Source organism: Balaenoptera acutorostrata, chromosome 6 (genome assembly GCF_949987535.1).
Source record: "Balaenoptera acutorostrata chromosome 6, mBalAcu1.1, whole genome shotgun sequence".
Lineage (NCBI taxonomy): Eukaryota > Metazoa > Chordata > Mammalia > Artiodactyla > Balaenopteridae > Balaenoptera > Balaenoptera acutorostrata.
This window is the reverse complement of record NC_080069.1, coordinates 124579051-124802179: the sequence shown is the minus strand read 5'-3', so window position 1 is coordinate 124802179 and position 223129 is coordinate 124579051. Positions and strand designations below refer to the sequence as shown.

Genomic DNA, 223129 nt, shown 5'->3' with positions numbered 1-223129 from the left:
TGGGTGATGGTTTCACAGTATCATAAATGTATTTAATGCCACTGAACTCTACACTTTAAAAATGGTTAAGATGGTAATTTTTACGTTAAGAGTATTTTATCACAATAAAAAATGTTTTTTTACAGAGGGGAAAGGGATTACACAAAAGCTGGGCTGCCAGGAAGTGGGATCATGGGGCCACCTCAAGGGCTGTTGGCCATGGTGATCATGAACTGCCTTTAAATGTGTGAGTAACCCCTCCTTCATGAGGTGTACAGACCTTCACATTTACTAGATTTTACTGGATAGTATTTAGTTGATAACTTTTAATGCTAATTTTCATCAGGGAGGGACTTCCCTGGCAGTCCAGTGGTTAAGACTTCGCCTTCCAATGCAGGGGGTGTGGGTTCGTGCCCTGCTCAGGGAGCTAAGATCCCACATGCCTCGTGTCCAAAAAACCAAAACATAAAACAGAAGCAATATTGTAACAAATTCAACAAAGACTTTAAAAAATGGTCCACATCAAAAAAAATCTAATTTTCATCAGGGATACAATATTCAAGTTAATATCTTTATTTTGGAAATATAGAAATAGCCATGTTTTATCTTTGTTTTCCAGAAGGCTACAGAATTCTCTTTTCTCTTCTCCATGAATGAAGATGTGTGACACTGGTTACTTTAGACAAGGCAGGCAGGAGATTCATTAAACAGCAGTGGTGTCGCACCTCAGGGGAGATGTGAGCTGCTCACCAGGCCTCTTGAAGCTGACTCTCCATGCCACCTGCTGCAGCTTCGCCCCCAAAGCTACTCTCCCGTGGACCCTGAGTAAATCAGGAGCACCCAGAGCCAGGAGGGGGTGAGCGTGGGTGACCCGACAGGGAATGGGTCGGGGGGAGGGGCACAGACACCTGTACCACCTGTGCCCTGGTGGTAGCTCAGGCCACAAGGACAGGGGCTGCAGAGGTCTCTGTGGCATCAGACCTGGACTCCTGACCAAGGGCCAGATGTGATGATGGCTATCCTGGCAGACACCTGCATGGACAGAAGACCCCAAGGTCTAGGATGCCCCTCTCTGGGCTGAGCCAACCAGGGCAGGTGCAACACCACGGAGCTGACGCAACTTCTCCTTTGGGGATCACAGCCCTCAAGAGAGGGCCTCACTCGAGGGTTCCCATGGCCGGGTGTTGCTTAAGTTCCAGGAGTAGGATATCTTGACTGAAATAGGTGAAGACCGCTGTCTCTTTCCAAGCAGCCCCCTCTCTCTTCACACTCTTCCTGGGCCCGCTGCAGTGACCACAGGCATTTTTGGGACCCCACTAAGAGGAGCTTGAGTTGGGGTATATGGGATATTTTTATGCTGTTCACAGACTTGCTGGCCTGTCCTGGGGCAGGTACGTCTTCTACAGCTGCCAACTACCTACCCGCACAGCGCCCGGAGCTAGAAGCACGCGGAGCAAAGGAGAAACAAGGTTTGTCGTATGAACCAAACGGGAGTCTGTGCAAAATTGTTAGCAGAGGACTCGGCTGTCCTGACTCCTGGATAGAATGTGTGGATCTAATTACGGAAAACTCAGCCAAAGTTGGAGTCGACTCGGGACTGGCCTGTACGGTGCACCCTCACGCCTGCCATGCATGTCAATTACCCCAAACAGGAAGAGATCTCTGCCTACATCTTGGGCAGGAAGGTGCCTCTACTTACCGTCAGGCAGGAGGAAGGAAACTTCCCTCCACCCCCCAAAACCCCAACAGCCCAGCCCATCAGAGACTACAGCAGTCCAGCCAACAGGAAGCCTCCATTGGACCCCCAGCTCCCCGAACTCTTTGGTTATCACAGCCCGTCCCAACTCCCCCTTCTCCCTATAAAAGCAAGTTCTTCCTGTTCTCCCGATTTGCCTATGGTCTGCCACAGTTTTAATATTCTGAACTGTAATTCCTCAGCATTCCTAAATATACTTGCTTTTGCTGGTAAGATAACTGGATATTATTAAAGTGTACACATTTATCAGAATTCCTGTGTTGTGGAGCATAAACCTATAAGAATGCTACAAAAAGCGAGCACATCTATGCGAAGCGCAAGTATTACCCAAACGAAGGTCAACGCTAACAATCAGAGACAAATTTGATCACACAAGTTAGAAAAATGTCTGAATTGTCTTTCTGTTCTTTCCATAAAACAATTCTGCAAAGTCATGATGAGGCATTCAATGAGAATACAGCCAAAAATGAAAGCAAAAGCATTAGAGATGCATTCATTAATTCATACAAACGTTATTTTTCTGAATTTTGTGATGTGTGGCATTTGTCAGTTTTTTAAAATTTATAATTTATTGACTTATTTTCTCATTATATAAGATTATCATAAAATAACTATAAAATATTACAAAGTTATTGTAAAATAACTTATTCGTTATATTAGGTATACATTATATTACACACTGTAAAGTTATGCATACATTATATTATTCAAAATATACATGTTATACAAAAACATTCTCTTTTGTAACTAATTTTGTTTTTATAATTTTATATATTTCCTTGGAGTCCTCCCACAAAATATATTTGCTTCAGGCCCCACCTAACCTGCACCCTGGCCCCCATCATTTTTGCATCACGTGAGCAGAACTCCAGAGAAACAGAAGAACTTCCATTTGCGTGCAAGGTGACCAAAAAAGGCATGAAACAGAAACTAACCTCAACTGCAGGAAAATCGATGAGGCTAGCTTTCCCTTGCATCCAGTTTGCGCGCCCACCTTGCCCGCGAGGGGCCAGGCCAGGCCGAGGCTGGTCGATCCCCATCCCCAAAGGTGCGACCAGGAAACCAGGTGTGGACCCCAGTCTCCCTCCCCCTACCTGCCCCACCCCCGAGTCCCCTCTTCTCCCCTTCTCGCCCCGGCGCACAACGCCCGCTACTCACATTTCCCCTTCCCCTCCCAGTACTCCTCTTCACGTCCTGCGCCCCGACCCCGTTCCAGAGCCACCCTGCGCTGCCTCCCCAAGCCGGGTTCCCCTTCCTCCCACCCACTCATCCTCTCGCCTCCCCACCCACGGCCCCTGTACCTCTCATTGCCCCACATGCCCCTCATCACCCCCCAGCGCTCCCAAGCGCCCTTCCAGCTGCCCCTGGCCGCCCCCCCACCCCCCCAACACACACACAACGCCCCCCCAGGAGCCACGCGCCCCAGCCGCAACTTCTCCCGCCCCACTTCGCGCACCTCCGGCGTTTCCACAGACGAGCCGGGCGAGGATTGGCCCCGAGCCGCGGGAAGTGCCCGCCCCCCGAGCCGCCGGCCAATGGGAGGAGGGGGCGGGCCCGAGGCGGGCGCCGGAAGCGGCCGAGCGACTAGGGGACGTCGCGACGCCGGCTCTCGAGCAGCTGCCGCGGAGCCGCCGGACGGACTGCCAGCCCCACCTGCCCCGCCATGGCGGAGAGTGACTGGGACACGGTGACGGTGCTGCGCAAAAAGGGCCCCACGGCCGCCCAGGCCAAGTCCAAGCAGGTGCGGGCGCAGCGCGGGCCTCGGGGCCCAGGAGCGGCCGGGCGGGCGGGGCGGACGCGGGGCCGGGGGCGGGGAGGACGCGGGGCTGGGGGCGGGGAGTGGGGACTGGAGCGGGGACCGGGTGGGAGCGGAGCGGGGACAGGGGGCGGCGACGGGGCGGGGGCCAGGGGCAGGAGTGGGAGACAGGGGCGGGGTGGGGGTGGAAGGGTCCGGATGGTCTTAGGGCAATGATACAGGCCTGCGGGCGAGGCGCTGGACCTCTTGGTGGGGACAGGTACATAGGGACTGGAGGGGAGCGGGGCGAGGTTAGCGGGGTGGACCTCGGAGCGGAGATGGGGGATGGAGCGCAGATAGGTGGTGGGTCCAGGGAAGGGATGGGACAGGGGCACGGTTGCCTGGCACCCCCGCCCCAGGGTCTCCTTCCCGCTTCTGCGGGCTGCCGGGTGCCTGGCCAGTCTGCTGCCGCCTGTGGAGCCCACTGAAGCACATTGCCGGTCGTAGGGGGTCCCTGGCCCCAGGCTGAGGTGGCCTAGGACCCAGCATGCGGGTGGACCTTGCGTCCCCAACTTGCAAGGGTAGCCGGCATGCCCTGAGGGGTACGTGGGGCAGAAGGTTCCCTGGCTAGTCCATCCGGGGTTCGTCTGTGAGTCGGTGTGAGGGAAGAGGGGAAGGGCAGTTCAGTCCCCACCCCTGCTTGTTTCTACTCTCAGGCCGCCTTGGGCCAGCCTTAGACACGCAGTGCCAGGTCTGGGCCAGGACTAGCTTTGGCCCTGGTGACCAGCATTCATTGACCTGCCCAGGACTTCTCAGTTAGTCAAAACCAAACTCACTCTCTTTTTTTTTTTTCCAAAGGAAACTTAATAGCCACAAGCTAGGAATCGTGTGAACAGCTCTAGAAAGCATCTGTGAACATGTCACACTGAGAATGTCGCACAGTCATGTCTCTGAGGTGTCAGAAGCTTCAAGAAATACATTACGTTAATATTCGGTGACTGTAGATCAAGGGGTGTCGCTGTTTTTGCTGATGTTTGGGACGGGGGCTGCAGGCTTTGCGCGACGTACTGTCTTTTATTAGGAGCTGGATTGGCTGAGGAAGGCCAGACCAGGTCCTCACTTGACGTTCCTTCCTGCTTTTGTAGGAGAGTGTAGTAGAGAGGTAAATCTATTTCAAGTGTGGGTTTCTGAAAGGAATCCATTAGCACATTTTTTTCATCAGCAAAGATGTGAGCTCTTTCTGTTTTCCTTAGCAGGAGTTTATTGAGAGTTGCCTGGATATTTGGTTGTAGAGGGATTTGTATAACAAGCTTTGGTTTAAACCCAGCATTTACTTGTCAGTCCTTGAAAAAGCATCAGGTACTAGGCACGTAGCACGGCGCTTAGGGGCATGAGCTCGGAGCTCACGGGCTCAAAAAGCACCAGGCGTTAGCAGTGCGCTGACTGGCTGACAGCAGCCTAAACTGGTGTTTGCCAGATACTGCAACGCTAATTTTGACCGAAAAACACTTGCTAATTTTCTAGGCCATCTTAGCAGCTCAGAGACGAGGAGAAGATGTGGAGACTTCCAAGAAATGTAGGTACTCGTGCGTCCACTCGCGAAACCAGGGGGTGCTCTTGGGGTTCGTATCTGCCGATGCGTGAGTGCTGCCCCCGGGCTGTCAGCGTGGCTGCTGGCAGCTGAAGCCGCTGCAGAGCTGGGAGCTGTCAGAGGTCTTGTCAGGGCAGCTGTGGCTGGCACAGGTCAGGAGGGATTGTTCTCCCTCCTTAGTCCATGGATTCTGGACTTTGTGCTCTTGGCCCCACTTTGGGTGGCCTGGCTTAGCACGTCACCCGGGGCACAGGGCGCCTCTCGGGCCTGGTTCCCGTTCTGAAACGGCTCTCCTTCGGCTTTGTTGCAAACCCTCTCCTCTGCTCTTGCCTCGCACCGGTCCAGGGGCCGCCGGCCAGAACAAACAGCATTCGATCACCAAGAACACAGCCAAGCTGGACCGGGAGACGGAGGAGCTGCACCACGACCGGGTGACCCTGGAGGTGGGCAAGGTGATCCAGCAGGGCCGGCAGAGCAAAGGGCTGACGCAGAAGGACCTGGCCACGGTGAGCGCAGCGGGTCCCCCCCTCCCAGGCCGTGGCCGGGCAGGCGGGAGGCGTGGGCTCCGCTTGCCTGGTGACTTGAGGGCTTCAGTTCGCTCTTGCCCCGGGAACCCTGAGGCCTCTGGGGAGGCCACACGAGTCAGCTGTAACGTCCTGAGCTGCTGTCCGCTCAGGCCCTCGGCCTGCACACTGCCCCGGGGGGGCGGCGCCCGAGGCGTCTCACCTGGCTGTGTTCTAGTCCCCCAGCATCTCCTTCTGGAACTGATGTGTGCAAATACACGTTCTCTTTAGAAAATCAACGAAAAGCCACAGGTCATCGCGGACTATGAGAGTGGCCGGGCCATTCCTAACAACCAGGTTCTGGGCAAGATCGAGAGAGCCATCGGTGAGTGTCCTGCCATCCTTCAGTGGGTCTCGGCTGCCGCTGCCTGACCGGGCGCAGCACGGCCGCCCCTCCTGGGTGGGGTTGGTGAGGAGGGGCGCAGGAAGGCCCCTGGGGCCCCGGAATTCTCTGGAGCCTGAAGAAAATTCCCACGAGCGAGTAGTGTCTGGGCGCCTCCCCCTTTGGCATCTCCTCGAGCCCCCTGTGCTGTGGGCCTCGCTCTCCCTGCCCCGCCCCCAGCATTGGCGGCCGCGGGGCTCCCAGAGCGAGGAGGCCTAGTTCTGGGAAGGGGCGTCCTCTGTCCCCGCGAAGGTGGGCAGGCACGTGCTCTTCAGGGTCAGGCGTGGAATCTAGTGTGGTGGGCACCGTGCTCATCGGCGTCCCGCCCCTCCCCCCGCGCCCCCCCCCCCCCCCCCAGCCTCCAGTGCAGCCTGGCAGCCCGCGCTCAGGGTCGGTGAGGGTGCCGCTGCCCACTCCGGGCCAGCGGGTGGGGGTGCTGCGGAACTGCCCTGTGCCTTGAAGATCCGGGGGGCGAGCTGCAGTGGTCATGGGCCGGTGGCTCTTTCAGGCCTCAAGCTCCGGGGGAGAGACATTGGGAAGCCGATCGAGAAGGGGCCGAGGGCGAAATGAACACAAAGCCTCGAAATCAGTGCGTTCCGGCTGATCTCATCTGGCTGGTTCCCCTTGACCACCAGCGCCAGCGTGGGTCTCCTCACGCGGCTGTGCGGAACACAGGGCGATAGCCCTGCCCGGGAACCCCCTCTACCCGTACCTGCTGTCAAACTAACAAAACCTTGCGGAGTGTTTGCTTCTCCTGATTATTTTCCTCCCTGTCCCCGTCCCTCGCGTGGGGTGCAGAGCGCTGCCTTCCTCTCCCCCGGAGTCTGCCCCGGCACGGGTGCGGCTCCAGGGAGCTCGGAGGGGGACCACCGCGCACAGGGTGGGCGGCCGCCGTCTGGGAGAGGAGCTGCGTCTCCAGCCCGGCCCGTAGAGAAGCTAGTAAACGTGTGTCGCCCTTCCTGCTGGTGCTGAATCCTTGCTGTCCAGTCTCGTCTCGTGTGCCCGCAGCTCCCCCTCCCTCTGGCCCACGGTGTGGCGAAAGGCTGTTTCCATGAAGCAGTGTGGGGGGAGTCTGAGGGCCAGGAAGGCCGCTCTGCAGGCTGTTCCTTGTCGCCTCTGCTGGGACAGTTAGTGGGCGTCCATCAGCTTCTTGGCACCAGACCCTGGCCCTCCCCTGGCACTGAGTCCCTGGTCACATCATTCTGTGCAGAGCCCAGTGGGCCGGGGTGGCAAGGTGGAGCCACCTGGGCTGGAGTCCAGGGAGCACCTGGCCGTGCACGTGTGGCCGTCACCCCCTGCCCCAGGACAGCCATGCCCGGGGGGTCTTCCAGACCTGTCGGGTGGTGTCTGAATCTCCCTCGTGGAAGATCAGAGCCTGGGACTGTCCCTAGGTCAGAAAGACTCAGCTCCATTTTATTAGATGAGGGTGGCATGTGGGCGGGGACCTTGACCATGGGAGGGTGGACACGGCGACCTTTATTTGGGACAGGGGACACAGGGCATTCCTCCTACAAGTCCAGCTCCATGCCACCTTGGACCCAGTGAAGTGTCTGCTCCTATGTCTGTCACCAGCACCTCTGGGGATTTCTCTCTGTCTTAATCAGATGCAGAATCGCCCAGTGAGGCAGGGCCCCTGATGGGCCCTGGGTCAGAGTTCCACTAGGTTGGCCGGAGGCTCGCTTGGCCTGGGGCAGGGGCTTCTCAGGGTCCTGCTGCGCCTCCCTCCTGGTGCCTCTAGCCCCTGGCGCCGTCTCTGTGGCCTGCCTGTTTCCAGTCTCCTGAGTCACTGAGGCACGTGGGAGGGGCCCCCAAGCACATCCTCTTGGGCAGGTTGGGTTGGGTCTGGGGAGCCCGAGGAGCCCCTGCTTCCTGCTGACAGGCAGAGCAGGACGTGCAGACCTCAACCTTGGCTGGCCAGCGGGGGTGTCCCTCGTGGGCCGGGGCACTTATCGCTGGGGTATGTAGGTGCAGCCCCTGTGAGGGTGAGGGATGCAGGGACTCGACGTGTCCTGGGGGGGTGGGGAAGGTGTTGGTCCCTGGGCCAGGTTGCTGAGGAAGGGGGGGAGCTCAGGTGAGGAGCCAGGGTCTTCTCCGCGTCTTCTACTGGTCGTTGGTGACCGATGCTGGCAGGGTGACATGGTCCTAGGAGGAAGGAGGAGCCCTGTGACCACCGGGCGGTGGTGGCCCCGCGTGCGGGAGGGTCCTGTTCACCGTCCAGCCGAGTGCAGGGCTCAGGGGCTCCTGCCCGCTGCCCCCCCAGGGCTCCTACCGCGTTGAAGAGAATGTTGTCAAAGCTGGGGGCCATGGCGTCCATCTCGCCCCAGGAGGGGCAGCCCCCCTTCTTCTGCAGCCAGCGCCGTCCCGCAAGTCCAAGCAGCGCTAGCAGCACGAGGAGGAGGAGGGTGCCGCCGACCGCAGCTGGCACCGACGTGGCCACTGCTGTGTCTCCTGTGGGCGCAGGGCACGTGACCCGGGATCCGTGCCCTCCCTGTCAGCCCCATGCCCGGGCACGGCCGTCCCCACAGCCCTGAGGACTTCTGGGCCCCCCGCTAAAGGAGGGGCGCCAGTCGTGCCCACACAAGGCTCCCAGCTGAGGCCGGGCCCTGGCGGGCAGGCAGCTGCCGGCTGCAGAGCCGGGGGAGTCGTGGCCCCAGGCTAGAGCCCCACCCCGCCTTTGTCACGAATCAGCAGCAACCGCAAGTGTTCCAGCAAGAGGCTGGCTGTGGTCTCTGGCCTGACAGGGAGCGGGAGCACGGAGTGCAGAGGCCGGGGAGGGGCACCCCAGTCCTGAGGGAACAGGGACCAGGGGCGGCCCAGCCCGGGGTGGGGCACAGCGGGCGAGGGAGGGGATGGTGCAGGGCCCGACCCGGTGGCTCTCCTGGTCTCTTGGGCCAGGAGCAGGCCGCTGGCAGCCACGTGGGCCGTGAACCACCGAAGCTGGTGGAGGCCCAGACCCGGAGCAGGGCTTACCCTGGCTGGGTGTAGGCAGCTGGCAGCGTTGCCCGGCCAGGTACTCAACGTCATCCAGGGCAATGGGCCCCAGGGCCGGCTGGCCGCCCAGAGTGGCTTCAAACACAATCTAACCGGGAGGGAGAAGAGGCTGGGTGGACCCGAGGAGGAGGATGGCCCCTCCTGAGGTCCTGAGTCCCCTGAGGTCTCCCGGCTCTGGGCGGCCCGGCCTCACCTGGAACTCCTCGGTGCTGGCCACTTCCACCTGGCCTTCCAGCCACTGGTGCCGCAGGCGCCCGCCCGCGCCCCACACGGCCAGCTGACCCCGGGCGCTGCTCAGGAGTACCCTCAGCTCGCCCTTGTCTGAGAGCAGGGGGCCAGGAGTGTCAGGCCCCCGACCTGGCGGGAGGCGGGGCTGCCCCCGTGCCCGGTTCCCCCAGCACCCGTGCTGCCGGCCCGACTCACAGAAATGCTCAGGAAAGCCCATGTGGTACCAGAAGCGAAGGCAGGAGGCCTCGGTGGCGGGCAGTGGCTGGCTGCGCAGCCAGGCCGCTCGGCCCCCCGGGCCCAGCACGGCCGTTTCGAAGAGAGCAAAGTGGCCTGGGAACGAGAGAGGGCGCGGTGCCCCCCGACCTTCGGCCTCTGACCCTGGCGGGAGCCTGGCTGGGCTGGGCCGGTTGGCCTGGGCTGGGGTGAGTGAGGTGTGTGCCCGGGGGTGTGTATGGCTCTGGGGCCCCTCCCCGACTCAGACCCACCTGCCTCTGTGCCCAGGGTGTGGTCCACAGGGGGCTGGGGGTAGCGGGAGGGCGCGGCTCCACTGCTCCAGTCCCAGCTGTACCCGCCCAGGCCAGGCCAGGGCAGATGGCTCCAGCCACACAGACCAGCCTCAAAGTCACAGGAAGCTGCAAGGGACTTGGGCAATAAGCGGCGCTGCCCCCATCCCCGGGGCACCACCACTGCGGGGGGTAGAGGTCAGGCCAGGCGTCCTGGGGGAGGCACGGAGCCGGTACCACCAGGAGCCAAGCAGGTCCCAGGGCCAGGCCACGGGCTCCCACCTGGCGGAGGGCAGGGCCCGTCCTGCAGGAGCAGGTCATCCAGCGCGACGTAGGAGCGCTCCACGCCGGCGGCCACGGCCTCAAACACCACCTGGGCGGGCACAGGGCGGGGGGGCTCGCGTCTGGTCGGCACTGGACGGCCCGTGGGGGTGAGGAAGGCCCTCCACCCCTCTCACCCTCCAGGCCCGCTCAGCCTGCAAGTCCACGCTGCCCAGGCGCCAAGCAAACCCTCCGTGGGTGCTGATGCTGAGTAGCTGCCTCCTCTCGGCCTTCTCCACGTGGACCCTCAGGGTGCCTGCCGCCCGAGCAGCCAGCCCCGGTCAGCAGCAGCGGGGCGGCTCCCGAACGGCCTCCACGGAGGGGCCTGAGGGGACCCACGGCCCCTGCACCCGGCAGCCCCTCACCTGGGTTGTGGAGGCTCAGGTGGTACCAGAAGGTCAGGCAGGCGGCCTGGGCCAGGGGCCTGTGCTCCTCCGAGATCAGGGAAGCCACGTGGCCACGGGGCAGGGCCTGCGGGCTCATGTCCACCACCATGTAGTGCCCTGGGGGGTGCCAGCGTCAGCCTGCCGGCCCCCCCCCGCCCCGCCCCTGCCCCCCAGCTCCCCACCCCCACCCCACGCCTCTGCCCCACCCCCTGCCGGCACCCTGAGCCGTCTCTGTGGTGTGGTCTGCAGGGGGGCCCCAGGCCGCCTGGCCCGTGGCGTTGGCCTGGCGTGTCCAGAGGCCCCGGCCCCCCGTGGAGAAGCCGCAGGCCGAGTCCTCAAAGGAGCAGCGCTTGGGGGCCCAGCAGGGCCCGGGCCGCACAGCCACGTCGTCCAGCGCCATGGTGCCGTGGTACCCGTCCCGGAGGCCCTCGAACAGCAGCTGGGGGGCAGCGGGGGGTCAGCTGGCTGGGGCCTTGCCCTGCCCACCACTGCCGGGCACCGGGCCTCACCTGATACTTGGCGCTGGAGTCCTGCGGGTGGTGGAGGGTGGCCTGGGCCTCATGCCAGCGGTTGCCGTGGGTGCCAGACCGCGACCACAGGTGCCTTTCTCTCTCCCCTTCTCGCCTCATCGCCAGGCGCAGAGTCCCTAGGGGGAGGCGGGGTTTGGAGGGGACAAGAGCCCGACTCCTGCTTCTCACCCCCTCTAAAGCCCCGAGGGTCCCGGAGACAGAACTCGGGGCCCCCCCGTGGGCCTCCACTGTGGCCCCGCCCAGCACGGGGTCTCACCGGTCTGGGGCCCGTAGAGGTGGTACCAGAAGGAGAGGCACTCCTGAGCGGCCGCGGGTGTCTGGGGCCAGGTGAGCAGGTGGGCACCGGGGCCCTGGGCTGGGGGTTCCGTGGGGTCTAGGAGCATGAAGTGGCCTGCAGGCGGGCCATGGGGCTGAGCCGCAGAGACGCCAGGCTGGGGACACTCAGCCCAGCGCTCCCCTCTGCCCCCTGGGAGTCCGGTCTGGGAGGCCCCCAGGGTACGAGAGGCCGCTCCGAGTCTGAGAGCTGCCCCTGGGTCAGGGCGCCCCGCCTCACCTTGGCCCGTGGTGTGGTCGTACCCAGGGCCACGGCTCTCGACCCGGTGCCAGTGGGCATCTGTGAGGTGGCCAGTGTGCCAGCCGCAGGTGCCCCGCTCAAAGTTACAGGAGATCTCTGGGGGTGAGGCACTGGGGGGTCAGCAGCCCCTGCACCCCTCCTGAGCCCCGAGAGGGTGGGAGAGACTTGCTCCCGGACTGGGGACTCCCGGGGGTCCCTCGAGGAGGCCTGGGTGGGAGGCCCCCGGGGTGGGGACTGGGCCACGGTGGTCACCTTTCTCGGTGACCGTCGCAGGGCTGCAGTCCTTCAGGGTCACGCTGTCCACCCCTGCGCCCTGCTGGTCAGGGCCGTCCAGGTCCAGCAGCCCAACGAACTCCAGCTTCACGGGGGCATGGGGGACGGGCCGGTAAGTCAGGGCCGGCTCCGCGTGCCTGCCCCCCGCCCCAGGCTGCCCTCCTCACCCGGAAGGGCCGGTGGCGAGCCCCGAGAAGGACCGTGTCCACCTTCCAGCCCCCGGAGCTGCTGCCCGCGGCCTGCCACACCAGCTCACGGCTGCTGCCCTCCACCACGACCAGCTCCAGGAAGCCTGGTAAAGGGTCACTGTGGGCCAGCCCGCCCCGCCCCCGCCCCAGGGCTGGGCAGAGGGCCTGGAGGGACAGCGGTACCTTGGGGGTGACTCTGAAAATAGTAAGCCATGTGGAGTTCACAGCGGGGGCCAGAGGGGCCCAGGGTGGGTGTGAGGACGCGGGCCTGCTCTGCCAGCTGCCCCCAGGCCCTCTGCACAGACAGGAAGTGCCCTGGGGAAGAGCGGGCCTCTCAGAGCTGATCCCTGAGAACCGGGGACACCCCCCAATTCAGAGACCCTCCACGGTGAAAAGAGGCAGAGCGGGGACCCTTGTGCGGGTGCAGTTGCAAGGCAGGCTGCAGGCTGCCCTGGGCAGGGCACTCAGGCCTCACCAGCGGCCCCGCTGGCGTCCGTGCCAGGGCTCCCGCTGTCCTGGGCCGGGAGACGCACCCACTGCAGCCGCCCCACGCTGGCATCCTCCCAGCCCCCGGCCGAGGGGGACTCGAAGTCCGTGGTGCCTGCAATGGCAGCCGGTGTGAACGGCCCCGCCCACCGCTGCGAGCGGGGCGGGTCTGGGGGAAGGGAGGTGAGGGCTCCCCCCACCCAGCTCCGCCTCTTACCGCATTCCTGCTCGTCCTCGCCCCCAGGGCACTGCTGCTGGAAGTCACACAGCTGCTCGGGGGGGACACACAGGTCCCCACAAAAGAGATGTCCGGGCTCGCAGAAATTCCAGGGCTGCAGGCTGGACAGCTGGGACCGGGGACCTGGAGCCCAGAGCCCAGGAGTTGGGCCAGCCACCTCTGTGGGGGCAGAGCAGGAATCAGGCAGGCGGGCGGGGCCTGTGCTTCTCCTCACGGGGGGCCGGGGGGGGGCAGGGGGGCACCCAGCAGGCTCACCTGGGACTGGTTTGCAGTGGTCAGACAGGATGAGGTCATCCAGGCCCACGACGCCCCCCGGGCCCGTCTGCCCGGCCAGGAGGATCTGAGGGCAGAGGTGGCTCTGTCATCCCTGGGTCTGCTCCCTCGAGCCCTCTCCCCACGACCCACACCTCGTACTTGTCTATCACTGGACGCCCCCTCCCATCACCACCCCAACTCTGCAGGAGGGGCCTCGGCAGGCAGCCCCTCCTCCGCTCTGGCTTGCCTTCCTGCTGAGACAGCGGAGGGGCCCAGACCGGACTCCCTGAGGGGCCCCTGGACCTCCCCACGTCCCTGCATGATGCTGCCCTTGCCACCCTCACCCGAAAGGGGTGCTTGCTCTGGATGTCAACGCGGTCTCGGACCCAGGCGGCCCCCAGTTCCCCGTGGCGCCTGCGCAGCAGGACAGCGGCCTGGGGGGCGCCAGGGCTCCGCGTCTGCAGGAACACCTGGAGGCAGCCGGCCTCGGACCCGTGCAGGTAGTGATAGAAGGTGAGCTGGAAGGGGAGCGAGCATGTCAGGGGCGGCTCTCCAGGGCCCAGGCGATCAGGGTGGCCACCTGTGTCCCCCACCCGCCTCACCGAGCAGTTCCGGGGGGCCGAGGCCTGGAACTCGGGGCTGGAGAGGATGGCTGGGGCGCTGGGCTCGGCCACGGACACCAGGAAGGAGCCTGGGGAGACAGCAGGTGTGAGCCGGGGTGGCCGGGGTGCTGTGGCCGAGCGTGGCCCGGGTGGCAGATGGGGTCCCCGGGGGACCTCACCCTGTGCGCTGTTCCGGCTGTGGTCACGGTGCGGCCAGGCGGGGTGCTGTGGGCCGCCCGCACTGCGGTTCCGGGCCCAGCCCTCTGAGTGGTTCCACAGGCCCAGGCCCCTCTCAAAATCGGTGGTCATGTGGTGGTCTAGGGCGGGAAGCGGGGCTCCGGCTACCACGCGGGGCCTCCTCCCTGGGCCCCCCGCCTCCCTGGGCCTGCGCTGATGGCCCCAGCTCCAGGTGGACACGAGTTGCCTCACCCCCAGAAGGACCGTGCCAAGGGACAGCCCCCGGCCCCGCCAGCCCCGGCTCACTGCAGGTGGGCGTGTCCTCATCTGAACGGTCCCCGCAGTTGTCCTCTCCGTCGCACAGCTGGTGGGGTTCCACGCAGGCCTTGTTCTGGCAATGGTGATGCCCCAGGGGGCAGTGCGCCTGCGGGGCTAGGGGAGGGGAGGGTTAACCCATCACCCCACCCCAAGGCTCCGGGGCAGGGCAGCTTGGGGGGAGGCTCAAGGCTGGAATGAGGGGACCACGGGCTCCTGCTAACCCCTCCCCCACCCAGGTGTGCGTTCACGGCCTGGGGACCTTACTGGGCAGCCCACAGCTCCAGAAGACCACGTCGTCCAAGGCCACAGCACCCCTGCGGGTGGCGTTTCGGGTGGCAGAAAAGGTCACCTGAAGAGAGCGAGGTCCCTGGGATCTCAGGCAGAGCTCAGACCCTCCCCGCTGCCCCCACCATCCGGACCGTCTCCGTCTCACCCTGAAGTCACCCTGGATGCGGCCGGTGGGCACCACCAGCTCCTGCCAGCCTGGGACCCAGGGCCCCGAGCTCTGCCACAGGGTCAGTGTCTCCGCACCGTGGGTCAGCTCCAGCCGCAGCTCGGCCACACCTGCAGTGGGGCGTCCCAGGCATCTTAGGCCCCGGGACCTCCCCCAGCCTGGTGGCCCCTGCCCCAGGACCCCTGCCCGTCCCGTCCTGGGGGCGCTCTCCCGTCTCTGCGGCAGCTCCCCTTCCTTTCCCGGTCCCTCCCCTTGGGACCCACACGCGGGGCGCATGGTCCTGGGCCCGCACCTCCAGAGGCCACGTGGTACCAGAGGCTCAGCTCGCAGGAGGGGGCCGCCTCGTGCAGGGTGGGGGAGCGCAGCACTGCAGTGGCTGCCTGTCTCCCACGGTGTGTGCCAGCAGCCGCGTACCAGCCTGGCCGGGCCAAGAGGTCAGGAGACCGGGCGGGAAGCACAGAGGGGAGGGCTGGTGTGGAGACCCGCCCAGGCCTCACCGAGGTCAGTGCCCAGAGTGTGGTCCGAGCGCGGCCCTGGACCCTCTGGCGCGGCCCCTGCCCTGTCTCGGAGCCAGCTGTAGCCTGAGGTGCTGATGTCCCGCCAGCCACAGGAGTCCTGCTCGAAGTCGCAGGCGAAGGGGGCGCCCAGGGTGGGTGAGGCCCCGTGGTAACCTGGAGGGCAGGTGGTCAGGTGGGGTGCCTGCAAGCGCCGGCCCTGCCCGCTCCCTGCCCGGCCCCAGCTCACCGCACTGGGCCTCGTCAGGGCAGCCCCTGCAGTCACACACGAAGTTGCACACGGCCTCGCGGGGGGCTCTGCAGCGGCTGGGGACCCAGGCCCAGCCCGGGGACCTTGCTGCCAGCAGAGAGACAGCCAGGTGGCCTGGGGTAGGGAGACCCCACATCCCAGTTTGCCTGGGACCGTTCCATGGCCCAGAAACTGCTCAGACTCGGGCATCCCAGGACATAGGTCACCCTGCTTTGGGGTCCAGGCCAGGAAGTCATGCAGGGAGGGGGCTGGGTCTGTGTCTGGGGGCCTGGAACCCAGAGAACTGCCACCTGGGGGGTCCCTGTCAGGGCCAAGCAGAGAATGACTGAACCTGGAGAGGCTGGCTGCATGTCAGGATGGGGGGTGCGTGGGCGAGCGAGGGACCAAGGACCCCTGATGTGGGACACTCCCTGGGGAAGAGAACAGGAGCCCAGCAAGAAACCGGAGGGGCTGCCAGCAGGGAGCCCCCTCAAGGGGATGCATCAACGGGTGGCCCAGGCCCCCCAAAGCTCTGTCCAGGTCAAGAGTGGCTGACTACGATCTGCTTTCAGGGCCCTCTCAGCTTGGAGCCCAGGTGGAGACTGAGGCCAGGGAGAGCAGCACGCTTCCCCGGCGGGGCCATCCCCAGGATCCCAAGGGCTCGCCTGCGTCCCCCACCGCAGGCCGTCCAGGGCCTGCACCCCTCCTTCTCTGTAGGCCCAGCACCCGAGCCCCCGGACATTGCTGCTTCGGGAACCAGGCCCGACGACTCACCCAGGAGCAGGACCAAGGCGGGCAGGAGGTGGCCGGGCAGAGACATGGTCAGGCCAGAGGGAGGGAGACCAAGGGGCAGTGTGTACACCGGCAAGCCTGGTGCGGACTCTGCCTGGTTCTCAGCCCGAGGCCCCACAGGCTGACTCTACTTTAATTGGAGAGCGGGGCTCAGCCCCATCTGTACCTGCGGCCCCTCACCTGGCCCCGCCCTGCGCTGACAAGGACGGGCGCCCGGCTGTAAAAGCATCCAGGAGAGGGGCCCCTGGCCTAGGTGGGCTCCCACCTGCCTGGCTCCTTCAGGCCAAAGGTCAGGCTCCGACCATCATGCCCACTGCTGCCCAGCCCTGCCGGGTGGAGGCCCCACTGGAGACAGCACCGAGTGACACCGGCCTCGGCCGCTGGGGTCTCTGTCCCCACACCTGCTGGGAATTCAACTCAGCCTGGCCCAGGTTGCCAGTAGGAAACCAGCTTGTGCAAACCCCACACCCAGCCCCTGAGTTCCCTGCATGGGAAGGGGGCAGCCCCAACAACCCGGACGTTGGCCTTCTCCATAACTCAGCCTGTGGGTTCCTCTGCGCTTGCTCACTTACAAACGATGACCAGACTATTCGTCAACAAGTGTCCTGAACAGTGTGGGCTGGACGCTGCCAGACACAGGGTCCAGAGGAGCCTAGAGACTCTGGGGCTTGTGGCACCGACTCCTGTGGAGGATTTGGAGCCGGGCTCCACCCACAGTTTACTACCGTGCGGCCTGGGGAGCTTGTCTCACCTGAGCCTCAGTTTCCTCATCTTTATTTTAAAATTTATTTATTTATGGGCCGCGTCAGGTCTTAGTTGCGGCACGTGGGATCTTTTGTTGTGGTGCGCGGGCTCAGTAGTTGCGGTGCGTGGGCTTAGCTGTCCTGCGGCACGTGGGATCTTAGTTCCCTAATCCCTGGTCGAACCCGCATTCCCTGCATTGCAAGACGGATTCTTAACCACTGGACCACCAGGGAAGTCTTTCGTTTTCACACGCGGTCGCAATGGCGCCTGCCTGGAGAGGCTCCCGCGAGGGCGCTGGAGGCCCACAGGAGGCTGGCACAGCAGGACCACAGCCTCGGCGAGGGGCACCTCCGCTCCCCACAGCCCTGTGCGCGAGAAGGGTCCTGGGAGAGGGGCTCCCAGCTCCGAGTCTGAAGCCCTGCCTGTTTACTTGGAGCGGAGCCTGTGGCTGCAGCGCAGTGCCGTGGGACCTGACCTTGGAGTCAAGGGGTCGTAGACTGCCTGACTCGTGACCTCAGTTGGCAGCGGGCCAGGAGGGTGGTTGCTGGCGCCTGCCCTCCCTGCACACTGGGATGGGTCCCCGCCTCGGCAGGCCCGAGGGACTCAGCCCTAGCTCCTTGCGTAAGGGCTCATCAGGCCTCCTCCCAGATGTCCTTGGGGATAGCAGGTGCGTGGAGAAGCAATCAGGCCATAAACAGGGGCATCAGCCCAGGGGCCCCCTTATCAGGCCCCAAAGGGCTGAGTGTGCACTGCCACTCCCTGGGCCCCCAGGGGTGGAGCGGGGTGAGGGGCAGCCAGGAGTGACCCGCTGCCCCCACTCTAGTCGGGGGTACAGAGAGGTGACCTAGGAACAAAGAAGCCAAGACACACAGCATTCAGGGACCAGCGGAGGTGACGATGCTTTTAATTCTCCCCAGAGAGGTAACCCCGGGCACCGAGGCCTAGCCAGGGTGGCAAAGCGCCAGGGGGTGCAGCCCAGCCTCTTGGGAGGCGGCCTTGAGAGCAGAGTTCCGAGTGGGCTGCTGGAGGTGGCTGGCCTCGGGTGGGCCTCAGTAGCCGTCGTCGGCCCAGGTGACCTCGTAGTCAGGGTACCTGGCTTTGATCTTCTCAGTGGAGATGGAGTGCTGGGCGCGACCGTAACCCTGAAGGGAGAAGGCAGCGCTCACAGCCCGGTCCTGGCTCTGGGCGCCCAGTCAGCAGGGACACCAGGGGACAGCTCGGGAGGGGGCTGTCATCCCCTCCGACCACCCCAGGGCGCTCTCCTGTGGAAGCGTGGCCACCAGGGTGAGCAGATCTTGAGGGAGGTTCCTCTAGCTGGAGGCCCAGACCCCTCTAGGTGCCCCCGTGTATCTGCTGGTAGCTTGGTGAAGGGAGGGACAGGGGCCTCTCAGTTTCACCCCAGCACTGATGGCCTCAAAGCAGTAGAGGATGACAGCCAGTCAGGCCTTTTGGACCAGGAACAGCACGCAGCCCGCCAGAGCAGAGGAGCAGGGGGTGGCTCCCTCCCACCCTGTGTGTTTCTTGTGTCATGCCACGTGAGAAATGGGGAGCCTACAGGCCCTGGATGGAGGGTTCTGCCGCTGAGAAGGGCCGGAAAACTCTGAGCACCCCAGGTCAGGCAGCTTGGAGGGCCAGGTCTCCCCAAGCTAGGACTGGGGCCCTCGGCCCACCCAGGCCCGAGGCTGTGGGCTCACCATGGAATAGCCGTACACGTGGATCTTCTTGTCCTGGCTCTGGTGGGAAATGCGCCCGCCCCCCAGGCACTCGCAGTCATAGCCTTTCTTCTGCATCTCGGCTGATACCTTGTCGTAGATGTCCGCTGGGATAGGAAGGGGGGCTCAGCACGAGCCCTGGCTGCCCTTGGAGGCTGAAGGGGTCTGAAGCCTCGCTCTGAGCAGCTCCCTCCCCAGGAGAGGAGACCCTCTGGGACGGGATGAAAGGCAGGAGGGGGTGCACCCAGGCAGGGGCGCTGGGACTAGGAGGGAGGAGTCGGGCCATGGCAGCCCCTTGTCTCCAGGACCATCTGGATACTCCAGACTCTGGGTACTCCACGCTCCTCTGGGGCAGCCGGAGATGAAACCGGGTACAGGATCACCTCCCACTACGCCCCTCGGCCACGCCCACAGCCGTGGCTAGTCCCGCCCACAGACGCCGGAGACCCCGCCCACAGACGCCGGAGACCCCGCCCCCTGGCCCTCCGCCCCGCCCTCACCGTGGTACTCAGCCCACTTGTAGCCGCGCACGATCTCTTTGCTCTCCCCGGCCGGGGCCCCGGAGGGCGGCACCGCGTGGACTCGAATCAGCACATACTTGAAGACGCCGTCGGAGTCGATGTCCACGTCGGGGATCTGGGGGAGGTCTGCCGCCGTCATGTTCCCGGAGCGCGCTCACCCCCTGCGGCCCGCCGCCCTTCCCCCACGCGACCCAGGGCTGCGCTGACTGTGCGGGAGGCGGGGCCTGGGAGCCCCTGACCAATCCCGCGGGGTCATGCTGCCCGAGCCCAGTGCCTCAGCCAACCACGCGGCCAACCCGCGGCACAGACTGGCCAATCGCGATCCAGCTCCTTGCAGCCCGGACACCACGCCGGCTCCGCTTAAAGAGGAACTTGGAACCGGGAGTAGGTGGTGACTCAATCCAGCCCACGGGAAAGTTCCTTTCCAGGGGGCTCGGGGGTGGGGGGGCGGGGTGACAGGCCCCTTTGGTGGGGGTTAGGAGGCCCATGAGGCCCAAGGGACGCGCGCCGGCCCTGACCCCCTCCCCCACCGTGACCGAAGGCCTCCCTCCCCCACACCGCTCCCGCTGTCCCTTGGCTTCCCTCCGGGTTTCCCCCCCTGTGCCCGAGGGCCTCCCTCCCCCGTCGCCCACCGAGTCCGAGGGCCTCTCCTGCTTTCCACCCCGCGTTGCTCCATGGTGTCCCTCCCCGGTTTCCGAAGGCCGTCCCCCCCACGCCTCCGAAAGTCACCGTCCCGCGTGCCACCCACTCCCCCGCACAAAAAATGAGGCAGCAATGGCTACATTCGAGTTTTATTTTCCTTGGTTCGAAAGCGCTCGCCCTCTGGAAATAATCCTGGTCCAGGGTCCTTCCTGGAGGGCCGGCCCTCAGGCGTGGGGCAGAAGGCGGAGGCACCCAGGCGGGGGGCGCGGCGGCCAGTTTGGGAGGCCGCGAAGGCGGGTGGGGCAAGCGGGGCGCGTGGCCGGTGCAAATGCGCGGAGCCGAGGCAGGCGCACAGGCATTTAGGGGAGGGAAGAATGAGGGGAGATGGGCGCGGGTGCACGGTCAGGGGCGAGGGCCGGGAAGAGAGGCGGGGGTTGGGGGGGGTCCACAGTGGGCCCCCAGGAGGGCCCCACCTGGCCCCAGTGGGGGGTGGGGGCTACAGGAGGGCCCTTCCGGGCTCCCGGCCTCACCCCCTCTCCAGGTCACTCGCCATCCTTGGAGCCCGGGCCAGGGCCAGCGGGCACCCCGGGGGAGGGCGGGGAACGAAGGACACTCGAGCGTGCGCTCCCGAGGGCCGGAGCCGGGCCCCCTGGCCGCACCACAGGGCACGGCTAGAGCGAGCGCGCGGGGGCGTTTGTTTAATCGCGCCCCCACCCCTCCGGTGGACCACCGCCCTGGCGAACCTGCTCCCATCCACGCTTTCCCCACCCTGCTCCAAACTGGGAACGCTCCTCTTCTTTGATCCTCCCTGCGCCAAGGGATAGGGTCCCTGCTGGACGGCCTCCTCGGCCCCTCCCGCAAATCCATCCTGTGTACCTGCTTCCTGCCTCCCTGTGTGGTTAGGGCCTGCGCCGCCGTTTGCACCCCGGGTTTGCCCTGGCACACGCCTAGGGCCATCCTGTCGGGTGACGGCAGGCAGCCCGACTCACGCCCAGCCAGGTCTCAGGTCTGGCCAGCGCCCCTACCCATACGTCCCCTCTGCTTCCCCCGCCCAGGACTCCCTTCCCTCTGGCTGGGTGTCTTGCGCCTTGGCTGAGGACCCCCGAGTACCCCTTCACTGCTGCTTGCCCAACCCTTGCAGCAGGGCGGGCAGCGCCGTCAGTTTGCCAAGGTCCGGCACAGCAGGGGCGGGGGCCGGCGGAGACGCCACGCGCAGGTCCCCGCCGGCCCTGCCCATCAGGCCAGGACGTGCTTGGGATGCGGACACACCGAGGCCAATCAGGGTGTTATCTAGAGAGGAAAGGCCTCTGAGCAGGACGCATCCCAGACCACAGGAGGCGGGAGGGGAGGGTGTTTAAAGGGACGGGACTAGGCTTTGGTCGACTCGGACTCCTGGACCAGGGCGAGCCGGGGTTGGAGAGGTTCCAGGGAGGCCCTGCAGACGGACAGGGGTCGGACGAACCGGATATGCGCGGTGGGATCTGCAGCAGTGACCCCTCCGCGTAAAGGCAGGGCGGGCTGTTCCTCAGACCCACCCCGCCCCCCAGCGGGGAGCACCAAGCGGCCGAGGACCGGCCTCTGGAGACGCCCGACGGCGAGCTGGGGGAGAGGGAGCCGGGCGGGACTGGTCTGGGGGTGGGGGGGAAGGGGTTTCGCAGGAAGGCGGAGGGAAAGGCGGAGCCTGTGGAGAATGCAATGGGGCGGAGCTTTGGCGAGCTGGGCGGGGACTGGTGAGCTCGGGGCGGGGCCTGAGTGGACTGGGCGGGCCCCGGGCGCGCCCCCGCGGCTCACATAATGTCATCCAACAGGTTGGCACTGGCCACCCAGTCTAGCGCGCGTGGCTCGGAGGCGGCCATGATCATGCACATGAAGGGGCGGCCTGTGCGCCGGTCCGTGGGGTAGATGGTGGTGGGTGTGAAGCGCCGGTTGGCTTCGACGAACTCGCAGAGCTGCTCGTAGACGCGCGGGAACTCGTGGCGTAGGAAGACGCCGCGCAGCCGCAGCTCTCGCTGGATGTGGATGAAGGCCACCTCGCGTGCTCGCCGGCCCGCTTCGCCGTCCTGGTCCAGGCCCGCGGTGCCGGGCGGCGGCGTCAGGATCAACGTCTCCATGTCGGGTTCGCGGCCCCGCGCCGGGGGCGGCCGTGCCGGGCTACCGGCCGCCAGAGCCACTTTGGCGAACTTGCGCACCGTGGGTCCAGGGCTGCGCGGCGCGGGAGCTGGCCTGGCAGGGGCGCCGGGTAGCGCAGCGCCGGGGCCCACGGCCACGGATACGCTGAGCAGGAAGCACTCCGCCGGCTCGTAGAGGCGCCCGGCGGCCGCCAGCTCCCGAGCATAGCTGCCCAGTGGCGCCGCGTGTGTGGCCAGCTCGCGCAGCGACAGGTAGGTGGGCGACAGCAGCAGCCCCTCGAGGCCGAAGCGCAGGAAGTTGTCTGCGGAGCCGGGACTCGGGAAGCCCAGGAAGAGCACGCCGCGGCCGCGCGACAAGAAGCCGACGCGCGCGATGCGCGAGAAGGCGCGGTGCACTGGGCCGCTGTCGCGGCAGAACTGCAACACGTGGCGGCACACGCTGCCCACGCGGCCGTACACGCAGCGCGCCTTGTGCGCGCCCCAGTCCTCGCGGCGGCAGAGGCGCGAGCAGTAGTAGGTGTAGCAGCTGTGGCAGGACTTGAAGTAGAGGCAGGCGTTGAACATGGTCTCGGTGCGCCCGCAGCGCACGTTGGAGCACGTCATCAGGTCGTCCTCGTCGGCGCTGGGCTCGGGGGACGCGTCGGCCGCCTGCCCCGGGCCCGCGGGCTCCTCAGCGCTGCCGGCAGACAGGGGAGGGGAGCGCGGCGCCCGCGTCGGGACCCCGGCGCCCGAGGGCCGCGAGTCTAGCAGGCGCCGCAGCTGGCGGCCCAGGCCGTCGGACGCGGGCTCGGGCGCTTGGCCGGCTGGGGGCCGCGAGTCGATGACCAGGTCAGTGATGAGCTCGTCCAGCTGTTCGAGGCTGCGCTGGCGGCCAGAGGCGGGGCCATCGGGGGCGGCGGGCGGAGGCGGCCGCGGGCGGCTCCCCGGCAGCTCCCAGCTCCTGGCGCTCGGGCGCTCAGCCGCGCGCAGGTCGTTGTCGGTGATGGTGATCTCCGGCGTGACGTACCAGTTTCGGGCCAGGCCCTCGCCCATACGGCCCTTCTCCGACAGCGACGTCTCGGACAGCGACAGCGCCGCGTAGCGTCTGGGCGAGGTGGACAGGTTCACTATGACGGGCGGGCGCCGGCCTTCGGGGGATGTGCCCCGCGGGTCCTGTGCCTCGCGCCCCAGCAGGTTCTCGTAGCTACGGCCGCGGCCCAGTGGGTCTTCGCGGCGCGGCGCGGGCGCCAGGATGTTGTCCCAGGAGCGCGAGTAGTGGCGGCTGTCGGTCGCTAGCCGGGGTGGGCTGGTGCCGGTGCCGCCGTGCCACGAGGCGAGCAACGGGCCGGGGTCCGGGGGAGGCGCCACCTGCAGGGTGCGGTAAGGCCTCGGGCCCCAGTCGCCCCAGGCCGGGCTGCCGCGCGGGTGTGGGTAAGTCCGCGTCAGGGCGTCTCGACTGCGGTACCGCCCGAAGTCCTCAGTGTAAAAGGGGCGGGCGGCGGGGTGAGCCCGGGGCTCCTCGGGGGCGTAGCGGGGGCCGCAGGGCGGGCCATAGGCTCGCGGGGCCTCCCCGTAGTAGGAACGGGAGGGTGGTTCTTGGACGGGGAAGGTGCGAACTTCCCCCGCATAGTAGACGCCCCCGCGTCTTGGACTGGGCCCGGGTGGCTCTTCGGACAGAAAGGGCCTGGGGTAGTAGCTGTCGAAGGGCGGTCCAGGGCTGGCCATGAAGCCACCGGGGTGGCCTTCGGGTTCCTCGGTGTAGAAGAATTGGGTGGGGCCCGGCGGGGTGGTGAAGGGCAGACTCCGGCGCTCCGCGTGGTCCCGGGACCCGGGAAGCGGCCCATCGCAGTACAGCGCCCGGGGGTCGGCGCAGTACGAGTCACTGGGGGTGGGGGTGAGCGAGAGCCCCACGTGGCGAGGCCCGGGCACCGTGAGGCCGTGGAGCTGCGGGGCGGCGCGGGGCCAGGGAGCGGTCTCGGTGGGCCCGCAGGGTCTCGAGCCCCGGGCGGCATGCTGCAGCACCGCGTCGTCGGGCTTGACGTCCAGGCGGCAGCGGACGTGGGGGGCCGGCCCCGCGGGTGGCTCGGCCGGCGCACAGCGGTTGGCGGCGGCGCACAGGGGCGCCATGCGGCCCGGGCCGCCCCGCTGAGGCTGCAGCTTGATGGGGTGTAGCTCGTTGGCGAGCGCGCGCAGCGCGGGGTACGCGGGCTCCCGGCGGGGCGATGCGTCGGCCGGCGCCGCCCGCTGGGCCTCCCGGCCTCGGCGCGGCGGCACAGGTGGTGAGGCGGGCGCGGCCGCCAGGCCCGGGGCCGCACGGGGTGCGCTCTTCGAGCGGGCGCGGCGCCGGGGCTCGCCGTCGCGGGATCGGGCGCGCGGCGCGGCGGGCTCCGGAGGCGGCGGCTCCGGACGGGCCTCCATGGCCTCCCCGTCCAGTGTCTCCAGGAAATCGAAACTGCGGCAGTGGCGCTTGTTGAAAGGCGCGGGCGCAGCAGGCCGGGCCATTGGGCGCTCACATGGCGGGGGCCTCGACACGGGCCCCGGGGCCGCCACCTTGATGTCCTGGTACACGGTCGACACCAGCAGGTCCGGCGGGTCCGTGCGGGTCATCTTAAAAGAGGTCTCCAGGCTGCAGCTCACTCGGCCTTTCGGGGCTTTCGCCCTGAGGGGAGACGCGGGTCAGGGCAGCCCCTCTGTAGCCCAGGCCCCGCTAACCCCCAGCGCTGGCCCGGCTTACCTGGGGCACAGTGGGCGGGGCAGCCCTGGCCGCGGGCCTTGGCCGAGGCCGCAGGCACTTGCTCCATGCTGGCGTCAGAAGCACCTGCAGGGGGAACCCAGCTGTCCAGCCACGCAGGTCCTGCCCCCTCATCCAGACCATCCTTTCTGGGCCACTTTCTGTTGGGAGGAGGCGGGTCAGCCAGAACGGGGATGTCATTGCAGTGGTTCCCGAACGTCTGCGCCCACTAGTGACCACTGGGCAGGCTTGGGTAGACCCCTTTCCTGGGACAGGCCAGCAGCGGGGTAGGAAGAGTGGGGGTGTGATCCCAGGACCACCACCGTGGTGCCCACTGCTGGAGCAACTGTGTACTCGTTTGGGGCCTTCACAGACTTCTTTATAGATGTTGGCTCCACAGAGCAGGTGGCTGAAGCCCCTTCCTTAAGACCCAGTGCAGAGCGAGCCGTCCGCCGCTGCAGTCTGAGGTCCCGGCCCCAGCCTTAAGCAGCTCCGCTCACAGTCACCTGAGCCTCCCGCCCCACCTGCTGGCTAGGCTGGACGTGCAGTCCTCCCCCAGCGCTGTGTCAGGCCCCAGGTCCTGAAGTGGCCCCATCGGGTCCAGGCATGGCATCTCGGCTCGTGGACTTGCCGGCCCCACCCTCAACTCTCCGTGTGGCCCAGGCCAGAGTAATGCTTCCAAAGATCATAGTGGACCCTAAAGCTCCCTTTCCTTTGCAGAAACATCCTCTGACTCTCCCTCATCTTGGGGTGGCGAAACCCACTAAGATCTTTGGGGCTGTCGTGAAAAGCCCAGGAGAGCGACCCCCCATCTTTGCAGTGAGTGCGTTGCAGCCGGAAACCGGGCCCTGGTTGCAGGACCACGTGGGGGCTTGTGAGCCAGGAGCTCAAGGCTGCCCCTGGGTCCCTGAGCAAAGCACCAGGCCAGGAGGCTGCCAGCCGGGGAAGCAGGGCAGTGGGTGGGTAAAGCCCCCGCCGCCCCTGATTCTCAGGCAGGCCCTCCCCACAGCAGCTCGGAAAGGCTCCATGGAAACCTGAGGTTCCATGCCCCCGCATGCAGGCTGAGCTGGGGTCCAGCCCTCTGTACCAGGCTCACGTTCAGACCTGAGCCACCGGCTTCACTGGGTACCCAGAGCCTGGACAGGCTGGGAGGAGCTCAGTGGTACAGGGACCCACTTCCTCACACAGTCTGGGGGAGCACGCTCCAGGGTGAGCTGGGGAAAGCGGGGAGCTGGGTCCTCACCTGGTAGGACCTCTGGTCTGGTTGACCCTCTGTGTCCCGGGTGTGCCAGGGGCTTCCTGCCGGTAGGGCTGCCCTCCTGGGTCAAGGCCACCCGGGCCCAGTGCCTGCCCCCATCTCAGCCTCAGGCGCACCCCAACTGCCCCTGGTTTGCAGGACCACCCCTTCCCACTCCCTTCCATCTTAAAGCTAGGCCGGAATTGGGGGCTGGATGACGGGGCGTGAGGCTCCGCCCCAGGGAGGTGACAGCCCGGCCTTGGTGCTGCTGTGATGAGCTAGACTGGGCGACACCCCTGCCCGTGGGGATGGGATAGTCCGCCCTCGCCGGGGTCCTAGGCCTAATGAGCCCGGCGGGTGGCCTCCCCGCCAAGCAGCCCGGCCCCTGCCCCGAGCGCCCGGGTGAGGACCGGCGTCCTCCAGGGGCGGCACCCCCATCCTTGCGGGTGCCGCACCTGCGAAAGACCCGCGGGGCAGCGGCCTCGACCCCTTACCTGGGCGGTGCTCCCCCACCTTGCCCGGTGGGCTGCGCAGGCCCGGCGAGCTCTGCTGTCCCCCGCGCTGCCGCCGCGTCCCCGGCACCAGCAGAAGCTTCCAGGCAGCGGCGCGAGGCCGCCGGGCCGCTCAGTGCTGCCCCCGATGGCGGCTGGCAGGACTGCACTTAAAGGGGCCGCGCCGTGGGCCTGGGACTCGTGTGCCCTGCTTGGCTCCAGGTTGGGGCTGTGGCTGGGCGTGGGGTGACGGGCTCTCTGCAGCCTCAAGGGCAGGCCTGGGGTCTAACTAGGGGACCCGGGTCCAGGGAGCACCTGGCCGGTCCTGCCAGGCCCCATCTCCAGGACACCTGCCCAAGGGCAGCTGGTGGCCTGGCAGGCCTTGGAGCGGAAGCCTGGAGGAGGCCCAAGCCCTGGCCCACACAGCAGACAGCTCCCGGAACTCACGCCTCGGTTCAGCCCGGGCAGGAGCAGATGGGCGGCTCCCCGCCCTGCTGGCCTCTGTGCTGCGGTGCTGGAGGTGCCAAGCCCTCCCCAGGTACCTGGGGCCAGATGGGCACCACCTGAGTGCCCGCAGCCTCCTGTCCCCAGGATGTCCAGCTTCCCCAGGCAAAGGCACGCTCTCGCGCTCCCCGCCTCCAATGTCCAGAGGCTGCCGCTGCCCTGGGCAGCTCGGCACACCCGTGAACTGCATGGTGACATCCTCCCTCCAGGCCCCTCCCACACAAGATGCTGAGCAGGAAATATTCTAGCTTGGCAGAGGGGCAGGCCACCGATGCTCTTGGCCCCGAAGGCCGGGACCTGCCACACTGTGGGTCCATTGGATGAGGGGCCCTGGGCAAGCTTCAGGTCAGTGTGGTCCCTGCGTTAGCAGGTACTACAGGGACAGTCGACCTCACAAACTCTGGGCTAAAGGGAGCCCCTAAGGTATCTGGGGCCCAGCCCCCAACACCTGCCCAGTGACCGATGGCCCGCTGCCTCCTGGGTGCGAAGCTCTCTAGGCACAGGAACTGGGGAGGGGGAGGCCCGGCCACCAGGCCCCGCTTCCGCCTGCAAAGGCCTAGCCTGCATGCCCCCAAAGGGAGCAGTGCTCAGGGCACCTGTGGGGTTGGGGGCGGGGCAGGGCCCTGCTGACAGCTGGCGGGGAGCGGCCTGTGGGGTTGGGGTTGGGTGTCAGGTGGGAGCAGGGACACACAGCTGCCCTCAGAGGGCTGGACCGGGCACACAGGATGGTGGCCGTGCTGGTCCCACCTGGATAGGGCATGGCACGCGTAGGGCTGGGCCTGCTTGAGGCTTCCTACCCCCAAAGGCAGTCATCTCTCAGGGAAAAAGGGCTCTGTGGCCTGAAGGTAGGGAGCTCAGGACCTTCCTGCCCACCCACGCCGACCGGGGGCTGGGGGGTGGTGGACCCGTCCCAGTTGGGCAGGAGCCCCGCAGCAGAAGCCGCATACACAGATGCGCAGTAGGACAGGAGAGCTTTATGGTCCGAGTGGTGTGGAAGGACAGCGAAAGGACATGAGTGTTAAGGGCCTCCCCGCTCGGCCTGCGCACGCCCGAGCTCAGGTGCAGGTGCAAAGCTGGTCGCTGTGCCTGGGAAGAGCGGCCCCCAGAGAGGCGCCAGCGCTGCCTGCCCTCTGCACAGGTGCCCCGAGGGTCTGGGGACCCGAGGTCTGCAGCGCCGGCGCAGCCGAAGCGGAGGCCGCTGCATGCAGCGGGCCTGGGTGAGTGCGTGCGGCGGGCCGAGGGCAAGCAGGGGGCCGGGCAGGCGACAGGGACAGCGCCCCACCCCTGCAAACAGCCTCACGGGCTTCCTCGGCCTCAGTCCCATCCCTGAGAAGCGCTGGGGGCCGGCTGCCCACAGAGCCTGCTGCCCCTCCCCGCAGGGCAGGCCCAGCGCCCCCAGCACACGCGGAGCGCCCTGCGGTCTGTGGCGGCCAGGCCTAGAGCTCCTCGTAATCGCCGCCCCCGCGGAGGTGGCCGCCCGGGGCCCCGCCCCCCAGGAAGGCCTCCAGCTCGTGGACCGCAGTCCTCTCCGGGCCCCGCCGCCGCCGCCGCTCCTCCCGGCCCTTGTCCTCCGCCTGGTCCCTGCTCTTCTTACGCCTGCTCTTCTTCTTTGCGGCCTTCTCTTCCTCCTGGAGAGGCGGGTGCAGCGTCAGCCGGGGGCTGGGAGAGCAGGGCCCGCCCTGGGGCCCACGCTGCCCAGCGGCACCCCAGGAGGGCTCAGGGAGCGTGTGTACCTCTCTGCTCTTCTTCTTTTTCTTTTTCTTCTCCTTCGAGGGAGGCTTGCCCTCCTTATCTGCACGGATAAGATGCAGTGTCAGCTCCCTGTGGACCAGAGGCCAGGCCCTCCCCAGGCTCCCGGACTGGTGTGAGCCTGGGAGTGGGTGGGTCCAGCAGAGGCCCTGAGCCGGGGTCCCAGTGTGAGCACAGCCCAGAGTGAACACCCAGCACCTCAAGCCTCTGCCCTGCATCTGGGTGGGGCCCTGGCTACAAAGGCAACAGGAGCCACTCCTGTGGACGGGCCGACACTTCAGCACCAGGACAAGCCCGGGAAGGTCCTTTCCTCTCCACTTTGGGGACGAGGCAGTTCCAGGACCGGCCCAGGTGACGCTGCTGGGCTCGAGCTGCCCAGGGTGGGGGCTGGGGATGGGGCAGGGAGCCGTGGAGCTGGCCAGGGTTGTCATGGAGCACGGGGGCTCAGCAGCCTGGAGACCATGCCAGCTTTTTCCACGGAGGGCCAGCAATGCAGGGCCGGACAGAGGGTCCAGAAGAGCTCGCAGCAGCGCTACCCACGCCGCCAAATGCCTCCTGCGTGGCCACTCGGTCAGATGCCTCAGCTGCCCATCCTTCCAGCCTGGTCCTGGCCTGAAAGCCTGGGATGTCGTCAGAACACAGCCGGACCCCGAGCAGGACAGAGAAAGGGACTGGGCTTCCGGCCCCACGGGACGGCCTTGCTGCTTGTGCCCCTGTGCTCCTGACCTTGCTCCTGTGCTCTGGGGCCCCCAGGCTCAAAGGCACAGGTGAGGGGGTCAGAAACATGGCCCCTGGCTGGGACACAGTGCAAGTCACCAGCGCCGATGCAGCTGGACGGGGAGGGAGGGGCAGGCGTGTCACCCCGCAGCTACCTTCCTCGCTGCTCTCCTTGCGGCCCGTGTCCTCCAGCCCCAACCCGAAGAGATCCGAGTCGTTCTTCAGTCTGAAGGAGGGGGCGGGGGGTTTGGGGGGCGGGGGCGGCTGGACAGGGCTGGTGGCTTCCTCGTCCGTCACGTCCGAGAGGTCCTCTCGCACCGGGAACTCACCCTGGAGAAGGAGCGGGCAGGTGGGCCGCCGAGCCTCTCCCCGGTTCCCTGTCACGTGACTCCGTAAGGAGGCTCCTGCACCGGCCCCGCACCATGGGCTCACCCAGAGTGACGACGGCCCGAGCGGGGCAGCCGTGATGCCGAGGTCCCCCACCACATCCTCCCCAGAACAGGGGCAGCCTGGGCCTGGCACACGCAGCCCCCTGCGGGGCAGCCCTCCCGGCTCACCCAGGCTGCCCTGACTCACGCCCCGCGAGACCCCCGCCACGTTCTCGTGCCTTCGGTGCCTTTCCGCCATTCCCCACCCACCACTCGCCCTGGACTCGGAGGCAGTGTGGGTGCCAAGGTCGGTCCTCACCGCTCTCCGCTGAGCATCTGGGTCACTCTCAAAGTCAGGGTCGTCCATGACGAAGGACAGCATCTGGGCGGCAATAGGCCCCTCGGGGTCACTCTCTGACGACACCTGCTTGTCCTCCCCCTCCTCCAGCCCCGGAGAGGAGCCCTCGGCGGGGCGCTTGGTGCCGCCTGGCCAGTGGGGCTCCGTGGCCCTGGGAGCTGCATCCTGGTGTGGCCTCGAGGCCTTCGTGGAGGAACTGCAGGACACACAGGAGGGTCACGGAGCCTGAGGCTGCCCTCCCCACCAGGACACCCCTTCCCTCCCACCCCCAACATACCGTTTGGTCCCTGGTTCAGAGCACTTCTGGGGGACCAGGACGGTGGCCTCGTGGCGCCCTGCCGCCTCCTCTTCTTCCTCCTCGCTGGACAGAGTGATGTGCTCCCTGGGGATGGGGCCCGTGGGTGGCAGGGGCCTATTAGGCGGCTTATCTTCAAGGTCCACGTCGTCCTGGAAACCCGCCACCATTGGGTTCCCTCCTGGGGCCTCCTCATCACTGCAAAGGACAGGCAGGGCAGTCAGAGGTCACGAGGGGGGTACGGAGCGCCCACCCTGATCTCCAGGCCCCTCTGTGCCAGGCAAGGGCCCTGACGGCGGGGTTGTCCACCCTTGCGTGGACGCAGCAAAGGGGGACCCACTTCGAGGGTGGCCTTGGGGGCTGTTCTGTGTAGGGGACCCACCACATTGCAGCAGAGCTGTGGCAGAGGTCGACAGGAAAGCAGGTGTGAGGTGGGCTGAGGAGAGGACAGAGACGCCCCCGTGCGGCGGGAAGCCACGGCGGGGCCCGCGGGTGGACATCTGAGGCGGGTGCCCTCCCGGGGGGTGGCGAGGTGAGGGGTGTGGGGCCCAGGGTGATGGGGGGCTCAGTGATGCCGGGGCCCTGCCTTGGCAGGAGCACAGTGCTGGCTTCGGTCTGGGATTTTGCACTTTGGGACACATGGTGACGGTGGAGGTGGAGGTGGGTCTCACTCGGGTCACACCGGGAAGGGAGTGTGCGCGCCGGGCCTCGAGCCTCCCCCGTGCGGCCCTGACCGGCCACCCCCTGGGGGAGAAGCTGACAGCGGCTCTTTGGCCCCAGGGTTCCTCCTTCCACCGGCCAAGGCTCTCAAGTGGCATCGGCCCGAGGAGGTCATGGACAGGAAGATGCCACCGACAGGCGGGTCACCGGCAGTCGGGGAGCCCTGCTCCCTCCCCGCAGGTGTGAGGCTGCCCTTCCCTCAGCTCCTCAGGCCCAGCTCTGCTTTTGTCCCCGGCGCCCAGATGCAGGCGGGGTGCCTGTCCCCTCCGCCCGCCCAGTGCCAGGGCGGCAGCAGAGTCCACACCTGGCGGGCCGAGGGCCAAGGCTGAGGGCGGCAGCCGACACCCGCCTGCCTTCCAGGCCCCGCCCTAACCTGTCACTGTCCTGCGGGGCCGTGGCTCCAACTTCCTTTTCATCCTTCGGGGGGGCTGCGTCCTCCAGGAAGCTGCGGTCAAGACTGTCGTCAGGAACAAAGTCCTCCACGTTCTGGACTCTTGCCGGGGCCTCTGAAGCTGGGGCCGGCTCTGTGGACAGCAGGCACCAACTCTTGCCCAGCGCCCAGCCCAGCCGGGTCCATCCCAGGCTGGGCCACAAGCGGGATGCCGTGTGGCGAGGCTGTGGGGCTGCCTGCCCCGCAGGAAGAAGGGGGGCCCCGTCCTGGTCGGCAAGGGCTCCCGGGGCCAGCGAGACAGGGCCGCGCCCCGCTTGGGATGCCTGTGCCCACCTCCCGAGGGCTGCTCCTGGGGCCTACCTGGGGGTGAAGGGGCCACCTCGGCCGCCGGCGAGATCCCGAACAGCCGCGAGATGACGCTGCGCCGCGGGGGTGCGGCAGGGACCAGGGGCTGCGCAGGGGCTGGCGGCGCCTCCGAGGCGGAGGGGGGCCCCGGGCAAGCCGAGGGGGCCTGGAGGGGCGGCTGTGGAGCCGGCTGGGGCGTGCCGGGGCTGGAGCTCGCCGTGGGCACTGCGCTCAGAGGCACCACGGGAGACGGGGAGCCCGAGGACGGACTCTGCCCGTTGGTGGCCAGCGGGGACGCGTGGCCACGGCTGCGTGCCTCCATCATCTCGAGGAAGCTGCGGGCGAACAGGGCGAGGAGTGAGAAAGCCACCTCCCGCGTCTCTTGCTCTCAGGCTCCCCAGGGGCTGCTGCTGCTGCGCCGGTGGTGACGGGGTGGCCCCGCGCTCAGGCCCCGAGCCCCCACCTGCCTTTCCAGGAGGTTTCCCAGCGCGGGCTGGTGGCAAACACTGACAGCGCCCCCAGGGCGGCGGGTGACAGGTGCGGACACCAACGCTGGCTGGGAGTCTCTTCCCGCGAGGGGAAGGGTGCGTGCGTGTGTGCCTGTGTTTGTGCGCGTGTGCATGTGCACGTGTGCGGACAGGCAGGCTTTGCTGAGCCCCCGCCCTATGGCCCCCGACCCTGTTTCTAGGACCCACCTACAGGGACAGGCTGCAAGCCTCCCAGATAGGGAGGAGCCTAGACCCGGGTGGCCTGGGCCCGACCGTCCCACTGGCTGAGGACCCTGGTGTCACCTAGGCCTGTAGCAGGGCCCTCCTCCCGTGGGGTGGGCTTTCAAACAGAAGGTGTGGAATGGAGAGCCGGCCTGTGCTTGTGGGCCGGGGCCCCGGGGGCCTGGGGTGTCTGGGCCGGCCGCCCTCACCTCTAGGTTGGTATTTGGGGGAGGGGGTGGGGGGTGGGAGGAAGGACGGGCAAGGCACTGGGTCCTGGCACAGGCCGGGAGCGGGATCCGCCCCAGACCTCGTCCGGTCCCCCGGCTGCTCAGGGGAGGTGACGGGGACACCACAGCCGAGCCCCGCCATGGTGCCACCTTCTTCCAATGGCCTGGTCCCGGGGGCTGGCCGGGGACGGGCGCTGTGGGGAGGCTCCAGCTGCCACCTCCCCAGGGAGCCTGTGCTTGGTGACGCCGGGCGCCCAAGCTCTCAGTCAGAGGACGCCTTGCAGGAGCTGGTCAGCCCCAGGGTGGCGTCCACGGTGAGGCCGGCCTGGCAGCCGGAGCAGGTGAGAACACCTCCCCCCACCCTAGAATGACTCCTGCTTCTCCCCCTCTTGCTGTTCCAGAAGCAGCAGCTGGATCTTTCTCTGGGAGACCCAAAGGCCCTTCCTCGAGTCCATCTGGGGGACCTGGGAGGCGCGAGGGTCCTGCCCGGGCCGCAGCCAGAGCCCGTGCTCCAGGCCGTGCGCGCAGGCGGGGAAGCAGCCTGCTTCCTACCCCAACCCCAACATCTGGATAATTCAACAAAACAAAGGAAGCACCTGTTTTTAGGGGTGGTTCAGGGTTAGGCCTTCCCCCACGAGCTGTGGAAGGCGGATGGGCCTGCTACCTGCTCTGGGTGCCCCAAGACCCTGCGAGGGCACAGGAGGGCCTGCCTGGGGGCTGTTCCCCACCCGCTCGGCCATCCTGCTGGAAGTGCCAGGACAACGCCCCTTCCTCCACTACCAAGGACCAGGAGATTTGGTTCCCACCCCACACACCCTCCCAAGGTCAAGGAGCTCTCTCCACTGGCATCAATCTGGGAAACCTACGTCAAAACAGGGACGGGGCCTTGGCTGGAAAACGTCAGGGTGGCCGGTCTTGCCGGGGCCTGGGGTGGACACGTGGCCAGGTCAGCGGCTCCCCGTTCTGCGTGCCAGGTGGCCGACAGGTGGGCCGGTCTGGACAGAGGCAGGCTGGGGCCAGGCAGCTAGAGCGCCTACAGCCGCACCAGGCCTGCACGCCATGTTCCCTCCACCCCTGCAAGGCAGACAGCTGTTTGGGGGCAGCAGCTGCAGAAGCACCTCCGTGAACTGACGGCCACACTGTGTGCCCGTCACACCCGGTTAAAGCAGGCCAGGCCCGAAGTGCTCAGTGGGCAGGGGGCGGCAGGGCCCTGGGGTGTCCAGCCTCACATCCTCAGGGTCAGGAGGAGCCCGCTATCTGCTTCCCAAGGAAGAGCCGAGAGCTGACAGCGCGGAGAGCACCACCCTCGCCCCCTTCCCACGGGGCCTGGACCACATTCAAAGCTGAAATGACTCGATTTCTTTGAGCAACACAACTCCACGCGGACAGATCTACCCGGGTGGGTGGCACTCGTGCTGCAGCCCCGCCAAGCGCACCCCGAGCTCAGAGGGAGGCCTGGCCCACAGGGCACACGTGTCACCTGCCCGCAGAGCCCTGCCTGCAGGGTCTAAGCGCTGAGGGCAGCCGCGGCTGACATACATGTCATAGTTCTGGTCCTCGGTCTCCTGCTGCACGGACAACTCCTCCAGCGTGGCATCGATGTCCAGCTGGTTCGTCTCCAGCTGCCGCAGCAGCGTCTCTCTCTACAGAGAGGAAGCAGACACCTGAGCTGGGACCATCAGTCACTGCGGTGAGCCACCCCTTCCGCCTGGCGCCCCTCCCGGCTGGCCCTTGAGGGACAAGACCGCCTCAAGCGGAGTGCCTGGAGCCGGGAGCCCGCACGGCCTCGCCCGGGGGGCGTGACGCCTCGGCTGCCCTGCAGGCTCCAGGGGCAGAGGTCGTGATGTGAGCGAACCACCCAGAGAGACGGCGCCCTGTTCACACGAGGGGCCCCGAGGCGTAAGAAGCCCCAGCACCTGCTGAAAACCACGCGCTTGCTGCTGGCCCCAGGCTCAGCGTCAGCAGCGGCTTCCAGCTTCCATCCTGCCCGATGCCACCCCCCCAACCCAGGCTGGGGGTGTTTTCCTGCGATTTGTGTGCACGTTTTACTTGGACAGAAAATTAAAGGGACCCCTACAGGCGACGTGGATCAACACCCAGGATAGGGCGGCCGGCACGTCTGCGAGGTCTGGACACCCTGAAAATGCCCGCCGCCCTGGCCTGCAGAGGCCTTGTCTCTTCAAAAGGCGGCAAGAGAAAAGGAAAGACAGCCGCTCGCCTGAGTAAGTTCTACATCCTTTTGGAGAAAGAACAGAAGCCACTGTGGCTGCAAGGGCCACGGGTCAATGTCCCAGTGACAAGCCGTGTGGGTGGCACGTGTCCCCGCTATGTGATGAGCAGGGCAGTCACCTCTGGGGTCTCGTGCACAAAAGCCCATCACCCATCTGAGGTCAGACAGACCCTGAGCCAGGTACGTCTGAGGAACTGTCACAGCCCAGCGCAGCCGCGGAAGTGACCACTACGTGTGGGGTGGGCTGCGTGGGGCCCAGGACAGAGGGCCGGCAGGAGGTGCCGACAAAGCCTGGTTCTGTGGTCTTAACGGGAACACCGTGGAAACACAAGGCTGCAATCGGGGAACTGAACTGGGGCACGGGAACCCTCTGCGCTCTCTGCAAACCTACAACTGTTCCCAAATACGAGGGTCAGTAACGCCAACAGCAAAGGGCTGCACAGCAGGGGGAGGAGGGCAGGGGCTGCTCGGGCCCATCCCGGCACCTGTCGCCAGAGAGGGGCCAGGTCCACCACGGGGACACAGCGGCACGGCCACAGGGAGGATCCGAGGCGTCCTGATCTGGGTGCCAGGGCCGAGGGCACCTCCACAGCGAGGACGGACACACGAGGGCCCCAGCAGGGGTCAGCGCAGAGGGTTGCAGCTCCCGGGAGGAACGTGTAAGGACACCCACGTTCTCCCGCAGCTGGGTCCGTGGTTCCAGAAGGGCCCAGGTCCCGGACCCCCCAGCAAGGGGAGGGGACAGGGCGGGCCATCCAGCGGCCGCCAGCACCCGCACGCGGCGTCCGAACTGATGGCCTCGCTCCAACCAGACCAACAAGCTGCCCGCCCGCTGGGGCCCCACCCCTGCGCCACAGCGGCCCTGGCAGACCCAAGCCCCACCCCCTGCACCCTGCCAGCAGGGCTCACCTGAAGCTGCAGGAATGGGATATTGAAGAACCTGTGCAGGTACTTGAGACCGAAGCTGTTCTTCATGGAGGACTCGGCGTAGCGGAAGTAAGAAGACCCTGGGGGCCTGTTCATGAAAAGCACGGAGACATGAGGGACGGTGGTGGCAGCGGGCAGCGTGGCGTGGCCCCTCTGGGCTGGGCCACCCTTGGCGCCAGCACCCCTTGCAGGGCTGAGTCGCCTCCTGTGGGTGATGGGCTCACAGTCGCCAGGCGGAGACCTGAAGTTCAGAGGGCTCTGCTTGGCCGGGCGCCCACCACGGGATGCCTGCACCAGGGAGGTGCTGCCTGCCCGCCCCGGCAGGACCTCGACGCACCATCCCCAGCGCCCGGCCCCGGCCTCGGAGATGGAGGGAGGCCGCCCCCACCTGGCACCTGGGACTGCCAGCTGCCCACCCTCGGTCCTGCCCACCCACACCCCACCCTCCAGGTCCGCATCCCCGTCCCGGCGGGGCAGGGAAGCCGGGGGAGCTGGCGCACCTGGGGCCCCGGGGCCGTGCCGCTGGGTGGGCGGCCAGGGCTCGACGCGGAGGAGGGCGCGGGCGGGAGCGTCCCGGGCGGCCAGGCCGACCCGCAGCAGCCGCGCCCGCGGGCTGGCACCCACCTGTCCAGGTTGTCGATGAAGTCTCGCACGTCGTCGGGCAGGATGACGCGGTGCTCGCCCATGTCGCGGTAGTTCCCCAGCACGCACACAGGCACGTGCGTCGGCACTTTGGGAAGCTCCCGGAGGATGTAGTTGAAGGTCCTTGGGAGGCGCGTGTGGGGAGAGACCCGCCTTAGCTTCCGCCCCCGGGGAAGAGCCTGGCTGAATGGGCAGCGTGCACACTGCCCACGGCCAGCCCTCAAGAAGCACTGAGTGCCCTGCTGGACGCCCTCGCGGGCCAGCGCCCTTACCACTGCTTGGTGATGTCGAACATCATGACCACCCCGTTGCAGTTCTTGTACACGTCCAGGAACTCGGCATCCAGGGCCATCTCGGACTCCGCCTAGGGATGGGGGAATCGGGCCTCAGAGACGGTGCCCCGGGCCAGGTCCCACAGGTGAGCACCCACCATCTCCGGGGAAAGGCCGAACAGGACTTTTACAACTGAAAAGACAACGGCTATTTTCATTTTGGGAAAAAAAACGTAGACGCGAGGTTATCTGGAGCGGAGGCCGCATTGTGCCTGCCCTCCACTGAGGGTCCCCGCGTTGGCCGTAGGCAGTGTCCTGCCCTTGGGGCTCACGGACGCTCCACTGCTGGGACAACTGAGCTGAAGAGGTGCGTCGCAGAGCTGAGGATGCATGTCCCAGAGAACCTTCCAGAGCATGCACACCAGGGAGGCTGCAGAGCTGGGGGCGGTGGCAACATGCCCACAAAGACCACACAGACCTGGGCCAGGCGGTCACTGAATCTTCCTGTCCTAAAAGGGAATCCTAAAGGCTGCCCGCTGTCAGGAGGCCGTCTACGGACAGGAGGACATGGAGAGAAGGGCCCTTAGAAGCCATCAGAAAGCTTTGCGGACCGGAAGGAGTGCTAGCTGGCCCCTGACTTTTTGTGTCGAGGTGGCGACCGTGGTGAGAGCCCTCTCGGAGCCCCACTCATGCCCACGTGTACCCAGGGCCACACCTGAAGGTATGCCTATGCTTTTAACAGCTGAGGCCTTTGTAACACGGATATAAAATTAGGCCACTTCACCTAAATACCTCTCAGGTCACCCCAACTCCGAGTAGGGTCTGGCGGGCATCCCTGACACAGAGCAGCAGCTCAGGGGACCCCAGCCACCCCAACGCGACCAAGGGCAGCATGGGAGTGGCCACTGAGCCACCTGAGTCCACCAGCACAGATGGAGTCCTCAGGAGGGCCAGGCAGGCAGGGGGCAGAGGGGTCTGAAAAACAGATGCCTGCTCACAAACCCCCACCCGAAGTAGTGGGCCACGTGGGAAGAGACGCAGCTCACCTCCTGGGGGTCATTCTCCATCTTCAAGGCATCGCCTCGCTTCTTGCATTTCCCTTAAGAAAAGACACAAAGTCACGGGGTGGAAACGCTGGGCCCAAGGATGCCCTGAGGGGGTGGCAGCCCCTCCTCGTGTCCCACTGCCCCCCATGCCCCTGCCCCCACCTCCAGTAGGTGCCTTACGGGCTGGGGTTGGAGCCCCCGGGACCCTAGGGCAGGACACGGCCAGGACCCCAGGGAGGCCACGGAGGCTCCCTGAGCCGGTGCTGAGGGTGGACGAGCTGGGCTTGGGGCCAGGAAGCCGTGGAACCACCTGAGCAGCAACAGCTCCCATGCCCAGCCTCCCTTCCCTCCACCTCAGACATTTCTGACAGGGGAGGAAGGACCACTCGTCACCCTAGGGTCCTGGGGCCCTCAGTCTCAGAGCAGCGGGCTGGGCGAAACCAACAAACCGGGGTTCGTTTATTAGAAGGCCGCCCTCTGCCTCTTCCGCAGCCTCTCCCAGAACCTCTCACCACCCTCTGATCCCGTCTCTGGAGGCGCCCCCAGCTCAACAGACGCTGGCCACCTCGCGCCCTCCCAGTGGACGCCTGGGGCCACAGGGTCGAGGCCCGAGCTCCGCGACTGCCGACAGGTGCGGCCGAAGCCCAGGACGTGCCACCACCGCCCGGCTGCGAGCAGAGCGGAAACTGGGCCAGTGCTCCTGGGAGGAGGGCCGGGCAGCCAGAGTTATGCCACGCCCGCTCCCACCATGAGGGGCACCACCTCTCAGCCGCTGCCACCCCCCTCCAACTCGATGCCCTTTGCTGCTGTGGACGAGCCTCGGACGTGTCCAACAGGGGACCAGTTAGGGTGGTAGAGAAGGCACTTTTCCTTCCCACTCTGAAGATTCCCACCCGAAGGGGACCAGATGAGGGCGCTCTGGGGATGCTGCGCGCTCATGTGGAATGCTGCCCCTGCCCCTGGCTGCCAGCACGTGCGCAAGCCTCCTCTCCACACCGCAAGGAGCTCTGGGGAGAACAGCCACGCAGGGAACTGCGGCCAGCCCATCACTGCCCTTCCACGGGCTGGAAGCGGGGTGCTCGGAGGTTCCCAGAACAGGGCAGTGTCTGCCTCTGTACCATGAGGCTGTTCCCCCCCACTGAGGACACGACATGCTGCCGCATGGAAGGGGTCCCGTCGCCAAAGACAGAGCCCATTCTGGACATGGGCATCCCGTCCCGAATGAGCGCAGACCCAGGGAGTCGGAGCCAGGCACGCGGGGGCAGGGGTGCGGGCTGTGCCGGGGCATGGAGGGCAGCCTGGCCCGGGCGACGGCTCCCCCTCACATCCGGGCTGGCGGCTGGGCCGCAAGGGGCTGCTTCCTAGTGCTACCCGGCCGCACGCACACAGGACGCCGTGCAAGCACAGCTCGCAGCACGAGGCCCCTCCAGGCCCCGTGGGGTTTAAAGCACCCTGGGGGCAGCAGTATCCTCACCCGGCTCAATGGGTCCTCGGAACCCAAACCCGCCTCCACAGAACGTGGTGTAGAAGAGCGCGCGTGTCCTGCACCAGAAATCACAGGCTCGTAGAAGACAACGTCCCTTTGTCCCTGAAGGACGGGAGGAGCTATAGCAGGCCTGCGGGGTCCGAGGCCGGGCCTGGGGGTCGGAGGTCAAACCTGCGAGGTCAGACCATGGTGCGCACAGGGCACCGGCCCCAGGGAGGAGCACGAGCATCACAGAGGAAGGGCCGATGGCCTGGGTGCAAGGAGGAAATGAATGAGATGGAACGCTGGGGGCGAACGTGCCCACGCCCCCCGCCCCGGCCCGCCTGCTGCACACAGGGCACGGCCATTTGGGGTCTGTGTGCGTGCTGGGGTCCCCGAAAGCTCAAGCCACTTCAGAAGCCAAGGACCCTTGGCTCTGGGCACAGGGGCAGGAACTAGTGGGCTGCCACACCCATGGTGCTGCAGGAAGGGCTCCCTGAACAGCCCCCCAGAGCCTCTGGCTGTGGTCCGTGTCCGCCCTCCATGGCCACGTGCTCAGCTCAAGCGGGTGGAACAGGTGTTTCAAGAGCAAAGACCATGGTGCCCTAACTGGTCAGCACCGGGCGCTCCATCCTGGACCACACACCCGTAGCCCGACGGCACGGTCAGCACAGAGCCAGGCCTCCGATGGCCCCTGTGCCCAGGAGCCAGAGTCAAGGGACCGAGGCGCCAGGAGGCGGCAGAGGAGGAGCCGCCAGCGAGGGAGAGAGGACAGCTGTTCTCCTCCACAGCACAAGCAAAGCTTGAAAGAGAAAAGCACGCTCATAGAAGGATCTGACTTACCTTTGTCAACCACATCCCAGACTTCAACTTTCACGATATCATCAGTGGCTAAAATAGGGGGAAAACAGTAAGATCAGCACCCAGTGTGAACTTCCGGTTTCAATGGACCACCTTCAGGGGCTGTGCGGATGTCACTGTCCCCACTCGGCGCCTCCCCAAGGGCCCCTGCTCCCGCCCAGGCTGGCGGGTGCTGTGCCCAGGACACCCCCTCCCTGGAAGGCAGGGAACAATCTGGACACCTCCTCAGCTGACACGACTGCGTGTCCTGAAGGGTCCCTGGGGCGGGCTTGTGCCCAGCCAGAACCCAGGCCCCCGCAGGCCCCCTGGCTTCTGCGGGAAGGCCCGGTTCCAGTGACTCTGCCCCTGCTCCTTGGCAGAGGTCTCTGGTCTGCTGCGTGTGGGGGGCCAGGGGAGCAGGCTCTGGGATCGGCCAGTCTGGCGTCAGGGCCTGTGCACATGCCCGGGCCGTCAGCGGGTCCACCCGCCACCCCAGGGATTCCGTGGGGAAAGGGGAGAGGCGGGGAACTGCCAGGCACCTGCCACCAAGCTGCAGGGCACAAGAAGTGCGCTGTCCCCGCCAACTTCACCCCAAACCGGGAAGGGGTGCCCTAGGGGGTGAGGCTTCCCTCTGCAGCTGGCGGGCAGGGCAACACTGAGTCCACACAGCTGTCCTACTTCGCGGCCTGGCCATCCCTAGGAGGGAGTTGGAACTTCTACAAAGGCCCATGTGTCCTGCTGTTGGCCCGCTGGATTTTTTTTTCAACGAAAAGGAATGTTTTGGGTTTTTTTTAAAATTCTAGATCAGTTTTTTTTTTTTTAAATTTTTATTTATTTATTTTTGGCTGTGTTGGGTCTTCGTTTCTGTGGGAGGGCTTTCTCTAGTTGCGGCGAGCAGGGGCCACTCTTCATCGCGGTGCGCGGGCCTCTCACTATCGCGGCCTCTCTTGTTGCGGGGCACAGGCTCCAGACGCGCAGGCTCAGTAGTTGTGGCTCACGGGCTTAGTTGCTCCGCGGCATGTGGGATCTTCCCAGACCAGGGCCTGAACCCGTGTCCCCCGCATTGGCAGGCAGATTCTCAACCACTGCGCCACCAGGGAAGCCCCGAAAAGGGATGTTTAAAATGGCTCAAAGGTCTTGTGCTTTCTGGCTCCTGAGCACGCAGAGTGGATTCTCTCCCTCCCAGCAGGGCGCCCCGTGGTCGCTGTCCCCCAGGAGCAGAGCGGAGGTGCCCGCCGTTCTGGCTACGGCCGGGTGGCCGCCAGGTGTGTTCTGCCCATCAGGCAATCTCGCCAACAAACCCCCTCCCAGGACCCTGTGGGGACTGGCACTTCACAACTGCCGCTGAGAGCTGGGCTCCAAGGCCCTGGGGGCCTCTGTCTGCTGGGGCCCAGCACGTGCTGTGGCCGGGATGGTCCCTGCCCGGAGGCTCTGCCCCTGGGACGTCCGAAGGTCTGGGCCTCTGGCCCCGCTCCCTAAGTGGACCGAGTCTCCCGCGGGACAGGGGACTTCAGGGCAACCCCAAAGCGGCTTTGATGAGCCCCCGAGTTCACGCGTGTGCGGCGTTCCTGTGACGACCCCAGGCTGGGGGAGGGCGACGGGAGGAAAACCCCTACCCAGCAGGCCGGTGCCCACCCAGACCCCCGGGAAGCCCCCCACCCACCGCCGCCCTCACTTTTGTAGCTCCAGTGGATGCTGGTGACCTGGATCTCCTGTGTGGGGATGTACTCCTCCACGAACTTCTTGCCCTGCAGCCGGTGCCACAAGGCTGTCTTGCCCGTGTTCCTGTCCCCTCGGATCACGATCTTCACTGCGGGGGAGAAAGCGCACAGATCAGGCAAACAATCACGGCAAAGGCAAACTTTCACTCCGCCGAGGGAGTGCATGCACGGCTTCTTGTGCACAGACGTGGCCAGTGTGTCTGGCGAGCCCCGAGAGCTGAGTGGTGTGGGCTGGCCGGGGGCCCCCGGAGGGACGAGGCCGTGGGCACACGTTCGCTCACTTGGGGCACCGGCAGCCCTGCTCTCCCCCAGGACCCCGACGGACTTCCTCCGGGGCAGGTGGGCAACCCCGGGACTCTGCTCTCCGGAACGCAGTGCTCCAGAGCCGGGTGCCCGTGGGGCAGGCTGTGCTCGCCTCTGCAGGCCGCGTGATTCGCACGTCGGCTCTCACCCTACCTTCCCAGAGCCCTGGCATCTTCGGTGCAGGGTTCTGCAGGACGCAGGGCTCCTCAAGACCACACTCGGGGTGACAGCAGGAAGCCTGGACTCTGCTTTGCTTGCTCAACCAGTACTTAGGAGCGTGCACGTGGAGGGCTGGGGGCAGTGCCTCCCCCGCTGCCACCGAGCGCCTGGCAGGGCCGGCGTGGACTCCGTGTTTCTCACCCGGTCATCCTCCAGGGCACTGCCTTCTAAGTTTTCAATGTAGTGGCACAAAGTCATCCATGACATTTTATGTTCTAGACTTCGTGGTTGCTGCTGTGTACTCTTCGTCCTTCTGGATATTTGTTTTGTCTGTTTAATTAATCTTCCCAGAGGCTCGTCTACTTGACCAGTCACGTACACACACCCCGTGTGTTTTGCTGGATGCCTCCACTGATCCTTCTTAAAAACCACTTGCTTCTGCTTTTTTCTTTGTCACTTACTTCCTTTTACTTTCTTGAGGTTTAACCCTGTTCTTCTGGGTTTTCACATTGTATTCTCAGGTCGATGACCACCACAAGTATATGGGGTGTTCATTATCACTGGATTACAAATACTTCCTTGACCCATAAATTACTTAGAAATAGTTTTAAGTTTCCCCCCAGAAGTTGTACCTTTTTGTTATTCCTATCCAGTTTTACTCACTGTGGCCACAGAATGTGGTCTGCATGGTACATATTCTTGGGTGTCTGTTCGGACTGTCGCTTTCAGGAACGCGCCTTGCTTTGAGCGGGGCTGGGTGCAGACACCTGCTCCTCGCTGAGTCTTCCTCTCGCCTGGCCGGCTGTCTGACCTGCAGCCAGTGTGAATCCCCACAGCTCCAGCACGAGGACCCCACGGGTGCAGCTTCCTTGTGGCTGATACTGACCCACTGCTTGGTTCCACAAGCCTGCTTTCAACCTTTCCATGCCATCGTGTGGTGGACGTGTCTCTTACACACCACACAGCCAGAAAGAAATCAAATCGCAGTCTTTCTTTCACTGGTGCGTCTGCCTGTTCACATTCCCTGGTTGCCAACAGAGGCGGGTAACCCCCTCCGCCACGTGTGATCATTTCCAGTCACTGCCAGGGTTCCCTCCCCTCTTTTCTGCCTTCTTTCATGTTGGGCGAGGTTTTTTTTTTTTATTCCTCTTTTGCCTGGTATTTATTTGGAAGATTTGAGATCTATTTCTATTCTTAAATTTTTAACACACACCTTAGCTGCAGTAAAGTCTGAAGTTAATACATGTCCTTGGCTCCCACTTAACCACAGCTCTGGTCAGCGCCATCGTGGGTTACACGCTGGTTGCTAGCGTTCTGGCTTCTCCTTCTGCATCCCCCACGGGGGTCACGATGCTTGTTCACCCATTTCCGTGCTGACCCGTGCCTTGCAAACCTCCTCCGTCTCCCGAGCTCCCCCTCCATCTGTCTGGAGTACCTCCTCCAGGATTTATTTCAGCAGGAACCTTCGCACAGAAACTGTCCATCTTAGACTGGAGAGGGGTTTAATCGCACTCGCTTACTTGGTGTAGATTTCTAGGCCAACCAGGCTTTCCCCTCAGGAACGCCTCCACCACCATCACTGCCAGCGTGCTGTCAGGCTCTTGGCTGTCCCTCTGCTTGCACTGGTCGCTTCTACAATTTTCCTCTTTGATTTTGCTGTCCTGAAATTCCCATGATGTGTCCAACTCTGGGAGTTTGAAAGCCCTGGCCTTGGATTTCTTGGAGTTTCCTGTACTCCGGGAACTCCAGAAAGTCCTAGCCTGCATTTCTGCAGTAACTGCCTCTTCTCCATCCCTGCTATTCTTTCCTTCTGAGACTCAGATCACACGTGTGTGGGCATCGCTCAGTTCTGGGCCCGCATCTCCCTGCCAGGTGCCAACTCCACCTTCAGCTATTATGCTGCTTCGCCTACCTGCCGGCTTTTTGTTTTCGTGACCGTGCTCTTTCATTTCTGGAGGGTCTCTTTGGTTCTTTTTTCAAACACGGCTTGTCTGTCCAGAGTCTTGATATAATCTTAGAACTGTTTCCTTCTTTTATATCTTTACCAATTTTAACATATATTGATATTTGTTTTCTATTCTGTTTTGAGAATGAAAAGTCTTAATTTTCTCTCTCTTCAACTGAAATCCTTTTAAAATTTGAAATTTACTCTTCAAAAAAGTTAATTAGAAGAAACCGTATAATGTCAGAAATAAATAAAATGATCTGGTTTCATCCATTAAAAAAAGGAATTGGCCTCTACTTTTAAATTAAAAATTCAAATCAATCTCAGAACCTTAGACATTGGCTCAGATAAGCTAAATAAGTGATTCACTGAAAAACCTTTAATAAAGATTCACCCAAGAAGTGATGAGGAGCCCTTTACTTAAGAAGCATGCGGCATGCAAGACGTTTTACTAAACAGAGTAACTCTCTATTTCTATTCTACGTCTTTTCTTTTATTCTAAGTAAAGATACAACGCAGAAGACACAGGGATCTACTACAGGACCCAAGAATCTCTTCTACTCCCTGATTCAACAGTAACTCACTCACACTGCCACACATTTCCTGCAAGATAGGGAATCTTTTTTTTGTATTTTCATACAAAAAAAAAAAAAAGTATGGTCCATCTTGGATGCAAATGATGCAATCAACCACTCTGCAGGAGGCACAACTGAAATCCAACGATGCCCTGATACCAGCAGCAGGATCACTAGACAGACGCCCAGCTGGTCACCTCCTCCTGGGCAGCCCCTCACCCCCACCGCAGCAGTGGCTCCTCTGCTCAGAGCCCTCTAAGGTGTCCCGTTCACAGAGTCCCCAGGATGGTGTGAGGGCCCCCCGTGCTTCTCTCCTGACCTCGCTCCACTGTGACCCCCTCGGCCCTTTTCCACAAGGCCCGCTCTGACCTTCTACTTAAAGTCCCAACCCCAGCCCCCACCCTGCTCCATTCCTCCACCCTTCAGATAGGTTATATGGTTACCTCCTAATCATGTTTAGTGCCCACAGTCTGCCTTTCTACCCCCACTAGAATGGAAGCTCCACAAGGCAGAGACTGCTGTCTGGGTTTTCACTGATCTACGCTCAGTAAATATTTGCTAAGTAAAGGAACGCTAGGGAAGGAAAACCTATAAATGAAAACGTGGCAGGTCACAGGCAGCAAAGGCTCAGGAATTTGCAAATCGGCCCTGCTGGGGCAGGTCAAATAGTTTGCCAAACACAGCTGTTTATTTCCGAAAGAAAAAGCTCTCTTACCCAGAAACCAACCTTTCAAAGGTTTCTTGGTAAGGAAGTGTTTAACTCCATTTTAAGTTCTAGCACTGAAATCCGACTGGCCAGGACTCTGGCTGTCCCAGCGTCTGGAGGCTTTCTCCGTAAGGAATGCAGCCTGGAGCAAGGGCAGTCTGGACGAAATGCACAAGACCGGTGCCTCCTCACCGGACCCAACACACACAGGCAGCGTCCTTCCACCTTACACGCGAATGACTTCCAAACCATGGACGCCGTCCAATGGCTCATTTGGGTTTTGATTCTAAATGGGATGTGTATGCTGGGACACTGCATGGGTGTCACTTCTCATCGTCACAGCAATTTAAAAGAAAACGACTTATCTGCCCCAGGAGGACAAGGTTCTGTAAGAGACAATCATTAATTCTTACCCATAAAAGTCCTGAGTCTATAACTATCATATTGCTGGTTTGCTCCCCTAAGTAAGATGTTTTGGGAAATAAATATTAGAAATGTTCTATTCTACTGACTAATAAATTTAAAAGTTTCAAAATTGCAGTATTAGCCAACTACAGGGGCAGCACCACCCTGAAATGTCCTGTGGGCACAGCACCCCGTTTCTCTCAACTGCACCACCTTTCATTCATTTTGTTCCAGATCAGAATCTGCCCCCCCCCCCAACTTCCTGAGGCGGGTCTCTTCTCTGGAAGGACTCCAATGTCCTTTCTACTTTTTACTCCCGCCCACCCAGGACCAGGGGGTGTGCCCACCAGGGAGTGCTTTTCCAAAGGTGAACATTTTTCAGGTCCAGTTTCCAAAGGACTAAGATTAAGTTTTAAAAAATAATACCATAAATAATAAAATTAAATAAGGGAACCAAAGGTGGGTTGTAAAGACTTGTGTAAATGCGTATTTTGACTTACTATTCTCTTCTTGGAATGTGAGAGAAATACACACAAACTTGGGTAAAATACATGCAAAACGATCCCTCTTTTAAAACCAAAGTCTTTCCAATCAGTTTCTTAATATGGTACATTGTTACTGAAATATTGGTCATCACAGAGACTGAAAGGCTCCCCTGAAAGTAGCAAAGGGAGGAATGTCCAGTATCTTGTAGCAATATATGGAAATACTTAAAGAGGGAAACAATTTAAAAGCAGAGAACAACATTAAAAAATCTTTAAATACTCCTAGCAAAAAGCCAGCAAGATGGAAAAACTTTAAAGAGGTCAAGAGGACGGTCAGCCTCTAGGAGCTACACAATTTACATAATTTATAACTGGGGACTGGAAACGACCTGGGCTTTCAGGGCATCTGGTAAATAACTCCTCTTTCCCGTAGGAGAAAAGAAATCTCTACGATAACAAGTAAGAGCCTGTGCCTTCTGGAGCTTTTCTAAATATATCCCTTACAAATGCTTTAAAAAAAAAAAAAAAAAGGGGGGGCAAGAACGTGCGGCGTAGCTGACATTCCGTCTTCAAACGGGGTACGAAGTCTACAAAGAAAAACCCCATAGCTCAAACTACCAGAGCCAGCGGAGTCCTCCGCTCTCTTCTCTTGCGGGTGACCCCACGGTTCATGGATGGAGAGCTCCACCACCCCCTTTAAGAAGCGTCATACACCACAGACTCTCCCCACGTTATGTAAGAATCTCTCTTAGACGAGGTCACCTGGGCCAATGAGGGTACCGCAGACGCACCAGGAACCGCCTGGACCAATTTCACTCGAATGTCCCATCATGCCAGCATTCCTCGGGAATGACCCACAGGTCAGAGGGGAGCGCCGGCCGAGGAGCCCACCTTCTGGCCCTGGGGTCCTCTAGGACCTCCTCTCCGGCCCGCATCACCTCCCAACCCCAAGGGAACGCCCCTGGGGCACCCGCAACGTGCCCGGCACAGGTAAGGGCTCAGCTCACCTGCACACAGACGGCGAGGCCCTCGGAGCGCGACGGGCCCCCCAGCGCTTCCCGGGCGAGGCCCGCCCCGGTTACCACAAGTCCTGGACGGCGCGGCCGGGGCCTGCGGACCCCGCGGGACGGCGCCCCCTGCACCCGTGCCCCCACTTTCCACGTGCCCCCGCAGGAACCCCACGCCGGGCCACACTCACTGTTGTACTGCACCCCCTTGGCGAAGCGCCTCTGCAGCGCCTGGTTCATGGACTGCAGCCCGGCCGGGATGTTCTTGTCGCGGCCCGGAGCCTGCTCCGACCCCACCAGCTTCTTGAGCGCGGAAAACATCTTCCCGCTCCCACGTCCGAGCCCGGCGCGGCTCCCGAGTTCAGCGGCAGCGGCGGCGGCGGCGCGGCGCGGATCGCACCATGTCCCGGGCCCCGGCGACCGGGCGCCTGCCTCGAGGGCGGCTCAGGGGCTCAGCCGCGGAGGCTCGGCTTCGGCCCCCGCGGCCCCCGGCGCGGCCACTCTGCGCTCGTCAGCGCCGCCATCTTGGCGCCGGCTCGGCGGGGCGCGCGGCTATGGGGCTCCGCGAGGGCCACGGGAGTGCGGCGCGCGGAGAGGTGCGCGTGCGCAGAGCGCTGCGGTCGCGGGGCGTGCGGCTACGGGGCGCCGCGAGGGCCACGGGCGGGTGGCGCGCTGAGGTGCGCTCTTGAGGGGGGCGGTGCAGGTGCGGGGCTGCGGACTCCGCAGTCCCGCCTTACGAACTGCCTCCACGGTTTCAGCTCAGCCCAGACCCCCGTCCGCATCCCCGCCCGTACCCACTACTCACTCTTACCCCTGAACCCTCGGGCCCAGATCCACACCGAACACCCCACTTCCCCGCAGACTTCCCAACGCTGTCCCCCACATCTGCGTCCCCTCAGGTGCCCCGCAGTCCTGGAAAAAAGTTTATTTGTGTAACCAATGACAGCATGGGGGCGGGGTGTGCTGGCGAGGCGGGTTCTTCCTCTTCCGGTCACTTCTTCTTCTTGGCCACTTTGAGCTTCCCCTCGATCAGCCGCTGGCCCTGCCTCTTGATCTCGGCCCGCGAGGGCACGTAACTGTGGTCCACGTCGGCAAACTGGAAGGTTTCTGCAAAGGAGGGGGGGAGGGCAGCCGCGCCCAGAGCCCGTCTGCCCCGCGAGGGTCCCCAGATCCTGGATTGTCCCCTGGCGTCCGTTCACCGCAGGGCCAATTGTACCAACGACGTATATTTCTTACTTTCTGTGTCCCTGATGCTCTGGCATTTGGGGTCTCGCACAGCCAGGGAGAGAGACAGACCAGGCTCGCCAAGTCCTTCCAGAGCCCACACCCGACCACCTCTGTCTAACCCACACCCCAAGCCTGAATCACCCAGGGCCAGGTGCCAGGCAACTGGGGACAGCCCCTGTGCCCCAAACCTGCTGGAATTATTCGAACGGGCAGATCTCAAGCTGTGTGCCCTGCCCTGCCTTGCCCTTCCCACAGAAACCCCAATAAGGGCCCTGGCCAAGGCCTTCCCCCCTGCCTGCCTACAGGCACTGGTGCCTCCCTGTGTCACAAAAGGTGGTAAGTTCTTTCAATGGCATTAACTTCACCAAGTCACCACCATAAATTAAAAATCCTGTGGGTGCAACTGACACACCCCTTCCATCCCTTTAGCCCCCACTGTCCCTCCAGGCCGCCCTGGTCAGATGCAGCAAGCGCCATCCCCAACCTCTGCCTCTGCACAGCTCAGGCCCAGCACCAGCTGCTGGGCGGCCTGTACCTATGACATCCTCCTCCATCTCCTCCAAGCTGATCCTGGTGTTCTGCTTCTCCTTCAGGGCCGAGGACTCCAGGGCATCCCTCACCTTCGTGAGGACCTGCAGGGCATGGGGACTGTCAGCTCCGAGGGCACACGGGGCGTGTGGGCACCCCCCGGGCCAGGGCTACCTCCTCTGTCCTGGCCAGCATCTGCACTCGGTCAGCCAGGTACAGCAGCTTCTCCTCGCAGTGTGCCAGCTTGCTGTGCACGTCCAGGGTGTCGGAGGGCAGCGCTTCTTTCTGTGGCCAGGAGGAACAAGTCGTCTCCCTCTGGCCCCTCCAGGGGACCCTGTGTACCGGGGGCTCCTCCACGCTCCCCTGGTACCTGGGCCGTGGGCAGGGGGACGCCGACCAGGCGGATGTGGAGGTTGTCGATGCCGGTTTCGATGGTCAGCAGCAGCTTCTGGCTCTTGGCCATGTTGGCGTGGGCCAGCTGCAGCCGGTCTTCCTCCTCCTTCAGCATGTCCTTCATTTTCTTCTCAACAGACTTCAAGCTGTTGAGGATGAGGGAGGTGGGTAGCGGACCGAGGGCAAGGTAGCGGAGTCCCGAGCGGGCGCTGTGCTAATTGGGGCTCAGGAGCTCAGAGGCGGGCACTTGGGGCCCCTCGGCAGCGGGTACGCTCAGCTCCGAGCCTGCTGCCAGCCACGGGGCCGTTAGTGAGGAGAAAGTCAGGGGCCCCCGGGTACCTGATGGAGCTGGGCGTCTGGTGGAACTTGAGCATCACCTCCTTCATCTCCAGCTCCTTCATCACGGCCTCCAGCTGCGCCCGCCTCCCCTCACAGTCTGCCATCTGCAGCTCCAGGTTCTCCTCCGTGTTCCTCTGAGCCAGGAACCGGCCGGCGATGTCCTGGGGGGGCCAGTGGGGCGAGGAGCCGGTGTGAGCCTGGAGGGAGCTTGTTCTTCTGGCTCCCAGTGGTCAGTAACATTGACCGTGGCTGGGTGTTGAGGACCTGTGAGGCCCTCTTTGTGTGTCACCCTCGTGACAGGCAGAGGGGCCAGCTGACCCCAAGGAAGAGCCAGAGAGACCACCGCCAAGAGACTGTGTGGCTTTGAGTCACTCGTCTGAGGGTGGACAAGCTTACGTCAGGACCATGGACAGGAGCTGAAGGCTTACTAATAATAAATCCAGGGCGGATTAAAATAACGCGGGTGGGGCGGAGAGGCAGCTGCTCATCAGGATGCTGTTGGTTTGGGAAGGGGAAGGAGTTAAGAGGTGAAGGCCACCTCCTCGGGGTTTAATCCTCAAATTCCAGCAGGCTCTGTGCAGCCCCTGGAGCACGGCTCGGATTTGCCAGCTGCGTCCCTCGAGTGCCCGCTACGCTGAGCTGTGGGGCCACTGCTTTGTGTGTCCATTCACGCAGAAGGTGTCTGCAGAGCCTGGCCCAGCTCAGCTGGGCCTTGGGCTTGGGCAGGGTCCCCACCCGTCCTTCTGCCCACACCCCAGAAGTGCCAGGGAGCAGTACCCAGAGGTGAGAGCACCGCACAGCAGTCTTGACTTTCTCCACCAAAGCCGTCACGTCCGTCTGGTATTCGATATCAGCCTTGGAGGTCTCCCTTCTCCTCACTGGGCACAGCAGAGGGAAGGTCAGCCGGCATGCAGGAATGCTGTGGGAGCTCTGCGCGGGGCCGTCGGATGCCCCCATACGTCGTCAGGGGAGGCCACGCAAGAGCTGGGTACCCGTCAGAGTCGCCTTCACCTTAACTGGCTCCCTCCTCGGCCAGCGCTCGAGGGATGCCCCAAGGCAGCTGCGCCCAGAGGAGGACCAAAAGCGGCCTGGCATAGGGGGGCTTAGGGGGGCTTCTCAGAGGCGGCTCGGGGGTGCCGGGCATCGCCGAGTGCATTTTACAGCTGAGAAGCCGGGGGCTCAGCCACCCCTGGCCAAGAGCCCAGAGCCGGCAGCAGCACCTTGAAGCGTGCGCTGTGACCGCTGGTGTGCACCGGTGCAGGTCTAGCCAGGGAGGGGCCGGGGCTCGTCGGTCTCCCTCACCCCAGCCCCCGCAGGTTACCCCCACCTCACGGTGACCCACCTCTCGGGACCCTGGCTGGGGCGGCGGGAGCTGAGCGCTTACCTTTCAGAGTTTCGGGACCCATCAGGTTGGAGGGGAAGTGCAAGTCCTGCCGGCCCTGAGGAGGGGGAGGAGGAGGTGAGGGGGGTCCTCGTGGGGCAGGGGCTGCTGTGGCTGGCATGGCCCGGACTCACCCAGCGGTATTTCTCGCTGGTCTCCTTGGTGTGGATCTTGTCAATGAGCTTCTTCTGCTGGTTCAGCCGGTTCTCCCGTGCCTGGCGTTCCTTGATGAAGGTGGCCTCCCCTTGCCTCATGTTCATCTGGGGACACAGGAAGCGGGGCGGGGGTCTGTCCCACCAAGGCCACGTGGGGTGCTGAGCCAGCGTCAGTGTCAGGCCCCGTCTTCCTGACCTGGGACGCTCCGCCTGCAACCATCACCCTCCCCCTTGCATTCTGCCCTCCTCTGGGACGCCCCCCTCCTGCCTGGCCTCTGAGCCTTCCCTGGCGTCACACCCCTCCAGCTGGGGTCACTCCAGCTGCAGCCATAGGCTCAGGGACCGCCTGGAACGTGCCTCACAGATTTCTCTCTCCAGCCCCGGTCCTCCGCTGCCTCTGCCGGCTCCCCTTAGAACTCACTAGAGTGGATTCCACGTGTCTAAACACAAACTCATCATCTTCCCCCAGACCTCCTGTCTCCCAGCACATCCTGCTGTGGTGGCTAAATCCACGGTCTGTCTGTGCCTGCTCACGCATCCTGGATGCCACGCTCTGCCCTTGCCTGCACGTCTCACTCGCCCCCCCCCCATCGGGGTGACCTCTTAAAGGCTTCTCAGCTCCGTCCGAGTTCGGCCACCCATCTCCACCACTGGGCTGGCCCAAGTGACCAGTGTCTTGGCCCTGGTCCCCTCCAGTCTCTGCAGCCAGAGCACACCCGTTTGGAGACACGAATCTGATCCCGTCTCCCCCCATCTCCTCCCAGGGCTCCAGGTTAGGAGGGCCGCCACTGCAGCCCCGCCACCTGCTGCCCACACAGGCTCCAGCCCACACGCCTCCTTTTGGCCCTGTTACACCCCAAGACTGTGTTGCCCAACCTCCAACCCCCAGAATCCGCCATTCACTGCCTTCCTGAGAAGGTCTGAACCCCAGGGCGGCCGCACTTCATGAGGAGGGGGCAGGCTGGCCTGGCAAGGGCCTCGGCACAGAGTGGGTGAAGGGGTGGCACCTGCCCCGTCCAGGTCAATTCTCTGCCTTCTCTGTCTACCTCGTGGCTTCTGTGCCTGGTGGGACCCCCTCTGCCCGGGCTCACAGGTGGTAAGGCAAGCAGGCCGGCAGGGCAGCCACTGGACTCCTCCATTGATGACAGGGGGTGTGGGCATGGGGGTGTCCCGACGGACCCTGGGCCAGACAGGTTCAAGAGATAGCCCTGCAGGGCCCCCAGCCTGGGACCTGCTCTCACCTTGACCTCATCCGTAATCATCATGGCATCTTGGGACATGATTGCCATGTCCGACAGTTCCGAGCAGTAGTCAACCACGAGATTCTGCAGCTTGTCCAGCTCTGTGGGGTATCCTGCCAGCTTCTGCAGCAGAAGGGCAAGGGCAGGTGGGTACAGAGCCTGACAGTCCAGGGGCTGCGGGCCAACCACAGGCTCCCCTGGCCCCTCCCTCGTTCTCTTCTGGCCCCCAAAGTGGACCAGGCCTACTCCCCACCCCTCACCCCGGACTGTGCGAGCCCAGAGGACAAGTATAGCCTGGCCTATGGCCCCAGCCGGGCCCAAAGCAGGTGAAAGGACATGTTTTGGGAGGGAAAACAGCATCTTCCTGGTGGATTCTCTCACTGCCCAGGGCCAGAGTCCAGAGACACTTCCAAAGAAGTTGTGATGGGATGTCCCACCACGTGGGAGAGGTGACTGTGAAACCCCGGGAGGCTGGCTGCTGTGTGAAGTGAAGCAGAGGGGCTCCAAACACTGGTGTGGGGTCAGAGACTCAGGACTCAAGGCCAAGTCTGTAACCTGACCAGCTAGCGTGGGACCTTAGGAAAGCCACTTAACCTGGGTTTTGCCATGTGTAAAGGTAAGGTAATAATGGCTCTTTCAGAAGGTCACTGTCAGGATGGATTGAGAAGGTATAATGATGTATATTTAGCACAGGGTCAGGTTCATAAATGTCCAATATATCTTGGCTCTTAGTATTTTGTTGTTGATAACTACAACGTAGAATCTTCACTTTTTTTTTTTTTTTTTAATGCAAGGGGGACTTCCCTGGTGTTCCAGTGGTTAAGACTTGGCGCTTCCACTGCAGGGGGTACAGGTTCGATCCCTGGTCAGGGAACTAAGAACCCACATGCCGTGCCGTGCGGCCAAAAAAAAGCAGATGACCACAGGAGTTATTTTTTTTTAGTGCATATGTTCTGAAAAGATAAGCAAGTACCACTGGGAGGACATAATGCATACAGGCGAAGGAGGGGCTGGACCCCAGAGTGCAGTCGGAGTGGGAAGGGGTGTGGGGAGGCGGAGTGGGCCCAGGAAGGAGATGTGGGCAGGGCCACAAGGTGAGTCTCCAGGACGCGGGGCCTGAGGCAAGAGGGACAGGCTGGAGGACAAAGCAGCGTGCTGCTGGGCTCTGGGCACCGTGGGCAGGATTTGGGGGGCATGACCCCAGCTGCGAAGAGCTGCAATGCCCACCCATCCCACACCCTCCTCCAAACGCATTTCTACCTGTCACCCTCCCGGCCACACTGCCCACCAGGGCTTCCCCTCCCCCAGCCCCAGGATGAAGGTGGAGTCTTCCCTCTCTCTCCGGGCCCCACCTGCCAAGCTGCTCCTCTTTGCACCCTGGCACCCACCCTCCAGCCCTCCTCTCCGACTGTCCTCGTCCTGCCCATCTTCCACCACCTGGCCTGTGGCAGGTGCCTGTGCTCTTCTGTGTGGGGGCCAAGGGGGGCCTCCAGTGAAGGGGGGTTGCCTCACAGCAGGGCTCACAGCCCCTGGGGGCTTCCCCCTGGCCTTCTCGGCAGGGAGCAGGGTGGCTGGCTTGGAAGAGGTGGACAGCAAGCGGAGGTTACTGACCTGCTCAGAGGCAGCTTGCCCTGGATGATGTTAGGGGACTTCTGAGGGTGCAGGACCCATCTCTTGGCCTCAGAAGCCAGGGGATGAGAAACGATGGGGCAACGTAAGAACAACACTAAACCATCAAATAAGAACCCAAACAGGGGGGCTTCCCTGGTGGCGCAGTGCTTAAGAATCCGCCTGCCAATGCAGGGGACATGGGTTCGAGCCCTGGTCTGGGAAGATCCCACATGCCGCGGAGCAACTAAGCCCATGTGCCACAACTACTGAGCCCGTGCGCCTAGAGCCCGTGGTCCACAACAAGAGAAGCCATCGCAATGAGAAACCCGCGCACCACAACACAGAGTAGCCCCCGCTCGCTGCAACTAGAGAAAGCCGGTGCACAGCAACGAAGACCCAACACAACTAAAAATAAAAAATAAATTAAAAAAAAAAAAAAGTAAAGAACCCAAACAGGACTTCCCTGGTGGTGCAGTGGTTAAGAATCCACCTGCCCATGCAGGGGACACGGGTTCAAGCCCTGGTCTAGGAAGATCCCACATTCTGCGAAGCAACTCAGCCCATGCAGCACAGCTACTGAGCCTGCACTCTGGACCCTGCGAGCCACAACTACTGAGCCCGCGAGCCACGACTACTGAAGCTCACAAGCCACAACTACTGAGGCCCGCACACCTAGAGCCTGTGCTCCGCAACAAGAGAAGCCACTGCAATGAGAAGCCTGCGCACCGCAACGAAGAGTAGCCCCCGCTCACCACAACTAGAGAAAGCCTGCACGCAGCGACGAAGACCCAAGCAGCCAAAAATACATAAGTCAATAAATCACTAAATTTATAAAAAACCAAAAACCAAAAAACAAACAATTCTGATGTAGCACATGATATGCCTTTTTGGAATAGCAAATAAATTCTTGAAAGAACGTTTCCCACCTACAAGGTGCCGCTGCTCAGCTTGGCGCCCAAAGCAGGGCTCAGCCTTTCTCGGGGTCACCCGGCCTGGAGGAGAGCTGCGCGCCTGCGGGGCGGCCTAACCCGGAGGGCACGCCCCCACCGAGATTCCAGCCCGGCGGCGAACAGGCTGGGGCCTGAGATTCCCGCCCCTCCTGGCCAGCTGGGCTCCCTGGGACCGGGATGTGGTCTCAGTCTCAGGGTGTGGGGTGAGGGGGCTCACTTTTTTCAGGTGGTCCAGCAGGTCCACGTACAGCAGGTGGATATTCTGGCTTGTGGTGATCTTGACCATCGTCTTTTCTATGTTGTTCTCCAGCTGACGGATGACCTGGGCGGGGAGGAAAGGCACGTTGAGAGTGCGTGGGGACAGGCCACCTGGGAGTTCAGAGGCCGGCGGGGGCGGGGTTGGGCTTTCTTCCAAGGGGGCCTCATTCATCTAGCCCCGCCCTTCCACAGAGCCCCGCCCCTCTCCTCCTGTGGCCCCGCCCCATCACCCTGGAGGCCCCGCCCCGCTCCCCGCCGCCACCTGCAGCATGCGCAGCTCCTCCTTGGTGGCCTCGGGCTGGTTCTTAAGGCTGGCCAGCTCCAGCTGCATGCTCTCCAGCTTCTGCTCGCGCCGCCGCAGCAGGTGGGTCAGCACGTTGTGCATATTCACGCGGTCGAAGACGTACTTGCGCAGCTTCTCCCGCGCCACCTGGGTCGGGGAGGACACTCCCCGCGCGTGGGTGCTCAGGGGCCACGGAGCGCGCCTGCCGCCGGGCGGGCGGGGAGGGACCCGTGGCAACGCCACAGGGACGCTGGGGCTGGGAACTCGCTCTGCTCCCCACCGGCTCCACATCGTAGTTTAGTTGGGGGTGCACTGGCTGGGCGGGGCTGAGGGGTCCCGCCTCCTGCCTTACCTCCATTGTGCAGCGGCTGTGCGCCAGCCTCATGGGCACGTCCTTCCCGCAGGCCTTGGAGATGGTCTGCTGGTCGTACTGTGGGACGCGGCGGCTGAGCTGGGGTCCCGGCCCCTCTGCGTGTCCCCCGGCCGCCGGCCCCTCCAGGGATTCTCCCCGGGTCTCCTCTGCCATGTGCTAGCCCAGCAGCAAGACCCCAGCTCCTGGGGCCACAAGGGGCAGAGTGCTGAAGGACCCCATCCGGGCCATCCCTGCTCCGATGTGATGGGGGTCCAGAGAGGCGGGTCCCTGGCTCCCCTATATGGCTGCTGCAGGGGGTAGCCCAGGAAAGGGACCCCTGTCGGGACCCTGGTCCTGCCCTCTGAGGTGGGTGGTGGGGAAACTGGCCCCCCCCACCCCCCGCTTCAGAATGGTTGGGGTTAGAGTGGAGAAAGGAGAGGAGGTGTCTGCTGTCCACCTGTGTTGGGGGAGGGGCTGTTTCAGCACGTGCCCCGCCCCCCCCCCCCCCCAGCCAGCAGGTACAGGGAGGGTCCCGCTGTCCACCTTCTTGGCCAAAGCCCACTCGTGGGACCCGCGGCGAATGTTGCCGCGCAGGACAGCCAGCGTGGCCTTGTTCTTGACCGTGGTCTCCTTCACCGCCTGGATCTGCAGCGCCCGACATTGCTCTGTGTGGAGGGACAGGGCAGCCAGGACGTAGGCCAAGGGCCAAGGGCCTGGCCGGGATTCCCGGGTGGGGTAGGCTCCACGCCGGGGAGCACAGAGGTGGGGGCGTGAGTTTGCTGTCTCCAAGGCCGCGCTCCTTCCTCCCAGCCTGCATGGGGGCCCGCTTCGCTGCTCAGCAGTGCTCATCTGGACGGCTCTCAGTGGACGGCAGTGCTGGGAGGTGGGGAGGGCGGGGTGCAAGCCAGGGACGGGCAGGCCTGTGATTGCTTCCAGACGCTCTAGCCACAGAAGTGGGTGGATCCTCTCCTGTCCCCTCTGGCTTTGAGGCCACTATGCTCACAAACCTCCTTGAAGCCCCCAGCTTCTCCTCCCCCTGCCCCCTGCATGGCAGACCCCTCCGATCCCTTCCCCCCAGCTCTGTTTGGGGGTGAGCAGTCGAGTGGCCCCCAGTCCATATGCCCTGGACTGTCCCTGTGTTAAGATCGTAAGTCCTGCACCCAGGATCCCCGGAGCCCCTGGGTCACCCCAGCGGCAGCCGCACCCTGGAGCCGAGTGATGGTCTTCAGCTCCTGGATCTGCTCCTCCATCTCTGCCTCACTACGAATCCTCATGGTGGCCCACGGGGTCCTCCAGGGCCCGTCCACACCTCCCACCCTCTGTGCTGAGCCTGCCCTGCAGAACCACAGTTCAGATTGTCCCTGGAATCTCGGCCCATTGTGATGGGGGCTGAGGTTCTCAATGCCCGGGGAACCCAGGAATTCCTGGCCCACCCCACGACCCCACCCTCTGCCCCCAGCCAGCCTTGGGGTTGCTCTCCTGGATACGAGTCTCGTGGCTGCTCTCCGCTCAAGTGTGATGCCTTGGTCAAGGCAGCTTTCTTCCACAGGGAGGTGATTGGCGGTGGCACTGCACCCCACGGTGGCAACACTGCACCCCACGGTGGCGACACTGCACCCTCCCCATCCCCCCACACCCCCAGTGTCCTCCACTGAGCCTCCTAAAACTTCCGACCGCTCACTGCCTACAGGGTCTCCATTCTCTTACCCCACCCCAAGTTCAAACTCCAACCCTGGTGACCTGGCTCGTGAGACCCCCAGCCTCGGCCCTGACTACCCCATCTCTCCCTGACCTTCCCTGCTCCACCCCCACTTCCCTGGGGAAGTCCTGGGTCCAGATTTAGCTGTCACTTACTCCAGGAGGAGTCAGTCCCCTCCCTCTGCACCCCCAGCACAAGCTTCCCTTACAGCCATGTGGCCCAAGGCTGGGGTTCCAGGGGTGCACATCCGATGGGTTACTTCTTCCAACCTGCATGAGTCTGCTAACAAAGCACCACAGACTGGGCAGCTTAAACAACAGAAATTTATTGTCTCGCATCCTGGAGGCTTGAAGTCTGAGATCAAGGTGTCAGCAGGGCTGGTTTCTCCTGAGGCGTCTCTCCCAGGCTTGCAGACGGCCGTGTCCTCGTGGGATCTTTCCCCTGTACTCATCTGCGTCCTAACCGCCTTCTCTTATAAGCGCACCAGTCAGACTGGATGAGGGCCCATCCCCATTTTAACTTAATCGCCCCTTCAAAGGTCCTGTCTCCAAATGCAGTCATGTTCTGAGGTCCTGGGGGCTAGGGCTGCAAACTGTGAGTTCGGGGGAGACACGGTTCAGCCCTAACAATAGTCTTCACCCATGTGCTGTTACAGCACCCATCTTTCTCTGTGACCTCTCACACAGATCCTTTACTTTTCTGGTCACTCTCAGTTTTTAAAAAGTGAGTCCAGTCCCCTCTGAAACTCCAAGTTCACCCTCTGCCCTCCCTCTGAGCCCAGGTCTTTCCCTCAGGGGGGTGGGAGGGCCTGCCGTGGGCAGGGTCTATTCCCTTGATGCCCGTGTTCTCCCAGGGTGTGAGGCAGAGCCTGTCCCCCAATACTGGTTCTCCTTTCCTCCGATGGAGAACCCCTGAATTTTAGTGGGCACGTGGCTGCCCAGAGCAAGCTGCCCTCCCAGGTGCCTTTGCACTAGGCACCCCACGTGACTTAGTTCTAGCCAATGGAGTGTTCAGAGAAGTGAGTGAACTGCCCTCCTCCTCCCCCTTTCTCTTTCCTGTTGACAGGGATGAAGACCTGATGGTCGGAGCCAGCACAGCTGCCTGGGACCATGAGGTGGATTTGGAATGAGGGCCGTCACAGCACAGAACACGCTAATAGAAGCCTGGGTCCCTGACTCCATACAGCCCCAGACCACCCACTTGAACTTTTCCATGAAAGAAAATGAAAACTCTAGCTTGCTTATGCCATGGTTATCTTGGGCTTCCTGTCATTTTGCCTTCCCACAAACAGATTCCCTGGTGCATAGTGAGTGTGCAGTAGATGTTCTTTTGCATGACTGGCTAGGTCAGCAGGCGCAGGGGCGGAGCTGGGGCTGGAACAGCACGACCCTGTGTGCCTTCAGTGTTACCGGGAAGCCTGCTTATAAAGGACGATGGATTTGCCCAGGTTTTATATAATCTCTGCCTCTCCCTCTGTTGCGGGTGGGTGAGGTGGGCAGTCTTGCCCACCCAGGAACACTCCTCCATGTGGACAGAGCTCCAGTAAGCTGCCTCTGGTCCCCTGAACCCCTCACTTCCTCCTCCCCAGGGGAGAAGTGACTTAATCTGATAGGTGGGTTTGGAATGATAGGCAGGTGGGCACGGCCACTTCCTGTCCCTGGTCTCCTGGAAGCCGGGTGCTGCCTGGCTGCACACCGTCTGCTCTGCTTCTCTGCGCCAGGTGGTGCAGAAGCACAGCCCCGCGTGGAGGGCCCACGGGCTGCCCAGAGTGTCGAATTCTGGGGTTCAGTGTTAGGAACTGCCCTGGCACCTCCTCCAATCAGCTGTATGGTACCGAGGTGACATTTCTCTCATCTTCTTACTGCTCTGACTTGCTTCCCAACTGCTTTAGAACTCAGGCGGGAAGCGGGAAAGCGTTTATTAGTCCCACAACCCCAGCAGAAGCTGTCGGCTCTGACTGGGGTGGGCGGGGGGATGCAGGGGTCAGAAAGGGCGGATCAGCAGCAGGAAGTGCAGAAGGCCCAACCCCCCACCCCAGAGCTGCCGCCCCCAAACATGCATGAGACAGGCCTGCTCTTCTCCAGCTCTGTGTCCACCACGTTTCTCGCTGCCCTGCAGGAGGCCAGCCACCCCAGGGGCAGCACCTCCTGGTCTGACCTTCTGGGCGTCCAGGCTGGGCAGGAGCAGTTTGCACAGGTCTGACAGAGCTGGCCATGCATGTGTGCAGGGGACGTGGGTGTGGGGAGGCCAGCCTGGGGTGCAGAGGTGCTGAGGGCTGTGCTCTAGAACTCTCCGGCCCCAGGTCCTCTGTGCCCCGGCTGGAGCTCTCCTAGCTGTGCCGATCTGTAAGAGGCAAAGGGAGACAGCTAGAACCACACCCCAAAGCTGCTCCCAGTCCCTGTGCCCATTTTACCGGGGCAAAAACTGAGGCCCATAACAGGAGGGGAGGCAGGCAGTGGAGGCCAGGCTTGAGATCAATCAGCTTGGTGTCCAATGCGGGGCCTCTCAATCTGGCCGCTCTTCTTGGGGTGCCCGCCCTCCTCACTCTGCACTCGCCCAGGGCCACCCAGCCCCTCCTGGGTCTTCCTCCTGCACAAGGGCCTGGAAGTTCTGTCTGCCGCAGGCCTCCTCCCTCCAGCCCCCACCCCCACACGCGTGTCAAGGGGACAGGCCTGTCCCGCCTACACCTTGGGCCCAGGGAACTGGAGCCTCGGTTCCGCGTCCTGCTGCCCCCAGGACCCTCACCTGTGTCCATGTCTTTGGGGAGCTGCCCTGTCTCCAGGAAGAGCCAGAGGTTGCTGCATTTCTGCGACTCCACTCGGGTCACCCAGTAGCTGGCCACTGAGCCTGCGACTGGGGAGTAGGGGGCAGGGGCCAGTGGGCAGGGGGGCGGGGCCTCTGCACTTGTCAGGGGAAGGGAGCAGGGTGCAGGCTTGTTCCGGGCAGATGGGAGTGGTGGGGTCCAGCAGGGCTCCCACTGAGAACTGGAGCCCCATCCCCGGAGGCAGGGATGCCCGGGACCACAGCCCCCCCACCCCTAGTGGGATCCACTTCTGCTGAAGAGCCAGCGGCAACGGGGGTGCATTTCAGGGGCGCCAGGCACCAGCCCTGGAGTACCCACCCACGGCCACCAGCACGTTCCACTGAAAGGGGTACGGAAACTTCCTCTGAACGAGCATCTGCAGGCCGACGGTCGCACCGGTGCCTGCCAAGAGCCATGGTCCACGTCAGCCAGCCCGTCCACGGGGCTGGCCAGGGGACCACCGGGGCTCTCGGCCTAAGTGCTCGCGGCACCTGCCAGGCTCCGAGCACTAAGGGCTGGCGACCTGGCGCCACCTGCTGGGGAGTCAGGGTGAGACAGGAGGGTGAGGTCTCTTCACACCCCAAGGACAGACACCTGGACCCAGCCTACCTGTGACAAAGGTGAAAATGCCCTTCATGAAGGCGTTCGACTGGCACGCGGCATACTCCCCCAGTCCCTGGGATGGGGGAGGGGGTTGAAGGCTCAGTTCCCCGTCCCTCCTTTGGGCACACTCCGGCCCTGGGGGAGGGGACCACTCATCGTGAGGCCCTGGGGGCCTGGACACATCCCACCTGCCCCCATGCCCACCCAGGATGCCTCGATCTCCACAGCAAGAGGGTCCCCCACCTCTGTCCCTCTTCTCTTCCCTGATAAGAGCATTCCCACCGAGGCCCCCGCCCCGCTCAGGTCAGCTTCTGAGGTCAGGGGCCCGCGTCCCAGGCCAGCCTTCTCACCGGGTGCTTGCTGGCCACGGCGTCGTCCACCCGGGACAGGCCCAGGTTCACCATGGCTGGCGGGGCGCGGGGAGCCGGCGGGGCAGAGCGGCGCCGGACCGGGCGGAGGGGCGGGGCCGGATGGGGCGGGGCGGGGCCTGCGCAGGGCCGGGCGGAGGGCAGGGGGCGGGGCCGGCCGCGCGCTCCCCAGGCCCAGCTCTGTGACTTTGGGCGGCGAGGCGGCGACGCCAACGCGGGCGCCGGCGCGCGCTCCTCCCAGCGGGCCCGGCCTGGGTCGTCCGCCTCATTTCCAAGCTCTCGGAGACATAATGATTAGTTAGTATTATTTGTGGGGGTGGGGCTTTACTTACGGGATTACATCTACTGAAAACGACCACGGAATAGTGTATCCGAAGATGATATAGCGAGTTAATTCCAAAAATACCGTAAGCGCGTACTTGGTGCCAGTTCTGTGCTAGGAGTTGGGGGTCCCACGGAGGAGTCAGAGCTCCTAGCCCTCATAGAGCAGACAGGTAAACAGACCTGGGAGGAGGTCAGGAAAACAAAATGGGTCAGGGTATGGAGAGAGGCCAGGGCCTGTGTGTACGTGTGTGTGTGCGCGCCCGCCCTCAAGGAGAGACCCGCGTGGGAGGGTCAGGCAGAGGACCCTCAACCTTGAGCTGCTGTGTGGGACTAAGCGTGGCCTATTTGCAGAAGCTTCAGGAGGCCCACGTGGCTGGATCTGAGGGCGAGAGGCGAGGGTTGGGCTGGGCCTTGAAGCCTGGTGGGAACTTCAGTTCCTCTGATTGCACACAGCCAGGCACAGCCAGGGATGTCAGCTCAGTGGACACCTCGCTGTCCCTGCACGGCGGGGGCCCAGCCTTCCAGGAGTGCATCTGCTAAGGTTTAGAGAGTGTTTCAGCAGTGGAGCAGGCAGGGGTGCTGTCATGGTGCAGCGTGCTCTCAGGATATAGGGGGCTACTGGGGTGCAAGAGTGCTGTCAGGGTGCTCTTGGGGTGTGTTTGGAGGCTGCACTAACAGGCCTCGGCATTGGGTTGGAGGTGCCAGTGAGGAAGGAAGGGGACCCAGGCCGGCCTCCAGGGCTTGCCCTGAGCGCAGGTGGGCACAGCAGTGGGGGCTGAGGGGAGCTGATGGTGTGGGGCACGCTGGGAGGCGGTTTGGGCTCTGTCGGGTCTGAGATGTCTGGAGACAGGAGACTGGGATGTGTGAATCTGGAACCCAGTGGGGAGGTCAAGGTTGTAGTTAAAAATGCTTTCTCTAAAGAAAAATCTATTATTGCTTGTTAATGAAAATAGTGTATATTCCATATAAAAATTAAAGCTGTGCAGATGCTCCTGAAGTAAAATGCACGTCCCCCACCACCAATGTGGGCGCTGGCGGGGACATTCCCTGTGCAAGTGAGTGATGGGGGTGGGCGATGGGGGGATGGGGGGAGACGTGGGGTGATGAAGAGACATAGGGTGCAGCCGTTGCCAGCGCCTGCTCCTTCCCAGGGCTCTGGAGAGAAGTGCCTGGGGCGCCCTCAGGGTGGGCTGGAGGGGGGCAGGGCGATTTCACCAGGTGCAGTGTGATCCGAAGTCACCACTGCCTCTGTGACAAGGTGTGGCTGGTTCACTTCTACTCCAGTTAAACCCAGAGTTGCTACTTGTTAGTGTGTGTCTTTGGAAGTATCACCACGAAGTGGGTCAACAGTTTACTGTTGAAGTCACTTGAGGAAATTGGCTTTCAAGCCTCAACAGAGGGTGCAATGCTATCTTAGTACAGAGTCATTAGGACTGACTGGCAGCTATTTTCCACCCTTGGCTGATGCTTTGATAATCTTAGTATTTAGTTTCTCAGGCAAGCCACCTACAGACTCCTGTAGATCAGCTTTGGAAGTCTTAGAATACATGAACTCAGAAAGCCGTTTCATCTTCTCTTGTGTTGAAGAGACAGTGTGGAAATTCTACTGACATATGAAATATTCTTTTGCTTCAAAATCTATTGCCTTGGGAGTTCCCTGGTGGGCAGTGGTAAGGAATCCGCCTGCCAACGCAGGGGAAGCGGGTTTGAGCCCTGGTCGGGGAACTAAGATCCCACATGCCGCAGGACAACTAAGCCCCCGTGCCACAACTACAGAGCTCGCATGCCGCAAACTGCAGAGCCCATGGGCCACAACTAGAGAGAGAAAACCTGCACACCACAGCTAGAGAGAAGCCCACGCGCCCCAACGAAGTGCCCACGCTCCGCAACAAAAACGATCCTGCATGCCTCAACAAAGATCCCGCGTGCTGCAACTAAGACTCGACGCAGCCAAAAAAACCATTGCCTTTCCCAAATTCCCTTTTTGTACTATTCATTTCTTCTTGGCTCCATAATCTGAAGGTGGACTGAGTTGTTGAAGTTTACCATTTTCTTCAACAGCTCTTTTGACTTACAAATAGGTCAGCGGGCTGGGGCCTGGGCCTCTGCACTTCTCAGGGAAAGGGCACAACCGACACATTTCAGGCCAGGCTGAACCTTGCAGAAGCGTTCCTGCCAAATGCTCCATCTTCAGGAAGAAGCCCCGCCCAGGTATCGCTAACCTATCCATGTGCCACCAAGCTCCAAGGAACAGACATTTGGATTCATGCGTCACATCTGAAAAAGCACCAACCCCCGACTGGAGCTGCATACCATCTGGTGACCTGAAAGTAAAGATTTCCAGGAATTAAAGCAGGTGACATCTGACCAGACAGCTTTCCCAAGATGTCTGGACCAGGCCTGTACGCCCTTTTCTCACTGTTGCTACTTCTCTCTCTCTTTCATGGGAAGACAACACCCTTGTCCACATTTCCCAAACCCTTGTGAAAGGGGGAAACCTCTTCTTTTGATTATGGCCTTTTGGAAACAGCCTTATCATGATCCCGTGACAAATTAATCTTTTACTTGCCTTTTGGGAAGCGTTAGACGGTTCGGGATTCACAGTGTTTATTTCATCTGAACTATTAACTGACTCTGGGTTCTTATCTACACTCTCTGAATTTGTAAACTTACAGGCTGTATTTTTCATAATATAATTGGTTCCAAACAGTTCTTTGGAGATAACAATACTATTTTTAATAGATCTTTGAAGTTTTGCTCTTTTTTCAGAGCTCATCAGCTATTGCTTCACGTTTATTTCTGTGCTGTTTCTTCCCAACATACTCAGGTAATTCTTTCAGTTTGAGTGTGCTCCTTCTGTATTTACTGTTCTATTTCCTCCTCATAACAAAACGGAGGCCTCCCATTGATCCACTTTACTAAACCTTCATGGCTGCCTAAGTGGGAACTTCCAGGAGGCGTATTTGACTGCAGATTTCCCTCCATGGGGAGAGCCTTGTTCCCTTGGGTCAGAGTTAAGTACCAATGAAAGATGACCAGAAAAGTGGAAACTCGGGAATTCCCTGGTGGTCCAGTGGTTAGGATTCAGTGCTTTCACTGCCAGGGAGCCCAGGTTCAATCCCTAGTCAGGGAAATAAGATCCCACAAGAGGGCTTCCCTGGTGGCGCAGTTGTTAAGAATCCACCTGCCAATGCAGGGGACATGATTTCGAGCCCTGAGCCGGGAAGATCCCACATGCCACGGAGCAACTAAGCCCGTGTGCCACAACTACTGAGCCTGCACTCTAGAGCCCGCGAGCCACAACTACTGAGCCCACGTGCCACAACTACTGAAGCCCGCGCGCCTAGAGCAAGTGCTCTGCAACAAGAGAAGCCACCGCAATGAGAAGCCCGCGCACCGCAACAAAGAGTAGCCCCCGCTCGCCACAACTAGAGAAAGCCTGCACACAGCAACAAAGACCCAACGCAGCCAAAAATAAATAAATAAAATAAATAAATTAAAAAAAAAAAAAAAAAAAAAGATCCCACAAGACACGTGGCACGGCCAGAAAAAAAAAAAAAAAAAGTGGAAACTCAACTGCATAGAATCAGGCATAGTTGCAAGTCTCACCTGCCTGTCTGTGGTCCTTTGATTTGTTCAGTTGGCCACCTTCAGGCATAAGATCCATGTTTGGAACCATCACACAATTTAGAGTTGTCATGTTACTCTTAATTCTGTTTTGTACGAATATTTTAAATTCTGCATTTTGTTGCCTGTCAAACTTTTTTTTTTTTTTTTTTTTCCTGTCAAACTTTTGTAAAAATGATGTATCCTGGGACTTCCCTGGAGGTCCAGTGGTTAAGACTTCACCTTCCAATGCAGGGGGTGCGGGTTCGATCCCTGGTCAGGGAGCTAAGATCCCACATGCCTCAGGGCCAAAAAACCAAAACATAAAACAGATGTAATATTGTAACAAATTCAATAAAGACTTTAAAAATGGTTCATGTCAAAAAAAAATTAAAAAAAAACCCAATGTAGCCAATAAAGAGATACTGGCTCAACATTTCAAAATAATCTCCCTTGACCTTAATAAAACAGCAACATGGGTTTATTCCGGAACAGTAAAGAACTGCAATTCAGGACAAGCAATCTAGGGCAAACCACAGCAAGTGCAGAGAACAAAGGAGAGGAAACTCTTTTATAGAGGAGAAGGGGGAGTTGAGAGGGGCTGTTCTAAACAAAGTGTCCGTTGGAGGAAACTGGGAGTTCGCAGTGTGGTGGCTTTTCATTGGCTGAACTGTGATGGTCTCTCATTGGCTGGGCTGTTGCTGGGAGAAAATCTTCCTTCCTCCTGCTGGGTAGAAAGCAGTAACCTTCCTACTGGGTCTGCAATTGAGGCTGCATGGTAGGGTGTGAGAGCCCCCCCGTTCTGGCCTCCTGACTGCAGTTTAGTGAGGGTTCCCTTTATTAATTTTCACATAAAGGAGAGGCCTGAGGGTCCAGAGGGAAACCACCCCATGCCTCTGAGAATGCTGCAGCTCCCTGGCTCCAGACCTGGACATCCCACCCCCACCAAGGGGCCCTGCTCACTAATGAGGTGCAGAGATGACCCCTCCCCTGCCTGGCTGGGCCTCCCATTCCTCACAGCTCAGCTTTTCTCCACAGAAATGGAACCCAAGTCATGTGCAAACACACCACTTCCCCGACCTTGGCCAGCTTCACTCATCTGTGCCCCAAGACCCTTCTCCAACAGGAGGGCAGGCACCTTGCCCGACCCCACCCAAGGTGCTTCCGAGAATCACGGGCAGCTGGACACGTGCCCTGTGACAATTGGCCCAAATGGCCAGGACTTGAACGATAACGAACAATAATTTCTGTCCGCATCTTCAACTCAGGACCAACTGGAGAAAGACAAATATGCCCCCTAAACAACCACAGGGGATGCCTACCTGTTCTCATTTGGGTGGTCTTCATTTATTTCCACTGTTGTAATCGGTCTTTTATGTTTTTCATCTTTTTTGTTATTAAAAAAGAAATTCTAAATATTCCTATAGAAAACTGGTTAATCTTTATCAGGTTTACCTTTTCTGATTTTCGTAGACTTGGTCCATACCAAATTAAAAAATTTTTTTCCTACCAGCACTGTTAAATTTCATTTTTATGTGGAAATCTGATCCATCTGGAATTTATTTTGATGTAAGGAGTGAGGTGGTGATCTAGCTACGTATGTATTTTCTAAATGGTCCCTAGTGGTGACAGTTTTGTTGACTGCGTATTCAAGCTTTTCTCCACAGACGGAAACATGTCCTTCGTCGTATGCTGAATTCCCCTGTCATTTATGTCTCTTCCCATTTTTTCTAGATTCTTCTGTTATTCTATTTACAATCATGCTCTTACTGTTCATGATTTTATAACAGGTTTTCATGTCTTGTAGAACTAGTTGCCTGGGTTTATTTTTCCTTTATAGAATTTTTAAAGTTTTTATTCCATGTTTACTTTTTCATATGAAATTAGAAAAAAATTTTTTTTTCTGGTTGAAATTTTTTAAAACTTGGAATTCTAAAAAATGTATAGATGATGATTCAGGGAGAACTGGTGTCTTTATGATAATGTGGTTTATTTTTTGGGTCATCCCTGGAACAAGTTGCTTTTCCAGCATCTGTTCAGCCCTGACCCATTTCCTGGAGGGACAAGGAGGCAGACTCTAATTAGGAGAAAGCGGGGAGTTTGTTTACAAAGAAACGATTTATCCACACATGGGTGGGGCGTAGGGGAGCCCAGAGCAGCAGAGCTGACGGTCCCCAGGCGTAAGGGTGGAGGGGAGGGCAGCATCCAGAATGCAGAGGAGAACCGTGTGGATAAGGCTCCCCAAGCCGCGAGACCAGTGACCTGAGGGTGGGGGGCTCGGCCAGCACTTGGTGGCCTCGATCTCCCTCCTCCCCATCTCCCATCGGGCTCCCTGGCTGAGCCCAGCAGGGCAGGGGACGGGGGTCCTTGACGCCGTCCGTTCAGGTTGGGTCCCTCCGTGGTCAGCAGGGTGGAGTGAGGCACGGCCTGAAGGTCCTCCTCTGAGGGCGGAGGGCTGGGACCGAGAAGTGGCCCAGGCGTGCCAGGAAGCCGACATCTGGCTTTGAGCTGGGCCGCACGGCAGGGGGACAGGGCCCGGCCTGGGGGGACGACGGCAGCCCTGGACAACTGGAGCCAGGGCGGGGCACAGGAGGGATGTCAGGCTCCCGGATTAGCGGGAGGCTGGAGAACCGAGTGGCGGGAACTGGGGCCGCTCCAGGCGCTGAGCAGGAACCAACAGGAACGTCCAGGGGAGCCTTGGGTCCGAGGCCACGCGGGGGGCACTGAGCTCCGACCAGCGGCGTCCCCACCGGCTTCCCACGAGGCTCAGCCCCCAGGAGCGCCCCCTAGCGCCCGCCAGTCTTCACAGCAGGCTGCCTGCTGCTGGGGAGGGGGAGGAGGAGGGGGAGGGGAGGGGAGGGGGAGGGGAGCGGGCGGGCAGCGGGGAGGCGCGGGGCAGCCAGGTCAATCCCAGCTCACCCCCTATGCCAGCACCAGGGTGACCGTTGCCAGGGCCCTGAGTGCAGCTCTTGCCCTGAGGGGCCCTCCCTGGCCTGGCGTCCACCCTGTCAGTCCAACCTCCCCAGCGAAGAGTGCTGGGAGGGGCTCTGGTTCCTGCCTCCTAGGCAGTCGTCCTTCAGCCCCTGCCCTCTGGTGCCCTGGGCCTCTTCTATGGAGGGTGTGGGGAGTCACCCCTGCCCCTGCTGGGCTATCTGTGCCTGAGGCCCTGGCCCCTGGGTTTGTCCGCTTTGCGGGCCCTTGTGACCTGAGCTGGAACAGGGTGGGGTGGGGTGGACGGCTTCACGTGTACTTTTTTTTTTTTCCTGAAATTAAGTCTTTGGCATTGGCAGCATCACAACTTCCGTCCTCAATGAAAAGTGGAATAGCAGTTGGCAGTGGGCTTTATTTCCAGCAGCCTTATTGACATTTAATTCAGGGACCGTATAGTTCACCCATATAAGTGTACAATTCAGTGGGGTTTAGTGCATTCATAGAGTTGTGCAACCATCACCACCATCAACTCTAGAACATTTCCTTGACCCAAAGGGAGAGCCTGTGCCCATTAAACGGCTGCTCCCCACTGCCCCAGGACCTGGTAACCACTAATCTCCTTTCTGTCTCCATGCACTTGCCTCTCTGCACGTTGCATACAGGGGGGGTTCCTACACCACGTGGCCTTTGGGGCCTGGTCTCTCACCCAGCACCCTGTCTTCACGGTTCATCCTGTTCCTTCTCATATGGACAACTTTCTGACGTGTGGATAGACCCTGTTTGTTTATCCATTCATTGGTAGCAGTTTTGAAGCTTTGAAACCCTGCAACGGACCCCACTTCAATATAAGGTGACCTTCCTGCTCGGGGACCCCTCCCCAGCCCAGCGGGCACGAAGCCCCATGTAAGCCCTTCTGCCAGCCCGGCAAGCAGGGTCCCTTTGCTGCTGCCCTGTGGCCATTGCTGGGACCGCACCTACTGTGCTTGGGCCCAGGGCCTTGCCAGCTCTGGTCTGACCACTGCCCACACCTCTCCTGCCAGTGCCCCCGTCCACGTCCTGAGCCCCCGCAAGCCTCCTGTGCCCTCCTCCTAGTCTCCTCCAGGGAGCTGAGGCCGGCAGGAAGCGATGGAGGCCCTGGCAGCGGCGCCCCTGCACTGCGGGGAGGGGTGCGGGGCTCCCACTGACCCGCTGCTCTCTGGGCCTGCAGTGCCAGCTGCACCCACGGACCATGCAGGCCAGATGTGGCCACGCAAACCCTGCCCCGGCAGCAAATGTGTGCTGTGAAGATCCCAGTTTAGCAGACCTGCGGGCCAAAGCGACTTGGCCCCTGTTCTCTATTCATTCACAAGCATTAACTAGCCCCTTCCACCGCCAGGCCCTGCGCTCCAGGCTGGGGAAACAGATACCAACAGGCTGCCAGCAGGCTGGTACAGCTCCTGTTTTCACGGGGTTTACAGTGTGTGCGGGAGAGCAGACAACAAATAAACACAGCAGAGAATTCGGATGATGCTAAAGCTGCCAGAAAAACGACCGGCAGGTGAAGGCTGGGGTTTGAGGAAGGCTGCTTGGAGGATGCAGAGGGTGAAAAGTAGCCCAGGGAGCAGGGGGTTCCGGTGAGGGGGGTGGAAGGGACCTCCAGAGGGCCGCTGGGTGGGAGGGTGCAAGCAAGAGGCCTGGGGTGGGGCGGGGGCTGGCTGGGCTGCCCGCTGGGGAGCTGGGCTGGGCACAGGGCTGGGTTGGCTGCTGGGGAGCTGGGCTGGGCACAGGGCTGGGTTGGCTGCTGGGGAGCTGGGCTGGGCACAGGGCTGGGTTGGCCGCTGGGGAGCTGGGCTGGGCACAGGGCTGGGCTGGGCACAGGGCTGGGCTGCCTGCTGGGGAGCTGGGCTGGGCACAGGGCTGGGCACAGGCCTGGGCTGCCCGCTGGGGAGCTGGGCTGGGCACAGGGCTGGGCTGGGCGCAGGGCTGGGCTGGCCGCTGGGGAGCTGGGCTGGGCACAGGGCTGGGTTGGCCGCTGGGGAGCTGGGCTGGGCACAGGGCTGGGCTGCCCACTGGGGAGCTGGGCTGGGCACAGGGCTGGGCACAGGGCTGGGCTGCCCGCTGGGGAGCTGGACTGGGCACAGGGCTGGGCACAGGGCTGGGCTGCGTGAGGGTTCTGTGCTCAGGCCACGATGACTCAGGAGCATCTCAAGCAGGGACGCATCAGATCGATGCTTTACAGGCTTTGCTCCGACCACTTTGTGGAGGGTGGACTTGGGGGGTGAGGGTGAGTGGGGAGGCCAGGAGACGACCGGGCATCGAAGACTCGTGATGGAGAGTCCCCAAACCACGGCCGGGGACACACCGGTGGCAGGTTCTCCACAGCCTGGGAGGCTGCCCTGCACCTCTGAGGCTCAGAGGGGTCCCCGGAGGGGTCTGCAGGTTGTTCGTCCGGACCCCAAACGAACGGTATTTGGTCATTTCCATTTTTTAGGGATTGTCAGTAAAATCACATGACCAGCCACCGGCAGGTTTTGTGTGTGTCTCATTTCTCTTGGGTAAATACCTAGGCGTGTGAGTGTCGAACCGTATGGTAATGAATGTTTACCTTCATAAGAATCTGCTAAACCATTTCCCAGGGTGTTGCACCCTCTCGTTTTCCCCATCCCAGTGGTGACAGCCTTGATTTAGAAACAGAATCGCCATCCTGCTGGTGTGTAGCTGCGTCTCCTTAGGACAAACGCCTGTGAGCCTCTCTGCGTGGGCTTGCTTTCTGTCTGGGAATCTTTTCAAATCTTTTGTCTGTTTTTTAAAAAAAATTTTTTCTTAAATTGAGTCTTGAGAGTTCTCTACATGTTCAGGATTTAAGTCCTTTATCAGATAGATGTGTGTTTTGTAAATATTTTCACGGGAAGGCTTTCACTGCATTCTGTCCAATGACTCTGGGACCTGACCGAGAGCTGGCGTGGCCTGAAACCCAGCGGAGGCTGCAAGCGGGAGCCCTCGGCTCTGCGCCTCCCTCCCCGCTGGCCGGTGGGGTCTTCCTCTGACTCTGAACCCACTTCCACTCCAGAGCGCAGTGCTGGCCTTCCCTGGGCACCGCTGCCTCTGACCCAAGGCCTCTGGGTGGTGTGTCCCGAGGTCACACGCTGTTCCTCAGAGTGTCTCTGGGGCCTCTGTCTGAGTGGACATGAGGGGTCACCTGGAGAGGCCTCGGCAGCTCGAGCCGCCTGCAGCCCGTGGAGCCAGCCGGGCGACACTCTGGTCCACACGCTTGTGCAGCCAGGGATAAGGTGGCCGGACACCCTAATCCACCCTAAGTGGCAGCCCAGACCCACCCTCCTCTTGGGCTGCTGGAGGCCCAGCTGGGGGTCTGGAAGTGAGGGGTGCCCAGGCCTCTGATGTCACCTCTGTCACCCCAAGACGAGGTCCGGAGGCCTGGCCAATGGTGGCTCCACCCCCGTGCGACGAGGCGAGAGGTGGGGACTCTGGGGGCTCTGAGGGGAGCTCGCTGGTGGGGGCAACCCGACCGGCTGAGCCGCGGTCACGGAGGTGGCCGGGACACGAGCCAGGTGAGGGCCAGGCTCTCTGGAGCCTCCAGGAAACGACTCTCGGAGCAGGTGCGGACACTCGAGCGATCGTGCCAGACAGTGAGCAAAGAGCGCCTGGAGTTTCCGGGGACAAGGTGCCTTTCGCTCCCCAAGCTGCGCGTCGGCCGAGCCCCATTGCCGGGCTGGGCTGCCAAGCTGGGCCGGCGGGCGCCAGGGGCCAGAGGACTGGCCTGGGGATGGAGGCCCCCCCTGCTGAGCTGCGTCCTGGCGCTGCTCTGAGCGACCTCGGCACAGGCTGAGGTCCTGGCACAGCCAGATTTTGATGCCAAAAAGGTATCGGAGGCCTCCGAGCTGTGCCACGCGGGTGGGGGTCCGGGCTGAGCCCTCACTGGAAACAATAGCGACGACGTGATAATAGTACCTACTGCCTTCCATGGAGCACTTGTTTGGTGCCTTGGGCCCACACACCCTTCAGAGCCCCTCTCCATTTAATCCTGAAACAACCACGTGTGTGGGTAATTACCGACCCACTTCAACGGTTGGGAGAACTGAGGCTCACAGTGGCCATGAGACCTGCCCCAGGTGAGTGGGAGAGCAGGGACCCACACCCAAGAGATGGACACTCCGGAGATCCCCGGCTGTGTGGCTTCAGACAAATCTGCGTCCTTGTGGCCCAGGGTCCCGGTGCCCGGAGGATCAGGCCTGGGGTCACTGAGCTGTCTTGCAGTTCTCAGGCCTCTGGTACGTGGTCCCCATGGGCTCTGACTGCAGGGTCTTCAGGGACACGAAGGACCACCTGCTGATGTCCACCAGCAACGTCAAGGCCACGGCGGAGGGCAGCCTCAACGTCCATGTGGAGCTCCCTGGTGAGTGCGGTGAGGGTTAGGGGGCGCTCCAGGAGTGTCGGGAGGGCGGGGCCGAGAGTGAGCCCGGCTGTGCACCCGCAGGGCTGAAGGCTGTAACCAGATGGGTGCCAAGTACCTGAGGGAGGGCTGCCAGGGGCACTTCTGAGTCCCGAGTAGGTGCCCTCCACCCCCTTCTCCATGGGGTGACATGGGGCCATCCTTCTACCCGGGACCCTCCCCCACGCCCCCCATCTCCTGCCCCTCCCCTCCCTCAGCCCCTCCCCACCTGGCTGCCTTTTCAGGCCCTGTCCGCATCTCTTCTCCTGCCCCCACTCATCACACACTCCCAGGTCTGGGCCTGCACGGACCAGGTCAAGGTGGGGGTGGTCGAAACCCACAGCACATTGGTTGGGTAGGGATTGACTGGAGGGGCCTCTGAGGGCTGGGCACTCAGGCCAAAGCTCATGCCTCCCTCTGGCTGGGGACCCACTCTCCCCTGTTTGGCCCACTGCCTCACACCCTGAGCGGGGGCTGAGATACTATTTTGCTTTCATTTCTGGGGGGCTTGGTAGAGTGAACCGGGGGGGCTCCCCAAGGAGAGAGGCTGGGGTGAGGGCTGCAGGTAAGGATGCCTGAAGGGGGTGGGCCCAGGGGAACCTGGTCCCGGAGAACAGTGAGGCCGCCCCAACCTCCCAGATGCCGCTGTGTGCATTAGGAAAGGGCACTCCTCTGGGCAGCTGCCCGTCCCTGCTGGTCCCTCGGCCAGGCAGGCACTTTCATGCAGTGCACAACCTGCCCAACCTCGGGTGGCGGACCTGTTGTCAGCCTTCAGTAAAGTGCAGTGAGGCCAGGAGACCCTCATCTGCCCTTCTCTCTCACCTCTGTGAGCCACAGGGGTTCACAGGGACCCCTGTTCTGCCCCAGGCCGGACCCAGGAAGCGAGCCCCCAGGCCTTGAAGGCCTTCCAGGACTTCTACCCGACGGTGGGGCTGCCAGATGACATGGTGGTCACGCTGCCCAAGTCAGGTACCGCCGAGCCCCGCCCTGTGGGAAACCCCGCCCCACCAAGCCCTGCCCCGCCCCCTTTCCGGAGTCCTGGGAGGTACAGGCAGGAGGTGGCCTTCTCTTCTAAGGATGGGTTGGCAGCCGTTCCAGCCACTCTTCTTCACACCCCGCCCTTCCCCGTAACACGCATGAGGGAGATGTTTGGGGCAGTCGGGGGCCGGGGGCCCCACGCTCTGTGGGGGGCTGTCCCGGGCAGGTCCCAGGAGCAAGTGGGCAGTTCCAGCCAGCCCAGCCTCTCACAGACCCTCTGCCTTTCTACAGATGCCTGCTCCTCGGGGGCAAGGAAGCACCCTGACAGCTCGGGAGACCCACCATGGCCCTTCCCAGGTGGGGGCCAGGGTAACTCCTCCCTGCTGTTCTCCAGGGCCTGTGCGTGTGGGCTGCCCCTTCTCGCCATGCCTCCTGCCCTCTCACCTTCTGAGGTCTGCAGGTGCAGATTCCCGCCAACATCCATTGTTCTGCCTGGGCACTCACCTGTGTGCTCCAGGCCTCAGCTGACACATCGCCTCTTCCAGGGAGCCTCTCCTGATTACCTAGGGCTGCCATAACAAACTACCACAAACTGTGTGGCTTAAAACAGCAGAAATTTACTCTCTCACAGTCTAGAGGCCAGAGGTCCAGAATCAAGTTGTGGGCAGGGCTGGTTCTGTCTGGAGGCCGTAGGGGAGAATCCCGGCCTCTTCTAGCTTCTAGTGGTGCTGGTAATCCTTGGTGTTCCTTGACCTGTAGACCCATCACTCCCACCTCTGCGTCCGTTGTTACCTGGCCAGATTTCCCTCTTCTTATAAGGACATCAGTCATTGGATGTAGGGCCCACCCTAAATCTAGGGTTATCTCATCTCGAGATCCTGAACTAATTACATCTGCAAAGACCTTATTTCCAAATAAGATCACTTTCAGAGTTCCAAGTGGACTTGAATTTGGGGGTACACGGTCCAACCCAGTACATTCTGTGTCCCCGTAGCCCCTGGCTTACCCCTGGGACACTGGGTCCTGCCTTGGAATCCCCTGTCCTCGTTCGCTTCCTGAGGGTCCCATGAGGCAGCCTTCTGGGTTGCTGCCATCACAGGGCTGGGTCCCCGGGAGCCCTTGGGACACGGATGCAGGTGGGCTCTTGGGGACACCTTCTCCCAAAGTGGACACCAGGAAACCATCGGGCCCCTCACCCGTGTTCATCGTGAAGAATTTGGGAACCTATGTAAAACAATAAATAACGGACGCGACGTGACAGTCGCCAGCATTGGGAGGCGCCCCTGCAGCCTCTCCTGGCAGGATTAGATGTCGCTCAGTGGGGGCTTCCTGAGTGGCCCGCGGGCAGTGTCCCTCCGGCCTTCACAGGCCTTCACCGCATTCTGCTCTCCTGGCCGGGCTGGGTTTACCCAGTGCTGTGCTGGGGACGCCGGGGCTGCTGCGTCTTTCCACGGGTCTGGATGACGCTGCCCAGGATCCCAGCCCTGTGTCCTGTCACATGAGAGCTTGTTTCAGCAATGTTACTGGGTGGGAGGAGGGCGATTAGGGATCGTGTCACATCACCCTCAGGAAGGTTCTAGCTGCGGAAAGTGTGAACCTGTCTTCCTGCTCTGTGCCCCACCCTCCAGAATTATCTTAGAAAAAGCAGCTTTCGGAGTAAAGTGCCCCATGTGGACCGCCTCTCAGGTGCTGAGTCTGTGGAGTCCGGCATGGTTTAGTGGCCATTCTGGGGCTTTCTTGCCACGCCAGCCCCTCACTGCTAACTAGGGAGTGAGCGAGGCCCTGGGGAGAGTGGCTGGGTCCCCAGGAGCCCGGGGCAGGGGCAGCGCTGGTGCTTGGGCGGCCTCCAGCCTGGGCCCTTGGGGGGCGGGGGCGGCACTGGGGGTGCGTTTCCACATTTGCAGAAGTTTTGGCGGCAGGATCCACTCGCACTGGCCTTTCTGGTGATGAGCAAATTGGGGGGCCCTGCTGCGTGAGGGGGGCAGCTCGGGGTGTTCCAGGAGTGACCAGACCTTTCCTGTCTGTGCAGGGTGAGCCGGAGCAACAGGCCTTGTCACCCGGAGTCGTCTGGACCCAAGGCCCTCCTGGCCCCCGCACCTCCCCATCCCCTGTGCTCCGCGGGCAGCTCCTTGGGCCTCCCCGCTTCCACTCAATAAACAGATTCTGCAGTTTTGAGGCCCCTCGCTTCTTCGGAGAGACCGTCAGGGAGGGCACAGCGGGCCCTGCTTTGACCCGGGCTCCTGGGGCCACTGAGGCAGGGAGGCTCGGGGGCTGAGGACGGGGACTCTGGCTGCTGGGCTCCTGGCTGAGGGCAGGAGGCGCCAGCCAAGGGTGGCACCTGTGGGGGCCGCAACCACAGGCAGCATCCGGTGCCCCCGCCCAGCCCCTGTGGGTTCATGGCACCTGTGGGGAAACCGAGGTGCCCTGTGCAGCCCAGCCCTGCGGCTGGCTCTCCTCGAGGTGCACAGATTCCCCTCCACAGGCCCGGAGGCAGGGGGGCTGCGGGGTGGCGCTTGTTGGGGTTTCCCTCTTGGTATTGGTGTGACCGTGGCCTTGGGCAAGTCATGTGAACCTCTGTGAGGCTTGGGAATGGGTCACGGTCATGGCCAGTGCAGTCCGAGCCCCGCCCTCCAGCCCCACCTGAGCGCTCCTCGATGGACCCCTGGGCCCAGATGAGGAAACTGAGGCACAGAGAGGACGGCCACTTGCCCAGCAAGAGGCCAGGCTGGGATCCAGGCCCGGCGGCCAGGTTCCAGGGCCTGGGCTATGTGCTGACCGCCCCCCCCACGAGGTGTGGGACCAGGGGAACCCCCCGCCCGGAGACCGTTGCCGCTCCCGCCCCTGACGTCGTGCCCAGTGGAGCTCAGAGCGTTCAGTTCTGTCCGGTGCACACACTTCAAAGGGCCAGGCCTGGGGTGGGGCAGGAGGGCGCTGGACGTCCCGCTTCATTGCTCGCTGGCGTCTTGCAGCCCTCGCGGGGCCGGAGCTGGAAGCCATTAGCCCTGAGTGCATCTGTCCTCATCCTGGCCCTGGCCACCCCGAGACAGTGGGTGTCCCCTATGCTTCCTGCCCTCCCTCTCCTGCCTGGCCGAGCCCCCCGGGGGGCCCTGGCTCCTCAGCCCGGTTCTGGGCTCAGCCTGGGGCTGGGTCAGCCGGCGCTCAGCCTCCTCGGGGGCCCCTGCTGCTCCTGCTTGTTGGATGGTTCCCCTGGTCTCTGAGCTGCCCTGTTCTAGCTTGACCCCCATACCTGTGACCCAACCCCACAGGCTTTGTTGGAGGTAATGCTGCGTCCGGGGTCAAGCTGGCCAGTCAAGCTGCCACTGGTGAGCAGGCCTCCCCTTTGAGCTGACCAAGCCTGGAGCCGTTCCCGGGTGGGCTTTTTTGGCCTTGAAGGTGGGAAGGCTACCCCCCACCGGCCAGGGACCAGGGGTGCTGATCTGGGTAGTGGTTGCTTTGGGCGCCCTGGAACCCCTCTTGGGCACCTGACCCCTGCTGCTCTGCTTCACCGTCATGACGGGTGGGGAAACTGAGGCAGAGCAGCTCGCCCGGGGTTACACGGCTGGAGGGCCGGAGCTGGTGCCCAGGAAGCCTGACTCCATCTTCACCTTGACGTGCTTGTCATCTGGTCCTGAGCCCAGGAGAAACGCTTTGGGGACGGTCGGGGGCCTGGGGCCTGGAGGGGAGGAGGTGGACGCTGGCGGCTCACGGCCCGTGGAGCGCAAGCCGGACAGGGTGTCCCCGGGGCCGGCCTTCTGGGCTGTGGGCCCCACTGCGCTGTGCGGTGTGGACGCATGGGGTGGGGTGGGTCCTGTCCGGGTGGGAGAGGCCCCCGGCACAAGAAGGAGGCAGAGCCGCTGCTGGCTCCCTGGCGCCTGCAGAGGCTCACGGGGCTGGTGCGATCCCACTGCGCCCCACTGCCACCTCCCGTGGGCCCTCCCCTCCCACTGGGCCTCTGTGCCTTTCAGGCGCTGCTCCCTCTGCAGGGAACGACCTTTCCCACGCAAGCTTTGCACCCCCCGCCATCGTTTCCCCCACCCGGGGGAGGAACCCCCCACTCGGCTCTGCGGTCCAGGCCCGTGGAGCGTACGCCCACTTGTCCCAAGAGCCATCAGAAAGAGCCTGAAAACCACCATGTGTCCTGGGAGGAGGGCCCGGGAGTGCGTGCGGAGCTCTGAGCCCCTGGGGGTCTGGGCTTGGTGTATCCATACTGTCAGCGCCCTCGGGGTGGGAGATGTGGTCCTGGGTCGCCCCGGTGCAGGTTGGGGGGGGCCTTGTCCTGCTCTCAGGCCCCCAGCCGGGCCCCGCCGCGGTGTCCACCATCATCCCCAGGCCAGGCAGGGGGTGGCGCTGGCTGCTCTAGTCCAGGCCACCTGCCCCCCCCCCGCCCCTCCCCGGGGCTGTGGGTGTCACGGGGCCGGATGCACGCCCTCTGAGCATTTGGAGGCCAAGATCGCGGAGGACACTCTTGGGTGATTGCACCACCCACCAGCTCTCCCTCCTGATATAAACCCGGGTGCGGGGGCCACAGGAGCGGGGAGTACAGACCCTTGATGGAGGCCGGGCTGCTGAGCGCCGTCCTGGGCATTATCCTGCTGCAGGTGGAAATGACCACGCAGGACCTGGACCTGCAGAAGGTGGCTTTCTTTCTGGGCCCCGGGAGGAGGTGGGGCGGGGAGGGGCCCACGTGTGCAGCTACTCCAGGCCCCCCCTCCGCCCCAGCTGATGCTGGACAGCTGCATCGGGGCCCCAGGACTCACCCAGGCCAGCCCCGTGAGGGCAGGTGGCGGAGTATCCCCTCTCCTAGCGAGTGGGTGTGAGGCAAGTGCCCAGGGCCAGGCAGGGGCGGCGCCCTCCCTCAGGGCCTCCTGTGGGCAGGCCTGTGTCCTCAGCCCTGCCGGCTGGTCCTCTGGGGTCTCCAGGGTGTGGGGTCCCGCCTGTACCCTCTGACCCCACACAGTGTAGGAGCCAGAGGAGGCTTTCCTGGTGTGGAGACCTCGGCCGCGGGCTTTGGTTTCCAACCCGATGCTTCTTTGCCCAAGTTCCTTCTTCGCCGGCTCTGTGTCGGCTGCTGGGCCAGGAGCACGTCAGCAGGCTCAGAAGTGACAAATGTCGGACACGGATTCGTTTCTCTTGCAAAAATGATCAGTTTTCAAAAGTTTCAGATGGAAGGTCTGGGCTCCGGGTGGCCGTTTCTGCGGCAGGCGCTCGGTCCCCCAGCCTGGTCGGGCAGAGCGGGGCCTCTTCCGCGGGGGCAGGGCTGCTGGCCAGCGCTCCCCGGCGGCTGTCACATTCGGCTGGCCCTCTCCAGCCCCCGTCTCTCAGGCTCTAACCACCAGTGCCCCTGGCGTCCCGTCCCCGAGGACAGGCGGCAGCGAGGCTGGTTCCCCTTGGGGACTGAGATCCAGCCCTGTGGCAACTGCAGGCAGGCCTGTGCGGGGAGGGGCTCGCCCTGTCGCCCCCCAAGGGACCCCTCAGAAGGCCGACGACTTGCTGCTTCAGAGTCTGCCAGATCCCTGCCTGGGAGGTCCCGGGAGAGGGGTCTGCCTCCTGGGGCCCAGGGGTGGGGTCTCTGTCCGTCTGCCCGAGACGGGCTTGGCTCTGGCCCCTTTCTCTAGATTGCAGGGTTCTGGCGGGAAGTTGGGGTGGCCTCCAGCCAAAACCTGGCACTGCAGACCCCAAAGAGGCTGGAGGCCTTGTTCCTGACCTTGAGTGGGGAGGAGCTGACCGTGAAGGCTGCGTATAATAGGTAAGCGGCCGGGGCATAGCCCGGCTGCACCGGCTGCAGCTGTGGATGCGGACTTTATTGTCACTTGGGTGGACCAGCCCTCCCTGTGTCTATCTTGACCCTCCCCTGAGACCAGACCCCCAGGCTCCTAGAGCTGCATCTTCTCCCAAATAAAAGCACGGGGTCTTAATGAAGCCCCATCGGTTTACAAGAAAGGAAAATGCACTTAGGGGTAGGTGGCTCTCTGGAGGTCACAGAATCCTTGGGTGAGAGTCTGGCACGGTCCTATCCTGTGCCTCTGCCCTCCTTGTCCTGCTCCAGGCTCTCCTGGGGACAGACACACTGCCAGAGCCCTTCCTGAAGACACGCACCCACCCCCCCCAACACCCCCCGCCCTGGAAGTGTGCCCAGCAGAAGGAATGCGGGCTGGCGTTTTCCTAATGAGCACTTTCCTGCCTCTCAGCTCAGGAAGTTGTGAGACTGAACAAATAGTGAGCTCAGAAGTAAATGTTTCGGGGAGATTTGTTTTTCCTGGTAAGAGCCGTTTCCTTGTTGCGGCACTCACAGCCCTCTGGCCCTGCGCACCGGCTATGCTTGGCCATGCTGTTCCTCATGCTGTTCCCTGCCCTCCTCCTCGTGCCCCACACGCCCGTTCTCCCATCAAGAGACTGGTCATCCTGCCAGGGCCGCTCTAGTCCTCCCCTACCCAACCCTGGCATCCCGAGAGGGTCCCGGCTGGGTGGGGAGAGGATGGAGTCCGGCCCTGCCAACCCTGGCCTCTGAGGTCCGCCCACCCCGAGGGTGCCCGGTCCGCCCAGGCCTGTCTCTCCCACTTGCACAGGCCACAGGGAGATCCAGGTGATAGACACAGACTACGAACAGTTCGCCATCCTGAGGGTGTCCCTCCACTGGCGGGACAAGGAGTTCCACGTGCTCAAGTATTTCAGTAAGCTGCCCCTGGGGGGTGCGGGGCCGCTGTGGTCCTCCTGGGGACCGCCCAGCCCAGGCCCCTGTGCTCCCACAGCTCGGAGCCTTGAGGGCGAGTATGAACCAGGCTTCTGGAAGTTCCGGGAGTTGACCGCAGACACGGGGCTGTACCTAGTGGCCCGGCACGGTGAGCCCCAGACCTTGGGGTGGGTGCTGGGCTAGGGGCCCCCAGGGTGGGGTCCGGGCACCTGTCCCGCAGCTCCTCACACTGTCCCGTCCCACAGGGAGGTGTGCCAAGCTCCTGAAGGAGGCGAGCCTTTGCCCCGGTCTGCGCTGAGCCCCGCCTGAGTCCCGGCCTGAGGGGAGCCCCTGGGCCTCCGGGGTGGTGACACCAGGCTGCCAGAAGAGGACCCTGGAGGCTGGGGCGGGGGGGAGGGCAGGGCTGGGCCGGGGAGGGGAGGAGGCTGGCCCTCGTCCCCCGTTTCCATCCAGCAGAGTCCTGCTGGGGGCGGTGGGGTGGGCGCAGGCCCTGTGGGCCCCTTCTCGGGCTCCCCGGGTCCCCCACTGTGCTAACACGTCAGCTGCACGACCCCGTCTGTCTCAACGGCCCCGAGAGGTTGGGACTATTACCCCACTTTGCAGGTAGAGAAACTGAGGCCCAGGCCACACAGCTAGGACACCCACCCCTGGCCGTGGCTCCAACCGCTGCCCCCCGGGGTCCTCGGAGGCCGGGCGGCGCCCTGAGGCCCTGGCCTTCCGTGTCACAGGAGCTGATCTAGAGGAGCCCCCGTCCCGATCCGGGATGCTTGGAGCCCCGCCCACCCAGCCTCCCCTGGCCGCCCAGCTCTGGGGGGCCCGCCTGCACCTGCTCTGAATAAACTCTACTGCCAAACCCGCTGCCCCGAGTCTTTCCTGGGGCCGAGGGGTGACAGGTGGAGGTGGCGGGGTCAACAGAGGTGAAACCAGCTGCCCTGGAGCTTCTGCCATGAGGAGGTGGGGTGAGTCGAGCACCGTGAGGCCCTGCTCCATCTGCAGGGGCACAACCGCTCAGCTCTCCTTGGAGCAGGGACCTCAGGAGTCATTTCCGCATTCCGTGTGCATCTCTCCCACCCTGCCGCCCTCGTATTCTCTCTCGGTCTGTCTCTGCCTCTCTGTGTCTATCTCTCTCTCTGTCTCTGTTCCTCTGTCTCTCCCCCACCCCTCTGACTTGGCTACTGTCTGCTGTGTGCTGGGAAGCCCTCACCCGGCCTGTCTGCCTGTGAGGATGGCTGTGGCACTTGGAGGTGGGGTGGGGTCAAGAGCAAAGAGGGCAGCTGGGATTACAAGAGCCGCCGCGTGTCTGCTGCGTGGACTCGGGCGAGTGCCTTCCGCCCTCTGCCCGTGAAGCTCTTCACCCGTAAGATGGGGAGATGCTGTCCTCGCCTGGGGGAACGATCCTGTGGGTGAAAAGCGGGTACCAGCAGGTGGGGCTGCCTTTGGCCGCTGTCTGGTCGGCAGGTTGCTGCTGATTGGCCAATCGCTGAGCGTGTGGCTTCTTCAAAGGACTCAGTCGGCCAGCAGGGCTGGAGGCGTCAGGACATCCTGGCCCGCTCCTCGCTGCCCGCAGCCCGGGGTGGGCTGGGCTACACAGAGTCAGCGTCGCGTGGGCACCCATGTCCTTGGTCCTGCCCCGCTGACTGGGCCTGTGCCTGCTCAGCTGGCAGGCCCTGGGGGGTACGCGCCCACGTCCTGAGCATGCCCGGGGCTCCCAGGTGGGCTGTGTACTGCGCCCCAAGCCAGCCACCTGGGTGCTGCTGAGGGCTCCTGCTGGAGCCTTCTGGGCAGCTGCTGGGTCCTGGTGCTGTGAGGGGCCCTGCCCGCCGAACTCCCTCAGCACACATTCCCAAAGTGCTTCCCAGGGCACCTTGTGCCCTTTCATGTCCCCATCCCCTCACCCTGGAGCCTGGGGGCCCTGGAGGCCCCTCTGGCCACGGGACGTGGTCTGAGCACCTGGGCGGCCTGGGGCCCAGCCTGCAGGCGAGCGGATCAGGCGAATGAACACAGGAGGGAGCCTGGGTGACACCCGTGCCCCGTGGGTGGGTCCAGCTGGAAGGGTATAAGCCTGGACTGGTGCCGAGGCCCGTGTCCTGCGGCTTTGGGGAGCTGGCCCCAGCCCCCGCCTCCCAGACATGAGGGGCGAGGTGCTCGCAGCCCTGCTGGGGCTGTTCGTGGCGCTGGCAGCCGGTGTGGAGGACTTGAGCCTGAAGGACTTCGACTTTGCCCAGGTGGCCGGGTCAGGGCGCCTGCCGTGGGGGACAGGCCCGCCCCGGCGTGCCTGGGAGACCCTGCAGGACCTGCTGCCTCTAGAGCCCCTGCCAGCTCCACAGCGTGCGGGGCCTGGAATTTCCCAGACCACTGTCCTGCTCTGTGGTCGGGGGTGGCCCTTGATCCTGGCTGCGGCTCTCCCGGGGCAGCCCCCCTCCAGCTCTCCGTCCCCCCAGTTTTCAGGTATCTGGTTCGAGATTGCCTTTGCTCCCAACCTGGAGCCCCAGGGCTCGCCCCGGACGAAGAAGATGGGGCCGTAATGGTGGAGCAGGAGGGGCCCCACCTGGCCCTGACCTCCGTGTCTGACCAGTGGGTGGCGCCTCCCTCCCCTGTGCCACGCGGTCACCCCGCTGGGATGAGGGTGGGTTTTGGGTAGAAGGACACTGGGGGTACAACCCTTCCCAGACGAGGGGTCCGCAGAGCAGAGCAGGAGTGCCGGGGCCGTCATTCTCTAAGACGGTTGATGAGGTGACCTGCAGCCTCAGGGCCAGTGCGGGCTGGGGCTCGGCCTCTAGCCCCACCGCCCGGGACCCCTCCCTGCCGGGTGTCGGGGCGTCCCCGCGAGGCTGCCCCAGCCCAGGCACTGTGGACGAGCCCATGCTGCCTGCAGGCTCGCACGCCCCCGGCCTGGCCACCTCCCCTAGCACGTGTACGGGCTGGGGAGGTGTCTCTGGCCCCTCCGAGGACCCCTAGTCTGAGCCTCAGAGGTGGGCACACTTTCGCTGCAGGAGAAGTTTGTTCCCAGAGGGCAGTCTCCTCCTGCCCGGCCGGGTGGCTGGGGGCTCCCGGGTGGCCTCGGGGCTGCCCCTGGCCCAGAGCAATGGCGTGGCGGGGCTGGAGGCTGCTGGGCTGGCAGGTGTCTGCTCTTTGCAGTGTGAGCCGCTGTGTGAAGGAGAAGAGCCAGGCTGGGAAGGGGGACGCCCCCGGGAAGTTCAAGCTTCCTATGGAGTCTGGTAAGGCGAGCTGCCTGCGGGGGCCCCGTCCTCGCTCCCTGCCCTCACTCCGCTCAGCCTGGAGGTCAGCGTGGTGCCCAGCAGGCTGGGGTCCTCCAGCCGTGCCTTCCCTGTGGACTGGACCGGGTGGGGACGCTGTGTCCCGCCACATGCGGCCCTTGCTCTGCCACACCGGGCGCCGAGGGTCTTCCCGTGGGGACCCGGCCTCCGTGGGGCGCTCCTGGTCACCCGGCCCGGAGCCCTCGGCGCGAGGCTCAGTGCAAAGCCCGCATGGAAGCCCCCCAGCCGCCGTCCCCAGCCCCCAGCCTCTGGCCTCAGCTGCCAGGACCTCCTCTCTGAAATCCCTGACAATGTTGATCGGGCGTCTCCCTGTCCTGGTCAGCGGGGTTCCCTGCCCACCGTGTGTGTGTGTCCTTCACGAGGCGGGGGTGCGCCCAGGGGCGTGGCCCGTGGGAGGTCCCCACCCAGAGCCTGGCAGGCCTGTGTTTGGTTCATTTCCCAGGAGGCAAAGAGGTCACTGTGGTGGCCACGGACTGCAAGACGTATGCCATCATGAACGTTGTCTTCCGCAAAGGAGGGAAGGCCCACAGTGTCCTGAAACTTTATAGTGAGCCCACGGGGGGAATCTTTACCTCTGCCCTGTCCCAGCCCAGAGAGGGGGCAGGAGAGGGCTCGGAGGTGGATGGGATGGGCGGGACAGGCAGGGAAAGGGACAGGACAGGGAGGGGGATGGGGTAGGGCAGGAAGGGGCACAGGACAGGGCAGGGAGGGTGTCTGTGACTCCAGTCTCCGCCTGTGCCCCCCCAGCCAGTGGCAACCCTTCCTCGCAGGCCGGATGGTGGAACACAACGAAAAAGCCATGGACAGGTTCCTTGTAAAGGCCCTGGAGCACAGGCTGTCAGCGGTGGACGTGCAGCTGCTCTCCAAGGACCGTGAGTGTCCGGGCCCCGGGCAGGCCTCTCTCCTGGCACCCATCTCCCCGCGTCACCGTCTTCTCTTCTCCACAGTGACCCGCGTGAACTTGCTGCCCTAGGTGGTGAGGTCCTGCCCCCACTCTGAGGCTGGGGCTCCGCCCACCAGGCCTTCCCATCACGCCTGGAAGAGGAGTCTGGGGTCCGAGGGGCGGTGGGGCTGTCTGGGGCAGACAGAGCCGAGGTCCAGACAGCGGGCCGAGCCGTGAGGGGCTGCCTGGGGGTCGAGGCCGTCAGCTGTCTGTTCTGGGCCAGTTCCTCCTCTGGTCACAGAGGCTGGGCTGAGAGTGCGGTCCGGGCACCTGTCCTGCAGCCCCTCACGCTGTCCCGTCCTACCGGGAGGTAAGCCGTTGCCCCGGTCTGAGCCCCACCCGAGTCCGGGCCTGAGGGGAGCCCCGGCTCGCTCTAGTTCCTGGGCCTCCGGGGTGGTGACATCAGGCTGCCAGGAGGGGACCCTGGAGGCTGGAGGGGTAGGGCAGGGCTGGACGGGGGAGGGGAGGAGGCTGGCCCTCGTCCCCCGTTTCCATCCAGCAGGGTCCTGCCGGGGGTGGGTGGGGTAGGCACAGGCCCTGTGGGTCCCTTCTCGGGCTCCCCGGGTCCCCCACTGTGCTAACACATCAGCTGCACGACCCCGTCTGTCTCAACGACCCCGAGAGGTTGGGACTGTTACCCCGCTTTGCAGGTAGAGAAACTGAGGCCCAGGCCACACAGCTAGGACACCCACCCCTGGCCGTGGCTCCAACCGCTGCCCCCCGGGGTCCTCGGAGGCCGGGCGGCGCCCTGAGGCCCTGGCCTTCCGTGTCACAGGAGCTGATCTAGAGGAGCCCCCGCCCCCATCCGGGATACTCGGAGCCCCGCCCACCCGGCCTCCCCTGGCCGCCCAGCTCTGAGGGGCCCGCCTGCACCTGCTCTGAATAAACTCTACTGCCAAACCCACTGCCCCGAGTCTTTCCTGGGGCCGAGGGGTGACAGGTGGGGGTGGCGGGGTGTGTTTTCTGTGGCTGCCCTAAAAAGGACAGCAAACCCAACTCCCAGGTGGCCTGGGTTTACTGTGACCACGTCTGTCCCACCCCTGGCTGGATGTCCCCCTGCAGGGGGCTCAGTCAGCTGCAGGCCAGGCTGCCCTGGGGGCGGTGCGGGGGTAGGGGGACAGGGCGCCGTCTGCCACACTCCTAGGGTCTTCTCTGGTCCCTGAGAGCCAGAGGCAGCCCCAGGCTGGGCTCCCTGAGCAGAGCTCCTCTCAAATGAAAGGTGACCACAGCCGGCGCCTGTCTACCTTCGCCCATGGCTCCCTACTGCCCCGAACTCAAATCCATGGGCATTGGGTCTAAGGCCCTCGGCCATGGCTGCCCTCCGGCCCCGCACTGGCTCGCACCCGCAGGTCAGCCCAGCCTTCGTCAGTGCCTGGGGACACCCTGCATTCTCTCACCCCAGGACCTGCGCTGTGATGTGTGATTTCCCCCCCCCTTCCATAAGCTGGGGCAGGGTAGAGAATGTGGGCGGGTGTCAGCCCCCTACCCACGTGCAGAGCAGCGTGACCGGGTTCCAAGCACGGCTGGGGTGCTGGGGTGCTGGTCCAGCCAGAGAGGAGAGACCCTGCTGACCCTCAGGTGTCCAGCCAGCCACCATGAAGCCCTGCAGGAGTAAGGACCAGCCCTGAGGGAGGACCTACCTGGGACTCGCCTTAGCAAATCCTGAACCGAGTCCCAACAGACCCACAGGGCAGATGTTTGGAGACCGAATTCTGACGCATTCGAGGTGCTTGGGGAATACTTGCACGTTTCCCCAGATCTGTCAGGCCAGAGCTCGAGGGAGCAAGGTCGTCTGCCTCAGCTGGACTTCCCCATAGAAGGTTCTAGGATGTCTGCTTGGGCTTGGGCTGCTTGGTTCCGTAACACAGAACCCTGCTGGGCGTGGTGCAGAAACAACAGGAGTTTACTTTCTCAGGTTTCTGGAGGCTGGAAGCCTGAGATCAGGCTGCTGAGAGGGCCGGTGTCTGGTGAGACCCCCTTGTTGGCTTGTGGACGGTGGCCTTCCCGCTGCGTCGCCCGCTGGCCTCTTCTCTGCACACACGCGGAGATAGATCTTTGGTGCCCTTCCCTCTTCTGAGGGCGCTAGCCCTACTGGATCAGCGTCCTACCCTTATGACCTCACTTAAGCTTATCACCCCTAAAAGGCCACACTGGGCCATGAGGGCTTTAGCACAGGATCTTGGGGCGGGACACAAATCAGAGGGTGATAATGGAGACCAGGGCTTCTACCATGCATCATCAGTAACGTCTAGCACAGAAGTTACTACACATACAAAGAAACAGGAAAATACGACCTATGGTTAAAAAAAAAAGAAGTTAATAAAAAGTGATCCTGAGAAGAGCCAGAGTTGGATTTGGAAGATGAAGGTCTAAAGCAGCCTTTACATTCTGAACTTTTACTCTGCTCCACTGTCCCGTCTATTCACGCGTGGGTACCATTCTGCCATCCATTGATCTAGTCCTTCCTCATAGCTTCTCTTTTATCTATCTCTATCTATCTATCTATCTATCATCTATCTATCTATCTATCTATCTACCTATCTATCTATCTACCTATCTATCATCTATCTACTATCTATCTATAGATCTATCTCTTTGTCTAATAGGGTAAATTTTGGCAAACTGAATTTTCCTGTAAAATTATCCATTTCATTGAGGACTTCAAAGTGATTTGCTTAGAGGTCAGCAAAGTACTTTCTGTTGATGCAACACTTTTTTCTTCTGTCCCAAAGGTCATTTCCCACCCTTTTGTCACTTCTTACTTCATGTATTTATGGTCTCTCCATTTTTTCTTATTCATGTTAGTTAATTCTGTTATTTTTAAAAAGAATACTAATGATTTTGGTAATAATTCTGCAAATTAACAGAAAAATTCTGTTCATTTTTCCAAGGATGAGGACTTTGGTTCATTAATTATATCTGCTGTTCTCTATACTCTATTTATTATTTCCCACTTTTATCATTATTATTTCCTTCCTCGTGACATCCTACGGTTTATCTTGTTCTTTGTCTAGCTCTTAGAGTTGGGAATTTAATGCATTTAGTTTCATTCTTTTATTTTTAATGGTGTGTTTAAGGTTATGATGTTTCCTCTGACCCTGAATTACATGGTATTTTTATTATATTTATTTTAAATAAATCCTGTAATTTCAGTTTGTATTTTTCCTTTCATTCAATAGTATTTGTTAAAATAGAAAGTTAAAAAAAATCTAGTTTTATTGTATTTTGTTATGTTTTTGGGGTTTTTTTTGGCCATGCTGCACGGCATGTGGGATCTTAGTTCCCCGACCAGGGATCAAACCCACATGCCCTGCATTGGAAGCACAGAGTCTTAACCCCGGGACTGCCAGGGAAGTCCCAGTTTTATTGTGTTTTGGTCAGAGAACGTTGTTTGTAATATTTCTACTTTGTGGAACTCATCGATGCTTTCTTTGTGACCAATCAATTTTGTGCATGTTTTACTCTCTGTTATCAAGAGTACAATTATATATTAAACCCTCAAGACCTGTCCTAGATTTTTTAGGGCTTCTTTATCCTCACCTGCAGTGGGTCCATTAGCCCTGCCTTTGTTGAAGTGGTGTGTGCACATCTGCTGTGAGTGTAATTCTGTTTGCCTTGCCTGGTAGTTTGCTCTTGGAAGTTTGATGCCAGCTTATGTCTCTCACCCTTGAAAGTGATTTGATCATTTTGCCTGGAGACCCTGAAGAATTTTTCTTTATCAGTAAAGTCTAATAGTCAAATTGTTTCCTGAACACAATTAGCTCTTACTTAATTCTTTCCTGTTTTTGCTCATTTCTGCTCTTAGTTAATTAAAAAAATTCTTCATTCAGGATGTTCCTTTAATGCCCTTCAAAGCTTCAGCATATTTAATTCCGTTTGGAAAGTTATGTTACAGTTTTATTATGCTTTCCACGCACCCCCCTTTCCCCTCGGTGGGATTTCCATTAGAGGAAGTGTTTTCATTCTTATTTTGATTTCTTCTTCTAGGAGCAAAGTATAAAGACTACTGAAGTCTATTCATTTCCTGCATGGGGCTGGCAGTTTGGGTGACTAACAAGATTCCTAATTCATATGCATCTGCTAATGTGAGTGCAGAAAATTCTCTTTAATGGATGGCATTTTGGGTACCGGGTTGTGTGTGTGCGTGCGTGTGTGTGTGTGTGTGTGTGTGTGAAGTTTGGTTCTCTTTTGTCTTGAAGGGTCTTTGTTTGTTTATTTAAATTTTATTTATTTATTTATTTATTTATGGCTGCATTGGGTCTTCGTTGCTGCACGCGGGCTTTCTCTAGTTGCGGCGAGCGGGGGCTACCCTTCGTCCTGGTGCGCGGGCTTCTCATTGCGGTGGCTTCTCTTGTTGCGGAGCACGGGCTCCAGATGTGCGGGCTTCAGTAGTTGTGGCATGCAGGCTCAGTAGTTATGGCTTGCGGGCTCTAGAGCGCAGGCTCAGTAGTTGTGGTGCACAGGCTTAGTTGCTCCATGGCATGTGGTATCTTCCTGGACCAGGGCCTGAACCTGTGTCCCCTGCATTGGCAGGCGGATTCTTAACCACTGTGCCACCAGGGAAGTCCTTGAAGGGTCTTATGTTTACAGGCGTTTTTTAACTCCTGCTACCCAGTGAGGAAAGGCACCCTTGCCCTTTCTAGCACTCCTCCCTCCCAGAAGTGACGCTTTTCTGAAGCTTCTTCCTGAGCCCGGTGCTGCCCTATGGTCCCGTCCTGGCAGATGCTCCGTGTCCATCGGAGTTTTGCAGTCAGAGTGGCTTTCCTCTCCTGGGAAGGCCCGGCAGGACAGATGGCTTCATCTGTCCTCACCTTCCAAACCCTGCCTGTCCTGTGTCCGCAGCACCCCTGGAAGCCAACCAGCAGAGGGGTCTGGGAGCTGTGGCGTGCAGGGTCCCCCACCCCAGCAAGGCATCTTCCCAGTTACTTCCGCCTGGGTTTCGGGGCCTCAGACAGATCCTGCCGAGCCCCCTGCCCTTCACTCCCAGGCAGGGTCTCCGATCACCCAGGGCGGGCAGCCCAGGCCCAGGGAGAGCTCCCATGCGGCCTTGGGGGCCTGGCCAGGGTCATGGTGAGTAGGGGCAGGAGGCAGCAGGGTGAGGCTGCCCAGAGAGTGGGCAGGTCCGGACGGGTGGGCGGCGGGCGGAAGGAACAGGGCATTCCGCTGGGTGTTGCCATGATGGGGCAGGAGCCCGCGCCCGCAGAGCAGGAGGGTGGCTGGGCAGGGAGGAGGTGGGAACTTTCCAAAAAACTGCGCGGGGACTTTTCGTACTTTTAAGGATGAAAACAAAAGATACGCAAAGCTGCAGCTTCTGGAGGGGCTGCTTGTTCTTGCCCCTCTCCTCAGACATGACCTTGGCCTGGGTTCAAGGGCAGGGTCCCTGGCCCGCCCAGACTGAGCCAGAGACTGTTGGCTCCCGGGAGGGGGTGGGGAGGGGATGGTGCCGCTGAGGGCTGAATGCTCCTTCTGGAACCTTCCAAGTGAGAGAAGCGGGGATGGCGCGAAGGTGTCTACGTAGGAGGGGCTTCGCACACGCTCCCCAAGGCCCACTGCCCACTCTCCGGCGCGTCTGGAGGATTAATTCCCCCGCCTCCCCCACCACCCGGTACTTTTGCCACCTTGCGAGAGGAGAGGCCAGGACGGTGCCCCGGCGGTCAGCGGCCGCCCACAGCAGTGCATTCAGGGCCATATAAACAGGCTTCCGGGGCTGGAGGGCTCCCTCACCCTTGGGCCCCCGCGCAGGTGTGCTGGTGTGCAGAGCTCTGCGAGGATGAGCGGTGTGCTGCTGGCCGCCCTTCTGGCTTTGGTCTTGGTGCCCAGGGCCCGGGCCGCGTGGCTGGGGAAGCTGGACCCTCGGCAGGTGACAGCCCTCTTGTGCCAGCACATGCCTTGGGGCCGCACAGCCTCTGGGCACCCCCAGTGCCAGCCCAGACCACGGGGGCTGTGGGTGGATGGGCTGACCTGCGTCAGGGCCCCCAGATCAAGAGGATGGGCCAGGGCTGGAGGGACAGGCCCCCTCACCCGCTCCTCCTCCGTCAGCTCCTGGGGTCCTGGTACATTCTCGCCGTGGCCTCTGGGGAGAAGGACTTTGTGGTGGAGAAGGCCACAAAGAACATCGAGGGGGTCGTGGTGACCCTCACGCCAGAGAACACCCTGAAGATGCTGTCCTCCCGGCACAGGTGCGTGGGGCTGGGGTCTGGACGGCGGGCCCCGCCCTCACCTCCCTCCGCGCTGGGCTCTGCTCTGAGCGCCACCCTCTGCCTGGCGTCTGGAGTCTGCATCCCTGGACTGCCGGCTGGGGCACCCCTGGGTGGGACTCACGCCTTCTCCACCGGGGCCGGGCACAGCTTCTGACCGCCCCGCCTGCTGTTCCAGGCCCTTGGTTAGCTTGGCAGGGTCTCTGGTCAGTGGGAGAGGCCTCTTCTTTGCTTAAGCCCTTCTGAGCTGCTACTTAAGGTGGGTCCGTGCATCTGTGGCTTCGAGCCCCTGGTTCTCTCGGAAAATGAATCCCCCAGAAGACGTGGTCACTGAGGTCATTTATCAGACAGGACTTGTGGTGTCAGGCTGAGCCTTGGCTGATTTGGGCCAGTGGAGCAGACCCCACGCACACCTTGGGGGAAAGGATGCTGGAAGGAGGGGTCGTGCTGCTGGGGGACCTTGCTGCCTGGGACACCTGGGGGGAGCCAGGCAGGGGGCGGGGGGCATGGCGTGCTGGGGGAGGTGTCGTTCTAGCGTCCCCACCTTTCACGTGGGGAAGGCCAGGCAGTCACCAGCTGGTGGTGCACCACGGGCATTTCCACCCTGTATCTGGAGCCATCGCGTGGCCTGAGAGGAGAACTCTCTCCCCTGCCCCCCGAGGCGCCCTCACGCCCTTCAGGAGATGGCGGGGCTGCCGTCCACCTTGGCCGGCCTGGCCGAGGACGAGCAAGGACAGAGGAGGTCTGTGCTGGGGTGGGGGCCCCTCTGTGTTGGGTGGACACGGGGTCACACGTGGCGTGGGTGGCAGCCCCAAAGCCACATGGCTCGGTGAGTCCTGATGAGGCTGGTGGGAAAACAATTCGAATATGGAAACTTGGCCTCTGGAGAGCCCTGGGCCCTGTGCAACAGCCGTGGACGGGGAGAGGACCACGGCGATCGCGGGGGAGGGGGGTCTCCGACACTCTTTCTGGCATCTGCTTGCAGTAGTGGCTGGTGAGTGGCCTTGCTCTGAGCCCTGTCAAGGTGCCTCTGCCTGAGGACCTCGGCCAGACCCTCTGCAGGACTCACACTCAGACCAGGGCTTACAGGACAGGCAAGCAGCCGTTTCATTTTGTCATTTAACGTGAACTTCATTTGCCAGATTTTGAACAGGAAACACATTTGCGTGTTTCAAAAAATCAGAGTGCCCTGGGAATTCCCTGGTGGTCCAGCGGTTGGCACTCGGCGCTTTCACTGCCGAGGGCATGGGTTCGATCCCTGGTTGGGGAACTCAGATTTTGTAAGCCACGTGGCACAGCCAAAAGAAAAATCAGAATCCCCAGGGGTGGAAAGCCGGGGTCCTTCCTCCCCCACCTTAGCCAGTGGCCCCCTCCCCACAGGTGGCCCACGGTTTTGATCTGCTGCAGCTCCTCAGGGACGTGCAGGCCCACGCGCGTCATTTAAACACGAGGGCCGAATGCCGTTCCGTGTCAGTCCCCGGGGTCTCTGCCCTCTTTTTTTTTTTTTTTTAATAAATTTATTTATTTCATTTATTTTATTTTTGGCTGCGTTGGGTCTTTGTTGCAGTACACGGGCTTCTTGTTGTGGTGTCTTCTCTTGCTGCAGAGCATGGGCTCTAGGCGCGTGGGCTTCAGTACTTGTGGTTTGCGGCCTCCGTCGTTGTGGCTCGCGGACTCTAGAGCGCAGGCTCAGTAGTTGTGGCGCACGGGCTCAGTAGTTGTGGCTCGCAGGCTTAGTTGCTCCGCGGCATGTGGGATCTTCCCGGATCAGGGCTCAAACCTGTGTCCCCTGCTTTGGCGGGCGGATTCTTAACCACTGCGCCACTGGGGAATCTGCCCTCTTTTGAAACATTTAAAATTTTATTCTCTTTTGTCTTTATTAAAGTTTTAAAAGACTGTGGTAAAATAAACATAACATAAAATTTACCATTTTAAGTGTACAGTTCAGGGGCATTAAGTCCATTCAGATCGTTGTGCAACCATCACCACATCCATCTCCAGGACTTTCTTTTCTTTTTTCTTTTTTTTTTAAAATTAATTAATTTATTTTTGGCTGCGCCAGGTCTTTGTTGCGGCACGTGGGACTCTTCTTTGAGGCATGTGGGCTTAGTTGCCCTGCAGCATGTGGGATCTTAGTTCCCCGACCAGGGATCGAACCCGCATCCCCTGCACTGGGAGGTAGATTCTTAACCAGTGCACCACCAGGGAAGTCCCTCCAGGAGCTTCTCATCTTCCTAAACTGAAGCTCTGTCCCTACTAAATACTCACTCCTCCTCCCCTCCCCCAGCCCCAGGCCCTACCACCTACTTCCTGTGGATTTGACTTTTCTAGGGCCTCACCTGGGGGAGTCCTACATTTGTCTTGCATCTGACTTATTTCATGAAACATAACGGACTCCAGGTTCATCCAGTTTGCAGCCTGTGTCGGAATTTCCTTCTTTTTTTTTTTTTTTTTTTCCTTCCTTCTTTTTTAAGGCTGAGAAATATTCCGTCGTATGGATGGACCACATCTTGTTCCCGTTCATCTGTCAGTGGACACTTGGGCTGCTTCCAGCTTTTGGCTATTGTGAATAACACGGCTGTGAACACGGGTGTGCAAATATCTCTTTGAGATCCTGCTTTCAACTCTTTTGGGGACACACCCAGGTGTGGGATTGTTGGGTCATATGGTGACTCTATGTGACATTTTTTGAGGAACTATTTTTTATAGCTGGGTAATACTCCACCGGGCTGTCTTCCAGGGCTCTGCTGATGGGCAGACAGTGGTCTCCAGTCTTTTGCAACTGGAAACACACTTTGGGGCGTGGACCCTGGTGAACTGGCCTCAGAGGGATAAACCCCTAGGAGCCGAAGTGTGTCTGTCCTTCTGGCGAGGTTGCTCCGTGTCACACGAGGCGGGTCCCCCGAGCTGGTTCCAGCACCGGGCGTCTGCGCCCTCCGTGCTGATAGGCGACAAACTGCCCCACGTTAGTTTCTGCTTCTTCCTCTGATCACGAGGGAGTGAGACGTCTCGGGACCTGTTCCTTCTGTGTTTCCTTCCCAACCCAACGTCTGTTCATATCTTTTGCATATTTTTCCCTCGGGTGGGTTATTATTGACTTGCAAGAACCCTTAAGCATTAGGGATTTTAGCCACTGTCTGCGATAAAGTTAGATGCAAATATATTTCCCAGTTTGTCATTTTTCTTATACCACCGAGGAGTTGTTGATAGGAAGGGCTCTTTTAGTTTGTGTGCAGGTGTAAACACCTGGCTTCTTTCAGGGCTTCTGGGTTTTGTGTTCAGAAGCCTTTCTGTCTCCCTGGAGCTGAGAGGGCCTCTGACCTCTGACCTGCTCGGGGCTGAGCCTGGGGATGTGCGAGCTGTGACCCTCGCTGGAGGGCCCAGTTGCCCAGCTCCACTCACCCAGTGGTCCCTCTTCCTCCACTGACTGAGATGCTACTTTGTCTCGCGCTAACCTCCTCTGCGTTTTGCTTTATTTTCGGGCTTTCTATTTCGTTCCTTTGATTTGTCTGTTTCTGTGCTAAAAGTCCCACTGTTTTCCTTCTCAGGGCCCCACAATACGCCTTGTCAGTTTACTGGCTTGTTTTTGCTGGTTACACTTCCTTTTAGGCTTTTCCTCGCTATTCCTGTGTCTTGCACGGAACTGGGCCGTGAGCTGGTCTTGCTGCACTTACAGAAGTGGGTCTGCTCATTCTACGGACTGGCGGCTTAGGGGATTTGGCCCCTTTTGGTGTTGAGTCTCTTTATCCAAAACTGCAGACCTGGGGCTTCCCTGGTGGCACAGTAGTTAAGAATCCGCCTGCCAATGCAGGGGACACGGGTTCGAGTCCTGGTCCAGGAAGAGCCCACATGCCGCGGAGCAACTAAGCCCGTGAGCCACAACTACTGAGCCTGCGCTCTAGAGCCCGCGAGCCACAACCACGGAGCCCGTGTGCCACAACTACTGAAGCCCACACGCCTAGAGCCCGTGCTCCGCAACAAGAGAAGCCACCTCAATGAGAAGCCCGTGCACCGCAACGAAGAGTAGCCCCCACTTGACGCAAATAGAGAAAGCCCGCACGCAGCAATGATAGACCCAACGCAGCCAAAAATTTAAAAAATAAATTAATTAATTAACAACAACAACAACAACAACAAAACGAAACAAAACTGCAGACCCCCTGTTTGTCTCATGCTCCTTTTGTGCCCTCAGCAGCAATACAAAACTTCTAAGTTTTCTCCGTGCGGATCTGGCAGAGCAGGTCTCTGGGGAGGTGACGGAGCAGATTCACATTCTGCAGGTCCCAAGCCGGCCCGTTTCCCTGAGGGGTTCGCTTTGGTCAAGAGCAGGGTTTCTGGGTAACTTGGGCCACCGAGGGGGAGGCAGAATCCCCTCTGCAGCCACGCTGGCCCCTGGCCGGGTCTGGGTGGCCAAACCTGTCTTCTCTTGCCCTGCATACAGACCCTGGGTGATGACAGACCCTTTTCTTTTCCAGGCTGGAGAGATGCCACCTGCATGCTGTGGAACTGGTGAAACAAGATTCCAGATGGGTGTTCGGGAATCCCTGTAAGGATGACGGCCACGGTGGTCCTTCCGGGCAGTGTGGGCGGCTCCACTTCCCTGACCGTCCTCGGGGCCGGGTTCTGGCCCTGGCAGCCCTGGGCCCCCTGCCCCTGCAGGCAGGGTCAGCACGCAGGAAGGGAAGGGGAGGGGGCAACTGCACCCCAGGCTTCAGTGGCGTTCTCCCCCGGGAAGTGAAAGGTCCTCATTTTGTCAGAGGTTTGGTGCCAGTCCTGAGGACAGAGGACTCGACTGTGTCAGGCAGGCTCAGCTGGGACCCCAGGCCTCCCACTGTAGTGCGCGGGGGTGGGGCGGCTGGCACTCTTGCCCCGTGGGGACAGGATCGTGGGAGGGCGCCCCAGGAGGAGCTGGGACTCGCCTGCTGTCCATCAGCCACGGCAAGCCTCTGTGTGCCGGAGCCGGGTGGGGGTCAGGGACCGGGGGGACAGAGCTGGGCGGCTCTCGGCCTGCTGGGGGGCCCCCCACGAGGTCTGACCCCACCCCGGCGGCACCTGTCTCCTAGCCCTGGGTGTGCTGGAGTACCGGGTGCTGGGCACCAACTTCAGGGACTACGCCATAGTGCTCACGCAGCTGGAGCTCCAGGACGAGGCCTTCAGCACCGTGGAGCTGTACAGTGAGTGCGGCCGCGGGCGTGGTGGCCTCCCTGCCGGGCTGGGCCTCTGTCCTCCCAGGGTCCCGGCCTTGAAAGAGCCCAGCGGGCTGGCGGCCGCTCTGCTCCTCACTCATCCCTGCATGAAATCCCCACCGGGGCCCCGAGCCTTCCTTCCCTGTCGCCCCCTCCCCGCACTTGTCCTCCGTGGGAGACGTGACCCTGCCTGGAGGGAGGGACGGGGTGGGAGCTGCACGTGGTAAAGGGCCTTGGGGTCAGAAGAGCGCAGGGTCCCAGGCGTCTGTCTGATTCCTGCTGCGGACCCCCTGCCCGCCCCCGTCCCCCAGCCCGGCTCTCGGGGGCACCTCCCCTGCAGGCCGGACGGAGCTGGCCAGCCAGGAGGCCATGGGCCTCTTCACCAAGTGGAGCAGGAGCCTGGGCTTCCGGTCCCAGCAGCAGGCCAAGCTGCAGAAGGACCGTGAGTGTCGCCATGCCTGACGCCACCGTGCGCTGAGGGGCACGGACCGGGGGGCCATTGGCTGGCTTCCGCTGCGCTGGGGGACCCTCCAGGCCTCAGGGAGTCAGGCAGGGCTCGGGGGTCTTCAAGGAGTCACCTAGTCCCCGCCCAAAGTCAGACCTGTGGGGACGGCCCCCGTCTGGGGGGTGGGGGGCTGAGTGCAGGGCCCGGCAGGGCCCCGGGTGCTCTGCGGCCACAGTCTGTCCCAGGCGCCCGGCTGGGCAGGGAGCCCTGCCCCGTCCTCACCGCCGTCTCGCTTTCTCCCCCAGTCACCTGTGCACACAAGGTCTTCCAGGTAAGCGGCCTTCCCGAGCCAGCGTCCCTGAGCTCCTGTGTGGTGGGAGGAGTCTGGGGGCCCTGGGGGCCCCTCCATCCCAGTGGCTCTACCGCGGCCGTGCAGGGCTGGGGGCTTGGGGGAGCTGCTGCCTCTCCGGGCGAGTCCGGGGTCCCCCAATGTTCCTCTTGGTTTCCAGTGAACGCTGTAGCCCCCAGGGGACCGGAGGAGGCTGGCCAGACGCCACCCTCCCTGCTCAGCCTCCCGGGTGCTGGGCTTTGGGCCGGCTGCTCCCAGGGGCTCTCGATGCAGATTCAAATAAAGCGGTTCCACAGACCTGTGCCATGCCTCTCGCCCGTGTCCAAGCCGGGCCCTGGGCTGAGAGCAGACAGAAGAGCCGACAGCGAGCTGCCTCCTCGGGGCCGGGCGGCTGCAGGGAGAGGAGGATGGGCGGCGTGGGCTTGTCAAGGGCTGAGCACAGAGCACAGAGCCAGCCTGGGGACGAGAGTGCAGGCCTGCCGCCCCGTCCCTCCCCAGGGTCCCTCTGGCCCGGAGGTGGGAGCTGGGCTGGAGGCAGCTGCTCCTCCCGCAGGGCTCACGACGGCCCCGGGCAGGCAGGAGGCTGGTCCGCTCAATTTGGAGGAAGACCCTGTGATCTGGATGAAGTGTGGGCAGGGCGCTGGGCTGGGATGCCCAGGGTGTGAAAGATTGGCTTTTCCTGGCTGGAGCTCTCGGATGGGGGGGCGGGGGAGCAGGGACCCCAGAGGGCTCGAGCCTGTCGGTCCTCCTGTGTCCTGGAGTCCTGGCAGAGCACAAGCCGTCAGGGGAGGTGGGCTGGGAGCAGGGTGGGGACTGCCTCTCACTTGAGGTGAGGTCAGGTGCACACAGGCTGCCACGCTCTTCACACACACGCACGTGCACATAGGCAAGCACGTCAGTACCTGCTAAGGGCATCGAGAAGGCAGCCCCCGCGTCAGCGCCAGCACCATCTGAGCCCCGTCTTCACGTCCTTCACTTTCGTCCCTGTGAAGTGACTCAATGACACGTCCCGACCTTTGCCTCTGTCCCCTGGGGGCTAGGACAGGAGGCCCAGGAGCCTCCCTGCCAGGTGCAATGGCTCCAGGGGACGTGTGGTGACCGGAGGCCCAGGAGGTGACCTCGGGAACATCATGGTCTCCGTCTTTGGGGCATCCCGGGACAGCAGCTGTGCCGCTCCGAGGGCCGAGGGTAGGGCTGGCCCTCCGTGCGGGGAGGGAGGGCCCCAAGCTCCCTCCCCGCCATTGGCCCGCCAGCTCGCGGCTGCAGGCTGGCCGGACACCCACGCAGGGCTGGTGGCCTGGGACATTTAAGCGTGGCGTCCGGCGGGCGGCTGGGGGGAGGGCCAGGATGGGGCCAGGCTGGCTGTTGCCCGTGCTGGTCCTGGTGCTGGAGCTGCCTGGGGGGTCCCTGGCGCAGAAGCAGCTCCCCAGGGAGTCTCAAAACCTCAACTGGGTCAAGGTGAGTCTCGTGCCCCCAGCCCACTGGCCGGGCGCCGGGGCCAGGGTGGGCAGGGGCAGCAGGAAGAGGGGTCCCTGGAAATCTTTGCAGAGCCACCGGAATCCGCTGGACGGGCTTTCGGGGGGCTCTGGCACAGGCTTCTGTTGGCCCCGTGGGGCAGCCGATGGCTTCTTTTGGGGACAGGCTGGGGCTTCAAAACTCAGCTGACGGCCGTGGGCCACAAGCCAGGAGCCCCGAGGAGGGGCCGTAGCAAAGGCCCCCAGACAGGCGCGGCCTGAGGTGGCCCGGAGGTGCCAGGTGGGCAGAGCGGAGGCAGCACGAGCAGGACACGTCCTGGAATAATGAGGCCGCTGGCCGGGTGGAAGGTTCCTGTGGGGGCGGCCATGGGCACAGGCTGAGCAGACTGGGGGGGCGTCTGGGAGGGGCTTTGCTGCAGGGAGAGCAGTGGGACGGGGTGCAGGGGCCAGCTGGGAGGGAAGGGGCCCCCACGAGGCCCACGTGGGCAGGAAGCTCTGACACCCGGTGCCCAGGGCCCTGCCTGGTGCTGCCTCGGACCCTAGAGCAGCCGGACATCCGCATCCTCAGCCTGGGGTGGCAGCGAGGGCCCGAAGGCAGGGGCCGTGCCAGCCTGTGGGTGCTGGACGTGCCCTGGGCCTCAGGCTAGGGTCACCTGTCCTGTGGGGTCTCTGGGACCTGGGGTGGGGGCCGAACCCGTGTGGCAGCCCAGACCCCGTGCCCCCAGCACCCTCTCCGCAGTTTTCAGGGTTCTGGTACATCCTTGCCATCGCCTCTGACACCCAGGGGTTGTTGCCGAGCAGAGACAAGAGGAAGCTGGGGGCGTCTGTAGTGAAGGTTCACAAAATGGGCCAGCTGAAGGTGGTCCTCGTCTTTAACCGGTGAGTGGACCAGGGCAGGGGTCCCAGCACATCCTTTGCAAACCCCTGAGCCCAGGGAGGGGAAAGGGAGCCGGGGGGTGGGGGCGGAGACCAGGCCCGTGGGTCAGTCTGGAAATCCCACAAGGACTGTCCCCGAAACCCCAATACCCATCACTCTCTGCCCCTAAAACTCAAACGGCTGCTTTTGGGAGAGGCTCCCACAGTCCACCAGGGGCTCAGCGGGCAGAGGGTGTTTGGAGTAATTCCCCTGAGCTGTGGGACCGGCCCGGGTCCACGCTGGAAAGTCCCAGGGCAGCAGAGCCCAGAAGGGGCTCCCTGGCCCCGAGCTCACAGCCCACCTCCCCCCAGGTCACAGGGGTGCCAGGCACACTCGCTGATCCTGCGGAAAGACAGGAAGAGGGCTGTGTTCAGGAACACCTGTGCGTAACCGCTGGGCCCTCGGGAGAGCAGGGGGAGGGGTGGCCAGGGCTTCCTAGCCACCGGGACGCAGGGTTGGGCTACCGACCGCACTGGCCCCAGCTGTCCTCCCCCGAGAACATGGGCCGGTGGGGATGAACGCCCAGGACACGCAGTCAGGCCACCGTGGCCCAGAGCCGACGTGGCAGGCGTGTGCCCGGGGGCCTGGGTGGAGGGGACTCTGCGGCCCTTCCAGACGCCCCCGCCGTGCAGGCGGACGGGGTCAGGGGGTCGGGGCCCACCGTCCAGGCGCGAGCAGGCGACTCCGTGCTTCTCTTCCCGTCCAGTGAAGGGGGTGGCGGGCTTCCACGTGCTGACCACTGACTACAGCGACAGCGTGGTCTACCTGCGCCTGCGCCGGGCGGGCCAGACCACCAACACCCTGCTGCTCCTCAGTGAGTCCAGCGGCCTGGCGTGCGGGGCAGAGGGTGGGGGCCGGGCGGGCGCGTGACGGACACCCAGACCAGCGGCCACACGACGGGCACTCACCCCTCAGCCCAGGGTGCCAGCCTGTGGGGTCTGGTGGTTTGCAGACGGCCGCCTTCTCGCTGTGTCCTCGCACAGGGGTTGAGGCGGTGCTCTGGTCTCGTCCTCGTCTCGTAAGGGCACCACTTCCATCATGAGGGCCCCACGCTCACGACCTCAGCTACCCCGATCACCTCCCAAGGCCTCCTATGACCACCCCGTTGGGGACTCAACACGTGAATTTGGGGGACACACACACGTAGCCCACAGTGGTCGGTCATGGCCCGTGGGGTGCGGCCTGGCAGGAGGGGAGAAGTGGGGAGGTAGGGCTGGCCGACGATGTGAGCGGAGGGAGGGAGGGAGGGTGGGCAGAGCGCGGGACCCTTTGCGTGGAGACCACGCGGGAGGGTCTGGGAAGTACCCCCAGGGGCAAGTTGGGAGGCCATTGCAGAGGGGGGTCAGAAAGCCAGAGGCCGGGAGGGGGCGGGATGTCCGTGTGGATGCAGAGGCCCCTAGGCTGACAGCAGGATTTGGGGGCAGGAGGTGAACCAGGAAGAGGTTCTGTCCCGGGTTGGGTGGGTGGTACACAGAGGGCGGGAGGGGGTCCTGGGGCGTTTCCGTCGGGGTGGGCCCGTCCAGGGATGCAGCGAGAGGGGCAGCGGCCAGACTGGCCAGAAGGAACTAGAGGGCCCTGCGTGGTGACCCCACCTCCCAAGGCTCTCTGGGGACCCGCCCTGGCCGACGCTTCCTGTCACCCACAAGTAGCCGCCTGCCCCTGAGCACACGCACCTTGCTTGTCTGTCCCGAAGCCTGGGGGCGTTCCCGTGCTGGGGGGCAGGTGCAACCTCACACGGCTGATGCCACGACTCTGCTTCCCCACCGCAGGCAGACAGAGCACGGCCAGCTTCCTGAGTATGAGAAAGTTCATAGACGTGTGTGAGGCTTTGGAGCTCACCCGCAGTGTGACAGTTCTCCCAAAAGATGGTAAAGTGCGGCCGCAAGCGCTCGGGCTCGGGCAGCACCACTCCCGGCCCCATGCCCGTCCCGCTGGGGCGCTGACTCCCGTGGGGGACAGAGAGGTGGAGCGGTGACAAGGGCACTTGTTAAAGATCTGAAGCCACCTTGAAGGCACGGCCACATGTGCGAGCCCGCGGCACCCAGAGCACAAATGCTGCCTTGGCCAGGTCTCTGCTGTGTGGCTGGGGGCCGGGGCTGCACGGCTTTGCCCTCTGCGGTGCCCGAGGCCCCCGGGAGAGCCAGCCCTCCACCCCCTCACTGCCTCTTTCCTCTCCCGCAGCTTCCTGTGCACACACCATCCTGCCATGAGAGAGAGCTGCCACCCACCTGGTCTTCCCTTTGAGGCTCGACTTGTGGTCCACCTAGACCGCAGGAGTGTTGTTCCAAATTGCAGGCCTTCACATCCAACTGGTTGTTGAGAGGGGTTTGGGGACCCCAGGCCTCTGATGGTGTGGAACCCGGGGCCCGTGGCTGTAGCCCAGCAGGGTCCTTTACGATCACTGAGGGATGGGGTGAGGGGCACATGCTGACCGGGCGGGGGATGCGAAGCCAGGCCCCTTCAGCCTGTGTCCTCTGGATTACGTGGCAAAAAAGATGCGGCTGGGCCTTTTCTGCTGCAAAATAGACCACAGGTCCCGTGTAATGTGTCACGTGCTTTCTCTGCAGTGAGTCTCTGCCACTGTCCTCTGCGTCCCGTGACACCCTACACTGTCTCAGGAAGCCGTGCGCTTATACACACCACATGCATGTCGCGGGCATCGTGCTGGCTGCTGGGGAGAGAGCAGTGGGCCCACGGGCAGCCATGGTTCTCTCTTTAGGAGAGGCGGACGCGGACTCAGGCACCCAAGCACACAGTCACAGACCCTCAGGAATACGTCCAGAGGTGCCAAGCGCACCACGGCGGGCCTGGCTCATTCCAGGTCGGGAGGAGGGGTCAGGGAGGGCTTCTTGGAGGAAGTGACGTTTGAGCTGAGAAATGAAAGACGGTGCTGGTTGAGAAAGTTATGGTGAGGCTGGGAGGGAGCAGGCCCTCCCTGGAAGAGGAAACAGTCTGAAAAAGCCCAGAGTGGTGGAGATGGAGGGGAGGGCGTGGGTGCAGGGCTGGGGCCAAGCTTGGAGCAGCTCCGGGATGCCCAGATGCAGGTGTCCTGAGGGAGTGGGAGTCTAGAGCAGAGGTCAAGGTGGGAGACAGATATTTTGGAGTGACTGATATTTATTTGGTGACAGAGGTTGCACATGGATGAGATCACCTAAGGAGAAAACAACAGGATTGAATCAGTCAGCTCCTGCTGCTTAACAAACAACCACACAAATGTATTTTTATTTTTATTTTTATTTTTTTGGCCACGCCACATGGCTTGTGGACTCTTAGTTCCCCAACCAGGGATTGAACCCGGGATTCACCTGGGCAGTGAAAGTGCCACGTCCTAACCACTGGACCACCAGGGAATTCCCCCCTACAAATGCATTTAGCTTCCCTGCCTGGGGCTCAGCTTGGGATTGGCTGATGTAGGCTGGGCTCAGCTGTGGAGCTCCGCTGCATTTGTTCTGGCAGTTTTGGGTCGGCGGGAGGTGGGTTGATTTGGGCCGGCTCCGCTCCCCTTGTGCTTCAGCTGTGGCGCTTGTCTCGTGGCCGTGACGAAGGCACACAGGCCGGGAAGGAACATGGGCTCTTTGAAGGCTCAGAACGGGCACAGCGTCACTTTGCCTCATCCTCTGAGTCGCTGTCTGGTCCTCGCTTCGGCCACAACAGCTCACGTCAGGGGTCTTCATCCCACCTTGCGTCTCAGGTCCCCCGAGTCTCCTGTAACCGGGGCGCTGGAACGTGGACCCCTGTGGTCTGCGTCCTGCAGGGGCGCCGCTACATCACACACCTTCCAGCTAAACGAGAAGTGGCCCCAGCCCGGGGGTCAGCATCCCCAGTGGACCAAGAGCGGATGGCGGCCCGGGAGCTCCCGTCCAGGAAGGAGGAGGGGCGGCCCCCTCTGGGGGCAGGTGTCCCTGAAGCACTGGCTCTGCGGCTCCGGTGTGTTGTCCTCTTGGCTCTGTCCTCTGAGACGCTTCCGTTTCACGTGTTCACTTGCTCCGGCCACGTCTGAAGGAGGCATCGGGACACACGCCGTGTGTGCAAGGAGCTCAGCCTGTCTCCTGCCTGGAGAAGTCGCCCCGCGGCAGCCGCACCCCCATCTCAGCCACGCGGGGCTTCCGACACTTGGAGGGTTTTCTATACATTTGACTCCAATGTACTCCAGGTGCCCAGGGCCACACCCAGGGTCCCTTAGGAAATGTGCCTCTTTCTCCAGGTTTGATGTTTAGAATTTGGGGGCCCTCAGCCTCGAGCATCCTAGAGGCCCTTGTGTGCACCTCGAGGACCTCCCTGGCGCCTTAATCCTTCCAGAGGTCCAACAAAAACATCGCACCCCAATCTTTTTTTTTTTTTTTTTTTTTTTTTTTTAAATTTTATTTATTTATTTATTTATTTATGGCTGTGTTGGGTCTTCGTTTCTGTGCGAGGGCTCTCTCTAGTTGCGGCAAATGGGGGCCACTCTTCATCGCTGTGCGCGGGCCTCTCATTATCGCAGCCTTTCTTGTTGTGGAGCGCAGGCTCAGTAATTGTGGCTCACGGGCGTAGTTGCTCCGCGGCATGTGGGATCTTCCCAGACCAGGGCTCGAACCCGTGTCCCCTGCATTGGCAGGCAGATTCTCAACCACTGCGCCACCAGGGAAGCCCCGCACCCCAATCTTGATTTGGTCTGTACCCTGAGGACGTGTCTCACTGTGGCGCCGGGACTGAGTTTTGTTGCCTGTCTGCACTTTAACAGCCATGTCCTAGATTTGATCCCTGGCCAACCTCAACCCTCCCATGGGGTTTACTCTGAGATAAGAGTCCCTCAGATCCTGGAGGACCCCTGCCCACCCTTCCCATGCGGAGCCCATCCCTCTGGGCCTCCCCACAAGGGCACAGGTGCACACACACACACACACACACACACACTCACACACGGACTGCCCTGCTGGGGGTCAGAGGGGAGTGCATATGGGGAAGGTGAGAGGGGTGAGAAGGAGGTTGGAGGCAGCTCTTCCACGGGGCAGGGATAATGACCCTCTAGCAACATGCCTGGTTCCATAGCACGGGGAGGGGAGAGATGCCAGGCTGATGGCAGTGGGTCCCCAGGATGCCCAGGGGGCTTCCCGGCTTGGGCCACCCCTAGAGCTGCCTGGAGAAGACAGGGTCTGGGCCCTGTGTCCACTACTCTGGGCACCGGGCACTAGGATGAGACCCCCTCCCTACTGTGGAGGGGCTACAGGAGAGGAGGCCTCAGCTTACTTCTCTGTAAAGTGGGTGCACAGACGGGGTGATCCCTAAGGTCCCATAAGCTTGCAGAGGAGTCTGCTGGCCTTGGTTCTCCATCCCTGACCCACTGTGCTCTGAGTCCTTGGAAAGTGCTTTCTACCCCCTGAGGCCCTTCTGAGCAGGGGACAGCCTGGGGACTTGGGGGACTGGGGACGTGGGGTGCAGAAGGTGGCAGAGACTGGACCACTCATCGGGGACCAGGGGCAAGACCCTCCTTGTTGGCGCCTGGGGGTCCTCATTTGGAAGCGGGTGGAGTCACTGCCCTGGTTGGGATGAGGAGGCCTCCGGAGTGAACTGGACACCAGGACAGTGGAGGGAACGAGGGGAGCAAGAGAGGCTCTGAGGTCCCTCTCGTCCCCCAGGAGCCGGCAGGTCCTGCTCCTTTGCCCCCTCGGCCCCGGTGGAACCACTGCCTTGAGGACCCCCAACAAGTTCTGTGGTTAGTTTTCTGGTCTCCTGCCTGGGGATGCAGTTCCAGGGCTGACCACCAGGGGGCAGGCTGTGCACACTCTACTGGATGGAGCAACTGGAGCAGGGAAGGGACACCCGGGGTCATTCTGGGCGTCCCCCTGCCGCGGATCCAACATGCACCTTTTATTATTAGCCTCCAGGCCCACACACAGTGGGAGCTGCTCAGAGGCGGGAGGGGGCTCTGAGACCCCCTATAGATCATTCAGCTACTGTCCCCCTGCACTCACCCTGAGCAGGGGCTGTGTTAGGCCCGGGGGCGGTGCTGACATGACAGATGGTCCCTGCCCTGCAGGAGCTCACAGCCTGGAGGGGCAGATGGACAAGAGCAGGAAAGCAAATCCAAGTGCTCTAGGGAAATGAGTCAGGGCCCCGGAGGAAGGGCCGGGAGCCCCTGGGGGTCTAAAAGGCCTCCACGGTGACACTGATGCCAGGACCAGAAAGACAAGAGCAGCCAGCCCTGCACACTCTGTGAGCGGTGAGCTGGGGGGGAGCTCAAAGGTGCAGAGACTCGGAGGCAGAAGAGAATTTGGCCGGAGAGCACGTGAGACAGGAGCCAGTGTGGCTGGAGAGAGCGGGGAGGAGCGGAGGTGGGGGGATGGGGGGGCAGGGCCAGGCCCAGGGCTGGAAGGACGTCCTGGTGTCTGTGCCACGCGACAGCATCCCCTAACTTAGCGCTTACAAGGACAAACACTGCCCCTCTCAGTGTCTGTGACCAGGAGGCAGGCTCAGCTCAGCTGGGAGCCTCTGCCCCGCGGTCCCCCAGGAGGCTGGGCTGTGGTCTCAGCTGAGGCTCAGTCAGGGTGGGGTCTGTCTCTGAGATCATTCTCGGGTTATTGGCGGGATTCAGTTTGGACGGGGGTCGGGTCTTTCCTGTCTGTGGGCCAGGACCCAGTGTCGGTTCTTTGCACTGGAGCCTCTTAGGGCAGCTCGTTAATACCTGATCTTGCTTCTCTAGAACATTGGACCAGAGACAGGGAGACAGAGACAGGGAAAGAGAATGAACACAGGAGGGAGGGAACCAGGCAGAAAGTCACAGACTTTTCATAAACCAGTCTTGGAAACAACCGCCCATCCCTTTTGCCCAATTCTATTCGTTTGAACCCAGTCCCAAAGCCCATCCACCCTCAGGGGAGGGACGACACAGGCATGTGTGGCAGAGGCAGGGAGGCTGGGAGCCGTCGTGGGGCGGCCCACCCACAGGCCGAGGTGAGACAGGACGGGAGGACCTGGAGGGTTGTCTGTTATCTAGCACTCATCTATGGAGTAAAGTACATTATTTCATTTTTATTTTTTAAAGGTTTTTACTCCAAGGACAATAAATGTAAAATAATGAATTCTAAAGGATTTAAGAATTAAGTAAAGAACAAAGTCCTCCCACTCTAGCAGGTGGTGCCCCATTTCCCGCCCTCCCCCTCTGCGTGTGCCTGTGCCTTTGCGGGAATCGGGCAGGGAGGATTCTGGGGCATGTGCTCTTCCAGAACCCGGTTTCCCCTGGTGGACACTGGTCAGTCCATCCTCTTCCTCTTTTGCATTTTCTGGGGCCCTGAATCAGAATTTCCGAAGAGCCCCTACTGTGGATGTTGGGTCCATTTCCTATTTTTCTCCCCCATCACTGTGCTGAAGGGAACATCTGCATCCATACATCTTCATTTGTTTAGAACAGATCCCTGGAAGTGGAGAGACTCGGTCTAATGCAAACATGATTTTAACGTTGGTCACAGTTTCCAACATCTGAGATCTCCTTGACCACTCTGAGCCTTGTTTGGGAAAGCAGGGGTCCACACTCTGGGGCTGAGACCCCCGGAAGGGCAGCAGAGGCGGGGCTGTGTGGGGGGTGGGCGTGAGCGTATGAGACAAGGTTTGTGCTGGACCCACAGGGAGCAGTCCCCAGAGGCTGAGGTTGGGCTGGGAGCAAAGATGGTTGCGCCCTACGTCCCCAGCTTCCAGAGCTCCAGCTCCGACCGGTGACCCTGCCTGGGCCTGGGGTGGGGGGGACTGTGGGCGTTGAGCTGGGGTGCGGCAGAGCCGGGTGACCTCCCCCGCCCCCAGGAGCTGTTCAAGAAGGTGGTGCCCTACCACTGCCTGGGCTCCATCTGGTCCCAGCGGGACAAGAGGGGCAAGGAGCACCTGGCTCCCACCGTCCGCGCCACCGTCGCCCAGTTCAACAGCGTGGCCAACTGCGTCATCACCACCTGCCTCGGGGACCGGAGCGTGACGGCCCGCGCCAGGGCCAGGGTGGTGGAGCACTCGATCCGGGGGTGGCCGAGGGATGCTGTGAGAGGGGCAGGGGAAATCCCTCCCCGGTTTTGGAAACTTCTTGGAGAACTGGGTCTCTGGCTTGCCAGCTGGTCCCTCTGGCTGGGACTTAGCTTCCTCCAGGCTGTTGGGTGGGTGGGTGGGAGGGGACGGGTCCTTCCTTCCCCAAACCAGCTAAGCCTGTGCCCGCAAAACCACACCCCATGCTCCTTCTGTCTGCACTGGGCTTCAAGGGGAGGGCACCCCCCCTGCCCAGGGACAGGGTGCTGCTGGGAATGCTCTTGGCTAAGGGGCCAAAGAGGCTGCCCAGAGGGGCAGGTCTGGGGTTCCCCACTCTGCTCCGAGGACAGGTGCTGCTAACCACAGAGAATCCTGTAGGATTGTTGCCTCGTTGGCAACACCTTACACTGGGGTGTAGCCCAAGTCAGCAATAACTTGTTGGCGTGTGAGAAATCTCAGGGGACTAATGAATTCATGGCGGGTCCTTCCTGACCCCACCTCAGAGGTCTCCCTGTCAAAGGGGGGAAAGTGTCGCTCCCCAGCGCCCCCTGGCAGCCCCTACCCCGTGTCAGAGGTGGGACCCAGGAGACCCCTCCTGAGCGAGGGAAGGCAGAGTTCCCTAGCTGTAGGAAAGGTGAAGTCTTTAGCAGGGCCTCAGACCCAGCCTGAGGGGCAGGGGCTCCAGGGGGGCTGCGGCAGGGACAGCAGCTCAGCCAAGGCTCCCCAGAAAGCGGGAGGCCCTTCTGCAGGGAACAAAGAGGTGGCCCCAGCTTCAGGGACGCTCGCGGGGTCGGGGCAGTAACTACGGGAGACGTTATCAAGTGCCTCTGTGCCTGGCCCTGTTCTAAGTGCTTCGCAGAAGCTGACTGGTGCCGTCCCGCCGGCCAAGGGTCCGGGCCGTACGCGCGGGCGGGAAGGCGGGACTTTCTGACAGCTGGGAGGGGCTGGCTCGGGAAGGGCCCGTGGACGCGATAGGTGAGCCCAGGAGGCCCGGCCGGGGAGCTCGGCCGAGGTCCGGAGGCGCCACGTGCGCGGTGCAGCCTGGAGGGTCCGCTAGAGGGCGCTGCGGCGGCGGAGAACTCGGGGCGGGCGCGGGTTGGGCCTCGCGGGCCGCCGTCCGCGTTATAAAAATCGCGGCGCGCGGTCGCGCGTCCTTTCCGGGCGGCGGGCGGGGAGAGAGGGTGGGTTGTTTCCTAGGTCTGCGCGGCCTCGGGGCCGGAGCCCGGGTCCCCGCCCGCCCCAGCTCCCGCCGCCGGCCGAGCCCCGCCCTCTGCGTCTCCATAGTGGGTCGCGATGGTCGGGTGTGCGCCCGGGCCCGCGGGACAGGCGGGCGCAGAGGTCCTTTGTATTGGTGCGGGTGGGTGCGGCGAGGTTCCGGCGCCTCCGCAGAGCATCGTGGGTCTGGGGCTGTGGGCGCCGCGGATTGCTATCCTCTCCGCACTTTCCCGGCTCTGAAGCCTCGAGAACACGGCTAGGCAGCAGTAGTAGTTTAATGGGTGAGTCGGGACATTTCATTCAGAAATCGCCCATTCCCCCCTTCAGCGCCACTGCTTTCCCTGCTTGCGACCTTGAGGAAATCACTTTATGTTTCTAGCCGTCTGTTTTGTCTTTAAACGGACTGGTTGTCACTGCTTACTGGGCTCTAAGAGTGAGGCGGTTTCCGAATTACAGTGTGTGTGTGCAGTACACTGGGTGTGAATGCCGTGGCCTCCTTGTGGAAGGGGTGACTGCATTGATAGCCTGGTCCCTTGATCACCTGCGGTCTGCACCACTGTATTGTAACCTCCAATTTCCACACACCCCCAAATTACACAGGGAGTAAAACACGGAGGGTATCTGGGTTTGGTGTGTAGACACGTGTAGGCCTGGAGGTCAAATGCAGCAAAACAAAGCCTGGGTGAAGGGCCTTTTTGTGGGCTTGTAAGGTTGTTATAAAGCGTGGGTTTCTTTTTTTCTCTAGGGAGTTTGCCTGCTGGGAACTAGGGGCCTGCTGGGGTCTCAGGTGAGTTGACACGTGTGCTGGGACAGGTTTGCGCTGAAGAATAATTTTTGTGCTAGTGGAATGCCTTTTTTGTTACATCCTAAGCACGGGGCCAGGGCACCCATGTGGTCAGGGAATAAAAACTTGAGTTATTTAATCTTCTGTAGGCACTGCCCCTAGAGGCGTTGCAGATGCGGCTGCCGTGGCGCATTTGTGTCATTAGGGGGCGGAGAGAAGCGAGGCTTGACTCTGCCCAGCGTTCTGGCCCGTGGACATATGGATGATTGATTGATAGTCTGACACTTGACGGTGTGCTGACGGTGGGGGGAGGGTGTGTTTACTGGCAGCCTGAAGCTTATCGTGTGTAAAAGCACTTTAATTCCCTCCTAGTTCTTGGCGGGCCCCCGGAACACGAGGTTGCCAGGTGTGTGACGGCAGCAGGTAGGAGTGACCCGCTGGTGCAGTGATGAGCAAGAAAGGTGAGTGGGTTTCAGTAAGGCTGACTTGCTGAAGATTTGTCACATTAGATTAAAAAAGGGTGGCACTAGAATTTTCGTTTCCAGCTTGAGCTCAATAATACCACCTAAGAATCTGAAATAATTTGACTTATTTTGGGTGGATTCATGGGTAGTTACTCTCTCTTAAAAGAAATTTTATCATGGGTTGTGCAGCCAGAAACTCTAGAAATAAAGTTGCCAGGTTTAAACGTTACAGAGACAATTCCGAAGGCCAGCTGTGCTACCTTACGTGAGGTTTTTCTAAATTCTAGAGAACTGTTTCCTGTGTTGCCTTGTTTAGTGTACTTCTTTGATCCGTTGATCTACCTAGGACCTCACTAGTAGCTCCCTGGGAGAGGGTGCAGAGATTTCTAAGGAGGGCCCTCCTGGCTGCACTGTGATCCCCTGGGTTCGTCACACACCAGCTTACTGCCAGGTGCCGGCATAGGCAGCCCTTTTTAATGTTTGCCTCGGGCTGCCCATTGCGGGTCTGAAAGGTGACAGTGTAAAGGTGAAGGGTTCATGTGTCAGTAGCAGCCTTCACTAGTTCTTTTTTATATATAAATTTATTTATTTTATTTATTTTTGGCTGCGTTGCTGCACATGGGCTTTCTCTAGGTGCGGCGAGCGGGGGCTCCTCTTCACTGGAGCACGGCCTCTAGGCACACAGGCTTCAGTAGTTGTGGCTCGCGGGCTCTAGAGCGCAGGCTCAGTAGTTGTGGCACATGGGCTTAGTTGCTCCGCAGCATGTGGGATCTTCCCGGACCAGGGCTCGAACCCGTGTCCCCTGCATTGGCAGGCGGATTCTTAACCACTGCACCACCAGGGAAGCCCAGCCTTCACTAGTTTTAAATACTGGCAACAGTAATAACGGCAGCCAGCTTTTCTTGCACTCTGATTCTGGGCCAACCACTTTTGTTCAGTACAGGAAGGACAGCGGCTGTTGGCCTGTGAAGCTAGGCAAGAATGACCAGCCAACACAGTCCAGACCAAGGTGAGAGGCGGTGCTTTTCTGAGCTCCTCCTGGAGGCCTGCTGGGCGGGCGCGAGGGACACTGCCCTGCAGATGCCGGACTTGCCGGCACCACGGGTGCGGCTGCCCTGCTGCACCTGTGACGTTGGGGCGGAGAGGAAGCGGCTATTTCTACGCTCAGTGCTCAGAACAGTGGGCACTAAGAATGGTTTGTAGCCGGACATCCCCAAAAGCTGCGTGAGGGAGCACCTTGTTTCCACGTGCGCTTGCGGTGGGAGCTGTGCGCAGGCCCTTGAAGACACTGATATTCTTTTTCTTTATAAAATAAAGCTCGTTGTGAGAATTAAATGAGATATGTGTACAGGCATATGGCAAGCTTTGGGCACAATGGGATTGACCAGGAGAGCGTCTCCTTACTGGAAATGAGTGTTCTGTTGGTCTGTCTGGCGAGGAGTTTTTAGGAATCCTTGGGCAAGTTTGACCTGCATCCCTGGCTGAGGGCCGCTGAGCTGGTATCAAGGCCCTGTGGGGCTTCCAGGCCCTGTTCAGAGTAGGACCCTAGGTGGGGATGAGGGGGGCCCAGAGTCACTGGTCCACGAGCGCTCGTACTCTGAGGACCTTGAGACGAGTCACTCTGGAAGGAAGGCCAGAGGTTCGCTCCTGGCTTTTGTCCTTTCGGTGAGGCAGAAGTCGGGCCCCTTTGTGGAGCCCCTCGACGGGCCGACCGTAACCCTATAAAAAATGATCACCCAAACCAGGGGTGTCTTGGTCTCCTTGCAGGTGGAGAGTGCATTTTGCTGTTTCCTGAAATGTTTAAGTTGGAGGGTTGAACAAAAGCTGTAGGTTAGTGGCTCTCGATTAAGGGCAGTTTGTCCCCCTCCCAGGGCACGTGGCAACTTGCAGGGCAGGAAAGGGATGGGGTGCTGCTGGCATCTAGTTGGTGGGGGCCAGGACTGTAGCTACATGTCCTGTGGTGCCCAGGACGGCCCCGCAGTGAAGCTACCGGGTCCCAAGTGCTGATAGGGTCGAGGTTGACAAACCCTGTTATAGAAAATAATTTGGGAGGGATTCACAGATTGGATTCCATTTCTCAGGTCCGTGGGCCCAGCTCGGTCCTGTGCATCTGGTCAGTGGAATAGACCTGCAGGTGTGGCTCTTGTCACTCTAGGACTGGCTTCAGGACAGGTAAGTTGGGAGCGGGGTGCCTGGCTGGGGATCTGACAGAACTTTTGGACCCTTTAATACAAGCACATGGTATGAGTTGTGGGTGTGCTTTGAGGAGAGGTGAGAATGTCCAAGTAGCTGACACTGAAAGCCACCGTGGGCAGAACTGGTGGTGAGGCAGGACAGTGGCCTGACCTCGGCCACCTCCCCCGGTAGACGGCGTGTTGGCAGCAGATTGCCAGGCCTGTGGCCCGGGCGGCCTGGCTGGGTGGCTGTGGCCGCAGCACCTGAAGAAGCACTTCCAAGACGGCGCGCTCTGGCTGCCGGCGGGGGCCCGGGGCTCCTCACGACACGACAGCCGGCTCCCTCCAGAGCTAGTGTGACCCAGCCTCAGAGCCAGCCCTCATGCCCTTGGGAGGGACCATAGGGCGGGCGGGAGCTGCCTGCACAGCATGTGTCTGGTTGGTTCTTAAACCAAGTTTTGGGAGTGTGCTCTTTATTTTGTTGTTTTTTGTTGTGTTTTGTTTTTTGTTTTTTTGAGAATCTTGAACATTTGGCTACTCTTGGCCGCTACTAAGCAGCTACCGGAGTTTTTGCCCGCTTCCTCGTATCGTGCGCTGTGGCTTGTCAACTGGAGTGGGGTTGGGGTGACAGTTTAGTTGCCGGAAGCAAGCAGACTTGCTGAGCAGAGAGGGTGGCAGGTGGCGGTACCTCCGGTAGGTCCACCTTTTAGCCCGGCAGCAGCTGGGTTTCCTGTCCCATCCTACTTGGTAGAACCTCCCTGGCTGAATTCCCCTAGAAACTGGGTGGAATGTTCAGACAAGGGGAGCAGGGCTTGGCGTGTCTGGCAGGAGAGGCTGAAGAGGCTTAAGCAGCTGTGTGCTTGCATTCCAGAAGCCAGTTGCTCTGCTAAGGAGGCTTGACTGTGGTCCAGTCCATCCAGCACGGGGAGGCGCGGCTAGTGGGTCATCTCGGTTTTCTGTCTGCAGATCCTGTGGATGCGCCCAGGGCACCGCCCTCATTCTCCAGGAGAACGTGCCGGAGGGGAGCCAGGGGGTGTGCCCGACTCAGCACGGTGGCCACGCACGTCCAGTCTGCTGGCAAGGGCAGTGGGCAGCCGGAGGAAGTCATGGCCTTGGGAGTGTCCTGTGATGAAAAAGAACCTGTAGGCTTATCACATAACTTTGGTGTGGAACGTTGGTGTGCTGAAAAGCAGTTCTGTGTGCTTTTCCCCCCTAGTGTGAATCAGCAGTTCTGAGGCAGCAGGCGTGATCCAGAAGTGTGAGCAGAGACTGTCTGGAATCCCCAGACTCCAGGGAAACTAAAGGTGACAGCCAGCCTAATGAAGAGGACAGGAGTTGGGGGCCGGTGGCGGTGGGGCAGGAAGGCGCCCAACAGCAGCGTGGCCCATCTGCGGTGGCAGCAGCCCAGCAGGCGCCCCTCGTCTCAGGGCCCTAATCTTGGCTCCAGCCGGCTGGTCAGGGGAGCTGCAAGGTCTTCTGGGCGAGCAGAGCCCACAGTCCTGAGCTGTTCTTCTCTGTTTGGGTCATCTCCCCCCATCCAAGGGGAGAAATCTAGATGAGGTTTAAGAATCAGTGCTTTAAGACTGTGGATCTCGGGGTTGAAACCTCAGAAGACATGTTTTCAGCACAGGGTGTTAAAGTGAACGGAAGGATTCAACCCCTTTTCAAGGAGGGTGTCTCCATGTGGGCAGAACTAGAGAATAAATGGGTCTTGAATAAACTGTCTTGACTTGCGTTTCTCTGTCTGATCGGTTGAGGCCCCAGCAGGAGTTGAGGGGGTGAGGGGGTCAGGCTCCTGGGCTCACAGCTTCTGTTTTGGGGGGAGGAGGGCACAGGGAAAAGGGGACCCTTGACTTTTTCCCGGACAGCGGGTGTTACACCTAGTGGCTCATTGGCATCAGTGGAGAAGCCTTCCTAGGCTGGACCGCACTGTTCTGTGCAGCAAGCAGTACAGGGAGAAGTTAGTGTAGAAGCTCTTACGAGAGAAGAACTGGAGAGGAAACTTCTGTCAGCCCACCCTTACATCCCCGTCTGAACCACACCGGATCCGGGTTGGGGGCGCAGCTTCCAGCGCCCTTGTGCTTGGCTCCAGTCATAACCCCAGCCAACCAACTGCCAGGATGTAGCTGCCCCCCACCTTGCCCTCGCCCTCCCGCAGACCGTCAGGCTGGGGTCTGGAGTGGGCTGTGGGGACTCGGGGTGCTCACGGAAAATCTATTTATTTACACACATGTTCTCCAAAGTAACAAAACCTTGGTCTGGGCAGGTCCCTCGGCCAGCCCTTGGTGCTCGGGCTCTAGGTCCTTCCCTCTCCTGCTCCAGCTGAACAGTCCTGTCTGGGAGCCTAGAAACCCCTGGGGGTGGCGGGGGTACGGGCAGGAGCCCCACGGCTGCCCGAGCTCTGGGGACCCGCAGGCTCTGGACCCTGGAGCAGCCCCGTCCCTTGGTGGCGGGGAGGGCGAGGGGGCCAAGGGCAGGAGTGGTTCTTGGGCAGAGCGGGAGGGCCCGGCCGGCCATCAGGCGTACTTGGTGTTGGAGATCTGCTTCCAGAGCAGGGTCTTGAGGTGGCTCAGCACCAGCGAGTGGTGCGCCTCCACCTGGCTGGCCAGCCCGCTCAGCGTGGTGCACGTGCGCAGCTGCCTGCCCAGCTCGGCGCGCAGGCCGGCAGGGGCGCCGGGCAGCAAGTAGTCCCGCAGCAGCTCGCACACCTTGGCCAGGTTGGGCTGCACCAGGTCGCCCTTGCACTGCCGCAGGAGCGTGTCGCAGGGCGCCCTGCAGTCGCGCCCGTAGGTGCAGTCCGCGCTGTGCTCGCAGCGGCGGCCCCGCAGGAAGCGGCGCACGGCGGCCTCGGGCGCCACCTGCTGCAGGTCAGCCATCCTGAAGTCGTACTTGGCTGTGTAGCCCACGTTGGCTAGCGTGGTCTCGCACATGTAGAAGGTCCCGTAGGCGCCGTGGAAGAGCTCCTCCACGAACTCCAGCAGGCCGATGGCAATCTTGGCGCGCCAGGGCCACGCGGGCCCCAGCCACTGCTGCAGGGCCCCGTGCAGGGCGGGTGGCAGCAGCGGGCGCAGCAGGGGCGGGAGCGCAGCCCCGGGCCAGGAGCTGTGCGGGACCCCCTCGGTGATGTACAGGTCCCCGCAGTAGCCCAGCAGGCGGGAGGCGTGCTCCTTCTCCTGCAGCGACAGCAGCAGCAGGAACTCGTTCCGCTGCAGCAGGGCCCACACTGACTTGGCCTCGGCCAGGGACACCCTGTGGTCCTTGTTGAAGTCGGCCATGAGCAGGACCTGTCCGACCAGCGCGGGCAGGGAGGGCAGGTCTCCCAGGTTTGCCTGAGGTTTGGGAGCAGGAGAGAGGAGGCCAGGGCGTCGGCCAGCCGGCCAGCAGGCTGCGCTCCGGACCCCGCGCATCCGCCAGGCAGGGGGAGCCCCGCCTCCAGCCGACAGGACGGAGGGGACAACCGGGGACCTGCGAGGCCCCCTCGCCACTCCCGGAAGCCCACCTGCGTCGTCTCCCCCCCAGCGCTCTCGGAGCCTGGGGCCCTCGGCACAGAGGTGGGAGCACTGGGTGGGGCCCATTCACCTCTCATCCGCCCCTCCTCCTCCTCCTGCTCTCCCCAAAGATGCCCCCGGGGCGGGGCCTCAAGCCCATGGGTGCTCCCTGAGGGAGGGTCTGCTTGGAGCTGGGGGGCTAGCCAGGCACCTGGCTGGCCCGTGTGGCCTCCACCCAGCCTGCCTCCTGCCCTGTCACACGTCCCTGGGCATGAACTTGACTGGCCCCCAGGAGGGCCAACTGACCTTGAGAAAGCTGAGGGTCATCTCCTGGAACTCCTTAATCGAGGTGCCCCGGGTGGGCTTGTCAAAGAGCACCAGCTCCCGCCGGGGGGCCATGTCTGCCCCAGCCTTCGAGTCCAGGCTCTCCTCAATGCCACACTTGATGGTCACCTCCTTGCCCTGCCAGAGCCCGCTGTACACCTGCACAGGACCACAGGGACCGCCGTGCAGATGTGCCCCTCTGGCTGCACCGAGGGCGTCTGAGCCCTGGGCCGACCCTGCTGGGCTGACCTGCTGGGCTGACCTGCTGGCCCGACCCTGCTGGGCTGACCTGCTGGGCTGACCTGCTGGCCCGACCCTGCTGGGCTGACCTGCTGGCCCGACCCTGCTGGGCTTACCTGCTGGGCTGACCCTGCTGGGCTGACCTGCTGGCCCGACCCTGCTGGGCTTACCTGCTGGGCCGACCCTGCTGGGCTGACCTGCTGGGCTGACCCTGCTGGGCTGACCTGCTGGCCCGACCCTGCTGGGCTTACCTGCTGGGCTGACCTGCTGGCCCGACCCTGCTGGGCTGACCTGCTGGCCCGACCCTGCTGGGCTTACCTGCTGGGCCGACCCTGCTGGGCTGACCTGCTGGGCTGACCCTGCTGGGCTGACCTGCTGGGCTGACCTGCTGGCCCGACCCTGCTGGGCTGACCTGCTGGGCTGACCTGCTGGCCCGACCCTGCTGGGCTGACCTGCTGGGCTTACCTGCTGGGCCGACCCTGCTGGGCTGACCTGCTGGGCTGACCCTGCTGGGCTTACCTGCTGGGCCGACCCTGCTGGGCTTACCTGCTGGGCTTACCTGCTGGGCTGACCCTGCTGGGCTTACCTGCTGGGCTGACCCTGCTGGGCTTACCTGCTGGGCTGACCCTGCTGGGCTTACCTGCTGGGCCGACCCTGCTGGGCTTACCTGCTGGGCTTACCTGCTGGGCTTACCTGCTGGGCTGACCCTGCTGGGCTTACCTGCTGGGCTGACCCTGCTGGGCTGACCTGCTGGGCTGACCTGCTGGCCCGACCCTGCTGGGCTGACCTGCTGGGCTGACCCTGCTGGGCTTACCTGCTGGGCTGACCCTGCTGGGCTTACCTGCTGGGCTTACCTGCTGGGCTTACCTGCTGGCCCGGGGCAGAGGAGAGGCAGGTCCTCCACTCCACCTGGCGCAGGTTGCACAGGTCCTGGCAGATGGAGCCTGAGATGATGCCCTTGCGGTACTGGTCACACTGAGGAGAGGAAGACACAGGAAGTGGCCTGGGGGGCGGGGGCTCGTCCTGCCCGCCCGCCCGCCGGCCCCTTCTTTAGCCAGATGCACAGGGAGAAGCTTCCTGCAGTAATTAGGTCAGGCTCTGGAGTAGCTGCCGCCCCCGCTGGCCCCTTCTCGGCTCTAGACGAGGCCTTGCAGCCCCCTGAGTCCTGGGGGTCTGGGCTGACCTGAGCAGGAAGGTGAGGCCGGGGTGGGGGGAGCCGTGGAGTCTGGAGCGAGTGTGGGGTGAACTCCTGGATGTGCGTCACCATTGCCATGGTGCCCAGGCCCTTGGTGGCGAGGGCCTGGAGGAAGGAGAGGGAAGGGCGGTGCAGAGAGTGTGCTGAGGGGCGGGAGGCGCCACAGGCCCTGGACTCACCTATGGGAACCAGGGAGGAGGCCACGACAGCCGTTCATCAGGAGGAAAACCAAGAGACCACACACTCATTCTGCCACCTTGGAGGGAGGCCCTCCGCCACAGGGGTCTGTTCTGACCCCCCAAAAGCCCCAGGGCCACAGGGCCTTTGTGGGGTGGTCTGCCAGGGAGCGTGGGCGGCAGGGCTGGGCCAGGGCGGGGGAAGGGACCTGTCGGCCACACCGCCCACCAGTGTGGGGAGGGGCTTCCACGGAAGCTGAGGTGGGCAGTGTGTCCATCAGCCTCAGGGCTCCTGCGACCCATCAGACATCTCCCCTCCCAGCCTGTTTACTGTGTGCAGACTGGGCGGTGGTGGGGACCCGGTCGAGCACCCAGAGGTCCATGGGCACCGGCTCCGCGGCCCCTGGTCCTGCCTTCCCCACACACACACTGAGTGGCCTTGGACAAGCTGTGGAATATCTCGGAGACGGCTGGTACCCCCATGAGGCGGGCAGGTCTCCTCTGGAAAGGAGAGGGTGTCCCCACGGCGCCAGGGACGGGCCTCAGGAGCGTGGGGCCCAGCAGCCAGGGCACTGGGAAAACGGAAGCTGCAGCTCCTCTGGCTGGGAGGGGCAGGTTCCTCCTCTGCTCCCCCAGGGCCCCCCAGTCCTCTGCATGTTGGGGGGCTGCTGGGGGCACACAAGAGGTACTCAGAAAACACCCGCCAGCTCTGAGCACCTACTCACTGCATGCCACTGTCCAGACCCCATCTCATGCCTCCTCCCAGGTCTTGCTGCCCGCAAAGGCCCCTCCACACACTGCCAGCACCAGGCGGACCCCCGAGGGGTCCCCAGAGCAGGGCCTTTCCCCGCCCCCACCCAGAGGACGGGCTCCATCCCCGCACACGCCTGCCCCCGGGTCTCCCCAGCCCCCACCCCCACCCCCCGGACTGTGAAGGCAGAGCCATGTGTCCAGCACCCAGCTCGGGCCGGCCCCTGGAGAGCCCCAGTGAGCCTTTCTAGAATAAACGAGCTTGCCTGAGAATGGCCGGGAGGCCCGAGGCCTTCTCCTCTGAGCTGGGACTGTGCCCTCGGTGCCTGGTGGCAGCCCCGCCCCCAGGAGGCCTGAGCCAACCATCAATGGGCCCCTTACAAGTCCCGACGCATGGGCTCTCCCGCTCTGGACCCCCGTGCCCCTCCCACCGCCACCTCTGGACTTTCCCAAGTGTGGCCCCCCCGGGACCTTGCCCAGAACAGGCCTGCTGAGCCCTTCCGGGGTGCCACACAGACCCCCAGGAGGAATGCCCTCATCCTGCAGAGGAGGAGAAACTCCAGGCCGCCGGCTGGTGCGAGGCAAATGGGGATGGGTTCAAGGCGGGCATCTCCCACGGCTCCCACTTCGAGACCCCAGGAGCTCCGCTGGGGCAGGGCAGGTCCTCCCAGGTCCATCCCCAAGTGGCATGGAGGCCTCAGAACCCTGGTCGGCTCGCCAAGGGCTCCAACCTGCCCGGGGAGGCCAGGCAGGGCGGCCCGGGGGATCAGAGTCTGAGGTTTGCCAGGGCCCCTTCGGCTGGCATCACCTTGCCCTCCAGCCAGTCACAGGGCATCAGCAGGAGCAGTGAGCCACCCCGTGTGCACGCTCGTGGGCACACAAGCACTCGCGTGGACAAGCACACGCAGGCTCACGCGCCCTCACGTGCACGTGCACGGCCTTGCTGTAGAGGCCACGGTGGCGACTTAGCGCTGTCTCCCGTCTGAGGCCCCGAAGACCATGCCCCGCAGCCTCCTTTGCTGGACTCCTGGCCCCAGGAGGGGCCCTCAAGGCCCCCAGTGCCTGCCTGTCCCCGTCTGGGCTAAAGTGTCTCCCTCCCGGACACCTCTACAGCTGGCTCCGTCCATCTGTCCGTCCCCGGCCGCCCGCATCTGCGCGGCCTCCCCTTGGCCTCCGCATTCCTCTCTGGCCTCCCCCATGGCCCGCCGGGGGCAGCTCTGCAGTCGGCACGGTCAGATGTGTCTTAGAACCCGCTGAGCCGGCGCCATCTCTAAGCTGCCACGGCAGGAGCACTGGCCCAGGAGCCCACAGGCCTGGCCCGAGGTGACACTTACGATGACCACCTGGCAGATGTGCCCGCGGCAGAGCTCAGCGTAGGACGAGTAGTGCACGTAGGCCAGCCAGCTGCCCGCGAAGACGCCCAGCCAGACCAGGAAGACGTACTTGACCCTGAGGCCCGGGAGCCGGCCCTGCGGGGGAGGGGGCCATGAGGAAGAGCCGCATTTGGGGTGCTGACCCCACGTCCCGGACCCCAGCCTTCCCGAGGGGTGCCCCCCCTCCGGGGGCCAGCACCCGCCCAGCCCAACGTCTCCCTCCCCCTCCGCCTACCCACTATGGGTGGGGCCGGGGCCTGGTGTCTCCCAGACCTTTAAATCTCACGGGCAGGTAAAAATAAATTCCAAAATGAGGGAGATATGGGGTAGACGCTCTTTATTTTGCTGAATAAAGAGATTTTGAACAATTTTCCCTCCTGTCCTGCCCGCATTTCATAGTGACAGGTAACCTCTGCACAAGGTCAGGCGGGAGAAGCACCCACACCCCCGCGCACTGTGCCCCTGGCTGGTGGAGATTTCGGGCTGGACCCGGGCCAGCACGCGGCGTGGGGTTGGAGGCACGGTCACCCTGTGAGCCTTTAAGAGACACAGCCTCACCCACCCACGATCACAGAAGCCAAAGGGTGGATACAGCCCGCTTGTCTATTGACAGATGAGTGGATAAACCAAATGTGGTCCATCCACACGATGGAATATTATTCAGCCATGAAAAGGCAGAGAATCCTGACCCAGGCTACAGCATGGGTGACTCTGGAGAACATCATGTCCAGTGAAATGAGCCAGACATGAGACAGATCCTGTGATTCCACCCAGGCGAGGGCCTCGAGGAGTCAGATCCACAGAGACAAGAAGGGCTGGGGGGGCCAGGGGCTGGGGAGGATGGGGAATGAGTGTTTAAAGGGGACGGAGTTTGAGTTTGGGAAGATGAGACGGGTTCTAGAGGCGGATGGTGACGGCTGCACAACAATGTGAATGTGCTTAATGCCCCTGAACCGTGCACTTAAAAATGGTTAAATTTATGTGATGTATAATTTACCACGATAAAGAATAGATAACCAAGACATGCAGCCCCTGGCCCTGCTGCCAGAGGCTCTGTCCCAGAAGTCTGGGGTGGGCCGGGAACTGCTTCTATGGAGGGCTCAGCCCCTCTGCCAGGTTTCCCCAGCTGACGGGTAGAATCACAGGGTGGGAGGGTCCCAGAGCCCTGCAGGAGCTGGGGGCACTGTCTCCCATCCAGCCCCCAAGCCGGGATTGCAGGGCCATCAACTTCCTTCCCTACCCCTACCCTGGTAATTCACAGGCCTCACTGGCTGCTGTCCAGGGGCGGCCAGCTGATGGGATGGGGTTACCAGGCGCTGTCCCGTGCAAGAGCTCAGACACCTTGACCAGGCAGCTGAGCCCCAGAGAACAGGGCCCGGGCCCAGGGACCAGGAGGGCAGGAGGGCAGGAGGGCAGGAGGGCCTGGGGCTTCAGGCCAGCCTGCCCCAGAGGAGAACCACTGCCAGCCCTGGTCACGCACCCTGCCACCCGCGGGCCAGGGAGCGGCTCCAGTCCTGGTTAGTCCTGGGTCCTAGTCACCTGGGGGCTGGGGCCCAGAAATGGGGCCAACGGGTCCCCACTGAGGACAGGGCAGGGGCCTGCAGGCCCAGCCCAGGCATCTGTGCTCATTTTTACGGTTCTTCCAGGAGAGGCGGGGTCCTCACCTCCTGCTTCCCTAGCACCGACTCACGCGGCCGGCCAGCCGGGGAGGGGCTGCGGGCAGGAGGACCTCTGAGAGCTCCAGGGGCCTGGGGTGGCCCTGGGGCAGAGGGAGAGGGTTGGCTCTCAGGCCCACTAGTCCCTGCCACTGCATCTGTTTCCTCCAGTTTTGTTCAAAGGGAAAAACAGGAAAGCAGAGGAACAGTGGGTGGGGGGCCGGGGAGCTGGGGCTGTTGTCTGGCAGGACGAGGTCAGAGGACTTCCAGCCGCTGGTGAACCAAGCCCCGAGGCGGAAGTGGGCAGGGCCTCTGGGGGGGCCAGCGCTGGGAGTCCTGGGGGGATGGCCAGGAGGAGGGCACGCTGTAGCCTGCACTGGACCCAGGGGCTGCCCTGGGCCGGACCCAAGCTTCCCAGACTGACTGCAGGGCCCACCCTGGACACTGCCCACTGTCCCGCCGGACGCCCTCCAGCTCGGACCTTCGCGTGGCAGCCCCGCTCCCAGGACACCGTCCGCACTTGGCTAGCTGTGACCGAGCCCCGGGCCCTTATCTTAGGTGGGCACCTCCTCCAGGAGTAGTCCCTGCCCTGGCCCCGTGGGTCCTGTCACCCATGGGCGAGTGCGCCCCCAGGACAGGGAGGGCCTTGCTCCTCAGTGGGTCCTGTGCAGCTGCTCCCCCACTGGGGCCTGCCCGGCTCCTCGTGAAGCCGCTTGGGGGGGGGGTCACTCGGGGCCAGGGACCCACATGCGCCACGACCTCCAACCCTCACTACCAACCCAGAAGTGTGCTTCACAGGCAGGGAAACTGAGGCTCAGGGTGTGTCCTGACATTAAGGGGGGTCCTGGGCTCAAGCCACTGGGAACCCACCAGAACCCCTCTCCTGTCCATGCCCATCTGCCATTCCCGGGCTGAGCTCAGAGGCCTGACACCCAGGGTCCGGGACCCGCGACTCTGGCCTCCCCTGCGGCAGCTCGGTCAAGGCCTTTCCCTCAGGACGGGGGCTGCTGTACCCCCTGCCTCCCAGCATGGGGGTGGACACAGACCCTCAGCTCCCACCTTGCCCAGCGCTGGGTGGGGACCACCACGAACCCAAGGCCCCAGGCGGGCAGGGAGGGCTTCTGGCGCAGACAAGCACCGGGTTACCTGGCTCCCACCCTTCTCCCCAGAGGGGAACACCGTGGCCTGGGCTCTGATCAGGGCTGTCTCCTTCCGCCCAGGGGCTGGGGTCCTGGAGGGCACTGAGGTCGTAGGTGTGGCCTGGATGATTTGAGACTCTGATGTGGGCCTGGCTCAGGTCACCCAAAGCAGAGGTGACAGGGTTCCTGACAGCTGGCACCTGAGGCAGCCTGGGCCTCCCCTGCAGATGGCAGGGTCCTGAGAGAGGCAGTGATTCGTCCAAGGTCACTGTGGGGTCAGGGCACACTCCTAATCTCGGGCTGGCTGGGGGATGGCCCGGGGGGAGGGTATGTCCTTCTTAGGGTGGTTCTGTGTGTCCCAAGTTTTCCATCACAGAAAAACAAACCTGGTCTTTTAAGTCGAGGGAAGCGGAGCGGACTTGGTGTGGCTTCTGGGCCTGCGGGAGCAGGTCCAGCCCGCGGCGGGGTGGGGCCTCCTTCAGCCCCAGAGGCAGGGGTGCCACCCTGCAGCATCCGCGGGGCCCGGCCGCTCCGCTCACCGCATGGACAGTCCTCACCCCAGTCCCCAGTGCCCTCCCTGCCCCCAGCCTCCCCGGGGGCCACGCACCGCAGCGCTCATCGGCCTCGAGTCCCGAACCCGCCCCGGGCCCCAGGCTGGACGCCGCGCGCCCCCGCCGAGGCCCGGGCCCCACGGCGGGCGGGGCGGGGACGGGGGCGGGAGCCGGCCGGGGCCGGGGCGGGGGCGCGCCTACCTGCAGGCCCTTGGAGAAGGGGCAGAAGAGCACCAGGTGCGCCAGGCGCCGCAGCCGCCGCATGGTGGGCGCGGGCCGTGCACCGGCCCGGCTCGGCTCGGCTCGGCCTCAGCCCCGCGGGCCGGCCCGCAACGGCCGCCGCGCCTCCTCCCCGCCCCGCGTCCGCGCCGGAGCGCTCGCCTCTGACGGCCGGGCGGGCGCGCGCGGAGGGGAGGCGCGGGGAGGGGGCGCGGCGGGGACGCGCGCGGGGTGGGGGCGGGGAGCAGAGGGCGAGAGAGGGCGCGTGGCCGCGAGGGGGCGGTGCGGGGGCGCGCGGCGGGGAGGGAGGAGGAGGGGAGGGGTGAGGAAGGGAGGGGGGAGAGGGGAGGAGGGGAGGGAGGGAGGAGGGGAGGGGGGAGGAGGGCCGGGGCGCGTAGGCGGTGCTGGTGGGAGGTGCCCGCGGCCCCGCCTCCACCCCACCGCCCCCCCCTCCCCGCGCCCCGCCCCGGAGAGAAAGGGGAGGGCGCCGAGGCCCCGCCCACCCGCGCCCCGAGCCCGCACCCTTGAGCGGCGGGGCCGTCACGGGAGGGGACTGTCACGGGCGGGGCTGTCGCGCGCGCCCCTGCATGGAAGAGACAGGTGGTGGAGCCGGGCGGCCTGAGGAGGTCCCACGGGGCAGGGTCGGGGGCGCGGGAGGGGCGGTGAGCCCAGGGACCGGGGCGTGTGGCGGCTAGGTCCCTAGTAGGGTCCCGCGCCAACCACCCGGCCTGGAGGGGCCGTGGACACTGCGGCAGCGTTTGCCTCTTTCTCCCACTGTGTAAATACAGGAAAATGCGCCCTTTCACTGTGCATCTCTGCCGGTGTTTACACAGACAGCCCCGTGGGCACCAGCGCTTTCAGGCTACAGAACATTTCCACCCCCGACAGACCCCGGGGCCCCTCTTCCTTCCAGCCCTCCCGCGGCCCAGCCCTGGGGAGCCCGGGCTCTTCCCCTGCACGTCACGTAAGTGGAATAAAGCAGCCACAGCCTTCAGGTCTGGCCTCTGTGGTTAGGCAGAGGGCCCGGAAATTCAGCACCCCCTCTTTGCCAGGGGCACACCAGGCACCAGCTTGGTCAGCCAGTCACCACCTGAAGGGCCTCGGAGTTGGTTCTGGCTTTGGGGGATCAGGAGCAGAGCTGCCATCAAGCCTGCGTTCGAGTTTCTGTGTGAAGGAAATTCATTTTCACTGGGGTGATACGGAGCAGGGATGCTGAGCGGTGTGGTCAGGGTAGGTTTAACTTCCTCCAGCGTTGCCAGGACGCTTTCTGGCTGCACGTTCACATCCCACCGCAGGGTATGGGAGTTCTGGTTGCTCCACATCCTCAGCAGCACTTGGTATTGTCCGTTTTTAAATTCTGGCCATTTGGGACTTCCCTGGTGGTCCTGTGATTAAGACTTCGCCTTCCAATATAGGGGGTGCGGGTTTGATCCCTCGTCGGGGAGATAAGATCCCACATGCCTCGCGGTCAAAAAACCAAAGCATAGGGCTTCCCTGGTGGCGCAGTGGTTGAGAATCTGTCTGCCAATGCAGGGGACACGGGTTCGACCCCTGGTCTGGGAAGATCCCACATGCCGCGGAGCGGCTGGGCCCGTGAGCCACAATTACTGAGCCTGCGCGTCTGCAGCCTGTGCTCCGCAACAAGAGAGGCCGCGATAGTGAGAGGCCCGCGCACCGCGATGAAGAGTGGCCTCCACTTGCCACAACTAGAGAAAGCCCTCGCACAGAAACGAAGACCCAACACAGCCATAAATAAAAAAAAAAAAAAAAAAAAAGAGTTCTCATCACAAAGGAGAAAAAAAAAAAACAAAAAAAACAAAACCAAAGCATAAAACAGAAGCAATATTGTAACAAGTTTAATAAAGACTTTAAAAACGGTCCACATCAAAAAAAAAAAAATCTTAAAAAAAAAAATTCTGGCCATTCTACTGAGTGTGCAATGGTGTTTCTTTGTGGTTGTTATTTGCATTTCCTTAACAACTAATGATGTTGAATATTTTTTATATAAATTTATTTATTTATTTGGCTGCGTTGGGTCTGTTGCTGCGCGCGGGCTTTCTCCAGTTGCAGTGAGTGGGGGCCACTCTTCGTTGTGGCACATGGGCTTCTCATTGCTGTGGCTTCTCTTGTTGTGGAGCATGGGCTCTAGGTGAACGGGCTCAGTAGTTATGGCTTGTGGGCTCTAGAGCGCAGGCTCAGTAGTTGTGGCGCATGGGCTTAGTTGCTCCATGGCATGTGGGATCCTCCCAGACCAGGGCTCGAACCCATGTCCCCTGCATTGGCAGGCGGATTCTTAACCACTGTGCCACCAGGGAAGCCCGATGTTGAATATTTTTTATGTACTTAGTTGCGACCTGTATATAATCTTTGGCAAAGAGTCTATTCAAAAATTTTGCCCATCTTTTTTTTTTTTTTTGTATTGTTTCCTTGTTGTTGAGTTTTGAGAATTCTTTTATATCTTCTGGAAACCAGTACATTATCAAATATGTGATTCGCAAAGATTTTCTCCCAGTCTGTGGGTTGTCTTTTCTTTTCTTTTTTTTTTTTTTTTTGTCTTTTCTTTTCTTAACAGTGCTTTTCAAAGAGCACAAGTTCTTAATTTTGATGAGGTCCAATTTGTCCATTTTTTCCTTTTATTCATTTGCACGTGTCCAGTCTAAGAAATCTTTTTGTTTGTTTGTTTGCTTTTTTATAAATTTATTTATTTATTTTTGGCTGTGTTGGGTCTTCGTTTCTGTGCGAGCGCTCTCTCCAGTTGCGGCGAGCGAGGGCCACTCTTCATCGCAGTGCACACTATCGCGGCCTCTCTTGTTGCGGAGCACAGGCTCCAGACGCGCAAGCTCAGTAGTTGTGGCTCACGGGCCCAGTTGCTCCGTGGCATGTGGGATCTTCCCAGACCAGGGCTCGAACCCATGTCCCCTGCATTGGCAGGCAGATTCTCAACCACTGCGCCACCAGGGAAGCCCTAAGAAATCTTATCTTTGCTTAACACAACCCAGGGGCACAAAGATTTCCTTCTGTGTTTTTCTTCTAGAAGTTTTACAGTATTAGGTTTTACATTTGGGTCAGTGATTCAATTTGAGCTAATTTTTGTACATGGTGCAAGGTATGGGTCAAGGCAATGTTTTGGTTTGGGGTTTGGGGCTTTTGTTTGTGGGTTTTTTTGCATGGATATCCAATCATTCCAGCACATTTGTTGAAAAGATGAGCCCTGGGATGGTTTTGTAGCGGAGTGCCTCCGACAAGACACTGCCCTGCAAGCAGCTTCCCCAGCTCCCAGATAGTGGTTTTCCAGCAAGTTCCGGAGGACAGATTTCCTGCAATTCTGCCAACACCACAGTGACTTCTCTGCTGTCCCGAGAGCCACAGCTGAGCTCTGCCAACAAGATCTCAGCCTGGGTGCAGGGGTTCCGGCTCAGCCCTACAGTTTTACAGTTTACTTCTTTTTTTGGCTCTGCTGCGCGGCTTGTGGGATCTTAATTCCCTGACCAGGGATCCAACCCGGGCCCTCGGCAGTGAAAGCGTGGTGTCCTAACCACTGGACCACCAGGGAATTCCCTACAGGTTACTTCTTGTGTCTGTTCTTCACTCCAATCCTCCGTTACAGTTAGTAATTCTTGTAGCAAACTTTCCCGGTTGAGATTGCCATGTGCCTTCTGTCTCCTGATGGGACCCCAACTGACACAGGTCCGGTGCAAAAGGGACATGGGCATTATTATTTTTATTTATTTTTTTTGCCACACCGCACGGCTTGCGGGATCCTAGTTCCCCAATCAGGGCTTGAACCCGGGGCCTCGGCAGTGAAAGCTCAGAGTCCTAACCACTGGACTACCAGGGAATTCCTGACATGGACATTTTTATAAAACTTATGGAGACCCACTACACCCCACACTTTGGACCACGTGGCCCACCCGCGGGCACCCAATGTCCTCAACCAAATGATCGTTATACTCGGATTGATGACCAGGATGGTCCCATAAGAGAGTCCAGGTGGCTGGACCAGAATTAAGTTTGCATCCCCTCAATACCCTTGTGGACCATCCAGGCTGGCCAAAGAGTCCCCTTAGGAGAAGGGAGAAGCATCTGCTCAGGGGGGTTGGGGTAGAATCCTGATTATCTCCAAAGGATCTGCATAGCCCCACCCCCACCCTTTCATGCTGGTCATTGCCAAGGTGACCAAACAGAGGTGCTCCTCTCTGGGGACAGCCACATTCAGTGACCAAGCTGCCTGGCTAAGGTGTGTGGGCCAGGAGGAGGGGATGGAGGTAGAGTCAGACATCTCCTAAGCGAACTTTGGAGAGGCCATTCCAATGCTCTGTGACACCAGCAGCTGTGGGCACTGGGAAGCGGGGAAGGGCCTCTGACACCTTGACTGCCAGCCCACTGTGGGGCGGCTTTTGTGATGAAGAAGCACCATATCAGGCTGCAAATGAAGCCAAACACACGACACTGCTCAGAGCCATGTTGTGCCTTCTCTGTCTTTGTGTCCTCACATGACCTTCAGAGACCCTATTTCCCAATAGGCCACATTCTGAAGTTCTGGGTGTAGCTTTGCGCAGTGGCAGTATGGTAGCCAGTGAGGTTTATCCGAGGCGCAATTATTGCTAATTGAAGTTCTGGGTGACCATGAACCCGGCGGCGGCGGCGGGGGGGTGGGGGTGGGGGCCACTATCCAACCCAATACACAGACCAAACAGATACATCATTGGAAACGGCCCAAGAGTCAGTGAAAATATAACACGTTTTATCAAGGGACCCCAAAATAGAAATGGCTTAATCAGGAGGAAAGTGTATTTCTCTTTCACGCAGCACTCTGAGTGTAAGCGTCCGAGGGCTGATATGGAGACTGCACTTTCTCAGGGACTTCCTCAACACCTGATTTCTGTCTGGCAGTCCAGAATGGCTGCTCCAGTTCCAAACATCACCTCCACACTCCAGCAAGGAGGAAGAGCAAAAGGGACGTGAAGAGCATGACTTTCCCTTTAAAGACAAGACCTAGAAAAGCATATCTCTTCTGCTCACATCCCATTGGCCAGAGATTAGTCATATGACCTTTCTTCCTGCAAAGCATGCAGGGAAATGTAGTCTTTTTTTTCCTGGGCAGCCACGTGTTCAACTAAACTCCAGGTTTTTCTGGTACCCCTCAGCCTCGGGCACAAGTATGTCACGGGGAAAATGGAGAAATGGAGACTTGGGCCCTGGACACATTGCCCTTCCAGACATAGCTCATCCCACTGCCTCAGGCCCCGATGACCTAGGACTGAGGTCAGGGGTCACGCAGTTCCCTTCAGACAGGTGTTTTGGGAGGTGTGGATGCCTTCAGGCCCAGCCCAGGCCTGGGGAATGTGATGTCTGCATTAAGACCCAAAGGATGGGGGCAGGGGGAGGGAAGGGGAGGATGCAGTCCAGGCAGAGGGACAGAACCTGCAGAGGCCCAGAGGCAGTGGACCCTGGGCAGACATGGAACCTGCACTTTGCACGATGGATGTTGGCAGATTCAGGTGACGCAGCAGCGGGGCTGTGAGTCCCTCGTGCCTCTCTCTGCACTTACACTTCGCTGTTCTGTCTAGTCAGGTGTCTGAGGGTCCTGGGGGTCTCAATCCGACGTGTGTTGGCCCGTTCTCTCACTCGCGCTGCGTCTCCACCACGTGCTTGTCAGTCTGATCTTGAACTCATGTTTGCTTGACCTTAACCCATGGGAATCCCGTAGCTCTAAATCCGGGGTGCTGGGAGGGATTGCGCCTGTGCGGGTGGGGGCCCCGCAGAGCTGGAGGTTCAGGGCTCAGGGCACAGCTGCGGGCATCTGCCCTCGGGGCCGGGGTCTTCCTGCCTGCTCACCGCTCACCTGCTCCACAGAGGTCAGAGGTCTTGGGAGACTTCCGCTTCTCAGATACCAGAATCCTTTTTTTTTTTTGCAGTGGGAGGGTCCCTTGGGTGTCTAGTGCACTGCCTGCAGTGAGCTGAATAGTTGCCCCCAAAAGAGATGTGTTCACATCCTCACCCCTGGACCCTGTGAATGGGGCCTTATTTGGAAAAAGGATCTTTGCAGATGTCATTAATTTAAGATCTTGAGAAGAGGAGACCACCCTTGGGGGTGGGGGGCAAATCCAATGACCTGTGTCCTTATCGGAGACTCGCAGAGGAGAGACAGACACAGGGGAGAAGACGAGGCCGAGGCAGGAGCCGTGCTTGCAAGCTGAGGAACAGCTGGCCAGCAGGAGCTGGGAGAGGGGAGGGCCCTCCCCTGGAGCCTCCGAGGAAGTGCGGCCCTCCACACCGGGATGTTGGACTTCTGGGTTCCAGAACTGGGAGACTAAATTTCTGTCATTTTAAGTCACCCTTCGTGGTAATTTGTTACGGGCGGTGCTTTCAAGAACCAGAAAGTTCCGTGTCTGGAATGTGGCTTGCAGCAGGGGCTCTGAACAGATGGGGCTGGTGAGCCTGGTCCTGTGAGGCTTCCAGCTCCTGCCCCGGAGTCTGGACTGATCTTATTTTCCAGACGCTCAGGGATTCTTTTCAAAATGCCTTTTGGACTCCTCCTTGCTCTTCTTCTTTCCAGAATATTCTTCCTATGGATTCTTTTTTTGGATTCTTTTCCACGCATCCAGTTGCAAAAGCATCCCGTATCAGTGATCCACTGCGGTATAACAAAGCACCTCAAACCCAGCAGCTCAGAACAGCGAGCAGTGCTGTGTGTCAGGAATCCCGGAGCAGCTCAGCCATGTGATTCTGACCCAGGATCTCTATGACATCGATGTCAAAACGTCAGCCGGGCCTCTCGGTCCTTTGAAGGCTTAAGTGGGACTGGAGGACCACATGCTGGCAGGTTGATGCTGGCTGGAGGTCAGTTCCCGGCCATGCTGACCTCTCAGCGGGGCTGCTTGAGCAGCCTCACAACGTGGTGGCCAGCGATCTGAGCTCCAGGCCAGAGCCGCGGTCCCTGGAAGTTGCACACCAGCACTCCTCCCTATGCCGGGAGTGAGGGTCCCTGGGGTTTCCTGGGGGCCTGCACTACACATCCCCACGGACGAGTCAGGTCTACAGGGAGGCTACAAGGGGATTAAGCCACAGCAGGAGACCCTGAGGTTAGACCCAGCACAGAACTTTCTTAGCGTGACACCAAACAATGCAGTATATTTCCCAGAGGGTTCTCACAGGAGCCCTGAGACGGAGGACTGTTCCTGCACGCTCTACAGATGGCCGAGCTGGGTCGAGAAGCCAGGCGCTGCAGTGATGGGGCCAGGATTGGATCCCATCCGCTGGTTCTGGCTCAACCTTCCCCTCCCCCCCGACACCCCTGCTGTCTTGGCCTATGCCACAGGCCTGTTGTCCGGGTGAGGCCCCCTGACGCCCTTAGATTGTGTGGTCCCCTTGCCCTCCCTCCTGTGTCCTCTCTCCCCTCTCTGTCGCTCCCTCCCTCTATCCCCCCTCCCCCCACCTCCTCCATCCCCACCCTGACCCCCTTGCTGTTTCTGGAGGGAGGCAGAGGTCACTGTCCTTCAAGGTCTTGGTCCAGGCCGAGGTCCAGCCGGCCTCGGGGAGACAGAGGGCACCGTGGACTCGGCAGCGCAAGGGCCGCAGTCTCAGTGGCCCGAGCCTGCACCCTCCTGACGAGCGTTCCCAGGGCCACGCGTCTGTCAGCCAGCCCTGGGCCGGGCCCTGCTGTGTGTGTGTATGAGTCTGTGTGTGTGTGTTTATGTGTGTGTGTGTGTGTATGAGAGTGTGTGTGTGTGTGTTTATGTGTGTGTGTGAGTGTGTGTTTATGTGTGTGTTTGTGTGTGTATGAGTGTGTTTATGTATGTGTGTGTTTATGTATGTGCGTGTATATGAGTGTGCGTGTGTGTGTGTGTGTGTGTGCGTGTGCGCGTGCAGGCTCACAGGTGCCTGCATGCCCAGCCCTGGGCCGGGCCCTGCTGTGTGTGTGTATGAGTCTGTGTTTGTGTGTGTATGAGTGTGTGTGTGTGTATGTGTGTGTGTGTGTGCACGTGTGTGTGTGTGCACGCGTGCAGGTTCACAGGTGCCTGCACGCCCAGCCCTGGGCTGGGATGAGGAATCCACCAGTGATCGGGGCTGGACAGAGACAGACTCGGCCCCGGCTGCGGGGGCCTCAGGGTCAGAGGAGAGCCTGACACTGCCGGGAGAATGGAAGGGGGGTCCCACGGGGAAGCCCAGCATTAAGGGGGCCTGAGTGACCGGCAGATCAGGAGGGCCTCTGTGAGAGGGTCGTTTGGGCTGGGACCCACCCAAAGGGGCCTGCTGTGGAGGGGAGGTGGCATGGGTGGAACTTCCTGCAGAGGGAACAGCATTGGAAAAGGCTCTGAGGCAGGAAGGAGCAGACGCATTCCGGGGGCTGAAAGAAGAATGGGAGGGGGTGCTGAGGGTGGGATCACCGGGAAGGACAGTCTGCTGCCCGGAAGGGAGCGAGGGAAGCAGGTAGGAGGCTGAATCCCCCCGGAATGTGGCCCCGCGTTCTCACGGTTAGCTAGCGCTGCCCAGGGCCTGCCCCCTCCCCCATCAGCGGCCCGGGGACAGGGGACGGCGGAGTCTCTTCCTCAGCCACCCCGGGGTGGGGGGGTCCATGCAGTGTTACCGTGGAAAGCAGCAGGTTAAAAGCCTTTGACCCAGAAATGTCACCTGCTGGAACCCGTCCTAAGTTAATCATTAAGGAAGGGGCACAGATTTCGCCGGTCACTCAACCAGCCTTGCTAAGAGAAAAGTTCAGGACACCCTAAACGCCCCCGTCGAGGTGACTGGTTACGTAAATGGAGGTCTGTTCAGGCAACAGAGTATCATGCAAACCTTAAAACAGAGCTACAGCCCTGGGCCCTCAAACGCTGGGCGCTTCTCAAGAGATGCACGTTCTCCAGGGCCCGGGGGCCTGCCCCACACCCACAGGGAGGCGACAGCCTGCTTCAATGCCTTCAAAAGTCCACGATCTGGGGGAGAAACAAGTCTTTCTGATGCCAAAAGGAAGCTTATTTTTATGATGACGTTTAGAGAAGTTCTTTCACGTGTCATCCAAATGAAAAAACAACATTTAAAAACTTCACTTGGAATTTGTGGATCCCCAAGAATATAGCTGAGGACTCTAATTCTGCTGAGAAAAGCAGAGCAAAGAAAAGTCGGGGGAGTGTGACCCCATTTGTGGGAACTACACACAGGTATGCAGGGGTATACTGATGGGTGCGTATAATAAAAAATCCTAAAATCTGGAAAGCCACACACTTAGATGCTACAGTGATAACACTGGTTAGATGTTGAGGGTACAGGTGACGTTTGTTTATTCTTGCCCACCTGTATCTTTTTTACTGAGGTGAAATTCACATAACATAAAATTAGCCATTTTAAATTGCAGAATTCAGTGGCATTTGGCACATTCACAATGTTGTGCAATCAGCATCTCTATCTAATCCCAGAACATTTTCATCCCCCCAGAAGGAAATTCCCGGACCTCATAAGCAGTCACTCCCCATCCTCCCTCCCTCCAGCCCCTGGCACCCACCAATCTGAATTCTGCCTCTAAAGATTTTTCTATTCTGGATATTTCATATAAGTGGAATCGTACCATATATGCCTTTCTGTGTCTGGCTTCTTTCACTTAAAATTACCTTTTGATGTTCATCTGTGTGGTAGCATGTGTCAGAACTTCGTTCCTGCTCATGGCTGAACAGTATCCCATTGTATGGATGGACCACGTACAATGGACTATTATTCCATTCATGAACAGAAATGTACATTCATCAGTGGATGCACATTTACCTGTATCTTTTACAAAGATCATCTAAGACCTTCCGTGAGAAGGAATGAGTCAGCCGCAGGGGCCATTTCCCCACTTTCTCTCCCAATTCCTTCCCCTCTCCCGTCCTGCTTCCCTTTCTCCTCCACCCCCACCTGCTTTTGGGCTTCAGCTCACCTGACAGTCAGGATCTGCAAGAGGTAAAGTTAGGACTGTTATCAACACAGATCATGAAAACGGCTCGTGTCCCACTCTGGGCTCTTTCACGTCTACAACACTTGAAGACACCCCGCAGTGCCACTCCAGTCACAGAAGGACAAATGTCATGGCCCTAAGAAAGGGGAGCTGTGCACGTGTGTAGGTGTGTGTGCAAACATACAGGGACTGTTCACGCATGTTGAGGGTCTGGAGAAGGCGTCAGGCAGCCCCGCCGTGGGACACCAGCTCGATCCGGTCTCCAAAGGGCAAAGAGGGCTGGGGTGGACTCCCGGTGTGGGCATCTTGGCCTCGCTTTGTGCAGTGCTCCTCTAAGAGAAACACGGAGGGGAAGCTTGCCCAACTTTTTCTCTGTGGGATAGGGCCCGGTGGGCACAGGAAGGGAAGAGTTTACCTAGAGGCAGCTCTGCGGGACGACCACAGCAGATCAGAACCCACAAGCCATGCCCTGGGGGGCGAGGCCTCTCCCTCGAGGCTGCCCTGCGGGGCTCAGTCTTCTGAAGGCAGGGCCTCCTCAGAGGACAGCATGTGGGCAGCACCCTGCGGCACCCCTGTGGCCTTCAAGACGGGCTCCTGTGACGCTGTGGTCTCACTGGGCCAGGCGCTGAGTGCCTGCCAGGCCTCTTTACGCTCTGTCTCGCCAGCCAGGCCATTTTCCCTGGGCGGGCCTGAGCTTCTGCCCAGGCATTAAGAGGGTGGTGTGAAAACAGATCCACCTTCAGTGCTGCCTGGGCTGCCGCGGGGCAGGGACCGAGCTCTCACGGACACTCGGGGTCAGACAGAGCCCAGGATCTGGCCCCGCACCGGCTGGGCTTGGCTGCGTCTGGCAGCACAGTGCGGTGGGAGGACTCTGCGTGTGCCCTGGGGAGGCCCTGGCCAGGGTGGACCCCGCACACATCCCTCCCGTCTGGGGCGGCAGTGCCCCACTGACCCCACACGGCCCGTGCACCGGGAGCCCGTGGCGCCAGGAGCGAGCCAGCCAGCACTCCACAGCGGCCACCGCCTTCGGTGGGGATTCTATTCAGATGGCAGGGCCATCAGCCCCAACAGAGCAGGTGGGGCCTCCCCAGTGCTGGCCTTAGAGGGATTTTGGGGGCTGAGGCAGGTGTGGGGGGGCCCAGGGCCAGGCAGAGGTGAGCGGATCTGCCCGGGAGCCCCTGCCCCCTCACGGCGCCCGTCCGCGTGGGGGTCGTGGCTGCCGTATTGCTGGGTCCACCTGGAAGCAGAGCTGGTGACCAGGCCCGGGGTCTCCCATGGGTCAGGACCCCCAAGGGTAACTAGGAAAAGCCACCTGCCGGCTAGGACGGCCCAGGGCACGGAGAGGCTGCAGGACGTCCGGGGCCGCACACATCTGCTCATGGCTGCTGTGACCCCCCAGGACCCCTACACGAAGCCCGAGCAGGGCCGTTGTCCGCCAGGCCCATAGCTCAGGACCCTGGGCCCACGGGCTTTTAGGGGCCCACAGAAGTGCTTTCACCTCTTTTCAGATCAGAAAGGAAACAGAAGGAAAAAGTACTGAAGAACTCCTAGGGTTCTTTTTATAACAACACAGGCATAAAATAAATCTTCAATGTTTTCACAGAAGAAGGAGCCCACGGAGGCCAAGGGTCGAGGACCCACCCTGGCCCCAGCGGGGAGGACCTGGGGCGCTGGACCGGAGACGGAGGCCTGTCAGTGCAGAGCTAGGGAGGAAAGCAGGGAGGCAAAGGTGAGAAGGGTTAGGGAGAGAGAGGGAAGGAGAGGGAGGGAGAGATGGGGGAGGACAGTCACGGAGCCAGAGCTGGGAGTCCACAGCCTTGGTGGCGGGTGGCAAGCTCTGCTGCCCCCAGCCTGCAGGGGCGCGTGGGCCGGCGCTGCTACTCCCGCCCTGTGCGCACCGAGGGGACAGGGAAAGACGGCCTGCGCCGGGCTCCGACCCGGTGCCGGGTGCACAGGTGGGCGGGGTTCAGAGGAAGGGAACGGAGCTCAAACGGAGCTCCAGCGGGTGGGAGGAGAGAAGTCCCCCCAAACCCTGCACAACCCCCGACACCATCTCGGCCGTAGGGTGGGCACCAACAAGAGCTCGAGAGTGCCGGCCGCCCAGGGCCAACCACTGTGTGCAGCGCCGGGGCAGCCAGCCCTGGGCCAGGTTGACTCTCAGGGGGTTGTGCCCCACTGGGGAGCGGAGGGGCCCGGGAAGGGGGGGCGGGCCCGGGAATCCGGAGCTCCTCCCTCCGTTCCTCCGCCCTGCGGCCAGGGCTGCTTCCACTAGAAGGCAGTGCTGCTTAGCCGTCGGCAGAGGCCGGGCCGGCTTGGCAGGTGCAGCCGAGAATGGGAATTGGGGCTGGGGTACAGGATGGGGCGCTACTCTGGGGAAGGGGTCACCGGATAAAATACAGGACACCTGGTGACATTTCCATTTCAGATAAACAACGAATGACATTTTTTAGTATGGGACATACTTGTCCTAAAAAAGTATTCCTTGTTTATCTGCCATTCAGATCTTACCCAGTGCCCTGTATTTTTTTAAAATTTATTTATTTATTATTTATTTTTGGCTGCGTTGTGTCTTTGTTGCTGTGTACGGGCTTTCTCTAGTTGTGGCGCGTGGGCCTCTCATTGCAGTGGCTTCTCTTGATGCGGAGCATGGGTTCTAGGCACGCGGCCTTCAATAGTTGTGGTGCACGGGCCTAGCAGCTCCGCGGCATGTGGGATCCTCCCAGACCAGGGATCGAACCTGTGTCCCCTGCACTGGCAGGCGGATTCCTGAACACTGAGCCACAGGGAAGCCCAGTGCCCTGTATTTTTAAAAAATATTTTATTACTGATATTTATTTTGTTAAAGTAATTTTACTTTATTTATTTATTTTTTGGGTTCATTGGGTCTTCGTTCCTCACACGAGCTTTCTCTGCAGCTGTGGCGAGCGGGGGCTACTCTTCATTGCGGTGCGCAGGCTTCTCATTGCTGTGGCTTCTCTTGTTGCTGAGCACAGGCTCTAGGCACGGGGGCTTCAATAGTTATGGTGGGACTTCCCTGGTGGCGCAGTGGTTAAGAATCCACCTGCCAATGCAGGGGACACGGGTTTGAGCCCTGGTCCGGGAAGATCCCACATGCCGTGGAGCAACTAAGCCCGTGCACCACAACTACTGAGCCTGCGCTCTAGAGCCCGTGAGCCACAACTACTGAGCCTGTATGCTGCAACTACTGAAGCCCGCGTGCCTAGAGCCCGTGCTCCGCAACAAGAGAAGCCACCGCAATGAGAAGCCCGTGCACTGCAACAAAGAGTAGCCCCTGCTCACCACAATCAGAGAAAACCCGTGTGCAGCAATGAAGACCCAAAGCAGCCATAAATAAATAAATAAATAAATAAATTTATTAAAAAAAAAATAGTTATGGTGTGCGGGCTTAGTTGCTCTGTGGCATGTGGGATCTTCTCGGACCAGGGCTCGAACCCGTGTCCCCTGCATTGGCAGGCAGATTCTTAACCACTGTGCCACCAGGGAAGTCAGAGTGCCCTGTATTTTATTATTTTATTTGCTAGGTCTGCTGACCATTCTTGGGACAGCACAGGCAAGTGCAGGGAAGGAGTCCAGGGTGAGGCTGCAGCCCTGGCTCCAAGTTCATCAGCTCAGTGACTGATGTCCGGATGGGTCACCAGGAGGCCGCACCTGCCCTGCATGGTGACTCAGGTGAATGTTGGCAGTGGTGCTGGCTGACATCCAGGCAGAGCTGGGCGGGGCAGGGCAGGGCGGGGAGGCTTAGACTGAGCTCTGGAACCTTGCCTCTGACCTCTTACCCAGAGGTAGCAGGACCCATTGACTTTGACTCATTTATCTAGGCCTCTGAATGGTGAAGGGTGTGGTGAGGGTCAAAGGCCAGAGAACTGGGTCTGCTCACTCTGAAAGGGACGGCTGCTGTAGTTCATGTTGTTGGAACTCTCTAGACTTGTGCAGCGCACAACCTGCGTAACTGTGCCAGGTGGTCCTGGGCCATGTCTCTGTTTCCCTCTTCACCCAGGGGCTCTCCCTCATCTCCACCTGCCAGGCTTCTGCTCCCACCACGGTCCCTGTGCTCCCACAGGAGTTTCCTTGGTCATATTTAGGTCATGAATTCACCTGGAGTTTCACTGGGTTTATGAACGGAGATAAGAGCTCTGACTCACTCTCCCATCCGCCTGGGGCTGCTCTGCCCCAGTGTCACGTGGCCAGCATTCCACAGCTCGCTTGAGTGGGTGTGTGTGAGTGCCGCAGAGGGGCAGAAGCCGGAGCTCAGATACCCCGCTTCCTGGGACTGGGTCTCCACGGGGAAAGGCGGAGAGGGCAGGACAGACAGAAACGGCAACAGCACCTGAGGCCTGTGTGCAGGTCATTTCAATGACCAGTGCCTTCTTGTGTCTGCTTATCCGGAGGGCCATCCCTGGTGCAGAAGCAAGCCAGCCGTTCCCGCCAGTGGCTTTTCCCCGATGATCGAGTCCCTCGGTCCCTTTCTGTGGGCGGTGGGCCCAGCTCAGCAGTTCAGGGCCTCGAGTGTCCCCCGACCGCCCGGGAGCTGGCAGGCTGCAGGCAGCAGGCGTGCTCCTCTTTGGACTTGTAAGGGAGGAGTCCTTCACTCACTCGCTCTCGCGCTCATTCATTCATTGACCAGTGAACCATTGAGGCCCCGGCCATGGAGCAGGGAGCTGCGTGGAGAGGTCTCAGGGGCCGGACAGCGGGACTGAGCCAACGGGCGGTGGCGAGGTGGGGCAGGAAGCCGCCTACCTCTGCCCACGGAGCCCCAGGGCCAGCGGGACGCAGGGACACCGGCTCCTTCCCATGCACACAGCACCCCATGGCCCAGGCCTGGCCTGGCTGCAGGGGGATTGGGGGCTCCCTGGAGGCCCTGGGTGGCAGCCATGGGTCACCCAGCGCAGCTCGGGGACAGAGAGGAAACGTGGCAGAAGGAACCCACGGGGAGGGCCTTGCCTCCCCCGGTCCCTTATTCCCACTGGACCAGGAGGGACGATGGCCCACACGGGGGAAGGCCACCGGCCAGCGATGGCGGGCGGAACCCAGGCCCGGGTATCTGCAGAGTGGAGCGCCCAGCCTCCCACCTTCCGCCTCCTCTGGTCAAGGGGCCGTCTGAGGAAGAGTGAAGAGCTGCTCCCTGAACTGGAGAGTCTGAGTCTCCGGGGTGGGTTTGCAGAGCTGCCACCAAAGGCCCTTCCCGACCACATAATGGACCAGACAGACGTCCCACCTGACCTCAGTCAGCTCAGGGTGGCGGGCGTGAGGGGAGCAGGCCGATTTGGGATTTCAATTCAGCACATGCAGGGGAGGGTGAAGGAGGCCTGGTCAGCGGGGCAGAGCCCTGGCCCCTCCCTCCCCGTCCCTCCCCCTTCACGGTGGAGAGGACGCCCCCACCCGCCCTGGGGCGGGGGGCTTCCCTAGTATCTGTGGCCTCCTCCCTCTGCGGTGGTGAGGCAGGACAGAAGGGACCAGGGCACCTCCGAGGCCCCATGGCCCGAGAGGCAGCCCCTTGGGCAGCAGCCGAGGCCGGGAGTGGGTGGTGTAAGGCAGCGGGCGACCTGTCTGGCCTCCAGGCCTGTCCAGCACCACGGGCTGGCCTGCGGAGCGCCGGGGCAGCTGACGGAGTCTGATGCCAGCTGGGCCAGGGGTGAGGCGGCTGAGGGCAGCTGCCCAAGGATAGGCCTGGCACGCCACCCAGCCTGTCCCCCTTCAGCTCACGGGCCCCACACACAGCTGAGGAAACTGAGGCCCAGAGAGGAAGGGCTGGTCCGAGGTTATCCAGGGGGCTGGACAGGGACGCCTGGGTCCGACCCTGGGCACCAAACCCTGTCTCCTGCTCCATCTTGCTGGCCGGGGACCCTGGGAGAGCCCTCTCGCCCTTCTGGGCCCCTGTCTGTCCAGTGTGGGGCTGAGTGAGGCCATCTCTGAGGACCCATCGGAGACCTGGGGTACCGGCTGATGTCAGAGGCAGGGAGGCCGGTGGGGCCCTTAGGGCGCCGGCTCCAGGGCCTCAGCTTGGCCTCTGCTTGGATGCTTTCTGCCTTCGGCCCCTCTTGTCCCTGCTCCCCCTCCCACCCAAGCCTGGCACTCAGACACGTGTGTCGTGGCCATGAGGGGCTGTGCGAGGGGGCCGCCACCTGGGACGGGGGGCCCAGCTCTCCAGCGATGGGAGGGGCTGCTGCGGAAAGGGCCTCACCCCGGGGCCTTCAGCTCTGGCTCCTCTTGGGGCCTTTGTCTCCCCTGCTCTGTCCAGCGGCATCTGCCCCACTCACCCGTCGCTCCCTGCGCTCCTACGGCCCTCTATCTCCCAGCCCAGACACCCTCTCTGGGAGGAGAAGCTGCTCTGCCCTCCCAGCCCCTCCCCCTGGTCTTGTGACCCAGGAGCTCCTGACATTACAGCCAGATGGCGATTTCCTGTTGACCCCGGAGCCCAGGCTCTGTGTCACTGGCTCCCTGTGCCCTGGCCAGCACCCCTGGAGCCCGGCCGTACAGTCCTCTCGCCACTCCCTGGGGAGTTTGTGGCCCCAGCACCGCCCCCTGCAGAGACCTGGGAATCAGGCCCAGAGGCGTCACCTCATCTATTCTTAAGCACACGTCCATGAAAGATTCACAGGCTACTTTATTTACTGGTGGTGGGATGGCACTGGTGCCTAGCGGCACACCCGCCAAGAGGTCCCAGAACACAGGCCCCAGCAAGCTCACCTGCGTGCCCCGGGGCCGCCCAGGTGCCTCCCTCTGCAGGGCCCTGCTCTGCTCTCCCCACCTTCCTTCCTCCCAAGGAGCTTCTCCCCAGGAGATGAGACTCCTGGAGATGCCTCCCCAGAGGGAGTGGGGCTCCTCCCTGCGCCCCCGACCAGCTATGCAACTGGCTGCTCTCCGTCTAAATGGTCCCTGATCTCCAGCAACTGCTGAGACTTTGTCCCCTCCCTGGCTTTGGCGTCCTGGCCTTTTACCTGGGCAGGTTTGAAGGGAGAGGAATCCACCTCCTGATGCCAGAGGCAAAGTCAGGAGTGGCCTTGCTTCCCGCTGGCCTCCTGGAAACAGGCCACAGGGAAACTGAGGCTCGGGGATATTGGACCTTAGCCATTTCTCTGGAGTTCAAAGGCTGGGCATCCCGCCCCTGCCCCTAAAGCCACATGGCGAGGAGGGGTGCTTTATCTGGGCCTCCAGAAATGCAGAGGCTTGGCCCTTCCTTCCAGATACCCCACCCAACCCCAGATAAACACAAGGACCTCAGGGCCCCTCCCCTCGGCTGCTGCGGGCTCTTGTGGCCTCAGGAGGCGGTGCCGGTTCAGCCCCGATTGTGTCACCTGGTGTCAGGTGCTGTCTGGCTGGGCAGGTCCCAGCTAATGCCCAGGAGGGCTCTCAGCTGTCGTCCAGCAGGGGATGGGACTGACTTAGCAACAAACTCACCCAGCACCTTCCCTGGGTGCTTGTGGGGACTCGGGGCACCCAAGAGGGTCAGGCAGGACGCCGGTACATCCCTGCCTGTTAAAGTAGCATTCTCCACGTGGGAGGAGCCCGGAGAGAGCCCACGCCAGGCCCTGCTTCGTCATGAATCACTCATTTTAGAGGAAAATTTCATGTCTCGGTATCTCCACCAACCCAGAAGATTCTCTGGTGATTCACTTTCAAGAAACAAAAAGAGTTATTGTTAGCCTTCCAAATGGGGCATTACAGGAGAATATTGAATATTTGTTTCAGACCCAGCGGAGTCTGAGGCCCCTCCTCCTCCCCCTCCCTATCAGGGGAAAAGTGGACGTTTTCTTTCAACACTTCCCCAGAGGAGGAAGGAACTGGGAAAGGAGGCAAAATTGAGCAACAGCCTGTCTGTCTGTCTGAGGACAAAACAGCGGCGTCCAGAACCACTGCCCCTGGGAGCAGGAAGACAGGGCAGCGCAGCAGGCGCTAGCGGCCTTCCCGGGGCAGTGGGTGTGGGATATGGGGACGGGGGCCGGCTTCTCCCCGTCACCTCTGTAAAATGGGGAGGTGTTTGCTCTGGGGAGTATTTGTGGAGCACCTACTGTGTGTCAGGCATTATTCTCTTGGGTGTCAGACGCCAGAGCAGCATGGCTCAGTGGAGCAGCCCTGGGAGGTGGGGGAGAACGGCCACGAACACGAAAACCCACGAACGCGTAACTGAGTCCTGGGAAGCGCTCGGAAGAGTGAAGCCCGGGAAGGGATGTGAGCGGTGGGTGGGGCTGCCTTGGCAAGGGTGGTGGGCTGGGAGCTAAAGGACCAGAAGGAGCCCTTGGGTAAAGCAACTCTGTCTGCCCGTGGTGGTTGTGAGCGTGGGATTCTGTTCCTCTGTAAGGACCCTCTGGGGCCTCCAGCTCAATGTATTTCTACACCGCCTCCGCTCGGGGCCTGGGGCTCCTTGCAGCACTGCTGGCTGTCATGCGCCCACCTGACCCACGAGCCTTTTCTGGAGTCTCGCTGTGGTCTGTCCAGGGAGCCCCAAATCCTGCAGCCAGCCCTGGCACAGCACCCCCTCCCCGGGAGGCTCTCAGGCCTCCTCTAGAGGGGGCAGCAGTATCCTGTTCCAAGAGGGGAAAAAGAGACAAGCTGTTCTATCTGATGCAGAATGATGGCCAGACGGATTTGGAGCAAGGCTGAACTAGAGAATGCTCTCATAGGTTTTACTGTAAATCGCCCACAGGTGTAATGCAGAGGAAATGACGCTCCACTTTTGTGAAAAGCTAAGAACACCTGTGAATGGGCTACTCCACCCACAGCAGGGAAACCACTCCTCCCTTTGGGCCTGAGACCCCCATTCACTCCATGATGGAAGCTTTTGTACTTGTCAGCCAAAATAGCAGTTTGGGGAGGGGGGAGGCTTCAGTGAAGTATTTCAGTAACAGATCACCTCAGCATCTGAAAAAGGGAAGAGGCCAATAACAGCATTCTTAAGGCCCCTGGGGCTCCACACGTGCGGCCATTGGTAAATTGCAGCAAACCCGGGACCCAGGACACAGGTGGAGGGCACTTGTGCAGAAAGGAAACTTGGTTTTACAGCCTCGATCTGCTCTGAGGCCTGCTGGCTGCGCCCACAGCGGGTGACCTGGAGCACCGGGCAGGGTCCCTGCTCCTCCCCAAGGCCAGCGCAGGCCCATCCGCTGATGTGGTGAACAGTCGCCTGATACCGGCCCTGGCCTGGCACCGGGAGCGCTGGAGATAACACGCGGGCCCTGGCACCCAAAGCCGTTGCTCCCAGCCCCGCCCAGAAACACGCCTCATGCCTACTCAGAGCCCCCTCCCCTCAGTCCTTGCGCCCACTGGGCCGCACAAGGCTGGGTCTCCCCTCAATTGCTGGAGCGGACCCGAAGCGGCAGGCTACCCGTCGGTCACCGGGCGCGGTTCAAGGGCCCTTTGTGTGGCAACCGGGCTGGCAAGGGCAGCCGCGTCCTCGGCCGCCTTTGGAGCCGCGGTCTAGGGCTCGGGGGCGGTGCCCGCAAGTGGTGGGAAGGCAGCCCGGCGGTGGGGACCTGCGGGGTGCCACGGCCCAGGCGACCCGCTGCGGGGATGCGGGGGCTGGGGAGGGGCGCAGGGCCAGAGGCCGGAGGCCTGGCGGGAGGGCCCCAGCAGTGTCGCGGGCGGGGCGGGGCGGGGGCGGCGCCGGGCCGGTGACCGAGCGGCGGGTGTGGACGTCGCGGGCGGGGCGCACCTAGCCTCTTCCTCACTCGAGCTCCGCTCGCCACCCCGGCCGCCCCGCCCCCTCGCTCCCCCCCCCCGTCCCCCGCCCTCGCAATAAGGGGCGCGGGCGGGTCAGGGCGAGGAGGAGGGGCCGCCGCCGCCAGCACGCGGCCGGAGCCCGGGCAGGGAGCCGGAGGCCCGCGCCGTCGGGGCTCGGGGCGCGGCCATGGAGCTCTGGCCGTGGTTGACCGCGGCGCTGCTGCTGGCGCTGCTGCTGCTGCAGCTGAGCCGCTCCGCCAAGTTCTACGCCAAGATCGGCCTGTACTGCGTGCTCTGCTTCACGGTCTCCGCGGTGGCCGTGGTCGTCTGCCTGCTGCGCCACGGCGGCCGGACGGTGGAGAATATGAGGCAAGGGGGCCGGGCGGGGTGGGGAGAGACACCGAGGCGGGGGCAGCGCTGCGCCGCCGCCCGCTTCCGCTTCCCTAACTTTACCGTGTCGTTTCCCTCCTTCCTGCCCTGCCCGCGCCTCTCCCGGGCTCTCGGAGCGGCCGAGGGGAGAGCGGGTCGGAGAGCGCGGCTGGGGAGGCGGCCGAGGGTGGGCCGGGGTCCCCGGAGCCGGCGTCACAGTGTCCCCGCGCCCTTGCCCCGGGGCCCCGGCCAGGGGCAAGCACGGAGGGGTTTAAACAGGTCTCGCCCTCGGCGCCGCGCAGGGAGTGCGGGGTGCGGGCGGCCCCGAGAGAAACGCGGCCGGGCCAAGCGGGCAGAGGCTCGGTCCTGCTTCCCCGCGGGGAGGGTGGGCCGCCCGCGTGCCCCGCCCCGCCCGGACCCGCCTCCGCTCGGGGCCTGGGGCGTTCCTCGTCTTCTCTCCGCCACCCGCTCGCGCCCACCTGCCGCGAGCGATGAGCGCACTGGTGCTCGCGCACCAGGCCGGTTCCCCTTCCCTTTCCTTCCGCTTAGGAAGGTGTGGTGGCTCCGCGGGGGAGGGTGGGCGGGGAGTCCTTGGGGTCCGGCTTCTGGGCGGGAAGAACGGGTGGCGGCTGGGACGCCCTCCAGGGCTGGGGAGCTTGGATTTGCTGGGGTGAGGGGTCAGGCTGGGCTGAGCAGAAGAGTCGGGGGGCCTCTCTGGGTCAGAGGCTGGGCGGGGGCACGGTGGCCTGAGAGGGGGCTCCTTGCCCTTTCTCCCAGTTTCCGATTGGGAGGGGCTGTTGCTGGCGTTCCTCACCGGCTTTTGCAATGATGGCCCTTGGCTGTGGCCTGGTGTGGGCATACTGTCGTCCCCGAGGCCCTCGCCACCCACGTGCTTACAGGGCAGTGGGTGAGGGTTCCTGGCTTTCTGCCGTCCCTGTCCTTGTTCATCTGGGCGGGCTGATCCTGCCGGGACTGGCCCACGCTCAGTGGGTCCTCCGGGCCCTGTTTTCAGGGGCTTGTGGCTCCTGTGGCACCAGGAGTGGGAGTGTGGAGTAGGAGCCGGGGAGCCTGGTGGGTGGGCCATGGGTCTCTAGTAGCCCCCCAAAATGGCCCAGGCCAGCGTCCCAGGGAGCCCAGATCCCAGGGGCGGCCCACTTGTTGCCCTTCCAGCTGTCTTCTCAAGCAGCCAACCCTCTGGGGTGGGGAGGGCCTGTTTCCAGAAATATAGCTCTGAGGGCCTGGCCTGAGATTGAGGATCCCCTGCAGGCAGTGGGCTCACAGCCAGAGTCTCCATTCAGCACCTGCTGGGGACCGGCCTGGAGGGGCAGGGGGAGGGGGTGGCTTCAGGTAGCAAGGGCCGGTGGGCTCCTTGGAGGGGGTGCTGTCCTGGGTTTGGGTGGGAAGCAAGGCTGGAGCAGGTTTTCAGCAGGTGACAGGCGTTCCTGGAGGTGACCCTCCCCCTCCCAGGCTCCGTATTATCAGGTGGCCTCTCCTTGTCTTTCAAAGGCCCAACTCGCTCTTCCAGGCCTGGGCTTCAAAGCTGCTTCCTGGCGTCAGATCAGAAGTCACCAGCTGCCCTTTGTGACGCGGTGGCTGGATTGGCAGGCCAGCCTGACCAGCACTTGGCGCTCCGGCCCCACCCTGCCCAGCCCGGCCCTCCAGCCTCTGCTGGCTTGGCCCCCAGCCTCCCCCAAGATTCTGGCCAACTGGGGCATCCTCTTCAGGACCCTGGAGGCCCTGATGGTGCTCAGGAGGGAGCTTCCTGCTGCCCTTCCCTCCCCAGGGCAGCCCCCGACTCAGGCTCTGCAGAGGGACCAGTCCAGGACATAACAGAGGTGCTGTGTCCTCCCCAGAGAGGGGCGGGCCTGGGGGTTCGGGAGCCCACAGCCTCCTTCCCCTGCACCCCCAGGTCCCACGAGGTGCGTCACAGTGATGACCCCCAAGGCTCCCCAGTGATGGCCAAGAGAGGGGGTAGGGACAGGGTGCCTTGTGAACACGAGTTCCCCAAGGCGTGCATCTGCGGGGGGGCTGAGAAATGCAGAGGATGAGGAGGTGCCCTGTACCTCTAGGTAGCAGGTCCAGGGACAGGGCCCAGGAGTACGGAAGTGGAGGTTGGGGTGCTGTGTGGACAGGCTTCAGGCCCCTCCTGGGCTGGGACCACTGAGCGCCGTGGGTGCCTGGCTGGCTCCCCGCTCCAGTCCCACCCTAACTTCCGGAAGGACTCTTCCCACCATCCTCGACACCAGCCTCTGCTTCCATCTCCTGAGCACGCACCGTGCGCCGCGGATGCCTCAAGCCTGGGGACAGGGATTATTACGTGTTCCATTTTACAGATGAGTCTGCAGAGCAGCAGCTTGAAACTCAGGCCTCCAAGGCGGGGAGTGGGGAGATGGCTGGCGGGATCCCAGAGCTGGGACACGGGGGCCCTGGGCTGCAGACCCACTGAGAGTGACTCCACAGTGCACGCTTTTCACTTTTCCTCTCTCACAGCATTAGGGGCTGGGGGCAGCGCCGTGGCTGCTTTGGGGCTGGAGGCCAGGCTCGGGGGAATCCCTGAGTTCCAGGAGGTGCAGCCCCACTCCGCCCGCCCCCTCACTTTCCCGTGTTCCCCGTGAGCAGCCGCCCCTCCCCATGATGGGGCTCTGGGTGAGCACCCAAGGAGGACTTTGCCATTTACTTGCGAGCTCTGAGTGTGCAGGGCGGTGCTGGGAACTGAGAAGCAGAGGCAGACTCTGTTCTGACCAGGCTGTGGGCTGAGGCCAGGGACCCCTCCCAGAGTGGCAGGGTCCCGCGTTCAGGGTGAGGCTGGAGTAGCAGGTCCTGTTTCCTCGTCCCAGGGGCACATGCCCTTATTACACCCATTCGACAGAGAAGAGAGCGAGGCCCAGGGAAGCGGCGTGTGTTAGAATTGGGTTCCCTGCAGGATCAGGAAACCTAACAACAGCGGCTTAACCCGGAGAGTTTACTTTTTCATGCATCACAGGCGACCAGGGCGGGCAGCCTGGGGCCACAGAAAGCTGCCGGCTCCTCTGGCCTGTGGACCCCCCATTCTCGGGGTCCAGCATGCCACTGTTACGGCAGGACCTCTGGGGACTGAACTGCCCACTTCTGCGTCCATCCTAGTGGCCGGGACCTGGGGGGCATAGCTAGGCTGCGGGTGGGGTGGGGGCAGGGCAGATGGAGCCGCCCCCCCCGGCCCCCCCCCCCGCTCGAAACATCGAGGACGGGCATCACTGCAGCCAGGGGCGGGTGGCTTGTCGATGCCGGTCAGGGTTTGAACCCAGCGCTGCCAGCCACTGCGTGGCCCTGGGGTATGCGTGGAGGCAGACGCAGCACCTGGCGGCCGGCCTGGGGCCCTGGTCTCGCAGGAAGGTCTGCCCTGGCTTTGCTTGTGGTGGGATAGTGAGGGGCAGAGCCTCCCCTCTGGGTGTACTGCTGCGGGCCCAGGAAGCAGAGCTCCCGAGAGCCCTGGACACTCTGCTCACGGCCCCGCCTCCCTCCAGGCCCCTCTTAACACCTCTGGGCACCTGAACAGGCTGGAGCCCCCAGCTCCAGGCCCCCTCTGTGCTCCAGCTCACATGACACTTGGAAAACACTGCTGCTCTGCCAGGTGGCCCTCCCAGGACCTCCCGTCCCCTGAGCAGATCAATGGCTGTGTGTGCTGCCCTCCTGGCAGGGCCGCCCTGAACAAACCCCATCAAGCCCCTCCCTTTCCTGGGCAAAGCCCGTGGGGTCTGGCTGAGGTCTGGCGCCTCTCGGCCGAAACAGCTGCCAGGTCTCCCCAGAGCCACCTACGCCGAGTCCAGGGGCTGAGGGCAGAGGTCAGCAGGTAGCTCAGACCTGACCTTGAACTGCTTCCCAGCCGCCTGGAGCAGGTGCCGCCGGGGGAGGATCCTCTTGCTCTCATTTACTTTGATTCTTCTGTTCTGTGTCGTCGCCGACACAGCTGCTGTTTGCGACACAGCTGCTGTTTGCGGAGGGCTCCCTTGGGCGTTCCAGCCTCATCTCGCTCAGTCCCTCCACACCCTTCCCATTTCACGAGTAGAAACGGAAGTTTAGGGAGGTCAAGTCCATTGCCCAAGGTCACAGCTGGTGAGAGGGAGTCAGGGTCTGTCTGACCCTGAGCTTGGGCCGGGCCCAGGTGTCCTCGGGCGAGCACAGGAGGTCGGCCTCAGGCCCCCCAAAATCTGCAGCGTTTATGACGCTCGCTCACTTCTAGGCCGGCGGCCCCGGTCAGGGTTAAGTGGAGGGCTTCTGAGAAAGACCCAGGAGGGGCCAGGAGGTCCCCTCTGCTTAAGGGCACTTGGAAGGAACCTGTCCTGGGGGCCACCTGCCTTGCTATGGAAAGCTGGCATCAATCACCTACCTGGCAGCTGTCAGCAGTGCTTCTGAAACCTTGTGCCATGCACTCAACCCAGCCCTGGGCCACCTGGGCTTCAGGCAACCTTAGCTCTGCCCCCAGGGGAGGCAGGACGTGGGGTTCAGGGCTGGAGGGTGTGGGACGGGCACATCCCTGGCGTGCACCCGTGACTCCTGCCCTGCTCCCCGTAGGGGAGAGGAGGGAGCAGCTCCGGGCCTCCTGCGGCCGAGGGGCGGGGCGCTGGGGTCAGGTGGGTGGTGTTGGGGCACAGGGGGTGTCGGCGCTCAGGATGAGGCCTGGGCTGGGCAGGCAGGGCAGCCTGGGGAGGGTGGCTGCTTTGAGCTTCCTGCTGGGAGAGGATGACAGAGCCACTTGCAGCCCTGCTGGGGGTGGGGTGGGGGCCATAGAGCCCCCCAGGGGAGGAGGGGGAGGCCTCAAAAGGAGCTCGAGACTCCACCTGGCAACCCTGGAGCCATCACCCCGCCTCCAGCAGGCCCTCTGCTTGACATTTTTCACACATTTTTCAAAAGTCAGGTTTCGAGGTGGGCTCCGGCCCATCCTGGCCTCCCTGCTGTGTGACTTTGGGCAAGTCGCTTAGCTCTGCTGAGCCTTGACTTCCTCACCTGGGTGTAATGAGTGTACGACCTTGTGGGGTTATTGTCTGACCGAAACAGGACAGTTCACGTCTGTTCTAGGCGCAGGCGTGGCATGCAGCGTTCAGGAGATGCCGGGCGTGGCTGTGGGGTGTCTGTCCCCGTGGTTGGAAGCGTGCTGCGCTCCAGGCCAGGACAGACCGGCTCTCCCTGCCTGGGCACTGGAGGGGCCTCTGCAAAGCTCGGTCTGCTTCCTTCTTCAAGGAAGCACTATTAAAATGATAATAGATACTTTCCCACCACTTTTACAGAAAACCTTGAAAACATGGGACATTAGGAGAAGGAAAAGTGGGCACCCACGTGCACGCTGCCTGCTGGGAGTGACCGGTCCCCTCCCCTTGAGGAACATCCGTTGCCTCTTTCCACTCCCGAGATGCACCTTTCTTTCCCAGCTTCCTGTACTCACCCGGCGGCTGTATCTTTTAGTTAGTCTGAGAGCAATTATTTGTAAATGTGTGGAGAGTTGCCATGGGCGCCTCCGTCTGCTGCAGCTTGTGGGGCAGCCCTGGGCCTGTCTGTCCGTCCTGGAGCCTTTGGTGCGGGGGCTCTGCCTTGGCCTGGGCTCCCAGCCGGAGTGGGCGAGGCGGGAAACAAGCAGCAGAGCAGCTGCAGAGAGCCCCTGCTCAGCTGAGTCTTATACACAGCATCTTTCATAGTTCAAACAAAACAAAATCAAAAACCTACCCATATACAACTGATCCCTTAAATTAGATACAAAAAGAAAATATAGAAAAGTTCTGGAGACGGATGGTTGGGGATGGCTGCATAGCAATGTGAATGTACCTGTGCCACTGAACCGGACACTGACAAATGGTTTAAAATGATAAATTTTATGTGTATTTCACCCCAATTTTTTAAAAAGAAGAAAAATGGAGCCAGCAGATGCCACTACCAGAGAGAAACACTGTCCTTTCCAGATGTGGCCTGGGAGGGAAATGGAAACGATATGTAGTTATTAGAAGTCAAGGGAACAGCCCTGGCAGCAAATAAATGCAGATCTTTGCAATTTTCCTCTGCCACAGCCCCGTTTATTTTACCTCTCCCCACGGGGGACGTTGAGGTGTTTTCAGATTTTCCTAATTCAGACCGTGCCTATGCCTGCCTCACAACTGCTTTAGGATCCATGGCCGGAAGAGGATTGCAGCTCAAAGGGAATAGGCTTGTTAAGGGCTTTTGCCAAGTGCTGCTAACCTGGCCTCCAGAAACCTCTGTGGCCTCCGACTTCTGCCAGCAGCCCTTGGGCCATTTCCTAGCACCAGGCCAACACCTCCTGTTATCAGGCTTTCATCTGCCGATCTGAAGGATGAAGACGGGGTTTCTTGTTTCAGCCTGCATTTCTTTGCCAGTGAGATTGCGTTTTCCCCGTGTTTATTGGACACACAGGCCCTCTCCCTGTGCCCTTCAACCCTCAAGATGACCCGAGAAGCTGTGTTTTGCAGCTGAGATGCCCGAGGCTCCCCAGCTGAGACTGCCAGTCAGCTCTCCCGAGAGTGACCAGCCTGGCAACCCCGAGCCGGATGGGGACAAACGGGAAGGTCTGGCTCGAGCTGGCTGAGGCTTACAAAGCTAAGGAAGAAGGCCTGGCGTCCAGATCCGGGGAAGGCTGGCCGGTCTGATTGTGAGAGCAGCCCAGGGTCAGCTGCTTCCTGGAGCCTCAGTTTCCCCATTTGCACCGCGCGATAACGTGGGGAGTTAGGCTTTGTGAGCTGGATACGAGTCTGCCTTTCAGACACAAAGAGGCAAATCTGACAGGGTCCACTCATGTGAGGGCCTAGAGGAGACAGATCCATAGAGACAGAAAGTGGACAGTGGGGCCCGGGGCTGGGGAAGGGGGGCGGGGGAAGTGAGTGTTTAATGGGGACAGAGTGGCAGTCTGGGAAGATGAAAGAGTCCCAGATGGGGGGGACGGTTGCACAACAATGTGAGTACACTTAATGCCACTGAACTTAAAACGAGTTAAGATGGTAAATTTTATGTCGTGTAGTTTTAAAGACCTGAGTGTGGCTTTGGGTCAAGGGCCCAGCTCTGAGTCTCTGCTCTATTGAGGGCCAGCTCTGAGCCCAGTCCCTTCTGGATAAAGTGGGAAATCCCTCCCTTCCAGTCAGGACTGTGGGGAGATCAAATGACCCTAGTGTGGGTGTGTGTGTGTGCGCGCGCACACAAATCTTCTGGGAGAAGCGGAACAGTTCTGGGTCAGGAACCCTTGGGTCACTGGGGCCCACCCTCAGCCCCCTGCCACCCACGGATGGGAAGGACCCAGAGGACCTGCCTGAGTTGCAGAGGAGTGACCTCAAGCCTCGGACTCCGTCACCCCGAGCAGGCTGACCCCTCACGGGCACCTGTCCCTTGCCAAGTGTGTGCAGTGTTCCCGCAGAGCAGGGGGCCAGGGCCACCCTTCTCCCTGCCGGCCAGCCACCTGCAGACACCGTTCCCAGGGACATGCCTGGTCGTGCCTGCCTGTCGAGTGCTGCTGGGCCAGGCCCCTCAAGGTCACGAGTGCCCAGGGCAGCCTCCTGCTGGGAGCGGGGCCCACACACATCCTGGCTCCACTGCCATCCTCATGTGACCGTGGGTGTGTCTGTGAAAGGGGCTGGGGCGCTGCTCTGTAGGACGCAGGGGAGGAGTGATGCCTGGCCGGGCCGGTCTCCCCAGCGGTGGAGACTGGAAGCAACCTTCAGCTCCTCGACAAGGCCTCCGCTTGGTACCCACGCTTTCTTCCCGGTGTGGCTCTGCCTTGAGGGGACGGTCACTTCCCGTGGGTGGGGGCCCAGCCTCCTCTGCAGGGGCCTCTCCGTGTCGGGTCCTTTGGTCGCTGACACGGTCGCTGACACGTCTGAGAACGGAGCCAGCCCGGCCCCGGGGGCCCTCGGCCTTCAGCCCCGTCCAGCTGGGCCGCCCCGCTTGTGGTGACGAGCAGGGGTGTGGGGTGAGGGCTGGGTGGCAGGTGCAGGCCTGGGAATGCAGACGCGGAAGGAGGCGCCCTCCCCCCTGCCGGGCGTCCGGGCCCCCGAGGCCTTGCTCCTGTGTGACCTTACCCTCGCCGGCTGGGGTAGCAGGGGGGCAGGGAGGCACTCGCCATCCCGTTGAGAGGTTGAGGGACAGGACCTGAAGGTTCTCCGAGGGGAAGGCGAGCTCAGGGTCAGTGGCCAGCCTGCCAGGGCGGGCGGGGGGTCCCCGTGCTGTGTCTGTCTCTGGTCCTGCACCGGGATGACCCTGGCCAGGTCTGCGGGCGGAGCCTGAGGTACAAGGTGGGCGCTGGCCTCTGCTCACGGCCCATCTCCCTCCTCAGCATCATCAGTTGGTTCATCCGGTCCTTCAAGTACTTGTACGGCCTTCGCTTTGAGGTAAAGGGCCGCCAGAAGCTGGAGGAGGACCGCCCCTGTGTCATCATTTCCAACCACCAGAGCATCCTGGACATGATGGGTAGGCCGGCCGCGGAGGGTTTGGTGGGAGGGCCGGCCCTTCCCAGTTGCCTGGGGGAGGGGGGGAGGAGGGGTATGCTGCTTCAGTTGGTGGGGGCTGGGCCCGGAAGAGCTGGCAGGTCAGGGGGCAGATGCGGGCCGGGGACCTGTGCCCCCTGCAGACACAGGCCTCCGGCTGGTAACAGGAGACAAGGCGCCGGGCACGGGAGCCCTGCTTTAGCACCTTCCCTCTGCAGGGGAAACTGAGGCTCAGAGGCCAGGTGATGCCCCGGTAGCCAGCGGGAAGGCGTGACTTGGCCCAGGCCTCTTGGCGGCCGAGGCCGAGGGCCAGCTCGCTCCTCCTCGGGGAGGCTCTGAGGCTGGGCTCTGTCTCTGTCTCCCCCGGCCCCCGACCTGGGCTCAGGCCTCATGGAGGTCCTCCCTGATCGCTGCGTGCAGATTGCCAAGCGCGAGCTGCTCTTCCTGGGGCCCGTGGGCCTTATCATGTACCTGGGCGGCGTTCTCTTCATCAACCGGCAGCGCTCCAGGATGGCCATGACCGTGATCTCTGATGTGGGCGAGCGCATGGTCAGGGAGAAGGTGAGCGCCTGGGGCTCGGGGCCTGCTTGGCGGTGTGAACGCTTCTGTGCTGTCAGGACAGCCCGCGCGTGTGACTCCCTTTGGCAGAAGAAAACGCATCATTGGTGCGTGTCCGTAAACCGCAGACAGAAAAGCCAGGCGCGGTGCCTCGGCTGTCAGTGGTGGTAGCGGTGGTGTTCTCCGCTGAACAGTGGGGCTCCTTGGGGCTGGGTGGCCCCCCAGGGGCAGCGCCCCGACCCGCCTCCTGTCTCTCCAACAGCTCAAAGTGTGGATCTACCCCGAGGGCACACGGAATGACAATGGGGATCTGCTGCCCTTCAAGAAAGGTGCCTTCTACCTGGCCATCCAGGCCCAGGTACGGCAGGGCCGCAGCCAGGGGTGGGAAGCGCGTCCAGGTTGGCTTAAGGCTGAAGGTGACCTCCTGGCCAGGCCGAGGCCACTGGCGCTCACGGACCGCCTCCCGCTGGGCAGGCGGCGGGGCCTCCCCGCCCCCAGCACCTGGCCCTGACCCGCTAAGGAGGGCAGGGCCGCTTTACCCGCGCTGAGCGCTGAGGCTGGCACCTGATCAGGCCCAGCGCCAGCTCGAGTGATGCTCGCCACCACCGTACCTGTGCCTGGAGCCCCAGCACCCCGCTTTCTAGCTGGCCAGGCGAGGGACCTGCGGAGGGAGGCTGGGGTTGGCATCAAGGCGGAGGCAGGAGGCCTGCTGGCTGAGCTGTCTCGGGAAGGCTGTGCCAGGCTCAGGCCCCCAGCACCCCCAGCTGGGCAGGGGAGTGGGCAGTGGCTCAGGGGGAGCGGGGCCTGCGGCGTGAGGCAGGGTCGGGCCGGAGCTGGCGATGGGCCAGGATAGGGGAGCTGGGAGCCCTCCACGGGGCTTGATGTTTTTCTGGTCCTTGACTCCTAGGGATGCAGTTTGTCCTAGAGGTGTCCTGGGGTCTGGGGTGATGGCAAGAGAGGCTGGGGCACATCCATCCATGGGGTGGGGTCTCCTGGTAGGTGAGGGGTGCCCTGTCTCACCCCGGTCCTGTGCTGGGGGACTTGTGTAGGGGAAGGCAGCCGTCGTCTGGGGTCAGGGGAGAGGGGGCTTTCATCCTGCCTGATCGGAGTCAGGGGGGCAGCTGGGCAGGGGTTTGCTTTTCTCCTGTCCTTCACCTGTGACAGGTGGCCTCTAGCACCCCCTGGTGGCCCTGAGCAAGGATGGGAGAGCCCTCCTTCCAGAAGCTCCCAGCCAGCGCCAGGCGGGTGTGGGAGCTGGAGCGTGGGGTGGAGGGGCCCCGAGCTGGCAGTGGGCGTGTGGGGATGGGGGCGTGAGCCTGGGCTCTGACCCCAGCCCTGCCCAAGCAAGAGGAGGAGGACACCCCCGCCACAGGCCTGGGACTGAGGTCACTTCCCTTCGCCGGTGGAGAAGGGGTCGTGGAAGAGGAGAGACGAGATACCGAAGGAGCTTTGGGGGGCCGGGGGCAGCGAGTGTCAGCCAGGAGACCAGACATCGTTTGCTGTCACCCCTCTCCCCTGCCCCGGGTTGATGATTACCCCCAGGTGCCATTTCCGACATTGGCATCACCATTGGAGTCACCATTGGACTTGATGCTGGTGTCTTCCAGGAATACCCTGCCCCCTCCCCTGGCTGGAGCTGCCCCCATCTTCCCTGGGATGGGGGAGAGGTTGGGAAGGGAGGGGTGGGCAGAAAGATCTCAGTTACCTCTTCTGGCTAAACGGGACAGGGCCCTGGGTAATCTTAGGACCCCGTGGGGAATGCAGATGTGCATCAGATGGATACGTGCCAACCCAGGAAGTCTTCCTGGAGAAGGGAATGCTTGAATGGTGATGTGCAGGATGAGTTTATGGACTCTGGGCCACCCAGGGCGTGGAGGCCCAGGGGTCAGTGTGCGGAAGCACCCTGGGGCAGGATGTGGTCACAGGGACTCCTGGGAACAGCCCCAGGGTGGGGGCAGGCTGGCGGCCAGGCAGGCCTCTCCCCAGAGCTCATCCTTGGGGATCAGGCTGGGCTGGGGGAGGGCTCCGGTCCATCCTCAGGCTGCCACGTCTGCCGTCCCCAGGTGCCCATCATCCCCGTGGTTTACTCCAGCTTCTCCTCCTTCTACAACTACAAGACGAAGCTCTTCACCCCAGGTACCCCCAAGCTGTGCACCCGCTGGCCCGCCTGTTCTCAGTCACTGCGACACCCGCGCCCCTAAGAGAACAGTTCCTGTTTCTGGGTGGTCACTACAGACCCCTGCTACTCAGAGACTGCTTGGGGAAGGAAGAAGGGAGGGAGGGAAGGGTCTAGAGTCTCAGCCTTGGGCTGTGGGGAGGCCGAGGTGCCCAGAAGGTGGGCTGGGTGCCCAAGTTCACACACACAGGCCCGGGCCGTGCACACGGCTCGGGGGCCTTGAGGTGGCCCCTTCCTGTGCCAGGGTGGGCTTCTGAGCCAGCGCATCCAGGCCTAACTCTCAGGGGCAGCAGCCTCCCGGGCACCCCCGTGCCCCCCGGCCATGGAGCTTGGGACCTCCCTCCGCCCTTCCCTCCAGACCCTGCACAAGGGCACCTGGTGCCCAGGTGGGAAGTGGGGTCCAAGATAGAAGCTGCCTCCACCCACATCTGAGACCCCGAGGCCGCCTGAACCACTGTGGAGGGTGGGAGTGGAAGGGAGGGTGGGTACCTTCTGGGGGAGGAAACGTCTGGACCCTGGGTGGTCCTCACGGGGGAGCACACACTTGCCCACACCCACTGAGAACATACTTGGGACTCGTGTGTACGACTGTGTCGGATATTCTCAATTAAAAGCCAACCACCCGGGACCAGGGTGTCCAGGGAAGAGCCCGGCCCAGCCCCTTGGGAGGCTCTGCGGGGGAGGCTGGCGGGCAGCCGAGGAGAGGAGGGGGCCCCCCCCCGGAGAGCCCCTCAGGCTGCTGATGCCCCCCCACCCCACCAGGAACCGTCAAGGTGGAGGTGCTGGACGCCATCCCCACCGCTGGCCTCACTATCGCCGACGTCCCCGAGCTCTTGGACACCTGCCAGCAGGCCATGAGGACCACCTTCTTCCACGTATCGCAGCTCCCCCAGGAGAATGGGGCCCCCGCAGGGCCCGATGCCCAGGCATCCCAGTAGCCAAGGCCTGGGGCGGGGCAGGACCTGGCTAGACGATGGACAGAGGGACCCCTGCCCACCAAATATCACTGTGTCCCCTCCCGCGACTCCCCCAGCTTTCCTCAGGCCCTGGAAGCAAGGGACCCCTTCCTGTCACTGGCCTCGGGTCCAGGACCCTGATGTCCCTGCAAAGGAAAGTCACCTGGAGCCCCCCCAAGCTCTGAGGGCAGGGCCTCACCCACCCTTGTGCCTCCGGGGTCCGGTGCGGGAGTGGGCCTGGGCCCCGATGGGTTGATGGGGCGGGGCCAATCTGCCCGGCCCCCACCCTCCTGCCTGGGCTTGGGGGGCGCAGAGGCTGGATCCGGGGTCCCAGCCACGGCCTGCATCAGGCTCTCAGGGAGAGGCGGGGCTCTGGGGGGCCAGGACATCTGGTCTCATGCCACCTGGGCCTCAGGGGACCCAGAAAGCAGGGTCTGTGGCTCCCACCGGCCTTGGGGAGCAAGTCTGCTGAATTGGTACTGCGCTCGTCATTGTTTTTTATAAACGAACTCTGGGAAGTACCTGGTGAGTTGTGGTCACTCAGGGCGGGCAGGGCTGCCCTCGCCTCGTCCCCCCCGGGAGGAGTGTGGGAGCGCCATCCTCCGCCCTTGGTGGTGCCCCCTGCCAGGGCCTGGGCCCACGGTCATCCTATAATACTTTCTTCCACTGGGGGTGGCAGGCATGCCCAGGGGTCAGGCAGGCACTTGGGAAGGAGGCTGAATATTTGCTCTTTGGCTGCTGGCTAGGGGTGGGGCCAGCTTGGGGGGGGGGCGGGGAGGCGGGGGCTGTCCCTGTGGCCAGCGTCACCTTCACGAAACCACCTGCTCCAGCCCCTTTTGGAGAGGGGGCACCCCGACCCTGCCTAGGAGGGCCCAGGGGGCGCGCTGGCAGCCTCCTCCCTCCCAGCACGTGGTGGTCGGCCAGGGAGAAGCCCGTCAGGTTCAGAATGTTCCCGCAATCCATCCACGGACACAGCGGCTCAAGTCTCATTTTATTCTGACAATGATCAGGGCTGCCTGGTGAGCAGCACAGGCGCCAGGCCCTGGGCAGGAAGCCCTCGTACCTTCCTCAGCCGTGGGCCCACCAGGCCCGCAGAGCCGGCCGGGGGACGCAGGGGTCTGGCCGGGCTCTGCTCACAAGGCCAGAGTGCTGGCTGGGCTGGGGCTGGATTCGCACAGGAGGGCCCGCACTACCACCTCCCCACGTGGGGCAGGGGGGGGCCTTCCTGGTCAGAGAGGTGGCGGGGCAGGGCCCAGGGCAGGGCAGGGTGGGGCCGGTGTCCTCGGGCTCTTGGTAGCCAGAGCGGGGGCCTGGGTCGGACTGTCACACCTCCTTCTTGCAAGAACCTGTGGGTGGAAGGGGCAGGGCTGGGGTCAGCAGTCTCCGTTCCCCACCACCCTCCGGCCCAGCCAGATCTGCCCACTTGGCCTGTGGCTGCCCACCCCCCCGCACCCTCTGGCCTCTCTGGGCAGGAGCCGGCCCCAGCCTCGGGGGTCCTAGGCTACCAGAGGGGGGACTCTGCGGGTGGGGAGGTCACAGGGACCACGGCACTCACAGGAACCCAGCTGCTCCTCCAGGAAGGAGATCTGCTCGCTCAGAGAGTCAATGCGGTCCAGCTGCTGGAGGGAGTGGGCCAGGAGGCTGCCCGGGTCCGGGAGCCCGTGCTCCAGGGCCCGCGAGGCCAGGCTGTGAAGCGGGGTCAGCACGAGCTGCAGCTTCTACGGGGCAGGCAGAGGGCCCGGTGGGGAAGGGCCTGTGTGACCCTGGGCCAGCCCCTTACCCTCTCTGTTCCACAAGGATTTAAGGACAATAGGGTGGCCAGCAAGGGCACCGCCAACCCCGACTCAGTTCTAGCTGCAGGGCCCTGGACGTCCACCAGAGGGAGCTTCTGCGCCAGGAGACTGGGGCAGGGGGCAGCACAGACGGACGTCACACAGGCCAGCCTGGCCAATGGTCCCTGAGGCCTGGGACCCCTGGTTGGAGGAGCTAGGAGGGGTGGACAAGGGCTGCTGAGGGGTCTCGGGCCAAGGACCCTGCGGAAAGGCCGCAGGGGCACTCTGTCCCCGCAGGGACAGAGGCGGGGGTGGGCTGAGCCGAGTCCTCGCTCTCTGTGGCCCCGCCCCTCCTGTCCTGGCATCCCAGACACCGGCCGCTGCCCCTGCCCAGCACGGTGCCCAGGCCAAGGGCACCCTAGGCTGTCAGCAGCCGGGAAGCCTCCCGCCCAGGGGGCTGTGGCTCTCACACCATCTCCCATCCCCCACTGAACCTCGCCCCCAGGCCGAGGCCCCCGGGCCCCAGCCCAGCCCTCACCTGCTCCAGCACGTCCACCCGGGACTGAAGCCTCTGCACTTCCGCCTTCACCTCACCGTCCGCCCCTGGGGAGAGCCAGGGGCCGAGTCAGGGGCGCCGGGCTCCCCACCCTGCACCCCACCGCGGCTGGCCTCGCCTCCCGACGCGGGGCCTCCAGCCTCCGCTCCAGGTGCGGGGCGCAGCCCTGGGCACCGGGTTCCCGCCCCAGCGGTCGTGGCGAGTCCTCCCCCGACCTTGGGTGCTGGCCGTCCACCAAGGCCATCCTCCAGGTCCGGGAGGTGGCCCTGGGCAGACGCAGCCTCACCCCGCCCGCCCGCCCCTCGGTGCTGGGGTCCCCGTCATGCTGAGGGGGTCCGGGCTGAGGTGGTCCGGGCTGAGGTCCGTGCCGCGCTCTCGCTCTCGGTGCCGGGCTGCCAACGGCGCATTATTACTCACGGTACGAGTTTGAAGTGTCACAGCGCGTACCAAAAGTAATAATGTCCCGTCACCAGCGGAGGGAGGTGCTGTGTCTGCAGGCTGCCCGGGCAGGGACACGAACGGGACCCCGGCGTGGGCGCCTCCTTCCACTCGGGGCTGAGTTGAGGCCCTCCCCGCGGTCCCCGTGGGAGGCCATCACCCATCCACCCTCCAGTGCGCCCGTCACCCCCACCACCCCGGGCGCATCAGCAAGGGGGGCAAGCGGGGAGTTTACCTGTCGCGGGGTTCGGGGCCACCCTGGGGGTCCCTCTCTCGGGCAGGCAGAGTGCCCCGTCCACAGATGGGCTGTGCCCCTCCCGGCACTGACACCAGTAACTGCCCGCGGTATTGACACAGCGCTGGGGACAGCCGCCCCCTCCAGCCCTGCACTCATCCACGTCTGTGGGAAAGGGTTGTCAGGCAGGGGGGCCCACCCTGAGCCCCCTCGAGACCCACCCATCGGTGGGCTACCCAGGACACACAGGAGGTGCCCGGAGGCCCCTCCCCCTCTGGGAGGGCGGAACCAGCCTCACCTGTCTGGCAGGTGTCGCCCCGCCATCCTGCAGGGCAGTGGCAGCGGCCGGGCTGGACACAGCTCCCTCCGTTCTGGCACGGCGGCTGGCATACTGCTGTGGGTGGGTGGGGAGGCCTGTCACCAACTCAGGAGGGTCCCCAGGGCCCCGCAGGGGTGGCAGCCAGGGAAGGGGTGCCGTGCCGGAGACGCTCGCTCAGGTTTCGAGAGACAAGCAGCTGGTGCTTGGCCCCGGGTCTGGAGAGCGGGGTGGACCGCTCCCTCGCTGGGTTCCACTTTAACTGACCCCAGGCGCTAGGGGCCCGCACCTGCTCCACAGGACCCGGGCAGCCCGCTGGTCCTCTTCCAGCCGGGGCAGCAGGCATAGCGAGGCCGGGCGGGGGCCGGCCCAGGGCTGCGGCGGTAGGCAGTCCTGTAGACGGTCCTGCGGGAGGGGTGGGGGCAGCTCAGAGGGGCCCAGCCAAGGTTTCCCCATCCGCTTGCCTTCCAGGCTGGCTCCGTCCCCATGCCCTCCAGAACCACATGAGCCGTCTCCCCCAGCGTGGACAAGGTCACCCAGGTGTGCCCCCAGAGGTCCTCTCCCCCAGGGTCACGGCACAAGCCACCTCCCCGGCCCAACCTGCCGTGTTGAGCAGGACCCCGAGGCTTGGCAGGAAGCCTGGCTGAGCCTGGGTGGAGCAGAGGTGGCGCCCCGGGGGACAGCCTCCTATTCTAGGGGCGGGGATCTAGGCCCTGAGGGGAAGGGGCTTGCCACACCATCTCCCATCCCCCACCAGGGAGGTCTTCAAGAACCTCACGGAAAATAACTTCTTTTAAAGCCGCATTCCCACAGCAGAGAACCAGAGATGCACGCCCCTCTCACTGGCACAGACTGGGACATCTTAGGTGCTGGGGGCGGTAGGATCTCCATCTGTAACTGTCGGGGGCTGCCATGGGGAGAGGGGTGCCCCCTGGAGCCCCAAGGGCAGGGCCAGGACGAGGAAGGTTTCAGGGAGCCAAGCGGGTAAGAGATTGTAGCCAGCGATGTTGGGTGGGGGTGGGAGTGCCCCCAAAGTGGAGGGGAGCAGACAGGTGGGGGACCCCTCTAAAATGAGGGTGGGGAGCGGATGCACCAGATGCCCTTGTAGCTGATACTTGAGGTCACGGCGGTAACTTCCCGGGTCGGGACTGCCCAGGTTACAACAGGTGTCAGTCTCCGCCACCCACTCAGACGTGGCCTCGGCGAGTCCTTTCACTGCTCTGGGCCTCGGTTTCCCTTCTGGGGCGCACTGCCCTCCCGGACCCAGGGCTTGCGCATGGCAGATGGGGCCCTGCGGCGGCAGGCGGCGCTCACCGGTAGGTGCTGCAGGCTCGGTACCCATCGCAGGTGGTGAGGAAGGGCTGGTACACACGCTGCACAAAGGACTCGGACACGGGGCCCCTGGGAGCCCCGATGACACACACCCTGCGGCTATGGGGTGATGGGGGCCAGAAAGTCAGTAGGGGGCTCCCAGGGCTGTGACCCTCCCAGCCCCAGAACCCAAGGGAGCCGGAAAGTGGGGAAGGGATTTCCCAGTGTCACCATGGGAAGGATGGTCAGCAGGAGCCCAGGGAAGCCACAGCTCCTCAAACATTGGGGCTGCCCTGGGGAGGGGCCCAGGGCTCCCGGCCGCACACCCCCACTTCCCGAGCACCCAGAGGCCCGAGCCCCGGCTCACCCAGGCCGGTAGACGTGCTCGGCGCCGCCCGCCGCCAGCACCAGGAACCAAAGCAGAAGCAGCTCCTGGGAGCCCCACATGGCCTGTGTTTCCGGATGGAATGGCCTTCTCCTCAGGATGGCCTGGCGCACACGGCACAACCCTGTAAGTCCCTCTGCAGATCCCGCCTCGAGCCCGTGCCCCTCGTGGAGACCGGCCTCTTGGCTCCGTGACACCTGCCCAGCTCGTCCACTCTGTTGGGACCTCTCACCGCCGCGGCAGAGCCTCCACGGGCGTTGCCAGCTCTCCCCACCCCCATCCCACCTGGACAAGGAGGCCGGCCCCTCACCAGCCATACACAGCCCGCCCAGGGGCCACAGAAGGGCCACGACACCCGGGGTCTGGGAACAGATGCTGAAGCCCTCGCCTGGGGAGAGGGACACCTGGACAGTGCTGGGCTTGGTCAAGTTCACTGGGGAAGGTGGGGGCCCAGGGCGGGCATCTGGACCACGTCTCCGTCCCCTGGCTGGGTTTGGTGCCCTTCCCACAGGGCAGGGCTTGTACTCCCCACCTCAGCCTGCAATTGGGGTGTTAGTGGCAGGGCGGGAACCCATCCCAGCTGGCTTGGCCCTTGAGGCCTTCAGTGACCTCACGTGCCAGACGGGGAGCCAGCCGTGGTGGCTTGGGGGTCCACTGGGGTGCAGGTGCCCAGCGGGCAGGGGCCACCATGGTCCTCCTCAGGGTGGGGCCGGGGTCTGCACTTAAGAGAGGGGTCACTCCCCTGCTGGGACTAAACCGGTAGTGCAGACAGCCTCCAGGGCTCCCAAGTCAGTGGCCCTACTGGGCGCCCAGATGGTGGGGGGACTGGAGCAGCCGCCCCGCACGCCAGTGGAGCCGGTCACCGTCCCTGCCCTGGCTGTGGATGGGAGCCGGGGAGGCCCGGAGAGGGATTCCCGGGAAGCCCCAGCCGGGAACTGATGGTCTGCAACAAGCCGAGGGGACGGGGGCGGGGCTGCTATCCGTGTGCACAGCCAAGGGTCTGGGGAGCTGGGAGCTCTCTTCTCCCATGCTCCGGGCGCCCCATCCGAGGTTTCCCCTAGGTGGGCTGAGCCCGGCCCTGCAGGGGACACCCCCCCGCCGCCAGTGAAGGAAAGGGCACAGGAAGGAAATGAACTGGTGTGTATGGTGGGGGCGGGGAGCAGAGGCTGGGTACAGTCACCTCCCTCTCTGGGACTCTGGGACTCAGTTTCCTCAAAGACACCACTAGGGTCTTGGAGGCCCCTCCTCTGGCTCCTCTGGTTTATGGTCAGTCCCATAAACCACCATGAGCATTACTGAGCCCTAGATGCCCGCCCAGGCCGACCCAGAGGGAGGCGATGCCACGCCAGGTCCATGCGGGGATTCAGCTGGGTGTTCGGTCCGTGCTCGTCCCACGGCACCACGTGGCCCTGGGCTGGGCAGGAAGGCAGCTGCACGAGGGCTTTCCTGCACCTCCTGTTCTCTGTCACGGGCCTGAGAGGGGAGGGCTGGGTGGCGGAGCAGGCAGAGGCTGCAGAGGGCAGCTGAGGTGTTGGACTTAGTTTTGGGGCGGGGGGGGGGGTGCTTCTTAGCTGTTTCTGGGCAGGGACATGTCCTGCCAGTCAGAGCTGGCTTGGCAGATGAACTCTGCGGGGGGCACACTGTTAGGCAGAGAGCCTGGTGGTGGTCCAGGCAAGAAGTGAAATGGTGGGGACAGGTGGCCCTGCGGAGTGGGCCCCAGGAAGGCAGAGGTGGGCCGGGGGACTGGCAGGGCTGGGCAGGGGCCTCCGGGGTTCTGCAGACCCTGAGCTCTCCCACACCGGGCACCTGGAGGGCGGTGCATCTCATGCAAATGTAACTGTCCTCCACAAACACCCACCCCAAGCACCTCCCCTACCTATCGGAAGCTGGTTAGAAAGGAAATGTGCTTTTTAAAAGAAGAGAGTTGATTTTTGAAAGTCACGCTTTTCCCCTACGCCAGAGGAAGCCGATGGCGCTGACCAGCCTGTGCTGGGCTGGCAGAATCTCATTTCCCTTTGGTGTTACAGCCCTGCTGGGGCGGGGGGGGCCAGGGCAGGGTGGTCTGTGGTGCCTCCAGAATGATAAGCATAATGTCCCATCCGCTCTGGGTGTCTGCAGGAGCCCTGCCACCACCTTCCTTCCCACCTGACCCGGGGAGACAGTCGGCAGAGGGAGGGGCCTGACTCCACCGCAGGGCGATAGCCCTGGGTTCCCCCCTTCCACCGTGAGGGGTGTTTTGGACGTTAGGATGGGCGGGGGTGGATGCGGAGAGGTGGAGTGAGATTACAAGACTGATTCCCTGGGGGTGCGCCCTCTCCACCGCCCACCCCATGTCTCCCCTTCCCCCTGCACGGCCGGCTCCGTGGGGAGTGGGAGCGAGGGTGGAGTGACACCTCCCCCCCCTCCGCCACCGCAGGGTACGGCTGGCCTGGGCTGCGGGGTCCGGGGCCCGCGAGGCTCTGAGTCAGGCCCTGGGGGAGCCGCAGGGCCCGGATAGGGGGATGAGGGGCTGCGGCGCCCCCCCCTCCCCCGCCCGGGTCCCCGCCCGGACCCCCGCGCGGCCCGGCCCGGGTCACCTGTCACCAGCAGGGGGCGCCCTTTCCCAAGGCCGCTGGGCCCATTCTCCGGACCCAGCCGCGAGATCCGGGGCCGGGCTGGGGGTCGGGTGCCCGCGCGGCAGAGCCCGGCGCTCCCGGCCCGCTCACCTTTGGGCTCCCCGCGGTCGCCCTGCGTCGCCCCCCAGCTCCGCGCGAGGCGAGGCCCCCGCCCCCAGCCCGAACGGCGAACACCCCCCCGCCCGCGGCCGTCCCCGCGCCCCCAGCCAGGCGCCCCGCTCCCGCCGCACTCACCGCCCGATCCGGGGCGCGCACGCGCCGCTGTCGCCACCGCGCAGAGGGGCCCCGGCCCCGCCCGCCCGCCAACCCCGGCCCCGCCCCTCCCGGCCCGCTCCCGGCCCGCCCTCACCCTGGGTGGGCTCCGAACCTCCGCCCACCCCCATTGCGCAGGTTGGGAAACTGAGGCCCCGCGGCGGACGGCGCCCCCGGGGCCGAGCAGTGAGTCAGCTGGAACCGGGTCTCCTGACGCACTACCCGCCTCCGAGCGCTGCCGCCCCTCCCAGCCGGCTCGCGGGGACGCAGGGCTGAGCCGGCAGCCAGGTGCCCGGAGGCCGCATGGGGAGCCCGCGCTGGCCGCGGGTAGCTAGCTCTCGACTCCCCCAGGCTGAGCACCGACTCCCGGGGATGGCCATAGCAACCGGGTGGCCAGCTCCCTAGGCACCAGGGGCTGGCTAAAGCTGCCCGCTGCCCTGCGGCCACACGTGCGGTGGACGGCAGTGATCCCCAGGCTCATAGCCGGTACTTCCAGAGATCACACAGGTGGCGGCGGGGCTCGGCAGAGCCCAGCTGGGTCCTAGGTGTGACACCAAGCCTCCCTCCCAGCCAGTGTGCCAGGTTAGGGGGCCTGCCACGCTCCCACCTGGTGCCCCCTTTGTTCAGGACAGTTGGGACCACCCCTGAGTGCTCCTCAGGCCTCCAAGGAGTCCCCCACTGGGGGCTCCTGGGCCAGTCACCTCTCCTCTGTCTCCAGGCTCCCTCTCCACATTTGCAACGTGGGCTAAAGCAGCCCCATGTGGTGGAGTGGCCAGCAGTGCCCACTGAGAGACGGCAGCTGGCACAGCTGGAACCAGGTGCCCCGTGCCCCGCCACCTCCTCCCCTGGGGAGCTCCGTCATTTCTGCACCAGCGTTGTTACAGCCATTAGCGTGCATGACCCCCTGGGCCTGCACCTCTTGGCAGTTTCTGCCCTGGAACTGGAGCCCAGGCCCTGTTCGCCTAAGTGCGTGTGTCTGTGTGTGTGTGTGTGTGTGCACGTGTGTAAAACGTGCCCAGGCCCAGCCAGGCCCCCCTGCTGCTGCCCAGAGCACCACCTGTGGCACTCACCTGGAGAAGCAGTCTCCCTCATGCCCCGGACACTGGTGGCAGCTGCTCTTCTGAGCGGTGGGGGCCGCCCATTCCTCCCCTGTGCCGGGGTCTGCCGATCAGAGATACAGTGTGGGTTAGCGCACAGCCTTGGTCACCGTGACATCCAGGGGCTGGGGAGGGGGACGGGGCCAGCCTCCATGCGGCTATGGGAGCTCGGCCTGCACTTGGCCTACAGACCCCCACCCCTCTGATGGCCAGAGCTGAACGGGCCTCTCAGGCCTGCCCACACCCTCAGCCTTGGTGTGTCTGTTGCCCGGGGGTCCTGAGACCCCGGATGGAAAGCTCTGCAAAGCCCGGGGTGCTGGGTGGGCATCCTGCAGGTTCATGGGGAGGGGGGCCTTCAGCTCGGGGGGCATCTGGATCAGGCCTACTTTGGTGCACAGGAGGTAAAGGAAGGGAGGGGACACAGGAGGCTGGACAGGAGCCCCTTCCTGGCCCGGGGGCCCCTGGAAGCCCCTGGCAGCCCCTGGAAGATGACCTGAGGGTGGCTAGGGTGGCTGGGGCTGGGATGCCTGTGACTGTGAAGGGGGGGGGGTCCCTGGCGTGGCGGTGTCTCTTCCCCCCGCAACCCAAGCAGGCAGCCCCAGGCAGTAAAGAGTTACGGGCCAGGCGTAGGGGGACTGGAGGGAGAGCTGCCCTGCGCTCTTCCCTGCCCCCATCCAGGCCCTGAAGCTGGTCACTTGACCCTTTGACCTCAGGCCTGAGCGGATGGGGCAGCCTGGCGAGCTGGGTGGCTGGTCCTCGCTCCCCGGCTAAGCTGGGTGGACCGTTAGCACCTGCTTTCTCATCTTATTTGTCACACAGACTGCTGGGGTGGACGTGACAACAAGACTGTCCGGGGCCAGGAAGGGCCCCCCGCTCAGGGACCTGGGCTGCTCTGGGTGGGGGGCTCCCCTAGGGCGCAAGGGGAACCAAGAGAGCGCCCACGCTGCGCCGCCCCAAGCTGTGCCTCTGCCCGCCCCCCAGCCAGCGCGGCAGAAGACGGGGGCTCCTCCTGGGGCTGTGCTCAGTGCCCCCCACTTGCATGGCTCCTCCTGGCTCTAGATTTGGCTTTGGGGTTCCCACCCCCACCGGCGCCCCTCCCCGACACCCTCGGGGTGCTCCCCCACCCTTGGGGGATGATGCTCTCGGCACACGCAGGTCGCAGAGAAGAGGGGCCAGCTGAGGTGGCCTTACTGCCACCCCGGGGGCTTCCCCGGGAAAGCAGAGCGGGCTCGGGAGGGCGTGCGAGGGGCAGGGAGGCCGCTGCACTGGCTTCTCCGTCCAGGGGTCACAGCAGCGGCTGGGCCGCCCAGCGTAAGCATCAGGGTCGGGCAGGCCAGACTGGCATCCAGACTGTGCCACCCCCAGCGGGTGCCCTTGGCCAAGGTGAGGATGGCACCAGTGGGGGGTGATACGGTGGCCCCAGCTAGCGGAGTGCAGACCCTCAGAGCTCAGCCCGCGGGGGCCCGCGGTCCACAGGGCCCGCAGAGGGGCGCTCGTCCTGCTCTTCCCGCTCCCTGCCCTCCAAGGCTGCCCCTGCCGTACCTGGTGCTGCCCCGGGCCGGGCTCGGCCATGGCCACCACTGCTGCCCCCGCAGGCCAGGGCTGGGCCCTACCCCTCGCCGGCCGCCTTGAGGCAACTCCCGAGGCCGCCTGCCTGTCCTGTCGGCTGGAGCCTCCGCCTCGGCCATGGGGACGGTGGACTCGTCTCGGCCATGGGGACGGTGGACTTGGGGCAGGGAGGTTCCTCCCGGAGCAAGGAAGGGCGGCTTTTTATGCTCCGTCCCCGTGTAAATCGGGATTGGGATGGGCCCTTCCCAGCCGGACTTCCTGTGTGTGCTGTCCGCTGATAACGGGGATCTGTCAGTGAACAAACAGGAGGCCGAGGGGCGGTGGGGGGCCGCCGAGGGAGGGGCCGGGCCCAGCGGCTGGGGCAGGGGTGGGGGAGCTATCCCCGGGGACTTTAGAGTCTAACCCTGAAGCAGCCAGAGACCGTGCTTGGGCCCAGCTGCAGCCTGGCTGGTGACCCTGGGACCCAGCTGGGCCCAGTGTGTGACAGAGGACGTGGCTGGCCCACAGGGCCCTCCCAGGGCCGTGGGTCCACCAAGCTGGTGGGAGCACATGAGCACGGCTCCACAGAGGGGCCTGTTCTTCCTGTGACCCCCAGGGCGTGCACCGGCACCCTCGGCTGTGTGTGCCAGGGCCCGGGGGTGGGAGCGGCCAGAAGAGAGCTGGGGATGGGGCCGGAGGCTGGGTGGTCTGAGGACAGCCTGCTCTGTGAGGCCCTGGGGCCGACAGCGGCCATGGTGGGGGTGACGGAGAGGGGCAGACGTCAGCTCAGAGGCTCAGGCCTTCTCTAGGAGTGGGGCGGTGGGCCCCCTACTCCTGGGCGTGTGCGAGCAGGGGCGAAAACCCCCAGTCCTACTTCCAGACTCCTCTTCGGAGGAGGGCAAAGCGTGTTCCCAGGCCCCCCTCCTCCCTTGGCTTCCAGAGGCTGAGGGGGGCATTGCGGGACGGAGGCAGGAGCCTCTAGGTGGCCAAAGGGGGCACTCCTTCAGCTCCTCCAGGTGGTCCAGCCCCCAGCTCGGACCCTCAATTTCCTCATTGAGGCGGTGCTGGGGACCCGCAGGCCGAACACCTGCTGCTGCGATGCTGGTTGGCTGGGTGCCCAAAGGAACTGGGCAGCTACTGAGGACACACCTGGCTGAGGGCTCTGAGTGAGCAGCGCCCCCCAAACCCCATTGTCCTTGGGTCCAAGCCCTGCTCTGGGGTCAGCACTCACCCACCCACAGGTGGGACCTTCTCCGACTCTCTGGCCTTGAGCATCTCTGCTCAGCCCTACCTCCCTCCGGCCCCACCCAACTGGATGTCTGGGCCAAGAGGGAGGCCGGAGCAGCTTGGGAAATTCCAACCCGCACCGCCCCCCCGAATGCCGCCGAGAGCAGGAGGGAAGTCTGCCCACCTTTCTGGCGAGTCTCAGTGGTCAGCAGAGACTGCTCCCTTCCCCACCCCCATGGGAGGGTCTCTTGCAGGCATGAGGCTGGGGTCAACCCAGGGCCTTCTCTTCTCCGGGCCTCAGTTTCCCCATCTGTCCCATGGGGCCAAGAGAGCTGCCAGCCAGTGAGGTGGTAGTGACGGCTGAGGAGGCTCCGGGCTGTCGAGCGTTGCTGGTTTGAGCGGGAGGAGGTCTGGGGGGTGCGCATCCCCCCATTTCTTCCCCTCCAACCCACGTGGCCCACTCTCGCCCCCCTGGCTCTCCCACCCGAGGGCACGTCTGTCCAGAAGGGTTAGGGTTCCCTAACCATACGCTGAGTATGTCCGCTGAGTGTACTTTCAAGAGTGTAGGGGCCAGGTTGGGCTTTGCTCCCACCAAGGAGGTGACCCTCTGCCCACATCACCTAGACTCTAACCCTAACCCTATCCCTAACCCTAACCCTAACCCTAACCCTAAGCCTAACCCTAACTCTAGGCCCAGGGATCTGCTCTGTGCCCCTGGGTGGAAGAAACAGCAGACATCAGGGTTGGCTGGGCCCCGCGCCTTCTGTGTGTGGCTGCGGAGACTGAGGCCCAGGGAGGAAAGAGACTCACCTCAGGTGAGCAGGGATGGATCAGGACAGAAGCTGTCCCCTTTCTCTCTTTTCTCAGTGAGCCCCCAGTTCCTCCTGCGCCCCCACTCCAGGGGCAGACCTATCCCTGCCAGGGGACGGGCTGAGGTTGGGAGTAGCTAATTAGCCAACTTTGTGTAACGGTTAATGGGCCACCCCTCCCTCTAAAGCATGAGCCTGTTAGGGAACTTTCTGGAAGGATGCCCAGAGCACAGAGATAGAATGGTGGGTTGAATGGTGGAATTACAGGTATGGGGAGGGCGGAGTCCCGAGTCCTCCACATCCCAGTCTTCCCTGCCCTGGCTCCCCCGCTGCTGCCCACTGGTTCTGGGACCCCCACTGCTCTGTGACCCCCTCCCGACAAGCTCTGCCCTCCCACAGCCCCTCCTGGGCGGAGACCAGAACCATGGCAAGGAAAGGAGGCTTTGGCTCCACACGCCAGCCTGGCCCGGCCTGTCGCCTAAAACCCCACGGTGCCCTCCACTCTCAGGTCCCAGAGCCTCAGAGACAGACGCGGGAGATGGGCTAGGGTCCTGCTCTAACCCGCGGCAGGTCCGGGACGGGGAGGGGCTGCACAGGAGGGTGGGCTGGTGCTGGCTGGCACCTTCTCAGACTCCAGGAGGGTCCTGGGGGCTGGCAGAGGGGTCAGGGGTGCTTCCTGCCCCATGGGCCCCCTTCCCGGGTGCTGGGGTGGGTGGAGCTCACTCTGTGGTCCAGGCTGGAGGGGGAGTCTACCTGGGGTGGGCCAGGACTACCCCCATCCTCAAGGAGGCCCCCCTGCCGCCCCCAACCCGCCCGACCCTGGAGTCTGTTCGAGATCATCCAGCACACCAACACAGCAGGAGTCAGTTCGGGAAGGAGTTGGTGCCTCCCCTGAGGGCAGGGCAGGCCCCCCTCTGGCCGGCTACCCCCACCCCACAGGCCCAGCGTGGAGCTGGCCACCTGGTGGAATTGGTCAGCGACCTCCAGGCCGTCCAGGCCGTCCACATCTGGGTGGTTCAGAGACCCGGGCCCGGAGCCTCGCTGGCCTTGGGTGTGGCGTCCAAGGCAGGGCCCCAGTGGGGTCGGGAAGCTGGTGTTCTGGTCCCAGCTTTGGCTCGCACGGCTGGAGCCTCTGGCCACAGCGGGCCTCAGTTTCCCCATCTGCTCCATGGTCAGTAGGTGAGATGGAGCTGCCTCCCAGCCTGCCTACAGGCGTGCTGAGGTTGACTGCAGGTGAGTCGTGCTGCCTTACCTTCCCAGAGCGTGCTGGTCAGGCCGGGGGCATGGGGGGGGCGGCCGGGGTCTCCTGGTCCTCCTGGGACCTTCCTGGGAGCCCTCACCGCCGGGCTTTTGGCCTCCACAGGCCCAGGAGTGGATGGACCAAGCCCCCAGCAGAGGCCAGCGTGGGCATCTGAGGCGGCTTGAGGGGCGCTGGGCGCGGCGTGTGAGCCGGGCTGCAGGAGGGAAGGACCAGCGGACAGAGCAGGGGAGAGATGGGGCTTCCTGTTTATCCCCCGGAGTGGCCTGCTGGCCTCGGGGACAGAATGGCTCTGTCAGCCAGATTCACGCCAGATGCGGCTGACCCTTCATCAAGGGACGCGGGCGCTTGGCCCAGTGACCCGTCCCCAGTGGGGCTGGAAGGGAGCTCGCCTTCCCCTGGGTCCAGTGAGCTGTCTCCAGTGCCGGGCCAGGCCCCAAAGGGAGCCAGAGGTCCCACAGGGAGAATGGGGTCTGTCCAGCAGCTGGGGGTCTTCACCTCCCCCCCAACCCCCACTGACTCCTGCCTTGCACATCTGTTAGAAGTGCCCACGGCCGTGTGGCGTGTGCAGGGCTCACGTCTTACCCTTGAGCTGATGCAGCTGAGGCTCGCAAGGCAAGATGACCATCTAGGGTCGGCTGGCGGGAAATGGAAGCTCTGGTCGTGGAGCCCAGGGTTGCCTGGGCAGCAGGAGACCCTCAGGGGACCCTTGGCCTCTTCTCCTTGCTGCTCCCCGTCCTCCCTCCCTGGGGACCACCCACGCAGCTGTCACAACCTTTCTGCTGCTCAGGCGGAGGCCCAGAACATGTCCTTCACCGCCCCCCGACCTCGGTTCCCAGAGGGTCTCCATGGGCTCTGCCACTGACCCATCCTGGTCACCACACTTCCTGGGAGAGTCGCTGCTTCCAGGAGAGGCATGAAACCAACCACTGCCCAACGTTTCTCCAGGTCTCCCCCACCCGCAGTGCCTGGCAGCCTCGTCAGCACTTAATTGCTCTCCACTCTTTCACTTTAGCCACTCTGATGATTTTGCAGGGGTATTGCTGTGTTGTTATTTCTTTAATACAGGGAGATGGAGAAAATCTTATTTTTTGAACAACAGATTTCCTCCCTGGAGACAGATTCATTTTATGGGGGAGACACCAGGGTGGGGGTGAGAGCCGGGCAGGGGGCACTTGGGGAGCAGGGCAGCTCTGAAGGGGCCGAGCTCCGAGCCTCTGCTTCGCTGAACGGTCTGTAAAATGCAGGCACAGTGAATGTCCCAGGGCACCAGTGGTCTGGGCAGTGGAGAGAGGAGAGACCACCCCTGGGGAGTAAGCTTGGGGGTCCCCTGGCGTAATTTCTGCTGTGGGTGTGCAGTGCATCCCCGGCTCCCAGGAGCCTCCATGAAATGTTTGTTTCTAGAGCTGTTGGCCAGGTCGGGGTCAAGGTCAAGGTCAAGGTGCTGACTATGGCCAGGAGCTGGGCACCCAGTCCCGCCTGGAAGCTGGCAGATGGGCAGTGGTGGTCCGGGCTGACCCCTGCAGGAGCCTCGCTGAGCAGGGAGAGCCGAGGACAGAGCCTGACACCCTCCCTCCTGGGGCTGTGGCCAGGCCCTAATCCTCGGGTCCTCAGCCCCATGGCCCGGGCTTGTCCCAGTGCCCGGCTTTGCCTGGAACCCACGCTGCCCCCAGCCCCTCAGAGCTCCCCCTGTCGTGGGGGTTGAGGGAGGGAGGCTTGCGCTCCCTGCCTGGCACCCTGGACGGAAGCCCCACTCACGGTCAGGCTGCAATTTGCCAAGCCCGACGGATGGGGCGGCCGTTAACGTGGAGGGGAAAAAACACTTTATCTCCCGGGAGGGAAAGGGAAGTTCCAGAGAACCGACGTGTGTATGTGGGGGGTGGGGAGCAGGCTAATGGAGGTGGGCCACGGTTCAGCGCCCCCATTTTGGGCCATCCTGTCTCCTCCCCGCCCTGCCCACTCAGGGAGAGCCGGGAGCCAGGCTCTCCGAGGCCTTCGGGGAAGAAAATAACAGGAGGGACGGCTGAAGCTTGGGGCTGCCGTGCTGCGTGTTTGTGGCTCCCGCAGGCTCTCAGGCCCGCCCTGCGGGGTTCACTCCGCCGTTGGGCCCGCCCTGCGGGGTTCACTCTGCCGTCAGTCCCGCCCTGCGGGGTTCACTCTGCCGTCTGGTCCGCCCTGCGGGGTTCACTCTGCCGTCAGGCCCACCCTGCGGGGTTCACTCTGCCATCTGGCCCCGTTTGTGGAGGACGGCTGACCTCTCAGGGTCACGAAGACCGTCACGGGCAGTCTGACCTCCAACCTCCAGCAGTCTGCAGGGCGGTGGGCACGGTGGCCCCCACCCCCAGGCAGGTCTCGGGCCCCGCGTCCGGACCGCCCATCATCCCATCCGTCTGGGGGGCCAGGGGGGCTGCTGGGAGCAGCGGGGGGGTCCCCTCCGCAGGGAGACCATGTGGCCAGGAGGGTCTGCCTCTCCGTGGGGCGGCTGTGGGCTCCGGAAAGGTCAGGGAGGTTAGAGGCTGGAAGCTGTCCTGCCTCAGTTTCCCCGCTTGTCAGATCAGATGGGGAGCCCTGGGGGGGATCTGGGGGTCTCTAAACACTGTCACGGTGGACAGCTTGCGCCCAAGCCCTTTCTGGGGGAGGGGGCGGAGGGGCCCACAGCTTCCACCAGGTTCTCAAAGGGGCCCGTGCCCCCCAAGTGCAGAGCTCCCCGTGGGTGGCCCTGAGGTCCCCCTGGCCTCACAATCAGCTCCCAAGCCGCCTGTGATCATTGCAATTTAATATCCTTAAAAATGTAAAGAGACAGGCGGGGGTGGGGTGGGGTGGGGGTGGCTACCCAGCCAGAAATCTCTGTTTCCTCTCAGCCAGGAAACAGGAAGTGAGTGTGCGGGAGATTGGGAGCCAGGCTTCGAGAACAATAGAAACCCCCTCCAGAGGGGAAAGGGAACTGCGTCAAGGGGCCGGGGTGGGGGCCTCCTGACCTCTCCCCGCTGTGCACGGGCCTGGGCGTAAATTTAGTCTGGGTTCTTTTCCCGGTGAAAAGCTCCCGTGCCCCGTGGTTGGGCGAGGGGGTGCAGGGCCCTCCTCCGTCCCTGGGTGCAGGGCTCCTGGGGTCTTAGGGACCACCGGGGTAAACTGAGGCCCAGAGAAGAGCAGAGCCTGGCCCAGGGGCTGTGGGGTGTGGGGCTGGAGCGCCGTGGCCATCCCGTTGGGGCTACAGGTCTCCAGAGAGGCCCACGTGTTCAGGGACAGAGACCCCCCCACCAGTCCCAGGAGAGGAGGAGAAAGCCTCCCCCGGCCCCCAGCTGCTCAGCACCCCCTGCCCACGGCAGGCAACTCTGCTCCAAACAAGCAGGCTCTGCCCCGAGAGCTGTGTGACCTTAGCCAGAGTTCCGGGACGGGCCGGCACTCGGTGAGAGCCGAGGGCCAGCCAGTGGTTTCTTTTTTTAATATAACAGCTCCATTGAGATGTAATTGACATACCCCACAAGCCACCAGCTCAAAGTGCACAAGTCGACGACTTTCAGTACGTTCACTTGAGTAGCCATCGTCACGGTCAATTTTAGAACATTTTCATCACCTGAAAGAAACCTGCGTCCTTATGCTGTCTCTTCCCCATAGCCCTCATGGCCCGCACCTCCCAGCCCTGGGCAACCAGCGATCTACTTTCTGTCTCTGTGGACTTGCCTGTTCTGGACGTTTCCTACAGCAGGGATCCTACGATGTGGGGGCTTGTGTGTGTGACTTCTTTCACTCAGCATCATGTTTCTTTGTTTTTTAAAATTTTTATTTATTTATTTTTTACAGCAGGTTCTTATTAGTTATCTGTTTATGCATATTAGTGTATACATGTCAATCCCAATCTCCCAGTTCATCCCATCCCCCTGCCAGCATCATGTTTTTGAGATTCACACATATTGTAACGTGAGTCAGTGCTTCGTCCCTCTTTACGGCCGAATAACGTTCCACTGTGCAGATGGACATGTGTTGTCCATTCCTCAGCTGATGTGCATTCGGGCTGCTGTGAACACGCGTGTGCAAGTTCTCATGTGGACGCCTGTATTCCCTTTTCTCGGGAACGTGTCTGGAAGTGGGATTTCTGGGCCGAGAGGTCCCTCTGTGCTTTATCATCTGAGGAGCTGCCCAAGCTGGTGGTGGTCGGTCACACTCTCCCTGCTAACCCCAGGAGGGCTGGAGGCGCTGCTGCCGGATCCTGCCAGGACCCCCGGATGGAGTAGGAAATGCACACGTGGGACCCAGAGTTTGTGGCCTTTTCTGGGCAGGGCTTGGAGCTGAACCAAGGCCCCTTGAGGCTCACGGGACGTCACGTGGCCCGTGAGCCATCCCCTCCTTGCAGACTGTGAGCCAGGGGTCACATTGGACCCCTCAGGAGCCTGTCCCTCCCCTGGATGTGCTGGACTCAGCCACTGGAGCCCCTGGGAGTTGCAGGGGGTCCCCGGCACTCACCCTGATGCCTGGGAAGCACCTACAGGCCCAGCTCGACCCCGTTCTCGCCTCCCTGGCCCCCAATCCAGGGATGTGGGACCAGGATCAGGAAGGCTGGGCCCCCAGCACCCTGGGAAGAGCAGCAGTCTGGGGTCTGATCTGGGCTGTGTGTTCAGGACCCCCAGGGTCCAGGGCGATCCTGGGCAAGCCCCATCTTCTCTGGGCCCCAATGTCCTCTGTGGCAATGATTACTCAGGACCCCTTGGTTAAATCTTGGGTTTCCTCCTCGGCCCCCACTGCACCAGGAGTGAACTGAGGCTCAGAGAGGCCGACCGCCCCTCCAGGCCACCTGGCATGTGACAGAGCCAGGATTAGAATCCGGGCCACCCAGCGCTTTCTTGCTGCCCCTTCCTGCCCCCGCCCTCCCCTGCCCTGTGTCTAGGATTCCAGACGTCCCAGGTGAGCGGTGCTTGGAGTCTCCTGACTCCCTGTGAGTTCTCCACCAACATCCTGCTCTGGGGAATGGCTCTGCATTCCCCACTTGCGCCGGAGTGTGACCTGTGAAGGGGGCCCTGCGTCCTTTCCTGGGGAGGGAGGGGATGCGGGTCAGGCCCCTCCCCAGGCCCGGCAGGCACCCAGGTGTGGGAATCACCCCCACATCTAGGGTATTGGTGCTGCTGCCACGGGCTGCCATCCCGGCCCAGAGGACGCCAGCTGGACTCTCAGCCAGGATGTCCCCTCCCCCTCCCGCCCAGCACCGCCAGGCCCGCCTGGGGATCACAGCTTCCTGAGCCAAACCCCTCCCCCATCCCACCCCCGACAATGGCCGGAAACCCCAGGCTCAGGCTGCGGGCCAGGCAGGCCACCAGCGGCCCTGGGACAGGCGGGAAGGCTGCTCTGCAAGAGCCCCAGGCCCCCTAGGTGGAACTGGGAGCCCCGAGGGCCCGTCGTCTCAGGGCGACCGTGGACAGCTGCCCACGGAGCCCCGGGCTGGTGGAGGGCTCAGGAGGCGGGTACAGGTGGCTGTCGTACCCGGGCCCCCCCGCCCGCCCCAGGCTTCAGAGAAGGATGCTCACCTCCACCGCCACCGAGTCCCAGCTCCAGGCTCCGCTGGGTTAATGGGGCAAAGCGGCTCGAGGGCTCAGGAATGCGATCCTGGACGACCATGACTGTTTTATTGGGTCTGACTCGGGAGGCACAGGGGTGCCCCAGCCCTCACCCCATTCGGCTCCCCCACCATTTGAAGGAACAACATTCAGAAGGGAAAGAGCCGCCTCCCCTCGCTGGGCTGACTCCCTGGAACTTGTGGGCTGTGCTGTGGAGGGACAGAGGGACACGGGCAAGGGGAGGAGTGCCCCCCGCTCCCCCCACCAACCCCGGAGCCAGATAGGACGCGAGTCCTCCAGGGGCAGGGACGCCAGGGGCCTGTGTCTGGGGCAGGACAGGAAGGGCCCTCTGGGCCCAAGCTTGCTTATTTATATTGTATTTTACGATTCCAAAATGAAAATCAATTTTTTGTGTGTGTTGTCCAGCCCACGAAGTAATAAGTGCTCGTTTTGAAAGAGCCAGTTGGATTTGATGCCCAAAAGCATAAAAGAGAAACTGCCATGCCTCCATCACATCACCTGGGGTCCTGGGGGCCCCTGTGTTCCCGCAACACCCCACCCGCCACTTACAGGCGGAGGGCGCCAGGATAAAAGATAGACTATTTTTAGCACAGCTTTGGGTTCATGGCAATATTGAGAGGAAGGTAGGGAGAGTTCCCGCAGACCCCCGCCCCAACGTGCAGCCGCCCCTGCCGTCCACATGCCTCCCAGCCGTGCGCTTGTTACAGGGGCGAAGCCACACTGACCACGCAGAGTCCATCGTGCGGCCCGGGGTCACTCTTGGCGTGGTGCATCCCCTGGGTTTGGACAGGGGTGTAAAGACGCGTGCCCACCGTATGGGCTCATGTGGGCAGCCTCACTGCCCTAAACACCCTCTGAGATGCACGCATTCTACGTGCATGGTTTCATGATTTTGGTAGAGGTAATCCCCCTGTAATCCCCACCACAGTCGACCGAGGGGCCACCCATCCCCCGACGCACCCACACCCCCCTGTGGTGACTGTGCCTTCGGCTGGCCCCTGCCATCCTGGAACCACACGGCAGTGCCCTGCGCTCAGCTCCGGGCCTCAGAGACGGTCTTGGCTGTGAGTGGGTCCGTGATGTCCCTGCCCGTGGCTGAGCGGGACCCCTTGGTGTGGGTGGACCACAGTTCATAGCAAATACATTTTATTTTATTTATTTACTTTTAAAAATCTATTTTATTTTAATTTATTTTTGGCTGCGTTGGGTCTTTGTTGCTGCGCGTGGGCTTTCTCTAGTTGCAGCGAGCGGGGGCTACTCTTCATTGCGGTGTGCGGGCTTCTCATTGCGGTGGCTTCTCTTGTTGTGGAGCACAGGCTCTAGGCGCACGGGCTTCAGTAGTTGTGGCTCGCAGGCTCAGTAGTTGTGGCGCACGGGCTTAGTTGCTCCGCAGCATGTGGGATCTTCCCGGACCAGGGCTCGAACCTGTGTCCCCTGCATTGGCAGGCGGATTCTTAACCACTGTGCCACCAGGGAAGCCCTGCAAATACATTTTAAATGAAGGGGCCCGTCATTTCTCAAAAAGTAAACATAGAACTACCTCCAGCCATTCCACTCCTAGGTGTGCACACAAAGGACCTGAAAGCAGGGACACCACAGCCCGTGACTATTATTACTCACGATAACCAAAAGAGGGGAACAACCCGAATGTCCGTCCACCGATGAATGGTGGATGAAGCACACATGTGGTCCAGCCAGGCAACGGAACATTATCCAGCCATAAAAAGGAATGAAGCACTGACACATGTTACAACATGGATGAACCTTGGAAATGTGAAGCTGAGTGAAGGAGGCCAGGCTCAAAAAGGCAAATGTCATATGATTTCATGTGTATGAAATGTCCCGCATGGACAAATCCAGACAGACAGAAACTAGACTGATGGGGGCAGGGAATGAGGAGTTACTGTTTAACGGATGTAGAATTTCAGTTTGGGAAAATGAAAAAGTTCTGGGAAGAGACAGCAGTGGTGGTTGTACAAATGTGGATGTGATTAATTCCACTGAATGGTACACTTGAAAACGGTCAAAATGGCAAATTTTATGTCATATATTGATATATGTTACCACAACGTAAAAGAATTAATAGTGTAATATATCCAAACTCACTGAATTGTACCCTTTGAATGGGTGAATTGCATGGTATGTGAACTACACCTCAAGAAGCTGTTGTAAAAGAAAAAGAAATGCCCCAGAGTGCTTCCCGAGCAGGTAGCTCGAGTGTCTGCCCACCAGGCCCTGCTACCAACCCCACAAGGTATGGGGACATGTTTTTGGGGGACCAGAGAGCCAGTGGGGAGGCAGCACCCCAGGGGTCCCAGGCCCTCTCTCCCACTCTCTTGGGAGTTCCAGAAACAGACACCCAGCCCAGCCTTCCTGGGCTCTGGCTGCAGCCCACCGCCCACCCTCAGACCTGGGCACACTTTCCTCAGCCAAGGGCAGCTCCTGGAGTTCACTGGGTGGGAGAGATCCCTGTGGGCACGTCGGCAGTGGGGGTGGGGGGACAGCCCTCTCTCTGCTTGATGTCGGGCTCACGCGGACCGGGTCGTTTTAGGACAGATGAGCAGCCTAGGAGGTGGGTTCTGAGTCCGGCTGAGCTAGGCCCGTGCTTCCCTGGGACCTCAGGCAGGGAAGGGGGCAGTGTCTGCTCCCGAGGGAGCCTGAGCCGGGCCTGAGTCCCTGGAGTCTCCCTGGCCAAATGCTCCCCGCTTCCCCACTGCCCTGAACTGAGCCAGCAGAGTGCTGGCCCTGGAGGGGACCCAGCAGGAAGGAAGCCTGGTCAGCTTGGTCCAGATTCCTGCCTGGTCCTGGGGCCCCTGTCACCTGGGGCCTCAAACTCCCCCAGACCCTGGACCTCGGAGCCCGGGGCAGAGAGGAGGCGGAGGGGAGGAAGGCCACCGCCAGGCGCTCAGTCCTTCTGTCCTGGCAGGAAAGAATGACCGGAGCTGGGGACAAAAGGCGGACGTGCGGCTGGCCATGTGCGCCCTTATCAGGGTCTGCACTCGCTGGGCCCGGGGCCTCGGCGGAAACACTCCTCTCCGCCCGCCTTCCTGCCCATTGCCGGGCCACACCGCAGGCCAGGCACTGTGCAGGGCAGGGGAGCTGGGGGGAGGGGCAGCGGTGGGGGGGGCACCTGGCCTGGGTTTGGGGCTGTAATTTGAGTAACGCATTAGCATTATTCACTCTGCTGCTGGGAAGTGGAAGCTAAAATTCTCCCCCATCTGTCAGATGAGGAAACTGAGGCCCAGAGCAGCAGCGACCGGGGGAGGGGTGGGGGCAGGCGCCCCGGAGCTCTGCAGGGCCCGCTGGGAGTACGCTGGAAGGGGAGGGGACGACCCGGAGGAGCACACGTGTCACAACCACACTGTACACTTAGGAGCCGCTCGTGTTATTCTGTGTACAGAAAGTGCGTCTCGATGGACAGACACGAGGAGGTGGCCGCAGGCAGTGGGTGCGGGGGGCTCCGTGGGTTTCCTACAAGGGAACGGTCGGTCGTGGCGGTGGGGGTCCTGTCCCCTCCCACCACCCGGCCCCTGCAGGCCCCGCCCCAGGCCCCGCCCTCTGGTGGGCGGGGCGGGGCCGCAGGCGCAGGCTCGCAGGACTGGGCTGGTGGGGGCGGCGGACCCAGAGACGCCAGGTCAGCGGCCCTTCGTGCTCACCTTCTGCCCATCGGTTGTGGCATGAGGTCCGCCTGAGGGCTGCCCCGCTATGAGGAGGGGCGGCCAGGGGCACCTCCAGCCCCAGGCCACATGAGCGGATTGGCCTCAGGGTGGGCCCCGTGCGGGCGACCTGGCCGGGCAGCTTTCCCAGCAGGGCTCCAACATTTGTTCCCTCCCAGCCCTGGGAGGACACGGGAGGAGGTGGGGACACTGGGGAACACAGCCAGCCCTCTGGGGGTTGTCAGCACTGGGGGTACAACTGTCCCCCCAGCATATGAAACCCAAAGTTGGGGTGACTATTTACCCCAGCACTAAGCCCAGGGTTAGGGGTGATGACCGCTCTGCCCCTCCCCCCAGCACACCAGCCTGGGCCATAGTGGCCCCAGGTCCCGGGCTCTGCCCTACAGACTTTGGACAGGTCTCTCTTGAGCCTCAGGCTTCCCCTCTGTAAAATGGGCAGGGGTCTCTCCCGGATGCCCCCTGCTGCCCGGGCTGAGGCCTGATCTGAAAGGGCCCTCAGGTGCTTATGGCCTCCACCTCCACTGCCATTGGCTTGATTATTCCCATTTCCCAAATGAAGAGAACGAGGTACAGAGAAGGGGAATGGTTCTCAGTCCTGGTACCTGGGGAACCCTTACAAGTCCCCTGTGTGGGCCCCTCCCGACCCTGGGGTCAGGGCCCAGGCAGTGGAGACTTTGAGAGTGTCCCCCGGGGATGCTGGTGTGAGGTCAGGGTTCCACCCTTTCTTGGGTGGAACAGGGCACTGGGGCTGGGGGAGACCCTGACAAACTGCAGGACACAGACGGGGGCAGCGGTGTCCTGGTGCCCGCCCCCCCCCCCCCACGGGGCATCTGTAGTCATGCAGTCTACCTTGATGACACCGGGTGCAGGAAGGCACCCAGGGCCCTCCGCAGGGCCCCCGTTTCTGCAGAGAGCAGGAAAGGCCATGGAAGAGGCCCCCAGATGCTTCGCCCCTATAACCCAAGGGCTCTCCTCTGGGTGGTTGGGCAGGCGGGTGGGGAGGGGTTGGTCAAATGTTCCTGTTTGCATCTCGGGGAAACATGGGGAGCCCAGTCTCCCAGCCCAGGGTTCAGGTCCTGAGTCTGCCGTGGGACGTGGCCTCCGCGTCCTCGCCTGAGAGCGGGTGACGGCCGTGCCCCGTGGGCAGTGCTGCCACAGCGTCTGGCTGTGAGAGTCCTTCCCATGGGTCCTGGCTGGGGCCTGTGGCTCACAGGACGAGAGGGCGAGGCCCCAGCCAGGATCCTGCTGCCAGCTCCATCGTCACGCTGGGCTTGGCCGTGCCTCAGTTGCCCCCGTCACAGGGGGCCAGGCTTGGAGCGTGAGCAGCGCCTGACCCAGCCCTGGAGGCAGCCCTGCTGAGCTGCAGGACGGGACGTGCTCGGGGCCACAGGAGGGTCAGCAGTCGTGTCCAGAGCACGTCCACACTCGGCCCTGGCCCAGCCTGGCCGGAGGCCCTGCCTCTGCTGACCAGAGAGGACGGAGGAAGTCCCTGGTGGCCTCTTTCCTCGCTGACCCACCCACCTGGGCTGCTTCAGGAGCACCCGGGTGCACTGGGGCCCTGCAGCCAGCCCCCTGCTGCCTGTCACCTCTGAGGCCTGGCCCCTGATGCCTTGCTCTCCGTGACACCTGGCTCCCACCTCCAGACTGGGGGGGGGGGGTCCCTGGGGGCAGGGGTCATCTCTGTGTCCCACACCCCAGACACAGGGCCTAGCACTGGGGGGGCACCAAGGCCTACTTGGTGAGAGGTCAGCACATCTGTCGCCCATCCCTGTCCCCTCCAGGCCCGGAGGAAGGGGTGGGGCAGGGAGGCCTGGGGAAGCCTCTCAGGACGGGGGAGCCCCGAGGCCGGCCGAGGGTCCTCAGCCCCACCAGTTCCACCGCCCCTCCCTCCGGGCAGCAGACTGACTTGGAGAGGAGCAGGGCACCGGCCCCGTTCAGTTCACCCACTGGCCACCGGGCGGCAGTGTTCACCGCGTGGCCCGGCCCCAGTCGCCAGGGAAACCCTGGGCGGGGCTTTGGGCAGCGGGGCCCTGAGTGGACCGCTTGGGCGGGCACACTCCCCGGACCACGTGGGTAGATGTCCAGGGCGACCCGCGCATAGTTTCCTCCCGAAGGTGCTTCAGGTGCACAGGGGTCAGTAGACCAAGCTGTGATGAAGCCGTTCCTTCCGTCCGCGAGAACCTTCCGGCCCCCAGGCTTCTACGCAGAGGCTTCACCCCCGAGCCCGTGCCAGACCCCGACCCGCTCTAGGTGTCTCTGCCCAGGGTCCCACCGGCTGCAAGGGGCCAGCGGGGCTGGGAGCCGGAGCCCAGCGTGGGAGGTGGGGGGCGGGGGCGGTGCCAGGGCCGCCGGCTCGCGCCCCGGGCCCCTCAGAGCTCCTCACATCCTTCAGTCCGCTCACCCTGTGGCAGCGCTCAGGGCGGTGAATCCCGCTGGGTCTGTGCCAGGCCTGGCCTCGGGGCACAGTAGGAACAGGAGGGGCAGGAGCTGGACGGGCACCTGGATGCTTGTGTTTTTCTGGGCTGCCCCGAGGTGCCCGGTGCCCTGTGGGCTGAACGCTTGGTGAGGCAGCTGGTCTCCTGGCCTCCTGGCTCTGCCGCTGGAGAGGAGACGCCTCACGGGCGACAGATGCACACAGCCTTGTAGGGGCAGACTGGCTCTGGAGTCTCTGGGACCCGCAGGGGCATTCCTGTGATGATGGGGTACCAGGATCGCAGCTGAGCCGCAGGCTTAAGGAGTGGCCGGTGGAGAGCGGACAGGGCACAGAGGGCTCCAGGGCACAGAGGGCTCCAGGAGGCAGGCATTTGAGAAAAAGGTGGACTCGAGCAAACCCCATGTTTTGTTTGTTTTTTAAAATTTATTTATTTATTTATATATTTTCTGTTGCATTGGGTCTTTGTTGCTGCGCGCGGGCTTTTCTCTAGTTGCAGCGAGCGGGGGCTACTCTTCGTTGCAGTGCGTGGGCTTCTCATCGCGGTGGCTTCTCTTGTTGCAGAGCACGGGCTCTAGAGCGCAGGCTCAGTAGTTGTGGTTCATGGGCTTAGTTGCTCTGTGGCACGTGGCATCTTCCCAGACCAGGGCTCGAACCCATGTCCCCTGCATTGGCAGGTGGATTCTTAACCACTGCGCCACTGGGGAAGCCCAAACCCCATTTTTATAACCACACTGAAAGACTGTGTTGGATGCAGCTCGCAAATCATGTTCAAACTTCAGGAGGCCAGGCCATGTCACGGCTGCTGCTGGCGGGGAAGGCCACGGAGGCTCCCTTATCTCGGCTGCCGGCTTCAGTCTGGTCAACCGGCGCTGTGGCCACGGTGGCAGTGACTTCCGGGTCCCTGGTGTGTGGCTGTGGCTCTGGGTGGCATCCCTCTCTGCACAGAGCTGAGGTGTTCAGTTCAATGTTTGTCGTAAAATATACATGACATAAAATTTGTCATCCTAACCTTATGTTTAAGTGCACAGCTCAGTGGCATTAAGCACATTCCATTATTGTGCCACAATCACCACCATCACCCACAGAACTCCTGCCTTGTCCCAAACTGAACGGCTGTTCCCACTAGACACGCACTCCTTCTCCCCTCCCCCAGCCCCAGGCCCCCGCCATCTACTTTCTGTCTCTACGGATTTGACTCCTCTAGGGCCCTCATTGTATTAGTCAGGGTTCTCCAGACAAACAGAACCAGTAGGGTGTGTGTGTGTGTATCTTAGAGAGATTTATTACAAGGAATTGACTCATGCGATTATGGAGGCTGACAAGCCCCAAGCTTGGCAGGATGAGTCCACAGGCATGACATGCAGGGGAACCAAGGCTTTATTTGGAGTCTGAAGGTAGAAAAAGATCAATGTCTCAGTTTGAAGGCCTTCAGGCAGGAAGAATTCTCTCTTATTGGGGGGGTGGGGGGGATCAGCCTTTTGTTCTCTTCAGGTCATCAACTGATTGGATGAGGCCCGTCCACATTAGGGAGGGAAATCTGCATTACTCAGTCTACTGATTTAAATGTTAATCTCAGACAAAAAAAAAAAAAAAAAACCTCACAGAAACATGCAGAATAATGTTTGACCAAATATTGGGTACTCCTTGCCCCAGTCAAGGGGACACATAAGATTAACCATCACACTTATATAAGTGGAATCCTACAGGATTTGTCCTTTGGTACCTGGCATATTTCACTCAGTATGAGGTCCTCAAGATTCATCCATGTTGTAGCCTGTGTCATCATTTCCTTCCTTTTTAAGGCTGAATAATATTCTGTTGAATGGATACAGCACATCTTGTTTACCCTTCATTGGTCCGTGGACACTTGGGCTGTTTCCACCTTTGGCTACCATGAATGATGCAGCTGTGAACACCTCTGAGCAAATCTCTGTGTTCCTACTTTCACTTTTCCAGGGTTATGCTCAGAGCGGGACCTGCCGGATCAAGTGAGTTCAATAAGTTTTGTCCATTGGATACACCTATGTGGCCACCATCCAAAACCAGACTTAGGACATTTCCAGTAGGATAAACTTCTCCCTCCAGATGTGATGCAGAATTTACCCTCCCACTTGAAACAACCAAAAAACAACACAAAACCAGACAAGGGCTTCCCTGGTGGTGCAGTGGTTGAGAATCTGCCTGCCAATGCAGGGGACACGGGTTCGAGCCCTGGTCTGGGAAGATCCCACATGCCGCGGAGCAACTAGGCCCGTGAGCCACAACTACTGAGCCTGCGCGTCTGGAGCCTGTGCTCCGCAACAAGAGAGGCCGCGACAGTGAGAGGCCCGCGCACCGCGATGAAGAGTGGCCCCCGCTTGCCGCAACTAGAGAAAGCCCTCGCACTGAAACGAAGACCCAACACAGCCAAAAAATGAATAAATAAAATAAAAATGCTTCGTTAAAAAAACAAAAAAACAGACAAAATGTGTGAAACAATGGCTCTGAAGGCACCGGATACGAGGCAAAATGGGACAATGATCCCTGAGAGATGGGGGCAAGTGAGGCGAGCCCTAGACCTGCCCCAGCTCACTGCCTGGAGGGAGTTTCCAGGCTGTGACATGAGAAGTGGGACGAGATGGTCCCAGTGGATCCCCTGGGTGAGAGTCTGGGGAGGTCAGGCCGCTAGCAACATGACACAGAGTGTCAGAGAGGGGGGAGCTGCCCAGGGAACCCAGGTGAGCTGAGAGGGTCCCTGGAGTTTCCAGTGGAGGATTGGCCCATGCCTACCTTGGAAGGGCCATGTGAAGAGTCATCTGGAAAGATTAGAAGCTACAGTGCCCCATGGCACTGCTGCTCTCATCAGCCAGACCTCTGGACAGACTTGCCTCTGTGATGGAGAATAATTAGTCCTAGACTGAGCCCTGCTCTGGACCCACTTAACAAATCATAAAGTCGAGGATCAAAAGGATCACACTGTTCCCAAGTAACGTAACTGCATTCTAGAACAAAGTTCAAGAGGATTTGCAGGAATATAAAATATCCAGCACTCAATGAGGTAAAACTCACAATGACTGGCATGCTAGCAGAAATTACCAGACATGCAAGGAAACACAGAAACGCGACCTATGATGAGAGTAACCAATCCCCCCAAACCTCCCCACTGTTGATAGAGATGTTATCACAAATCAGCAGAGGAAGACATTGAGACAGTTATTATAGCTGAATTCTGTATGTTCAAAAGTTAAGTAGAACCATGATGAGGTACCACTATCAGAAAAACAGAAAATAAGTGTTGGTGAGGATGTGGAGAAATTGCAACCCTTGTGCATTGTTGGTGGGAATGTAAAATGGTGCAGCTGCTGTGGAAAATAGTATGAAGTTTTCTCAAAAAATTAAAAATAGGGACTTCCCTGGTGGTCCAGTGGTTAAGAATCTGCCTTCCAATGCAGGGGATGCGGGTTTGATCCCTGGTCGGGGAGCTAAGATCCCACATGCCACGGGGCGGCTAAGCCTGCGTGCTACAACTAGAGAAGCCCGTGCGCCCCAATGAAGGGCCTGAGCATCACAACAAAAGATCCTGAGTGCCACAACTAAGACCTTACGCAGCCAGATAAGTAAATACATAAATATTAAATAAATTTTAAAAAATAGAATTACCATATGATCCAGCAATCTCACTCCTAGTTGTATACCCAAAAGAACTGAAAGCAGGGTTTAGAAGAGATATTTGCACATCCACATTTACTCCAACATCTTTCACAGCAGCCAAGAGGTAGAAGCACCTCAGATGTCCACTGATGGATGAATGGATAAAGAAAATGTCCTCTATCCATACAATGGAATATTGTTCAGCCTCAAAAAGGAAGGAATCCTGACACATGCTACAACATGGGTGAACTTTGAGGGCATTATGTTGAGTGAAATAAGCCAGACACAAAAGGACAAATATTGTATGATTCCATTTACATAAGGGACCTAGAGTAGTCAAATCCACAGAAACAGAAAGGGGAGTTAGTGTTGAATGGTTGTAGAATTTTCTACTTGCCAGATGAAAAGTTCTGGGGATGCGTGATGATGATAGTTGCACAGCAGTGTGAATGTACTTAATGCCCCTGAAATTTACACTTAAAAATTGTTAAGGGACTTCCCTGGCGGTCCAGTGGTTAAGACTCCACGCTTCCACTGCAGGGGGCGCAGGTTCCATCCCTAGTCGGGAAACTAAGATCCCACAAGCCGTGGGGCATGGCCAAAGGGAAAAAAAAAATGGTTAAGATAGTAGATTTATTTTATGTGTATTTTACAATTAAAAATAATAATTTTTAAAAAAGTAGAGACCAGGAAGGCATTACACTAACAAGTTCCCTCAGGCCCCTTCCCACATCCCCTCCCTCCCCCCACCTCTGCCCCACAATCACTTTCTGATTCCTGTCGCCACAGACCAGCTGTGACAGCGCTTGGACTTTGGACATCGTGTAAATGGAATCAGACAGCCCGTTCTTGTCCTTATCTGACTTCTTTAGCTTAGCATAATTTTTTTAAATTGAAAATCACATACTGAATTTTACTATCACAGCTTGTTTAAAATACATGGACGTCTGGACTATTCTCAGCTGTTCCATTTCAAACTTTGAAAAAGGGGTTTTATACAATTAAGAGGTAGTTATACTTGATTAAGCCGATAAACTTAGATAAATTAGTAGAGGGAAAGAAAGAATTGGGACAGAGATCTGACAGCAGGGTAGGTTCGTGGGAGGAGGTGGGCTCCTCCTGTACCAGATGACCATGTCCACACACCCGACAGCTTCTCGGGCCCCAGCAGGGATCAGATGCACAAGGTCAGTTTTTAAAAACAGATTGGAATCCTGTCCTGGGCATTTTTAGAAAGTGAGACCAGGCCTTGGCATCCACTGTGTTTCATTGCGATGTTTCTATCCATAGCATATGCTTTGAGTTACCAGGAATGGAGTTTGGATTTTACCAATCTGCCCCCTTTTCTGCCTGCCATGTGTCTGCAGCCCACATTTTAAGGGTTTTTAAGTAAACTTTTAATTGTAGGATAGATTCAGACCTACACAAAACATCAAAGATAGTACAGAAAGTAGCCGTACACCCCACACCCATTTCTGCATTAGTAACATCTTACTTCAGGAGAGCCACAACTAATGACCCAACATTGATACAATATTTATCATTAACTAGAGGTCCGAACCTTATTCAGATTTCCTTAGCTTTTCCCTAAGTCCCTTTCCTGTCCCAGGACCCACAAGACAGTTGGTCACCGTGTCTCCTGGGGCTCCTCTGGGCGGTGACATTTTCTCAGACTTTCCTGGTTTTTGATCACCTTGATGGTTTTAAGGAGGACTGGCCAGGGATTTCATAGAACGTCCCTCTATTGGGATTTGTCTGATGTTTTCCTCAGGACTGGAGTGATGGGTTTTGGGGGAAGACCACAGAGGCGAGGTGCCCTTCTCATCACATCGTATCAGGGGCATTTGCTGTCAACATGACTTATCACCGAGGATGTAGACCTTGACCACCTGGCTGAGGTGTGCTTCCAGGTGTTCTCGGTAAAGCTACTCCCCACACCTTCCCTGCTGTCCTCTGGAAGGACATCCCCATGTACACCTGAAGAGAGGGGATAATGCTCCCCCTCCAGGGGGTATCTACATAAACCATTTGGAGTTCTTCTGCATGAGAGGTTTGTCTCCTATCTCCACTTACTGAGCCCATCATTTATTTGTATCACTATGGACTCCTGGATATTTATTTTACACCGTGGGTTAGAATCCAGTAAGAAATTATTTTGTTGCTTAAATTTCTCCAGCTTTGGCCCATTGGGGGCTTTTTGGGGTTGGCTTTTGTGTCCCTTTGATATACACCCCACCGTTGTGGGTTTGTTTATTTCTGGGAAGGGGGTTGAACAGTTCCTTACTTTCTGGCACCACAAGACGCTCCAGGCTCATCATCTGTATTTCCTGCCCCAGCCCTAGAATCAGCTATTTCTCCAAAGAGCCCTGGATCCTTTCATTGGAGGATGGTGTTAGAAACCAAGATCTGGGTGCTGGGGTGCCTATTGCCCTTGGGGTGTCATAGCGTCTAAGCCCTCTCACAGTCAGAGCAAGGAAACATATGTGCATATTGGAACCTATGTATGCACACATATCCATAAATATTTCTCTATGTAGCATCTGTATTTATGTGAAGCTAATCACGGGTTCATACTGATGCCTCCAACTCGAATCCACCACCACAAGGACCATTCTAGCACCTCCCCTGCTTACCTGCAACGCCCACTCCAATAGTGACACACTGGTTCCCACCATCCATTTACTTAAATGTGCCATTCCAAGATGCATGCACAGGGGGTTCAGAACTGCTACCCTGCACTCCTGTGGGAAACAATCTTATCACTGTAATGTTTTGATATCATCCATGTTACGTGCCTCTGTAGCTCCTTTTCAGTGCAGAGTATGTCCACCATATGGCTACAGCACAAGAGGCTGATCCACTCACCTGCTGATGGACAGCTGATTGGCTTCTGCGTTTTGGCTCTTACAAATGAGGCTACCTGGAACATTCCTATACAGGTTTTTCGGTGAATGAGGTAGGCAGATTCTAAGACTGCCTCTAATGACTTTACCCTTCCATTTCGAGCAAGTGGGACCTGTGAATATGGCCAGCTGTTACTCCTGAGATCAAGTCACGTTGTCTGGCAACAGGAGACCATGCGGTGAGAAGGACCTAATCACATGATCCTTGAAAAGCAGAGGGTTTGGGGGACTTCCTTGGTGGTCCAGTGGTTAAGACTCCAAGCTCCCAATGCAGGAGGCCCGGGTTTGATCCCTGGTCAGGGAACTAGATCCCGTATGCCGCAACTAAGATCTCGCGAGCCGCAACTAAGACCTGGCACAGGCAAATAAATAAATAAATACATATTTAAAAAATAAAAATAAAGTAAAATAAAATAAAAGCGAGGGTTTTCCCCAGTGGAGGTGGGGAGGGAGTCGGAGAAGAACACTGTGCTATTGCTTTAAAGATGGAGGGGGCATGAGGGTGACCTTTAGGAGCAGAGGGACAGCCATCAGGAAGTGGGGACCAGATCTTACAACATGAAGAACTGGATTTGTCCCTGAGCCTCCAGACAAGCCCAGTCTGACTGACCTTTGATCTCAGCATCATGAGACCCACGCCACAAGAGACTTCTGACCTATGGACCCATGATTTAATCAGTGGGTGTTCTCTCTTTTTTTTTTTTTTTTTTTGGGTGTTCTCTTAAGCCACCAAGCTTGTGGGGATTTGTTACACAGCCACAGATGACTGATACAGTGATGTGTTTTCATTTCTCTCAGGTAAATCCCTGAGAGTCAAATTGCTGGGGTTTACAGCAGATGCATATTTAAATTAATAAGAAACTCCCCAAGAGTTCCCTGAATGGTTATATCGTTTTACATTCCCACTGGCAAAATAGGAGAGTTTCAGTTGCTAAATGTTCTTAATAACACTTGGTGTCATCAGTCTTTGGATTGTAGCCATTCCAATGGGTGTGTACTGGTATCTCACTGTGATTTTAACTCGCATTTCCCTGATGTCTGCAGATGTTGGGTACCTCTCCAGGGTTATTGGTCATTTGTCCATCTTCTTTTGTGAAATGCCTATCCAAATATTTTGCCCATTTTAAAAATTGAGTTGTCTGTATTTTCATTGTTTGTTTGTTGGTGCTCTTTATATATTCTGAACACAAATCCTTCATCAGAGATTGTACTGCGAATTTTTTCTCCAGCTTGTGGATTGCCTATTCATTTTCTTAATGGTGTCTTTTAAAAAAAAATTGAAGTAGGACCTCCTTGGTGGTGCAGTGGTTAAGAATCCACTTGACAATGCAGGGGACACAGCTTCGAGCCCTGATCACGGAAGATCCCACATGCCTTGGAACCACTAAGCCCGTGCACCACAACTACTGAGCCTGCGCTCTAGAGCCCGCAAGCCACAACTACTGAAGCCTGCGCACCTAGAGTCCATGCTCTGCAACAAGAGAAGCCACCACAATGAGAAGCCCGTGCACCGCAACGAAGAGTAGCCCCCACTTGCTGCAACTAGAGAAAGCCCGCACACAGCAACAAAGACCCAACACAGCCAAAAATAAATAAATAAATTTATTCTTAAAAAGTGAAGTATAGTTGATTTACAATGTTGTGTTAGTTTCAGGTGTATAGCAAAGTGATTCATTTATGTTAATGGTGTCTTTTCATGAGAAGAAAATTTTGATTTTGATGAAAGCCAATTTGGCAATTTTTTTCTTGTATGGCTGGTGCTTTTGTGACCTGAAAGAAATCTTTGCCTACTCCAAGGTCATGAAGATTTTGTCTTATGTTTTCTTCCAGAAGGTTCTGGGTTTGTTTGTTTTTTTTCTTTTTTTTGGCTGCATTGGGTCTTCGTTGCTGCACGTGGGCTTTCTCTAGTTGCTGGGAGCGGGGACTATTCTTCATTGTGGTGCGCGGGTTTCTCATTGCGGTGGCTTGTCTTGTTGAAAAGCACGGGCTCTAGGCGTGCAGGCTTCAGTAGTTGTGGCGCCAGGGCTCAGTAGTTGTGGCTCGCGGGCTCTAGAGTGCAGGCTCAGTAGTTGCGGCACACGGGCTTAGTTGCTCCGTGGCATGTGGGATCTTTCCCGAGCAGGGCTTGAACCTGTGTTCCCTGCATTGTCAGGCGGATTCTTAACCACTACGCCACCAGGGAAGCCCAGTTCTGGGTTTTATGTTTAGGCCTCTGATCCACTCAGATTTCATTTTTGTGGAGAGAGTGAAATAAATGTTGAGGTTCAATTTTTTTCTCTATGCATATCCAGTTGTTTCAGCACCATCTATTAAAGATTTTTTTCCCTATTGAATTGATTTGGCATCTTAGTTGAAAATCAATTGACCATATGTTTGGAAGTCTATTCTTGGATTCCCTGTTCTGTTTTCCATTAACCCATTTGTCTATCCTTCTGCCAGTACCATGCTGTCTTAATTACTACAGCTTCATAGTAAGTCTTTAGAGTGTAGGCCCTTCAACTTTTCCAAAATTCTCTTGGCTATTTTAGATCCTTTGCAATTCAATTTCAAATTAAAATCATCCTTTTTTTTTTTGGCCTTGCTGCGCAGCATGCAGGATCTTAGTTCCTCTACCAGAGATCGAACCTGAGCCCCCTGCAGTGGAAGCACGGAGTCCTAATCACTGGACCACCAGGGAATTCCCTCAAATTAGAATCATCTTGTCAAAACCTTTTAAAAATCCTCATGGAATTTTGATAGAATTTGCAATGAACCTCTACATTATTTTGGAGAGAATGAGTGCCTTAGAAATATTGAGTTTTCTAGTCTACAAATACAGTATATCTCTCCCGTTATTTAGGCCTTCCCTAGTTACTCTCAGCAAAGTTTTCTAGTCTTTTTTTTGAAAGTCTTCTGTATTTTTTTCATTATTTTGATTCCTTAATATTTTATTCATTATTTTGATTATTTGATGTTTTTAATGCTATTGTAAATTTTTAAGAATTTTATTTTCTGGGAATTCCTTGGTGGTCCAGTGGTTAGGACTCTGGCATGGGCTGGATTCAATCCCTAGTTGGGGAACTAAGATCCCGCAAGCCGTGCAGTGTGGCCAAAAAAAAATGCTTTTTTCTCCAATGCTTCAATACTAGCATATAGAAATATAGTTGATTTTTCTAAATTTACCCTTTATCCCTCAACTTTGCTAAATTTACTTATTAGTTCTAGAAGTTACTTTTTTTTTTTTTTTTAGAAGTTAACTTTTGAAATTTTAAAAGGATTTTCTACCATAGGACCATGTTGCCCTTTTAAATCTGTATGTCTTCTATTTCTATTTCTTGCCTTCCTGCTCTGGCTAGGACCTCCAGGACAAGGTTAAATGGAGGCAGCAAGACCGGACATCCTGGCCTTGTTCCTGCCATTGGGGGCAGCATTCAGTTTTTCCCCATTATGCGTGACTTCAGCTATAGGTTTTGTATATAGACGCTCACGTCAAGTTGAGTTCCATTCCATTCCCACTTTGCTGAGCATTCTTATCATGAATGCGGTTGAATTTTGTCAAATGCTTTTGCCTCATCTATTTTTTCAAAAAATATTTATTTATTTATTTATTTTGGCTGTGTCTTAGTTGCGGCATGCAGGCTTCTTAGTTGTGGCACATGAACTCTTTGTTGCAGCATGCATGCAGGATCTAGTCCCCCAACCAGGGATTGAACCCGGGCCCCCTGCATTGGGAGCGTGGAGTCTTACCCACTGGATCACCAGGGAAGTCCCCTTGCTTCTTCTATTGAGGTCATCACATGGATTTTCTTGTTCACTCTGCTAATATGGTGCGTTATGTTGATTGATTTTAGAATGTTAAACCAGCCTTGCATTCCTGGGATAAACTCCCCGTGGTCATGGTGTAGTCTCCTCTTACATTTTGCTCAATTGGATTTACTGATATTTTGTTAAAAGATTTTTGTGTCCTTGTTTATGAGGGATATTGGTCTATAATTTTCTTTTGTGATATCTTGTCTGATTTTGGTCTCAAGATAATGGTGGCCTCATAAAATCTTATTTTCTGGAAGAGTCTGTGTAGAATTGACATTTCTTCCCTGAATGTTTGGTTGCATTTGCCAGTGAAACTGTGTGGGCCAGGAACTTTCTTTGTGGCAAAATTTAAATTATAAATGGAATTTCTTTAATATTCTGATTACATACTTCTTCTTGTGCCTATTTTGATCATTTATGTCTTTCAAGGAATTTTTCCATTTCATCTAAATTGTCCAATTTTTAAAAAATTAATTAATTTATTTTTGGCTGCATTGGATCTTCATTGCTGCACGCAGGCTTTCTCTAGTTGTGGTGAGAGGAGGTTACTCTTTGTTGTGGTGCACAGGCTTATTGCGGTGGCTTCTCTTGTTGCAGAGCATGGGCTCTAGGCGTGCGGGCTTCAGTAGTTGTGGCACGTGGGCTCAGTAGTTGTGGCACACGGGCTTAGTTATCCTGTGGCAAGTGGGATCTTCCCTGACCAGGGCTCGAACCTGTGTCCCCTGCGTTGGCAGGCGGATTCTTAACCACTGCGCCACCAGGGAAGCCCTAAATTGTCCAATTTTTGGTCATCGATTGATAATACTGAAATATTATTCTTGTAATGTCTTTAGGGTACAAAGTGATACCTTCTCTTTCACTCCTGATATTGGTCATTTGTCTCTTCCTTTTATTTTTCCTGATCACACCAACTGGAAATTTATCCATTTGATTGATCTTTTCAAATAACCAGCTTTAGGTTTCACTGATTTTCTCCATTGTTTGTACATTTTCTATTTCATCTATATCTACTCTTATCTTTATTATTTCTTCTACTTCTTTGGGGTTTAATTTCCTCTTCCGCAGTCCTTGGCAGGGTCTGGCAGCTCTGCTTGGCTGCCCAGGCAGTCTGGGTCCCCAGGAAGGGCAGGGCTGTGCTGGGACATGTGTCCTAACTTTGGACCCGGCTCTCTAGGGAGGACGGTCTTGGAGCCCCTTCCTCCTGCACTAGGGAAGGGGTGGGTGATTGTTAGGTCTGGAACCCAGGGCTCCAAGTACCAGACTCAGACTGTCCCCGGAGACTTGGGGGGCAGAGCAAGGGGTCCATGGCTCGCCAGGTTCTGCCCTCACCCAGGCCTCAGGGTCCCCGTACAACACGTGGCTGAGGGACGAGCATTCCTGCCAGGGCCTCAGAGACTGGGTGGTTGAATGGGCTCCATGCAGCGCCTCCTGCTGCCACAGGGGGGCAGTGCGGCCCCAGGAACGGCCAGTGTGAACGACAGAGAGAGAGAGAGAGAGAGGGAGAGAATGTGTGTGTGTGCCCGCGCCAACCCTCCTCAAGCCACCCAAGGTTTCACAGGACTTCTCTGACCCTCCCCATCTGAGCCCCCTCCCCATCTGAGCCACTCCCCGTCTGAGTTCCCACCTGGGCCTCTGTGGTTGAGCCGGTCGAGCACCGCAAGCGTCCACTCGGCCCAGCAGGTGGCGCCAGGAGCTTGGGGAACTGACCCGGGCGGGCAGGTGGGGGGGGAGGGGGAGGGCTCTGCTGGGTGAGGCTGGACTGGCTCGCGGGGCTGCGGCTGAGCCCCAAGCGCTGCACTGGAGTGCGGGGTCACTGCCAGGCCTCACCGAGCTCAGTGTTCACCTCATTTATTAACCACCGCTGGGGCTAGGGGAGGCTGGGAGGGGCGGGGCCTGGGGGTGGGGATGCTGGGCTGAGCCCGGTGAGCTGCGTGGTCCCGCAGGTGGGGGCAGAGCACCGGGCCTTCCCGGAGGTCCCGCAGAGGAAAGCGGTGGGATCCCGCCTAACAGGGGGTGGGGTGGGGGGTGGCGGGAGGCGTGGGGGAGGGGAACTGGGAGGAGTCTGGGGCTTCCGGCTCAGGAGAGGCAGGGCACAGCAGGCGGGACCCCACTCTGCCGGCCCCTGTTGGGCAGCAGGACTGGGGCTTTGGAACTGGGGAGGAGGTGACCCTTCCCCCCTACCTCCTGGTATGGAGCTGGGTAGGATCCCCTCAGGCCTCTGGTCTGTCCCAGCGACCCCCCAGTCCTCTCCCGCCCTCTGGGGACTGAGCTGTGATGCCCCGTGCGGACCGTCACACATGGGCAGCCTGCCCAGCTGGGGCAGCGGAGGCATCGGTCCCAGAGCTGTGGGGACGGAGTTGGGGGAGGGGGCGTTGGGGGGCTGGGGGACCCCTGATTAGGGAGGGGCCCGGCAGGCTAAGAGGCATTTCTGTGGTGCCAAGGTGGCTGGGTGGGGTGTGCCAGGCCCCCCAGGCCCCCCAGGCCCCCCCCAGCCCAGACAAATCAGAGCAGCAGCATATGGTCAGCAGGGCCTTTGTTTGCCAAGAAAGGGCTGGGATGCTGTGGAGGTCCCACCCCAGCGCCTGTCCCACCCCAGCGCCTGTCCCACCCCAGCGCCTGTCCCATCCCAGGGCCTGTCCCATCCCAGCGCCTGTCCCATCCCAGCGCCTGTCCCATCCCAGGGCCTGTCCCATCCCAGCGCCTGTCCCATCCCTGGTGCAGAGCCACAGGTCCAGGTGCTCCTGGGGAGCCTGAGCTGCAGGGCAGTACGCTGGTCAGGGCAGTGCCAGGGGAGGACCCTGGTCTCTATCCCTGACACAGATGACGGGAGGGTGGGTCTTCTGAGTGATGGGGGAGGCAGCTGAGGGGCTCCGTTCCTGGTTCCCCCTCCCCGTTCCCGCCTGTGCCCCTCTCCCCTCTCCGGTGCAAAGCTGAGGGGAGGGGGCCCCGGTTTTCTCACCTGTGGGATGGTGAGAAGGCTGTGCAGGGCCTTGCTCCTCCTGGCAGGTATTCTGGTCGGGGGCTCTCTTGGGGTTCACAGGACAGAGGGCTGCAGCCTTCAGGTCTGAGCAGTCCTGCCTTGGGGTCCTTGAGGGGCCGCTGGGTGCCTGGGCCCCCCTGAGCCCAGAGGAGGGTGGCAGGGGCTGTCAGGGCCAGCGGAGGGAGGAGGGAACCCGAGAGCAGCAGGTGTGGCTGCCCTGATTGATGGCAGTTTAGCCACCAATGGAGGGACGGACGGAGGGCAGGGGAGGCGCTTGCACGCAGGTGGGGACCGCAAGGGCTGCTGGTCCCCGGGCAGGTGGTCCCAGGAGGGAAGTGGGGGGCAGACAGTGGGCAGAGCTCTGTAGCTGGGAGGCCGCAGTGCAGGGCGGCAGAGGGAACTGCCCCAGCCCCACCCCACCCCACCCTATTCCCCTCCTGGAGCGCTGGGTGAGGACCCCTCAACCCGTAGAACGCCCCCTTTCCCCCAAGCCTTCCGTTGGCCTTCAGGAACTTCCCTGGAGACCATTTAGCCCAACCCTTCATTGTGCACGTGGGGAAACGAGGCCCAGGGCCAACCAGCCTCCTGATCGCTCCCTGCTGGGACTCCCCCCACACCTGCAGCAGCGTCTCCCCCACATTCCGGGCTGCGGCTCCAGCCCCTCCCCCCGCACCTTACCCCCACACCCCACTCCTGCGTAAACCTCCCGTGGTTCCTCTTGGTGTTCGGGACAAGCCCTTGCCCACCAGAGGCCCCGCCCACCCGCCTCCACGAGGCCCCGCCCCCACGCTTGGAGGCTTCTGGAACCCTGGCTCCATCAACCTCCAGGAGCCCCAGGCTCTTCCTGCCTCTTCCCCCGCCCCTCCTCTCTGGCTGGCTCCTCCTGTGTCCTGTTCCGGGCTCTGGTGTCACATTTTCTGAGTCGCATCCCCGACCCCCAGCCCAGGTCAGGCCCCTTCTCTGGGCTCCTGAATCCCCAGAGACCGACTCCCCTTTCAGGCCCAGAGACCAGGAATCAGGAGACTTTCAGAGGCTCAGGGAAGTATTTTCATGTCTTTTAAAATCAGGAGTAAAAAACTGAATTTTTAAGAACAAGAAAATGCTTTCATATATAATATTAATGTATTTGTCTTTAGACCAGCACAGCCATAAGATCGAATTTTCACTCCTTTTGTTTTTTACGGAGGAAGGGACTTGGGAAGACAAAGGGCCTGGGCTCACCCAGGTCACACCGCAACCTGGTCCCAGAGCCACCTGACCCCGGGCCAGCCATGCTAGCACCCTTGCCTGGGACCAGCCTGCCTGCCTAGACCCGGGCTCCCCTGGGCTGGACACGGTGACGGCACCGTCCGGGTGCCGCTGTCCCGCTGAGGCCCTCGAGGCGGCCAAGGCTACCAGCCACCTCCTGGCCCGTCCCCCTAAAGCCTGCGAGGGCCCCCAGGAGCAGCAGGTGGGTTCCCATCCTCAGGGGCTGGGCTGGAGGATTCTCCAGGCTGCTGGTACCAGGCAGGCTTTGAAGCAACCAGAGGTCCCGTAAACTGGGTGATGAGGATGATTAGCCCCCAATAAACCCAGAAAGGAAACGGGCCCTCATTGGAAGCAACCGGGGAGCGGCTGAGGGAGCTGGGGAGGCTCCTGCTGGCCAGCAGTCCCCCAGGCTCACGGCCTGGTACCTGGGTGGGAGGGCATGCCCAAGCCCGCCTCCCCTGGGGCCTGGTCAGTGGGGCGAGGGGGTGGGCGATGGCCCTACTGGGCCCAGTGCGGAGGCGGGCGGTGGTGTGTGTGTGGGGCTGAGCATCTCATCCGTCTCCCCACAACTCTATGGTGTGGGACTCACGAGCACCCCGTTTAATAGCTGGAAACTGGGGCTCCCCAAGTCACACACTGCCCAAGCGCACGGAACCTTCGTGTGCCTTAACCACCAGGTCACACTGCCTCCTTCAGGCAGGGTCTGGGCACCCCGCCGTGGGCCCTGACGCGGGGCTGGGCCTGGCCTCCTGCGGGGCTTTGCTGTCCCCAGCCCCAGCACGGCCCCTGGACACTCCAGGTGGACTTTCCCATGTCCCAGGTGTGGGCTGGGACAGCATGGGGGCAACCAAGCCCCGCGGGGGGGTGCGCAGCTGTTTCTCGGGCTTTCCTATGAGAAAGGGCTTCTCCGGCCACGCCCTCGTGCGCCGCTATCGGAAGCCAAACTCGGAGCTGGGGAATGTCAACACCGCAGACGCACCACCTGGCATCTGGTGCCCGCGGGAGACCCCTCCGAGCTGAGAGGCTCCGTACTATTTATAACACCACCGGGAGAAGCGGGCAAATATTGTCAGCCCCTCCCCACCCCGTTGTGACCTCCAGCCATGTTTGAACTCTCAATGGGCAAACAGGCGGCGATAAGGCCCAGAGATTAGAGCTCCGAATAAACACAGCTTCTTTCCCCCCAAGCTCGGGATGCCCAGCCTCAGCTCCTGGGAGGCTCAGCGAGCCCGAGTTGGTGGCTGCAGGGGCCCAAGAGCCCAGGCTGACCCCCCTCCCACCTGGGGGCCCAGATCCGGCTCCGACACCCCAGCTCGGTGGTCCCCTGCGTCTCCCCCGACGTCTCCCCCCGCCCCCGTGAAGCTGCCCCATCCACTCAAGGTAGCCCCCGCCCCATAGGCTGGTGGTGTTGGGATCAGGCTGAGGTCTGTCTCCAGCACGCCTGACTGGGTTTCGGGTCAGACTGACTCGGATCGTGCTGTGTACGTTTGGATATCACTGACCCTGTCCGGCCCGGTTCCTCGTCCACAAAGCAGGGCGGGCGCGCTCCACCTTTCAGAGCTGGCTGGAAGACAAGGTGGTGGAGGTGACATGCTGGCTCACACGCCGGAGGTGACATGGGTCCCACCAGGCTGACCAGGCCTTCTGCCTCCACACCAGCCAGCTTTGGCCCCCTCGGCGCCCCCAGGCCTGCACTCTGGTCTCCCTCCTGCATCCCCTCCAGCTGGTCTGCGGACCTTTGAAAGTGCAGGACCAGGAAGGGACACAGCATCCAGCAGAGTGGACCGTCACCTTCCCGATCCCGGAGGTTGGCCTCTGCTAATGCAACCCAGGATGGTCTCGGTCTGGGGGCTGAGGAAGCAAAGAGCCAGAGGTGGACAAAGCTGGAGTTTGAGGTCAGCAGAGATGAGGCTGGTCTGTTTGGAGCTGGGGTGGTCTGTGCCTGGATCAGGGGCCGGTCTGGTTGGGGTCGGGGGTTGGTCCAAGGCTGGGGTGCGTGCTCAGTTCACGCCTGTGTCAGGGCTCAGGACTCAGCTTGGCCTGGGGTCAGGGCTCAGTCTGGGGCATCTGCACCTGGGATCAGGGCTCAGCCAGTGCCGGGGCTGGAGCCCCGTCCGCACAGCCTGCGCCTGCCCCCAGCAGCTCATCTGCTCCGCAGCAGCTGAACTTCGCTTCCTCTTTGGATCAGGCCGGCCTTGGCCGGCACCCAGCTGCTGATTCCTGGGGGAGAGGCCCTGTTCCCGCCAGTCCCATTCCCACGCCTGCCTGGGGGGTTGCCAGGGTGTCGAGGGTCTGCCTCCCAGGGGGCCTGCCTCTCCACCTCCCCAGCCTCCGCCGGCAGCTGGTGACTCTTGCAGAAGGAGCTCTTAAGCTGTGGGGCCCTTTCCCCAGAGCCCCGCACCCCATGCCCTCCTTCCTGCCCAGTGAAAGGCCTGCACATCAAGGCCAGGAAGGCCCAGGGCCTTCGGGGGCCCAGCTTGGCTCACGGACCCAGCCGTGGGCTTGCACCTCCCTGGGCCTCAGTTTCTCCATGTGACAACAGAACTGAGGAGGGTCTGTCCAGGGCGCCATTCCAGCCTGTCCCATGTCCCACTCTACCCCCCGCCCCCCATTTCACTGAGGCAAATGGGACAGGCCAGGTACTCATGCCACCCTCCTGGGGACCACCCTCGGCCTGGGTCCCCACTAGCCCTACAGGGGTGGTGCCCAGAGAAGATCCGGTTTTGTCTTTACAGCCAGAGGCCCACTCCAGGGCCTGGTGGGTTGAGGAGACCCACAGGCCGGCCTGACCTCAGATGACATGGATTTGCTCAGGGGCCAGAGTCTGTCACCAGAGGCTTAGCCCCTGAAGGGACTGGCTGGAGGCGGGGGCCCTGCTGGAGGGGGGCCTCCACCTAGCTCTCAGCTGGAGAGTGAGCCCCACCAGCTCTGGCCAGAGAGATCCGAGGTCTTGTCCGGGGACTGAGCGAGGCCTGGGAGTCGGGGGCCATCAGGCCTCTGACCCCGCGGTGCACCAGCCTCAGGGGCCCTTAGGAATTCCTGGCCTTCTGTCCCGAAGTCACAGCCGTGATGCTGCAAGACCCAAGACTCCCAAAGTGTGCATTTCCTGTTGGAGCCTCCCAGCAGCCCTGAGGTAGCTGTCCTGTCATCCCACTCTCCAGAGGGGAAAACTGAGGTCACACTGCTGACCACACCCCCAGCCTCCGACAAGGTGCCGAGCGTGTGGGTGCACATAGGTGTCCCGATGGACCGTTATGATCCTCAGTTTCCTCAGTTTCCAACTGGGGACCAGAGCGGGGCAGGGCCTTGGCCCAAGCCCCTGGGTCCTCCTCTAGGCAGGATGGGAACCCGCCTCCCCAAGCCCACCCATGCTCGCTGCCCTCCCCAGCGGGGGGTAAGTGCCACGGTAGGCGGACGGACTGGGACACGGGCCAGGTGTGGGCCGGGCCCCCTGCAGCTGCTCAGCCGGTGTCGCAACCCGGCTCCGCCACTCCAGGCCGTGTCTTGACTTGCGGTGGCCCCTGCCCCCAGGCCCAGAGGAAAAGCCTCGCCCACCTTCCCGGGATGGGGTGACAAGTCCCAGCACGGCAGGGTTCGCCATGCCAGCTCCGAGCGTGAGAAAACGCTGGGCCGAGGAGGAAGGTGTGGCAGGCAGCGGGGTGTGGGTGTCAGCTGGTGTCCACCCTTCTGCTGCCCGAGAGGAGGCCAGGCCACCTCTGGCCCCTTCCCTGGCCCTTCCCGGGACTGGCCTGGAGACCACACCCACCGCTGGGCCCTCCAGGGCTGACCCCCGGCTGCCGCTCCCTCCCGCCCCGTCGGGTCTCTAGCAGGAGCCTCAGCTGGGCAGCCTGGCCACGTGGCCGGTGGGGGTCTGCAGAGGGGAGAGCTGCCGGAACACCTGCTTCAGGGTCACTGAAGCCCGAGCCGCGCCGGCCCTTGGGGACAGGCCTGAGAGATGCCCAGAGGCCCTTCGAGAGACTATTGCTCCCCAGCATGGGGGAGGACAGAGTCACCAGGCTCCCAGCAGTCCACTGGGCTCATGGAGGTCTGGTTTCTGGGTCTCTAGTTTGCCGGAGAGAAAGGAGGGAGGAAGGAAGCGGGGGCCCAGAGCCAGGAGGGTGTGACCTGTGGATGGGCACCTCCCTGACCCTGACTCCCAAGGGGGCATGAGCCAGCGGCGGGGCAGGAGTGCCATCCTCTGAGCCGCCAACTGCAGTGGGCCCTGCCCGGGCATGTGCCGGTTCTCAGCACCTTGGGCTGCCTGGTGGGAACAGGATGGGGGAGACCCAAATGCCCAGCGGGGTCAGCGAGCGTGGGCCCCCCTAACGGGCCTCCTGAGTGTCCCGGGTTTCAAGTGTCCCGAGGGTCCAGCCGGGCCCCACAAAGGCCCCTCAGGGCTCCCTCAAGGCAGGGGGAGATGGGGGCTCTTCCCATCTTCCCAGGACCTCTGGGGGTGGCCCTTGAATGCCAGCATGACTTTCAAAGGGGGCTGAGCTGCCGCGGGAGCAGAGACGCACCTGAGGGACGGGGCACGGCTGCACCAGCGGCTGGGGGTGCTACCCGGGCGGGGGGATGTGGAGGGGCTTGGGCTCCTGTACAGAGGGAGGGGTAAGGCCCGGAAAGCCTGGGCTTTGTGTGAGGCAGGAAGGAGGGGGTTCAGGGCTGCAGGGCAACTGGGGGCTGCAAGGGTGCTGGGGGCTGACAGAGGGACACGGTTCCCTCAGTTCGCTGGCCCTGGCACTGTGCCCCTGACCAGAGGCTCCCCTGCACCCACCTGCTCCCTACCGCCAGCGTACTCTCTGCCCCAGTCCTGGGTTGCCTTACCAGCAAAGCCTATCTCCCACGGCCCCAGGCCCCTCCCGCCCCCCTGCCTTCTACAGACCTCGGTGGGATTCCAAAGTGGTTTGATTCCGGCCCTGGCAGAACCCACAGACCAACGGGCCGGGATGGTGGAGAGAAAGGTGTCCCAGGGACCAGGAAGTGTCAGCATGGTGTGACCAGGGTGCCGATGGGGAGGGCAGAGGCAGCAGGAGCACAGAGCTTGCAGGGAAAGTGAGACCCAAGCTGAGAGCCATGGTGGGGGCCGGGGGCAGAGGAGTCAAGCTTCATCCCTTGGGGTTGGGGTGGGGCATGAGAGGGTGCGTTGCTCCAGGTTGAAGCCAGCACTTGAGGAGGGGCTCCGATTCGAGCTTTAGGAAGATGCCTCGTGTAGCAGGACCACTGCCCTGACGATTCACAGCCCCTTGAGCAGTGCCCAACCTGCACACCCATGCAGGGCGGCCCTGCCAGCTTCAGAGTAGAGAGCAGCCAGAGGGGCCTGGTCCTGGTGCAGAGAGGAGATTGCTTGCCTCTAGGAGGCTTCTGGCCACAGGGCCAGCCCCCTCCTCCACTGAGCCCACCTGTGAGGACCCTGCTCTGGCAGCTCCCCGCAGGGAGGAGGCCCATGTCTTGTTTATCCCCCGTCACCACTGCTCCTTCACCATCTGCTGCAGAGGAAGGAAGGCCCCACATGCGGTGGCCAGTGCTGGGAACAGGAAGCCAAGGCTATCAGGCCACCTGCCCACCTGCCCTCAGCCTGCCCACCCCTCCACCGCCCAAGAGGAGCAGGGTGGGGAAGAAGGCTGGGCCTGAGGCTGGACGGGTCCTGGGGGTGTCCAGCTAGAATCTAGGGGCCCCCAGTGCCCACTCACCCACCCAGACCTGGTGCTTCTTCCCAGCTCTGACCACGCCAGTCCTGGAGAAGCTTCCTGAGGCCTGGGCATGCCTGAGCAAGACCCACCATCTCCCCGTGGCACCCAGGGTCCCCTTCCCACAGACCTCATGGAACCCCTCCTCCCAGGAGACAAGAGTGGGGCCAGCGCTGGAGAAGGCAGGACCCGAACACCCGCCCGGCCCCGGGGCAGCCCTGGGCTCCTGGCAGAATCAGGAGAGCTCGCCCCTCTCGCCTGGAGAGCAGCGTGGCACCCATTCTCCTGCAGGAGGCCGGGCTGGGGGTGCATCTGACGAGGGTCTTGGGCAGGCGTCCCATTCCCGGATGGGGAAACTGAGGTGCGGGCAGTGGGTGGACTTGCCCAGCTGCCAGAGGGTCAGGGGCTGGTTTCTTCCACAGCCCTGGCCGGCTGGTGGGACAGAGGCCTTTGCTGGACGGCTCCGTGCAGAGGGTCCCGTCTCGGAGCCCCTTTACCTGGGAGGCAGGGCCGGGACAGTGCCCACCGCTGCCCTCCTGAGAACCTGCAGGCACAAGCCATGGGTCTCCACGGGGTCTGGGACCGGCGGCCCCGCCACGGAGAAGAGCTTAGTGGGACGGGCGGCGGGGGCACGTCAGGGCCTGAGCCCGAGATCGGGTTTCTGCGCAGCCCTCACGCAGTGTTGCAAGAGCCGGCAGGAAGGCTGGCCGCGGGCGCTGGGTGGGCCTGGGGTGGGGGCCCTGGAAGGCCCTTCGTGTGGGAAGAGGGGCTTTCTGGGATCCCGTTCTCCCAGGAACCCCTCTGCCCTCACAAGGCCCAGGCCGGGCCCCAGGGCCCTGGGTGGGCGTGAACAGGTGTCTCCTTCTGCCCCCCGCCCCAGGCCACAAGCCACGCGCTGGGCCTGGCACAGGGTAGCCCCTGCCTGGGGCACGGGCTCGGGCCGGCAGGTCCCTGGCAGGGCCGTGCAGCCCTGGGAGCCCTGTGCAGGGCGCGCCCGTGGCGGCGAGCACATCCCCTCGGTCCTTCAGCTCCCTCCCGAGTGGAGAGCACGCAGCCAGGCCTGCAGACCGCGTGGCCTGCACGGCAGAGGCCATCTGAGGGTCCCGGGAGGAGGGCACTGTGGGCGGGAGGCCGGAGCCTGAGCCCCAGTCTAGGCTCTGCTCAGACACACGCGGGCGCCAGGCAGTCCGCGCCCTCAGTTTCCTCTCCAGCGGGACCCTCAGGCTCGCCCCAACAGCGCTCGCTGCGCTGAGCCGATCCACCAGGTCCGGGGCCACCTCCCCACTCCCTTCTCCGTGGCCACTGGGAGCCGGCCCTGTGGCGTCGTTCCCAGCATCTGTCTCCTCTCTGGGCAATTATCTCAGGCCGGGCGAGGCTGCTCCAGATAGTGGGTACGGGGGCGGGCTGGGAACGCCTCAGGCACCCCCGCCCCTGTGCCCATCCTGGGCCTGGTGAGGTCAGGACTCAGTGGCCCCTGATAACCGGCCTGGCTGGGGGCTCTGGGCTCTGTATCCAGCGCCCTGTCAGGGGAGCCGAGATAACCAGGGTCCGACCAGCCCCTCCCAACCCCAGATCCGAGCCGGCCTGGGCCTGGGTGTGCTGGGGGGTGGGCTGCCGCCAGGAGCTGTGAGAAGAGCCGTCCTGTTATCCCCGCATCGCCACCCCTGGGCCTCCCGCAGCCCGGTCTTCCCCGGCACACGCTGGGCCGAGGCAGGCCGATTCCTCACCTGGGCCCATCTCCTGCTGCCCTGGCCTTTGCCCGTGGCCCCCTTGGCCTGCAGTGGCCTCTGTGGCTCGTCCCATGCACGGTCCACCCAGAGACACGCCTGACCCCCTCCCAGCCCTCCTCTCTGGACGCAGCCCCTAGGGCAGTCCCGGGGCTGCAGGACTCCAACCCAGGGCCGCTCGGAGACCAGAGCCTGGCTCCGACTGAGGGCCAGGCCTCCTGCTCTGTCCTGGGGGATCGAGGGCCCAAAGGGCAACAGGATAGGGACTGGGCTTGGACAGGCACCCTTGGAGGGAGGACAGTGGCCACGTATGCGTGGGGGGGGAGGGTGGCCTTTCCCCTGGGAGCCCCCAGGGAGAAGGCACTGGAGCTGGGTGGTGGGGGGGGATATGTTAAGTGTGGGCCTCAGTGTCCGGAAGGGCAGTGGCGGCTGGGGTCCCATTGGCCGGTTCAGGCGGGGGTGACCTGTGGTCGTGGCTTGCCCGGGCCACCTGGGCTAGAGGGCCGCCTCCTGGGTGACCCCTTGGCCTACCCGTTGCGTGCGGCCACAGGCAGCCAGCTTTCCGGACCCCAGGTCCATTGCACAAGCTCACGAGGTCGTCGGCACCACGGACTGGTTGCACCACTAGGTTCCCAGCCTGGCTTCCTCTTTGCTCTGCTGACAGCCACCCAGAGGGTCAGCGGCTCTCCCGGCCGGGAGGGTGTGGACCTCCAAGCCCTTGGCAGGTCCCAGAAGCTGCTTCCTGGGCTCCTGAGACGGGAGTGGGGGGAGCGTGCAGAGCACGGACCGGCCTCGGTCCACCCAGGGCTCAGCCTCCAGGTCACCAGGGCTTACCAGTGAACCCGGGAACACGACGACTCTTGGGCCCATTGTGCAAACAGGAAACAGAGGCACACAGAGGGAGCAGAAGCCCTAATATCTTCTTGTCCGTGAGCTCATCTGCTCTTTTCTGAGAAAAACAAAAATCTGTTCAGCCAACGAGACAAGCATCTTCTCTCCATTTCACCAAGTGGGGGAAACTGATGTCAAGAGAAGTGCCTAGCCTCCAAGGGCCCCTGAAATTCTTCTTCCTCCTCCAGGAAGTCTTCCTGGACTACTCCACCTAGAAGGGGTCTCAGCCTCCTTAGGCAACAGGGAGTCCTGCCCTACCTGCTGCTAGCCCCCCACCCAACTCACAGCCACCCCTGGGCCCTCCCGTGTCCAGCAGTGGCCCCTTTCGGGCTGCTCAGGGACAGTGTGTTCATCCAGCTCTTTCTCTTTTTCCTCCACTGGACTCAGCACACATTAAGTGGTCCCTGAATGTTTGCTGATTGCCTCAGTTTCTTTACCTGTGGAAGGGGTGATGGCTTCCCTCGAGGGCTATGCCCGTCTGTGAGCCATGGGCGCCCACTGAGGCCAGGCCCCAGCCAGGCTGGGGTGCAGGGGGAAGGCTCTGGTCCAGGAGCCAAGCCTTGTTGCGCCCTGAGCCCTCAAGGGGAGGGGTGGCTGGCCCCGGCCTGCGGCCTGCGGCTGAAGCAGGACAGGTAGCGCTGGGTGGGGCTCGGCCTGCCCTCCAGCAAAGGGTGCCTTGTTTACAAAACAGGCAGGCCCTACTGCTCAACGCAGACAGACTGGCAGATGCACGGTAGGCAAGAAAGGAAGAAACGTGGTCGGGTGGGCGGGCCTGGAGCTCCGCGCTGTGGGCACTGATGGCCGCTTGGGCCCCCTCCTTCCCCCAACCCAGACGGTTCTCACAGAGCCAGAGCCACCCTGGAAGGGACACTTCACAGCCCGCTGCCTTTTCCCCATCCTACGGCAGGTCCTGCACATCTTGCCTGACAATAAAACTGGGTTCACATCATCTTGTCCTTTAGAAGGTTGAATCCTCGTTCAAACCAGGCCCTACTCAGGCTTCTCCCCGGAGTAATTGGCCAGGCAGCGCCAGTGCCCCCATGCTCTCTGCCCTCCCGCCTGCCCTGTCCTACCTGGGAGCCCCGACAGCAACCCCACCCCGCAGCTTCTCCGCGCCGCCTGTGGGCTCCAGGGTGGGCGGGGCTGCCTCATAATGGCATCGCTCGGGGCCGAGCAGGCCTGGGCATCGCATCTCCTCTCTCTCATCCCTCTCTCCTGGTTTCGGCTGGTGGGGAGTTTATTGCCCTGAAGTACAGGTTCTAGCCCTGGCCTGCCTGTCTCTGCAGCTGTCCAGGAGGCCTCTGCCGCCCTCCCCACCCAGCCCACCCCCGGAGCAGGTGAGTGCCGGGGCCCAGGCTCCTGATCGCCCTAAATCTGGCAACTCCCTCGCAGCTGCTCCCAAGGTGCCTCTTCTCATCCACAGTCTCCTTTCCTTTCCAGCTCCCAGGAGAGGCTCTCAGCACCAGCGAGGCAGAGACTTGCCTGAGATCCCCTGGCTGGGCGGGGCTGCCTCCTCTCGGGAGCCCTCCCCACCGGCGCCTCTGCACTGAGACTCACACCAAAGCCCTACGGTCCAGCGGGGGCCCCACCTCCCCGAAAAGCACCTTGACAGACGCACTGGGCCCTTGGGCTCGCCCCTTGCAGCTGGGCCGTCGGGCGCAGGGCCATCCCACAGCAGGCCTGCAGCGGGGCCCGATGCCACGGGCTGGGAACCTGGCCAGCCGGGCTGCCCTGGGGCGACCTCTCCCTGCCACCCCACCCCCGAACATCCCAGCTGCCCTGTCCCCTCCCTGGCATTTGCCTCAGGAACCTCCTGTCCTGGCACCTTGGGTTCCCCCACTCCTTGCCCCAAGCCTACCCCTCCCAGACAGGACAAGCCCTCTGACCCAGGTGCCTGCTGACGTACTTCTGCACCAACTCGCCTTGGTGAGGACTCCATTCCCCACCCAGATCCACAGCCCCGGGCCACGTGTACTCTCCGCCTCGGGGACCGTCCTGAGCTCAGAGCCACCCCCCCCACCACTTCTGGCCCCCCCGCTCTGGCAGTTGTGTCTCCTGGACCTGTCTGGGCCCAGACCCAGGGCTCGGCTAGGTCCCCACCCTCAGAGCCTGTTGGACCTCAAGGCTGAGACTCACTCCCAAACCCTCCCATCCTTCCCCTTCCCCCGCACCCCCGTGGTGGCCCACGGCTCGCTGACGTCTCTCAGCGTCCGCCACCCCTGGCAACCCTGAGGGTCTCCCCAGACCACCCTCTCCGGCTACCTCTTAAAGTCCAACAGCGGTGATAAACCCCCGAAACAACAGGACTGGCGGGGGGCTCCCGGGCAGGATGGGTCCCTGAGCCCCCAGTTTGGGAGCTGGGTCAAGCAGCCTCCCCCGTCCAGGTCACCCTGCAGGCACGGGGTGTTTAGACAGCTGGGAGGGCCAGAGCCAGCCCGCGGCCTGGCCCCGTTTCATTTTTAATTAGCCTTTTTGGAAGCGAACATGGGAGGAGGCCGAGCAGAGGAAGTCACCTCCGTCAGGGAAGAATCACTCAGCTGGAGGTGGAGGAGCACCCCCGGGGCCGCGGTGGGGTTGGGGGGAAGGACGGGCTCCGGAGAAGGCTCTGGAGTTGGCTGTCAGCCAGGATCCAGGAGCACTCCCTCCTCAGGAAGATGCTGGCAGGAGGCAACGTTTCTGTGACCCAAGAACGAACGCCCCCCCCCCCGCATCTTCCCCACCGCCCTCCCCCCCGGCAGGAGAGCCGGGAAGGACACATGTCAACAGCTGTGTGGCTGGGAAACTTCTGCTCTTGGCCCCGGGGTGTGGGCAGATAGAGGGGCTCCTGGGCCCCCCGCTTCCCAAGGCCGGGGCTCAGGAAAGCAGCAGGGAGTAGGGCTGCTCAGGGGAAGATGTGAACGACCCTGCACTCCACCCCCCAGCCGGGACCCAGCACCCGCCTGTGCCTGCGCTGGGGAGGCGGGCAGGGGCCAGTCCCATAGGGCTGGAGGGCGTTCGCCGTGTGACAGCCACTCTGACCTGCTGTACCTCGGTTTCCCCTGGGCACACAGAGTTCCCTGCAGGCTCGAGACCTCTGTGGGCGCTCAGGGCTCACCTTGCCCCAGTGGGGCCAGGTCCCTGTGGGTAAGCAGTGTGACCTCTGTCTCCTGGTCTGGTGACAAGGCCCACGCAGCCCACCCTCGGGTATGATGCAGGCCAGGCATGCCTTCTGCCCTGACTGGGGGCGACCCCGAAGCTGGCATCCCCTGCTGCCCCGGACAAGACACAGCCCGCGGGGCACATGGCGCAAGCAGCCACTGTCTTCTCAGGGCAGGGACAGTCCTGATACGGGCTCACGGCAGGGCTGACGGGTGACTTGATGTCCCTTCCCACGAGGAGGCAGGGGCCGTGGTGGTGGCCGGGGTCCCTGGGCTGAGCAGGGGCAGGACAGGCCCCCGGAGGAGGTGAGGGAGGGTGGGATCGGAGTAGGCTGAGGAGGCGGGGTCTCTGCCAGGGAGGGCGTCCGCAGGGGCAGGTGAGGGAAGTAGCCAGGCTGGCACTCCGGCCCCCGCTGGCCCCAGCCTCTCCTGGCTCAACGGGAGCTTTGTTCCCAGAGCCTCTGAGGTCCCTCCGGCTCTGACAGCCCAGGGGCTGCATTTCCTGAGCACCTGCTGTGGCCGGGCAGGGAGGAGCTGGTGGGTGACCATAATGGTCCCACCACGGCAGGCGCTGCCCGTGCCCTGTTCATCCTCTAAGTGGCATTTCGAGGCAAACAGCTCCATCCTACCCCAGGACGTCTCAGCTCAGAGAGGTTGGGTAACTTCTCCGAGGTCCCACAGCCCGCAGTGGCCGACTTCCCAGACGGTCCCGGATCCCAGAGCGGAGGCGGACGCAGAGAGGTAGAACAAAGCCAGGGCTGAGGTGGAGCCGGTGGGCGCTGGCCTGCAGGGCGGATGTGTTCCCAGGGAGGGGTGGCGGGACAAAGGCTCAGAGGTGGGACTGGGTGAAGAAGGTCTGGGGAAGCTCAGCCAGACGGCAGGAGTGGAGGGAAGGCCGGGAAGGCAGGGCCTGTGCGCTGCTCGACTCTCCTGAGCCGACGAAGCGCCCTCAGCTCCCCTCACACCCTGCGTCTGCCAAGAGCAGCAGCTGGCAGGGGAGGGGTGCCAGGCTCCGCCCTGGTGGCCCCTGCATCTCAGGCTGGGCAGCTGGTGCCAGAGGGTGAGAATGCTGGACCCAGGGTACAGCCCTCCCCACTCGGGACAAAGCCTGCCAGGCCCAGCCTTGTCCCCAAGGCCCCTTCTCCAGACCCCCAGCCGTTACAGGGATCAGCAGGGCCAGTGTCACCCGGCCTGCTGAGCGCGGTGTTCGGGCCCTGCTCACAGCCTGGGCCGACCCCCAGAAGGCGGAGAAGCCTCATTTTTCGAGGACCTGGGTTTTCCTGCTTGCCTCTCCTGAAAATACCCCTCAGCTGGCATCTTCTGCTCCCCGGAAGATTCCAGCACGCTGGCAGGAGAGGGGCCTGGAAGCTGCTGGATGGGATTTAGATTCATGGGGCCTGATCCTAGGTTGCTGTGTGGCCTTGAGCCACCTGCTTCCCCTCTCTGGTCCCTTTGGCACTCACGTCCAAGGCCGTAGTGGGGGGCCAGTTGAGTGGTTAGGGGATTACAAGCTGCTTCTCCCCTGCCTCCTCTTGGCTTCCTGGGGTGCACCCTTGGCACCTGGGAAGCCCCTGCTCTCAGTCCTGTGTCCACTTTGAGCTCCGAGGCCTAGCCTGGCCCCTCCTGCTAGCTCAGCCGCCCAGCCTCCTTTCCAGGCTTGTCTGTCTGCTCTGACCTCAGGGCTCCCCACCAGCTGCTCCCTCTGGGAAGGCCCTTCCTGCCACACAGGTCCCCAAGGGGCCTCCCTCCTCCTGCCCTAGGCCCAGCGACCCCTGACTCCCCAGAGCGCCTGTCACCCCTCCAGTTCAGTGAGGGTTCTGTTGGCTGCTGATGGGGGACCTGCCCACCGAGCCCCGCCCACCGAGCCCCGAGCCTCTCAGGTCAGGGCGCAGGAGGCACTCGGTCAGCGCTGAGGTCATGCGTGAACGGCTTGCTCTGTGGTTCAAACTGAGGCCCAGTGGTCAGCTGGTGGTGCTGGACAGGAGGCAGCCACTTCCTGGGCTGGCTGGTGACTCACGGTGCCGTTTCTGGGAAAACTGCCCCCCCCCACCAGATCTGATGGCGCAGGGCTTGGCCGCGCGGGGGCCAGCTGTGGGAAATGTGGTTGTGATTAGGGGCCGGGGTCTGGGGGAAGGGAACTGGGCCTGGGACAGGGATGAGATGCTTGTTGGGACGCCTCCCACCCTCCTAGGCAACTGGGCTGTGCTCCCCGAGCTGCCAGGCTGAGGCTGAGCTGCCCGGGCCTCCGCAGCCATTTTTATCCTAATGATAAAAAAAAAAAAAAAAAAAGACCACACACACTTGGGGTGGGGGACGTCAGGCCCTGGAGAGCCGATGAGCCTAGCACCCCCGGGATCCCCCGGCTCAGAGAGGCTGAGAAGCGGCAGAGCAGGCTCTGGCCAGGTCTGGGTTGTCCGGAGGAAACAGGCGGCTGCTGAACGGGGGTGGGATATGAGATCCGTCCCCATGAGGCTTCCAGGCCTGAGACTAAATGCCATTTGCTCAGCAGGTCCCTGGAAAAACATCCTTCTGGGAAGGTCCGACAGGGGCGGGAGGGGAGGAGGGCTCTGGGCAGGTCAGGAGCAGGGCCCAGGCCTCCTGAACAAACAGCTCTCAACCCACGGCAGCCCGGAGCCAGGCCTGGGCCTCCGCTTCCCAGTCCCATTTGGCCCCCGTGGCTACCCGCCCTCGTCCGCGGCAGGGGACACAGCAGTGGCAGAAGGCACGGCCACTGCTCTTTTGTGTGGAGTCCGGGCTGGCACCCTGCCCGGCTGGGGACCCTGGGCAAGTCTTTGTTTTAACGGCGTGCTTGGGGTAGAATTCACGTGCCATCCACTCTACCCATTTAAAGTGTATAATTCAACGGTTTTCAGTGCATTCACAAATACGGGCGGCCGTCACCACAATCAATTTTGGAACATTTTCATCACCTTCAGGAGAAACCCCTCATCATTTACGTGTCCCCCCCGCCCCAGTCCCCCTCCACCCTAAGGAAGCCTCTTTCTGCTTCCGTGGACTCCTCAGTTCTGGGTGTTTCCCGTGAGTGGAATCGTACGCGACGTGGTCTTTGAGGCTGGCCTCTCACTCAGCATGACGTCTCCAGCCTCATCCAGGTTGAGCCCGTGTGTGTACTCACTCCTCTTCGTGGCTGAGTGATGTTCCACGGTCTGGATGGACCACACGTTTATCTGTTGACGGACACTTGGCTTCTGGCTGCTGTGAACGTATGTGTCCAGGTGTTGTGTGGACATGCTGTCATTTCTCCTGGGTATGTATCCACCCAGGAGTGGACCTGCCAGGCCAGCTGGCAGCTCTGTGTTTAATCCCCCGAGGAGCTGCCACCTGATTTCCGAGCAGCTGCCCCATGTCACATTCCCAGCACTGGTGCCTGTGGTTCTGATTTCTCCACCCGCTCGCCAGCCTTCCCTGGGCAATCTGGGCTCCTCTCCTTCCGCGGGCGGCCCAGCTGGTGGCTGGTGTGAGCGCGAGGAGGGCCCGACACGCACACGCACAGGCGGTCACTAGACGCCCATGAGACTGGTCCGAGGAGGGTCAGCCCTGGCAGGCAGGAAGGCCGGGTCCCCATTTCGCAGGAGCGCACAGGCTGGAAAAGATGGCCCGCCTCGAGTGGGGGCCCCTGGCATGGGGGCTCAGGACGCCTGGCCCGCCCCTCGCTGGGCAGCATTCTCCAGGCTTCTGGGCGAGGCAGGAGTTCGGGGAGCACTGGTTCCCCCACCACTCACCCCGTACCCGAGCCCCACGCTTCACCTGGCCCAGGCTCGAGCCGGCCATTGGGCCCGAAGCCAGAGAGCCCGGGACCAAAGCACACTCAGGCACGAGGTACTGGAGGGCCCTCATGGCCCCCAGGGCTCCCTGCGTCACCGTGGCCAGCCCGTGAGTGGCCGCCCGGCTGTGGTCCACGGCCCCCTGGGCTCTCCCCTCCCCCCCAGGCTCCTGTGGACACGCACAGGGTGCGGCCCCTGCCCCCGCTGCCGCTTCCTTTCTGCCTGACCTCCCTGGTCCTGCGGGAGCCCCCTGCCCGCCCTGGCCCCTGGTGGCCCACACTCGGCCCGCTTGCTGCCCCCTGGATGACGCTGGCGGGCGCCGGGGGCGCCGGGATGGGGGCGCCCAGGCCCGGACGCCGCACTCACGGGGAGGGACCCTCGCCGCCCTGCCCTGGGTGGGCTGAGCTGTGGCCCCGTCCCCGCAGGAAGCGCCGGTGACCCTTTGGGCAGCACCGTCTGCCCACTCGCTTCCTAGAAACCGCCGTCCCTGCCCCAGGTGGTCTCCAGGGAGGTGGTAAACGGCCAGAGGGACATGCCAGGCACCCTGGCCTCTGGGTCCCCGGAAACCTCCGAGGGCTGGTGGAGTCGCCCGCACCAGCTGAGCCTTCTGGGGGCTCGGGGCGGGGTGGCACCCTGCCCCTCAGCTGTCCGTGGGGTCAGCTTTCGACAGTCCCCCGGGTGAAGCCTTGTGAGGAGGCATGCGCAGCCGAGGCCACAGCTCGGGTTGCGGCGGAGAGGCGCAAACCCCAAAGGCCATCTGTCCCTCCCGAGGCAGAGACCGGAGACCCCCGGGACCCCGTGCGCGGGGACAGCAGACTTCTGGTGGTTCCGACCGCTGTTCGTCACCCCCTGCACCCTGTGTGCTTCCAGGCCTGTCAGGGTGGCCACCACCCCAACTCAGAGCCCCGTGGGGACAGAGTGCCCAGTCGCCTTGGCTTGCCCGCGCCTCACGAGAGGCCCGACAGAGCGGACGCTCCGAAGAGACTTGCTGAGTGAAGGGCAACCTCCTGGTGCCCGGGCCCCAGAGCCCCGCCGTGTCCCCGAGGGTGGCTCCCCTGGGGCGGAGCTGGTCCCCGTGCTGTCACCCCCATGCCCAGGGCCAGCACACGGTTCAGGCGCCCCGGGCGGTTGGTGGCAAGAGGCCCCGCGAAGAAAGGCCCCTCAGAGGGGAGAAGGCTCCGAGAAGGGATGGGCGTGTGCGTTGGGGGCCACTGCCCCGAGAGGAAGGGGAGCTGGGAGCGGGGCTGGGGCGAGGCCAGCCCGGGGTGGGGGGAGAGGGCAGCTGCAGGAAGGGGCCTGGCCCTGCCTGGGAGGCCTTGGGCTTCCCACAGTGGGGCAGGCAATGGGCTCCATCCAGGCGTGGAGACCCCGCCCATCCGCAGGACCCCCTCCTCAGGGCGGGGGCACCATCGGGCCTGCCTGGCACCGGGCCTGACTCTGTCTCCGTGCCCGCAGCCCGCTGCCGCCCAAGGGGAAGCCGGCGGCATGCCTTTCCGGCCCCCCAGGGGGAGCTTGTGTGGGGCGGGGGGCGGGGAGGCCTGACCTCACACACCATTTGCTGAGGCCGCTGCCCAGCCGTCGGGCCTCATCCCCCCCCCCCGCCCCCCGCCGAGAACACAGCCGCGGCCCATTTGGCATTTGTGCCCCCGACCGACCGAAGAGACCCCGCGGCTTCTGGTTTCCCAGGGAGCGGGCCGTGCTGGGAGAGGGTGGATGAGAGAGAGGCGGGGGGAGAGAGACTGCGTGGAACAGGAGAGGGGCCGGCCAGCCGCACCCCACCCCCCCAACCCAGGACAAGGCTGCCCGCCCAGGGGAGGGGCCAGGGCCAGGCCACACCTGCTCCCGGGCCTGCCCTGCCTGGCTCCGGGGAGGGACAGGTGAGTCAGGAGCGGCCAGGCCTACTTGCCAGCGGGCAAGGGACAAAGACCCCTTTGAAATCGAGATCAAATGCTCAGAGTTTTATTTGAGCTCCTGGGAGAGGCAGCGGTTTCGGGCCTCACTGTATAATGGCGGGGGGACAGGTGAGGCTGGAACTGCCTCTGGAGGTCCACTTCAGAGGCCTGAAGGATCCTGGGAGGACTTCCTTCCTCCTTCCCTTGCTTCCTTCCTTCCTGGGGAGGAGGCCTCAAGGGAGGGGTTTCTTGTCTTAACTGAGCCAATGCTGGCCACGCACTTCTCTGGCAGCCTCATCCCTGGCCCCGGGGGGGCCCCCAGGCTGGAGGGAGCTGGTGCTTCCACACACAGGGCGAGGCCAGCAGGCAACTCTCTGATGGGCAGAAAGGTGTTGGGAGCAGCGACTCGGAAACTGCACGTGGGGTGATGGCGCAGGGCTTGGGGGAGGGCTCCCGGGTCAGGACGGAGCCGGGAGCACAGGTGGGGCTTGGCCTGGGGGCCCGGATCAGTGCAATGCAGAGAGGAAATCACTTCCCTCGTTCTGAACGCTCAGGGCAGGCCCTGCCTCCCTGGCATTCCCGGCCCACAGCCACCTCTGGCTCCTGGGCCAGCACTGGCATCTCTCCCTTCTGGCCCCCTGGGAACCATCCAGCTGCGTGATCCATGGGGGACTGGCCAGCCACCCCCAGGTTGGTGACGTCAACGTCCCAGCCCTGCCCACATTGCCTCCCTGGGCACACACTGGCTTCCTCTCTCCTCGGCCCCCCGTTCCACCTGCCTTGATCCCTCGCCTGGGAACGCGGGCTCTGCCTTCCCCACACCCCTGGGCAGCTCTGGGCATCCTGCCCCCCTCTCTGGCGTGGCTCTGGCCTGGGGCAGCACTCCCCCCCCCAACTCCCCGCCACCAGCTCAAGGTGGCTGCGTGGTCTCGGGGGCGCCGGCTCTGTGTGTCTGCAGCAAGAGGGCCCTGAGGGCAGGGCCTGGGTAAGGGGCAGCCCAGGGCAGCGCCAAAAGCAGACTCAGGATGGACCGAAACTTGGAAGAGCCACAGGCAGTAGGGGGCCCGCTGCATGGGGCTGGGGGGCAGACTCCCGAGAGCAGAGCTTCTAGGGCCTGTGCGTCGGGTGGGGCTGCTTGGAGGTGGGCGCTGCTGGAAAACCGGCAGGAGCGGGTGTGGGGAGCAGGCCAGGCTCCCCCCCTCACCTGTCTGGGCTGGAGCACCCCACCCCACCCCGCTAGGGCCAGAGGAGCTGGGCAGACGGGCTGGGCTGGGGTCCTGGGGTGAGCGCCCACCCCATCAGCATGGCCCGGCAGCCCAGTGAGCTGGGTTCTGGGTCAGAGCCCCCGGGGCTCACAGAAGGACGAGGCTTCCTGGCTGCACCCCGACCTCCACCCTGGGACTGACGCTCCTGCAGGACGCCAGCCCCAGGAGAAGGGGAGGCCATGAGGACACCCAGAAGCTTTCCCTCCCTGCCTAGGGGCCAGCGGCCTTTGAAGTGGGAAGGTTTGGGCAGGGAGGAGGAGAAGGGCCAGTGTATAATTAGAGACGGAGGTTTCACTCTCCCACACGCGGAGGAAAAGCAGCCGCCGTTTCCCAGGACGGAGCCTGGTTGCCCAGACAGGACCCTGGGCAGCGTCTCCCGGCTCCATGGCCACCTGGCTTCCATCCCCAAGAGGGCAGGTGGTTGGACCTGCTCCCCTGAGGACCGCCTACCTGTCCCATCATTGAGCAGGAGGGGACCAGGCAGAGGGGGAGGGGTGGCTCCCCGCAGCGCTTCTTTCCCTGCTGCTGGGGTCAGCGGCGGGGGGCTTCCTCCATCTCTCAGCGTCCTACCACCTGGGGGCCCGGATCCTGTTTCTAGAAGAAAGCTTGGTGGGGGGACCCCCTGGGACCTTCCATGCATGCATCCATCCATTCATCCATCCATCCATCCATCCATCCATCCATCCATCCATTCACACTCATCCACTCTTCCGCGCACTCAGCGCAGGTTCACCGGGCATCGACTCTTGGCCAGGCTCCGCTCCGGGGAAGAGACACAGAGGAGAGAACAGAGACAGCACTGTGGGAGAGATGCTCTCAGGGGCCTCCGGCGGCAGCCCTTCCTGGAAGGGCCATCTTAGCTGGGCCTCTGCAGGGGATGCAGAGGCTGGGGCTGGAGAAAGGGCTGGGGTGAGGCCCCCGCCTGTCCCAGAGGCCACGGTCTGGAATGCTGGGCCTGGGCCATTGTTCCAGGGACAACGGGGGCCTGCCAGCCCAGAGTGTGAGGTCACCTGCAGTACGTCATTTCAGGGAATAACCTAGCTATGGGCGTGGGAGGGGAAGCGCGCGCGCACACACACACACACACACACACACTCCTAATTTCTTGCACCTCCTCCCTCCCAGACCCAAGCCCAGCACCCAGAACTGAGTGTCCGGAGCTTTGGGCAGGGGTCTCACCATGTAGCTGGTGACTGGGCCCTTCAGATCAGTGTAGGGGCAGGGTGAGGGCCAGGGCTGGGGCTCCGGTTCCCTTGAGGAAGCCCCAACTCCCCCCGATGGCTGCGAGGGGCAAGTCACCAGGCGGTCCCCCTTCCTCTGACACTACCTTCCTTCCTGGCCCTTCCGGCCTGTCCCAGCAGCGCTGCCAGGGGTAGCGGGCACTGCGCTGGCCAGAGCACGGGCACGTCGGGCATCCAGAAACCCCTTGCCCACAGCTCCCGCAGCAACCCTCCAGCCTCAGGCCCCTAGGGGGCAGGGGAGGGGAAGGGACCCCACCCAGGACCTGTGTAGCTTCTACAGCCTTGCACTAGGACATCAGCCCGGTGTTAATCAGCTCATTCTCGCAGGCCGGGGGCTCGCTGGACGGCAGTGATGGCCTCCAGGCTCAGGGTCCAGCGAGGACCAGAAGAGCACAGGTGGAGCGGGCCCGGACAGAGGGGTGTGCAACACGGGGCCCCCACTTAGTGGCCTCCCTGGGAAGGGGGTGGAGGAGGTGTCTGGAAGGCTTTGGCGGGGCCTGTCTCTGCTGAGGTCTAAAGAGGGACAGAAATTTGTCAGGTGAGCTGGGGCAGGAACAGGGGGCGGAAGGGGACAGGGCAGCTCAGCGTGAGAGCCTCGCCCCGGGCGGGGGACGGGGGGACCGAGGCCCGCTGTGGGCGACGGGGAGAGCTGGGTCCCCGGAGGCTGGAGCAGCACGCTGCCCCCGGGGCCTGGCCCCTGAAGTGTCTGCATCAGCCCCCCGTGCAGCCGGCCACCAAGGCCCCTCTGTGCCTCTGGGCAGCCAGCAACAGCCAGAGGTCCTGCCTGGGGCCCGGCTCTGACTTCCAAGGGCAGATGTGCAGGCGAGGGGCGTGCAGTGTGATCCCCCTCGCTGACCTCGGCTCCCCCACGGGCCCCGACGCCATGACTCCAGCCACACTGGTCTGTGGGCAGGTGCTCCCACCCCCAGACTCGCATCCCCGAGATCGCCCTGCGGGGGGTCCCCACGGGGGCCGATGCTGGCAGGGGTCAGCACCTGCATACAGTAGAGCTTAATAAAGAAATATTTGTTGAACGAATGAATGCAGAACCGAGACGTGGAGATAGACGTGAACAGTTTGGGCTGAGACGGCCTGGGGTCAATAGCGCTGGAGCACTCAGCAGGCGGGCGCCCGGGGCCGGGCACCGCTGGGAGCCGCAAGCTTGCTGGGTGCCCTGGCTCACGTCTGGGTAAGGTATGGGGCACCTCGGGGCCCTTGGGGACCGAGAGCTGTGGCCCTGCTGACCCTGGTCTGACCAGGTTGCTGCAGCCACTCCCCAACCCTGATGCCCTCTCAGGCCCCCAGGGCAGCCGGCCAGCCCCAGAGGCACTCGAAGCCAGGGCCACAGTCACCGTTAACTGAGGGGGGTTGGGGGGTCTCAGAGCAGCCTGGAGGCGGGGGGGCCCTGAGCCCACTTCGCACTGGGGACCCGGCACTTTGCCTGTGGGTGCTGCAGCCACCAGCCCCCACCCCACGCCCTGAGTCAGCAGGGACAGCAAAGCACTGGGTGTCCCTGGAACTCATGCGCCCTGCTGAGCCCTCCAGCCTGAGCCGTGTAATCCATGGGGTGGGGCTGCGCCTGAAGGGCAGGTCCCTGGGCCTGGGAAGGTCCCCAGGCAGGCGGCAGGCAGGGGAAGGAACTTGTAAGTGTGGCCCGGGGTCAGGGCAGCCAGAACCTAGAGATGGAGCCTGGGGGGGCCACGGGGAGGGGAGGGCAGGGCAGGCGGAGCTTCCCAAGAGTGTCGGACGCCCAGGTCCCTCCAGCCCTGGGGCCCTCTCTGAGCCTGTCTGGGGCAGCGGAGTGTGCCAGGCTCAGCCCAGGAGCTCGGTCTGGGGTCTGACTTGCTGGGAGACCCTCGGAACCTAAAATGGGAAGAAGGGCCTGGCCACGCCCACGGGTGGATGGTCAATCAGAGCGGTCTTCCTGCAGGGGGAGGCATTTCCCTGGCCCTTTAGGATGATGGAGGTGGTGGTTCTAGGTGTGGAGTTGGGGGAGGCCAGACTCGAGGAGCGGGTTGACTTTCAGGCAGGGGTGCCTGGATCTCATGAGCCCAGGGGAGCCATGGACGGCTCCTGAGCAGGGAGGGCCTGGGGTTTGAGGCTGATAAGGCCCTATGGGCACGGCTTGCTCTCTCTTTTCCCAGGACCCGCCCAGCAGCTGATCCGGGGGCTCAGGAGAGCCCTAAGTGATGGGATAGGGGCCGCAGGGACGCAGATTTCCTGTCCAGGAGCCACCCTGTCGAGGGCCCCAGCCAGGCCCTGGCTCTGACACACGCTCCCTCAGGAAATCCTGGCTCCGGGGCGGCCCCCAGCTCAGGGAGGTCGGAGCCCCGAGGGATGCCCCTGTGGGGAAACGTCCAGTGGTCCTCCATCCAGCGCACCACAGCTCCCCTGCCCCCCACACCGTACGACCCCCATCTGCCCACCGTCCTCCTGACCCTCCATCCTCACTGCAGGTGCCTCTCATCTGCACCATATGCCCCCCACCACGGAGCGACTCCCGCCCTGAGGTCCCCCCAAGGGCCCCCGAGCCACGCCCCCTGCCCACACCTCTGCGCTGCCTCTGGGGCAACTGCCCCAGCTGCGCTGCTCCCTGCTGCTCAGGGGCCTGAGACACCTGAGAATCTGATACGCATCACGGAGCCCCTCCCTGGGGGAATGCACAACTGCACAGAATTTCATGCCCAGTTTTCAGAGTCAGAGGATTACAGACCCCGGAAGCTCAAGCTCAGACCTGAGGAGTCCGTGGGCCTCAGGCTAAGCCCTCGTCAGGGGAGGAGGTGTCCCTCCCACCTGACAGGTGGGGAAACTGAGGCCGGGGGGCGGGGAGGGATGGAGACATGAAGGGTGTCCCAGGGGTGTGCAGAGCTGGGCTGGCTGGGCCGCTGCCTGCTGGCAGAGGGAGAGCCTTCTAGAGGGGCTGGAAGCACAGATGTTCCCCATGGCTACCCCCCTGGCCAGCCAGGTGGGGTCCCCAGGCTGCTCAGAGGCTGGACTTGTACAACCACACCACTGGGCCTGGAGGCGCCCGGCCAGAGGGCAGCCTCCAGCTGGCGGGCCTTCCAGAGCCCAACAAGCTGGAGCTCAGTCTTCCCCAGCCTTGCCCGGCCCGTGCCAGCGTGCCCAGCATGGGTAAGAGCCTGGCTCTGGGACTCAAATCCCAGCTGTGACCCCCAGTTGTCAGAAGAGACTGGGGTCATGTGTGGTGTCCCTTGACCTCAGTTCCCCTGACTCACAAGACCCAACCCCAAGTACCTGCCGGAGCTCTGGTTCCAGGCGATTTTACTGGGGACAGTGAGTGACAGCCCCAAGCACACACCCTGGAGCCCGGCCCACTGGTGCAAAGCCCACCTCTGCCTCTTGTCAGGTGACTGCCCTCAGGAGCTGGCTGAACCGCCCAAGCCTCAGCGTCCCGCTATAGCTATAACGTGGGGACAAAACGCAGGCTTTTCAAGCTCGCGAGGGCTGGAGGGACTGCTGTATACAAAGTGGTCAGCGCTCTGTGAAGGGGGCAGCCGGCCATCCCCGAATCCCCTTTCCCACGCTCTCCGTGGCCTGTGACCCTCAGCCAGAAGGCCCAAGGGCTTGCTGGGTGAGGGGGTCACTGATGGGAAGGGGGCCACAGATGAGTGGTTCTGGGCACTTTGAGTGTGCCAGGAATTTGGGGGGGCGGTGGGGGTGTATCAGGCCCCTGGCAGGGGTGTAAGCAAGCAGAACATTTTTGCTGAAGTGGGAGTGCCGTAAGCGTGCAGGCAGAGCCTCGGGGAGGGGTGGCGGGAAACCGGGGGCAGGCCTGCGCCCCCTCCCCCTGGTGCTCCGGGGTCTGCGAAGGGGCTGAGTCTACGGCCACCACCCTTTCCCCAGGACAGATTCAGGGGCGGGGCCTGGGGGTTCAGCTGAGAGGGCCACAGGCTGGAGCTCAGGAGGTAGCAAGCCCACCTGGAGGCCTGAGGGACCCCTGACCGCAGATGCTCCCTCCCTCCCTCCCCTCACCCCCGCCCCCCTCTGCCCTGCCCCCACCTCCTCCTGCAGGATCATCAGACGCCCAGGCAAACTCGGTTCCCACGTTCCCAGGCTTCAGTGGCAGGTGTTCCCTTCCACCTGCACCGCCCCTCCCTGCCCGCCTCCCCCAGGACCCTGGGGACAGCCCCCCTCCCCGTCCCACCCACGCCCCAAAAATCACTGCCCAGAGACACAAGCCACTGCAGGCCCGGCGCCGGTGCACTGCCACTGCTGCCAGCACTCAGAGTGAGTGGACAGAGGACGAGAGGGCCTTCCAGCGCCCCTGGCCCGGGTCACCAGCCACTAAAGTCCACCTGAGCCCAGGGGCGCCTGGGAGGACTGCTGGGGGGTTCCTGGGGCCTCCCCGTCCAAGGTGACTCCTGGGCCCTTTGGGTCCATCCTCATGCCGGCTTCCGGGAGAGGCTGTCCCCACTCCCCCGGTGCCCATCCTAGGGTCAACCCTAGGCGAGATGTCCTGTAGCCCCCAGCCTGGCGGCGCGCCCGGGACACCGGGCAAGAGCACGCCTCTCCCTGCCGCCTACCCTGGTCCTCAGCTGGGGGAGGCCTGAGGGTCTCGGGAGTCCCTGGGGGGGGCCAAGCTGCAGCTGAGGCTCCCTACTGACCAGGGCACCCCAAGGGGCTCGAGGTCCAGGGTGGGAGAGGAGGGAATGTGCCCGGGAAGCGCTGGAACCAAAGGCAGGACTCCAGGACAGGAGGGGCCCGCTGCGGAGCATGGGGGAGGGGCGCGGGGGAGGGGCGCCCGGGCAGGTGTCTCCATGCGGAGCATCAGGCACATTCCGGACACGCACACGCACACGCAGAGTCCCTGCCCGCCCTGGGTTCTGGCCTGACCCCTTAGCCAGAGGCCTGGGGCTCCCTGGGCTGTGGCTCTGAGCCCCGGGGTCTGGGCACTGCCCTGAGAGGGCTTTGAGGGGCTGTGTTCCGGAGGAGGAAACTGAGGCCCGCGGGGTGTGGCCTCCACCAGGCCCCTGAGCTGGCAGGACACGGGGTGTGGAGGGCAAGCCTGTGAGAGGAGAGCAAGTGTGGGCCCTGGACAGGGACAGAGGCTTGGTGGCCGGGCAAAGGGCCCTCTGTGTCCCCACTGCCTGTCCCCTGCCAGGGCTAAGGTAGCCGAGCGAGCCCCTTGGAGGCAGCCCCCCACCCCTCTGCGTGCCAAGGCACAGAGCGAGGGTTCAATGGCCATTATCATGCCCCCCACCCCCCGGCCATCCTGAGCCCGAAAGGCGGCTGGCAATGGCGGGAGGTGCCAGGCCCTGAAGCCTCGCAGCCAAGGCCCCCAAGCCACGCTGGGCTCTCACCTCTCCTGACTCCCCCCCCCGCCACCAGCGCACAGACCCCAACCAGTAGAACCAGTGCCAGAGCCCAAGGGTCCCAGGAGGTCAGGTCTCTGGGGCCAGAGGCTGGACCAGGGACACTGGGAAGCCGGCAGTCCCATGGGATTCTGTTCTGGGACCTGCAGCTGGAGGACTGCCCAGAGGTCAGGCCACCTCCCCCGAGGGGTCTTGCTGGGCCCCTGCTGAGATGGGCAGGCTCCCCCCGCAGCAGTGGGCTTGCACAGGGGGAGGCAGGGGAAGGGGGGGAGAGAAATTGTGGGGTGGTGGGCTTGCACAGGGGGAGGCAGGGGAAGGGGGGGAGAGAAATTGTGGGGCGGTGGGCTTGCACAGGGGGAGGCAGGGGAAGCGGGGAGAGAAATTGTGGGGCGTTGGGGAGGCCCTGTCTCCCAGGCTCACCCCGGTCCCCCTGCGGTGACCTACTAGGTTGGGCGAGGCGAGGGGAGTGGGTGTGAGACACCCCGTGGTCTGTCCTCCATTACTCCCCTCCCCTTGCCCCTCCCCGCTTCTTGGCTTCTTGCCTGGAGGCGGCAGGGCCAGGCTGCCGCAGCCTGCTGGACCCCTACGGCTGACCCCTAAGGACCAGGATGGGGCAGGCTGCATCTGGGGGGTCAACAGGGAGCCGGGAGCTGCCTGGAGGGGAATGTTCTGGGGAGCAGTCACTCTGTGGTCAGCACTCAGGCCCAGCCTGTCTGTCAGGGCTCATCCCGTGGTCTCCATGCACCTCAGGCACCTCTGGCGTGGGCACCTGGATCCCCAGCCCGCCTCTTACTCGGGGTCCAAATCGCACCGTGTTGGGGCCCGGGGCCCCTCTCTGCTCAGTGGGGTAACGATGTCACTGCCCCCAGGCACAGCAAGGACTCACCAAGGACACTCTGCGTCCTGCCTGGTCACTGAGACAGACGCCCCTCCAAGGGACCAGCGAGGGCTGCGCGGCCAGGACTCCGGACGTGTACACTGAAGCGGGTGTGGAGAGTAAAGCTGAGCAGAGCAGGGCCGGGCGGGAGGGAGGCTGCAGGTGAGCAACTGAAGGCAGCGGGAGGAACTTGTCCTCTGTCCCCTCTGCCCAGTTTCAACCCAGCCTGGAGGTCCCCGGCCGCTCAGAGCCATGCAGGAGAGTGGGGAGACGGTCCCGGCCCCAGAGGCAAGAGAGCAGGGGCTGGGGCTGCCCCTCAGAGACTTCCAGAGGCCTTCAAGGCAGGCCTCCTCCAGCCCCCGGGACCTCACGAGGAGCCCCAGGGTCATGAAGACTCAGCACAGCCCTCCACGGTGAGGGAGGAGACTTGCCCACCCCAGTTCCCAGGCCCGAGCAGGGTGGGGGGACCCCGAGTGGCGGAGCGCAGCGGGAACACCAGCAGGCCCCGAAGGTCGGTGGTCAGTGGAGATCCCCTGCAGCCCGGCTGGGCCCCTACCCACCAGTTTTGTGGCCACTGCAGGGCCCTCAAGCCCTGTGAGTCCAGCTGTAAGACAAGGGCCACTGAGCAGGGTCAGGGCCAAGCTGGGAGCTTTGCATCCCCAGGAAGAGACTCACAACACGGCCGGGGGTCTGGGGGTCCAGGATGGGGATAGGGTGACAGCTTCGGCCTCAGTCCTTTATCACCTCATCCTGCCAGGAGGCCTGACCCAGATTCCTGAGGGTCACAGGGTCTCCTCCCCTCAGGCCCCACCCACAGCTGTCCAGCACCTGGTGAGAAAAGGGGAGGGCAGGACAGGGGATCTGGAGAATCTACCAGGCCCAGGAAGCCTCCAGCTTGTCCGCACCCCAGGGACAGCCCCTCCTGCCCAGGGGGCCCTGCTTGCCTGCGTGGCACCTACCCATCCCACACCCCTGCCCCAGGCCCGCAGGCCTTTGCACCCACACACACGCACACACGGGCTGTCTCTGCTCTGAGCACTTGGGACGATGGTGGGGTCCATCCATGCGCCCAAAACATGAGGTTGGGGTGTGAGCACCAGGTGAGGGCACCCACAGGCCCTGCCCTGGGCGCTCAGGGCAGCGGACAGACAGGCCCTGCACAGCTGCCAGGGGCCACGCTGACCAACAGCGTGAAACCAAAGCTGTGAAAACGCCCTAGAGACAGGCTTGGTCCGAGTTACGAGCAGGAAGAAGATGGGCAGCTTGGGGCTGCTCCTCGCCCCGCCGGCCGCTGTGGCCGCGCTGGGGGCTGGCGGTGGGAACCCTCCCTCACCGCCCACCTCACTGGGCCAGCTCCACTCCGGCCTCGGCATCTGTAATGTGGCAGCAGCGGGGTCTCAGCGCCCAGGCTGCCTCCAGCTCAAACGGCCTGAGATTCTGCTTGGGAGTTTCTGGGCCTAGAAGTGAGGCCCGGGCGGCAGGGGAGGGCAGGCGGTGACCCAGGAAAGTCCAGGTGGGCAGCCCCAGGCCCAGCGGAGGGTTCACGCTCTCCCGCCAGCCCCAGCCCTCCCCTCTGGGCTCACCTCCACAACCGGGAGCCTTTAGGGCCCCAATCTCCTGCCACCTGGGCCTCCACCCCTTCCCTTCCCAGGGCAGGAGGGGACAGCAAGTGGTGCCTGCCGGGGGGCAGGGCAGGAGTGGTGCCCTCAGAGGCCCACCGTCCCAGCTCGGGGCCACCCTGCGCCCACGAAGACCCTCAGACGGCCCCGGGTTCCCAGCCTGGACAGAGATCCCTCCGGCAGAGGGGGGTTGAGGCGGGCGGGTTCCTCCACACCTAGACCTGCTTCTCACTTTCACCGGCACTACCGCCCGAGGTGGCCCCTCCCCCGCAGATGCCCCCTGCCTCCCTGGGCCCCGTCTGGACTGAGGGCTTTGGGCTGAATGTGGTCCAGGCCCGTCCAGACTTGCCTCCATTCCTGGAAATGCACGTGTCCCCAGCAGCCCTGCAGACCCAGGCGCACGGCCCCAGCAGCCCTGCAGACCCAGGCGCACGGCCTCCAGCACCCCCTTCCCTGGGAGCTTTCTCAGGA

At 62.0% G+C, this 223129-nt stretch overlaps 14 protein-coding genes, 2 long non-coding RNA genes, 2 other non-coding genes and 1 pseudogene across 30 annotated transcripts; 11 read left to right on the top strand and 8 right to left on the bottom strand.

Moving 5' to 3' along the window:
• Positions 1-3293: 3293 nt before the first annotated feature.
• On the top strand, positions 3294-6965 carry EDF1 (endothelial differentiation related factor 1). The gene is made up of 5 exons (XM_057547575.1): positions 3294-3476; positions 4995-5046; positions 5407-5567; positions 5856-5949; positions 6515-6965. The coding sequence occupies exons 1-5, from the start codon at positions 3399-3401 to the stop codon at positions 6574-6576; spliced, it is 447 nt and encodes a 148-aa protein (XP_057403558.1). The 5' UTR covers positions 3294-3398; the 3' UTR covers positions 6577-6965.
• Positions 6966-8042: 1077 nt separating this feature from the next.
• On the bottom strand, positions 8043-16094 carry MAMDC4 (MAM domain containing 4). The gene is made up of 26 exons (XM_057549190.1): positions 16049-16094; positions 15275-15382; positions 15028-15201; positions 14823-14948; positions 14510-14640; positions 14341-14425; positions 14065-14190; positions 13761-13898; positions 13582-13670; positions 13324-13497; positions 12980-13064; positions 12704-12883; positions 12476-12601; positions 12184-12315; positions 11222-11635; positions 10945-11081; positions 10655-10874; positions 10415-10552; positions 10187-10305; positions 10011-10101; positions 9711-9857; positions 9421-9555; positions 9191-9318; positions 8977-9085; positions 8276-8454; positions 8043-8148 (listed from the first exon to the last, which is right to left on the bottom strand). The coding sequence occupies exons 1-26, from the start codon at positions 16092-16094 to the stop codon at positions 8107-8109; spliced, it is 3579 nt and encodes a 1192-aa protein (XP_057405173.1). The 3' UTR covers positions 8043-8106.
• Positions 16095-17684: 1590 nt separating this feature from the next.
• Positions 17685-19260, bottom strand: PHPT1 (phosphohistidine phosphatase 1). The gene is made up of 3 exons (XM_007194376.3): positions 19023-19260; positions 18505-18629; positions 17685-17952 (listed from the first exon to the last, which is right to left on the bottom strand). Exons 1-3 carry the CDS (start codon positions 19180-19182, stop codon positions 17860-17862), a joined length of 378 nt encoding a protein of 125 aa, XP_007194438.1. The 5' UTR covers positions 19183-19260; the 3' UTR covers positions 17685-17859.
• Positions 19261-19822: 562 nt separating this feature from the next.
• AJM1 (apical junction component 1 homolog) lies at positions 19823-27584 on the bottom strand. Of its 3 annotated transcripts, none has more exons than XM_057547957.1 (3): positions 26256-27584; positions 24528-24685; positions 19823-24452 (listed from the first exon to the last, which is right to left on the bottom strand). In XM_057547957.1, the coding sequence occupies exon 3, from the start codon at positions 24398-24400 to the stop codon at positions 21473-21475; it is 2928 nt and encodes a 975-aa protein (XP_057403940.1). In that variant the 5' UTR covers positions 24401-24452; positions 24528-24685; positions 26256-27584; the 3' UTR covers positions 19823-21472. The 3 variants fall into 3 exon arrangements, with proteins under 3 accessions (XP_057403940.1, XP_057403942.1, XP_057403941.1); XM_057547959.1 differs by having other exon boundaries at positions 24528-24611; XM_057547958.1 differs by lacking the exon at positions 26256-27584 and adding an exon at positions 25768-26245.
• Positions 27585-27710: 126 nt separating this feature from the next.
• RABL6 (RAB, member RAS oncogene family like 6) lies at positions 27711-48194 on the bottom strand. 2 transcript variants are annotated; one of them, XM_057547960.1, is made up of 15 exons: positions 48176-48194; positions 41734-41868; positions 40062-40109; positions 37754-37806; positions 36708-36799; positions 36418-36558; positions 35776-35881; positions 34176-34279; positions 31715-32034; positions 31337-31487; positions 30226-30441; positions 29910-30144; positions 29378-29552; positions 28490-28548; positions 27711-28384 (listed from the first exon to the last, which is right to left on the bottom strand). In XM_057547960.1, the coding sequence occupies exons 4-15, from the start codon at positions 37772-37774 to the stop codon at positions 28193-28195; spliced, it is 1812 nt and encodes a 603-aa protein (XP_057403943.1). In that variant the 5' UTR covers positions 37775-37806; positions 40062-40109; positions 41734-41868; positions 48176-48194; the 3' UTR covers positions 27711-28192. The 2 variants fall into 2 exon arrangements, with proteins under 2 accessions (XP_057403943.1, XP_007194440.2); XM_007194378.2 differs by lacking the exon at positions 48176-48194 and adding an exon at positions 47556-47959.
• A 78-nt stretch (positions 48195-48272) lies between these two features.
• Positions 48273-57356, bottom strand: CCDC183 (coiled-coil domain containing 183). Its single transcript, XM_007194377.3, has 14 exons — positions 57287-57356; positions 56626-56747; positions 56083-56160; positions 55710-55877; positions 55407-55511; positions 52629-52751; positions 51367-51492; positions 51236-51290; positions 50629-50729; positions 49852-50012; positions 49490-49658; positions 49294-49404; positions 49127-49223; positions 48273-48471 (listed from the first exon to the last, which is right to left on the bottom strand). The coding sequence occupies exons 1-14, from the start codon at positions 57354-57356 to the stop codon at positions 48356-48358; spliced, it is 1602 nt and encodes a 533-aa protein (XP_007194439.1). The 3' UTR covers positions 48273-48355.
• On the top strand, positions 55697-59024 carry LOC103014902 (uncharacterized). Its single transcript, XR_452176.2, has 2 exons — positions 55697-55811; positions 58847-59024. It is a non-coding gene; the product is annotated as an uncharacterized LOC103014902 (long non-coding RNA).
• A 658-nt stretch (positions 59025-59682) lies between these two features.
• Positions 59683-61650, bottom strand: TMEM141 (transmembrane protein 141). The gene is made up of 5 exons (XM_007194380.2): positions 61538-61650; positions 61194-61260; positions 60903-60986; positions 60527-60634; positions 59683-60124 (listed from the first exon to the last, which is right to left on the bottom strand). The coding sequence occupies exons 1-5, from the start codon at positions 61589-61591 to the stop codon at positions 60111-60113; spliced, it is 327 nt and encodes a 108-aa protein (XP_007194442.1). The 5' UTR covers positions 61592-61650; the 3' UTR covers positions 59683-60110.
• Positions 61651-78296: 16646 nt separating this feature from the next.
• Positions 78297-80892, top strand: LCN8 (lipocalin 8). Of its 2 annotated transcripts, XM_007194381.2 has the most exons (6): positions 78297-78457; positions 79439-79569; positions 80012-80082; positions 80390-80494; positions 80573-80662; positions 80760-80892. In XM_007194381.2, exons 1-6 carry the CDS (start codon positions 78374-78376, stop codon positions 80810-80812), a joined length of 534 nt encoding a protein of 177 aa, XP_007194443.2. In that variant the 5' UTR covers positions 78297-78373; the 3' UTR covers positions 80813-80892. The 2 variants fall into 2 exon arrangements, with proteins under 2 accessions (XP_007194443.2, XP_057404914.1); XM_057548931.1 differs by having other exon boundaries at positions 80390-80662.
• Positions 80893-82643: 1751 nt separating this feature from the next.
• On the top strand, positions 82644-84765 carry LOC103020487 (epididymal-specific lipocalin-5-like). The gene is given in 6 exon segments (XM_028161917.2): positions 82644-82739; positions 82956-83010; positions 83013-83088; positions 83653-83732; positions 84235-84339; positions 84563-84765. Coding segments are annotated over 6 exon segments (615 nt in total).
• A 5740-nt stretch (positions 84766-90505) lies between these two features.
• LCN6 (lipocalin 6) lies at positions 90506-98222 on the top strand. The gene is made up of 7 exons (XM_007194751.2): positions 90506-90595; positions 90775-90914; positions 95408-95478; positions 95996-96106; positions 96459-96560; positions 96869-96894; positions 98166-98222. Exons 1-7 carry the CDS (start codon positions 90506-90508, stop codon positions 98220-98222), a joined length of 597 nt encoding a protein of 198 aa, XP_007194813.2.
• Positions 98223-98259: 37 nt separating this feature from the next.
• Positions 98260-101759, top strand: LCN10 (lipocalin 10). The gene is made up of 6 exons (XM_007194752.2): positions 98260-98370; positions 99127-99266; positions 99615-99685; positions 100010-100117; positions 101073-101171; positions 101485-101759. Exons 1-6 carry the CDS (start codon positions 98260-98262, stop codon positions 101511-101513), a joined length of 558 nt encoding a protein of 185 aa, XP_007194814.1. The 3' UTR covers positions 101514-101759.
• Positions 101760-108437: 6678 nt separating this feature from the next.
• LOC130708472 (uncharacterized) lies at positions 108438-113644 on the top strand. 2 transcript variants are annotated; one of them, XR_009008718.1, is made up of 6 exons: positions 108438-108782; positions 109247-109288; positions 109658-109746; positions 110693-110758; positions 111831-111921; positions 112890-113644. It is a non-coding gene; the product is annotated as an uncharacterized LOC130708472 (long non-coding RNA). The 2 variants fall into 2 exon arrangements; XR_009008717.1 differs by having other exon boundaries at positions 110688-110758.
• On the top strand, positions 109437-109571 carry LOC114235578 (small nucleolar RNA SNORA17). The gene has a single exon (XR_003621726.2). It is a non-coding gene; the product is annotated as a small nucleolar RNA SNORA17 (small nucleolar RNA).
• LOC114235574 (small nucleolar RNA SNORA43) lies at positions 110829-110962 on the top strand. Its single transcript, XR_003621723.1, has one exon. It is a non-coding gene; the product is annotated as a small nucleolar RNA SNORA43 (small nucleolar RNA).
• Positions 113645-114126: 482 nt separating the features above from the next.
• DIPK1B (divergent protein kinase domain 1B) lies at positions 114127-123149 on the bottom strand. 2 transcript variants are annotated; one of them, XM_057549007.1, is made up of 6 exons: positions 123016-123149; positions 119431-119565; positions 117159-117275; positions 116843-116950; positions 115718-115894; positions 114127-115252 (listed from the first exon to the last, which is right to left on the bottom strand). In XM_057549007.1, exons 1-6 carry the CDS (start codon positions 123076-123078, stop codon positions 114440-114442), a joined length of 1413 nt encoding a protein of 470 aa, XP_057404990.1. In that variant the 5' UTR covers positions 123079-123149; the 3' UTR covers positions 114127-114439. The 2 variants fall into 2 exon arrangements, with proteins under 2 accessions (XP_057404990.1, XP_057404991.1); XM_057549008.1 differs by lacking the exon at positions 117159-117275.
• Positions 123150-127580: 4431 nt separating this feature from the next.
• LOC114235575 (U4 spliceosomal RNA) lies at positions 127581-127649 on the top strand (annotated as a pseudogene).
• A 15057-nt stretch (positions 127650-142706) lies between these two features.
• AGPAT2 (1-acylglycerol-3-phosphate O-acyltransferase 2) lies at positions 142707-155675 on the top strand. 2 transcript variants are annotated; one of them, XM_057549431.1, is made up of 6 exons: positions 142714-143011; positions 151314-151447; positions 151850-152025; positions 152285-152380; positions 154086-154158; positions 154961-155675. In XM_057549431.1, exons 1-6 carry the CDS (start codon positions 142830-142832, stop codon positions 155134-155136), a joined length of 837 nt encoding a protein of 278 aa, XP_057405414.1. In that variant the 5' UTR covers positions 142714-142829; the 3' UTR covers positions 155137-155675. The 2 variants fall into 2 exon arrangements, with proteins under 2 accessions (XP_057405415.1, XP_057405414.1); XM_057549432.1 differs by lacking the exon at positions 152285-152380 and having other exon boundaries at positions 142707-143011.
• A 458-nt stretch (positions 155676-156133) lies between these two features.
• EGFL7 (EGF like domain multiple 7) lies at positions 156134-164193 on the bottom strand. 6 transcript variants are annotated; one of them, XM_057549413.1, is made up of 9 exons: positions 164105-164193; positions 160150-160271; positions 159786-159902; positions 158761-158876; positions 158454-158549; positions 158156-158320; positions 157465-157529; positions 156710-156872; positions 156134-156500 (listed from the first exon to the last, which is right to left on the bottom strand). In XM_057549413.1, the coding sequence occupies exons 2-9, from the start codon at positions 160227-160229 to the stop codon at positions 156478-156480; spliced, it is 825 nt and encodes a 274-aa protein (XP_057405396.1). In that variant the 5' UTR covers positions 160230-160271; positions 164105-164193; the 3' UTR covers positions 156134-156477. The 6 variants fall into 6 exon arrangements, with proteins under 6 accessions (XP_057405396.1, XP_057405399.1, XP_057405397.1 ...); XM_057549416.1 differs by having other exon boundaries at positions 158454-158546; XM_057549414.1 differs by lacking the exon at positions 164105-164193 and adding an exon at positions 163017-163039.
• Between the last annotated feature and the right edge of the window lie 58936 nt (positions 164194-223129).

Coding starts and splice junctions, on each gene's coding strand:
- EDF1 (XM_057547575.1), top strand. CDS start 3,399: ATGGCGGAGAGTGACTGGGACACGGTGACGGTGCTGCGCAAAAAGGGC. Junction 5,047..5,406: donor TGTGGAGACTTCCAAGAAAT/GTAGGTACTCGT, acceptor GCACCGGTCCAG/GGGCCGCCGGCCAGAACAAA. Junction 5,568..5,855: donor CGCAGAAGGACCTGGCCACG/GTGAGCGCAGCG, acceptor CGTTCTCTTTAG/AAAATCAACGAAAAGCCACA.
- MAMDC4 (XM_057549190.1), bottom strand. CDS start 16,094: ATGTCTCTGCCCGGCCACCTCCTGCCCGCCTTGGTCCTGCTCCTGG. Junction 13,899..14,064: donor TGAGGACACGCCCACCTGCA/GTGAGCCGGGGC, acceptor TTCCCGCCCTAG/ACCACCACATGACCACCGAT. Junction 11,082..11,221: donor CCTCTACGGGCCCCAGACCG/GTGAGACCCCGT, acceptor GCCTCCCCCTAG/GGACTCTGCGCCTGGCGATG.
- PHPT1 (XM_007194376.3), bottom strand. CDS start 19,182: ATGACGGCGGCAGACCTCCCCCAGATCCCCGACGTGGACATCGACTCC. Junction 18,630..19,022: donor CAAGTGGGCTGAGTACCACG/GTGAGGGCGGGG, acceptor TTCCTATCCCAG/CGGACATCTACGACAAGGTA. Junction 17,953..18,504: donor ACGTGTACGGCTATTCCATG/GTGAGCCCACAG, acceptor TTCTCCCTTCAG/GGTTACGGTCGCGCCCAGCA.
- AJM1 (XM_057547957.1), bottom strand. CDS start 24,400: ATGACCCGCACGGACCCGCCGGACCTGCTGGTGTCGACCGTGTACCAG.
- RABL6 (XM_007194378.2), bottom strand. CDS start 47,685: ATGTTTTCCGCGCTCAAGAAGCTGGTGGGGTCGGAGCAGGCTCCGGGC. Junction 35,882..36,417: donor TTCATCGACAACCTGGACAG/GTGGGTGCCAGC, acceptor TTTCATGAACAG/GCCCCCAGGGTCTTCTTACT. Junction 29,553..29,909: donor CAGATGCTCAGCGGAGAGCG/GTGAGGACCGAC, acceptor CTCCTTCTCCAG/GGTGAGTTCCCGGTGCGAGA.
- CCDC183 (XM_007194377.3), bottom strand. CDS start 57,356: ATGAGGATTCGTAGTGAGGCAGAGATGGAGGAGCAGATCCAGGAGCTG. Junction 50,730..51,235: donor GGGTCCCGAAACTCTGAAAG/GTAAGCGCTCAG, acceptor TGCTGTGCCCAG/TGAGGAGAAGGGAGACCTCC. Junction 48,472..49,126: donor GATGGAGGAGGATGTCATAG/GTACAGGCCGCC, acceptor CCTCCTTTGCAG/AAACCTTCCAGTTTGCCGAC.
- TMEM141 (XM_007194380.2), bottom strand. CDS start 61,591: ATGGTGAACCTGGGCCTGTCCCGGGTGGACGACGCCGTGGCCAGCAAG. Junction 61,261..61,537: donor CCGTGGCCAGCAAGCACCCG/GTGAGAAGGCTG, acceptor CCCCCATCCCAG/GGACTGGGGGAGTATGCCGC. Junction 60,987..61,193: donor CATTTTCACCTTTGTCACAG/GTAGGCTGGGTC, acceptor GGCTCTTGGCAG/GCACCGGTGCGACCGTCGGC.
- LCN8 (XM_057548931.1), top strand. CDS start 78,374: ATGGAGGCCGGGCTGCTGAGCGCCGTCCTGGGCATTATCCTGCTGCAG. Junction 79,570..80,011: donor GTGAAGGCTGCGTATAATAG/GTAAGCGGCCGG, acceptor CCTGCCTCTCAG/CTCAGGAAGTTGTGAGACTG. Junction 80,663..80,759: donor GTACCTAGTGGCCCGGCACG/GTGAGCCCCAGA, acceptor CCCGTCCCACAG/GGAGGTGTGCCAAGCTCCTG.
- LCN6 (XM_007194751.2), top strand. CDS start 90,506: ATGAGCGGTGTGCTGCTGGCCGCCCTTCTGGCTTTGGTCTTGGTGCCC. Junction 90,596..90,774: donor GGAAGCTGGACCCTCGGCAG/GTGACAGCCCTC, acceptor CTCCTCCGTCAG/CTCCTGGGGTCCTGGTACAT. Junction 96,107..96,458: donor CAGCACCGTGGAGCTGTACA/GTGAGTGCGGCC, acceptor CCTCCCCTGCAG/GCCGGACGGAGCTGGCCAGC.
- LCN10 (XM_007194752.2), top strand. CDS start 98,260: ATGGGGCCAGGCTGGCTGTTGCCCGTGCTGGTCCTGGTGCTGGAGCTG. Junction 100,118..101,072: donor CAACACCCTGCTGCTCCTCA/GTGAGTCCAGCG, acceptor TCCCCACCGCAG/GCAGACAGAGCACGGCCAGC. Junction 101,172..101,484: donor GACAGTTCTCCCAAAAGATG/GTAAAGTGCGGC, acceptor CCTCTCCCGCAG/CTTCCTGTGCACACACCATC.
- DIPK1B (XM_057549007.1), bottom strand. CDS start 123,078: ATGCGGCGGCTGCGGCGCCTGGCGCACCTGGTGCTCTTCTGCCCCTTC. Junction 116,951..117,158: donor GGCCTCACCTTCCTGCTCAG/GTCAGCCCAGAC, acceptor TCCTCTCCTCAG/TGTGACCAGTACCGCAAGGG. Junction 115,895..116,842: donor CCTCTGCCCCGGGCCAGCAG/GTAAGCCCAGCA, acceptor GGTCCTGTGCAG/GTGTACAGCGGGCTCTGGCA.
- AGPAT2 (XM_057549431.1), top strand. CDS start 142,830: ATGGAGCTCTGGCCGTGGTTGACCGCGGCGCTGCTGCTGGCGCTGCTG. Junction 152,026..152,284: donor AGCGCATGGTCAGGGAGAAG/GTGAGCGCCTGG, acceptor TCTCTCCAACAG/CTCAAAGTGTGGATCTACCC. Junction 154,159..154,960: donor GACGAAGCTCTTCACCCCAG/GTACCCCCAAGC, acceptor CCACCCCACCAG/GAACCGTCAAGGTGGAGGTG.
- EGFL7 (XM_057549413.1), bottom strand. CDS start 160,229: ATGTGGGGCTCCCAGGAGCTGCTTCTGCTTTGGTTCCTGGTGCTGGCG. Junction 159,903..160,149: donor GAGCACGTCTACCGGCCTGG/GTGAGCCGGGGC, acceptor ATCACCCCATAG/CCGCAGGGTGTGTGTCATCG. Junction 156,501..156,709: donor GGAGGAGCAGCTGGGTTCCT/GTGAGTGCCGTG, acceptor TTCCACCCACAG/GTTCTTGCAAGAAGGAGGTG.